General features: G+C 35.4%; 6 protein-coding genes and 2 long non-coding RNA genes across 45 annotated transcripts in view; 4 read left to right on the forward strand and 4 right to left on the reverse strand.

Annotated features, from left to right (window-relative positions):
• Positions 1–49,982, reverse strand: part of nedd4l (NEDD4 like E3 ubiquitin protein ligase) — a 152,491-nt gene extending 102,509 nt beyond the window's left edge. For all 28 annotated transcript variants that reach the window (XR_015520013.1, XR_015520012.1, XR_015520011.1 and 25 more), the window contains exons 1-2: positions 49,667–49,982; positions 15,065–15,138 (exon numbers count right to left, since the gene is read on the reverse strand). Coding sequence is in view for 25 of the 28 variants with exons in the window: in XM_087300874.1 (XP_087157000.1) it covers positions 15,065–15,138; positions 49,667–49,711 (119 nt within the window). In the remaining 3 variants the exon portion in view is untranslated. The remainder of the gene's footprint in view (positions 1–15,064; positions 15,139–49,666) is intronic.
• An 18,174-nt stretch (positions 49,983–68,156) lies between these two features.
• Positions 68,157–123,269, forward strand: prlra (prolactin receptor a). Of its 7 annotated transcripts, none has more exons than XM_087299479.1 (11): positions 68,305–68,473; positions 79,716–79,940; positions 97,849–97,897; positions 97,990–98,084; positions 99,675–99,807; positions 104,129–104,298; positions 106,966–107,132; positions 111,953–112,094; positions 115,256–115,352; positions 116,378–116,447; positions 118,033–123,269. In XM_087299479.1, exons 4-11 carry the CDS (start codon positions 98,018–98,020, stop codon positions 119,005–119,007), a joined length of 1,821 nt encoding a protein of 606 aa, XP_087155605.1. In that variant the 5' UTR covers positions 68,305–68,473; positions 79,716–79,940; positions 97,849–97,897; positions 97,990–98,017; the 3' UTR covers positions 119,008–123,269.
• On the reverse strand, positions 84,338–91,080 carry LOC147838789 (uncharacterized). The gene is made up of 2 exons (XR_015520074.1): positions 86,653–91,080; positions 84,338–86,136 (listed from the first exon to the last, which is right to left on the reverse strand). It is a non-coding gene; the product is annotated as an uncharacterized LOC147838789 (long non-coding RNA).
• Positions 123,270–126,462: 3,193 nt separating the features above from the next.
• On the forward strand, positions 126,463–154,675 carry agxt2 (alanine--glyoxylate aminotransferase 2). Of its 3 annotated transcripts, XR_015519676.1 has the most exons (15): positions 126,463–126,680; positions 127,400–127,488; positions 127,575–127,765; positions 129,737–129,860; positions 131,928–132,022; positions 132,109–132,202; positions 134,143–134,236; positions 136,610–136,710; positions 139,132–139,224; positions 139,716–139,848; positions 144,918–145,006; positions 147,399–147,548; positions 151,170–151,268; positions 153,330–154,323; positions 154,568–154,675. XR_015519676.1 is itself a non-coding variant. In NM_001033750.1 (14 exon segments), coding segments are annotated over 14 exon segments (1,554 nt in total). In that variant the 5' UTR covers positions 126,537–126,580; the 3' UTR covers positions 153,432–153,792.
• Positions 139,667–143,259, reverse strand: LOC147838790 (uncharacterized). Its single transcript, XR_015520099.1, has 4 exons — positions 142,386–143,259; positions 141,334–142,185; positions 140,809–141,102; positions 139,667–140,463 (listed from the first exon to the last, which is right to left on the reverse strand). It is a non-coding gene; the product is annotated as an uncharacterized LOC147838790 (long non-coding RNA).
• Positions 154,676–158,644: 3,969 nt separating the features above from the next.
• dnajc21 (DnaJ heat shock protein family (Hsp40) member C21) lies at positions 158,645–178,747 on the reverse strand. Its single transcript, NM_200044.1, is given in 12 exon segments — positions 158,645–159,168; positions 160,610–160,694; positions 160,782–160,945; positions 161,699–161,747; positions 162,379–162,549; positions 164,617–164,710; positions 167,112–167,278; positions 168,957–169,261; positions 171,284–171,412; positions 172,697–172,820; positions 178,182–178,275; positions 178,405–178,747. Coding segments are annotated over 12 exon segments (1,638 nt in total). The 5' UTR covers positions 178,502–178,747; the 3' UTR covers positions 158,645–159,009.
• Positions 178,748–180,755: 2,008 nt separating this feature from the next.
• On the forward strand, positions 180,756–207,143 carry LOC101884756 (uncharacterized). The gene is given in 13 exon segments (XM_087300932.1): positions 180,756–181,037; positions 192,333–192,388; positions 192,464–192,567; positions 192,647–192,721; positions 192,866–193,009; positions 193,148–193,225; positions 194,711–194,862; positions 194,943–194,997; positions 195,684–195,755; positions 195,861–195,972; positions 198,190–200,930; positions 200,932–202,387; positions 204,162–207,143. Coding segments are annotated over 13 exon segments (5,379 nt in total). The 5' UTR covers positions 180,756–180,942; the 3' UTR covers positions 204,401–207,143.
• A 29,234-nt stretch (positions 207,144–236,377) lies between these two features.
• LOC147838791 (uncharacterized) lies at positions 236,378–241,344 on the forward strand. Of its 3 annotated transcripts, XR_015520022.2 has the most exons (4): positions 236,378–236,555; positions 236,706–236,773; positions 236,905–237,393; positions 237,496–237,608. XR_015520022.2 is itself a non-coding variant. In XM_087300922.1 (3 exons), exons 2-3 carry the CDS (start codon positions 236,717–236,719, stop codon positions 237,581–237,583), a joined length of 765 nt encoding a protein of 254 aa, XP_087157048.1. In that variant the 5' UTR covers positions 236,378–236,611; positions 236,706–236,716; the 3' UTR covers positions 237,584–241,344. The 3 variants fall into 3 exon arrangements, 2 of the variants coding, with proteins under 2 accessions (XP_087157048.1, XP_087157047.1); XM_087300922.1 differs by having other exon boundaries at positions 236,378–236,611; positions 236,706–237,393; positions 237,496–241,344; XM_087300921.1 differs by having other exon boundaries at positions 236,706–237,393; positions 237,496–241,344.
• Positions 241,345–243,793: the final 2,449 nt, after the last annotated feature.

The raw sequence follows: 243,793 nt of genomic DNA on the forward strand, positions 1-243,793 counted from the left end.
GGAAACGGCCATAAAAGCGTACCAAACTGAACCGTACAGTACCGTCCCACTCAATGGAAAAGGGCCATAATAAAAGCCAGACCCGCATTAACAGGGGCAGTTCAAAATATTCAAAACCTGTGGGAGTTTCTCTCTGTCTCGCACTAAACGCAGTCGACCAATCGCAACAGACTGGGTCATCTGTCCAATCAGCGCAGATTTGCATCGTGCTAAGGAGGGGTTTGGGAACAAATTAATCGCTGAACAAATCATATGAGAGTCGTTGTGATAATTAAGTAAAAATAAATGCAAATTATAAGACTGAAAGTGTTTTTTGACCTTGCATACATATTAGCCTGTTGTTGGAGACCTCCAAAAACAAAATATTAAGTTTTTTTAATGCACAATAGAGGCTTATTAAAAAACTAAAACAAAGGCTAAATATAATTTACACAAAAAGTCACAGATTTAAAAAAAAAAAAGAAAAAAAAGAAAGAAAAAAATAAGTCACAGACATTTTTGTGGCAGTTACTTTAGGATACTGTGTCCAGCACTACTTCTAGATACAAGATACTCTCGTGCTTTATGCTGTGTTTTGTTTTTTCGAACTTGCGTCTCACGTCTTTGCTTCTAAAAATGTGAGACGCAACAGTTTGGAATGATTAAAAAAAAACAGTCTAAAGCATGAGGGTATCTGGACACAGCCACAAAGCACACGTTAACATTACCTTGCAATGGTTGCCCCGCCTCTGAGCTCTTCTGATTGGTCTACTGCTATGGAATTGACAGTGACAAGCTGCACTGCGTGTAAAGGTTGAAGATCTTTTAACTTTCCATGCTGTCTAAAATATGCAGCACTCACACTTTAAAAAACACGAGACATAAGTGTAACAGTCACTCTTCCATCAAACACATGTTCACATTGAAAAACAACAGAAAAATACTGCAAAAATGCATTGTGTGAAGGGCCCCTTGCTTAATTGTCACAAATTTGATTTAAAGGCAATGAGCATCAATGCTGTAATGCTAATACTTATGCAAGTAAAAGTATTAGCACTTATTAAGCAGGTTTTATTTTTAGTAGCATCTGCATTTCACTAAGTGCAAAAACTCTGGGTGAGGTGAAGGTGGAAAAAATGACCAGGAAATGGGAGGGAGACAAAGAAGGGAAGTCATTAAAAAAATTAGGATTAGCACAGAAAGACTTGTTAGTTTACCAAACAGGAACAATTAAACACACAATGAGTGACAAAAGCAAACAATTGGTCAGAAGTACGTACAATCTCTATCTCAGTTGTATCATATTTTTACAAGATGTGACTGACAGTAAAAGTCATTTTATAGCATGAAGCTTCAGATAAACATAGGACTGTACAAATAACATTAAGCTATCATTAGGACACCACAAGGACAACTGTGTTTTTCTATTGTTTGTTTAAAGGTTAAGTTTATCGAATATATGTCTGAATATACTTTATTTTGTTCAGTTATTAAGTTATCCAGGTATTTACATACTACCAAATGAAAAAACATTGTGAAAAATTTACAACTGAAGACATTTTTTAAATTTTAATACATTATAAAGTGTAATTTATTCCTGCGATTCAAAGCTGAATTTTTAATATCATTACTCTTATCTTAGGTGTCACATGATCTTTGAGAAACCTTTGCGATATATTGCTCGATATGGAGCCTTAATAAACATTTTCAATGACTCATTTTGATGTGTTGTGGACTCTGTTTTATAATATAACTCTTGGTTATATATTTATACTAAAAAGGCTCAAAGAATTGAACTATAGCGACTGTATGCTCCAATTGATTGGCCAAAGATCGCTATCGGCCAATAATCACATTTAGTTACTCGATCTGTACTCGCCAATTCGGCTGATCTCATGAACCAATCGCAGGGGTTTGAATGGTAATAATTTCACCTCCTGTAATATACTAATTGCAATAAACAGTCGTTAATAGTTTATTTTGTGATTTCTCACGATAAAAAGGACTGATTTTGTGGCGAGAATTCCCAAAAAATTTTTTGGACAATTTTGCAGTTGAAAACATACATGTAAATGTTAAAAATTATATGCATTTACCATGTTACAATTTTTATATCTGTGCTATATTATTTTGTGTCAATTAGCTTCTGGCCATGACATGTCCACACTCAATGGTTAAAAGAGGTGTGTTTAAGGTATTATAAGCAGCATCCTTTAATTATTCTCTTAGGTAAGGCAAGATCTCCACTTAAGTATCGGACTTAAATGAAAATGTGCTAGACGCATTATAAAGCTTGAAGCATTAAAATCAGTTCTCTGTATCAGCCGATTACCAAGACAAAGAATAGGTACTTGGTATTGGCAGCATAAATCCTAATCGGAACATCCCTTAAAATAAGTATTGAACACTACATCATTTTCTCAGAAAACATACTTCTAAAGGTGCTGCTGACTTGAATTTTCCCTAGACTTTCCCTAGATGTTGGTGACAACCAAATAAATTCATATATCCAAAGAAAACAAAACTAGTTCCTTTACAAATTAAGTTATGCATAATAAAATAAAATGTCAAGGAAAAAAATTGGACACATGAAGAAAGGGAGGTGTAGAAAGGCAGTGAAAGCCCAGACAACAGCTGAAATCTCTCAGTAGTTCTTCAGGAACCCTCTGCCCTTCCTCATTGGAAATTAATATTAGCTGCTTCAGTCCAACATCTGCATTATCAGGATAATAAGGAAAAATCAGAGTAAACATTTCAGCAAGACAATGATCCAAAACACAGCCAAGGAAACTCGCAAATGCTTTCAGAGATAGAAAATCAAGCTGTAGAATGGCCCAGCCAATCACCTGACTTGAATCCAATAGAAAATATAAATTAAAGATCAGATTTGATAGACGAGACCCACAGAACTTCACACCACAGAATCATTTACCAAATTGTGGTTAAATTCCATGCCAACAGCTCCTTTAGAAATATTCTTTCTAGGAAAAGAACATGACGTGTTCTACACTTATTTTCCCCAACTGTATGCAGCTATTACTTTATTTTTCAGTGTACTGTATAGTCTTAACTTATAAGTCTGTTTGTCATATTGTTTTTGCTTATTGGTGCTTTTTTTATACCTGAAAGCGATTACACTGACTTGACGAACAACAAGGAAACGCAATGACTTCACATGACAACAAACACGTAGTTCAAGGAAAAAATGATGTCATTAGTCCTTGTTTTTAAGAACTCAACGGAATTTCACTGAATTTACTCAAAACAAACACTTTGCTCAAAACCAATAACAAATGCGTTGTACAAAAACAGCCTTGTGACTAGGAACTGCTGATTTGACTGAATCCCAGGTGTCTTATACTCTCCATAAGTGTCTGTTGCTGTTTTCACTCAGGAATATGACAATAGCAGACACTTTTGCCAATATGGGCAACACCACATAAGGTCACATTTACAGATAACCAAATCTATGTTTTCTTGTTAAAGGCATAATGACGTTTCTGTGTTAAGTGTTGATAATTGTCTGGATTCTTCAGGTGGTAGTTTGGGTTATCCTCAAGGTTACGACCCTGTACAACAATACTGACTTCACGATGGAGTTGACCAGACAGGTCATGGTGGTCAAAGTAAGTTCTCTCGAAGCCCAGATGTACTTGAGCTGGGTGAAAGCTGTTCTTACTTTGCCCTAACGTCTGTATCTGTTCCACCCTGCTGGTCGATGATCCTGCCCAGGTACACTACCACTACTGATTATATAAATATCAGGATACCACCAAAAAAGGATGAACCACATCCAAAGGGAGTAACTCTGGAATCAAGAGGAAGCTGTCTGGAAGGGATGACCAAGTGCTAACCCAGATTGTATCCAAAAAACATAAAACCACAGCTGCCCAACTCACTGCAGAATAAAATGCGCACCTCAACTCTCCTGTTACCACCAAAACTGTTTGTCGGGAGCTCCACAGGCTCAATATACATTGCCGTGCTGCTATAGCTAAACCTTTGGTTACTCAGGCCAACAACAAATGTTGGTTTCAACGGTTTCGGCAAGTGAAAATATTAGGCTGGGCATATGGTGAAACGTGTACCGTTTTCTGCTTCTATTGGGGGTTGACAGGTACCTCCCCATAGGTCAATTGTTACCAGGTGTTGATGAATGTCTGGATTCTCCAGGTGGTAGTTTGAGTTATCTTCCAGTAGGGGTGTCAACATTAATCGTTTCTTTGGTGCACCGCGATGCAGACGCGGACAATTCGATATCGGTTGAGTAATAATCATAACCGGTTATTACTGACGTCATTTACCTTATATGCGCTCTGTCACGAGGGAGGCGATCGCTAGTATTTACAACGCTCTAACTACTTAAATCTTATAAACTGTGCACAACTTCACTGTGTGTGTTTGCTGGATCAGTCTTTCACTGACATATACAATAAAAGAGATCACTGAGATCGAGAGAATGAAAGTATTCCATTTCTCTCTCTCTCTCTCTTTCTCTCACTCTCGCTCTCTCTCTCTCTCTCTCTCACACACACACACACACACACACACAAACAGTGGCCCATTCGACCTGCTGGCGTGGCTTTTCTTCTCCTCTCGGCTGTTTTACAGCGTTACTTCTGGATAAAGAAACGAGCGCGTGTCTGCTGAGTTTTCTCCACCGTGTCTATCATACATCAGCTGTGAGATCGCCGCTGCTGCCTGCCACTCAGTGTCACTCATCTGTGAAGAGCGCAGCGCGCAAGAGCCAATCGCAACCGTTTTTGTTGAGGGTGTGACCAATCAAAGAGGTGTAAGAGAACTAGACAAGTATCAGAAATTGAGCTGGAAATTTATATTTGTTTATATTATTTGCTTAATGCTCGTTTTGTTTAAAGTTACAGTTTATATATCTGGCTGTTTGTATTAAATGACAAAATTGTATTACAAATAATATATAAATATAAATATATTCATACATTTTAATACAAGATCTGCTGCTGTCAAGAAAAAATAAAACTGTGTATGAAAAGCATCGTCAATGCACCGTGATGCACCGAAATATCGAAATGAACCGAATCGATGGCATGATAATCATAACCGAACCGAACCGAACCGTGAGACTAGTGTAGGTTCACACCTCTATCTTCCAGGTTCGACCCTCTACAACAATACTGACTTCACAATGGAGTTGAACAGAAAGGCCTTAGTGGCCAAAGTAAGTTCTCTCGAAGCCCAGATGTTCTTGAGCTGGTTGAAAGTGGTTCTTGCTTTTCCTCAACGTCTGTATCTGATCCACCCAGCTGGTAGATGATCCTGCCCAGGTACACTACCACTACCGATTATATAAATGTCATTTAAAAAAAAATTCATGACATATCAGTATCTGTAAACAGACATTGTAGCTTAATTCATTCCTGACAGCGCATACTTCACACCGTCACACACTTTCTGCAATTAGCTGAAGTATGTAAATTAGGTTTTAGCCTAAAAGTCGCTTCTACAAACTCAGCATTTTACATTCACCAGCTTCTGGGGCATTTATTTTCATTTCGGTCTTTCCTTTAGACTGTTGTGCAGGTCTTCTCTGGCTTTTAATTGCAGTGTCTGGATTTCCCATCCTCTCTAATTGAATGTTTATGCAAAGATTCAGCTTTTCTTGATTAGCCTAAGACACTATGCCATTTCTGAGACTGGACTGTCTCGCCTTCATAAACACTACACAGACGGATATTCTCTGGCTAAAAAAGGTGGAATTTCATTTTCATGTCAAGCGATGAGGGACACATTTATGTGTGAGGATGTAAATGTCAAATGCATAAATATAAAGATGTGTAAAACAACTGACAAAAATGGCTAAGTCATCCTGAAAATAGCCTGAAGTTAAAGGCAAGAGTCGGAAAAATATGTCTGCTTTGGAATTTCTTGGATCCTTGATTCTGTTGGCCTGCATTAGATAAACCCCAGACTCCCAAATCACTGTCCCATTTTCCAGCGGTAAAGGCCACGGAGCCGCTCAGGTGTCACGGGGACACCAACAGTGCGCACAGTTACCATAGAGAAGGGCCACTTTGTCACAGTGGACTTGGTTCGGTAGGCTACTTGATTGAGTGCAAAAAGCTGAAATTAGAGGGGATTCAGGGGAAATCCGAAACAAAAGGGGGGATTCTGAGAAAGAGAACTCTCTCGACTTAATGATCTCTACTGATGGAAGTCAGGGAAATAAAGGCCAACAGGATTATGAACTGTGGGAAAAAAAAAAAAAAAAAAAAACAGCAGCCTCATTGACATTTTCAAGGACTTTTAAGGCTGATAGCGATCTGCTGTCAAAGATAACATGAGGTTAAGAACCCTGCAGTTTGAAGTGAAGTGTGTCGCTAGCAGTTAGATAGCACACAAAAAAAGAGTGAAAGCTTGAGGATTCAGAAAGTACAGTAGAAGTGAGGAAGATGTGAGAGTCTACAGATTTTGTCCTATCAGAGCCTCCTCCCTCCACGTTCAGACATCTGTGATGGTGCCTTGTGGCGTCCATTTGCTCAGCTGCGTGTCTTCTGCTTTAATTAGCACAGATGCAGCTTCATCCTCATCAAGCAAACACACCAGACCCAGACACACTCATGCCATCAACAAATCTGTCCGTATTACATCAGATCCCCATAATGGCTATTAGAATGGTGAGATATTGGTATGCACAAACTTCCTATACTGACGGGCGAAAGTCTCTCTCACACACACAAACATTCTTAATGGTGGTTTTTGAGGACTCTCCATATAGGCATATTTGAATGTAAAAGACCTCATTGAGTAGGGCTGCACGTCTGGAAGGTTTTGTGATTCAGGATTATATGACCAGCTAGTTAGTTAGTTAGGTAGTTAGCTTTTATTATTAAGATGTACCACTTTTGCATATTTCTTTTGTTTTTTTGGATGTTGCCAAGCCTCTCATGTTAAATGATAACATATGGAGTATGGACTGAACAAATATGGGAGACTTTTTTTTCCCTCACTGTCAGCTCAGAAAGTCTGGAATGATATACATTTTATTATTATTAGTTTACTTTTTGTCTTTTATTACTTTTGTTATATACTTTTAATGTGTGTACTGTATATGCGTAGATATGTGGAGTTTTTTTTTCCTTCTCTTTTAATGCCATGGTTGTGATTGGAAGAGGGGTAATGTAATTTTAAATTGTAAAAAGTTCAACTTAATATTTTTAATCAGTTTGATTGATTCAAGTTGAGACGATTAGAAAAGTTCATATGATTCAACTAAAACAGTTGATTTTTTTTTTTACAGTGTAAAATCATACTAAAATAAATAGGTAATAGAACTTATTAAATATCGCAAGGGGCAAACATTTAGACTATAAAACATCAAGAATACGTTCATATACGTTCAGCAAAGAGAAGACATTTATGTGGTCAGATGTTATTTTTTAACATTTAAACTCTTAATTACCTATAATAACATCTCAAAAGTTATTTTTGTGGAACAAACATATCAGAAAAAAGCACAAAAAAAGTGACCAAACAGAAGAAATCATATTGGTCGATAGGGGTTTAAATATATATATAAATATATGTAAATATGTGAATATATAGTTATATATAGATATAAATATAGATATATGGACGGACGGACGGACGGACGGACGGACGGACGGACGGACGGACGGACGGACGGACGGACGGACGGACGGACGGACGGACGGACGGACGGACGGACGGACGGACGGACGGACGGACGGACGGACGGACGGACGGACGGACGGACGGACGGACGGACGGACGGACGGACGGACGGACGGACGGACGGACGGACGGACGGACGGACGGACGGACGGACGGACGGACGGACGGACGGACGGACGGACGGACGGACGGACGGACGGACGGACGGACGGACGGACGGACGGACGGACAGACAGACAGACAGACAGACAGACAGACAGACAGACAGACAGACAGACAGACAGACAGACAGACAGACAGATAGATAGATAGATAGATAGATAGATAGATAGATATAGAGAGAGAGAGAGAGAGAGAGAGAGAGAGGATTGGATTGGAGTAGACAGGTTTGCTGGAGTCTACAGAAGATCAACACAGTGACAACAGAAGGAGCAGTGACGTCTACACCACAGGAGAGAGAGAGAAATCACAGAGAAAACACAAACACAAGCCATTCCAACCTCATTTCTTCCTTGATTCGATACAAAAACCAGAAGATTTTATACTGATCTTTTTCAGTATTGCTGTTTTTTTCTGTTGGGAAGAGGTCAAACGTAACATTTTTACTGTTAATGTGGTGTATTTGACGCTTTTGTAGACGCAACACTGTTAAATTTGCATGAGGGATTTGTAATCATATACGTTTAGGAGAGAGGAGACTTTGCTGTGGTCCAATGTTTATTTATATTTATTATAAAATTTATCAAAAGTTATTTTTGTGGAATTGTTTTTACAAACCAGATCAGAAAAAATAAAGTGATATGAGGCAACCAGTCATAGAAAATAGCAGTAGAAATCGTATTGTTCGATACGAGTGTACAATATTGACAAATATATCTTTTTTTTTCTAAGAGAATCATTCACATTTAGTGAGTGCTTTTGTGCTGGATTAGGTTTGGCATGGATAAATAAATATGGCATTAAAAGCAGCAATATTGAAACCACAGATTGTAAATACTCATTTTCATTTTGAACAGTTTTATATAAAGTTTTAAATCAACAAATGCATCCTTTGGGAGAGTAAATATCAATAAAAAACATTTTTTTATATTACAAATTCTTGACTGAACAAAACATTAGTGTTGCAAATGTTCTGCTCCAGCTTAGTCTAGAACTATTTTCATTGGCGAAACAGCAAAAACAAAAACAGTATATATATATAAAAACAGTAATAGTGTCTAAATCACTCACTTCTTCATTAATGTTGCATTAAATCAATTTCACATTTGTAATCAGGGTCACACAATGATATTTTGTGCTCTTTCCAAAAGACTCCATCACAGTCAATGCTTTTGTACTTTGCTTTTTCAATATCTTTTTGGCTTTTTAAAAAAGGGCTTTTTAAGTTGTTGACAGTAGAAAGCTAAGGAGGAAACAAACATAGAAAGTGAACGGAAAATGATGTTGCTCAATTTGATGAAAAGGAAGTGGCTCTTATCAGTTAAAAGGAAAAAGATGACTTTTTGATGAAGTCTTTTTTCACACTGGACTTAGTTTCCAAAATCAACCCCCAATTGTGCACTCACAAGATTTTCAATGGCAAACAGTTAATTGAAAATAGTGGGCTGCCTGGTTGTGTTGTGAAGATGGCAGTTGAATTAATAGATTCTCTGAAAGACACTGTGCTTCGAGCCCATTTGTAGTTTGGAAAACTATTAGCTAAGGTTAACTTAGGTAAAATTTTCTTTCAAATCCCCTGAGACAGTGAACTATTATAATTTAGAAATTTATTTTTCCTGCAACACTGACATGAGAAAGAGATTTAAATGGAATTTGCATACATTTGAATCTCATTTGGTTTGGGTCAAAAAGTTTTTTTTTTTCACTTTCCAATATTTAAAAAAACAAAAATAAATGAATAAATATAAACAAATCAATAAATAAACAAATAGAATAAAAACAAAAGTATAGAACTTACAAATTTAATAAAAACATTTTTTTCTTTTTAAAATATAACATTAAACTTTTAATAATTAGAATAAAATAAATAAATAAACAAAATAGAATAAAATTAAAATGCAAACATTTGATTAAATTAAAATATTAAATATTAAATTATTTAATAAAAAATGTATTACTTCTTTAATTTGAACTTTTTTAAAATTAAACTTTCTAATAATTAAAATCAAAATAAATAAATAAATAAAATAGAATTAAAATAAAATACAAAAATGTATTTAAATACAATATTAAATATTAAAATGTAATCAATTAAAAAAATGAAATAAAAATGTATTTAATAATAAATAAATCGATTATAACAGTTTCCACAAAATCAAATTGGACATATTGCAGCAATTTCCCAAGACTTGTTCTTCTTTAGAATAATTATATTTTAAAATCCATTTACATTTCATATTACAAATGTTCAGCAACTTAATAAAACAAAAGTGGTCTTCATTATCCTAAAATTCTTTAAAAAAACCTTTTTACAAATCATACTTTCCTTTAAACTTTTGACCAATCATGTAAGCTACAAATAATACTACTAAATGTCCACAGAAAATTTCGAAGATATACAAAACTGCAAATCACAAATCAAAACTTAATGAGTGATTTTGCCTCTTTATCTTGAACTAAATTAAGTGATTCTAACTGAGAAAAAAGGGAAGGAAATAAACTAGCATGTTAAGCTGTAAAAACAAATATAAGTCCATTACGCAATAGAGTGGGGCAGAGCAGATAAGGCCTTATTTATCTAAGTGGTGTATACACGTTCTGGCCAAGCACCTTCACTTTAAAGTTGAAGTTCAACTCTTGGAAATTTGTGACTAGGTGTCAATTGTTAAGCTTTCTAAGAATTAAAGTGGTTTGGTATCAAAGGTTACCTGCCCCTGCTGGGTCTCTAACAAGTCACAACTCTGAAAAGGACAACAGATACTAAATAAAATACTAGCTTAAAATTAGAAAGTCATAGAAACGTCAAAGAGAAAGTCAAAATTACCTTAATTTTAGATTGGAAAATTTGAAAAACATAAAAGTAGTGGAATTAGTAAAATAAAAACAAAAAATAATTCTTTCAGATTTTTCATAGAGTTTAATGGCAAGCCTTGTCTGCTAATTTACAAGCTGTAAATGCAAGCTATCGCTTTCGACTTCACCCTTCACATTATTTATTAGCTAGCTAATCAACAGCCATGGACAAATTACACTGCTCAGCATATCAGGGGCAATAAATGTAAACTGATATTGGTGATGATCGCCTAATAAATGCATGAATGAAAATGCAGTTTACCATGCTTGCTGTAAAACATTTGCAGTATATACAGTAACTAATAAAGTTTGCAGTAACTAATAAGTTATGGTAACTGATAACTTTAACTTTTCTGATTTTGATTGTAATGCTATAATGTGCACCTTTTGTAAAGTTGCTTTGAAACAATATTTATTATATGTTATATATTTAATACTTTATATAAAAGACTTTTTTGTGATGACAGCTTAAAGGTGCAGTAGGTGATCTGCCAAAATGCTAACCGCTTAGCATATTATCTTTGGACGGCAGGGATGGACTGTGATTCAAAGCCTGGCCTACTGAAATCGCGAACGTGCGCACCGCGTCACAACAGAAAACCTACTAGTTCATGTCACTCGCCAGTTACTTAGTGTTTGGCCGGCGGCTTGCAGGAATTACATTTATTACTAAGCCACACTTACAGTACATGCTATTTCAGAGTATTATGGTAAACAGTATAGGAAGGCTGATATTGTTCAAAAATGAAGCAATGTGAATATAAAAGTAACTTCAGCTCAGTAAAGTATAGGTTAGGCGGAATAGCGCTATTTACTGATGTTTTGTTGTTAAACTAAAAATCTTCATTATTGATGCTGTCAAAGGTCCCAGATTTCAGTGGCTGAACAATGCATCTGTGCATATAAGCCATTCATAACACAACACAATCTAACATAAGCTTAGCATGACTAATATAGTTTTAAAACAGAACATTATCAGTCTAACAGTAATATTTCAGCTGTGGTGTTGTCATCCTTCCTCTAGCTTGCAAAAGAAACTCCAATATTGATTTAGGATTTTCAAAAGTTTCAATTCAGCATTTGATTTCACAGCATCTGTGATTGTCTCGTGAACGTGCGGCGCTCACGCAGACGGGCATGCGCGAATGGCGGATCTGCGTGAACAGATGCGCAGAATCCAAATCTACATTTGCTGACAGACAGTTTGAGCTATTTTTTTGGAAAAATACATAAACACATTTAGATAATTTATTGTAATCATTACTATTGAACTGTGAAGAGACTTTCAACCAGCACAACAAAACATGTTTCTGAAGACAATCACCTACTGCACCTTTAAAGACGCCTCTCATATGGAGAATGAAGTCACATGTGTTGCTCACGTGCGAGTTTTTCACAGACTTTAACAGTGTAAAAATCTTGATGGTTCTGTGAGTCTCAAATTTCAATTTTATTTATTAATTTTTTTCTATTGGATTCAAGTCAGGTGATTGGTTGGGCCATTCTACAGCTTGATTTTCTTTCTCTGAATGCATTTGAGAGTTTACTTGGCTACGTTTTAGATCATTGTGTCATTTCATTTTATTACACAACTATTAGTAAACTAATTTGTTCTCTTTGCGTATGTAGATTTCTCTGGTTCCTATCGACATCTGGGGAAAATTTCTCCTTTAGAAAGAAGTTTTCTGAGAAAAATAGTGACGTGTTCAATACTTATTTTCCACGCTATATTATAAAATGTATAGTATTTATTGTATCATTTTGTTTTTTAATTTTATTCCCCTTTTTTTAAAATCTGCATTTAAATACCTGTGGAATATTGCAAGAAATTAAAGTTGTATTTTTTTAATTGAAACATACTATTGAACAAGAAATTACTCATTTCAGTCTTCCTACTTCAAAATAGCAAGTTTATTATTTGAAAAATTCAATAATATCTCAGTTTAACTTTTCAAAAAGGAAACCTTCAATTATTTTTAGCATACATCAAGTAGCATTTTTGTTGTACCATCTTATCCTAAAATTTGTTTTAATTGGTAAATATATATGAATAATTAACCATTTAAATATACAAATCATTTAAAACATACTACTGAAATTACATAAGCCAACACCAATATTAACGAAATTTCATGATTCCTAAAATCAACTAATGAGTAAGTTGGATTAACACCATTTATTTTTAATTAATTTTAAATTATTCCTTTAACAGATGCATTCATAAAACGACGTAGTTCAAAATCTTACTGTATTGATTTATCGAATAAAGGAACAAAATAAGATTTGTACATCTCCTTAAAAGATATAAAAACTCCTAGATTAATAAAATCTAAAGGTGACCACTTCAAAGAAAAACAGGGCACCGTATTAGGTTTGGAAATAAGAGTACCTAACGGCATAGATTCAGATTTTGTTAATTTATTTTATAACCAGAAAAGGTTAAAAGCGGTTAATTAAATCAATTAAAAGGAAGAGATTTAAAAGGTTTAGATTTTAAAAAACTGCAATACATCCAGGGCTTGACATTAACCTTTTTGATCACCAGCCACTGTGGCTAGTGGTTTTCCAACGCTACTAGCATTGCAATTAAATTTATTTCACATGACTTTTTCAGACTCAACACTAAGGATTTACCAATTTTCTCTCTAGCCACACTAAACCAATCATTTCCTTGCCACAAATTTTAAATAATATGTAAAAACAAGCAAAATATAGCTGTATAGATTCACTTTTTACTCAACAAAAATGTTTAAAAAAAAAACTAACATTTAACAAAAATTATTCTCATGCATCTAAAACTATACACAGTAGTCTATCCAGGCTAATGGTCCCGAATCACCTGTTAACTATATATAAATTAGAGAGTTAGTATCCTATTAAAGCAATGTTATTGTAAAGGAGTATAATTAAACCATAATTTAAAAAATAAATGTAAGCAAAAGAAAACACGTGAAAAACATTCCATGTGTGAAAATGAAAGGATGATTAAGCGCACGGTTAACTTTAGACATATTAATAATCTGTTCAAAGAATGATTAAAGCGAAAGCGGCAACCGCTGCTGCTTACAAAAAGTCTCAAGCTCTTGAAAGCAGCAGGATTGTGGGTGCATGAGCATCACTTTTTTCCAGTCTGTTTCAAAGAGAACAGATCAAACCACTTGCGTTTTCAGGCAAGGTTATTCAAGGAATTGTGAAACGGGAGCTTTCAAGCATTCCCGAGCATCACATCAGTTGTGCGCGTAACACTAAAGCCCTAGTCAGTGAGAGAGGTTTGCCGGTGTCTTACCGCGCGCATGATCATCCTCCCATTTAGTATTCACCTGATTTCTTTTGCTCACGCAAACGCTTATCAGTCATGTTGCTTCTTGATTCTAAGATCACAGTATCTTGTATATTGACAAACAGTGATAAACTAAAATTCTACTTTAGTGACGAGCCAGCACTGGCAATTTAAAAATTATTTTCAACCAGAAAAAGTTTCTAGTGAGAGTGGCTCTCTAACCTGCCACAGCTGAAATCTAACCGCATTTGGCGGGTTAGGGGGGTGTTATTGTCACGCCTTGAATACATAATCTGCATATAACACAATCTTACGATGTTTACGTCCTTTCTGTAAACCTGAAATGGATGTTTTGTCTATAGCCATCGCAAACAAAAGCAGAGACAGCCGGGAACCCTGCCTGGTCACCCTATGCATAGGAAAATATTTCGTCAATACAGCAGAGCATGGGTTGGAATACAGCACTTTGATCCACTGCACAAAATTTTCACCTATGTCAAATTTCTCCAAAACAAAAAACAAAAAAAGACAGGACCATCAATACGATGAAACGCCTTCTCTGCATCTTAAATGATGCTGTTAGTAATGTATGCACTCTCTGACCTCTGACTTTAGGATCTGACAACTTCAAAGTTAAACAAACAGAACTTGCAGCATTGCACAAATCAGATCAGCCAAGCATTTTTCCTTTGTGCTCCTTTCCTGGCAGACAGATCATTTGTTTGGATAAGTCTATTGTCTAAATTGAGAGAAAGCCTCACAGAGTGCAGCTCGGTTGGAGTGGCACATAACTAAAGGAGGACAGACACAGACACACACACACACACAGACACAGACACACACACAGACACACACACAGACACACACAGACACACACAGACACACACAGACACACACAGACACAGACACAGACACAGACACAGACACAGACACAGACACACACACACACACACACACACACACACACACACACACACACACACACACACACACACACACACACACACACACACACATCCAAGTGGTTCCAACATTTGCATTTGCTAATGAATGACTGAACAGACTGAACAGGTGTGGTGCTGCGCAGTGTCTCCGGAAAAGCCTCCTTCAGTTCTTCCTTACCTGGCACCAATGATGTCCTTCTTCGCAAGATCAATGCCAGCAATGACCTTGACGCGAAGAATACGAGATTCGTTCTGCAAAACAACACACACAGAACAAGACCATCATGAATAAATCAATACTTCTCATCTCAAAGTCTACTTTTAAAGATCTGTTTTCAGATCTATCATGTAGTGTGCAATGTAACAGATTCTTTTACTTGAAAAAGTGCACATAGAAATGAAATTGTCATCAAAAAATAAATAAATAAATAAATAAATCATGTACCTCACTCAGGACATGCGTTGAATCAGGGGTGTCAAAGTCAATTCCTGGAGGGCCGGAGCTCTGTACAGTTTTGCTTCAACCCTAATCAAACACACCTGATCTAAAAGAATCTTGAAAACCTTGATTAGTTGGATCAGCTGTGTTTGATTAGGGTTGGAGCAAAACTGTGCAGAGCTGTAACCCTCCAGGAATTGACTTTGACAGCTATGTGTTAGAGCTTCCCCTATCATAATAAACTTAAAACAAGGATGTTGGGATGAACAAGGATGAGAACAAGAATGAGTTGTAAAACTCAACAATGAAAGAGAATTGAAAACTCGTCAATGGAAGAGTTGTAAAATTCGTCAATGGCAGAGAAGCATTTTCTCTTATCAGTGGCAGAGAAAAGAGTTAAGCGGAATAATTTATTGATTTGATGCACATCATACAAGGCTACCAGTCATACATGTACAGCAAAAATAACGTCCTTCAATTCCGTGACGTGCAGAGGCTGTTATCCTTGAACCAATCTCAGGGCTCGAAATTAACTTTTTTACTTGGTAGCACCGGTGCTGCCAACTTCAAATATTTAGTAGCACCAAAAAAAATTTAGGAGCACCAGAAAAAATGAATGAGCACCGCTGCACATTGTTTTTCAAGGGATTTATTGTATTTTAAAACAACATCAATAGGACTAACAAAAAACAGAAACAACTATCGCTGTGATGACTTGATATTTGTGTGCAATAATTCCAAAATGAATGTCTAATAATTATAGAATATTAATGATGATGAAAATGACAATAATAGTAACAATGAATTACATTTCTCATTATGATGCTGCCTTAAACGACGTGCATGAATATCTGCTATAAAAAGTCTGTTACTTTATGAAAAATAAATGTATAGTTTGCATCAAACAAAAATGAAGCATTGCAGTAAGAAATATTTATTTTGCACTATTGTTGTTATATGCATGTCAATTTAACAAATAATATTTCTGCTACAAAACAAACAAAATATTATAATAAATAATTCAATTTAATGCTGAAAGATGCAAAACAGTCATCAGTAAATAAATAAAAAATAACATACACCTCAAAAAAGAATAGACGAGAAAGTAAGTAAAGTCTCACTTCTATCACTATTTATAAGTTTTGGTTTCAGTTTGTGTCAATTTAAAGGTTCAGTCTGAGCTCAGGCTGCCTGATCTTCATTTTTCTGTGTTAGTAGAAAGCAGGCGAGTCAGCCGACCCAATTTATGAGCAGGCAGAGCAGGACTCCTGCGATGACCACCAACGCAATACCGTTCGTTGTTATGAGCCGCAGTTTCAGTGTAAACTTAGTAAAGGCGAGCTCCTTTGACGATGATATGTACAGTATTAAATTAGACTTTTAGCGGACATTTGCGCTGAACACGCATCGAATGCAACGCATCGAGATTAGGGCACCTTCTCCGAAAAGCACGTACTCGATGGATCCCAGCTGGCGGATCAATATTCACCACATGTCATGATCGCTCTCATCTGCGCCCTCAACTTTAGATAGGGTTTGCAAACCTGTGTGCTTTAAGTTATCACTCTTCAGCCGTTTGTATTTCCCGTGGTCATAAAAGCTCATTCCTTGTCATCTAACAGCGGAAAGTCTTGAGTGATTGACAGCTAATAGGAACCAATACAGCGGCAGGGAAGAGCGATTCAGCAGCACGTTTTTACAAAAACTCAAAACAGGTCGCACTACAACCATTATCTGTAGTCGCACTAATGCGCCAAAATTTATTAATAGGTCGCATAGATTAATTTTCGGGCGCATATGCGACCAAAATGGTCGCAATTTCGAGCCCTGAATCTCCATCATTGTAAGCTGCTTGCTTTTCTGTATGTTCCATCACTCCGTTTGTTATAAGTTTGCTCCCACTTTCTTTTGTAGTCTAAAGCATGTCAAATGTAAAAAAGGCCCAATTCATGCTGTGTCATTCACTCGATTTGCACCACAGGATGTCTAGTCGTATCTTTGCATTGACTTCACATATAAATCTCTCTTGGCACTTCATCAGCATCTGCTTACTGCACAGGCTGCAAAACAATTTTCCCCCACTTTCATGTAATGTGAGGATTGTAGGGGGCACTAGGGCAGGTGAGACATTATTTTTCAAGAGACACTCAAATACATCACATGTGCTGCATATACAATGTCTACAAGTGGTTAATTGCAAACTGAAATATATATTATTTAATTATATGGTTTGGAATCTGATGTTTTATGAGATTTACAGTATATATTTTGCGATTATTCAGCATTTAAATAAAGAAATTTGCAGGATCGCAAAAAATTAAGACTTTTTGATCGTTTTACATACTTTCCAAAGGTTGTGAACTTCAGATTGATATTGTAAAACTACTGGTTTTTTGAGAGTAATTTCATCATTCTGAGTTCTTAATAGTCCAAAAGCTAATGATAGTAGTTAAACATGGCAGGTTGTTCATGTTTTAGGTTGGTGAAAGAATCATTCACTCCTTCGTTTATCGGCTTCTCTTTTGGTTTGTCGCGCTTCACTCTGGCGTTTGTCTGTTTATGAAAGGTTCGGATGTCAGCAGCACTTCACAAATCATACGCATATAATTAAAATCAGCTCAAGAAGTTTGTTCTTTTAAATATAGACACGCGCACACACACACGCACGCACAAGCCATCGCAAGCTCCCTGGAGAAAGTGAAACTGCTCACAACTTTAGACAGCCTCATAAAACAACAACAGGACATGACTGATTTTGTTCTTCTTTGCTTTGTGGCTGTTCTTCAAGACAACAACAAGGTTTGTCTGAGCTCAGGTCAACCATGGCTTGTTATTATGTGCATATAGTATCACGATGTAATGTCTCGGCTGTGTATTTTAAAATGTCGGTTTCTTTGTTTTTATTCTCTGCTTGTGTATGCACGAGTGACGTTTCTTTGTAAACCAATAGCTTTCAGCTGCACGTCTTGCTCCGCCATTTGCTACTATTTTGTTGTGCTAGGTACCCTTTGCAAAGGGTGCCCAAAAAGTGGAACGGCAAGGTTCGCTTTTAGATACCTTTTGACAGTGGAACTGGACATAAAATCATACCGAAATGTACAGCAGGAACAAAATTAAAAATATTTAAAATGTTATAAGAGGGGCACATTAGTATGGGTTTAAACAGAAAAATCAACCTTATTTCACCTCACTTCTCGTCCAGGAGAGAATGAAAAAGTAGCATCTTATAGAAATTAGGAAGTAGTGCCAGCCAAGAAAGCTTTTGTGCTTATTGATGGATGCTGAGACGAAACAGTTTTAATGCTATAGTGTCCGTGAGAAATGAATCCTTCTGGGAGCTCTAAACGAAGGCCTTTAGATCCACCGCACTGCTGTTTTGCACAGTTTATTGTCTTATGAATGATAAAAGGTGAGCTAAACTTCTTAGTTTGGCCTTCAAAAGCTCTCCAGCAGTTGATACGACCACCATTTCACGACTCCCACTTTGCATAAGTGCATCCCGCCCCCAGCATCACCTCGGCTGGCATTGAATAGCTATTCATGCGGCTCACGATTACACAATGAGCATCTTATTCGCCCTCTCGGCTTTTGAAGCTCACCAGCCCAGAAATGACGCACTATAGAGAGTAAGAAAGGCCCTCTTCTCCCGCTTTACCCACTTTCTGCTCTCTATTTGATTGAAATTCCCTTTCTATTTATGTCGGACGGCCTGCATTACCACAAGACATGCATCATTAGTGAGGTCGAGGCAAACAACAACAACCACTGTGACAGTTTGTATTTATTATGCCTGGCATTTATGACCTAATTATTACAAAACACATACAGTTTGGATGAGATGGGAGAAGATGTTTTATTTTTGGTACTCGACTGGGCAATATGACAAAAATCTCATATCCTGATAACTGTGCAAAAGTCTTTGGCACCCAGTTAAGTTTGTTGTTTTAGTAAGGAGATAATGGCATGATATATTCTCGTTCTCTTTATCAAAATAAAACCAGAAAATACAGCTTCTAGCAAGATTATTCGGGTCTAACTGTTTAAGACATATGAAAGAAGCTAGAGAATTATACTGAGTTTCTGTGTTGGATTGATCTTCATTGCTGCCAGAGCAATCAACACACTTTTAATTCTAATCTTTTAATTCTAAAAGTAATTATGTTCTAATTCTGAACAATGTGTACATATTTCCCATATTTTCTGTTTGTATTTTAAAGGTATAGTTTACCAAAATGCAACAACACTGCACTTGCTCCATACCTTTAAGACCAGAGATGCCCAAACTAGGGCCCGCAGGCCAAAGTTGGCCCATGGTAACCTTTGATTTTGCCTGCCAACCAATCAGAAAAGAGATGGACAAATGATGGGGAAGGTTGGGGCAAATCCCTCAAACAGAGATGTTAATTTCTAATTTGACATAACCCTTTCTTTATTTGTATTATTACTGAGCTACAAAAAAAAAAAAAAAAAACTGAAATGAAATATTTAAACTAAATGTGCATTAATCAGCTTTTTAAAGGGTCATGAAACCCTAAAACACCTTTTTAAAAGATGTTGACCGATACATAAGTGTGGCATGTTGCTAAAAACACCATTGAGTGAATTCTTTTGGTTTTGTAAATAAATAAAAAAATAATATATATATATATATATATATATATATATATATATATATATATATATATATATATATATATATATATAGAGAGAGAGAGAGAGAGAGAGAGAGAGAGAGAGAGAGAGAGAGAGAGAGAGAGAAAGAGATATATATATAATATATATATAAAATTATTGATAAATTCTATTAATTGATAGAATTAAAGTATTTGTTCTATGTATTTTTTTTATATTATTAAATTAGGAAGTTACCATACAATGTTATACAGTTTGGTATATTTATAGGTTTGGGCACCTCTGTTTTAGACAGATAGATCTGCGCTAAAGCCTTAGCCTCCCTAACCTGGTGGTGGCTTTTACACAGAACTGTATATAACATCAATCAATATATTGACCACATGTAACATGTCCAGCATTTAAACATATTTCTCACTTTATTTAAAACTACAGAGCAAATTTTAGATTACAAATGTAGAAATATAAAATAAACATTATTAAAATATAAAACACTTTTCAAAAACTTATGAAGTTTTGTTTACAGGTCCAACATAAACAAAATATATACACAAAAATAGTGCTAAATAAAATGCTGTACTTTCAACTCTCACAATGCTGTTATTCAGGTTTTTGTCTGCATCCTCATAATGGCATTTAAAATTGCACTCATTTAAATTAAGAAAAAGTATTACTATAAACAATGTACATTTTTAAGAGACTACAAATTAAATAGAGCATGATATGAAACTTTTTTTGGTCGTTACAATATACAGTACATCTTGTCATGTTGCACAGCCCTATCTGGTACTACAGGAACTAGGGTGTTTATCTAGAAACTGTGAATAAATCTCACTCCCCTTGCCTTAAGTGCCCTAAGAAACTGAAACGACAAGATGTGGTTTTTAGCATCCCTGTTAACGCACCCAGCTCCCATACCAGAGATGCCAGTTTCAATTTTGCTCAGAGCGGGGCAAGTAGAACCGGAGGGTTTACAATGGTGCTGGGTGGAACCAAATACAGTTTGGATAAGATATGAGGTTTTAATAGAATCTGAGGTTTTAAACACTATAGACTCACTTAGAACTTCAAAAGCAAAAAAATGCTTATGGATTAGATTCTGTGTTTTTAAAAACATACAGGGATATAGCTGTCCCTATCACCCATATAATAAATCTTTCAATTACACAAGGTATATACCCAGATGCTTGGAAATTAGCCATAGTGACACCGATTTTTAAAGTTGGTGAGCAACCAAATTCAGAAAACTATAGACCGATTAGTATATTGCCTACAGTTGCCAAAGTGGCAGAGAAATAAGTAGCACTGCAATTGATTGCTGACTTGAATGTAGGACATACCCCTTTACATCCAATGCAGCTTGGATTTAGAACTTGTCTAATAAATAAAAGTAAAATATTTATGAGTGTTTACATTATCCTACCGGTTGGCCCAAACTGATCAATCTGTGCTTTTAATATCAAATGCAAATACTAGACTTCTCTAAGGAAAACTGCTATTTGCCATCAAGGGAATTTTTCAACCATTTCAGAACTTTTATATGGGTTAGTAATAGTAATTATATATTTTTAAAGCATTTCAGCATAATAGTATGGCTCAAGGAGAAAAACCGCATTTGTCTGTGAAGTTGGCTCTGTATTTAACTGTTAATATTCAGTTAGAGCAGCGTTTACTACCATACAGTCAAAGAGCCATACAATTCACTACGCAAAATATTGCATGCAATATTATCATGCTATCAATAAATTGCAAAATATCATTCTGCGATCTTGACAGTGATTTCCATAGCTTGTCAGAGAACTGCGGCCCTTTTTAGTAAATGTTGCTGATGTATTTCATATTAGCATTCTATGCTGTGACAAAGGCATTGCATTAATACACTTTCTTATTGGGACAATTAAAATAAGAGCTTAGAAAGACCATGGAAAGTCGTGGTGTAGTGTTTATTAATCTTGCTGAATCAATGAAAGCAGTTGAATCTTCTGTTTATTTTACAAATACTATAAGGATTTCCAATATAGTGCGATTTCCTGGGTTTCTTCATGTGCATGTTTGGTTGTTCTGTGCAACTTGCAAGAGAGTGCGCCCTCTAGCCTTTGGACGAGATTTACTGCTAATTATGTCACCGTACTTTTGTCACATGATGTGCAACACAATTGCAGCTTTTGTTAAATCGCAAATGTCATTTTCCTGTCAATTTCTTGTTCAACCCTACACTGAAAAAAAGAAACAAAGTGGTTGCAAACACTTTATATTTGCTAAATTACAAAGGTTATTTTGTTTGTTTAAATGTAACCCATATAAATGGTTTGCAACCACTTAATTTTTTTTAGTAAATCCAATGAATATTTTTTGTGTCCATTATTGGTTAATTCATGACTGAAAAAAAACCTTAAAACAATAACATATATAAAATATTTAAAAACGCAATTTTAACCCAAATTTCTAATCAGCCAATCACATGGCAGCATCTCAATGCATTTAGGCATGTAGACATGGCCAAGACGATCTACTGCAGTTCAAACAGAGCATCAGAATGGGGAAGAAAGGTGATTTAAGTGACTTTGAACGTTGCATGATTGTTGGTGCAAGACAAGCAGGTCTGAGTATTTCAGAAACTGCTGATCTACTGTGATTTTCACGCACAACCATCTCTAGTGTTTACAGAGAATGATCCAAAAAAGGAACTGGAACTGAAGATTCGCATCATGGATGTGCAGACGACAAATCTGCAGCAACTACATAATGCTGTCATGTCAATATGGACCATCATCTCTGAGGAATATTTCCAGTACCTTGCTGAATCTATACCACGAAGGATTGAGGCAGTTCTGAAGGCAAAAGGTGATCCAACCCGGTACTAGTAAGGTGTACCTAATAAAGTGGCTTTAAGTGTATTATTTTATTTTTTTACCTGACTAAACTCAAACTTTAAACAATTTAAGGAAAGGTAGTTCAGACACATTAGTTTTTCATTTAACAACACAAACAAGACATAATTTTATTACCTTTGAGATTTAATGGTTCAGTGCACTTTTTTCCAAAGTAAATTAAACGTTGTTTGTTTGCATTATAAATATACCAATCGGTTTTCAACATAAACCCCTGGGGCATCTCACATACTTTTGAAAGTCTTAGATGTCAAACTTGACGTTTGCCTTATAAAGGCAAAATAAAAGAAAATAAAGATAAACTAGTGACGACTAGAACATAATAAGCTCTTCCCTCATCCTACACAACACGTACAGTATCAAATCCTCACCCTTAATCTCACCACCAAACTTGTTACATTACAACAAAGACTTGGCCGCTTTGTGCATTTGACATGCTTTAGACTGAAAAAAAAAAAAAAAAAAAAAACAATTGGGATCAAACGTCTAACAAATGGAGTAATGAAACAGACAAAAAAGCAAACAATAGCAAAATAGCTTACAATGATGAGGATTGGTTCAAGATAACGGCTGCTAGACGTGACCAAATTGAAGGATATTATTTGATCTTTACATGTATGGCTGGTAGGGCTGCACGATTCTGGCAAAAATGTGAATCACGATTATTTTTTTGTTTAAAATCAAGATCACGATTTTCTCACGATTCTGTAAATGTAAAATAAAGGGTAATATGATAAGCCTTTTCTATTGTTAATTCTCAAACATATAGTAAAGCAACACTAATAATATTAGGCCTGTGTGTAGGTCTACTGCTGCTTAAAATGCAAAATTTTGTATAGTCATTAAGGTGGACTTGAACAGACCTTCAATATTTCCTGTTTGTTAATTCACAGTAAAATGATGACATCAGAATACAACTATTCATAATTATAAAGTAGATTTAATATGTTTAAGACATGTGCTTGTCATCTGTTATGGATAACATTATTAAACCATTTGTTTTCACTGGTCAAATTTTGTCATTATCAGATTCCTTCTTGCATTATTTTCAACATTATACATAGACTAGGGTTGTTACACTAACACAGTAAAAATTTATGTTCATGCACACTTTGTGTTCGTCATGAAAGAAAAAACATATCAAATGTTTGTCGTAACCATAACTCTATAATGCGATGTGATCATTTAAATGATGAGCGCACAGGTTTCACTTTCACTTCTGAGTGCGGCTTATGGCTGCTGTCACTGTGAGAAAAAACACACACATGCAAATCAAACCTCCCGCACAGCCCTCAAAACGATCGCTCTGTGCAACAAACTGAACGCTATTTACAACTTTATTACCAGTTATTCACAGCCTATGCAGGTTGTGTTTACTAAAGTAGGCATCATGCATGCACGTGCACGTGTGATTTCGCGGCCACGAATACATCATTACATGAAGACAGAAATTACATTTCTGGGTGAATTATACCTTATAAATACAGCATGTGACACTTGTAACGCCATTTGAAGGTGTCAATGTTGCTGTGAAGACTTGTGCAACTGCCTTGCTTCTCTCCTGACCTTAAAAATATAATTGGCTGAATCGTAGAAAAGCTGGATAAGATAGATCGAGTGTAGAGTTATTTTGTTTGTTTAAATGTAACCCATATAAATGGTTTGCAACCACTTCAATTTTTTTGTAAATCCAATGAATATTTTTTGTGTCCATTATTGGTTAATTCATGACTGAAAAAAAACTTAAAACAATAACATATATAAAATATTTTTCTCACTGTGAGAAAAAACACACACATGCAAATCAAACCTCCCGCACAGCCCTCAAAACGATCGCTCTGTGCAACAAACTGAACGCTATTTACAACTTTATTACCAGTTATTCACAGCCTATGCAGGTTGTGTTTACTAAAGTAGGCATCATGCATGCACGTGCACGTGTGATTTCGCGGCCACGAATACATCATTACATGAAGACAGAAATTACATTTCTGGGTGAATTATACCTTATAAATACAGCATGTGACACTTGTAACGCCATTTGAAGGTGTCAATGTTGCTGTGAAGACTTGTGCGACTGCCTTGCTTCTCTCCTGACCTTAAAAATATAATTGGCTGAATCGTAGAAAAGCTGAATAAGATAGATCGAGTGTAGAGTCGAATCGAGATCGTGATCTTTTTTCGATTAATCATGCAGTCCTAATGGTCAACTCGATAAATGATTTCGCTGAACTCTTTCCCCGTAGTTTGACGAGAGAAACCGCTTCCCTGAATTTGACGAGTTTTACAGCAATCCGTGTTTTAGGTGTATTACGGTAAGAAAAGCCCTAACACATGTCCTGAGTGAGATAAATGATGCCAGATGCTCCGAGGAGTGAAATCTGAGAAAGAGAAAGTAAAATCGTGGATAAGTTATACAACCTTTTTTTGGCTTAATCCCTAATGTTTTAGATCTGTTTTGTGTTATCAATTGTGTTGTTTCATTGTGTTGGATTGCACACCTAACATACTGTAGTATGCTACCATATATATTAAAGAAGATATTATATGGGTTATGCATGAGCATTCTGTCCATTTTACAGTACGTTTCCATCTTATGACATCATATCCACTTTTTGGTTTGTCTTTGGTTCATGCTGGAATCATATTTCAAACCGCAACAGATTTCATCTGGAAGTGCAGACCTGCCAAGTGCTTTCATTTCACAATTAAATACTGAAAAAAACAAAAAACAATAACAAATCACTTATATTCCTTTCTTGCAAGTGGCTTCGGGAAGACAGCATCTGGCATGAAAGAACCGCAAATGCTTATATTTTCCACATTTCACAGTCAGACTTCTTTAATAAATCATAATTGACCAAAAGAACTCAGACAATTCAACAATAAAACCTTTCCCCACTGAGACTGGACTCAAACTTCAGCTGTCAGATAACATTCAGCACAGCAGGTCAGAGACGGAGCACTTGTTCCCTGCTTGTAATTACGATTATTTCCCTGCCTACCCCTTTTATCCTCTAATAATGGTGTTTCAAATAAATACTAGAGCACACAAAGCGAGACCCGGAGTTACAATTATGCCCTCCACGTTCCACAATTATGCACACTCAAAACACTTGAGGTGATTACTTGGTCAGGCAGTTGTGATTGGTGGGTTTGACCCATTAGCAGAAATGATAACTCACCTGTACAGCTGATTAAAGCCAGGCTGCTGTTTGGGGACTATAAGAGGACACAAGAAAGTATGGCTGCACAATTCTAAAAAATCGAATTGCTAATTCTCTGATCAAAATTGCGATTTAAAATGTGATTCGCTACCATTTCTTTAAAGAGCTACAGGTTTGATATGATATTTTTACCAGCATCATAGAAAGACCAAGAATAACCACAAAGTATGCTATACTACGCTACTGTTTATTTAAAACCTCTTGAACAATGTTGCCATTTTTTTCCAATAAAGTTGTCAGTTGTCATTACAAATTAAGAAAATAACTACAGTATTTTAAATTCAATTAAATGAATTATAGATAAAAACTTATATAAAAACACAAGTATTTAAAACCCTTCCATTTAGATTGTTACATTTTTTACATTGTTCAGGATAATCTGCTTACAAACTGTCAGAAATTTCAAAAACAATATGCTTGTAATATTTGATAGCACATCAAAATAAATTGCAGCTTTCGCGATTTGAAAATCAAATCCTTTTAAATTGCAATTTCGGTTTAGAAATTATTAATTTCTACAAGGGCCTACAAGAAAGACCTACAAGAAAGTGCTAACAACTACAAGAAAGTGCTAAAAACTTGCAATATCTATATAAAGAAATTTGTAATGCTTTTATAATATTAACAATGCATTATGGATCACTTTCGATGAATAAATCAATGCTCATTAGAAATATTAGGTAAGCAGTATGTTGGAGTAAATCTAGTGCTTGAACTAAGTATTGCAGTACAATATATAATAAAAATTGTTGAGAATTTTTTTTTTAACAAGCAACGATGATTTAATACACGCAGGTTGCCAGATTGATGACAATAGTGTGAGCGAATGTGCCTGGTGATCAAGTCTTACACTGTAAGCTGTTCAGCTAATGGTAACATTTATAATATTTGTATCATTTGGTGATTAAAAATCCCCTAATGGGGGATATTTTATGTTATGCATGCATCTTCTTTATACTAGTTCAAAATAGTTAGTCATTTAGTATTTCATTATCACAGCCAAGTGAGAGGGCTTCAAATACCAACAACTATATTTAAATATAAATTCCATAGTTGCAAAACTAGTTTTTTTAATGAAATATTATTAACAAACTGATGTTGAAGTAACCATTGACACCAAGCAGGAGAACAAAATGTATCTGCATCCACATGCAAAAAAAATAATCGTAAAAGTTAGCATCTGAACAAATTTACAGTTGTGAAGTCAACTCTGCTGTTGTTATACTTTAAGGACAATTTTAGAACTCTTTTGTAATCTTTATAGTGTCTTTACAGTATATGTGTGAACGGTAGCGGTGGAATGAATCACGGTTGATTACAACCCACAGTTCGGAACGCACGTGACCTGCGGATTAATAACTTTTTTTGAACTTGCGTCATTCAAATCAGGTGTATGAAAGCAATTTGTCTTCCATGTAAAATATAATGACGACAGAAAAAGTTGTGGTGAGACCTTAATGCTTTCTTAGTTTATTAATTAAAGGTGTTTTTGTCACAGTTTGTTTAGCCTGCATTAATACATTCAGTGTAAAGCTGCACAATTAAACATTAAAAGACTGTGATCTCAATTCAAACCCGCGCAACATGAATGATAAATGACAATGATTTGCATATGTTTATTAATCCTTCGAAGCGTTGGATTCAAATCTGCGTTTGACTGAGAGAGATTCAGTTTTTACACTTTTTTAGTTAGTTACAAAGAATTAAATAACACAGAAGTACTGGGAGAACAGTTTGTAGTTCAGATATAAACACTGATGTTTATGGTGAAGATTAAAATCTCTCTTTAATGGAACTTGACGCTGGTGAATGTTGTAGCAATTACATTGTTTAACCAATTGGTGCCGACAAACAACTGTCAAAATTATGTCACTGAATAGGTTTTCAAAAATGATCCACCTATAATGAAACAAAGTTTTACGTGTGAATTGATGAATCATTCATTGAAAATAAATATGATCTGTTGTACAAGACATTACATTTCTATATTTAGCATTATCAGCAAAAGTAGCAAAGATCATTTTTCATATTAAATATTTTCCTTTTCATTCATCTGGTTGATTTTTATTTATATTAAAATTACAGGTTCTAAGTTCTGTTTGTTAAAACCAGTGGCTTTTGCAGTAATATTTTTGTATAAATGGATAGCAATTGACACTTGTCATTTTTTGCTAATCCGAAAAATGGTCTGATCCGTGACTCAAAACCGTAGTGAGATCTGAACCGTGAGATTTGTGATCAGTTATACCACTAGTGAACGGGCTTTAAGCCTGGAACAATGGTTGCTGAAAATTCAATCTTGCTATCACAGGGATAAATTCAATTTAATAATAATTCCTTACATTGATATAGCACTTTTCTGGACACTCAAAGTGCTTTACACATTGGGGGGAATCTCCTCATCCACCACCAGTGTGCAGCATCCACCTGGATGACGCGACGGCAGCCATTTTGCACCAGACCACACACACCACACCCTAGCTAATTGGTGGAGAGGAGAGAGTGATGAAGCCAATTATGATTTGGGGAGGGTTAGGAGGCCATGATGGACAGATGCCAGTGGGCAAATTTGGCCATGATGCCAGGGTGAAACCCCTACTCTTTTTTTGAAGGACATCCTGGGATTTTTAAAGACCACAGAGTCAGGACCTCGGTTTAACGTCTAATCCGAAAGACAAAATGCATGACAATATAAAATAGTAAATTAATAGTGCAATATTTGGTCACGTCATTACTTTTTTTTTTACTGAATGCACATCAATTAAACAGAGCCTTTATGAGCATGAAAATCTTCTTTCAAAACATTTAAAAATTGATAATAAATTTGCTTCAACTTATTATACATACCAGTTAGTCAGCACTTAATTACTGCTTACTCATTAAGATGGCATGTTCCTCCAGAGCAGCATGGGTCCGCCTGGAGTAACATGACCTTAAATGTCTTGCTCAAGAACACAGCGGTTGATGGATCATGCTCAGAGCCTACAATCATTGTACGAGCAGCTCACATGTTTCGCCACTATTACATCAGCCACAACAAACTCCATGTTGACTGTAAACATTAGCAAAGACCCCGTGCAATCATAATAAAGTGCTATGTTTACTATGTCAACAAGCCTTTACTGGCTCGATTCATCAATTCTATAAATAAGAACGGATGGCTTCGCTATGACCCTTTTAAACATCATACATGGCTTATATAATAATAAAGTCTCAGGGCTGCAGTTGATTTTATTTCATGTCGACGTAAGATGGCAGGAAAGTGTTACTCAGGCTGTGGCTGTCAAACTGGATAATTAGGATTAAAACTCTGAGTCTCTTAGAAAGCTAAAGCTCTGACTGGCTTCCTGTGCACACCCAGCGATTAGTTCAATGACAGGTTTGGTATTTCCAAGCCATATATCACCAGGTCTCAACTGGGAATCCTTGGTCTGCTCGAGTATTTCAAATGGGAAGGCAATCCAGTATTGACCCTAATGTCTGAAAACAACAGCACGTAACATCAGCAGTTACTAGGAGCTAGTTATAAAATGTTGACGACTCAGAGTTAATCACTGCCTTTATTTAATCCATCATTTTAAGCACAGGCCAAGTCACAGGACAAAGTTGGAGTAAAACCATCAGACTTTGTACACCAATATTGTAAATGCTTGGATTTCTGAAGAAAAACAAATTAAACCCAATCTAGCTTTAAGGAATCTTCTAGTTCACAAGCTAATGTGCAACATTTCTGAAAGAAATCTCTCATGCTCACCAAGGCTTAGGGTGACCAGACGTCCTGGTTTTCCCAGGACAGTCTCATATTTCAGCTCTATTTTTGGTTCCCCGACTTAATATGAAAAAATGTCCCATATTTTACCTTTCCTAAATGGTCTTTATTGCTGAGGGCCTGTCTTTTATCATCTAAAAATAGCCTAGTCAAAGATAGGTAATTATGTCATAGTGTATTTGACAACACAGTTAGTGAAAGTGGGATGTTAAGTTCGTTGCACACGGAGTGTGATATTTTTGCATATTAAAAAATAAATATATGACCTCACGTTGTGGCGATCACATCTGCGTAATGCCTCTGAAACTTTCATCTGTCTTAAAGATAATCACATTTTATATCAGTTTTCACATCTGCAAAAAAGTGTCTCTCAACAGAAAAGAGTCGGTTCTGAATCACCTTAACAAGACCTTACATTTTCTAATCTTTTGTCTGCTAGCGATCTGCATCAACACAACCAAAAGTAAGTCATCTGCATAATTACCGTTTACACACACAATATGAAAACTTTGAAATGAGCATTTCAGTTCAGATCAATCAATACAGACTTAGGCCCAATCCCAATTCTATTTTTGTACCCCATACCCCTTCCCCTTGAAAATTTACCCCTAAGAAATAGGACAGCACTACAACACCAGCACACGTAATCATATGTCATCGTGAGCTCTTGCTTCATAGGAGACCAGACGATCACGACTGCTGTAGTTATTGCAGATGTGTTATTTTTTGGTATTTGGCAATAATAATGTGGCAATAAGCTTGTAACTGTACAGTGCATTTATACCATGGCCATATTCATCTATGTAAACACACAAAAAAAACAACATAACATTATAGCAGACAATATAAAAAGCCCATTTCTAGCCACTAGACTTCCCTGACAGGGGATTTAAGTGTAATCAAGTGTCAGAATGTTGTGGGAGTGCTATACAGTAGAGCTGCACAATTAATCGTAAAAAGATCACGATCTTGATTCGACCCCCTAGACCAGGGGTGTCAAACTCAATTCCTGGAGGGCCGAAGCCCTGCACAGTTTAGTTCCAACCCTGCTCCAACACACTTACCTGTAGGTTTCAAACAAGCCTGAAGGACTCATTTAGTTTGATCAGGTGTTTAATTAGGGTTGGAACTAAACTGTGAGGGGCTGTGACCCTTTTGGAACTGAGCTTGACACCTGTGCCCTAGACAATCTTAATCCAGCATTTCTACGATTCTGTCAATCCTATTTTCAAGTTCAGGAGAGAAGCAAAGGTGGCCGCACAAGTCTATCGTTTTACATACATTGTTCAGCAACGTGAACACCTCCAAATGGTGTTGAAAGTCACATGCTGTATTTATACGATATAATTGACCACAAAAATGTCATTTGTCTTCATGTAATGATGTATTTGCGACTGCAAAATCACACGTGACGTGAGCTGACCATCAGCTGTTACCACAGAGAGGACGGGCGCGCAAGCGCCACTGAATGAATTACTTTAGTAAACAGAAACTGCATGGGCTGTGAATAACAGGTGATACAGTTGTAAATAACATTTAGTTTGTGGCACAAAGTGATCGTTTGGGAGTCACGCGGGAAGTGAACCGCTGCCAGATGCAGCTGACTGATTCCAGCCCAAAAAGTATCCAAAACCCGCCGAAATGCAAAAATACACACCCGGTCTTCTGTATTCACAAAAATCACGTCAGTGACAGAAAATAACAGATTTTAAGCATATGTCTCAAACACAATAATTTAACATCAGAATCATCAGCATTAATGACCAGGACAAATCTAAAGTCTGTTCAAGTCCACCATTCCATTGTCTATACAAAATTTAGCATTTTAACCGTACAGCTACACAAAGCCTTTTGATGATTTACCACATGTTTGAAAAAAACAATAATAATAGCCCCCTCATATTAACCTTTGTTTCACATCTACAGAATTGTGAGAAAATTGTGATCTTTATTTTAGTCAAAAAAATAAAAATAAAAAACCCGATTCTCATTTTAGCCAGAATTGTGCAGTTCTACTACAGGAGTTATTTATTATGTATTATAGATAGCCAAATTTAATTTAGTTTTTATTTAAGCATTTTATTTATTTTATTTTTTAAAGCATGACAGTAAACCACAAACGTGGTTATGAATTTAGTTAAATATGTGCTTGTTTGTTGTAAAATTTTGTAATAATGACTAAACAAATACAAATTTGTGGATCTCCTTTCTTCCAGATGAAGCTATGCTGCCATTGTGGCTGGTGAATTCTGGGAAATTTTCTTACCCCTTGGTTTCGAGTAAGGTCCTGAAAAATCTCCATTCGAAGGGATATCTACCCCTTCCCTTAAGCTTCAAGCTAAAGAGAATTGGGACACCCCTACCCCTTCACATGAATGTGCAAAATGAGGAGTAGGGGTAAGGGGAAGTGCTAAGGGGTAGAATTGGGATTGGGCCTTAGCCAACTGACCAATCAAAATAGAGATTCAATTCAGAGTATGATTCAAGTAAACAATATCCATACAATTGCAAAACAATTCTAATATAAAGTGCATATTTAGAGAAAACTGCATTGTTGTATATATTGATGTATTTAAACTGCTTATATCGAACTCCAGCAAAATATTAGGATACTTTAAAAATATTATACGACCTCCTCTTTAACATTGTAAAACAACCGCAACTGCATCTAAGTGAAACAGAAATCCTACATTATTTTACATTATAAATGTCTTAATTCTTTTGATCCATTTATTGCATAACAGAATTTTTCACAAAAATAAAATTAAATCAGATTATCTCAAGCTGTTTTTAAATTTCCCAATACCTACCACGAGCTAGGGTTGTACGATACTGGAATTGGATACCATCCGATACTGTATTTTTTAATGTGTATTTATGTAGCGCATTTATTTATTATATACTTTTATATCTAGTATCTACACATTCTCCTATTCTGAGATATTCTATGAATGCGATTCCCAAGTACTCATCAAATACATATTCATCGATCCACCATGCTCTCAAAACATCCTCTTATTTCTCACATTACACACACGGACCATTTCTGACCAGGCTAAATGCACAGATTTCCGAAACCTTTTGGTGTGATGCTTCTATCAGCAGTTGCATAATCAAGACTGCTGAGCTTAGCGGAAGCATTTCCATATCAAAAGCACCAGGTTTCATCACAGCTAAGAGTGACTTAATGAAAGGGCTTCATGTAAATGGTTGTGAGCTCATTTTGTAATACAGTTTTCAGGGGCCCTAAAGGTATGACAAATTACACAACAACAAAGAGGATATGAGAAGCCTGCATGTGACAGCACTGAAACGTCAGTGAGTGTGAACTCAGAATTCTGCCCAGCAGGCCAAAAGTATTTTATCACTTGAGATACATTTAATTGACTTACGTAAACATCAACATGTGCTATCATGTTTATAGACCATTTCAATGTGGTCATGTCATTGGCCCATGAGCATTTCCTGCATGTTGTCAAACTATTTCATAACTGTAATAAGAAGCAATTCAATCCTCACTTAATGTTAAAACAACTATCATAACATTATTTATTAATATGTGGCTCTTTTTGGATTCTCGGAAGCTATAGAAATTAAACATGTAAAACAAGAAATGCGTTGGGGCCATTGTTTTTGTTTAGATCCCTCTAAATGGTCTATAAGCAACCAGAGTTACAATTTTAGTCAAATAATCTAACATTTAGGCAGATAGTCAAACAAGCATAGAAATCTCTTAAAGTAATTACAGCTTTATGGATGTGACATTTGAAGCAAATACCTGAAACATGAATTCGCTGAGAAAATGTGTTAACAGTATACTGTACACTATGGCTGGGCGATACAGCAAAAAAAAAAATAATAATAATAAAATAAAAAAATCACAATACAATCTTTCATATCATTTGATATCGGCAGGGCCAGAGTGGGACTCCTTTTCAGCCCTGAGTTTCAAGCCTTAGACCGGCCCACCTCAGTTCACAACTGACTATATTAAAATAACGTCATTTCGAATTCAGTTTCTAATGACACGATCATGTATTTTTCAAGAAAACAGCTGCTTTATAAGTTGAAATGTTCAACAACCCAAACAGTATTATATGTCTCAACAATAAAAATGAAAAAATAAATAAATAAATAAATTCAATTAGATAGGTAAGGATCGAACTCGGGTCCTGCAGTGTGGCAACGCAACGTGCTGACCACTGGACCACAATGGAGCTATTGTTAAAAACATGTCTATTGACTACTTAATCTTTTTCCCCCCTTTCTAGATTTCTGATCAATTTATGTCAGATTTATTAATGTAGTGAATCATCTGATTTTCATTGAGCTGGTGTAATATTCATTAATATTAATTATTTGAATTCTTATATTCACTATGGTGCCGCTGTTTGGGGTCGAATAATAGTTACATCATCATTAACCTGCAGGCTGCATTTTGCTTACGGGGCTGCGAAAAAATAAATAAAAAGCGCGGAACTGCGGAAAAATAATGAATAAAAAGAGTGAGACTATGGTCAAATAAATAAAAAAAATGAAAAAAGTGCGACTGCTGAGAGTGCAAGCAGCTAGGGACACCGGCCCTCGAGGCCAAAAAACAGACCGGCCCACCAGGAATTCTCCCGGTCCTCCCGATTAGCCAATCCAGGCCTGGATATCGATAATTATTGCTATTTTTTTTACAATTAATTTAGGATTTTTTATTTATTTAATCACTTTATATTAATTGACCAACATTACTAAAGCAAATATAACAAACAAAACAAACAAAAATATCTCATCTCTTATTGTCTTATAATAAAATAAACATGTGTTAGAGACTCTTAAACTTGATAAAACGTTACAAAGTGTGTGCAATGGAAAAGTGCAAATGCTGAACAATCAAAGCAAACAAAATAGATCAACATCGGGAAGGTGTCAATAATAATGATACAGTTAACCTCAAACTCAGCAAACAAAACATACTATGATAATCAAATATGAGCTTTAAATTAAAGGGACCAACCATCATTATTCAAATACATACTGAACATTACAAATAGTGAAGTTGAACGACTACATTAACCCTATGCTAAAACATCTTTCAGATGGGGAGCTGAAATGCACAAGAAAAGAAACCAAAAAGCCACTCTGACAACCTCACACATGCTTTTTTATTTACAATCTCCTTGCTAGTCAATCATGTTATTCTGACCCGAGGTGGTGAAGAAAAAAAACTAATCCGAGTCTGTTCACATATCGCATCTAAAAGCATGTGAAACGTACTAGCGTGTGGTTTGCCTCACCATTTTCAACGCGCTTTGTGCTCTTGCACCCCTGGTGTCTCTTGAAACTAGGTGACCATCAACCATTTTCTCACAGGATGACAATTGAACAAACCATTGCTGCAGCTCTGATACCCGTTTTACTTATGGAGAAAATAAAAAAGCACTGCAGTGATTGGGTGCTTTGTGTGTGTCTGGGGTAATTAATCTGCAATTATTACCGCAATGTGTACAGTATATTCCATACAAAGTGTGAAGTAGATTGGTTAGTTCTAGTTACATGAATCATGGTGTGCTCATGGCATTAGAAAACGTTCAGATGTTGTTTTTCAACTCGGTGTACGTGGATAATGCAAGCACGTCACAAACAAACTGCTCTTTTCGATTGGAAATAATTCTAAAATTATTGGCATTCCTTCCAACGGGTGCGCTCAACACAACAGCCACAATTTAATAAAACAATAGTGCTTCATACAGAAACTTCAAACCAAACTATTTTTTTAATTGTTATTTACAATGGTGTTTGGTCAGTAATTCTGTATATGATCGATACCATTTTTAATCACCCAGCCCAACTGTTAACACTGTTAATCTGTAAATGAGTTTTTTTTTTAAAATGAGCAGGACATATACCTGCGTTATTGATGTGACAATGAAATGTATGCGAGTTTACAGTATACCACAACATACTTTGCAGAAAATCTATGAATTAAATCGCACAACCAAAAGTAATAATGCTAATCAAAACGATAAGAGTTGGCTCTCTATAGAACAATAACACCTTTTATTTTATTTTACATGCATTGTAGCATTTATGAGGAAAAATCTCTCTGGTGCGGATGTTACAGATGAGATATTGGCATTCGTGTGATGTTGGTAAGTCAAATAAAATATTTAAAAACTCTTTTTTTTACAAAACTGTGAAATACAATCCTACACAAACAACTTGGAAAGTGTTTTGTGTTTCAGTGAAAATCTTATTAGTTTAATGGCATGGTTGACATTTGCATGGAATTGCTTTCTTAGATTTAAGTTAACGGAAGAAGTTGAGGAGAATTAAAGGGTCAGATTTTTTTAGAAGTGTTGTGCAAAACTACTTTCAAAAGGACTAATCGGTGAGCTGACTTAGCAGTATTAAGTATATATTCAAGTAAAACACACACATATACATATATATATATTAGGGATGTAACGGTATTGTAAATACCGTCATACCGCAATATTAAATTTTTTCGATATTACCGAAGTCGCATGACTCGGTAAAACTATAGGTCTTCTGAGAAAATTTGCTCAGGCGAATGAAGCGCACGGGAGGTAGCTGAAACTTCATTTCCCATCAGCCCCGGCGTGGCCATAATCCTTTGCGGTTTGTTGTCGCTACAGATCCAGTAATGCGGAAATGGAGTGTGCTGCTAGTAGCGGAGATGAAAAAAAGATGGAAATGATCGAACCTAAAGCGGGTGTTGTCGCCGCGCGCGTGCTGAATAGCGGTGCTGTCGCGAGCGTTCTGATCAGCTGTGTTGTGGCGCGCGTATTGTAAAGCGCCGAGGGGGGGTTGAGCGCGCATACTCAAGAGAGGTGTTATCGCGCGCCTACTGAAGGGCTGGACTGGACGGAGGTTGTGTCGCGTCGCGGGGGCACTTTTGATCGTTTTGGAAGGGCATTTTCTATCCAAGACTAAAAAGGGCATGTGCACTGCACAGGTTGAGCCCTATGTGTGCACGTGCCTGCAAGTTGGGGAATACGACTAATAACAGTCATGGGGACTGCAGAAACACAGCACACTGTTCAGATTGATGCAGACATTGACTTGTACCGCAAAGAGACCTCTATCTCACTCATGGTTTGTCCTCTCAAGTGGGGGAAAGACAATGCACAACGTTACCCCACTGCTGTCAACATGGGCCAAGTCATATCTCTCTTGTCCCAGAATCCTCAGTCCCAAATGAGAGGGTTTTTTTCTGTTGCAGGGGACATTGTAAATACCCAGAGATACCAGCTTTTACCAGATTATAATTATATGATCATTTTCCTTTAAACCCATCTCTATCTAAGTGAGTGATTAAATGTTAAATGTGATGAGTTTTTAACAATACTAAATTGAAACTTTATTTTTTTACATGGTTTAATAATTTTTTGTTATTAAAATTGAAGTTCCTGTTTCAAAGCTAACAGATAGATGGCTAATTTGTATGTCATTGACACTTTTGGCACTTTTTTGGGAGTATTTTCAAAAGTTTTTTTTTTCCTGTAAATGATTCAATAAATACCGTACCGTGACATTCATACCGAGGTATTACCGTACCGTGAAATTCTGATACCGTTACATCCCTAATATATATATATATATATATATATATATATATATATATATATATATATATATATATATATATATATTTTATTTTTTTATTTTTTATTTTTTTATAGATTCATTCTTTATATATTTGAAAAATAAATTCATTATTTTGAATGCAACCCTGACTTGCAGCACTTTCATCATACATTAGACCAGTTTTCAGAGTCTCTTAAGATATCATTCTAATATGATTATTCCTTTTTATGGACAATGCTAAAAACCAATGTACTGCTTAATATACTGTAGGCAACCGTGGTGCAACTAACAGTAAGTTCAAGGGAATAGCATTATTATTTGAATCATACTTTTTTGACATTTTTAAATTAATTTATTGCATCCATGCAAAATCTACTTTTGATTAGTTGTGTTTTTGAAGTTTGAGCGCAACAAAATGCTTCATTCAGAGCTAAATTTGAAAGCAGTGGCAGCGGTCCAATGTTTAAAGATATGGTTTGATAACAAGGTTGCAAGTTCAACCAAACCTCTCTCTCTAAAGTCCTTGCCAACATACTTTATCCCATTACTTCATGGGATATGAAGTGATGATCACAAGGGATAAACAACCCATATCTGACCATCAGCGCCTCTGACTTTCTGTAAGCATGTGGCTGTTATGCTCAGAAAGTTTAATTACTGCCTATTGTTTTGTTCTACTCTGTAACTGAGGTTATCATCTGAGTTTGTCCACACATGCACAGGTATCTTTCTAAACAGATTTCCCTGCTTTCGTCTTTGTGGATTTCAGTCCACATGTAAATGCAAATACACACTTTGATGCATGTTAAGGGCACGCCAAACAAACAGGGGGCGATAATGACTTTTAAGCTGGGTTCAAACCAAATGGGGAATTTAGTATTTTTATGGGTAAATTGCATACAAGTCAATGCAAACGTAAGAATAGAGGTGGATTACCGTCCCATGTTCAGAACGACATTTAATACACAATGCGTTTGCTGCAAACTAGAGCTGGAACAATCTGACATTGCGATAATTTGTTTTTCTCCGATATGAATAGTTTCATCTGATGGTTTAAATAGCTTTTTTTTTTGGAAATAAATAAAATAAAAACCTGCTGGATAAGTTGGGGGTTCATTCTGCTGTGGCGACCCCAGATTAATAAAGGGACTAAGTTGAAAAGAAAATGAATGAATAAAGAGAATCTTAAACTTGATCAATAAAATGTTACAAAGTCTGTGCAATAGTAAAGGTAGATTAACATATGTAAGGTGTCAATAATAATAATACAGTAAACCTCAAACTTTGTAAACAAAACAAACTATGATGATCAAATCTGGGGTCCGTTCTTCGTACCTCGCTTAAATGATCTAAGATGATTTGGCAGATCCTGGATCTTTTAATCTTGATAACTGATCTCTCGCTAATTTGGTTCTTCAAACAAGTTCGCGAATCAGAATGTCTGGATGAACTGATCTGAGATCGCTGCGTGTGTTATGAAGGACAGATCTATCGATCCTCGAAATCATGATCAGCAATGCAACGATTGGCTGACGGCATAGCAGCGTAATGACATCATCTGATTAATATTCAATTATCCATGTGAGCAAAATTACATCAAATTAGCAGTAAATGGTTTGTTAAATATGACACGCAAGAACTTTCCACATTTGTTGTGAGCTGCAGGCTTTACACTTTCATTTGTCAAGACAAGAGTATTCATCATGTATTTCAATGCAAATCAATGCATTTAGTTCTACATTTAGAAAAGATTTTCTTTATTAATGTAGCCGTTTTTTAATCGGTGTATAAAGAATAACTTGTTTACAAAAGCATTTTCATATTGGTAAAGGTGTCTGCAACTTTTGTGAAGCATCAAATCACTGGCATATTAACTATCAAAACACGTTTATGACTGCTGAAATGTATTATTGCTTCAAAAAAAGTCACATATTGTGCATTTCTATCATACACAATTTGTTCTAAAGCGATCTAAAAAGTTCATTTCAATAAGTTTTCTCTTTGCACCACCAGATGGCAGTCTTTGTACTTTCATTTCGAGGGTGCAGATTGCATACGTTTTATTAATATGTATAACTTTATTTATTTTATTAATGACTATAACTTTATATATATATTTAAAAATTATGTATTATTTTCCCCAAGTGTATATAACTACTACTGTAAGAAAATATCAGAATTGGGAACATACTTTCTGTATTATCTTTGCTTGAACTGAGCCGATCTAATCCTGTTTACATGAATTGAACCTGCTCCCGATCAGGTTTGACCAAGCAGAACTGTTGCCATGACAACAACTCTCGGATCAGCTTTGAAGAACGAAACGATCCTGGATCGTGTCAAATCGTCAATATCCAAATCCAGCTAACTGAGTAATCCACGTACGAAGAACGGACCCCTGAGCTTTTGAGTAAAGGATCCAAAGAACTAAAGGAAATAACCATCATTATTCAAATACATACTGAACATTACAAATTGTAAAGTTATGCTAAAAAAAAATTCAGATGGGGAGCTAGTGGCTGGGATGAACAAGAAAAGAAGCCAAAAAACCAGTCTGGCAACATCCTTACATCCTTTTTTATTTACAATCTCCTCACTCCTGCTTTACGGCATTTATTTTCACTCACACCCCAAGCTTACTAGCATTCTTTCCAAGGGGCGCGCTCAGCAGCCACATTTTAATAAAACTAAAGCGCTTCATACCAACTTTTTATAATCTTTATTGACAACTGTGTTCAGTCAATAAATATCGATATCGATTTTATCGACCAGCCCTAGTTTACACCCAGTAAACAGTTGTGAGTTTGGTGAACTGATAACTTTCACAGCCAATCACAGTCATTTCTGTTGAGCACGTGAACTCAATGGCAAATCAGCGCTGTTTAAGAACGTGCCCAACAGTGCTTAAATGTTAGCGGGAAATGGATGTTTTTAAAATCTCATTATCGATTGGTACCACATACTAGTATCATTACAACCCTACTTTAAAGTAAAAAATAAAATAAATAAATACAAAAATAAAAAAGTAAAATACTGACCCTGGCGACAGTAAGAAAAAGACAGTACCATGCACATTCATTCAATACTGACAGCAAAATTAAACAAAATTTCAAATAAGGATGACAAACCAGATATTCTGAAGCATCGTTCAATTTTAAATAACCTTAAATGCAGTTTCTGATAATCTGGTAGCATTCTAAAAAGAAATTACAGTTAAAGTACACTGTTTTATTAATTGATCTTTGTGAAAAATAAAAGTAATATGTACACATTTAAAAAAAACTTTATATCTGACAAAATAACGGTAGATTTTGTTGCGTTTGGATGTGCTGTGACGTTCCTCAGGTTTTCTAATTCCATTTTGGGATCTCAACATAGCGGCGTGTCACACGGATTAAGAAAACATGATTCAGCAGCAAGCATAGCTCATGGATTTTTAATGAAGATGATGTGACAGCATGTCGTTGTATCACATTCCACGCTTATGATGCTGTGAGTGCAAGTGCGTAATAGAGTGTACATTTGCGTGTCCTCTCTGAGTGTGAAGAAGACTTATTTTAACACATCCACAGCCTATATTAGATTTTCACTGTGATTTAGTGATTCCTAGAAAGAACTCTTTGACAGTCTAATCTTCCGCATTCTTGCGGTGAATGCATGAGTAATAATTTTAGTATGTTATCTAAGATATTCATCAAGAATAATCTGCTAATCTAAAAGGTAAGCTTTTCTTTTTATCGAGACCAGAGATGCCCAAACTAGGGTCCGTGGGCCAAAGTTGGCCCACAGTAACCTTTATTTGGCTCACCATCCCATCTGAAAAGTAAGGGAGAATTATAAGGATGATTTAGAGACTGTAATCTCTAATTTAATGTCCCCTTTTTTGTTTGTTTGTTTTATTGCCAAGCTAAAAATATATATTTTAAATGTTCTAATGAAATGTTGCAAATAAGTTAGATTTTTTTTTTTTTAATGTACATACTGTCACCTGACAGATAGAAAACAATGCAGAGACATCAGAAAGCAAATGAAGGCAAAGGCAGACTCTGCTTGACTAGTGTATTCAGCAATGATCTCCACTGTGTTTTTATTGTATTCAATATTTAGGTTATCATTTAAATTTATATGGCATTAAATAATACGATTTAATGTAATGCTTTCAATTCATTTGTAAAGTTTCAGCGCACGGCTCTTAGTGATATTTGGTTTTTGGCCCTTCATCTGGAAAAATTTGGACACCCCTAATATAGACATATAAACTAGGGCTACACAATATATCGTTTCAGCATCCACATTGCAATGTGCACATCTGCAATAGTTATGTTGCAGGATGTGTAATGTTGAGAGTTTATATGTTGCTTTTATATTTGAGCAAGAGCCATGATTCCAGAAACATAAGATTTGTGGAATTTAACCATAGAATGAAAAGTTTATTATTTGTATGCGTTTATAACGCCCGTGACTGTGCATTTGAGCACAAGAAATTGTCCCAATTGTAACTTTAATAAAGATTTATTTTACCTACTTATACAATGAAGACTATACAGTTATCGTACATATAACTAAATTTGTGTACCTGAATACTGTTTGACTTCCCAATAAAACATTAAGCAAAGCTTCAACTTTTTTCTTTGCTCTATCATATTTATCTCTATTTTTAAATTGTTTATTATATTTTAAACATGATTCGAGGTTTGTTTTTCCTTCACTTACGTCAATTGGTGAAGTTTGTTCCTCGCCACTGGCTTGCTTGGTTTGGGACTTGTAGAGCTGTACATCGATGGATTTAATCTTCAGTGTTTGGACTATCAGAAGTGTAAATTAAACCGTACTGAACTGAACTTCAACTCTAAAAACTGGACTAGAGTGGTTTCATTTTACTAGAACTTCTATGTTAAGCTTCTTTGACACAATCTACATTGTAAAAGCGCTACAGAAATAACCCAGAATTTAATTAAAATCAACCCAGAATAATCCTAAATCAGTCTCAATAAACAAAGACTATCCTAATAGAGCTATTTAAGCTATCTGGTAAAATTGTATTTATATCGCAATTAAAACGGCAGGAAAACATCAAATGAGTGATGTTATTGTCCTGAATAGCAAAAAAAGATATTAATTTAATATTTGTTTCATGTTTTAGACACGCTAGTAACAATTTTGCTAACAAAAATGACTTCTAAAGTCACAGCAGAACTGTGCATCTCTAATCAACACATAACTTGCAATATTTCTGTATGAATCTGCATTTAAAAATTTCAAATGAATCAGGTAAACCAATAATTCAACTGCACATTCATAATGAGAGCCATTTAAACAAATACAAATAAATTAATTAATAAAGTAATTAATTCTACTAACTTAATTTATCTTGAGTGCAAAAGACTTAAACCATTTCTTTTTTTTTTTTCTTAAACGGACTGACTACAACCATTTAAAAAGCTGTTTAAAATAACAACAATATTTGCCAGCAGTTCATTATGCAATCCTTATAGATGGCGGCACACTTCAATATCATTCAATTAAATTCAATTATAAAATTTCAACAGAAGCAAAACAAATGGGCTTCTAAAATTCCACAAGTGTTTTGTCAATAAAAGGTCTATCTGAATTGCCAGACTGTTCCTAAGGGAAAGCCTGTCATTCCTGTGTACATGCATTGCCCTGGGAACTGAGGTCTATAGGAGTAGAAAGGCACGTTCAAGCCCTGCAAAGACAGGAACTCAGGGAGCGAGTGACGGGATCCCACAGGACTGAGAAAAAGTTGTGCGGTAAACAGACCCGCTGACAGGCCTGACTCCCAGCCAACTTGACGGATGCTTGTTGCATACTAATGAAGCATTGCAATTCGTCTGTGTGTATTGTGCAATAGTTTGGGATTCCATTCCAACACGATGGTTCAATGCGAGGAAAACACTTGTATAATCTACTAATAGACAAGACCATTTTAATTCTGTGTACTATAGTAATATAACTACTAGACAATGAAAATATATAAACACTGACATGTTGGGGTCCAAGTGAAATCAAAATTCGGGATGTTATACATATATATTTTTGTGTAATCTTTAATCTAAATCTAAACATTTGCTTCCGCATTTGGAGTAGTGATTCTTCTGTTGACTTCTACTTGGGGGCTTCCATAGCAACTCTACAGTATATCAATGTGATTAAAAACGTCCTTCTTACCGTTAGTTTGCTATTAGGGACTAATGCACATGAAAAAGCCATGGAACCAACTCAATGGCTACATCCAAAATCACTTTCTACTACTCGAGTAGGTTCTGCATATCAATTTACAACACGGCCAATAGAAAAGTATGTTCTATATAGTATGAATTCAAGTGGTATGAATGGAATTCAGACGGTCTACATCCGCCATTTGTCATTATCACGTAACCTATCTGCATCAGATTCCTGTTCATGTACTGACATGTTTATGTTCCAAAATATTATAAATGTTGCTTAAAATAAAATGTATCATATTTAATGTGGGAGAAAATGGGCATTGTTTTTTACCCAGACATTTAAAAATAAAACATATTTTAGAGCAGTAAACAACACCGTCATACCGTGAAATTTTGATCCAAGGCTATCATAGAGTCAGAATCTTATACCAGCCTAGATGGGTAGTGTGACTAGATGCACACTACAAAATCTTGTCGAAAGTAGTGGGTCATCTGGGTATTTCTATCTACTGTGTTTCGAATACTATGAATTCCAACATACTACTCGTAGGGCTACACTATATTTCATTACACGGCATCGATATGGCATGGTGTGCATTCGCAAGTCACATCGCAAGATATGCAATGTTTAGTCAGAAACTTTAACCATGATAGAGTGACAGTTTATCAGTTGCATGTGTTTTTAAGCCCTGTGACTGAGCATTTCATGAGGGTTTAAAACATTTGGGCACAAGAAATGATGATGTTTGGAGGTGTAACAAAGATTAATAGCGTTTGACAATTTATACGTGATCACCTAAGTTTTGCCTTGTTTCTAATCCAAATAACTACTTTTCAAAACAAATATAAGATTACTTTACTTACCCTATTGGCAGATAATGTTGCTTGTTTTAAGGAAAAAAAATCACCTTATTTTGATTTATTTCTTTTGAAGGGGAAAACAAAACTATATTTTTATTTGTGAAACTTTTTTTGATATTTGGACTAGAAACAAGAAAAAGCAAAGTAAGAAAAGCATTTTTTTGCATTGTGATCATTTAATTTCCGTACTTAAATACTGTTAGACTCAAGATAAACTGTCAAATAGACCATCTTGTAAAACTTGTATGCAATATTTAGCGATTCAATATTTATTTCACAACATTTATCAAAGAAAAATAAAATATCGCAATATCAGATCTTTCCAATATCGTGCTGCGCTACTATTCAGCACACATAATACTGTTTTTAACGTACATATAGTAAGGAAGTATGCGATTTCAGACTAATACTCCATTTTCAGTTGGAAGTACATCAACATAGTGAGATAAAAGTCTCAGCAGCATCCAGTTCACATGAACTTTAAGAGCCAATGACACTAAACATGTTTCAAATAATTAATTTACAATCAGATCGATAGCTCATTCAGAAAAGCCTTTATAAAACACTACTCAACCAATCTAAATTAAATATTAGACCTAAAACACTCTGATCAACAGGAACAAATTAAGCATGTCAATTTCATAATGACTGGTCAAAATACGAGCACTCACGAGCACTTTTATAGTTATCTGCGGTTTTTGTCTTAGCCAACAATGGCTAAATACTTATTAAAATACTTCAGAAATGCAGTATTCTTCAGATATACAGATCTAAAAACTAGGTTGTAGACTTGAGACCGCTCTTTACCAGTGCTTAAAAGCCTAGTTCATTCTTAATTTGACAAAAATATTAAGAATATTATGTACTTAGACTGTGCGAGAGGAGGGACAAAATGCTATCATGGAATAAAATCTACATCTTTCACAAATTCCATTTCACTGCACATCTTTTAGCTTGTTAGGAGATTTAAAGTGAACATTTTGAAGAGAGCACACATGAACACGTACTGTTTTGCCATGGCAGAACCATGGAGTGACATAAGAGAATGTGAATAGTAAAGCAAATAAACAGGGAAATTAAAATTTTTGATCATTATTTATAGTAATAAATCAGACATTACTTTTAATCTCAATGTCTTTTTTATGCTCCATAAACCTATTTGACAAAGTATGCGCACCCTATATATTATATATTCATCTCAATGTTTCCTTTGTATGTTTTTTTATGCAGCATTGCTTTCATCAGCATTGGGATAAATTGAAAAAAATACTATTATTCCACAGTTAACTAAACAACAACAAAGCAACTGAACACGAATGCACTTGATGGTAGGATATCCACCAGTTGTGATCTGCACTACCTGAAAAAAGCCTTGTCGTCGGTCGCACAGAAATCAGTTAAGTATGGTGAAGGAAAAACCATGGTTTGGGGTTACATTCAGTATGAGGGCATGCGAGTGATTTGCAGAGTGGATGGCAACATCAACAGCCAGAGGTATCAAGACATTTGTGCTGCCCATAGCATTACAAAGCACAGGAGAGGGCAAATGCTTAGCTCTTTCTCATACTTCAGCCTCCACAAAGTTCCTGAAAGCAAAGATCAAGGTGTTCCAGCATTGGCCAGCCCAGTCCCCAGATATGAACATTATTGAGCATGTCTGGGGTAAAATACAGGAGGCATTGAAGATGAATCCAAAGAAACTTGATGAACTCTGGGAGTCCTGCAAGAACGCTTTCTTTGCCATTCCAGATTACTTTATACTGTACATTATTTCTGTTAAGTGTCAAGACTTTTGTCTAAGCAAAGTCAGACCTTACTGTCATATTTAAATAATTAAAAATCAAGGCATGATCATATTTTATTTTGGTAAAAGACGCAAAATCTAGAGGTCTTTGCCTCTCATACAAGCCACTTCTGAAACCAAATGATCAACTAGAAGTCAAGTTATTATTTGTTGTTCCTAAAACTCGGATAGGCGACAAGACTTTTGTCAGGTAGTGTAGTCAGCCAGATCTAAATACAAACTGGCAGTCAATTGTGAGAAAGGCTGTTTAGGAAAACTAAAATAAACCATATTCATGGAAGATAAAAATTAATAATATTACATTTAAATATAGATACCAAAGGTGGACTGCGTAGCCTTTCAGTAACACCAACAGATACTGAATTCAACATGAACTGAAACTCAGTGAATTTTCAGTTCATGATCAATTTAATTAAATCATGTTTGGGGCAAATAATTTCTTTTAAGTAACTTCCTCAAATGTGAACTCAAATGATGCTGAATCCTTCTCCTCCTGTTTAACATCTAAAAACAAACATTAAACAAATGCATAACTTTGATCATCCACCGTTTAACCTGCCGATGAACATTTAGCCAGTAGCATTCCTTTCTTCGTTTACATTAAACATATTAAGACTCTAGTAAAACACTGTGCAACAAAAAATTATTAATTAACTTTGCCTATTCATACATTACAGTTTCAGGGGTTAGACTAAAAGCACTTTAGTACTTTTCCACATACTTTAAGAACCTGGTACGATTTACAGTACACACCAGGCCACACATCTTTTAAGAAATTGCTGACTGGCGGTTTGAATGCGATATAGAATTAAATATGCAGATTGCAACTTGTACATGACTCAGGTCTCTTTCCTTTGGACTTAAATATAAAAGCCAACATAACTGTATTCGTTTTTACATTAGGCATGGGCCGGTATAAGATTGTGACGGTATGATAACCTTGGATAAATATGTCATGGTTTCACGGTTTTGTGATTACTGCTCTAAAAGATAGTTTTAAAAGCTATAATTAACAAAATTTATGCAAAACAAATTACAATTTTTAAAATTAATAAATTTAATAAAATTAGTAATTTTGTTTCCTCATGTTCAATAAAATATTTTCAGAATTCTGAGGTCTAAATCAAGGTTGATATTTATTTTGAGGGAAACTACACCTTTAACTTCTAGATTATTTTAAAATGCTATATATAAAAAAAAAAACAGTGTCATTTATTTAATCGACACTCACAATGAGAGCCTAATCTAAAAGTCTTCTGAAAATCAAATCAAAACAGAATATTTTTCACAAATGCAATGTAGCATAAACAATATTAAATTAAAGACAATCAGAATGCCTTAAAGTTTTAAAAGCTGTAATGAACAACATTTATGCACAACATAAATGTATGCATAAAAACATGAAAAACTTCTAAACAAATATTTAAGGATGTAAGGAAGACAATTAAACCATATTGCTAAATAGCCAATAAATGTTAAACTTTCTTTTTTTTTAGATAGATTTGTTGGTTTTACTGATTGGCTATAGCTTTACATGGACAATTAGTAAAAATTCTGACATGATTAAATGTATTTAAGACCCACAACAACATATTGCAGTGAATTTTTTAAGGCCTTACATTTAGTTTTTGAAATTTAAGACATTTTAAGACCCCGCAGACATGCTGAGAAAACTAAAATTTTTTTACCCTTTGAACACAATATATTTTCTTTTGAGAAACATTAAAATATTTTGGAGCAGCAAACATGTCAGACTGCTTTCTTCATTAGTTAAAAAAATATTTTCTTTACAGTTTAAAATAGCATCTTTGGGTATTTTTCTGCTGGCGATACTGCTTTCCTAAAAAGCTGAAAAAAAAAATGTAAATAAAAAATCTTACACATACCTTAGAAACGGTATAGCAGAAAATGTTGACTGTTTTAAAACCTTGACTTTTCCAAACCACAATATACCTTAAAAACGGTTATCATCCCATGCCTATTTTACGCCAACGTTTAAAATGATAGGATTTAAATAGGAGACTTGCAACTTGTACGTACAGACTCACGACTTGTATTTTTAAGTACATGACTCAGGTCTCTCCTTTGGACTTAAATATCAAAATCAACATAACTGTACTCGTGTCTTCATCAATGAACAATGTTTAATGCGATACGGAGTTAAATATGAGGCTGTCAACTTGTAGGAACAGTTGTACATAACTCAGTTCCCTCTCCATTGGACTCAAATATCAAAGCCAACATAATTGCACTCGTGTTTACATCTATGAACAATGTTTAATGCAATGCAGAGTTAAATAGGAGGCTGGCAACTTATGTGTACACTTGTACATGACTCAGAACTCTCTCCTTTGGACTCAAATGTCAAAGCCAACATAACTGCACTGATATTTACACCTAACAATTTGCAGCCTTGAACCATATCACCATTAGCATTGAAAACTACAAGATAGATCCAGTGTGCCAGCTAAAATAAACAGCAATTCCTTAATATTTTTAAAAGGCACCAACATAGATCCAAATGATTCACAAACACCTGCTTCCTAAGGCCACTCTCAAGACAGCTGACCTGAATTTTCAGGGGTTACACCAGGGCTCTTAATGTTATGATAAACAACATGGGTTTTTTGGTTTCTTCAGTACGTAATCTGCTGTAATATCACCAGAAACACTGCAACGCTGTTTTCACCTGGTCACTAGACATAAATCATGATAATGCATTCTTATTTGGCTTATTCGAGGTAATTATAAAACTATAAATGTGCTTTAAATACATTACCTTTCCTAAGGGAGAAACAAACACATCTAAAAATCCGTCAATTGGAGTGTCATGGTCAATAATTAAAGAAAATAACATAACAAACAAAAAATTTCAATTACAATACAGCACAAAGTTTAGTGTGCCATCATAAAAATCAGCACATTACCAGACTGTAACTTGCATTAAAAGGGATTTGATAACAGTTTAACTGGATAGAACACTTGATTTTACATTGAATGTTATGTAAATGTGTGAAGCAAAAGTCTGTGTTGACTTCGAAAAACGTGCTAACTTTGATATGTATACTTGAATAATTCAATTATTATATTATGCTTAATGAAACTGACAGTTCTTGATTAGTTACCTAACACTGGAATTTAGGGAAATGTGGGAATAACAAAACTGATGAGCTTGATACAATTACTAACCTCCTATTTGTAATATTTATAACAATGAAATTACATTAGGCTTTATAAAATGTATCCCTCTCATCTGTCATACTGGAACACACAACATGGGTTATGAAAAAATGATAAACATACAGTATTAATATGGTGGAAGACATGTCTGTGTCTTAAAGGTGGTGTGGTTTGAAAAAACAGTACTTACTTCATCCTCTGAAAGTCCATAAATGGGTTCAAAATTCGTAGCCATAAAGCCAAAAGGCAATTTAACACACACATACACAAAAACACACACACACTAGTGTGAAAGCTGGAACAATAGCAAAGTGTGTCCTCCTCCACCTCCAAGTTAATCCAAAGCAACGAAGTCTGACTCCAAAAACGGTTATCCTTTTAAACCATATCGTGCCTAAAGATGCACGTCCGCCAGTTTAATCTCATTTAACGGCGGAATTTAGGTGGATACACGCTTAATTTCCCCCAACAATATGATTTCCCCTCGTCAAGTGCAAACGCGAATCATTCACTTCCTCTCAGGATCCGAAACACTCCCAGCTGAAATGATTGACAACATATTACGCCAATCACAAGCTTTTCCGAAACTCAAGAAGGATGGAATAACCAATTAGCGTCGACGATAGGCGGGGCTATGTTGTTACACTTTTGTGGAGTAATCAGGGATGGGTAGTTTCCTACATCCCAATATAGGACTGATATGAGATTGGCATTGAACTATGTCGTATGTTGATAAGTGGAGCTGAGTGTGTGTATTATGTAAGTATATGATTTATTGTTGCTTAAGTAATATAAAGATCCATTGATAATCTTCTTGAATCTCAAAGCCTTTTAAGTGGACTCATATTAGCAGTGTTCTTGCACCCTCTAGAGTTAAAAAGCGACACTGTCAAAACATGATCATTTATTTATGATTAACATCCAAAACTGGGCAAAGTCCAATCGCTATGTATCATGAGTCATTGTACATGTGAAATAGCCTACAGGAACGGAACTAAAAGATGTTTTCTGCTGGTTTATAGGCTACTGGTATTTTGTTGCTCGTGACTTTATGCCTAACAGACTAAACTGAACTTGAGGATCAAACTAAGACATTTTGAGGTAAAAGTTTGTGAAAGAAGGCCTTTTTGGGGGTCAGACAGTCTAACAAATTTGCCTAAAGGCAAAACATAAATGTTCGTTCAAGTTGCCTAATATAAAGTGATATAGAAAATCCATTAATTCATTAATTTTCTTTTTGGCTTAGTAATCAGAGCTCGCCACAGTGGAATGAACCACCAACTTATGTAGCACATAGTTTACGCAGCGGATGGCCTTCCAGCTGCAACACAACACTGGGAAACCATAAACATAAAATGACATGCCTTTATTTGAATAATTTAGAAAAATCCAGGTGCTCCTTTGGTCAAAATTTACAAGACAAAATGCATAATAGTAATAATAATAATAATAATAATAATAATAATAATAACGATAATAATAATAATAATAATAATAATAATAATTATTATTATTATTATTATTATTATTATCATTATTTATTTATTTATTTATTTATTTATTTATTTATTTATTTTTTTTTTTATTATTATAAAAATTATAATAAGCGGTTCATTCTGGTCTGGCAACCCCTGATTAACAAAGGGACTAAGCCAAAAAGAAAATGAATGAATGAATGAATAATAATAACAATTATTATTATAATTGTAATAATCATAAAAGGTGATTTATTCCGCTGGGGCGACCCCTGATTATTAAAGGGACTAAGCCTAACATAAAATGAATAAATAATTAATAACTATTATTATTATTTTAAATTTTTAAATTTTTATTATTATTATTATTATGAATGTTGCTGCTGTTGTGTGGGAAAAGAGCTTTTATAAAACTATTTAGAATATCGATTGTTTATAATTGTAACCTGAATACATTCATTTATGCATTCATTCATTTTCTTTCCGGCTTAGTCCCTTTATTAATCAGGAATCGCCACAGTGGAATGAACCGCCAGCTTATCCAGCATACGTTTTTGCAGCGGATGCCCTTCCAGCTGCAACCCATCACTGGGAAACACCCATACACTCATGTATACACATATTCACACACATACACTACAGAATTTTTTTTACCCAATTTACCTGTACCACATACCTTTGGACTTGTGAGGGAAATATGAGGTTTTTATAGGCGAGGCAGTGGCGCTGTAGGTAGTGCTGTCGCCTCACAGCAAGAAGGTCGCTGGGTCGAACCTCGGCTCAGTTGGCGTTTCTGTGTGGAGTTTGCATGTTCTCCCTGCCTTCGCGTGGGTTTCCTCCGGGTGCTGCGGTTTCCCCCACAGGCCAAAGACGTGCGGTACAGGTGAATTGGGTAGGCTAAATTGTCCATAGCGTATGAGTGTGTGTGTGAATGTGTGTGTGGATGTTTCCCAGAGATGGGTTGCGGCTGGAAGGGCATCAGCTGCGTAAAAACTTGCTGGATAAATATATATATATATATATATATATATATATATATATATATATATATATATATATATATATATATATATATATATATATATATATATATATATATATATATATAAATGGTTAATAGTAATTTTCAACATTTAATAGATTTTTTGTAACATTTAATAATATTTTATTTTTTCATAGATTTTATAATTAATACAATGTAAGTTGCTATTATTGTACATTTCAATGTGTCCTGTTTAATGTCATTTTAAACTGAAGAAAAAACAATAACTATAATTTTTTTCATTTTAAATCATTTTTTACGGACAACAATGTCATTCGGTAGGTTATAACAAGATTAGGTTATATAGCCCCCAAAAAATTTCCTTGTCCATGTTTAGAATAATTTAAAACTTTTAATATGTCATTTAAATGATTACTGTTCAAAATAATTCTGACAAATTTTTTGCTATGTTTTGTTTTTCCATTTTAGTGCATGTATTTAATTTAATTTTATTTTATTTTATTTTATTTTATTTTATTTTATTTTATTTTATTTTATTTTATTTTATTTTATTTTATTTTATTCATTCATTTTGCTTCAACTTAGTCCCTTTTGGGAAAGACCCACACACACTCATACACTATGGCAGTTTCATTTATTCAGTTCTCCTGTACCGATGTAGTGGAAACCAGACCACCAGGGGGAAACTGACGCAAACACTGGGAGAACATGCAAATTCAACACAGAAATGCCTACTGGCCCGGGACTCAAACCAGCTTCTTGCTGTAAGGCAAAAGTGCGCCACCATGTCGCCCCTATTTTTTATTTATTTATCTTTATTGATATTTAACAAGACCATACAAAGTAATATAGGAACATCTACAGAGTGTCCTATTTTTTTTTCCCACTATCCCCTCAAAATAAAACAAAATTAGATTAAATTTATTAACTAAAAACAAACTAGTGGGTGTTATTTAACATTATTAAAAAATAATAAATGCATAAAACCCATATTCATCGTTAACCATGTATGTACTTTAATATATAAACGTTTAAAAAACACGTTTATATATAATTTGAGAATTAAGTTTCAGCTCTGCACCAGCAGATGTCCTCATGTTACCGCTAAGATCATCTTTCGACCTGACAGACTGCAACATCATTCAGTCATACTGTTACGGATTAAACAGTGCTTAACTTCAATGTCAGCTCAGTTCATATGACTGGTAATAACCTATTAGTAACAGTATATGGATGTACAAATAGCTACTTGCAGCTCGGTTTATCATATTACTTCAAGATGTGGTTTTAAACTCAATAATGCTTTTAAGATGGCTTTACTGACTCATGACTATCTGACAACGTTAAATATAAAAGCTGTTCGTAATCTCCTGTTGACGTTCAGTTGCAGAGCTAGGCGGATAAATCTAATAGGTCACCTGAGCCAATATATGCATTTTCATTCTCAAGTTCAAACACTTGAGGATTTATGTTTAAAGCATAACACAGTCAGCTCTCGTTCCAGATGGCAGAATTACGTAACACCAAAAACACATCGAGGGGGACGGAGGAGGATTTTTTTCCATCTCCTTTGCTTCATTCCCTCACCAATCCAACCAACCATGAAACCACGAGCGCAAATTCAGCCCTCGGTTGCGAAAACAGTAACTTTGCTGGAGGGTTTATGGATGTGGTTGATGGAAATCTCAGATCTGGAAATAAAGGCCACAAAAGCGTATTGAAAAAAAAGAGATATGTTTTTTATTTTTTTATTTTTTTAATGTGTTTCGAAAAGTGGTGAAAACTATTCGCTGAAATATGTCTGAAATATCCAATGTAAAAAAACTATACTTTGCACAGACACTATTTTAAAATGCAATCATTTTAAAGGTGACACAGTGGCTCAGGGTTAGCATAGCTTGCCTCACAGCAAGAAGGTGTAGAGTGGTCTGGATGCAGTGCAATCTGGGCTGCATCCAATGCTTTAATGGGCCCACCTAACCCTTTATTTATTTATTTATTTTTTTATTGTGTTTTAACAATACAAACATATTACCCTAGCCCTCACAGTGACGTCACTCGCAGTTCAATACGAGTGCATTGTGTCTGACATTGCATCGCTGAGTGATGCAATCTCAGCTTACATCATAAAGGCTGCATCTATCTATGCAGATACTATTGAGAAGGTGGCTGGTTCGAGTCCCGGCTAGGTCCATTGGCATTTCTGTGTGGAATTTTGCATGTTTTTCCTTTGTTGGCGTAGGTAGTCTCTGGGTACAGTCCAAAGACATGTGCCATAGCCTAGGTGAATTTAATCAACTGAATTGGCCCTATTCTATGTGTATGGATGTGTAAAACATGAATGAATAAGTTGGTGGTTCATTTTACTGTGGTGACCCCTGATTAATAAAGGGACTAAGCCGAAGGAAAATGAATGAATGAATTTTAAATAGTATTTTAAATAAACACAACACTTTCATGCAATTTCAGTTGTAAGAAATATATTTTCTAGACCCGTAAATAAACTTTTTTGGGGGTTTCAGAAATATGTTATTTAGCATCAAAATGACAAAATGTATGTTTTTCCAATATAACTTATCAAGAAAAAATATAAGCCCACTAATTATTTGCCACTGAAAAGCACGGCCAGGGTTCATGATCTTAAGTCATTCGGATTTAGTTTATTCATCCATTCATTCATTTTCCTTCAGCTTATAGTTTCTTTATTCATCAGGGGTCACCACAGCAGAATGAACTGGCAACTTATCCAGAATATGTTTTACACAGCGGATGCCCTTCCAGCTGCTCCCAGTACTGGGAAACACCCATAGACACTTATTCACAATGGCCAATTTATTCAATTCAACTCTACAGCATGTCTTTGGACTGTGACACACCAACACAAGGAGAACATTCAAATTTAAAACAGAGATGACAACGGACCCTGCCGAGCCTCAAACCAGTGACCTTCTTGCTGTGAGGCAACAGTGCTAACCACTGAGCCACCGTGTTTATTGATTATATATATAAACAAGGGGTCTAATAATTCAGGGGGGCTAATAATTCTGACTTCAACTTTATATATATATATATATATATATATATATATATATATATATATATATATATATATATATATATATATATATATATGAATTTTTTTTATTTCATTTTATTATAATGTTTACATTTTAATGTTGACATACATTTAATGCAAGTGCTTTGTATGAGAAACATGCAGGTATTTAAAACAAAACCAAGTTATTATTATTTTATTTGGATTGTTTAACGATCCTCTTTTTTAAGGCATTTGTGAAATATTCATTCATTCATTTTCTTGTCGGCTTAATCCCTTTATTAATTCAGGATTGCCACAGCAGAATGAACCGCCAACTTATCCAGCAAGTTTTTACGCAGCTGATGCCCTTCCAGCCCAACCCATCTCTGGGAAACATCCACACACACACTCATACACTACGGACAATTTAGCCTACCCAATTCACCTGTACTGCATGTCTTTGAACTGTGGGGGAAACCAGAGCACCCGGAGGAAACCCACGCGAAGGCAGGGAGAACATGCAAACTCCACACAGAAACGCCAACTGAACCGAGGTTCGAACCAGCGACCTTCTTGCTGTAAGGCGACAGCACTACCTACTGCGCCACTGCCTCGCCATTTGTGAAATATGTACATTTTAATTAACCGCCAGATTTGACAATCAGTATTTCACGCAAGTATCAGGAATCGTGATGAATGTTTAGTGAGAGTGATATGTCAATAAGAGCAGAATGAAGCACATGTGAGTGCAGTGGTTCAGTGCTGGACAGCTGGCGTGAGTCTGACATCCAGTCGACCCTGTTTGAACATGATGAGGCTCAATCTCACAGATTAGGAAAGTGCATGTGAAAAACAGACAGAGACTGAACTAAGCTTTTGTCTGTTGAGTAATTCAGAAGAACAGTGCATGGATAAAATATAAGGCAGAATGTAACAGGACAGTACATGACCGGTTTTGTCATGAAAAGAAGCCTTTTACAGTTAAAAAATAATTATATTATGACAAAATATGAAAAAATGAGTTTTTCTTTTAATAAGTAAAATATTTCTCTGATATCAAAGCATCATATTTTTTTAACCTGAACCATATATTATTCTTTTTCATATTTTGTCATAATATAATTATCTTCATAATCCTTATTGTTATCAGTCATCAGATGATTCATATTTTTGTGAAGAAGCATGCTTTTTCTGAACTGGAAAGATCAAACATGAATGATCAAACATTATTTATTTTGAAGAAAATAATTTGTGATATTAAAAATATCTTCAATATGCTTTTTAGCTGAATAAAAGTACTACGTATATAAATATATGAAGACAAATATTTTTTGCAAGTAAACTTTTCAATGCATAATAAAACAAAACATATATATTTTTTAAATTAAATAAATGTAAAAATACATAATATAATCCTTAAAATCCTTAAAAATCCCTAAAAATACATGAAAAATCAACAACCTGTCAAAACTGTTGAATATAGTTCTATGTAGCACCTATTTACAAGGGGTCTGTATCGCACTTGAATGAATACCCCACTTTTTTATTTTTTATTCATTTATTTTTTAAATAGGCTCTTTTTACAACTCCCCTAGAGATAAACAGTTAGGTTTAACCATTTTTCAATACATTATGCCAATCTTCAGGCCTAAATGGAGCACTTTTAGCTTAGCTTAGCATAGATCATTGAATCGGATTAGACCATTAGCATCTCTCTCAAAAAATGAACAAAGCACTTTTATAATTTTTTGTAGATTCATTGTGGCTGTTAATCCAATTTAGTGATCTTTGCTAAATTAAAAATGCTCCCGACAGACCCAGTTAGAGATTGGTTAAATGGATTATACTGTATATTCACAAATTTAAAAATGCATTTGCATATTAGAATAATCAATCCAGTAAACATAAATAGTTTAACATGTGCAGGGGTGTGTTTATCTCAGCTGAAGCTTCTCCTAGTTCACGTCCGTGAGCCTTTTTGGCCCACTTCCATGCTTCTCTCATGGACTCAAGCAAATTCAATGTCAATTCAATGATCCCACTAATCCAAATTCTACAGCATTTGGCTTCCACCGCATGTTCCTGCACGTGCATGCATCTGTCAGTGTGTGCATGTGCATGCATGTGTACGTGTGTCTGTGTGTATTACAGCATGTAATTAAAAGCCAGCTGTCGCTCTATTCTCTAGCAAGCCAGTCTTTCAACTCATCAGCAAATAGTGACCTATGCCTAAAATACAAATGCAACCAGTGGTTTGTTTTTTTAAGGAGTATTAAGAGTAAAAAGAACTGATTGAAGAATGTTTTGCAATAAAATTATTATGGACCGAGCACCTACGGTGCATAGACCCTATTGAAATTGCTCCGTATTAGAATTGCTCCGTTTCTTATTATTATTCTTCCACTTCCAGAGAATGAATCACAATTTTGACGGTCTAAACATGCCCGAAAATTCACAAAACTTTGGACACACCCCAGAAGTTGCGAAAATTTACGTTTGTTATAGATTTCGGATGTGGGCGTGGCAAAATGACTCAACAGCACCACCTATGCACTTTTGACGGATTGGCCCCTGAGCTACGATTCACGCACACACACGAAAATTGGCACACACGTCAAACATACCAAAACCTACAAAAAAGTCCCCAGGTGCAATATCCCAAATCCAACAAGAAGTCGGATATTTTTAACTTCCTGTGGCGAAAAAGTGGCGTTTTTGCCATTTCCAGGGGTTGTATTTTAACAGACTCCTTTTTAGGATTTTATACGATCAACACCAAAATTGGGTTTTGTCATCTAAAAGTGTTGGCGACATTAAATAGCAAAGATCTAGAGTTTTTGTCGAAGGGCGTGTTTGTGGCGGCCTTGCAAACTTTGACAATTTGCCATAAAACAGGAAGTTGTTATAACTCAGGCATGCATTGTCCGATCTGCCTCAAAATTCACACGTTTGATAAAAGTCCTGACCTGAACACGTTTACATGCCAATATCCAGTAATAGTGCCACCTGCTGGCAACAGGAAATGACACATTTTTACAGTGCGACAAACTCCTCCTTCTAATTTTATCGTATCAGCACCAAATTTGGCTGGTGTTATCTGAAAGCTTTAGCGATGATATATTGTGAAGATCTAGAGTTTTCACTAAGGGGCGAGTCCGTGGCAACCTCAGTGATTTGCCATGGAACAGGAAGGACTTATAACTTAACAACACAATGTCCGATCTGCCTGAAACTTCACATGGTTGATAAGATTTCTCTTCTAAAGAAGTCTCATGCCAATATTGAGCCACAGTTATAGCACCACCTGCTGACAGAAGTAGATTTGGCATAAATCTGTGATTTTTCCACATTTATTTATATATATATATATATATATATATATATATATATATATATATATATATATATATATATATATATATATATATATATATATATATATATATATATATATATAGGCTTAAATTAATATTGTTCGCTGTTCTCTGTCATCCTGAGGCCACTGGGCGGCAGTGAGCCCGGGTGCGAGGTCCCTTTCATCGCTGCTTGCTGCTTTAATTCATTATATTTCTGTATTTAACTGATTTTTTTCAGCTCAAAATATTGAAAGACCACATGTTTTTGGAAAGGTGGTGTAAAAAATGCAACAGAAGCTCATTCTGAAAATGTAGCCCTATACTTTTCTGGAGATCGCGAATTATGTAGCCAGAAGTACGTATGGCTGCATTTCGTCTTTAAAATGAACGCTACAGGGCGGTATGACGCCGTTCCTTATCGTGTTTTCCAGCTGAGCGTTTTCCTCAGTGTGGGTGGCTTTCCCACTGTTACCAGTTTGTCTAGTTAGCTCACCACGTATGTCGGCGGGCTCAAGATGCAGGCAGGAGTTGACCATGACGACGTCGTTTGTGTCCGGTGAAGAATGGTTCCACACAAAAACAGATGCCAAAAAAATGTAATATATTAGTAAATAACAGCGTGAGAATGGGGTAAAATCTGGAAGCGTGGTGAAAACCAGGCGAAGGCTTTTCTCTTTATGTATTGCTTTTTAAAAGTGTTGGTTGGGTTTAGGGAAGTGGGTGGGCGGTGGTCAATCTGTCCTTTTGAAAACACTACTGGTTGGGTTCAGGAAGGAGGAGGGTTGGTTGGTCCATCAGTCAGTGATTCAGTCAGTCAGTAAGTCAGTCGACAGCAGCCTCTGGTGGATTTATGTGAGAACAGCAGGCGCAAATGGCACTACCGAGAGAAATCTGAGATCTCAAAAAATGTACGCAGCAGCCTCTGGTGGATTTGCAAAAAAACAAACGCTGCAAAAAACATAGCTCCTGGGGCGTATTTGACGCTCTCCAGAAATGTATATAGATGTATGTTTTCTAAATGTGCCTGGGTTGAAAAAATATGATATAATGCTTTGTAATATCAGCAAAAGTTTCTCAAAATAAAAACTCTCAATGAAGACAAATATACCATCAGGAATATGTCTGTAAATAAAAATAAATAAATTAGAACTTTAATTTTTACTTACATTTTTTGTTGAATCATTTGAACTTTTCTTGTCACCTCAATTTACATCGATCAAACTACAAACATAGACATATTTAAGACATAACATATTTAAATGTATTTAAAGTAAAATAAAAACAAAACATTTATTGTCATGGCTTTTTTGTGATATCTTTTTTAGTCTTAAATAAAATTATATTAAGAATGAAAAAAAAGTAACAATGTTAAAATACTGCTTTTCACCAGTCATAAGAAAAACTACTTTCCTTTTCACCATCAAAAAGGCAATATCCACTTATGACTTTATTGTATGACTTATGAATATTTTGAGAATATATAATGTAACGTCCAGTCTCTCAGCTGACTGACAGAGGTCATTGTGCGTTTGATCTGTGAGCCATTATTTGCTTATGTCCGCTGGCTGTTTAAAGTTTTGGCACACGAGCTTGAGTCATGGCACTTGACCACTGGCAATGGAAAAATTCTAAAGAGAAGCTGAAAAGCATCAAGTTTGGATTTTATAACACAGGCTTCAGGTCAATCCTTTGATCATGTGCCATTCAACAATAACCAATTTAGTTAATCAAAGACCCTCATGCTGTTCCCAACATAAATATCTGTCATATGATCCCTTCATGGGGTCTTTTTTTAAGTTTGCTCTGGAAAAATGACATGCTTGCACTTTAAAATGTTATTTGTATTTATTGTTTTAATTAACTACAGTTTATATAAAAAACGGTTGCATTGTAGTCCATTTGAGTAGTCCATAATAGTCCAAGACTTACTGTACATGTAATGCAGCTTTTTCTTCCCATTTCTTTTAGACTCTGTAGCATTTTAACTTACCATTTATTGTCTGAACCTGATGACCTCGTCACAGTTTTGATAAAATGGCTTTAACCTTGCCCAGCTTTTATGCAATCGTTTACTCACAGCTGGAAATCACTTTAACATAAGTGTACAGACAAAGTGAGTCTAAATTTGACATATCAGAACAAATGGTTTAAAAAGGCATTTTTGAGAGTCAGGAAAAATATGAGTTTCTACAGGTCCAGTAGCTGAATAGTTGACAAGAATGCTGTGATTTTAAAAAAATGGAGAAAAATAACTTTAAATTATAAAAGCTTCAATGAGTTTGATTGATGTTGAATACATCATTAGTTCAAGTGGAGACTTGCTATGGCCAGACTACTTGAGCCAGTGAATAACTAATCTGATTGATACTCTCTCTGACCTGACCTGAATTGGTAAATAGGGACGGTATGTGGTGGAATCATTTGAATCAGTGAATTCAGGTAGAGATTCATTCTGACTGGATAATTTGAATTAGTTAATTGTTAACTACTTGGTCTCTGGATAATTTGAATTTGTGAATTGTTAACTGTACTCGGTCTCTGGATCATTTGAATCAGTGAATTGTTAACTAGACTAAGTCTCTGGATCATTTGAATCAGTGAATTGTTTTCTAGACTAGGTCTCTGGATCATTTGAATCAGTGAATTATTAACTACACTCAGTCTCTGGATTATTTGAATCAGTGAATTGTTCACTTGACTTGATCTTTGGATCTTTTGAATCAGTGAATTGTTAACTAGATTTGGTCTCCGGATCATTTGAATCAGTGAATTGTTTTCTAAACTCAGTCTCTAAATCATTTGAATCAATGAATTGTTAACTATACTTAGTCTCTGGATCATTTGAATCAGTGAATTGATAACTTGACTTAATCTCTGGATCATCTGAAGTGAATTGTTAACTTGAATTGATCTCTGGATCATTTGAATCAGTGAATTCTTAGACTTGTTCTCACTGAATCATTTGAATCAGTGAATTGATAACTTGACTTGATTTCTGGATCATTTGAAGTGAATTGTTAGACTTGTTCTCACTGAATCATTTGAATCAGTGAATTGTTAACTGCAGACTTGCACTGAATAGATCATTTAAATTTGTGAATTGTTAACTGGAGATTCATTTTGACAGATTTTTTGTTGAATCAGTGCATCGAACTGAACAAAAAGAAAAAAAAAAACTATAATCATAAAAGATTAAATGATGCTGATTAACATTGAAGAGAAAATTAGTTTATGAGCCATACCCCCTCAGAGTTTATTCCGGTTGGACTAAATTAAATTCTGTGTAATGTTTTAATGACTCATAGTTTTTTTTTATCATGGCGAGTTTTACTGATTGGTTAATTTACCACCAACAGCAGATCTCTGTGACCCACTGTAAGATGCTATTATCTTGGCTTAACAGAAGCAATTGTTTTTAATTAATCATAATTACAATAATGCTGCTTTATTTGAGCCTGAAACATTAACCAATGTCTACATTTTGAATGTGGTAATGCATTAAACAAATGCTGTTTTCATTAGAAAGAGGTTTTCATTAATACAGTTTTATTATCTATCTATCTATCTATCTATCTATCTATCTATCTATCTATCTATCTATCTATCTATCTGTCTGTCTGTCTGTCTGTCTGTCTGTCTGTCTGTCTCTGTCTGTCTGTCTGTCTGTCTGTCTGTTATTAAATAGGGGGTTGTTTATTTATCATTGAGTTATTCGTTCGTTCGTTCGTTCGTTCGTTCGTTCGTTAGTTCGTTCGTTCGTTCATTCATTCATTCATTCATCTATATTCATCTATATTATTAAGGAGCATTTGATGTTAAATTTATTTATAGTTATTTATATTTATGAATTAAAGTTTTGTAATTATTTTAGTTAAATCATTCATTTATTCATTCCTTCAGGATCCATTTGATGTGAGGTTTTAACTGGGACCTTTGAGAAATGTTTTATAGCAAAAACATGTTGAGTTACTAGTTATTTTTTTTAAACTCCATAAGGAGTCTTAGGGCTCTATTTTTTCGATCCATGCGCAAAATCCATAGCGCAGACGCAAAAAGCTTTAAGGGCAAAACAGAATCCACTTTTGCTATTTTAAGGATGGAAAATTCAGCTCTGCGCCATTGCGCATTGTCTAACAGGGTTGGGCTTTCCTCTTAATGAGTTATAGGTGTGTTTTGAGAATAAAACAATCAGAGTCTCATCCCCCATTCCTTTTAAGAGTCAGTTGTGTTGCGCCATGGTGCATTTGCTTTTTACATGACGGACTTTGTAAGTGGAAAAACATTTCACTACAGAGAAAACAGTAAAACAGAGCATCTGCAGCGCAAGAATGAGAGATGAGCCTCCTTATTCTTTACTTTCACTTTCACTCTCGTGGATAAGGAAACGTGTTGTACTCACAGACATCCATACGTAATAAATTTTGTTTGTTATGTGCAAAGATTTTTTTCTAAATTATTTCTAAATTCAGTTCTAACTTCCAGCAAACAAATAAATGAACAATAATATCGTAATATATAATAATATAAGTGTGCTCAAAAAACTTAGTTATTTCCAAATACACACGCTGTGCCCCATATGGTGTAAAACCTGACATGTGGGCTAATCTAAGCTTGTTTTTAATAAAAAAAATGATCTATATGGTCTATTACAGTTCCTCAAAATAGCAACGCGCCAGCAATGCGCCTTAACATGCCTTCTTTTTTAGACCAGAACCCCTAAAGGCGCACAAATGAGCGTAAATGCATGTGCTATTTAAACTGCGTGGCGCAAAACATCAAAATGACTCTTGCACCGAGCGGAAACTAGCAAACAATTGGGTCGCACCTTGCACCGGGTATATGATAGGGCCCTTTATTTCTATTTTGTACCTATGTTTATTGTATATTACATATAATGTAATCTATACTACTGAAAATAGTGTGCACTCAAATATATTTATTTTAAAGGCAGACATGCTTGTTTTCAACATGAAAACTATTTGAAAATGAGTTTGGCAAAGCTTCAAAAGTATAGCAATTGTTTAAAAGTCAGACATGCAAACTTATTTTTATGTTTCAAAAGTAACAGATTTACAAACACTTCACAAAATAACCCCAGCATAGTTATGAAATGTGTGATTTCAGGACTGCAGGTGATCACTGTTAAGTCATTTAAAAAGATGATTCTAATTGTTGTCAACTGAACCGCATGCAATGCAATGATTATTATTTGAATGTGCAATAAGTGCTCGAAAATGTTTAGATTTGCTTCTTATGTATTGGCAACTTTTTGCTACACTTTATAGGGAACTGTTACTGTGGGAAATTGTTTTACACAGTCCAGTTGTCATGGTAAACTTTACGAATACGATACTGTCTCTGATGCATGTCCCTTTTAATAGTTATTTGAACAGCGTGTCATCTTTAACCTCTTGATTTAACAGCTTTCTTTATGGCATAACAGTATGCAATAATCTCAGTCTGTATTTAAATGCATCTTTATTGTAGGCCGCCAGCCACACAGTTGAATACTGAAAGCTCTGAGCTCTCAAGTATAGTAGCCAAAATACATATTTGGTGGTCTTGTGCAGTCATTACAATTGGCCCAATAATCTTTGACTTAATGTAAGTGTCAAAGGTCACAAAAAAACATCTTCATGACTTTAGCAGTTTAACTTTATTATTACTATTATTATTATTATTATTATGGAATCAGCCCCATGTGCCTGTTCTGTGAGGTTCACGTCTCCTCCATTGTGCCTGATGAAGTTCATTCCTGAAATTCTCATAATTTCTGCTAATGGGGTACTGATTTCTTGTCTTTGTTTAGCTGATGAATATTTATATATGACTTTGTTCACACTCGCCACATTTTTAGACAACAAAAAGTTTGGTCACAAATAGCAGCAGAGAGGGCTTTCTGTTGCTATAACAACAGCAGCAACAGTAGCTGTGTGATGCAGAGGTGTCGAAGAGAAAAAAAATTGCTAACAGAGAGTTAAATGTCTGTTAAATATAAACAAAACTCCACACAGAAACGTCAACTGACACAGCCAAGGCTCGAACCAGCGACTTTCATGCTGTGAGGTGACAGCACTACCTATTGCACCACTGCGTCGCCAATCACATTTTGTGACTCCTTTAATTATTTCCCTTCCATTAGCTTTGGATCTGAAAGGGAATTTTCCAATTTACCTTTATAGGAGTTTTAAAGGTAAATGGCAAAAAAATATTAAAAAATAAATAAACTTATGGACAAGCTTATTCCGTGTGCTAATGTTTTATTATGTGTAATCTAAACAATACATTTTTAAGAGAAGATTATTTTGCAAGCTGTATGTACAGTATATAGCTCTATATTTGAAGGATTTTTTTTTTTTTTGCTTTTTCATCTCAACAGCCATTTGATTTCTGTTTTATATAGTTTAAATGTAAAAGTGAGTGCTTGGTTTTGTTTTAGATCATTTTCCTATCCATTTAAGCAAAAATAGACTGAGAGAATGCCAGGAAATATTATTGCACCACAAATGGCTTTAATTTGTTAATAGCTGCTCTAACGGGTTTAATTTTCCCTCTTCAGTTGCATTAAGTAAAGCTGCTTCACTCCTAAAAGAGTCTAATTTTGGTCTGTATTGCAAAAGTAGCCAATTAAAAATATTGTTGCTTCTTCAAATTAGTAAATTGACCGCAAATGTGTGCGTGCTGCTAAATCCATTGTGATGCAGTTGCACATCCTTTTATGTGTTTTTTTTTTTCCATGGCCACTAGGAACACTGCAATGTCCAATAAATAGGGGAAGTTTCCCTGTATCCTAGTAATCTTTCAATTTATTACCATCTCAATGAAACTCACTGAGCCGCAAACAAAGTACTCAAGAGCATGATGTGGAGTCTTTATCTCAACAGGTTTTACAGTGTTTGATAAAGTGCAGAACCTGTACAGTCATGTGTTTGAACAGCGAGTGCAGTTTACAGTCATACCGGATGGTCATAAATGATGTGTCATTCATTTAAACAGCTATAGTCTATCTATCTATCTATCTATCTATCTATCTATCTATCTATCTATCTATCTATCTATCTATCTATCTATCTATCTATCTATCTATCTATCTATCTATCTATCTATCTATCTATCTATCTATCTATCTATCTATCTATCTAAGAATAAATACATCTAATAAGGTTTAACACAAACAAATCTACCCTGAAGTCATATGAGCCACTGTATTTTAAATACAAACAAAAATGAACAAAATAAACAAAACAAAAAATAACTGGAAAACTGCTTAAATTCATATTTTTTATTTGTATTACACATGACTCGATTTCTTTTCTGTGTATATTTCTTCTAATTTTGTTATTTTTGCTGTTAAACCACAAAGATAATCTGGAATTTACCAAACACACCAGCTGAATGACTTCAGTGTGTGTGTATATACACTGTATTTATGTGTGTGTATTTGTTTGTGTGTCTCTTTGTGTGTGTAATGTTAGAACCAAAAATATTTTGAACCTTGTTTATCATTTACAGTTTTTCTCAGTCGCTTTGGTGCATTTCTCACACTATTCACATTTGCACAACAGTTAAAGCATTTCTCAATACAATTAGTCATTTGTGCACATCCTAGTAGCAGTTTCTCATTTCTTCCAACAAATTGCAAGTGCTTTTGGACATGCATCAATTGCTTTCATACAACTCTCTGCTGTTTATAACATTATCATAAGCTTATGTCTTGTCAAAATTAACTAAACTTGTAAATTCTGAATAGTCATTCCATATAAAACTAATAGTCCTCATTTCATTACTTGAGTCATTACATACACAAATGTTGAACTAGTTGTCAAAATCTGTCTAGCAAATTTTATATAAAAAAGTATCTTTATTTTGCTGAAAATGTCTTTAAAATTAAACAATTTGATGAATGATTTACAGACCTGTGTGTGTCTTAGGTTCAGTTCCAATATGTACTGCAACATTGTAGACAGTTGTGCACAGCTCAACCCAAAGAAAGTTTATGTTTGTGGTAAATAAGGGTGTATTTATTCTTTTGCACAATGCTGTGAATAAATTAGGATTTTCAAGACCAAATGCAGTAAAAATGTGAAACATATATATTCAGTGTCTTGTACTCAGATACCTCACTAAATGCAGTCATGTCTAACTTTACTGTAGTTTTTAAATGGCTGTGCAAATAGTCTATAGTGCTGTTTTCAGGAAGTGTCACCAAAATCTGACTTTTTTGCATTGAAAATAATGTACAGAGTAAACATAATGAAAACATGACTAAGCCATATGACTATCTTGTTCATAAACGAAGGTGTTAGAACTTTTCATTTTGATGGTACTGACACTTAACTAAGAGTTTTCATTTTTGAGTGGAGTTTGCATGTTCTCCCTGTGTTCGCGTGGGTTCCCTCCAGTTTCCCCCACATTCCCAAGACATGCGCTACAGGTGAATTGGATACAATAAATTAGCCATAGGGTATGTGTATTTATGAAAGTGTATGGATGTTTCCCAGTATTGGGTTGCGGCTGGTAAGGCTTCTGCTGTGTAAAAACACATGCTGGTTAAGTTGCCGGTTCATTCCGCTGTGGCGACCCCTGATTACAGTTTTTCTCAGTCGCTTTGGTAGATTTCTAATGTTGAAATTCTTAAAACCACCGGTTCAATCTTCAGATCATTGTGTCACTTGTGCACATCAGAAAAGCAATTTCTAATTTCTCTGAACAAGTTGCAAATGCTTTTGTGCATCCATGCACAAAATTATGTACAATTCTCTGCTCTTTCCTATCAGTTGCTTATGTCATGTTAATCAAAATTAATTACTTTGGTCTCGGTTGAATAGTCTTACCCCAACAACATTTAATCATTTGCTCATGGCATAAGTCCTTGTGTTGACTTGATCTCTCCATGATTCATTTGATTGTTCACTGTTATTTTTATGTTGTTGAGTGTGACCTGTTACTGTCAACTGTCGGCTATTGCTGTACACCTAATTGCCCTTTGGGGACAATAAAGACATTCTAATCTAAAAAAAAAAATGGCTGAACAAGTTGTCATAATATGTTGTCATAATCAATTTTTCTATCCATTTTTGTTGAACTTTTTTTTCTAAATCTGTTTACAATTAGTAAATTTCTCCCAGGTGATTCTTGACTTTTTCTAATGAAGGTGCTTTTCTAAGAAGATTCCTATGTTCACATTACTACTTTTGTTTTGCTTTTCTTTGTGTATTCGGTGCTGTCTTTTCCTTTCTGTATCACAATGGCTTGATCTGGCAACAAATTACAGTACAATCAGCAAAAAAGAAAAAAGAAAAGAAAAGAAAAGAGGAAAAAAAAAGCCAAAGTCACTTTTAAATCTGATGGCACTGACACATTCGTTGACACAGAAATTTAGTTTTAAGAGAAAAATTTTGAGCAATAATCTGGGTTTTGCTGGTAATCCATGGTGTTTTGCTCTTTGTAACGTTGTTTTGAGAAATGTGCTTACTGCTTTGGAACATTTCTCAGTTCAAAATTTTAATTTTGCAAAGCGACTGAGGAAAACTGGAATAAAGGGAAAAGAAATTTAGTGAATGAAAAATAAACAACTGACCAATTAACTTACTGCAGTTTACCAGTTTTAAAATATTTACTTTTAAAAATCTTTACTTTTTTACTTAATCCATTTACTCATGTATGTATTAATCCAATTCCTTTAAGAATCATTATCCAAACAAACAGTAGATTTATTTGCTTATTTATTTACTTACCCACTCACATAATGAATAGTTCATAGATTTTTTTAAACTTTTGATTTAGGGATCTTTAAGCCAAACCCGTTCATTTACGCACTGTCAAAACTACAGCAGAATCACATCAACTCTGAGCGGCTGAGATTAAACCGAGCAGAGCGCAGAGTGGGCGGAGTCGAACACTCGAAACCACGCCCACTGCCAGACAGAACGCTTACACAGAAGCTGTCCATCACCCGCAGGCATTTGACTTACCTGAGAGTTGAAGCAGCGCACGTCTCTCCTCAAGAGACATCAGCGAAAGCTAAAGTGAACGGTCGCATAGGAAATGAGAAATCAGGCAGTTCAATGCAGCACGACCCATAAAGAGGGATTATAGCAGCTCGTCATCGCTCTATCAACAACAGGTAAGGCACTTTTCTGCAGTTTGAGATTTCTAACACTTTAGCTTGAGTCACAGTCACTTCTCAACGGAATGCAGAACATACAGTTATATGGCTGAAATGTTATTTTGAATGGTAATATCAAAGACGGTAAATAGTTACTGGTAAATAGTGCGAATGGTCCATATTTAACAGAGCTATTAAGCTATTAATTAGTATTTATACGGTAACTAATTACCTATAATGGTAACTAATTTAACGTTATTTATTTATCCGTTATTTATACTTTTATTTATATACTGATAGATAGATAGATAGATAGATAGATAGATAGATAGATAGATAGATAGATAGATAGATAGATAGATAGATAGATAGATAGATAGATAGATAGATAGATAGTGTTTTTTAACAAGCTGTGGCATTCTTTTTTATTCAGCATTTTAAATATGGGTCATCTACACTAAAGATTTTATATACAGTATTTAATGTTGTATTAAATAATATGTAATTTTCAATAAATGAATGTATTATTAAAGCATTTAGGTACTCTTTTCGTACTACAATCATACATATCTATAGATTCTCCTCTGATAATTTTTCATATTTATAATATGCTTAATTTAATACTCATATGACTTCAAAGTACATTTTTAGTCTATAATTCTTTGGTAACAATACTGTAATATATATATAGATAGATAGATAGATAGATAGATAGATAGATAGATAGATAGATAGATAGATAGATAGATAGATACATACATACATACATACATACATACATACATACATACATACATACATACATACATACATACATACATACATAATGTAATGTAATGTATAGCTTGACTTCAATATTTTTGATTTTGAAAGTAACCTCACATTGCCCAGAATCAGAGCAGAGCTTTGGAGCCTAATTATATTAGCGGTTGGAAAATGCTGATATAGGCGTTCATTATGTAATGAGCTTTGCATTGGTTTAATCCCTAGAATAAGAGAGCAGAACCGAATGGCTGTGAAAGTGTTCAGCATTGCAGTTTGCTAACGAGTGCCAGTGGTTTAATAATGGGTGACTTGTTGGGATTCAGAGTTATATGTTAGTTGATGGTGTAATATTTGATCCTTTGTGAGCTGGAATGTTACTTAGGCAGAGATCTCATTGGAACAGAGAAACTTTCTCTGTTGTATTGATTTAAATATTGATTATTTGGAATATTGATCATTTTCCTAAACTGGGGCAGACATGTTTTACTCAATACTAATACAATAAAGGCATAGTTCACCCAAAACTGAAAAATCTATCATCTTTAATTTATCATTCACTTGTCAAAAATCTGATTTTTCTTCTGTTGAACACAAAATAAGATATTTAGAAAAATGCAGAAAGTGATTAACTGGATCAGTGACAAAGCCCCATCCTAAAGGGTGGCACAATATTATTAAGGAAATGATTCTCTTAGAATTACTTACCTTTGTCATTCATATGTCCACTGAGGCTTTTCATCAAGTCTAGATTCCTTACTTGGACTTCAGTGATGTTTCTTTAAGCTGCACTTTGATTTATGGTATGCCATAATTGAATTTGTGTATTTTATTTTTATATATTTAAATTTTTTTTATTTACTTATTATTTATATATAATATTTATATAATGTATTTTATACATATTTTTTTAGCATTGGCATTGTCTGGTGGTTTGTTTCAAAGTGTTTTATTATTAATAATTAAAATGTTAATTTAAAAAAATGCACAGTAGGACACGGTAGGAAAAACCAAATACTGTGGAAGTCAATCGTTACAGGTTTCTAACATTTTTCACAGTATGTTCTTTTGTGTTCAACAAGAAAAAAGGAACTACCCCTTTAAATGCACACTGTAAAAAGTGAAATAGTGAACTTTTGCTATGAGATTTAACCTTAATAATTTTTTTGTAATGATTTTTGTATATATTATAAATTATTTTATAATATCAATATGAAACTACTTTAATTTAACATATTAACAAATACATATTTAGAGGAATTCAGTGATTTAAAAAAAACTTTAAAAAAGTTTTATTGCATAAATGTATTAAATATCAATGTATTATTATATTTATGTATTAATATATCTTTATTATCTATTTATATTTGTTTTAAAGTTTTATATTCCATAGTACTGAACTTAAACTGAAAAATCTATCATCGTTTATTTATTATTCACTTGTCACAAATGAGTTTCTTTATTCTGTTGAAAAAAAAAGATATTTAGAAAAATGCTAAAAAATGATTTCCACAGTAGGAAAAACGAATACTGTGGAAGTCAGTGGTTACAGGTTAACATTTTTCAAAATATCTTCTTTTGTGTTTAGCTGGAAAAAAGTAAATGCACACTGTAAAACGTGAAATAGTGAACTATTGCTATCACATTTATTCTTAATAATTCTTTTTGTAATGATTTTTGTAAATATTTTAAATGATTTTATAATATTAATATGAAATTATTATTATTTAATATATTAACAAATAAATATTTAGGAGGATTCAGTGATTTAAAAAAAAAACTTTAGCATTTTAGTGCATAAATGTAATAAATACATATGTATTATTATAGTTATGTATTAATAAATCTTTATTATCTATTTATATTTATCTTTATTTTCCGTAATCCTGAACTTTAACTGACATTTTGATTTTGTTTGTAGTTATCCATTGAATGAAACTAGTCTTAATTGTTCATCTTGACATGATCAGTAACCTGAGGTCAAACACAGTGCACAGTACAAACAGAAATCTGTGTTTTATGTCATTTAATGTATGTATTAATAAAGAAATCAAATGCGTGTGATGTAGTGTTGTGAACTCACCGGAAGAGCCGACAATAGCTTCTTAACCTGATTAAAGGGAGATCTGCCACTTCCTAATAGGATATTCAGCTGATTGTATCAATGAGAAAGTGTCGCTGGCTATTAAAACCTCTGCTGTCTTTTGTTTATTACAGCCATTATGGGGGAATAAAACTTAACATAAAAAAGAATCAAATGCAAAATCTGGACTGAAGTGATATGTTTAGGCAGTCAGTTGAACAATCAAAAGATGTAATAACTTACCACAGGCTTTTAAATAATCAACACTAGAGGTGGTGACGTGGGCACAGCAACAAGATTGATTAAGGGTCAGGTTTACTAACAGCTTAAGCCAGCACAAACTCTCATTTGCAGTTAAAAAGCTACTAGGGTTGTAACGATTCACTCAACTCCTTTTAATTAATTTTTTTTAACAATAGGAGAACAAGCATCATGACAATGTTGGAGAAAGTCCAGTATTTATAGAAATAGAAATAGTACTACAGAAATAGTACTACTCAGTTAAAATAGTGGGGTTAAAAATACCCCAACATCTATCCCGACTATAGGTTTTTATAGCACCTTCCCAACTATGGGTTATTTTAATCATTTATAAAATTTAACCCAATGCATTGGGTTATTTTTATTAACTGTTACTTTTTCTCATTCGGGTATTACTATTTGCTACTATTTCTAGTACTACTATTAATTTTATAAATATGGCCGTGTAAATAAATAACCTGCAGCTTTCAAAAATACTAAAAATGCTTAATTTCCACTACATTTTCGGTTCCAGACACAACATTTTTATCCATTTAATGTAGATCGGCTATGAAGTGCAGGTTTGTATCATCAATGATTAAGAGTGCGGGTGAAACGGATAGAAAAAAACTTGACATGGAGAGGCAATTTGACAAAAAAAAAAACTTGAGCTTAAGCTTAAAATAAACATTCAAATACAAAAACAACATTGCACATGCATATTAACATACAGCTGTTCTGTGTCAGTTGACTTGATATTCAACATTTTTATTATAGTTATTAAATAAATTACCCAATAGGTTAAAAAGGTTAAAAATAACCCAACAAAGCACCAAATATTTAACCCAACTGGTTGAGTAATTAATAAATAACCAAATAAAGGTTGAAAATAGCCCAACAAGACATTAAATATTTTTAACTCAACGTTTTTTATAGTGCATATTTCAATATTTATGTATTGTGATATATATCATTATTATGATATGAAAGGATTTATAATATATCATGATATATGATTTGTGTCATATTTCCCAGCCCTTTTACTATTTCTGTGGCGGAAATTTCTTGACGTGTAAGAACCCTTAACATTTTAAAACAAAGCTTTATAAATAACACATGTTAAGATTCATATGAACAGCCTAATTACTTTATCCATAAGACAAAATATTAACAGAAATATTGTGAAAATTTACTTGGACTATATATTATTTCTCTAAATAAATGTTTGAAATATATATATTTTTTTTAAATCACCGGAGGGCTAAAATTTTTACTTCAAATGTGAATATAGGTAAAAAAAGTGTAACATTTTGACGATCATTCATAGTGGTCACAGTTCATACTGGCTGATAAATCAGTGAAATTGTAATCGTAATTTAGCAAACTTTACGATCGTCTTGCACATCTTGCTAAAGAAGCACAGTTCTGTAATAAATAGAAACCTTCAAAACACTGTAGAATGCCTATACAGGTTGCTAAATCAACCAAAGATTTAACTGCTTATATTGATTCAACGTGACTAATAAACATAGATGTCATCACACAGAAGGATTTATTTCAAACACTTGATTAAGGCTATGAAGTGAGCTTTGCGTGAAGAAGCGATCAAATTTGGCATTCTCACATGCTTTCAGATGTAGCAGCATTTACAACAAAGAGCCGTAGGTAACAGAGAACAGCTTTTGTTATCACAGATTAATTATATTCAAAGGCATTATCGTGCAACTACTAATTGCTACTAATTACAGAACCGGCTTCACTGACAAAATGCGCATGGCAATCAACTTCATGTAATTGTTCAGCCCTAATTCATTCACAAATTTGTTGAATATAATTTCTACAAAAATTTGTGACTTTTCAAAAGCTTCAGCATTCACTTTGTACTGCATTACATTCAGCATCTCACAAAGGTCAAACGTTTGAGCTAAAATTTCATAGATAAAGACTTGTTGATTTGTAGGAGCTTCCCTTTAAGACGTCAAAATGAAGGAAGAAGAGAATTTAAATGAATCGTGCAATGTGACTCACTTTACTTTTTTTAGTAGTCAGTTTTTTTTTATTTGTGACATTACTAAGTGGCATAAAAAGCTTGTCTTAACTCCTATTGCTAGTATTAAACGCATCTGACTATCATTGGCTCTGCTTGTTCACAACATAATTTGTTCTGCTGTTGATTGCGTTTGTCATTATTGGAATGAGCTTCAGCATCTTTGTTCTTTAGAATATTGAACTCTCATTCACTCTTTGATTTGATCTCTTGCGCTAATCTGCTAATCATGCTAAATCTGGCTCTAAGTGGATAAATTAACCGAGTCTGTAAGTTCTCACTTGTTTGACAGAGCAGCATCAGCTCAGGCTCTTCCCAGGAAATAGATGCCTCAGTCTGCATTCTTGCAGAAAGGTAAAATACATTGCTTAAAGATATGTTTTGTTGCATGTTTCAGATAACAAATCCACTAAAGGGTGCTGTCTCTATTTAAGCAAACCTGAAACATGGTATTTAGAGTAAGTTTTATTGTACACTTCAGATACATGTCCTAAACGTCCTCAATAAGGTTGGGCTTGTCTTACAGGCCACTTAGCGACCCATTACCAAATAAAACCCTTCCATAAACTGCTTTCTCACGCCAATTCGTAACATTTGATTTATTAGCTACTTTGAATGATCTCATGCGTATAATTTAGTACGATTTGCTCATCTTCCAATGTCGGTTGTGTTTAGGGGTGGAGGTTTAGTGCCACACCTCCTTATAAAAACCATACATTTTGTAGGATTGAACTTTTGAATTAAGAAGTTCGTTCGAACTTATAGTTCTGTTTTCTCGTGATATCACGCTGCATGAACAAAAAGAAATAGTGTTTTTTCATGTTGTGTTCACACCAGACACGGAACGTGCGTATAAATTGTGCATTTCGCTCGTAAATAGAATAAAAATCCGGTTCATTTGCGCATCAAAATCAGCTTTATTCGCGCGTCTAATCCGCTTCAGTTGCGCGTCAAATTAATTTCAGAACAGACACAGATTCGCCTCATGGGCGGGGCTTCTGTCTGCCCAGTGACTGTAGTTTCTTTGCTAAATGGCTAACAGATTTTATTTGAGAAAATAACTGTGTTTATGTGTTTCATGAAGGCTGAAAAGCAGTGTCGATACATTTGGAGCAATGTCTGATTCCACTAAATCTTTCAGAGCTCTGTAAGCTCATAAACTCCTCTAGAAACTTAACCTGGATGATGAAGGCTTTCACTGGTGCTTCTGACTGAGCAGAGTCTAGTTTGATGAACTGTTATCAGTGTGTGCAAGAGGATTTTTCCCCCGGGAGACCAACAACAGGCGCTACGTCATAATAAAAGCTCCTGATTGGTTAACGCAGCGCAATACATACAAATTATGCAAACTGCGCAAATGACGCAAATTGTGCGAATGGCGCAGTACAAATTGAGCGTTTCACGCAAATTGCTTGAGTTCAAAAATCTGAACTTCAGCGATTCGGGCCGCGCAATTCGCATAAAGCACCGCAGGATGTCTATTCGTGCCTTTGCCTCGACTTAACATGTAAATCACTCATGCTTGACACTTCTTCCACGTCTGGTGTGAACACAGCCTAAAAAATATGTACATTGTAACAACATAGTTTCGTCTTGATTTTCAACACTTTAATGTCTTATGGAATTATTGAAGCTGAACGCTCTGCATCACAAGTTAAACACCGTACAAGTGAGCATATAAAAAAAGTTGTTCATACGGAGATAGACGGGTGAGGAAAACGCATTTGATTACACATGAAAAATTATTTTGCATCTCTTAATAAGTTTCGACAAATCAGAATCGAGCATCCAACACCACTGTATTATAAATGTAAATATATACTGTATATTATATATGTACTATATATTAACGCTTTGAAGAGGGAATCAGACTATGTCAGGCTATAAAAGCTATTTCCTGTTCTCTTCACTAACTCATTGACTTCTGTAGAAGTTTATACTTCTAGTGTTTGGTGTTGCTTTTTGTGTGGTACAGATCCCCCGTCGGAGCTGTTGAGTCACTAATGACTCTTTGCACTTTGGAAAGCTGCGTTCACTCTGTTGGTTTTAATAAAGCAGTTTTTAAAAGATATGTAATGGTTCGCCCAAAGTCTGTTTAGTCAACATAAAGTCATTCCAAACTTGCATTATTTTTAGTTTGAAAAACAGGATTATACAGAATCTTAGACCTTCATACAAGTTCATGTGTACTAAATAGTTTTGTATCGAGACAAAGGCTGAATTTTAAGCAGTTACAAATAAAAAGTTTTCATCAAAAATGTTACTTAAAGTCATTATGCATAGATTAGTAAAATTCGAATAAGATTAGAGCTTAGATATATTATGATTTTTCCTGAATAATTAAATTTAATGAGTTAGTTAGTTAGTTAGTTAGTTAGTTAGTTAGCTAGTTAGTTAGTTAGTTAGTTAGTTAGTTAGTTAGTTAGTTAGTTAGTTAGTTAGTTAGTTAATATAGCACATTTTTACAAAACAACGTTGCCCAAAGTGCTGAACACAATCAATGCTAATTAAAATAAGTCCTACACCACATACATAATTAAAATATAAGACAACCCATCAACAAGCTCAAATGCTAAAGAACAAAGGTGCAGTTTCAGAAGCTTTTGAAAAACAGATAAAGTTGGAGTTTGTCTAATGTGGGGGGAAGCTTGTTCCAGAGTTATGGGGCGATGACACCAAAAGCCTGATCCCCACTTTGCTTACTCCGGGACTTTGGTACAGAAAAAAAAAACTGATCAGTAATCAGTTATTTTTAAAAAATCTGTAGTGGTATCAGAAGACTTGGATATGGACTATTTCTATTATGCTACATTTTCTTTGTATTAGTTATACTAATTATATAACACATTTTTAATTGTATTTATAATTCAGCGACTGTTATAGTTGTATTTTTATATTTTAAAGTATATATATATTTTTTATACATTTTTTCAGAAATGCAAAGTTTGTGTTTTATATAAAAAAAAATTTAGAGCATAAAGGTTATGAACAACAGCAAATAATACTGTATGTAAAGACAGTCTCACTGCAATTTGTAACTTTTTGATTTAGTGGTTCGTATGACCTACTTTTTACAATTTAGTATGATTTGCTCATCACCCAATGATGGTCGGGTTATGGGTGTGTTTGGGTGCCACGCCTCCTTTTTAAAATCACACATTTTCTTACAGCTGAACTTTGAACTGACAAAATGTAAAAGACTTACGTTTTCTTGTGTGTTCAGGCTGTTATACACTATGTCATTAGACTTTATAGATTATGTCAAAATGATTTATATACATAGAAACATTAAAATACATGTAACTGGTCAATTATAATGTTTCAAACAACTGTGGAGAATGTCAAATTATCGGTAAAATTATGTTATTATTCAGTCTAACAGATATACTTACAAAAAGATATACATAGAATAATAAGTCATCATACAAAATATAAATATCTTTAAAATCAAACCTTAATATTCATTTATTTATTTATTTATTTATTTATCTATTGCTAAAAAAGTAAAGGAAACCAGACACATTCTAATGTAAAAAAGAAATTAAAGCTAAAGATAAATTATCCCCCCCTCTGTTTATTTTATTCCTGAATTTCTATTTAATGGAGAAAAGATGTTTTTCAACACATTTATAAACATAATAGTTTTAATAACTCATTTCTAACAGCTGATTTATTTTATCTTTGCCATGATGACAGCACATAATATTTTACTTGATATTTTTCAAGACCCTTCTATACAGCTTAAAGTGACATTTAAAGGCTTAACTGGGATAACTAGGCAGGTTAGGGTAATTAGTATTAGACATTTTATAACAATGGTTTGTTCTCTTTACTATTGGAAAAATATAGCTTAAAAGGGGGTAATAAATTTGACCTAAAATGGTTCTTAAAATATGTAAAACGGCTTTTATTCTTGCCAAAATAAAACAAATAAGACTTTCTCCTGAAGAAAAAATATAATCAGACATACTGTAAAAATTTCCTTGCTCTGTTAAACATCATTTAGGAAATATTTTAAAATATTTAAAAAATGTAAATAAAAACACAACATTAAAGAAACATCCTCCAAAACATGTTCTTTTTTTTCTTAGTTTGGGTGTGAAAATACGTTGCTTTGTTTTACTATCAATTTATTTAATATAAATTGCATAAATGGGATATTTTGATAGTGTTTTGTCATTATTCCTTTTTAACACAAGCAAAATTACAGCTTTACCAGTAAAATCAGTTATAGAAGCTTAGTTTTTTCTATAGTGTAGATCAGAAACAAATGCAAAGTTCAGACAGGTGTTCGTTTGTCCTCCCGGATAACTGCAGTTGTGTGTTTGTGAGTTAGGGGTGTTCTTTACTAAGAATCACCAGCAGTTTATAAGAAGCAGATTTACATGATTGATGTTTGGGTATAATGAACGTCAGTCAGGCATTCACCTTATTCACCGCAACGTGTTGAACTGAAAATAAATAAAAGGCGTTCACTGTCAACAGCGCTTTCCTTGTGACAACCGTCGAAATGCAAACTGAATTTGTAATTTCCTCACACATTTGTGAAGAAATGTAAAAAACTTAAAAAGCAGGCTGGAACGATTCCATCTAGGTCTTGCAGGAACGTGAATAGACCAACAGAAGTGCTGATGTATGACATGATAACAGGGGAAGATGTTAGAGCTTGTCTGACTGGTTTCACCATTCATTCTGCTGTTAATCTAAGGCATTCTGTTATTTCAGAAACACTTTACTTTTTTTATCTGCAAACACTGAACTATATTTTGGGCATGTTCGCATGAAACGCCCTTTCTTTGTATGTCTTTAGCTTGTATATACAACACATGCTAGTTTACATTTCAAAAACAAATGACAAAGACTTATAAAATCCTGCAAATATTGGACTTACATACAACTTATCATTCAACTTAGTCCCTTATTTATTAGGGGTCGACACAGCAGAATGAACCATCAACTATTCCGACATATGTTTTATGCGGCAGATGCCTTTCCAGCCGCAACCCAGTTCTGGAAAACACCCATACACGCACTCATTTACTTTATTCAATTCACTTATATCGCATGTCTGTGGACTGTGGGGGAAGCACCCGGAGGAAACCACCGCGAATACGGGAAGAGCTTGCAATTATTTACATCTTTGGTAAATAATTTTTACAATGTACTAGATGAAATAACTAAATTCATTGATAACTTTAACTATGAGTTAAGCAAATCACATTCATGTACATCTTTCTTCCTAAAGAGACAGTTCAAATCACAATTCTGTCATCATCGTGCTACCTTTGCTTAGCTTCGAGTATGCCTTGATTATTTTTTTTCATTAATATTCTTTTGGACCCCCATTGACTTTCACTGTAGGCTCTTCAAAAATATAGTTCTTCAGAAATATAGCTTGTCATTCTATAGTAGAAAGGCATGAGGGTTAGGTAAACAATGACAAAATTGCTCAATTATGAGGGTGAACTGTTCTGTTAACCATGACTGACGTCAATCAAACTCCTTATCTTCCCTCTCAAAAAGATAGATAAACAAAAATTCACAATTCATTGTCTACATGACATATGTTGTTCAAATTGTGTATGAAATTGTTGCTTGAAAGCCAAAATTCGAGATATGTCTGCATGTTTTGAATTGAAAATATTTGGACCCCATTGACTTGCATTGAATGGACAAAAATAAATACTCAAGGAAGGCAGTCTTCTGAACAAGGTAGACGAACAATAGATTGAGTAAGAAATGGAAACTGTAAAATGCTTTTGTATGAATGAATGTGACTAGTTGGTGGTTCATTCCGCTGTGCAAAATGAATGAATGAGGATTATTTTGTGTATTTTTATCTTTTAAAATTACGATTCACTTAAAATTACAATTATGTAACCGCTAGCTTTGTTTTACAAATTCTGTATGACTTTTTCTTTCTTTAAAAATTAACATGTGAGAAATAGAATTTTTTAAATTTATTCTCAGTGAGTTTTGGACTTGACTTCTATTGTATGTCCAAAACCAGCTTTTCTAAATGTCTCTTTTTGCTGTTCTGCAGAAGGTTTAGAATGGCACGAGGGAGAGTAAATGAAGGCAGAACTGAGAATTGCATGCGTATCATTTTGTGTATTTTTCTCTTAAAGGTGCAGTTCCTCTATAAATGAAAATTGTCATCATTTGCTCATAGTACCATCAATACTGTTTGTTATACTGTTCAACTTTAGAATGACTTTTTTCTTCTTTGAAACACAAATTTGGAAAATGTCTACATGTTTATGATGATTAGGATCCCATTGATTTTCATCACATGGGCAATGAAACAATTTCAAATATCTTCTTTTGTGTTCTGCAGAAGGCAATGAGTAAAGGTGAGTAAATGATCACAGAATTGTAAAATTCGTATATTTATGAGTGAACTTTCCTTTAACCGTGATTTAAATGAACAGTTCACATAAAAATTCTGTAATCATTAACAATACTTTACCTAATCCTGTTCAAAATCTGTGGACATTTCTTTATTTCAACAAATTTATTACAAAAGACAGCATGTTTGGAATTTTGTTATTTTGGACCCCACTGACTTCCATTAAACACTAACAAAAATGATCAAATGTACTCATTTATTTTTGGAAATTTGGACCCCATCGACTTTCATTATACACTAACAAAAATAATACAATTTTCTAATTTTGGGGGGGGGAATTTTGGACCCCATTGAGTTCCATTATACACTAACAAAAATGAATAAATCTACATTTATTTTTTTAATTTTAAACCCCATTGACTTCCATTATAGACTAACAAAAATGATCAAATTTCCAAAAAGTTGGGGGGGATTTTGGACCCCATTGACTTCCATTATACTCTAACAAAAATGATCAAACTTACAAATTCTTTTTTTTCTTCTTCTTCTAATTTTAGAGCCCATTGACTTCTATTATACAGTTACAAAAAAATATCAAATTTTTTTATTTATTTATTCATTTATTTGGACCCCATTAACTTACATTATATAATAACAAAAATTATCATATTTACAATTTATTTATTTACTTATTTTTTTGTAGTTTTATACTCTCTTGGCTCTAATTATTTGTATTTACTAACTTTTTATTTTTAAAGGTAAGTGGTTGCAAACAATTCATATGGGCTGAATTTAAATAAACATTTTCAACTTAGTATTGTTTAACCTAATTTGTTTGTTTAAATTCAGCCCATGTCAATTGTTTGCAACCATGTACCTTAAAAAAATGCAGTGTATCAAAAAGCACATTTCTTCAAAAATATATATTCATTTGTATTTTTACTGCAAGCAGAAAGCTTCAGAATGGCATTATTTATTGTTATGCGTGAACTATCCATTTAAAAGGTCAAATCAAAAAAGGTTACTAATTTACAATATATCCACTATTTTTGAAACAAGGTTTTGGGATATTTGATAGGCCGTGCGTCCTGAGTTTACTCCTTCGGTGTTCATCTGATTACACCTGAATGACGACACTCTACTTTAAAGATTTGCTGTTTAATTAGTCTTAGGCAGTCATTAGCGTCTACCTGAATGACTAGAAGATGCGCTCCTAAATACACAGCTCCACCCGTCAACATTTTAATGATCCTAATCCCCTAACATTAGTCTGGATTTGGATCTGGTTTTGGATTTATGACCCACGAGTGCAACCCTACACCCGTTATGTGTCGTTCAGCTGTGTTGTACAGTTTGGCTGCGGGGGATGAAGAAAAGAGCGGTTGAAACAACAATAACAGCACACAGCAGACTCGCTAATGTCTGAGCACTGTAAACGAAAAGGAAAAAGGTGTTAATGAAGCATGAGTGTTATCTGTTGCTGTTTTGAGATTTTGGCTTGTTTTCCACTAAACTCTGGATAATATCTAAACAGACGCCCCCCTATTCTGAGAAATTGTTCATTGTGTTTCTTAGTAAGACGTTTGGAATGTGACAACATGCATATAGAGCCCAAAACCTAGCAAAAAAATATGAAAACAAATTGAACAACATGCATAATAAAACACATTTGCTTTTTTGTTATTTTAACAGAACTAAATGCTTAAATTAGAATTTGAAAATAATGCGTTACAATATTAGAGTTACTCCCTAAAAAAGTAACTAGTTGTGTTACTTTGATACTTTTTATACTAAGTAATGCATCATGTTACTTTCGAGTTACTTTTGCGTTACTTTTTCTGATCGGGCTGTGGCTTGATCTCTTTCACAACTTGCAGTTTTTCCTTCTTTTTTTATTTTTATAAAATGAGCGCTGCAATTAACAACACACCGTATGACCTTCACATTCATTTACTTTAAGAAATTTTTAAAAAACATAATAATGTAGGATAATCTAATCTGAAAACATCCTGACCCTCCTGCTATATGCATATTATAAAGATTAATGATAGTGTGAAGGAACGTATTTGCTATTTTTGTACGTTTTGTCTTATAAGTGCAGTAAAATCTCTGTTCATTGAGACTATAATCTTCTTTTCCTTTTTTGTTGATCCGTTCAGAATAATGAGAATACTTCCATCGAGAAATCTAAGGCCCTGCTATCTTCCTTTCTGTCTGTTCCTGCATTCGATCATTGAGGGTGGGATTTATTGTGACAACGATCATTTTAATTCATTCATTCATTCATTTTCTGCCGCTTTTCTGGGGCCTGGTCGCGGGGGCAGCAGTCTTAGGAGAGAAGCCCAGACTTCCCTCTCCCCAGACACTTCCTGCGTTTTCAGGCCAGCTGAGAGACATAGTCCCTCCAGCGTGTCCTGGGAATTCCCCAAGGCCTCCTCCCGGTGGGACATGCTTGGAACACCTCCCTAGGTAGGCGTCCAGGAGGCATCCGAAACAGATGCCCAAGCCACCTCAAAATAATTGCACACTGACCACTGGGAAAACTCCCGATATCATAGCTATATGTATATAATTGTATATATCTCAAGCTCTGGATGGCCAGTTCTCTACTGCACCTTGGTCCCGCATTCATTTCAAACCCGGTACCAAAATGGTGGCTCTATTGATGCGCTCCTTTCAATAGACAACAAAAGGGTAGGCGACATCTAATGTAAATATCTATGATAACATACAAAAGACAAGAAAATTGTGTAATTAGGATGTTAAATAAATGGAAAAAACTTTCAAAGATCACTTACAAATTCACTGAGCGATAGTCATGGCACAACAAACATATCACAGCTGGGTCCGTCACCTTTTAGGGTCCCCTTGAAACATTTCAGTTGTGTTCTGTGCTATTTGGATGTGTTGTGAGAAAATGCAGCACATTTTATAATGCATTGTTAGGATCTTGGAGGATTTTTTCTTAACTTGCTTAATTTTTTTGTGTAATTTCATGCATTTTTTTTTTGTAAATTGCAATTGCAGCATGTAAAGTGCTCTCGGCCACCATACTAAAATCTTGTTAGCTCACAATATTAGATACTGACCCTGTCTCTTGTCAAAAATATCGAGAAAAAGTAGGCAAAAGTGGACAAACTAGACAGATTAAAACACCAGGTGTAAATAAAAAAAGTTTCTTTCTAATCCGCTTGTGATCCATTCAACCAAAACAAATTTTAGCAGACGTAAACAGTGCCTCGGTTTATTAAAACGAACACTCAGACACTGCAGGACATGCAGATCAACACCTACATCATCAACTATCTGTAGCGCCTGGGTTCCTGAAGGCATTATCCACTCTCTGGAGCTTTGATTTCAAGAATGTCTCTTTTGATCTGATAATTGGCATTAGAAGATTGCCCTCCTACTGTTTACAGTGATCTTACATAACTTCCAAAGCGGGGGGAGTGTAAGCCGCTAAGCCGGGTAAACAGTAGCAAATATAGGGGCTTGCAGACAGCAGTACTTCGGCACGTATCTGAAGATTAACTCGCTCTCTCTCACCCACCCTTCAAGGCTGCTTTTCCATTTCAGGCCCATATAATTCCAAAGATAGGCCTCGGAGAGGTCCTGAACGCTTTAGGTATCAATGTTCTCAGGTCAAAACTATAAAAAGATTAGGAGGATTACCTGACCTCATCCTCTTGTTTTTTTTTGCATATAAGGTTTTATGTATGTACTCTACTGTGAGCTTTTCAAATCACAGGAATAAATGACATTTTAAAATATATCTGGTTACACTTCATTTAAAGTCAGATTATATATGTACTTAGAGTACATCACAAATGAGTACAGTGTAGTTATTATGTTCTTATTGTATTGCATAGGATTTATGGTCCTATTAAGCTGGGATGCTGGTGGGTTAAGGACAGATTTGGTGGCATGGATAGGTTTAAGGTTGGTTAAGTTGTAGGTTATGAGTAAACGGTGTAATTATTAATGTAATTACATGCAAATAATTACAATATATGTGCATGTATGTACATAAGACGTAGGGATGTCCAGATCCGATCACGCGATCGGAAATCGGGATGATCACGCGGTTTCAGACTCGATCGGAATCAGACATTGCCATCCGATCAGGACTTAAATATGTATATACAGTATATTGTCTTTATTTTTTTAACGCATCTATAGTTATGCAGTGGCAAAGAGACTTCTTGACCACATGGAAACTGCAACGTGTGCGGCATAACATGACTTTGTTGAAGAGACACTATTGACGGCACTATTAAATGACGGCAAAGTAGAACACGGAAGCGGCTTAAAGCGGAAAGCGTGAGAGTAGCTGCGTCCCAAATCGCATACTTATGCACTATTTGTTTGATTTGTTTATTAACTTATTTTATTATTTTTAAGTTTTTTTTTTTTTTTTTTTTTTATTTACCATTTGGGACGCAGGTCATGTCTGTGGTCTGGAGGTATTTTAAAGTTAATGACGACAACATTGCTATAGCAAACTGTGAGATATGTAAAATTGGGATTGCCTGCCGGGTATTTTAAGTTTTAAATGTTTTATATTCGAATTTTTTTTATATTTACTTTTGCACTAAAGTCCAAAAGGGAGGAATTTATGGTATTTATTACTTGATTGTTCAAGCTACCTCACAGAAGTGCTCCGTTTGTTAACAGAGTTGTTGAATGTTAAAATAAGGTGAATTAAATAAAAAATAAGGAACATCCTGGATCCATTTCTTTGCTCTTCTTTATTCTTTTTTAATTTCTTATAAAAATATCGGATCAGATTTTGGTATCAGTAGATACTCAAAATCAAATGTCTCGGACTCAAGGCAAAAAAATTTGGATTGGGACATTTCTAATAAGAAATGCTCTGTACCAAATGATTCCTATAATGTACGTACATAGTAGTTAATGTGACTTAAATATTAAGTTTAATTTTAATTAATTAAAATGTAACCATGTATAGTATAACATTTAAAGCGGATCAAACATGTTTTTCAAAATTGTCCTACAACAAGAATGGGTGTTGTTCATTAGTTTTAGGACAGCTCTAATTGTTAAACAAATTAAATTGTAATAATATTTTACAATGATATTTTTAATGTATTTTAATTTAAGAAGGGAGCAGTTCATCAGAAAAATAAAAATTCTGCCATAATTTATTCAACCTTGACTTGTTCCAAACAGTTTTTGTTGTTGTTGTTGTTGTTGTTGTTGTTCTTTTAAAAGTTATTCAGAAGAATGTTGAAGAACCTTTGACTTCCATAGTATTTGAATTTCCCTTTAAATAAAGCAGTGTTGGATAGCAGGTGACCTCTTTTAAAATATAAATGAATTATTGGCAGTCAGTGCATTAAATGTAGAATATTCCAACGCAGTTCAGGTTTTGTAATGTTTTTACTATCTATACTTCAATTAGAAGTCATGAATTAATGCAAAGTCCTCTCCGTGTCAGAGGTTGAGGTGACATGGGTTGTTTCAGTACACACTAAGAGCAAGTACATTCAGATGTCTATATTTATCATTTAACCCATTAGCAAAGACGGTAATACAGCAGTTCTCTTGAAAACATAACAGGGTGCTTGCTTGTAGCCATGGAAACTAAATAAAATGCATTTTGGGCTTCCATCCAGTGAATCTTGAATGAGAAAAATGCCAGTGCTGTAAATAATTGGCCAGCAGGAATACATTAGAGCCTATATTATGAGTAGAGAACATAGCTGTACGCTTGTATGCAATTCAGCTGAACTCGTAAATTCCTGTAATTATTATTGACATGACAATTATTATAAAAAATGTTTAGTGTCAGGGCAACATAAAGGAATTAAGTTAACTCATTAGTTTTTTGTACATTTAAGTGGATCAAGCATAAGCAACCCGGGCTCATTGTGGAAACGTAGCCCCGCGGACGTTTCTGCGGACCGCGAGATACGTCCCGGGAGGTACGTATTCGAGCGTTTTTGTTTTCGCGGATCCGCGAGAGGCCGCTGTGCGCGCTTTTTCACGTCTCGGGCGCCTCTCGGGAGCGCGTGCCTTTCGTGCCCGTGCTCTTCTCGCGCGAAAAGCCGCCGGATCGGCCGACCAGGCCGTCCTCCTTTTCCTCCTCAAACCCAAGCGACAGTTTGCAAAAGCCATCCAGAAAAAAAAAAAAAGCAAAAGCCCTCGATTTCGACCGCGTTTTCGGATCCCGCCACATTCTCGCCCTTATTTTTCGGATTCTGTTTTTCATCTTACCTGATTTCTGGAACCGCTGTTCCCCGGACTCGATCCCGGTCATCGTCCCCGCGGCTGGGGTGAGCTAAGCGGACAAACTGGTTGCATCGGGAAAGCCCTCCACTCGGAGGCGAGCCGTCGGCCGGCGAGCACGAAGAGGAGGAGCGGAGCGGCGCCACACCACCCTGCAGCGTTTGCTCGAAAAAAAATAAACGCGGCCGTACGTACCTCCGGCCACATAAATCGCTGTCTCCAGAAACATCTGAGGGGCTACGTTTCCAGAATGAGCTAGGGTTGAGCATAAGTTAGGGTTAGGGTTAGTTCTCCCTTTAAAAAACCCAAGAATTGTGTTGATTTAGCTCATTTTAAATACAGTGTGTAAAACAAGTATTGAAGACGTCACCATTTTTCTCAGAAAACATATTTCTAAAGGTGCCATTGACTTGAAATTAGGTTATGCGCAATAAGATGGAATGATGCAGGGAAAAAGTAATGAACACATAAAGAAAGGAAGGTGCAGAAAGGCAGTGAAAGCCAAGACAGCAGCTGAAATCTCTCAGTAGCTCTTCAGCAACCCTCTGCCCTTCCTCTTTGGAAATGAATATTAGCTGCTTCAGTCCAACATCTGCATTATCAGGATGATGAAGATGGAACCAGGGTGGACATTGCAGCAGGACAATGATCCAAACACAACCAAGGAAACTCTCAAAAGCTTTCAGAGAAAGAAAATCAAGTGCTGCGTCCCAATCCGCATACTATCCATCCTAATTAGTATTTGAAATTACAATTAGTATGTTCCAAACCATAGTATGTTGAAAAGAGTATGCCAGAGGTTCTCAGATGGTTTCTTATTTCAGGTAAAAAATTTAAGTGTAGAAGCATCCATACTCTAACTGCTGATATTGCTCACAATGCATTGCGCATTGGACGCTAATTCGATTAGAACTACAAACACATGTGAAAAGTGTTGATAAACTACAAACATGATGGACGCGCGAGACCAACCGTCAAGCAGAGAAGCTTCAGTAAAGATGTTAGAATGACTGTTAGTCAATATCTAGCCCAACAATATTTAAACCGCATTATCTGTGTTATATTTCATCTGCAACAACAATACTGAACTTATATAAAGACTCGTTTGGATGTCTGAATGCATAATTATCCAAAGACCTGAGGAGATTTCTCTGCATGAAAGACTCGTGAATGGGAGATTAACCTGCTGCTGCTTTTGTAATGAGGTAGGAAATTAAATACGACAGAAATGTGGATGATGTGTGGATGATTGACAGGGGACATAACTAAGCAACACAACGATCTGTTAAAGAGGAAGTAGTATGTCCCAAAGCTTGCATACTCTTCTGTTGCACACTCAAAAACATAAACTTTTGCTTCACAAAAAAAGTACATACTTTTAGGGCGTAGTAGAATTATGCGAATTGGGATGCAGCAAAGCTGTAGAATGGCCCAGTCAGTCACCTGACTTGAATCCAATATGAAATTAAATCAAATTAAAATCAGATTTGACCCACAAAATTATCAAGATTTTTACACTCTGCTTGAGAAATTTACACCTGAACACTTCATGTGACTTCATTCTCCATTTGAGAGGCGTCTTTAAGCTGCCATCACAAAAAAAAAACCTTTATATAAGTGTTAAGTACATTTGAGTAAGTACTTTCACCTTGTGTCATTCGATTGTTACTAAAAATAACTCATCTTTCAGATTTTTTCATTTTGTTTTATGTTGGAATTGTTTGGGTTTTTACCAAAATTTGGTTCAATTCCATGTCAACAGCTGCTTCAGAAATATTATTCCCTTGAAAAAAACATGATGTGTTCAATACTTATTTATTTACCCCACTGTAAGTAGCTTGAACATACAAGCAGATTCAAGGACTTGAGCATCTGCGCTACAAAAGCAACCAGATTGAATCTGTTTTTGACTCAGTGGCCAAAAGTGGACAAGCTCAAATATTTCAGACTTAAACTGGGTCTAATTTAGGAGTCAGTTAAGTTCACTGATTGTTTATTATTTCTGCAACAGTTCAGAGTTCAGCATTTGTTTGCCCAAGAGCAAGGATCCACTATAAGTCGATAAATCAATGCAAGATAGCTTCAGGTTTATTAAAAGGTCTTGCTTGAAGCGATTTTTTATGCTAAGTGCTTGGCTTGAAACATCTTGAAACTGTGATTGAAAAAGATCAACAATTATCGTGTTTCTGTATAGATAATGGCAGGATTTAAATATGTCAGGCATGCCTGTGCAGTGTTGTGTGTGTGTGTGTGTGTGTGTGTGTGTGTGTTATTACTACATGTAGATTAAACTTGGCCTAACATTGTGTTTTGAAAATTACAGAGTCATTGATCCACCTTTAACTTTACTATAGCTTTGATTGTCAATTAATGTGGCATTGCTCCCTATTAATGTAAGCCACATTGAAAACACACATGCTGCTTCATATTTAATAGCTTATGTTGTGCTGTTTGAATTAGCAGTGCTATTGGTCACATCATGGAACTGTGAAAACATGAATTCATTGCGTTTATGGCCAAGTCTCTGGGTCTGTTGAGAGTATTAGCAATGTTTTTGTTTTATAAGAATTCCCACAAACACTCTATTGATCTACAAATGGATCTCTTCAATACTGCTTGCAGTCTCACAGATTGAAGTGGCAGCACATGCTGTGTCAGGGTTGCTTTCCTGACGTGCTGTCATGAATAATTGAGAGAAACGTCTAATGTTAGGACTCATAGTTCCATGAATAATTATGATAAACTGATTTGTCATCATCTATTACTGGTCATTGTTTGCCACAGCACATTCTGTGACATTCACAGGGCTGATTTTAAGACAAAAATACTGCAAACGAGACTCCAAACTAACCAGTTTTCTCTTACAGTTAAAAATTACAGATGCTTCTATGTCTCCTGTGATGTATAAACACCTTTGTTAAAAATATCAGAAAATGTAGTGTAGTGTTTCATGTTTATAAGGTTACAGGAGCTCTTACAGCTTGTAGCTCTGAAACTGAAACATACAAACAAACAAGCATCTGTTTTTTTAAGTATTTTCAGTTTAAACTCTTGATTAGGGATGTCAAAAGTAGCAACTTTGGTACCTCTTGATGTGCGGTTTATTTATAAATTAATTTCGAGAGGATCACATGCTTATGATTAAACACAGCTGGCATCGCATCAGCTCCATATTTTGCACCAATCCGATATATACCGACAAACTATAACTAATCAGAGTTTTCCACTCCAGTCATCTTCATCTTGAAGAATCCCCCCTTCCACCCCTACTCCTCCCCTTTCCTGATAAGGCAGCACAGTGGCCCAGTGGTTAGCACTGTTGCCTCACAGCAAGAACACCGCTGGTTCGGCCCCTCACCGGGCTGGTTGGCATTTCTATGCAGAGCTTGCATGTTCTCCCTGGTTCCCTCCCACCATCCAAAGACATACACCATAAGCCAATTGACTACTCCAAATTAGCATCTTAAGACAGCTCTTAGCCAGACACTTCTCAGGACGCTGACAAGCAGGGGAGTGATGATTTTTCTTTTCAACTTCCTCAACACCATTAAATGTGCTGTTTTTCAAATCCCTGCCAAGTCATATCAAAGACTAACCCTAGATGAACCGCCAGCTTTCACAGAGAGTTTGACCTATTCATGAATGACAATGGAGAGTCCTACATATGAGGGGAACAGACTGAAAGTAGAGCACTGCTGTTGAGGGCTGACTAACAGGACTGGGACAGTGGGTGATAGGACTGGCCACAGAGAAACACTGTTAGATCAGAATATGAATATTAATAAGTGAGTACACTCAAAAAATTTCTTGCTGAAACGATTTATTTAAAATGAGTTGAAACACAATTCAGAATTGTTTTTTTTTTTTTTGGGGGGGGGGGTGCTTAATCATTTTTATAAATTTAGGTGGAATGAACATAAAACAATCAAGTTAACTCAAATGACATGTGTTGATGCAACAAAGGACAAGTTTGATGACAGACTTTGGCTGAAGGATTTTAGAATGTTCAAAACAACATTTCAGATGTTTTACATTGTGTTTGGTCCTCTGGGCCAGTGGTCCAGAACCTATTTATCACCGTCGACCAGTTAACACTTGATTATTTTACCGTGGGTGCACCTCCATTGAAAATAACAACTTGCGCAAACTCTAGAAAAGCGATATGCGAACAGCTCCTAAAAGACCACCATCATTTGCGATCTCCAGCAGATGATAGTCTTGCACAGACATGGTGGAATCACCTGATTTGTTCACAAATGGGTTGCGGATCTATTCCTTGGCAGTTCCTTGGGTCTTTCACTGGGCCTTTTCCTCTTAGCAAAGAAACTATCCAAAGACGTCTGTTTCTTACTCAATTTGGTGAAAGTGATCGCTCAAGTGATCGGGATATAACCGAGAGCATACGGTCATTTTTCAAAATAAAGGCCAGGATAGTAAATAAAAAGGAAATAATGAATAACCTCTTGCTGCCTGGTACCTATTGATCCAGTGACCTTGTGGTTGAAGACTACTCTTCTTCTGTATTGTCTACTAATTCCGTCCCATCATGACATGCTTTGTTAAAACAAAATCACATGTCTTTTCTTGATGCGATTACTGGAATTTATTTTTTCAAAAAAGTATCCTACTCAGTTGTGCATAAAACTCTGTGGCATTTCCATTAAGCATTTTTAATGTGATATGTGCAATTCCGAGTGTGCCTCGCATAGGTGAGTGGGCTTGACAAACCACCTGTAGAAAACACACTCTTTCATCTCTTTGACATTAAACTGACACTTGCACCAGTTTTTGAACATTTGAATCTTACAATCACTCAACATCTAATTAAAAAAAAAACAGTGCATCACAGGTGAGTGGGCTTGACAAACCAACTGTAGTAGCACTCTTATCTCTCTAAAAACAAAACAAAACCGAAACGGAGCATTTCTAAAGTGTCATTCACACAGACAAACCATCTGTAGAAACACTCTTCTGTGTCTAAAAAACAGTCTAGCATTTAATGCTCCGAGCACAAACAGTTCTTATGTATAACCAGCACCTTTTGTTTGTATTGACCTTATTCTTCGATTCGGAAATGCGCTTGTTTTTAAGATTGTTTTAGAACTTACGATTCAGGTGTCTATGGATGAAACGAATAGGAATAATAAACAGCAGAAAACGGTTAAATTACTTGTGTGTTGTTGTATTATCTAAAAATGAATGGAAGTGAATGGGACCGGATGTCTCGAGCCAAAATGATTCAAATGGTTGCGCCCGCTCATATTTGGAGAATAAGGTCAATTGGCCGGCAGATAGCTCTCTGCAACTCTCAAATGGTTGCTTGCTGTATCTAAGCAGGGCTTTGCCCGGTTAGTACCTGGATGGAAGACCACATAGGAAAGCTAGGTTGCTGTCGGAAGTGGTGTTAATGAGGCCAGCTGGGGCCTGTATGGGTCCTAACACCCCAGTATATTGATGGGTACTCTGTACTGCTCAATGAAACAATAAAAATCCAAAGATGTCCTTCAAAACAGAGTAGGATTAAACACTGGCATCCTGGCCAAATTTGCCCACAGGCCTCCTAACCATCCCTATATCATAATTGGCTTTATCACTCTGTCTTCTCTCCACCAATCAGCTGGTGGGCAGTGTGGTGCAATATGGCTGTCGTCATGTCATCCAGGTGGATGAGAAGATTTCTGGGAAAAATGTGTAAAGCGCTTTGAGTGTCCCGAAAAGCACTATATAAATGTAAGGAATTATTATTGTATTGCCTCTTATTGTTAAATCGCTGAGTGCCTCCTCAATTGTAAGTCGCTTGTTACAAAAGCGTCTGCTAAATGACTGAATGTAAATAATATTTCAAAATGTGCATAAAAAACGGTGGATGGAAACATAGCTACTTATTCACAAATTAGTCAACTAGATTCATCTCAAATCCACCATTTACCGGATACTTTTTCAGCATTCCATAGCTGTAATTGCATTGATTTATGCACAATGAAAAGCACCAGTCCAGTGGGCTCCTTCAATCTTCATGCTTGATGAACTCATTGAGGTGCTGGTGGGCTGCCAGTATCTGTCAGTCACTATTCCACTTTACATTGAGTCCGAGTGAAGCCCTAAATAAAGCCAAACACAGTTTGACCGGGTCTGTTGATGATATAATCCCTTACGTAATCAGATATAGAGAAAATGCCAGCTGGACAAGCTTTTCCCCCCTCCTTTTTTTAATCTGTGATGCCACCCGGTTCAGAAGGGGAAATAAAAGTTCCATCTCTCCCTCATTTTCTCTGTCATGTTTACGTCTGTCTCAATCTGTAGCCCTGATATCATGCTTTCCATGTGCCTGGAGCTTATTTTGGTCATCAGATTAATGGTAGTCTGGAGATTAAGCTGATTCTGCGGAAGAGTCGGAAGCCAAATGTATTTGCATATTATTTCAGTGCTTACACCGGCAGCACTTAAAGCTGAAACAAACTGAGGTTTGGGGAAAGAGCTTTTAGGATGGAGCAGAAAATACATATTCAAACTGTGAAAGTAGCCTGTGTTTACATGCTACATCTGATCTAGACTTAGTTCATTCAAGCTAGGAGTGTGCGATATTCTAAAATAATATCATCATTTAGGGCTCCATGTTATTGGAAAAACTGACATTGTGATATTTATTTTTTATGCAATAGGCCTATATACAGTGTCTATAGAAAATCATCATACCCTGTGAAAATCTATACCTTTAATTACATTTTTCAAAAGACCGGGATAAAGATTTAGAAAGGCAATCGGTAGGAGAAGGCTACTAAACATTTCAAAGGCTGAGCAAGTTATTTGGAGTGTGATTTGATTTTAGGATGTATGACAAATTAAGTGTTTATTTCATAGGGGCATGATGACTTTCTATAGGGACTGTATCTGAGATTACCATTTCACAAGATGACATGAATAGCTCTATATGGATAGAATTCATCCTTTTAGATTGTTTGGGATAATTTTGTTGGGGTGTATCTGGATAAAATATTATAAGTATAGATAAGTACAACAGAAAACAGTGGACACAAGTAAAATAAACCATTCTTTATGGTTTCCGGGCAAGACTAATTGTAATGTAAAGTGATGCAGACAAGGAAGTGAGGATCCAAACACAGGGTTTATTATAAAGGTCAGGCAAGCAACGGTTGCAATCAGGAGCAAATAGATGTATTTCGGCAAATTTAAAGTCGTAGTCAAATACAGGTGATAGTCAGTACAGGTAGACAGCAGGCAACGTAAACAAACAAACAAGGGAAGAGTCAAAAACGCGACAAGACAAGGTAAGGAAAATACGTAGTAATGTTCACAAAACTGTTCAACAAGACTCAGCAACAATGTGTATGTGTGCGTGCTGTTAAAATAGTCTTGTAATCAGTCCATGAGCAGCTTCAGCTGTGAGTGTTTGCAATCAGGTAGGATTAGGAAGCGGTGTGTGTGTGTGCAGTGCATGACTGAATCTTGTAGTCCATATACAGATGGATTTGTAGTTCTTTAGTGAACTGTGTGTTTACCAGTGATCTACAAGGATTAGATCACTGGTGATTGTGACACTAATTGTATTCTGGCACTGAAATGAAATAACTGAATGTAAAATAACACTGAGCGATGTTTCTAAGTTGTTATTTGGTCTTGTTTAATATTTCACAACAGATAAATCCAACAGAGACAGTTGTAAAACCTTCCCATGTGGTTGTTTGAATATCATAATCATGGGTTTACAAAATCATGTCATAAATTTCGTATTATGAAATTTATTGTGAAATTTAACTTCTCAGAACCGATCTTTCATTTTGCTGAACACATCGGATGCAGTTTTGAAAATATTTCTTTATTTAGATGAACTTACTGGATGGCGTTTTGAAAACTTCCACTTTAGTTAGCTGAACTTTTCTAAGTAAGCAAGTAAAACTCAAAACATTTCCATGTAAAAAAGGAACTAGGTGTTATGAGTTGAGCCAACAAAAGACTTTTTATAGTGTAGTTATAAATACTCATCCATTTTTTATGTTCTGGTTAGTATTTGCTGTGTGTTTAGACACTTCAATTCACTCCCTATATTACTCTCTGGTGTTTCTTTGCCTCTGTAAGTTATTGGTGCTACTGTAACTACAGCTATCGAATATTTTAATAGTTAATTAATCGACTAGTGTAATCGATCCATTGATTAAGCTTTTTTCATTTTCTTTGAAAATCTTGTGACTGAAATGCAACAGAGCAGTAAAAAAAGTATAAACCCCAATACATATTTACAGTTGAAATCAGAATTATTAAATACAGTATAATACAGTATAATATAATATAATATAATATAATATAATATAATATAATATAATATAATATAATATAATATTTTTATAATATAATATAATATAAAACAATAATGTAAAACAATAATGTAAAACAATATAATATAATATAATATAATATAATATAATATAATATAATATAATATAATATAATATAATATAATATAATAATATAATATAATATAATATAATATAATATAATATAATATAATATAATGTAATATAAAACAGTATAATATAATATAATATAATATAATATAATATAATATAATACAGTATAATATAATATAATATAATATAAAACAGTATAATATAATATAATATATTGTAAAACAGTACAATATAATATACTATAATATAATATACTACAATATAATATAATATAATATAATATAATATAATATAATATAATATAATATAATATAATATAATATAATAATAATATAATATAATATAATATAATATAATATAATATAATATAATATAATATAATATAATATAATATAATATAATATAATATAATATAATATAATTCACCCCATATTTAAAGATTTGATGTCTTGCCTGTAACATATCATAATTCAGACATGTGTTTTGCTGAGTTTGTAGTGTCGATAGTTCAAGTTGAAAAATGTTTCCTTAGACCTTTAAACCTTTGAATTGAGTAATGAATCTGTCTGCCAGTTTTATGAGTTCAGCAATTCCTTCTGGACGTTTGACATGAAAAGTCTTTCTTCCATTGGCAGCAAGGTGATACTGAAAAACCTTTGCCTCAAAGTCTGTCATGTAGTAAACAACCAGAAGCGACCAATAAAACTAGCAGGAAAATTCCCACTCTTTTAAATGCAGCTTCTCCATGTAAAACTGTAGAAAATGGCAGCTTGATGACCACTATATTTTTAATTTGTTGGCAGTGGGTTGCAAAACCTCATGAAAATAGATTTACAGCAACTATACGAGCTGAAATGAAACAGATCATGATTCATATCGTCTGCTGATAAGAAGTAGTGAAAGAACAAATTATTGAAATACTCGTAAAATAACGGCATGATGTCCAGTAAGTGATTATTGTGAAACTGTGATGGGTACAAGTATAAAACAAAGCAGTTTGATGCACAGATAAAGGTGTTTGTCTTCCTGGAGGAGTATTTCTAGAAAAAAACTATGAAATCTGATCTCAAAAACAAACAATGTAAAGGCTATGGAAGCCATTTCCCTGCCCTAAATACTAAAAAAGGTTAATGCACATTTTTATCTGAGAATTGTGACAAATTTTCTCTCACAATTTTTTTGATACAAAACTTCAGTTCAGATTTTTTTGATGTTTAATTGAGAGATGTAAATTTGAAAAGATTTTTAAGATGTTTTAAAATCAGAATTTGAACTTTATATCTTGCAATTCTAAGAAATAAAGTCGCAGTTGTGTGATATAAACTTGCAATTTCGAAAAAATAAAGTTTTCTACGAATTCTGAGACAAGTCAAAATTGTGAGTTACAACAATGTAAAACCCAACAGTCAGCTTTATCAAATGAAATGAGTGTAGTTCACTCAAAATAAACTGAAAGTTAATTTTACTCATTTAAAAAGAGTTTTGAACTCAGTGTTGAAGGTAATCAGTTAATTAAATACCTTATTCAACTTAAATGGAGTAAGTTCACAGTACTTATATATAGATTCGTTTTTAATTCAAATGGTTTGTTGCAATCGGTTTCCTCAAATGGTTTGAGTTGCCTTAACTCATTGGATTTTACAGTACTCAAGTTAGTTTGAGTTCTCTTCATTTTTTTTGGGGGGGGGGGGGGGGGGGTTACTGTGCTCAAATTGCTTCGTTTACATTCGTTTTTGAACTTAAATGGTTTGTTCCAATCTGTTTCCTCAAATGGTTTGAGTTACCTTAACTTAAGGTTAAGTTACCTTAACTTAACTTAAAATTAATAAAACCTGCAAAACATTTGTTAATATCTTTAAAAATCTGATTGTCTTCCATAAGACTTACATTGTCTTCATAAGAAAAAAATGAACAAAACTCTTTAAAACCTTATCTCAATTCAGAGATTGAAAGTCATAATTGTTTGTTATACACTTGAAACTGAGAGAGAAAAAAGTCAGATCACATTTGCAAGATAAAAAAATTATTGAATTCAGAGAAAGATATTTAAATTAACTATTTGAAAAAAGTATATATCTAAATATTTAAATGTATACACACAGAGTTGGGGGTAACTTGAGTAGTGTAATAATAGTACTTTTCAAAGTAATGAGTGAAGTAACGCATTACTTTTAATATTTAAGTAACAATATTTGAGATACTTGATAAAAATGTTATGCAAGTTACTTTTTAGTCTAATTGCTTTTAAAAAACATTCGTAGTCACATTAAATCCTGCACGCAATAAGAGAATGCAGCAACAGACAGAAATGAAGATGGCAGAGACTTACATTTCTGCATTTACGATTTTCTCATTATTTTGAACAAATAGAAGAAAAGGAAAAGAGGATTATAAGAATTGACTGTGATTTTGCCTTTTAATAAGGCAAAAAGTACAAAAGTAGTGAAGGCATTGCTTTAAACTTTCATTAATCTGTAAATACAGCATGTATAGCTCTGGGGTCAGGAAGTTCTCTGAAAATAACAATGTTACATTAATATTTTTTTCATAAAGATATCATAAAGATAAATACAGGTTATAGAGTGTGTTGTTAATTGCAGAACTCTTCTATTTAAAAAAAAAAAGTCCTACAAGCTCTGAAATAGATCAAGCCTCAGCTACATCAGAAAAAGTAACTCAAAAGTAACTCAAATGTAGTGTAACGCATTACTTACCAAAAAAAAAAAAACTAAGTAACACAACTAGTTGCTTGTTTGGGGAGTAACTCAATATTGTAATGCATTACTTTCTAAAGTGACCTTCCCCAACACTGTATATATACAATTTATATAGATATTTTACAATAATACATGCACAGGAAAACGACAAAAATACTGAGTTAAAAAAGTGACTTTTTTTGCTCTAATTTCATTTAAATTTTAAGCTATGTATTTTAATCAAATTCATTAAAAACAGAACAAAGGTGCTGCTATAGCAATATTAAGTTTGCATCAGGATGTATTAAACATTATTTTGTTGGTCTATTTTTTGCAAATTTATTTTTTAATCTGACTGCTGTGGGTTTACAAACGAGACAACAATGAACATTTTCCAAGTAAATGACTTTGTTTTTGTTCAAATACTCCCACGTCAGCATCTACATTATATACAGCACAATTTCTGTATGTCCTCTGTTTATACTAAACAAACAAGCTTCATGAATCGCTTACAGCTGCATGCTTCTGCTCTCTTTAACAGCCAATCACTCAGCACAGGACTCCATTTGATGTTTGTTATGGATATTAAAGTATGTCTGAAATTTAATAAAGGATTACTGAGCTCGTTATGCCAAAGGAGTCATTCAGAATTAATGAGTGGTTTTTCTCTCATCTCTGACAGATCTGAGGAGTTTGGAAGACATTAGGTGATGATGAGGATTTCCGCCGCTGTGCTGATTTTGACCTTTATTGCAGATTTAATATCGCAAGCAGCAGGTGAGCGCTATTAATATGAGTGTTATGAATATTGCTGATGAACCTAGAGTAATGATGAGGACAGCCGATATTATCTTCTTGTGGACATATTGTTTGGGGTCAGTAAAATAAAAATAAATACGATGATGTTCAGCAAGGATGCATTTAATTGATGTTGATATTAGATGATAGATAAAAAAATATGTAATTTGAGCTTTCTATTCATGAAAGGATTATAGAACACAAAAGTTCTCAATGCTGATAATCATTTTTGCTGAAAGAGAAGTTGTTAGAGTTCAGAAATTACCATATTTGCATTTTAAAGATATTCAAATTGAAAATATTGAAAATTAGGATGGCAGTTTTACTAATGCTTATTTAACTTTTTATTTTTGAAGCACCGTACATTTACTTTAGATGCTAAAGTGCTAATCTAAATGTAACAATATTATTGAGTTTTAGCTTAAAACTAAAAAAAACAAATACTGTTTCTGTCATTGGGGTACATGTAAATGAAACGATTATCTGAGGCCAGGGGCAGATGTCTGTTTTTGTTTTAATCAAAATCACTTTTTTGTAATTGTCATTTCATTTCAGTTGTCACAGATAACAAAACTTCTTAATTATATACTATAATTTCATTTCAAGCAAATGTATAGTTCTGGAAAAAAAAAAGAGTTACCACTTTAAAATGCGATGTGGTTTTCTGGATTTCCTTTAATAGATATGCATTTTAAGTCAAATGTTCATTTACATGTATGTTCTATTTTATAAACTACAAATATTTCTTCAAAATATATTTTAATTGTATGAAATGTCTACAGGTCAATATAAAATATTGATAAAAAATCTATATATTTATATATAATTATCGATAATATGCATGTATACTACCTGACAAAAGTCTTGTTGTCAATCCCAGTTGTAAGAGCAACAAATAATAACTTGACTAGTTGATCACTTGGAAAAGTGGCAGAAGGCAGAATTTGCTAATGAATCATCTGCTGAACTGCATCCTAATAATCACAAACACTGCAGAAGACCTACTGGAAACTGCATAGACACAAGATTCTCAGAGAAATTAGTCAAATTCGGTGAAGGGAAAGTCATGGTTTGGAGTTACATTCAGTATGGGGGCATGTGAGAGATCTGCATGGTGGATGGCAACATCAAAAGCCTGAGGTATCATTTGTGCTGCCCATTACATTACAAACCACAGGAGAGGGTGAATTCTTCACCAGGATAGGATAAATAAGCGTAATCTAGAGGCTTTTTCCTTACATATAAGCCACTTCTGATACCCAATAATCAACTCGAAGTTATTATTTGTTGTTCTTAAAACTTACAAGTTTTTTGTCAGGTAGCGTATGTAAAATAATATACATGTATGCATATTTTCCCCAATATATGTTCAATTAATGTAATATAACTTACATATTTGCACGGATTTGCACCTTAATTATGCAATACAAATCAAAGTATTTTTTTTTTCAAACTGAATGTGACTATTTACAGTCTGGCATGCATTTCAACCCCATTTTGCCAAATGTGAATGTGAACGTGATAGTGAATTCCACTAATGTGCTGTAAACCTGCTTAATGTATGTGCAGGTGTCAGTCCTCCAGGCAAACCCAGACTGACCAGCTGTCGCTCCCCAGAGAAGGAGACCTTCACCTGCTGGTGGGAGCCTGGAGATGATGGAGGTCTGCCCACTACATATGCCCTCTACTACCGCCTGGAGAAGTAAGTTTCTATTCTACTTTTACCCTTTGTAGACCTGAGACCTCTTTTTGCTTTTTTTTGCTTATAGAAACCGCAAAAGGATGCATACCTGTATACTGAAGTTGTTACTTAAAGTTTGCATGAACTGGAAGTTGCTGAGACTTATTTCAATATGTTGATTAAATGGAATATTTAGCAGGGAACGGGGCTTTCCTTTTGTGCATCATTCCATATAGAAAACTAACAGTAAGATGGGCATGGTTAAGGTTGCACTCACATTATGCTATTCGAACCGTGCCCAGTCAAATTTCCTGGTTCGTTTGACAAGTGTGAGTGCTCCGAATCAGCCCTGGCCTGGTTGGAAGAGGTTGCGGTTTGGTTGGGCTTTGGCTTGGTACCCAGTACGCTTGTAGTGTGAATGCAAAGTGCACCTGAGCCCAAAACTGAAGGCACAATGTGAAGTTTAAGGGACGATTTCATTTGGATTTATTAATCATTTTTAATTTTCGAAGAATGCAGTTCCTAATGTACTGCAAGTTCACCCTTAGAATATTGTGGCTGAAGCAGCAAAATCAATCTGCATAATTACAAATAATAAAACAAAAAAATCTGTAGATTCAGTCTGGCACTTTCAGGAATGTGACAAACAAATTATAAAGCCCTATAGGTTTAAAGGACCGGTTGCGGATAATAATAATAATAATAATAATAATAATAATAATAATAATAATAATAAACTTTATTTTTATATAGCGCATTAAAGAAAGCATCTCAAGACACTTTACGGACATGAAATATGCAGCATTAAAATATATATACAAGTATGAATGCAAAGAAAAAATATATATAATAAAATGTATTTTTAAAAACACAGAATAATAATATAATATAATATAATAATAAATAATAATACTAAAATAAAATAAAATAGTAATAATAATAATTATTATTATTATATATAATATTAACATGTAATAATAATAATATAATATTAACAAATAATAAAAAAATAATAGCAAGAATAATAATATTATAATAAATTATTAATAATAATAATAATAATAATAATAATAATAGTATAAAGTAATAATAACAACAACATATAATAATAATAATAATAATAATAATAATAATAATAATAATAATAATAATAAACTTTATTTTTATATAGCGCATTAAAGAAAGCATCTCATGACACTTTACGGACATGAAATATGCAGCATTAAAATATATATACAAGTATGAATGCAAAGAAAAAATATATATAATAAAATGTATTTTTAAAAACACAGAATAATAATATAATATAATATAATAATAAATAATAATACTAAAATAAAATAAAATAGTAATAATAATAATTATTTTTATTATATATAATATTAACATGTAATAATAATATAATATTAACAAATATTAAAAAATAATAGCAAGAATAATAATATTATAATAAATTATTAATAATAATAATAATAATAATAATAGTATAAAGTAATAATAACAACAACATATAATAATAATAATAATAATAATAATAATAATAATAATAATTTATGCAAATAATGTCTCAAATGCTGCAGTTTCATTGACTTTTGTGCTTGTTTGTTTACAATTTGAAATGATCAAACTCCAGTCCATTCTGAATTGACAAGATCATGGCATCTTTTTTGTAGACATTTTTACTGTTCAGCACCCATGGCTGCACATGCTAGCAAATGGAGTATACTTTGAAAGGGTGTTTATTAATCTCTGAGCCTATGCTAAAATACATGGAAAAAACGAGTTTCAAAAGAAAGTTCGGAGTAGATATATTTTTCTTATGCCTTTCTTTGAACTCTTTTCTTTGGTTTCCAATGAGCTATCACAGGTCTTGCTGTGTCTTGCCCTTTCCTTTAATAATGAGCAGTGCATTTCAACCTGCAGGAGTAATGAGCAGCAAATTAGTTTCCCTCCTGCCCTTTTTTTCTTGGTTTCCAAGCAAAAATGAGCAGAAAGACACACATGACTTGCATTTAGCCCACACACCCTGTCAGATACACACAGGTTTTTCACCAGACCTTACCCTTATTAGTGCCATGAAGTGTTATGACAACATTATGCAGGATTATGTGGTATTACTGTACATTCGATCAGTTTGTGTACAGTTCTTACTGAATATTGATGGCATGAAGTCCGTTGAAGTGAGTTTTTTAATGTTTACATGAAAGTAACTTGCTGAACTCTGATGTTCAAGTCAAGCAATGTATTACAGTACAAGATAAGCTTGTTGTGGTGATCAGTGTTGAGGACAATGAATTACAAAGTAACTAGTCGCTGTAATAAAATGTTTTATCCACTGAAAAGGTAAAGGATTACTGTTCATTTTTAGGTGATTTATTTACAGTTACTTAAAAATGACTTACCATAAATACTGTAATTAAATTCACTTCTGTGTAAATGACTTAAGAGAAGCAGAGCAATTGTATTGTTTTATTATGCAAATTTATTTTGCTGTATAAGGCTGTTTTTTAACATTCAATTTTGTCAGACAATTGGACATCCTTAAGAAATAAAAAATCAAGAAAGAAATTAGTTTTGGACTATATGGCGTTCATGAAATAAGTTTTGATACATAAAGGGCTCTATCATACATCTGGCGCAATAAGGCGCAAGATGTGTTTGATGCGTTTTTATAATATTTTAAGACCAGCACAACTCTAATTTTCACGTTTTGCGCAATGTTGGTTAAGTAGCAAATCCATTTGTGCCACTTTGTGGAGTCATGGGCGTGCTGGTCTAAATTAAAGGCATGTAAAGGAGCATTGCTGGCGCATTGCTATAACTGAAATAGACTGTACTATTGACCAACTGAAAATCCAGCGCAGAGCGCGACAGTTATGCGGCTATGTGGGTTCAAATGCTTTTCCATTGCTTAATATACACAGGATTTACAGTAACACACAAATATCTTTACAAATGAAAATAAATTAAGTATTAAAATGTTACAAAAATTATTATTTTCTCCATAAATATAAAAACTACTATCTCCGTGCCTCATCTCATGGGGCTTTTTCAGTTTATTCATGCCAGTTTGCATTTGTATAATGTTATTATTATTTGCAGTATTATTTATTATGTGCATTTTTAATAAAAACAAGTTTAGATTTGTCCACCTGTCGGGTTTTGGAGACGTCTGCATCACCATATAAGAATAAGAATAGGACGTGTGTTTGGATAACGTTTTTGACCACACTTCGTCATTACACTTATTCGTTTGCTGGAAATTAGAACTGAATTTAGAAATAGTTTTGAAACAAATCTTTGCTCTTCAAAAACAAAATTAAATATGGAGGCTAATGGATGTCTTCAGTGGAGTGCATACAACACCGTTTCCTTATTCACGAAAGAAAAGGAGTAAAGACTAAAAGTAAAGAGAAAGAGAAAGTAAAGAGGCTGATTGGAGGAGGCTTGTTCTTTATTCTCACGCTGCAGATGGTCTGTTTAACTGTTTTCTCGCTTACAGTTTTTTTCACTTACAGGGCCCTATCATACACCTGGTACAAGGCGCAACACAAATGTTGTTTGCTAGTTTCAGCTCAACGCAAGTGTTGTTTTGACGTTTTGCACCAAGCTGTTTAAATAGCAAATGCATTTGCACTTATACAGTATGTGCGCCCATAGGCTAAAAAAGGAGGTGTGTTAAGAAAGTCGCTGGTTCGAGTCCATGCTGGACCAGTTGGCATTTCTGCATGGTGTTTGCATTTTGGGTTTCCTCCGGGTGCTCCGGTTTCCCCCACAGTCCAAAGACATGCTCTATAAGTGAATTGGGTAGGCTAAATTGTTTATAGTGTATGAGTGTGAATATGAGTGTATACGTGTTTCCCAGTACTAAGTTGCAGCAGGAAGGGCATCCCCTGCGTAAACATATGTTAGAATAATTGGCGGTTTATTCCACTGTTGCGACTCTTGATAAATAAAGGACTAAGCCGAAGGGAAAGAAATTAAAGTTATTTTAACTGACGTGTCATTAAACTTCTCTGTAAATAATGCAGGATTCCACACAATTCCTTCATGTTGACTTAACACAAATCGATTAAATTAACTCAATTGTTTATACAAATTTAAGTTGATTAAACAAACTAATTACTTAATCCCAAATATCTAAAAAAATTGTTGATTCAGCTCATTACAAATAAGTGGTTTGAACAAGTAGAGTGTTGTCTGAACTTAATTTTATTAAGTTATGCACATAAACACAATTGTTGACATGACTTATTGCTCTTTTACAGTGCATATTCTTTTATTTTGGTGTCTAATTCAGTTTCCAAGTATGTATTTGACTGTCGACATCTCTTCTTTTCAGCACCGAGACGGTCAAAGAGTGTCCCGATTACAAAACCGCAGGCGAGAACTCCTGTTTCTTCGACAAAAATGCCACATCGCTGTGGGTGAACTACAACATCACAGTAGTGGCCACCAATGCTTTGGGCAGGAACATTTCAGAACCCGTGGAGGTGGACGTCGTCTATATTGGTAAAGCTTTCTGTTTTTATAGATGCTCATTTGTTTCCGTCATTAACTTTTCACCTCGTGTTCTTTTTGCATAATAAGTCATTTGTTCGTAATTAGGTTAATTAGTAAATATTAGACTGGTTGCGTGAATAGGAGAAATGTTATCGCTGTCTGTACATTGCAAAAGCATGTTATTCTGTTAGTAAATTATTAGCATTTCTGAGAATTATTATGGCAAATGATTAAAAAAATAAGTCGTTGTTTATTTTTAGTAGCCATTTTAGTTTTATCTTGCTCTATTTGTCATGTGACGCTGGTTTGATCTGAGAGATCTGTCCAGATATGTCTTATCATTAACTCATATGTCTGACTATAATGGACTAAACTTTAACTAATGTTTCTTTTTATTTTTATTATTTATGCTGAAGGGGCAAAGCTCCACGTGAAGCACGCTTTTCTGTTTGTTCTTCATTCTTCAGCAAGTTTTCAAGTCTGTGTGCAAAGGTTACTTCGTTTGACCTTATTAGGTGTTAACTAGTGTTTTAGCCCAGACTGGAAGAAACTAGTTTTCTGCGTCATTGCTGAATGTACAGAACGCTACATCAATGGTTCATCCCAAAAAAAGAGCAACAAGCCATTGTTTATCCGCCCTTATGTCATTACAAACCTGCATGGCGCTTTATGGACCACAAAATGGGATGTTTTAATGACTTAAATATAATCGAAGCGCTGGGTTACTACGGGCTGTCAAACTGAAAAACTGGTTTGCGATGTACAGAGTGTAAGCAAATGAGACCTGAGAGTTAATAGACTGGAATTATGCCAGTTTCATTCAGTTTATTACAGAATTCACTGTTTGGTGAAGCATATCAGAAAGCACTTAGAATGAATAATATGAAAAATACTGTTGCATATATATATATATATATATATATATATATATATATATATATATATATATATATATATATATATATATATATATATATATATATATATATATATATGCAACAGTATTTTTCATATTATTCATTCTAAGTGTAAATATATATATATGTTGCTATGTATACAGTTGAAGTCAGAATTATAAGCCACCCTTTAAAAGTTACTTTTCTTTTTAAAATATTTCTCAAATTATGTTTAACAGAGCAAGGAAATTTACACAGCATGTCTGATCATTTCGGCTAGACATATTGACTAGACACACTTATTTCGGATATTTTTTCGGATATTTTCAGATATTTTTTTTAAACACAATTTTAAGGTCATAATTATTAGCCCCTTCAAGCTATATATTTTTCAATAGTCTACACAACAAACCATCGTTTTGGTAAAATATTATTTACTGTCATCATGGCAAAGATAAAATAAACCAGTTATTAGAAATGAGTTGTTGAAACTATTATGTGTGTGTGTGTTTGTGTATATTGTTTTTATATTAATAGGATAATTAATTAAAATTTAGACAAGCAAGAATGGTGTTTTTTTATCAGACATCAACTGTTAACTTAAGATGGTAATATGTATAGATGCATAATAAGTCTAAACTAGGAAAGGTGCAAAAACACTTTAATTAAAAAAAATTTAAATCAAATTAATGAAAAAAAATTCCCAAAGGAGGCATTACTGCAGTCCTTTAAACATGTGCTAATTCCGCATACATTTCTAGCACAAAAATCTCAACATTGGATGAAGTCAGGTTTACAAACTCTTTTTTTCGACATGGAGTAAAATGTTTTCTAAACTTTTTAAATGAAAAAAAGTCAGATATTAAAAGAACTGTGAAGTTTATTGTATTTACGTGAAGATAATGTACAGATTTCTGACTATTTATGAGAAAACAGTCTTTAAAATATCTATATATTAATATATATATATATATATATACTTAAAATCTAGATTTTTGTTTGTTTGTACTACCACCATAGATATTATTGTTTATAATTGTAATGTTGTCAATATGAAGCCTCCATTATGAACTCAGCTTTCTCAGATTTATACTATACACCATATTCAAATCAGAGTACTTGTATAAAAGGAGTAAATAGGTTTTGCTGTTGTACTATATTTTTTGCTTACTATTACTAGACTTACTATGATATCTTTTTTTGGTCACATTTTTTTTTAAATGTGCAATTTCCACTATTAACAAACCATTAATTCATATTTTTACCTCTATAAACTACTAATTAGTTGCTTATTATTAGTTAAGGTAGTAGTTGGGTTTAGGGTAGGATGGTAACACTTTACAATCAGGTTGTATTAGTTATTGTTAATCAATGCATTTACTTACATTAACAAGCAATAAGTAATACATTTATTACCACATTTGTCCATGTTCGTTAACTTTATTTAATAAAATAAAGTTGTTAATTGTTAGTTCATGTTAACTCCTGGTGCATTTACTAAGGTTAACAAGTATGAATTTGGGTGTTAATAACGCATTAATGTTAAACTGATTAATAAATGCTCTACAAGTATTGTTTATAATTAGTTCATGTTAGTAACTACATTATCTAATGAAAGCTCATTGTAAAGAGCGACCTGTAGGATTAGGGATTTAAAATAAGATTGTAATTTATAAGTGATTATAAACAGTTAATGTCTTAATAATAGGCAAGTAATAAGCCAGTGTGGTGTGAATTTCTACTTAACCTTAAGCATGATCTTCTTTTTTTTTACCCACAGTTCAACCGAATACTCCGGAAAACGTCAAAGCGGTTGTGATTCACGAGGACCGGGATCCATTCGTCAAAGTTTCCTGGGACAAACCACGGACCGCAGACACCCGATCTGGATGGATCACACTGCATTACCAGCTACGGGTTAAACAAGAAGAGGATAAAGAATGGGTGGTGGGTTCAAAATAAATACGATTAAAATTTACTTACAATTTATTCATGCTCAAGTGCTTCCAAACAGAGCTTCTTTGTTCTGTTGAACGCGAAAGAAGATATTGTGAAGAATGTCATCCATAGTAGGAAAAATGAATGGTTTAGAAGTTAATGGCTACATATTTCCAACATTCTTCAAAATATCTTCTTTTGTGCTCAACAGAAAAAAAGAGACAGTCATATTTGGAACAAAAGGAGAATGAGTAGATGAAGGAATTTTACAATTTTAGTGAACTATCCCTTGAACTTTTTAGGGTTTTACCCTGTTCGCACTACATCATTTATATTAGCCCCCCCTAGAGGGCACAACTTGAAAGTTAGCTGTAATAGTAACACTTCTATGCTAGATCAACACTGTGTTGAATACATTTTTTTATACTTGTTACTTTTTTAAAAGCAATATATTACAATATTAAGTCAATTTTGATGTAGTAACTGAACATGTTTAAGAAAAATGCATATTTAAAAGCATATTTAAGAAAAATGTAAAAATTTGTCATTTTTGCTTTTTTTTACGATTGTAATATATACTCTGGGCGAAGCATTGGCGCAGTAGGTAGTGCTGTCGCCTTACAGCAAGAAGGTCGCTGGTTCGAGCTTTGCATGTTCTCCCTGCGTTCGAGTGGGTTTCCTCCGGGTGCTCCGGTTTCCCCCACAGGCCAAAGACATGCAGTACAGGTGAATTGGGTAGGCTAAATTGTCCGTAGTGTATGAGTGTGTGTATGTGGATGTTTCCCAGAGATGGTTTGCGGCTGGAAGGGCATCCGCTGCGTAAAAACTTGCTGGATAAGTTGGCGGTTCATTCTGCTGTGGCGCCCCCGGATTAAAAAAGGGACTAAGCCCACAAGAAAATGAATGAATGTATACTGAATTAATATATTAATCTACCCAATTAAAAAAATCCATACTTGTTCCTAAATGACCACAGTTAATGTGTTTAATCAAACTAAATATTGATTTCTAAACTTTTGGGGGTAAAACAGTTTTGTGTTGTATAAAATGAATATAAACAAGTCAGAAAATGTCTCACCTTTTTGTTATTATACACAAAAATTATTTAAATGCCAGTATTTTAATTTTAAATAAATATTGATTTTATATATATATATATATATATATATATATATATATATATATATATATATATATATATATATATATATATAAATGTCATAAGTCAAATTCATAAATAAATAAATTCAAAAATAAATAAATTCAAAAATACAATTAATTAATTAATTAAAAAATAATAATAAATAAAAAAATATAGAAACATTTACAAATAAAAAAAATATTAATTTAAAAAACAAATAAATAAATTCATAAATAAACAAATAAAAGTAAATACATAAACTTTTAAAAAGTATATTTAAAAATAAATAAATAAATAAATAATTAAAAAATAAACAAATAATTTATCAATTAAAATAAAAATAAAAAAAACATTTAATAGAAACAAACTCAAAAGATTAATTTATAAAGTATTAATTAAAAAATAATCTATTAAAAATGAATAAAATATATTCATTCATTTATTTTCTTTTTGGCTTAGTCTGTCTTTTTTAATCCGGGGTCACCACAGCGGAATGAACCGCCAACTCATCCAGCACGTTTTTATGCAGTGGATGCCCTTCCAGCCGCAACCCATTTCTGGGAAACATTCACACACACACTCATTCACTATCATACACTCCGGACAATTTTAGCCTACCCAATTCACCTGTACCGCATGTCTTTGGACTGTGGGGGAAACCGGAGCACCCGGAGGAAACCCACGCTAACGCAGGGAGAACATGCAAACTCCACACAGAAACACCAACTGACCCAGCCGAGGCTCGAACCAGCGACCTTCTTGCTGTGTGGCGACAGCACTACACTGCACCACTGCGTCACCATAAAATAAATTAGTTAATTCAAAAATAGATAAACACACACATACTGTATATACACACACATCGAACTGCAGAATTACATTTTCAACATCAAAAGATAACAGAGCTCACAGCCCTTAATGCAACTAGAAAGTTTAAAGAAACATTAAACAGCAGTCACCGGGAAAATTACCAGATCTTTTTGTTGTTGCTTGTTTTCTTAATATGACACATTTTAACATTTAGTTCAACATGAACTCAGAACAGATTAGAAAACAGTTAACCATCAGTTTGTTTGTGACGTTATCCGAGATCTTAGAGGAAAGAAGCACTTAGAGCAACAGCCGGCATTAAATCAGCTGTTGCACAAATCGGTTTAATCATTGACCGTCCAGTCTGAGTTTATGTCTTCATTAGTGTTCAGAAACCTGAGGGAGGCCAGCTATTCAGAACAACACAGACTAGATCGAACCAGATTTCTTTACCCAAAGGCTGTGCTTCAGTGAAACTAAGGCATGAACGCTAATGATTGCCTAGTGACAGAATATAACCTGACAGCAATACTATTGGCTGAGTGCACGCTTGACGACATGACTAATGATGAAGGCATTGCTGAAACTTATGACTCAACTCAACTCATAACACAACTTTAAGCTAAAACTCGGCTAGCAAAAACATTTTTTTATGTACCTGTCAATTTTGAGGTTGAGGATATGCATAAAGAAACTTAAAAGAGAGATCACACTTTATCAATTTGTGTCTGTAGATTTTAATTATGATGCTAATTTTTAATGCTTAAAGGTGGAGTAGGTGATTGTCTTCAGAAGCATTTTTTGTTGTGCTGGTTGAAAGTCTCTTCACAGTCTAATAGTAATGATTAAAGTAAAGGATCCAAATGTATTTATATGTATTATTATATTTTGGGCAAGGCATAAAACGTAAAATGTTCATCCAATTAAATTGAGTCGGGCCGACATTTCTCAGAATTCCGATAAGTAGCCCAATCATGCAGATAAGAACAACTGTGCAGACGTTTGTACGCAGCTTCGCCGACCGCCGCGCGTTCACGAAAGAGAGCACACGCTCGTGCGATCGGTAAAAACCTGCTGAATCAAACCTTTTTAAAAACCTGAACCAATATTATAGTTACCTTTGCATGCTGGAGAAAGGATGACACAATGTCTGAAGGATTTCTCTTAGGCAGGTAATGTTCTGTTTTAGCTTCACGCAAAGCTGATGTAACGTTAGATGTTGTTACAAATGGGTTATATCTTCACAGAAGTGTTGTTCAGCTACTAAAATCTTCCGATGAAAGATTGATAAGACTATTTTCAGTTTCATAAGGGACCTTTTACAGCAGAGGTGTCAAACTTAATTCCTGGAGGGCCGAAGCCTCTTTTCTGACCACATTTCTAGAACTGCTCAATCGTGCAGATTCGCACTCTATAACATCAGAAAGATCCGACCCTTCTTATCTGAACATGCAGCTCAACTCCTTGTTCAAGCTCTTGTTCTCTCCAAACTGGATTACTGCAACTCTCTACTAGCTGGGCTTCCAGCTAACTCTATCAAGCCTCTTCAACTGCTCCAGAATGCAGCAGCACGAGTGGTCTTCAATGAACCTAAACGAGCACATGTCACTCCGCTGCTTGTCCGTTTGCACTGGCTGCCAGTTGCTGCTCGCATCAAATCCAAAGCTCTGATGTTTGCCTACAAAGTGACTTCTGGCCTAGCACCTTCTTATCTGCACTCACTTCTGCAGATCTATGTGCCCTCCAGAAACTTTTGTTCTGTGAATGAACGTCGCCTCGTGGATCCATCCCAAAGAGGGAAGAAATCACTTTTGCTCACGCTCACGCTCAATCTGCCCAGTTGGTGGAATGAACTCCCTAACTGCATCAGAACAACAGAGTCACTCGCTACTTTCAAGAAACGACTAAAAACTCAACTATTTAGTCTCCACTTCACTTCCTAATCTGCAATTGCCTCTCTGAATATCACACTAACTGTACCAAAAAATAAAAAATACTAATACTACTAATACTTCCCTTCTTAGACTTTACAGACCTGAAACTTGCCTACAGCACTTATTCATTGTTGCTCTTAGTTGTGTAAATTGCTTCCTTGTCCTCATTTGTAAGTCGCTTTGGATAAAAGCGTCTGCTAAATGATTAAATGTAAATGTAAATGTAAATGCACAGTTTAGTTCCAACCCTGCTCCAACACACTTACCTGTAGGTTTCAAACAAGCCTGAAGGACTCAATTAGTTTGATCAGGTGTGTTTAATTAGGGTTGGAACTAATCTGTGCAGAGCTGCGGCCCTTTTGGAACTGAGTTTGACACCTGTGTTTTACAGCATCAATAATGTAGATTTTAATTAGTTTAACAACAAAACACAATTAAATACCGCTATTCCGTCTAGTCTCTCCCTATATATATATATATATATATATATATATATATATATATATATATATATATATATGTATACACATACATACATATATATATATACATATATATACATATATACTAGTCGCTTTTAACACATGAGAGAGGGTTCTTTTGCTGTGCTCGTGTTCAAGGAGGCGTGGCTCTAGACGGCAGGGGAGGGACTGTGATTCAGAGATTTATGCTAAGCTGTTAGCATTGTGGAAGATCACCAACTGCACCTTTAATCGGCACTTACAAAACTTCACAGTCTTATTCCTATTTTTTATTTTGAATTTTACAGAGGTATTTGTTCATTCATATTTTGCTTTATTGTTTACAAATATCTAAAAAAAAATACTCTTACTACTTTACTACTTGTATAATGAACTATCTAATAGAAAATGAGTTAAAATCTCACTTAAATACCTGTACTTTCATATTAATGACGAACTTGTGCTTGCTTTGTGTTTGTGTAGGAATATGATGCTGAAAGGCAAAAGAACTATAACGTGTTCAGCCTTCACTCTGATAGAGAATACATGGTGCAGGTGCGGTGTAAACCAGATCATGGCTTCTGGAGTGAATGGACACAAACCACCTACGTCAAAATGCCCAACTGTAAGAATTTTTTTGTTAATTTCAAGTAAATTTTCTTATAAAATGTATATACTATAAAAGTACTCATTCGCTCATCACTGATGTACTTACGTACTCACTTGCTTACTCATGTAAGTACTTACTCACATACTCATTCACTTACATATTTAAGAACTCACTTACAAATGTACTTACGTAGTCACTCATGTACTAACTTATGTACTCACTCAGATACATACTCATGTATTTGCTTACGCACTTACTCCCATATGCACTTACATGCTCATTCACTCGTGTACTTATATAATCACTTCTGTACTTAGTACATACATACTGTATGTAAGTGATTAACATATGTATGTACTTATATACTCACTCAAATACTTGCTTACATACCCACTCACATATGTACTTAAATGCTCATTTACTCATGTACTTGCAGATTCACTTCTGTACTTAGTCACCCACATACTTAGTGACTTGCGTAAAAACTAAGTATGTACTTACTCATGTACTCACTCACATATAATGTACTCACTCAATTACGTACTCACTCATGTATATACTTACTCACATGCTCATTCACTCACGTACGTACTTATGTACTCACGTTGGTATTCACTCACGGATGTACTTACTCCTGTACTCAGTCACGTAGTGTATGTACTTACTCATGTACTCACTCACATACTCACTCACTTACATATTCACTCATGTATGTACTTACTGTGCGTACTTACCTACTCACTCACTTGCTTATGCATGTATTTATTTACATATTTACATATTCATACGTACCTACATACTAATTCGCATACTACACACACACACACACACACACACACACACACACACACACAGAGAAAGACATCAGATCAAATGCATTTAGGTTTCTCTGAATTTACTAGGTATGTGTTTGGGTAAAATGTTAATATTTGTTTTATTCCGTAAAGGTCTGATTACATTTTCGAATAAAAGTATTTATAGCAACTGTCCAGAAAAGAAAATGTTTTGATTATTTGTGTTTGACAATCAGGATTATTCAAACAAATACTGTTTTCTTAACTCCTCTAAAGTTACAGCAATGGTATTGCATTTTCAAAAATTTGTATGGACATGCTGTATTGATTCTTATTTTATATTGTTTTTCTTTTTTCTATTTTTAATAACCTTATAAATTTTAGTAGTTTATGTTTTTTGGTTTCAAAAAATATTGTTCTGACAAAAAGCTAAAAATAATTTACTGTTTTATTTTTGCATTTTATTTCAGTAAAATATGTATTTTTATTTAACTTGTTTTGCCTACATTAAAGAACCCTGTTAGACACATAAAAAAGCTACATATTTCCAGTCCAGTAAGTAGTGGTACGCTTATTAAATGATCATCCAGCACCTCTAGAGAGCCGTTTCAGAGCCACAGTCTGTATTTCCATGCTCTCCTGTGCACATCAATCTAACAGCTCAGACAAGTCAAGAGGGACACAGACAGACCTCCAGTTTCTCCAGGGGCTTCAGACCTCAATTCCCCCCCGCAATCATGCACGAAATCAACTCAACTCATCTCAACTCATTTATGTAGAAAGCACTTTCAAAAGCGTTAGAAATAGATTAAATTGCAGCGCAAGGATAACTGAAACTATAAAACGAGATACAACAAAAGAACAACATAGTCACGGACACACAAAAATAAAATAACTATATATAAACTCAGATTTTATAGACCAAAAACCTGATGAAAAAAAATATTGTTTATGCAACAGTTTGACGGCATAAATGTGTGTATCAAAAAGAAAATCAAACACAGAGAGTGTCAAATCCCTTTTTTATTTGGAACTTTGTTCCGCCTCTCATTCACATCTGCAGCTGACATCAGAACAGCAAAAATCATTGCTACATTACAAATGTCACTTTAGAGCTAGTGTTTGAATTATTCTCTGGCATAATGTCTAAAGTGATGATAAAACAGGTGATTTGGCTCATATTTTAAGATTATAAGGCTGAACGGCATGAATTGTCATCAGTCTACAGAGATTTCCCAGTATTTCTCTGTTGCCATCGGGATTTCACAATAATTAATCCTGAAAAAGCTAAAGCAGCACAATTGCTACCAAATCACTGTTGTGTTTGCGATAAGGAAAACCGCTAAACACATGTGGGCATTTCTTCTTTCGTTCTGTGTACTGAACTAGTAGTGCAGTTATGAAAACAAGAGAGACATTTGAAACAGATGGCCAACCAGTGGCCAACACAAAATACACACATTCTAAGTATGTGAGTCCCATCTTACACTCAACACACTACAATTACTATAGTATAAATACAGCACTACAACAAACAAAAGACAGAGATTGATTTAGAAAGCCACCTACCAGTTTTATTATGATTTGGGGTTTTTCCTCCTCTAAGGGCTTGCGTCTCTGTCGCCAACTTGTGAATGGCGCTGCATCTCCGAAATTATAAATATTTAAAATAGGAACTATCCTTATAAATAAAATAAACTGCATGGTTACAATCTAAACAACTACATGCTTGACTAAAAAAGCCTCGAAAGTACATTATGCTGTCCAACAGCAGCAATATTTGTCAAACTGTAGAGTGCTCTTGTTGTTGTTGTGTGTGGGCGGAGTAATACACAAGGGTGAAGGGTTAAGAGGCTGGACGAGTGCTATCAGCCAATCAAATAGAAACAGACAGTTGTGTGTGTGTGTGTGTGTGTGTGTGTGTGTGTGTGTGTGTGTGTATATATATATATATATATATATATATATATATATATATATATATATATATATATATATATATATATATATATATATATATATATATATATATTCTTTTTTTGTCATTGTTTTAAGAGCTGTAACCTAATTTATCCTCTATTTATAATTTCATTATTTCTTGTTTTTGTTAATAGTACTGTAAGCGTCACAAACTGAATTGTTTGATCCTAAAAGTGAGCAATTACTGAAGATATTTTAAAGAATGTTGGAAACCAAAAACAACCAATACAAATTCTATTAATAAATGACTATTTCAATGGTTTCCAACCTTCTTCAGAATAACTTATTTTGTGAAGTTTTATATTTTTTAAATTTTGTGCATTATTACTTTAAGGGAAAGGAAATGCAGTTGAAAAGCACTTTATTCATATCCACATCCTGTTTTGTGTTTACACTATATAGATATTCCCAGAGAGCGTTCCTTGTGGATCATGATCACAATTTTCTCTGTCTTCATCGTCTTTATCCTCACCTGGATGCTCAAATTGAAACACAACAGGTGCGTTTTGAAGCATGTGTGTGTATCAACTCTACATTGAATTTCTGCATGTTATCAGTTTCATTTTAATACACTTTACCTATTTTATTTATTATTTGATATAAATGTATTTATTATTTAATAAATTTTAATGAATTATTTTACTGTTTTCTATTTAATTTCTATTTTTTCTATTTAAAAAGTTGTATATATTATATTAAAAGTGATTCATTATTAATGACAAGTACTCGCAATAAAAGCTGAAAATGTTTTTAAAATTGAATATTTAATTGACTTATTTTAAATTTAAACATTTATTTTTTTTAACTTTCTAAGCAGAAAAATTTTATATATATATATATATTCTACTTTTATATTTATTTATTATTATATATTTATAAAAATCATTATTAATAAACACTATTATTATTATGATTATTATTATTATATTTATTATTATTAAATATTATTTTCCTTCTTTCTGGTATATCATAATTACATAAATAAATAAATCAATCAATTGTTTCCACTGACAAACACTTGCAGGATTAATCTGTCATTAGAGGACTGATCTAGATTTTGCAGTACCTCACTTCACCCTCAAATGTAGTTTTTAGGCCAGTTTTTCTCAGCGTAGATTTAAATAGACAAAGATAGACTAATTACATTGTCAAATAACGTGAGGCATTCTTAACAGTACAAGGACGAACGGGATCCAAAATTAATCTCTTAATCCTGTCGGGACACGTGGAGGATTTTGTTCCATATTCCAGATAAATCCTTCATCAGTATCCGTAGTGCTTATGATATGATCATGTACTTGTTGATAGATAACAGTGCATTAATATTGATATTTATATTCAAGCAAATTAATTATTTCTTGCTAAAGACAAAATATAAAACATATCTAAATATTTCATCCAAATGACTTTGTTTTGTATATTAAGCTTTTTTATCCTCTAAAGAAAAGATTTGTGCAAACTGTTGAGTATCAGTTTTAAAATGTTGTTTTTATTTAGTTTTTCATTTTTCATGTTTGTATTTAGTGTGAAGCTTTGTTTGCTGCCTCCTGTTCCTGGGCCGAAAATCAAAGGATTTGACAAACAGCTTCTCAAGGTAAGAGAAAAATCCCCCATTCTTCTATATATACAGTTAATGTCAGAATTATTAGCCCCCCTTTGATTTATTTTCTTTTTTAAATCTTTCCTAAATGATGTTTAACAGAGCAAGAAAATTTTCACAGTATGTCTGATAATATTTTTTCTTCTGGAGAAAGTCTTATTTGTTTTATTTGGCCTGGAATAAAAGCAGTTCTTATTTTTTTAAACAACATTTAGGGTCAATATTATTAGTCTCTTTAAGCTAATTTTTTCTTCGATAGTTTACAGAACAAACCATCGTTATACAATAACCTGCCTAATTACCCCACCCTTAACCTAGTTAAGCCTTTAAATGTCACTTTAGGTTGTATAGAAGTGTCTTGAAAAATATCTAGTCAAATATTATTTACTGTCATCATGGCAAAAATAAAATAAATCAACTATTACAAATGAGTTATTAAAACTATTATGTGTAAAAATGTGTTTTAAAAAATCCTCTCTCCGTTATATATAATTCTCTTCAAATATAATCTCTGAAATATTACAAGTTTGATTGAAGATAGAGTTTATACTTGATTTAAATGACTTCAGGTTTCTGGTCTGCTTGCTTTAATTCTCTGGTAATGTCTGTGGTTTGACTGGGCAGTTCCACAATTTAGATAACAGACAGCATTTGTTCAAAGATGTTCATTAATTAGCTAATAATTAGTTAATAAGCACTCAAGTCTATGCAAGATTAAGCCATTCAAGCTTATTTTTTATGTACAGTGGCTTTAACAGGTGAATTTGCAGCAGTTGCCAAAACTTTCCTATAAAAAAATCTGATATATGGGTATATATGCAATTCACATTTTTAACATCAATGGTATTTACCAATATTTCATTTGTTCATACCCACAAAAACTGTTTAAAAATATTGTAAAAATAGCCACATATACATATTTTTCAGTTTTTGTTCAGTTTTGTGTATTAATATAATTATGTATTATATATTTTTTCATAGTATTTCCTGTTATACTTTTCTTTTAGGGACGGAGCTGGAATTATTTTTATTAATTTTTTTATTTAAAACTAGTAAGATAAATATTATTAGCCTCTTTAAATTTTTTCATGATTGGCTACAGTAAAAACTCTGTTGTCCAATGACTTGCCGAATTAACCAAACTTGCCTATTTAACCTAATTAAGACTTTATAATACACTTTATGTTGAATACTATTCATTCATTTTCCTTCGGTGTAGTACCTGGTTTATTAGGGCTTGCCACAGCGGAATGAACCACCAACTACTCTGGCATATGTTTTTACGCAGCAAATGTCCTTCCAGCCACAATCCAGAACTGGGAAACTGCTGAATACTAGCATCTTGCAAAATGACTAGTGCAATATTATGTACTGTCATCGTGCCACAGACGAAAAAAAGGGTTATCAACACCATCATGTATAAAAGTGTTTGATGAAAACCCTGCGTTTAAAATAACTTTGGAAATAATGTCACTGTTATTTTTGCCTTCAACTGTACATTATATATTCATGTATGGCTATATATCAGATTTTCGAAAGTTTTAGACATTCATCTCACTTGTTTGTCTTTTTTTTACAGAGCGGGAAATCAGAGGAAGTTTTCAATTCTCTGGTGATCCCAGGTTTCCCTCCAACCACTGATTACGACGATCTACTAGTGGAGTACCTCGAGGTGTACGACAACGAGGAGCAAGAGCTGGTCCTGGATGGTAAAGATCTATCAGAGGACAGCATGAAATCCAAAAGCCCATCTGACAGCGACTCGGGCAGGGGCAGCTGCGACAGTCGTACCCTGCTTTTAGACAAGTGCATGGAAGGAAGTGGAAATGACCAACACAACTACAGCCAGCACGGAGAAACAAGCTGGGCTTCTTCCAGCGAATGTAGCGAAAGCCAAGGTTCACCTGGTTCTCCAGAGTCCACCGATGGACGCATGAAAACCTGGCCTGTTGTGTTTTCCTCACCCCAACCGCATCACCACTACCAAGTCGGAGCGACAAAACCGGCCTACCACAGCGTCCCGGAGATCCTAAAACATTCACCATCACACGCAATCCCAAGCAACTACCACCAGCTTTACCTTCAGGACATCCCGCCGCAGGAAGGGCGCTTTACTAAACCTCCCTGCCGGCATTCCCAAAGCTACAACCAGTTCAACATGGACAACGTTGACATTTCCGAAGCCGGTGTTCCTCCATCTCGCTCCTTGGAGTATGTAGAGGTGCAGAGGGTCAACCCGGAAAACATACTACTGCTTAGGCCACTTTCAGACCCAAACCGTGAACCTGAAGGGTCAGATCGCATCGATGAGGACTACAGCAAGGTCAAAGAAGTGACGTCAAACAATACTCTCCTTCTCCAAAGAGAAACGTCTCATCAGGTTGTCAATGATTACAGCCAGGACTTTGAAAGCTATGCTGATCAATGCACAGCCCAGCAAACTCCTCACCCATGCAAACCTGTCATGACACAGTTGCACAGTCAAGACATGAGGGTGATGGGAAACGGTTACGTGGACACAACAGTCCTGATGCCATTATACAAGCAATTCTAACGCAGGAAGGCTGACAGACAGTCAAAACAAACAAAAAAAGCAGACAAAACATATTAAAAACAACTGTTGACAGCTCATGCCAAGCGCTTTTATCCCTCTCAGATCTTGTTATGTTTGATAAATAAGCAGGATTTGTATTTATACAAGTGATATTTACTTTGAAGTAGATTGTATCGGACACAAGCTGGAGGGTTGCTGTGAACTTTTACATGAAGAAGTCACGGATTATGTACTTTTATGAGGTGATGCTTGTAAACCACTAAAAGGGGTTCGCTTTACACTTATAAATAATTGAAGTCTTTAAAGTTAACATGAAATCGAAGCAGGTCTTATTATCTTAAATGCTCGAATCACCCAAAAGATTTTACTTTTATTATTAATTACTCACCCGCATGTTGTTCTGGACCTTTGAGACATGTCTTCAGAACACAAATTTAAGATATTTTAGGTGAAATCTGAGAGCTCCCTCATCCTCCATAGACAACAAGGTTCCAGACTTGTTCAAAGTAATAAAACATACTGTGGAATATTTAGTCAATTCCATGCGTGTTCAGTAAAAAAGCTCAGGAGAGGTTTTTCTTCAATGTTACACATATTACTAATTTATTAGATACAAATAAATAATTCGATTCACAAAATTTGGTTATCCTCAATGCAATGCAAGCATGCTTTTATGCATAGCTGATATTAACAGGATTGACATCACTTGTCAATCAATCTCCAGTCCTCCTTTGGCCGCACCCATACATACGTCCTCTTTTTGTACTAATTCTCTGCACAGCACCAAAAAGCACAAGACTTCTCAACTGCATATTCTGTTCTCACAGGAAGTTTCACTGCAGAGCTCAAGTTAATTTTAGACACTCAGGCCTTTGCATTCTAGCAGCTACTTCTGCAAAAATGCTTCATTATTATGCAAAACATATCAAAGAAGTTGGTTTATATTTATCACCTTAAGCAATACAAATACAATTGTTTAGTGAAAAGAGAAACAGACAAAACTAATTTAATAATTAATTCCTTTTTTTACAACAGTACAAAATGAACATCCTCAAAACAGTTTATATTGCCTTTAATTGTGCAATTGGAAAATTATCAAGCTAGGGGAATATTTTTGTGTGCACATAGCACAAAAATAATGTCTTTATTTAAGTTTCTTCTCCTCATTCTCAGTATATTGTGCATGTTTACAGGCACTGTGTACTGATATATACTCTGAATTCAGCTTGTTTGAAATGTAGCGTAGCATCACAGGTAATATAGCAGCTCGATATTCAGCTTTTATACGTAGCTGATATTAACAGGTGGAGTTTAGTGGAATTCATCACCTGTCAATCAGTTTCCAATCAGTTTCCAGTCCTCCATTGGCCGCACCCATACATACATCCTCTTTTTCCACTAATTCTCTGCACAAAGTCAAAAAGCACAAGACTTCATGCTTACAGGAATTTTCGCTGCAGAGCTCAAGTTAATTTTAAACACTCAGCCCTTTGCATTTTTAGCAGCTTCATCTACTTCTGCAAAAATGCTTTATTCGTATGCAAAACGTATCACACTAGAGAAAAAGTTTGGGTAATTTATTTCACCTTAAGCAATACAAATACAATTGTTTAATGAAGAAAAAAAGAGACAAAAATGATTTTAAAAAAATCCTCAAAACAGATCATATTGCCTTCAGTGGTGCAATCGGACTGTTATCAAGCTAGGAGAATACTTTAGTATGTACAGAAAAAAATGACTTAATTGTACAATTTCTTCTCCTCAGTGTCAGTATATTGTGCATGCTCACAGGCACTGTGTACTGATATATACCCTAGATTCGGCTTACATGGTTTGAAACAAAGCGGAGCATCACAAGTAATCCATCAGCTCAATATTCAGCTTCCTCCTGAACGCGCACAATATACTGACACTGTGGAGAAGTGTTCTTTATAACGAGTCGGGACCATTACTGTTTATGAAGGATGAGCAAGCGCTCAGATTTCATCTAAATACCTTAAATTGTGTTTCGAAGGAAAACAAAGGGCTTAGAGGTTTGGAACAAAGTGAGGGTGAGTAATTAATAACGGAAGTGTCATCAACTAACACTTTAAATACATGTGCTTTTTGTTAACCAATAGCCAAAAGTTATTCAGGCACGATCTAAGACTTCTTTTCAGAGTTTGCAAATTGAAATTGCACCTAAGTTATTTGTGTTTTAGGTTGCATTTACACAATTGTTTCCCAACCCTGTTCCTGGAGGCACACCAACAGTACATATTTTGGATGTCTCCCTTAAATGACCCATTGATTTCAGGTTTTGGAGTCTCTTCTAGTGTTCTAATGAGTTGATTCAGGTGTGTTTGATTAGGAGAGGTTAAAAATGTTTACTGTTGGTTAAAAATGTTTACTGTTGGTGCGCTTTTAGGAACAGTGTTGGGAAACACAGATTTACACAAAAATTAATATAAGTTTCACATTCAGATGACAATACTGTCAAATGTTTGTATAATCGTGTTTTTAAAGTTATATTGACTATTTATTTTTACAGTGTTTGTTTTAGGCTCCTAAGGCCTTGTCAAGCAAAATTGCATAATCTTTTCCTTTTTATTTTTAGTTGCAAACGGTATTGTGTAAACACTCCCTTATTTAAGGAAAATAAGACGCGAATACTATTTCATGTTAACTTCAAACGATTTGTCATGTTTATATATTCCTGAGATTTGAAAACTTAGCACTTAGCATAGTTGCCATCGGCAGTTCACTATGCATTATGTTATTGTATGTATTTTTGCATCATGGCACTGTTACGTGTTCAAAGCTACAATGCTTTTTATCCCACTGTTCACTCCCGAAACGCATAAAGGTCTAAAAACTATTTTTAATGAACTAATCTTGAGAATTGTAACAGCATTCAGCCAATTCAAAGCTTTAGTTTGATGCACTGCACTCTACAATGAATTTTAATGCTCCAACATGCCTACTATATAAATACAAGATCATTTTTGTCGCCAGTTTAATCCTACGTAATCTTTCGTTTCAGGAAACATTTCCGCTTGTGAAATCTCAGTCATACAATTGAAAATGACTTCGTATATATTAATTGAACACTAATGCACATACGTGAAAAGGGATTTGAATGGATTGTAAATTGTTTTTAAATATATTTTTTTAGCTCTCAGGTGGAGGTAAACTCACTTAAATGATCCTGCTGAATGTATAAATGTATTATAAATGTATTTGGCACTGATTTTGGCACAAAATGAGAAAGTGCCAGCATTTAAGTACATTTCCAAATATGTTTCAGTGAGTTATTCGCTGTAGAAGTTGAATGTTAACCCTGTGAAAAACCTTTTAAATGACACGCATAGCCATTTATTTAGCACTATTTTTTTCCTTATTCTTTCATATAAAAGAGAAATTATAAAAAATATATTTTAAGCCTAAAAAGATCAGACATTATATGAAACAACCAGGCAGTTATTATCTTGCATGCACAAAATGTTAACCATAAAAGCAGTTGTTGGCAGAAAAGAATGAATTTTGCAAGAGTCAGCCTCCACATGTTGCCTTATTTTATGCTTGAATCTATGAGAGAAGACTGTGTTGATTTTTTGGACAGTAAATTTGCAAATACATACACGCATGTATATAAAAACAGTACATTCGGTTGTTATAAATGATACATAGAAACCTAGATCATTTATACAACAGTTTAATTTTGTATGGGTCGACTGAGCCTAAAAAAAAAATCCTGATCTAATTTAGTTTAATTGTGAGTAGAGTAATATTTTCTTATGTCTTTGTTTCTTCAACAGTCTCGTTTCATGCATAATAAATCTGCATGCATCATTTATGTTAAGCAATTTTTAAAATCAGGCAATGGAAAATAGGTTTTTGTAACCGGATTTAAAGACAATTGTGTGAAATAATACTTTCATTTGAGCGTATGACGGAACATAAATCCCAAGGATGATTATATTATCACTTGATTTCAGTTTACCAAACTTAAAACCACTATAATCAGCCTTTGCTATATTATAAAGATACACTAAAGAATACTATATTTTTGTTGACATGATGCTATTTTTATTTAATGTCTTTACTTTTGTTGGGTGAATTCAAGTCAGTTGAGGTGCTGAAATCAAACTTGTGCTGTTGACCTATGTAAGTTGACTGAAAACATCTTGTGTAATGTATCCTTATTGTGTTCTGCTTTTCCATAACCAACATTACTTGTCAAATCACATAGCAAAACCATTAAAACACTTGCTCAGATTGTTTCCAGTGTCATAGAGTGGTTATTTTGAGAAAGATGGCATCTAATTGCCCTCAAATATATGCCAAAACGTTCAGCCAACACATGAACACAAGTGAGTAGTTCATGGAAAATTTAGTAGAAAATAATGTAATGAGTGAAAACTAAATTACATATATTTTTAATTGTAATTTAACTTTTAAAACATTTTATTAATGCAACACCAAGCTTTTAGTTAGCATTGTTTATGTTTTTATTTTATTTTTCAGGATTAAAACATCTAGGTCTGCAAGATTTAAAATATATATAATAAAAAAGTTAGAAATTATATTAAAGTAACTGTTTTTTTAAGTAAAATATGAGGAATAAAGTCCCAAATTATATAAATCTGTTCAATCTACACAATTACTATATACACATTATAAATGTATATATTAAAATTAATCTGGAAATATGGAAAGTTTTCATAGCATTTCATTTTTTAATGTTACAGCCTTATTCCAAAATAGATTCATTTATTTCCTCTAAACTTTACACACAATACTCCATGATGACAATATAAAAAAAGATTTTTTTTAAATTTGTTGCAAATTTAATAAAAATAAAAAACCCGAAAAATCACATGTGCATAATTATTCACAGCCTTTGCTCAATACTTTGTTGATGCACCTTTGGCAGTAATTACAGCCTCGAGTCTTTTTGAATATGATGCCACAAGCTTGGCACACCTGTGTTTGGGATTTTTTGCTCATTTCTATTTGCTGTATTAGGTTGTATGGGAAGCAACGGTGTACATTCATTTTCAGATCTCTCCAGAGATGTTCAATAGCATTTAGGTCTGGGCTCTGGCTGTGCCACTCAAGGACATTCACAGAGTTGTTGTGAAGCCACTCCATTTATATTCTTTCGGTGTGCTTTGGGTCATTGTCCTGCTGGAAGATGAGCTGTCACCTCATTCTGAGGTCGAGAGCACTCTGAAGCAGGTTTTCATTCAGGATGTCTCTGTACATTGCTGCATTCTTCTTTCCCTCTATCCTCATAGTCTTCCAGTTCTTGCTGCTGAAAAACATCCCAACAGCATAATGCTGGATGATTAGACTGGTGATGAGTGTTGCCTGGTTTTCTCCAAACATATCACCTGGCATTCACTCCAAAGAATTCAAATTTAGTCTCATCGGACCAGAGAATTTTGTTTCTTATAGTCTGACAGTCCTTCAGATGCCTTTTGGCAAATTCCAGGTAGAGAGTGCCTCGAGACTATCCTGTCTCAGGTATACAGACAATTCCTTTGTCTTCATGCTTGGTTTGTGCTTTGACATGCACTATCAACCCTGGGACCTTATATAGACAGGTGTATGCCTTTTCAAATAGTGTCCAATCAACTGAATCAACCACAGGTGAACTCCAAATAAGCTGCTGAAACATCTTAAGAATGATAAGTGGAAACAGAATGTACCTGTGTACATGTGATTTTTCAGGTTTTTTATTTTTAATAAATTTGCAACAATTTTTAAAAATCTTTTCACATTGTCATTATGGGGTATTGTGGGTAGAGTTGAGGAAATAAATGACTTTAATCCATTTTAAAATAAGGCTGTAACATAAAAAAATGTGGGAAAAGTGAAGCGCTATTAATAGTTTACGGATGCACTGTATATTTTTCCTTTCTTTCCTCGTACTCTATATTCCACAATATATTGGAACAATATGTAATGCAATGGAGTGTTTATTAAAGCAGTAGACATTCAGAGATAATAATTTCATGATAATTTTGGAATTATCCATCTTGTCAAAGATGCTCATTTCTTTATCTCTTTAGTTAAAACGAAATTAAGGTTTCTGAGGAAAACATGCAGGATTTTGCTCCATATAGAGGACCTCAGTGGTCCTCAGTGGTTTAAACTTCCAAACTGAAGTTTCAGTGCAGCTTCTAAAGCAAGTTTCAAACTCATATCCTGGAGGGCCGCACATATGCATAGCTCCAACCACCTCCAAATCACATCTGCTTAATAGTCTCTATAGTAGTTTTGAACACATTGATTAGTTGGATCAGCTTTGTTTAATTAGGGTTGGAGAAAAGCTGTGCAGAGCTGCGGCCCTCCAGGAATTCAGTTTGAGACCTATGCTCTAGAGCACAGGTGTCAAACTCAGTTCCAAAAGGGCCGCAGCTCTGCACAGTTTAGTTCCAACCCTAATTAAACTCACCTGATCAAACTAATTGAGTCCTTCAGGCTTGTTTGAAATCTACAGGTAAGTGTGTTGGAGCAGGGTTGGAACTAAACTGTGCAGGGCTTCGGCCCTCCAGGAATTGAGTTTGACACCCCTGCTCTAGAGGCTTAAAATGATCCCAGATAATAAATAACGAGTCTTACCTAGCAAAACAAGTTCAAACCAGTGAGCACCACAGAAGTTCACTATAAAAAAAATTTCACTATAGAAAAATGTTGTATGTTTTCTTTAATAAAACTTTCCTTTTTGACTAAAAGTGGGCCGTTTCAAAAGCTGAAAACTGGTAACCATTGACTTCCGTGGAAGGACAAACAAAGGCTACCAAGGACTTGGTTACAGGTTTTTAGCTTTCTTCAGAATATCTTCAGCACAAGAAAGAAACAACCAAACAGGTTTGAAACAAGCGAAGGGGGGGGTGAGCGTTTTCTGTTTTAGGTGAACTATAACTTTAAAAGAGAAAGAACTGAACATCTCGGATGACAATGGAGTGAATACATTATCAGCAAAAGTTTATTCTGAAAATGAACAAACCCTTCAAGTTTGTTGCCACATGTACGCCGTATACACCCCTAGCTTTTAGAGAAACTAAATTAGTCTACCCCCTGGACTCAACTATATTCACAAACGCGCACACGCACGCACACACACACACACAGAGAGAGAGAGAGAGAGAGAGAGAGAGAGAGAGAGAGAGAGAGAGAGAGAGAGAGAGAGAGAGAGAGAGAGAGAGAAAGAGAGGGCGGGGCTTGTCCTCAGACATAACTTTAGCTAATGTCAAAAAAATAAATAATAATAAATAAAGTGCAACCTTAATATAAACAAAAAAACAGCAACATTTTGAACATGTTACAATGTATTTAGTATGTAGTGGTTACAATCTGCCAAGACCATATAAACAATATTTGACAGGCTTATACATGTTAAACAAATGTCTTTCTGTGACGGAACGGTATTTGTATTTGTGAGGCCCGGAGACAGACTTTACCCCCACATTCCATTGGCTGAACTCGGTCCTCCCTGAGCACTTTTTGGGGAGCAATTCACCGCTTCTCGAGGCTTCATCATTTTGGATTCACAGCAGAAGAATTGCTCGTCAAAACCTCAATCATGCACAAAGTGTGTTGTCGGTTGCACGGTCGGTCTCTTTTGGGGAAAACGGGCTTAAGGAGTTCTGTGGACGCTTGTGTGAAATTCCACAAAGCTGGCGGTAAGAAACAGCGATTGTTTACGCGCTTGAAGTCGCCGCTTGAAGTCATTAATATTTTTAATGACTAATGTCATTCTATCTATCTATCTATCTATCTATCTATCTATCTATCTATCTATCTATCTATCTATCTATCTATCTATCTATCTATCTATCTATCTAAATTAAATGTTAATGTGCTTGTTGAACTGACAGATAGATAGATAGATAGATAGATAGATAGATAGATAAATAGATAGATAGATAGATAGATAATATAAACAGATGAAATTAAGGACAGACAGAGAAAAAGAGATAAATGAATTGTTAAATGAGTGGATAGACAGACGAACAGACAAATCAATAGAGAGATGAATGTATGAAAATACAAACAGACATGTAGATAGATTAGAAAGATGATAGAATATAGATGATGCAAACAGATGAAAGGAGTAACAGAGAGAAAAAGTAGATCGATGAATTGTTGAATGAATAGATAGATAAAAGATAGATGTATGAATGTATGAACAGACACAGACAGATGCATAGACAGATGAATAGATGGAGTAATAAAAAGATAGACATAGAGAGAGACAGACAGATGAGCACATACTGTTACACATGAAAGCTGATGCCCTGTGACTTATAATAGGATAAAAAAAAAGGATAAAAATAGGATAAAAAGGGCTGGAAACATTGTGACACATCACTGGCACTAAATGTACTGTACCTCCGCTCAGGTGTGCTGTGCCAGAAAACAGCAGTCAAACATCCATCAGCGGTCCTGCCCCAGATTCCCCCATGTGACTTTAAACCTGAGCCCTATCAGGTAAGAGGCTTATATCTGAGGACAGTGATAATAATCACACTGATATCATATCATCTCACTTTAAGCTTGAATGACTCTTCTTACAGGGCATGTCTAAAGAGCGTTTACTAGATATTCGGAAACACAACTGTAACCCTATGACCATGAAGGTAACCTACTACAAGAAGCCGGTCTTCATAAACCAGGGCCACATGCAGTGGTTGTGGGACGTGGACGGAAGGCGATATCTGGATTTGTTCGCAGGGGTGGCCACCGTCAGTGTTGGACACTGCAACCCGTATGATTCAGTTTATTTTCCATGCCACATTGATAATTTCATTTTTTTATTTGATGATAGGGCTGACCAATATTGGAAAAAAATCTAACATTGCGATATACCGTGTTATTCTGAGATATTAATTAGGGCTGCACAATATATCGTTTCAGCATCGATATCGCAATGTGTGCATCCGTTACATTGCAGGATCTTAAATGTCAAGTATGGGTTATTGTTGACCAGGAGCTTGTAGATTAATGTCAAACTATAACGATTTAAATTTTTTAAATTTCATTTGTTTGTTTTTTCTGTTAAACATATCAAGTTCGTTTAAAACATCAGGCACAAGAAACAATAGCATTTCTAGCTTAACAAAGATTAATCACACTGTTATAGTAAAGTGTCATTTTACATATTTATGTCCAACTGCCATTTAGACTTAACACACAAACATACAGTAAACCACTTATTTTGCTCTCGTTTGTTTGTTTCTCCCTCCTAAAAGTCGAGTTTAAAGTAAATTGTATCAATTTATGCAATTTATAAAAATCACACCAACCATTCTGAAATGGGGAATTCTTCTCAAAGAGTTATTCAATCCATCTGGTGAAGTAGATTTCATATCACAATATACACTTACCGGCCACTTTATTAGGTACATCTTACTAGTACCAGGTTGACCCCCTTTTATCTTCAGAACTGTCTTAATCCTTCGTGGCATATTCAACAAGGTAATGGAGGTTTTGGTCCATATTGACATGATGGCATCACGCAGTTGCTGCAGATTTGTCGGCTGCACATCCATGATGCGAATCTCCCGTTCCACCACATCTCAAAGGTGCTCAATTGGATTGAGTTTTGGTGACTGTGGAGGCCATCTGAGATTTAGTGAACTCATTGTCATGTTTAAGAAACCAGTCTGAGATGATTTGCGCGGTCACACTTTACAATAAGGTTCATTAGTTAATGGTAATTAATGCTTTTACTAACATGAACAAACAATGAGCAATACATTTACTACTGTATTTGTTCATGTTAGTTAATGTTAGTTAATAAAAATTGAGTAGTTCATTGTTAGTTCATGTTAACTCATGGTGCATTATCTAATGTTAACAAGCATGGACTTGGATGTTAATAATGCATTAGTAAATGTTCAGTTATGATTAATAAATGCTGTACATGTGTTGTTCATGATTAGTTCATGTTAGTAAATGCATTAACTAATGAATCTTATTGTAAAGTGTTACCATTTGCGCTTTATGACATGGCGTGTTATCTTGCTGGAAGTAGCCATGAGAAGATGGGTGCACTGTGGTTATAAGGGGATGCACATGGTCAGGTAGGCTGTGGTGTTGACACGATGCTCAGTTTGTACTAATGGACCCAAGATGTGCCAAGAAAATATTCCCCACACCGTTACACCACCACCAGCCTGAACCATTGCAAGGCAGGATGGATCCATGCTTTCATGTTGTTGACGCCAAATTCTGACTCTACCACCTGAATGTCACAGCAAAAATCAGGACTCATCAGACCAGGCAACGTTTTTCCAATCTTCTGTTGTTCAAATTAAGTGAGCCTGTGCGAATTGTAGCCTTAGTTTCCTGTTCTTAGCTGACAGGAGTGTCCCCCAGTGTGGTCTTCTGCTGCTGTAGCTCATCTGCCTCAAGGTTCCACGTCTTGTGCATTCTCAGTCTGCATAATGAGTGGTTATTTGAGTTACTGTTGTCTTTCCATCAGCTCAAACCAGTCTGGCCATTCTCCTCTGACCTCTGGCATCAACAAGACATTTGCGCCCACAGAACTGCTGCTCACTGGATATTTTCACTGGACCATTCAGTGTAAACCCTAGAGATGGTTGTGCGTGAAAATCCTAGTAGATCAGCAGTTTCTGAAATACACAGATCAGCTCGTTGTATCTTATATTAAAGGCTGCTATTTTAAACTTTGGTATGATATCTTAAATTTAACTAAAATTGAACAATTTTGCAGGAAAGTGACCGAGGCGGCCGAGAAACAACTAAGGCGTCTGTGGCACACAACACCCATCTATGTGTATCCACAAATACAGGAGTATGCAGAGAAACTAGTCTCACTTCTGCCAGACCCACTGAAGGTACTGCATGCTTTCTGAAGCCACTGCCAGCTTTCAAACTGCAGTCCAGGTTGTTGTTTTTGCATGTCATGATTTTGTCAAGTACGATGCGATCCTGGATTGACATCTATGTTGATTTTATAACATAATTTGTGTTCGAAAATGTAATCCATACCCATTCCCTACCCCTAAACCCAACCACAACTGTAAATTATTCCCAAAATTATAGAGGAATAATTGTTGGATAACACTCATGTAGAAGTGCATAAACCTAAAGTGCTTAACCGTAAGCCTAAACTTAACATAAACGGTAAACCTATCCCTTAATTCTGATTGGCTGACTTTTGTTTTTCATGATGTTTGTTATACTGTGAGCTACAATGCTACACTCTAAAAGTAACATTTAAATTTTCAATGAAAATAGTTCTCAACAAATCTGAAGCAGAACAATTGCGCATCTAATAGAGCAACACGATTCTTGAATGAATCTGTTTTTTTAAGAAACCATTTGAGTCAATGATTCAACACACCAATAATGAAGCAATCGCTTGCTTTGTTTCCAAATAAATACCCCAAAAAACATGTGTGTTTTTGGTTTAGGTGTACTATGAATAAATATTACATTTAGAAAGTGATTCATTTACAAACAAAGTGACTTTAAATGAATGACTTTCTGAATAAATTATTTTCTAAATGTAATTATTTATAGTAGACCTAAACCAAAAACACAACATTGTCCTAACACAAGAATGCGTGTTGTTCACTAGTTTTTCAACAACTTTGATGAACAGTTTTGAACCAAATGACTGCTGCATGTAATACATTGACAAAGTGATTCATTTAGAAATGAAGCAAGTGGGGCGGCATGGTGGCTCAGTGGCTATGGCCTCACAGCAAAAAGGTCGCTGGTTTGAGTCTTGGCTTGGCTGCATCAGTTGGCATTTCTGTGTGGATTTTGCATATTCTCCTCGTGTTGGTGTGGGTTTCCTATGGGTGCTTCGGTTTTCCCCGCAGTCCAAAGACATGCTGTATAGTTAAATTGAATAAACTAAATTGGCCGTTGTGTGACACACAATAAGTGTGTATGGAAGTTTCCCAGTACTCGGTTGAGGCTAGAAGGGCATCCGCTGTGTAAAACATATGCTGGATATGTTAGCGGTTCATTCCACTGTGGCAACCCCTGATAAGGCTACTCAATCCATAACAAAACAATTGCTACTTGGTTTTAATCTGCAAGGTATGCATTTTTTTTAATTTAATAACCAGTAAGCTTTCTCTCATAGTCTCCTCTTCAGACTAAGAACAAATATTTAATATTATTTAATACAGAGTTTCTATTAGGTGTAAATTTGACCTTCCTTGAATTGTGCAAATTTTGTTATTAATATTCATTCATTCGTTTTCCTTCAGCATAGTCCCTTTATTTATCAGGGATCACCACAGCGGAATGAACTTCCAATTTATCCAGCATATGTTTTACAAAGCAAATGCCCTTCCAGCTGTAACCCAGTACTGGGAAACATCCATACACACTCACATTCATACCCTACAGCCAATTTAGTTTATTCTATAGCACATGTCTTTGGACTGTGGGGGAAACCGGAGCACCCAGAGGAAACCCACAGTGAGAACATGCAAACTCCACACAAAAATGCCAACTGACCCAGCTAGGGCTCGAACCAGCGACTTTCTTGCTGTGAAGTGACAGTGCTAACCACTGAGCCACCATAATCGCACTTTATTAATAGCGTTTACATTATTATTTCATCGTTAAAAAAAAGAAGAAGCATAATATGAATAATAATGTCTTGATTATCGAATCGGCATATTAGAATGATTCCTGAAGGATCATGTGACTGGAGTACACTCAGCCTTGTATTACAAAATTAAAATTACTTTTACAGATATGAAATATTATTAGATTTGTAAATGGCTGTTTTATTATATTTTACTTATTTTAGTTACTGCATTTCACATCTGTACTTTTCTGGATCAGCTCTGATCTGTACCTTTTTTGTATGCATGCAAGAGAAAGTATGATCACAGTGCATGTGCAGCTGTAATATTGTGCTTCTTTTCTTTCTCTAGGTTGTGTATTTTACCAACAGTGGCTCAGAGGCCAACGACCTCGCAGTGCTGATGGCCCGGCTTCATACTGGAAATTTTGATGTCATCACGCTTAGGTGATTGACCTTTTCCCCCCAATAATTCTCAAGCGGACCTGTACAGCCATAAATGAGCGATTACTGATTTGTGTTTGTATATGCAGGGGCTCCTATCACGGTGGCAGTCCACAAGCCACGGGTCTGACGTCCAACACGCATTACAAATACCCCGTCCCGTCTTCTCTAGGCTGCCATAACGTACATGACCCACCCACACATCTCTCCATCTGTCAGATGCATGCTTTATCATGTCATATTCCTCTGGTTTAAGAACACAAACTACATTATGTAGAGGAAACATCAGGATATGATATGTTAGTGCTGTTGTTTAATGCAAACGTAAAAGAATTACTGTCGAAGGTCATAAGGTTTGGAATAGGAACTAAAACAATATTGAGAACAAGACCTGTTCCCATTAGATTTTATTTTAGTTCAGATTTTTTTTAATTTTTTTTTATGATTTAACGTTTTACAAACATAAACTACCCATAAACCACCCCCTCAAAAAAATAATAATAACAAATAAAATAAAAATATTTATATAATAATTTAATTAAAATATTATATATTTATCATATAATTGTAATTATTATATTATTATATAATTAATAATTTAATGTTTGTATAATAAAAACAATAAAGTAAAAATAAATAATAATAATAATAAAAATAAATATAATAACAACAACATTAAAATAATTAATATAATAATAATTTTTCATATAATAATTAAATTATGATAAAATAATAATATAATAATATTATATAATAATTTAATATAACTTTTAAATAATAAAATCAATAATAAATAAGAATAAATAATATGAATGAAATATAAAATATAATAATAATATTAATAATAATAACAATAAAAAATTAAATAACAAATATAATTTATATAATAAAATTAAATATATTGATGATAAAATATAAATAATAAAACAATAATAAGAATATTTATATAATAATTTAATATTTTATATAATAAAATCAATAATAATAAAAAATAAACAATGATTAAAAAATTAACAACAACAACATTTTATATAATAATTAATTTCATATAATAAAAGTAAATAAAAATATTTATACAATAATATAATTTTATAACAAAATAAATAAAAATAATAATAAAATAAAGAATATAAAATAATAATAAAAATAATAATAATAAAATTTCATAAATAACATTTTATATAGTAAAATTAAATAAAAATAAGAATAAAAATTTATATAATAATTTAATACAATTTATATAATAAAATAAATAAAAAAATAATTAAAATAAAAATACAATAAAAATTAGAATAAAAATTATTTGATAAAGGAATCAAAAATAAAAAAATGATAATAATAATAATAATAATAATAATAGTAAATAAATCAATTATAAACATATTAATATAACAATTGAATGTAATTGTTACATAATAGGACAAAAATATTTTAATAAATAAAAATATTGTTATATAATAATTACATTTTTCTATAATAACAAAAAGACAATAAAAAGAAAACACTATTACTCAACTAAATAAGGGGCAGATGTCTACATTTTTGCAACAATCTCAATGTTACAATTCAAGTGATAAAAGATCACAAACTGATTATGATTGCTATTGATATTATGTTACTGATATTATTATTGTCAAGAGCTAACAAGGGGGATCAGTCTAAATCCAGCTGGAGAGTTAACATTAGGAAAAAAAGGGCTTCCAAGTTTTAACAAATGCTCTGTTATGTCTTTGAAGGAACTAATCTTCTCTAGTTTTAGTTCAGATTTGAAGTGATAATTTGCTAGAATAATTTTATTATGTAATGAAAGGTTTTACCATTTTAAATTTGAGAACTATTGTGTATGTTGAATTATATATTTTTTTAAAATTGGTTTATTGTATAGTTTTGTGTGGTTCATGGTTCAAACTTAAAAAAGGAATACAATTACCAAGCAAAAATACTGATTATCAGGTTTTCAGCATTAGCAATTTGTATGTGATATTAAGAATATGAGTATATGAGTTCATCTTCATAGGATTTGATATTTTCTCATGCATAGTATGTTAATTTTTATTACTGTGCATGTTGAAGTTTAAATGTCTTTGTTTCTGACTTTTGCTCCTGTGTTGTGTGCATTGTAGACCATGTGTCCGGATGTTTTCAGGGGTCTCTGGGGAGGAAGCCACTGTAGAGACTCTCCTGTTCAAACCATCCGAGAGTGCAGCTGCTCCCCAGGTACACATGTACACACACACAAAGTAATGAGGCCAAATGAGGTCTACTAATTTTAAGAAACCAATATGGACTTTTAAATAAGTGCATTTTTAAAGGTAATTTTTTAAGGTAAATTTACAACCCAGCTTTAGTACAATTTCTGAGAGTACGTTTATAGACATGGTCAATATTCCTACTTTTTTTATAATAATGATAATAATAATAATAATAATAAGTTATAGAAGTCACAAACATGTTTTGACAGCTAATATGCAGGTGATTTGATGCTTCACAAAAGTTGCAGACGTCTTTTCAATGCTTTTTAGATTAATGTAAACAGCCAGTTACGCCTCATGATTAAGAAAGAGGTACAACATATTACAGGAAAATTATATGCAACTCTGGAGAAAGAGACAACTTACTATGACATATGTCTGGAGTTTGAGTGCATTTTATATTTCATCAAATTTTAAATAAGAAAAACATAATTTGGATGACTGATTATTTAGATTAGATATTGTGATATTGATTCATGAAATAAAGCACAAATTAATATTTTGCTCAAAACATGCATACAGCCGAGCAGATGTTATGACATTTAAATAGTAACAGCCGTTGGTTTGTCATTATCAGAGATGTATAAAGTACTAGAGACCCAGACTTAAGTAAAAGTACAAGGCTCTATGAAAAAAGTGACTTGAGTAGAAGTTGAAGTGCTCTTTAAGCACCATACTTAAGTGGAAGTACTAAAGTATTCAACAATTTTTGTACTTAACGCCACATTCACACGAGGCTTCAGCGTCAACGCTTGACAGAGGGCGTGTCTGAAGTTGGGGCTGATGCGATCGTCATAGCAGCGTCAGCCAATGAATTTAGTCAGCAATAGGCCACTGTCTGAGCTGGTGTATTTGCATATAGCTGATTGGCTGACGCTTTCATCGGCGCTTAAAAAGTTGAGCAAGTCCCAACTTCTCCAGCAAAGCGGCGTCGACTGATCCACAAGGCAGTTCGGCAACTTTTGACGTCACCCATTCAAAGTGAATGGGAAGCGTTGACGCTGATGCCCCGTGTAACTCTGGAATCTCTGGAAATGTGGATCTCAAAAACTCCCCGGCTGCAGTAGCTAAGGGAACACTTGAGAAGAAGGGAGCTAGACAAGTGCCTGATTTGCTAAATCTGTTATGTATATCTTTGGATGGTGGGAAGAAACCGGAGAACCCGGGGGAAACCCACGCGGACGGGGAGAATATACAAACTCCTGACAGAAACACCCACTGGCCTGGCGGGGACCAGGGCCGGCAGTGTTCTTGCTGTGGGACTAACAGTGCCAACCACTGGGCTGCCATGCCACCCGATCTATGGTAAAGGAGGAGAATGGGGAGGAAGGGGGGTTTCTTCCAGACAAAGATAAATGTGGACTGAAGACTGTGGTTATTTATAGTAGCTTAGGAATCATACTTTTTTTTTTTTCATTTATTCACTTTTTTGTCGGCTTAGTCCCTTTATTAATCCGGGGTTGCCAAAGAGGAATAAACTTATCCAGCAGGTTTACGCAGCGGATGCCCTTCCAGCTGCAACCCATCTCTGGGAAACATCCACACACTCATTCATACACACACTCATACACTACGGACAATTTAGCCTACCCAACTCACCTGTAAATTGGTGTAAATTGGGCATGTACGCTCAGTTTCACGTTAATTCGGATGTACAAAGAGAATATGCGTGGGATTCCGTGTACGCAGAATCCCACTTGTACCCACTTGTTTCATGCATCAGATTTTTTTTACTGCGTACGCACATTTACAGCTTTTTCCGTACGCAATGTTTTAGTATTAAATCAAAACAAGACTTGGTACATGAGGCCCCTGGAGTTTATTTTGTATTTTTATAGGTATATTTTATATGTTTTAAAAGTAACAGTAAAGTAAAATTAGTAATCTGATTATTTTTTACATAAAGTAATTAGTAATATGATCAGAATAAAATTGGAGTAGTAATCAGTAATACTTTTTAAAAGTAACTTACCCAACACTAAAAATAACACATGAACAGCTTGTTAACTCTTGATTGTAATTAGTGTTATTTGTTAAAGCGAGAATCATTAGGAATTCCTTTGTAATGTGCTTAAAGTAGTGTGACTTGGCATTTATCTGAAGGAAAATTCTGGAATGAAAAAAAAAATCCTGTACGGCAGGACTTTGTCCACAGGAATTTGATTGGCTGTTTGGTTTGTTTGTTGTGGTTTGCCATTGGTCGATCTCATGCGAGTGACAGCATAAATTTCGATGAAGGCATAGGAAGTGATTTGTATTGAAAATTATGTTATCTAGCTGATTTGCACTGATAAACCTATGAAAATGTCATGTTTTATACGTGATTCTCTGTTCTCAGGTCACTGTCATGCCAATGATATGTATATCAAAGAACTCAAAGAGGTGTTCGACACAACCGTTCCCAGTCGAATCGCTGCGTTCTTCACAGAACCCATTCAGGTATGATGACACAATACCTAATGAAAAAATACTGATGGATGTTTAAACAATAATGCAAACATTTTGAACCCTTTCTGCCAATCATGAATAGCAAGGCAAGGCAGGTTTATTTAGGGTGCTTTCACACCTACACTTTTGTTTCGGAACGCATCTCGTTTGCCCAGTTAGCGCGGTTCGTTTGGCATATGTGAACAGGGCAATCGCGCTCTGTTCCGCGCCAAAGTAATCGCTCCGAGATCGCTTGAATGAGGTGGTCTCGGCTTGATTGAAACGAACCCTGGAGCGGTTTGATTGCAGTGAGAAAGCGAACCGATCCGAGCACGGTTATATCACAGTGTTTTATGGATATGTAATAAGCTTACGGCTATATTAAGAGAGAATTAGGAGTATGGCGGAAAGTTTCGCGAGTCTCCGGATGCCCGCAAACGAGTGATGATCTCCCGGTAATCTCGCGTCTCCCTCCCGGTCCTCAAATAGGCATCGTCGCGCACACTTCTCACCCCTCCCCACCGCATCTCTCCTCAGACACGTCGCGCGCGCTCACCCTGTCAATCACCACCAAACAACCACCTCTCTTGACAGCTGAGCGGGACGCTGCAAAATAAACCCTGACACTGACCAATGTGAGGAGAGTTTACTCGCACGTGACTTGTTTTAGCTCTTTTGGTCCGATTAGAAACTTTGCAATGTGAAAGCGAACCGCTCCAAGAGCAAAGAGCAACAATGTAACAATTGTAATCTCTGTTTCAGAACAACTGAATTGATTCACAGGTGTGAAAGCACCCTTAAATAGCACATTTCACACACAATGGTAATTCAAAGTACTTTACATAAACAAGAAAAAAAAGAAACTAAATGAAAGTATAAGAAAAGAACAAAGAAATGTTAAAATGGGGTATAAAGTAATAAAAAAAAATACAATATCTACAACAATGGTGTTTTGGGAAGCCTGAAAACACAATCTTTTGAAAACTATAATATTATGGTATTTATTTGGTATTATACATTCAAACTAACAGTGTATACAAACAAACTAACAGTGGCAGATGAAAAGCATTGTAGGGGGATGTGCACAGGTGTACGTATAGTGTTTCTTTACAAAGTCACAAAAGATTTTTCTTCTGTTTTAGCACTTCACTGTTATGTAAACAGTGTTTTGAAAAGTCAATACCCGGGCTCTGTTTAGAAAACACCATTTTCAATGATAACATAAAAAAAATAAAAGTTTTGGCAGTTTTCAATTGTTGTTTCTTTGTAGATCTGTGTGAATGATCAATAGCTATGTTTCCATCCAAAAATGTGAATTCAATTTATGGACAAAATTGGACTATTGCATAAAAGATTTGTGAATAAAGCAGCGTTTCCATCTAACGAGTCAAAGCAAACAAAATTGTGACTTCCTGATTAACTGGCGCCAAATATCAACAATAAAAACTGAATTTGCTGCATCAGGAGAAGCTGCGTCAATCTTTTCCTCATCTAATAAATGAGTGAATTGATTCTGGAGGTCATTAATAATAAAATAACACTAATACTCTAGCTGTAAAGCGTTTCAGAATGACCAAAACAACAGTTAAGATGGTTGACAGTGTGCTCAGCTTCATGGTGATCAGATGTCATTACCTCGCTGTAAATGCTGGCGCTCCCAGTTTTTTCTGAATGTTTACAAACATGGTAATTCGTCTATAAAATTAGTTTTAAAACTGCCCAAATTTTTTTAACCCACCTATGCTATTTTTTTTTATTTGAAACCTCCAAATCTGGCAACACTGGAAGTAGAGGACGATGTTTAGACAAGGGCAAAGTGCATCTTAAAGTCACAGCCACCTACTGTCCTGGCATGCATAATACAGCAGTTTTTGGTATTTTTAGCTGATTCATGTAAACAGGAATTATCCGAAAATCCAAAGAAAAAGATAATTGTTTTAAGTACATCATTGTGTAGATTTACCGTGAATTTACTGCATTTTAAAATACAAAAAAAGTTGTTTTTCAACTCTGCGTCACTGACCATGTAACAGAAATTTAGGTTGTCATAGAAACAGATGCTGATTAACAAGTCCACAGGTGTACCCAGCAATTTGCTTTTAGACATTTTAAACAACACAAGCTCTTCTTGGTTCAAAAGGACAGTGAAAATAACTTCACAGCAAGATGCCAGCACTTCCTTTTATAATGCATATTATGGCACAGGCCAGCGAATGGGAGATTATGTTTTGTGCTTACAATTATGTTAAATGATTCTGTGCAGGACTGCTTTCATTTTCAGTTAAGTGTATAATTTAAAAGGCCATCAGTTGCATTAGTCTTACATTTACTCTGTATTTTCATATTTACTTCATGTTATTCAGTGCACTTTTGTTGAACTTGCATCTAACAAACTTTAGGCTCTCAAATATGATCATGTTTATCTTTCTGCAGGGTGTCGGTGGGGCTGTTCAATACCCTAAAAACTACCTGAAAGAAACTTACCAGCTTGTTCGGGAGAAAGGAGGAATCTGTATAGCCGATGAGGTCTGGAGAACTTGTTTGTTGTTTGCTATTAATTGTATTTTGTAGTTCAGTGAAGCCAGGCTCTCTTCAGACCTAAAATGGTTCCTAATTGTTCAGAAGCAATCAGAGAGTGTGAGAAGTAAACAGAAACACCTGTGCAAAACCCCGCCTCCAATCACAGCCAAATACACCAGCATAAAATTAAAATGAGAAATGAATGTTTATTTTTAACATGATAACTGGACGTTGTTTTCTGAATTCTAATTATTACTATTGTAAGCTTGCTTTTTTTGTAAACTGATGAGTTTAAAAGAGTCATCCAGGGGTGCGTTTCTAATATTTATAAAATACATGTAATATATACATACACACACACACACATTTATATATTAAAGAAAACACACTCCAATAATCAGTCTTGTACTTAAACCATAGAATAAATTCCTCTGTAAAATTCCTTCTTGTATAAAGTAATTATTAATCGCAGATTTGTCCTTTTTCATGTTTCTCAGGTCCAGACTGGCTTTGGCCGCACAGGGAGCCACTTTTGGGGTTTTGAAGGACACAATGTTATTCCAGACATGGTGACGATGGCGAAGGGCATTGCCAATGGCATCCCGATGGGAGCTGTGGTCACGACTGCAGGTGACTGGCACTTAAATCCAACCAAATTCACACCCAGACATTGTGCGATTTGCTTATTCCAGCCATCAGTAGCTTTGTAGTATTTATTGGTTTTAGCAAGTGTGAATCTATAGACTAATGAAGCACATTTATAGCCAGAGGTGTTTAAATTGAACCGCACACTGAGTCTCATTCTTTAGGCTCTAATGAGGGATTGTGCTGGTGGAGAAGCTGAATTATTCAGCTCTGTGAAGCCCAGCGGTGAGTCGGAGCACAGGAACCATCATGGCTTGCAATTCAGATATACTTAGAATCAAATGAAACACTAATTATAAATGCAATTCTCCATAGTGTTGCTTTTAATATGCTTACCATTGTGTTATTCTAACCTCTTGAGCTTGACATTTGCAGTATGGAAATGTTGAGTTAAATGGGCTCTGTATGCACACTTTTTGATTTGGTGGTATTTGTATACTGATTTGCTTTTATTTACATCCAATTTATTGACAATAAGAATTGTCCTAACTCATTTCCTGTTTTAAATGTTTAATTTCCATAGCTTCCAACAATGCAAAAAGTTCTGCATAATGACAAATAATGTTATGACAGCAGTTTTAACATTAAGATATGGTTGAACTGCCTCATAGTGGCACAGTAGGTAGTGCTGTCGCCTCACAGCAAGAAGGTCGCTAGGTAGAACCTTGGCTCAGTTGGCGTTTCTGTGTGGAGTTTGCATGTTCTCCCTGCCTTCAAGTGGGTTTCCTCCGGGTGCTCCGGTTTCCCCCACAGTCCAAACACATGCGGCTAAATTGTCCGTAGTGTATGAGTGTGTGTGTGTGGATGTTTCCCAGGTATGGGTTGCAGCTGCAAGGGCATCCGCTGCGTAAAAACTTGCTGGATAAGTTGGCGGTTCATTCCGCTGTTGCGACCCCGGATTAATAAAGGGACTAAGCCGACAAGAAAATGAATGAATGAATGAACTGCCTCGTTACAGTTATGAAAAAGTTTTGAAAACAAGCAGGAAAAGTTTATGGGCCAATAATATCACCTTATTGAAATAGTCTATACACTGTCAAAAAAAGTTGCGACTTAAAATTGTAAGGCAACTCGCTGCACAACTTTTTAAGCTGACTCAACTTAAATCAGGTCAATTATAGTACTTGGGATAAAAGTTGAGTCAAATAAAAAAAAAAGCTGTGCAACAAGTAGGGTTGGATACTGAAAACGGGTTACATAAACCTATGTAACTGGTATGCAGCATATGAATTTCGGTGCCTAATTTCGGTGCCACTGGTGCTGCGACACGGACGTAAAAAGCATCAAAAGGTACATCAATAGCACACATACAGTGGGTACATGTTGTATGTCTAAACATTTAATTCTAAACAACTTTGAGGCACCATCAGTGATGTTAAGCGTTTGTTCTTGTTGCTTTAAAGCATGCACGTAGGCAATGTGCGCAGTACAGTGCATGCGGTGAGCAGCTCCCTTCAAATTCATCAACACGCATGATGGCATTTCATTAAATTTGCTCAAACTAAGCTTGGCTATATTTTACAAGCTATGAGTCAGACACATGAAGCAGATGCTTTGCAAAAGTTGCATGTAGTAGGAAAACAAGTCAGACTTGAAACATTTGAGGGCTCATGGAATCAACTTAAAGAGAGGAATGCACTGTCTTTGACAGCTTGTAACATCATCTGGCACTTACACTAAGTGTGTTTACATGGACACCTATGCTACAATTTTAATATGATTAAAGACAATAATCTGATCAAACAGCCATTTTTGATTACCTTAAATGACCACAGACACCCGCGTCATGAAATGCCGAGGTCAGGAATGTATTATCAAATTCCATCAAAACAACACTCTTCCAGCACTCCTTAATTCATATTCTCATCCAACACCCCAGTTTGTCACGGGGCATGAACAATATGTTCCTGAATGAAAGTGAACCTGCCGAACTGCAGTTAAAGTAAAAAAATTAAAAGTGAAACACCCAAAATAACATGAAACTCCAGAGGAAATGTGGATAGTGTGGTGACGAATGACGTTCATCAATCTATGTGCTATAACACAAAGACGGGATCATAAATGTAACATTTAAAAAGCAACTCATGTAAACTCCTTAATCTTATTATTGTCTTATTCAGATTAAAGCAGATAATTAGATTACTGATGTCCATTTAAATGTAGTCACAAACCCCAACCCTAGAAAAAAGGAGTTCACTGATTTTGATGACAGCCTTTCCCTGGCCCAGATTGGTTAATCTGGAGGACCGAGACAATTACCGGTGGGCCGGTCTTTTTTTTTTTTTGGCCGCAAGGGCCGGTGTTTCAAGCTGCTTGCACTCTCTAAGCCACAGGTGTCAAACTCAGTTCCAAAAGGGCCGCAGCCCTGCACAGTTTAGTTCCAACCCTGATTAAACTCACCTGATCAAACTAATTGAGTCCTTCAGGCTTGTTTGAAATCTACAGGTAAGTGTGTTGGAGCAGGGTTGGAACTAAACTGTGCAGGACTTCGGCCCTCCAGGAATTGAGTTTGACACCCCTGCTCAAAGCAGTCGTACTATTTTCATTTATTTATTTATTTGACCATATCCTCGCTCTTTTTATTCATTATTTTGCCGCAGCTCCGCTCTTTTTATTTATTTTCTCGCAGCCCCGTGAGCAAAATGCAGCCTGCAGGTTAATGATGATGTAACTATCATTCAACCCCATTCAGCGCCACCTTAGTAAAAATAAAAATTTGAATAATTAATATTAATGAATATAACACCTGCTCAATAAAAATCAGATGATTCACAACATTAATAAATCTGACAATTTGATCAGAAATCTAAAAAGGGGAGAAAGAGATTAAGCCATCAATAGAAAGTTATACAGAGCTTAAAAAGTATGCCATTGTGGTCCAGTGGTCAGCATGTTGATTTAAGACGCCGCCGACCCGAGTTTGAACCTCACCTGAGTAATTTTTAATTTTTAGAGTTAAGACCTATAATACTGTTTGGGTGACTTATGTAGATGTACATATTTAATTTTTTATATTTTGTGTGACCACCGTTACAAAGAACTGGATATGTATAAAGACTTTTGCACAGAATATATATTCGGATATTGCAGAAAAGGACATTGAGATGTTTTAAAGAATAGTGTTGGGGATTTAGGTACCCTTTAATGGTCTCATATTTATGAAAAACATTAGAAGTTCTAAAGCAGCTGTGTCCTTTGTACAAAAGACGTGATAGTGTCATTAGAAACTGAATTGCAAATGATGTTATTTTAATATAGTCAGTCGTAAATTGAGGTGGGCCGGTCTAAGGGCTTGAAACTCCAGGGCTATAAAAGGAGTCCCACTCCGGCCCTGGCTTTTCCTGCTACTAAAGGTTAGTAGTAAGCTAATGTAATGTTAACTTAATCTTAAATGCTAACAAAAAAAAAAAAGATAAAAATAAATATATTAATGCAATTCAATTCAAATAAATAAAATATGAATTGATTAAAATGTTTTTTTTTTTTGTCAAAGAAAAGATTTTTCTAATGTCATCCACCATAATTTTCTGGCTCAAAAGTATTGGTTCAGGCACTGGTACCGTTTTAAAAGTATCAATTTAGCACATTAGCCCCAAACGATACCCAACCAAAGCAACAGGTTGCCTTATGATTTTAAGTTTTTTTTTTTTTTACAATGTATAAAAAGTTTTACTAAACTAAAAAATAATAAATTACTGAGACAGTAAATAACTATTACAACAGTTTTTATCAAAATGCTGTTTAAATGGGCAAATGATTAAATATGCACTAATTCGTAAGCATTTGTAATTCTGGTTAGCTTTACTAATGTGGTCCCACAGACTTATATTTACTGGTAAATTAGTCAACCATTAGTCTATAGACTTGAACTTTTAAAGCGCTAGTCTCACATAATCGGGCCTCTTTGAAAACTTTGCCTGCTTTGAATGGTCAAGGACCATCCATGGTGCTTTTTGACTGACAGGGTAACCAACCAATCACGTTTTGTGTCGTGTCATGTTTAGAGGTGTGGAAATGTCCTCAGATTAAAAACATAGGCAATCAGTACATACAGTTGAAGTCAGAATTATTAGGCCCCTGAATTATTAGCACCCTTGTTTATTTTTTTCAGCACATTTCTAATCATAATAGTTTTAATAACACGTTTCTAATAACTTTTATTTTATCTTTGCCATGATGACAGTAAATAATATTTGACTAGATATTTTTCAGGACATTTCTATACAGTTTAAAGTAACATTTTAAGGCTTAACTAGGTTAATTAGGCAGGTTAAGGTAAATAGGCAAGTTATTGTATAATGATGGTTTGTTGTGTAGACTATCGAAAAAAAAATTTAGCTTAAAGGGCCTAATAATTTTGTCCTTAAAATGTTTTTTTTTTTATTATTAAAAACTGCTTTTATTCTAGCCAAAAAAAAACAAATAAGACCTTCTCTAGAAGAAAAATATTCAGACAATCAGACAGTGAAAATTTCCTTCCTCTGTTTAACATCATTTGGCAAATATTTGAAAAAGAAAATAAGAATCAAAGGGGGCTTATAATTCTGGCTTCATCTGTATATCTGTTAATGAGCACTATCATCAATATAAACATCACAGCTTTTTTATCTGCTCAGACTGGTTTCCAGGTGGGGTGCTTAAGATTGCTGTACACTCGACTGATATTTAAACCAATCAAAAGACGACTGAAGTGTTTCCAGAAAAGTGTGCCATATGCATTAGATGTTTAGCCACGTGTCTGTGTGCAGTGCTTGTTGTGCTGGGATTAGCAAAGCACTGGAGTTTGTTTTGTTTATGTATTCACTCTAATTATGTTCCTCAGGGTTAACATGACAAAACATTATCCATCTGAATGAAGAGGGAACAGCGGGAGAGCGATGATGGAGAAAGTATGTTGGGTCATGTTAACCCCGAGTGCTTTTATTTAATATGAGGTCTACAATTATGAGAGCATCTGATGGCTAAATCTGTTCAAGGATAGAAATAAACCCCCAACTTCTAACATTTGATTGCTGTTTTTGGCACTGATATTATATAATTTGCATATTTTGCAGAAATTGCCAGGTCATTTGCGAAGGGGGTTCATTTCAACACGTTTGGAGGAAACCCATTAGCCTGTGCTATCGCATCATCAGTGCTGGACGTAAGTAGAGATTGTTTTACTATAGTAAATGCATAAATCATTACAAAAATATATGTACATAATAAAATAAAAATAAAATCTGGAATTGTGGGATAAAAGATGTGTTTAGGATAATGATAAACAAATAAATTTGACATTATAAACAGTAAAAAGATATTACTAAAATATGAATTCTGGTGTCAGCAATGCTGTATAAGATAAATCTGAAAATTATATACAATAATGAAAACCACACTTTATTATTATTAAATACAAATAAGATCAGTGGTTCATATATGAGCAATATCACATGAGTAGCAGTACGTTACCGCACTGGTGGGAGGCGTGCGTTGGCTCAAGGCCTCAGGCCGAGTGCTTTAGTGTCCCTCACCAGTGACGATATACAGCAATATCATGCTGCTACGAGTGTGATTATGCATTTATACAATAGTTCAACAGTATAATCGTGTGTGTGTATACTGTATTTATATAAAAAAAATAACACAGAGTCTCAAAATCCTTTTGTATGAGGAACTACTTTCTTCCGCCATTCATTCACATCTTCAGCTGACAGTCAAAACAGCATAAATCGTTGCTATTTCACAAACGTCACTTTAGAGCTAGTATTTAAATGATTCTCTAGCGTAATGTCTAAAGCACAGGTGTCAAACTCAGATCCAAAAGGGCCGCAGCCCTGCACAGTTTAGTTCCAACCCTAATTAAACACACCTGATCAAACTAATTGAGTCCTTCAGGCTTGTTTGAAACCTACAGGTAAGTGTGTTGGAGCAGGGTTGGAACTAAACTGTGCAGGGCTTCGGCCCTCCAGGAACTGAGTTTGACACCCCTCGTCTAAAGTTATAAATAAGGGGAATTTCTGCTCACATTTTAAGATCATAAGGCTGAACGGCATGAAGAGTCTACAGAGATTTCCCATATTTCTGTTGCAATTGAAATTTCACAATAATTAACCCTGAAAAAGCCAGAACAAAGCAAACACTACCAGTTTCTGTGGTATAAATACACCAATGCAAAATACAGAGATCGACTTAGAATGTCACTTACCTGATTTGTAATGATTTGTTCAGCTGTAGTTTGAAGCTGAAAAAAGGCTGTTTTCCTCCCCTACGGTCTCTGTCGCCAACTTGTGGTGGAACGTCAACCGTCACTTTTCTTTGGTCTGCTCAGACAGGCTGATGGCGGCCAATGCCCTGAATCCGATGCTCCGAAATTATTAATATTTTAAAATAGGCACTATCCTTATAAATAACTGCATAGTTTGCAATCTAAACAACTACATTCTTACCTAAAAAGCCTCAAAAGTACATTATGTTGGCCAACAGCAGTAATATTTGTCAAACTTTGAGTAGAGTGCCCTCTGCTTGTCGCTGGATGTGGGAGGTACGATTTGCAAAATACTGCGTGGCTATCAGCCAATCAGATTCAAGAACCAGACAGAACTGTTGTACAAATGGATATTTCTGGTATCTGATGTCAACAATAGTAAATAAAATCTTGTTACAAGTTCTACAATAACTGGTAAAATACCACAAGAAATAAATACTTTATATTATAAACTGTATAACAATACACTATTGTTTTAATGTCAAAATTAAAAATACAAAAATAACTGGATAATAAACAATGCAGAATACTGTCTTATTCCTTTAACAACTGATTATTTAAAGTATAATAAAGGGCGATTAATCGAAAAGTGTTCGAAATTGACATTCAGAACCTAGATCTAATTTTCCCAGGTCAATTTTTTAAAATTACCCTATCGTGTGTGAAGTAACGTGACCCCGCTCTGTTAAGGCTGAATTATACTTTTATATTATGATGTACACTTATTATATTATTATGATACTATACTTCTGCCAAGGGCACATGTACAGTCCAGTGCAGCCTTTGCATGTCCACGCACGTCCCAACGACCTGTAATGCAAACTTTGTGATTGGTCGGTTTGGTAGAGGTGAAGACGGTGGGAGAGCCGCATTTTAGGCAATGCGTGTTCTGATTTTAGTTGTTCAATGTTAATGTTCAATAAATAATCATAGATAGTAGATAGTGTGTGTTTACTTCAATTATTTTAAAATTAAATAATGCACCCTTCATTCACAAATCTCACACTTGTATTATGTGAGCGTATTTACTGTACAAAACTTGTCAGTGAACTGAGGGCAAAACCATTAAATAAATAAATAAAATACTCATTCATGTATGGTACTCGAGTTAAAATGTAATCGAGTAAAAATCTGAATTAATCGAGATTTAGATTTTAGGCTAAATCGCTCAGTCCTAGTATATCACTTGCTTTTACTCATACATACTTCTGAGTGCATTCAGAAAAGTGATCACAATGTATTTTACATATAATTACTTCTGCATCTGAATGCTTTTTATTGCTGTCAGACAATAAAAGAGGACAAGATGCAGGAGAACAGTGCTGAATTGGGGACGTACCTGCTGACAGAACTAGCCAAACTCAGAGACAAATATGAGATCATCGGAGACGTGAGAGGAAAAGGCCTTCAGATCGGGGTGGAGATGGTCAAAGACAAGGTATTACATGCAGGAAACTTACATATCGATCAACTCCTAGTCAAGAGTCATTTACATTTAGCAAATGCTTTTGGCCGAAAGGACTTACAATTGAGGAGGCAGTCAGTGGTTCAACAAGAGAAGGCAATTCATATAATGCTAATTACACAGGAACTGTTAGTTCTCTGAGAATAAAGTCCTACAGTAAGGAGTAAAGTGCTAGGGAGTGTTATTTTTTTGTAGAAAGAGAGAAAGAGAGAAAAGAGTGCACTCTTCTACAGGTGGTTTGTCAAGCCCACTAACCTGTGTAAGGCACACTTCATAAATGCACAATTTGATATGGAGTGATTGTAAGAAAGTGTCCGAAGCAAATGTGCAAAACTGGTGCAAGCGTAGGTTTAAAGTGTCAAATGAAAAGTGTGTTTTTATAGGTGGTTTGTCAAGCCCAATCACCTGTGTGAGGCACATTCAGAGTTGCTACAAAAACGAAACTATCATAGAACTGTTGCTTGTTAATAGCAATCGGAAACCATGTCTGTGCACCTGATAACTAATCTATATTTCTGCTCAATGTCGAATGCAAACTCCTTAGTTTTCAAAAGCAACAAAGTGTCGATCATCAGCTGAAAAATCGGCTGACTCTAATTAAGGACCATTCGGTCCACCTGAACTAATGCCTTGAATACACAAAGACATCTGGCGGTAAACGTGTCCCACTTCTCTAGGCTTTAATGATGGAAACAGCCTCTCTTCTGGCTCTGTAACCTCACTTTTACCTTTCCACTGCGAATACTTGAGCACAACCTACAGCAGCATCTGCTCTAGAAAGACATCAGAGTAAAATGAATGAAAAACATGCTAAACAAGCATTTCAACATAGATCAATTGTCTTAAACACTCTAGTTTTGGCATATTACCCAAAAAGAAAATAATAAAGTAGAAACACTTAAGTTTTGAGACTAATTCGCTACTTATTTGCTTATTGTTCTTGCTTATTTATTTATGAGCTGCACATCGATGGATTTGCTCTTCAGTGTTTGGACTTTCAGCAGTGAAATATAATTCACACTGAACTGAACTAAACTGAAATTCAACTCTGAAAACTGGACTGACACTGTTTTAATTTACTATAATCTTCTATGTTAAACTGCTTTGACACAATTTACATTGTAAAAGCGCTTTTTGAATTGAATATTAACAGAATATTACTAGAATGTTGGCTGATTAGTAGTACTGATTAATACTTTATTCTGCATGACCATATTTAAGATCCTTAACTAGCCTATACCAAAATTAAATAGCACTTTACAAAGTATGTGGAGTATAAATAAACAGCAAATTGGCTAAATTGTTCATAGAAAATCTTAATTAATAGTGTTAAGTGGTCCTCAAAGTGTGACCAATAAAATAAAAATGAAATCCATCTGGTATTGTCTGTACACTCACCGTCCACTTTATTAGGTACACCTGTCCAACTGCTCATTAACGTAAATTTCTAATCAGCCAATGGCATGGTAGCAACTCAATGCATTTAGGCATGTAGACATGGTCAAGACGATCTGCTTCAGTTCAAACCGAGCATTAAAATTGGGAAAAAACGTGATTTAAGTGACTTTAAACATAGCATGGTTGTTTGTGCCAGAAGGGCTGATCTAAGTATTTTAGAAACTGCTGATCTACTGGGATTTTCACGCACAACCATCTCTAGGGTTTACAGAGAATGGTCAGAAAAAGAGAAAATATCCAGTGAGCGGCAGTTCTGTGGGCACAAATACCTTGTTGGTGCCAGAGGTCAGAGGAGAATGGCCAGACTGGTTGGAGCTAATAGAAAGGCGTACAGTAACTCAAATAACCACTCGTCACAACCGAGGTATGCAGAAGAGCATTTCTCAACGCACAACACGTCCAACCTTGAGTCAGATGGGCTACAGCAGCAGAAAACCACACTGGGTGCCACTCCTGTCAGCTAAGAACAGGAAACTGAGGCTACAATTCACACAGGCTCACCAAAATTAGACAATAGGAGATTGGAAAAATGTTGCCTGGTCTGATGAGTCTCAATTTCTGCTCCGACATTCTAATGGTAGGGTCAAAATTTGGCATCAACAACATGAAAGCATGGATCCATCCTGCCTTGTGTCAACGATTTAGGCTGGTGGTGGTGGTGTAATGGTGTGGGGGATATTTTCTTGGCACACCTTGGGCCCATTAGTACCGATTGAGCATCGTGTCAACAACACAGCCTACCGGAGTATTGTTGCTGACCATGTCCATCCCGTAATGATCACAGTGTACTCTGATGGCTAATTCCAGCAGGATAAAGCTTCATGTCATAAAGCGAGAATCATCGCAGACTGGTTTCTTGAACATGACGATGAGTTCTCTGTACTCAAATGGCATCCAGTCACCAGATCTTAATCCAATAGAGCACCTTTGGGATGTGGTGGAATAGGAGATTCATATCATGGATGTGCAGCCGACAAATCTGCAGCAACTACGTGATTCTATCAAGTCAATATGGACCTAAATCTCTGAGGAATATTTCCAGGTACCTAGTTGAATCTATGCCATGAAGAATTAAGGCAGTTCTAAATTGCAAAAGAGGGTCCAACCCAGTACTAGTAAGGTGTACCTAATAAAGTAGCCGGTGAAAGTAGATAAAATGATAAGAGATGATAAATTAAAACAATATATGAATCAAATAAAAAAAAGAAACATAATGGCATAAAGCAGTACAAAAACCTAAATAAATTAGCAATAGAATGCATAAAATGCAGCTTTGAATCACATAATAAATAATGAGCTAGTATAAAAATATAATAGAGTAAAACAGAACGATTAACAAAATAAAATAGAATAGTTATGAGGGATAGATAGTAAAGGATAATAATAGTAACCACCATTTAGTAAGAGTGATAAATAATTAAACTGCAAAAATGAAAAAATAAACAGTATAAAGTTAAATACGGCATAAAACGAGTTATTAAACAAGAAAACCCTTAAAACCCTCTGTGTTTTAGTGCTAAACCCAGTGAAGCCTCAAGCTTTTGCACGGTTCAGAAATCAGTGTGAAAATCTTCAGTGTGTGTGCATCCACTTCATTAAACTTATTTGCAGAGAAAACATGCTTTCTTGACCCTAAGATATGAGAAGAGTCGCAAGTGGGAGTTACTTGAGCTCCAGATGGTATAGTTAATGATTCAGAGTGTTTGTCGTGAACGTGTGTCATTTTCCCTCACAGGAAATGAACTAGAAAACTTGTTAGCCATTAACTAGAGCAGACAGCACTGAGACAACGTGTTCTAATGTTCTCAGAAATACTTCACTCAGTCAGTCAGAAGCTAAAAACATCCATTTTACCTCACGTATCTAAGAATATTTAGACTGGGAATGTATTTGAACATGTGGGTAGAATGTCAAAGTACACTTCAGTGACATTTCAACGTTGTTACAGTGAAAAGTCAGAGTAAAAACAGAACAATACTTTTAATCTCTTTTTTTTCTCCAAACCTTTATGTTTTTTACTTATATCAGTTATATCATAAATTAATTTCTGGATTCCTGCTTTACTTTGTATATTTCAATTTGCTAGCATGACATATTTACTCTCTAAACCCAACCTCTCTCTTCACCCTATCGCAGGCCAGCAGGACGCCACTTCCTCAGGAGGCCATGAATGAGATTTTCGAGGACACTAAAGACATGGGTGTGCTTATCGGGAAAGGAGGGCTGTATGGACAGGTAAGATTATCTTAAAGGCAGCGTGAAGAGTTTTTTTTTTTAGAGGATAATGATGAATGCTGAAGGTGTGTGGCGGGATGTTGTGCAATGAAGAAGGTATTTTTAGAGATTGAATGGAGTCGTGTAGTGACAAATCTGCACACAGCCTTAGGAATCATCTGCGTGTCTGAACTCATGGAAGCAGTCCCAGGACGCTCTAAACGAACACCACAGAAACATTACACTAAATGAGGAGAATTTTTTTTTAAGATTTCTTAACATTAACATTTTGGGATCTGTATATGTACAGTCGAAGTCAGAATTATTAGCCGCCCTTTTTGTTTTTTTCCCCCAATTTCTGTTTAACGGAGAGAAGATTTTTTCAGCACTTTTCTAAACATAATAGTTTTAATAACTCATTTCTACTAACTGATTTTTTTATTTTTGCCATGACGACAGTACATAATATTTTACTTGATATTTTCGAAATACTAGTATTTAGCTGAAAGTGACAATTAAAGGCTTAACTTGGTTAATTAGGTTGACTAGGCAGGTTAGAGTAATTAGGCAAGTTATTGTATAACAATGGTTTGTTCTGTAGACTATCGAAAAAATATAAGGCTTAAAGGGGCTAATGATTTTGTCCTTAAAATAGTGTTTTAAAAAATTTCAAACTGCTTTTATTCCAGCCGAAATAAAACTAATAAGACTTTCTCTAGAGGAAAAAATAATATCAGACATTCTGTAAATATTTCTTTGCTCTGTTAAACATCATTTGGGAAATATAAAAAAAAAAAAAATAAACGGAATTAAACGGAATAAGTAACACAAATGAAACTCAAAAGTAATGCAACACATTACTTACCATAAAAAGTAACTAAGTAACACAACTAGTTACCTTTTGGAGAGTAACTCAATATCGTAATGGATTACTTTCCAATGTAACTTTACCCAACACTAAATAAATATTGGCTACATTTTTATTATTTTTAACTGGCTCCAAACTTATATATAAACAATACACTATTTATTATTCTTTGTTATTTAGTATTTAATTAAAAAAATGTTTCATTGTTGTTAGTTCGTTAACTTATGATTTTTTTTATTACCATATAAAAAATAATTATCTAGTCTTATTGATAATCGCTAAATTAAAAAAATGTATAAGCTATTCATTCATTCACTTTCTGGCACTTTTCCGGGACCTGGTTGCAGGGGCAGCAGCCTTAGGAGAGAACTTTCTCCAGCTCATGCGGGGGGATCCCGAGGCGTTCCCAGGCCAGCCAAGAAACATTGTCCGTCCACCGTGTCCCGGGTATTCCCCGAAGCCTCCTCCCGGTGGGACATGCCTGGAACTACTCTCTAGGTAGGCGTCCAGGAGGCATCCGAAACTGATGCCAAAGTCACCACAGCTGACTTCACTCGATGTGGAGGAGAAGCGGCTCTACTCCGAGCTCCTCCTCCTGTTCATAAAAGTGTGGCCTGCCACCCTTCAAAGCAAACTCAATTTGGCCGCTTGTATCCAAGATCTTGTCCTTTCGGTCATGACCCAAAGTTCATGACCATAGGTGAGAGTAGGAACGTAGATTGACTGATAAATTGAAAGCTTTGCCACCAATCCGCCTGTCAATCTCACGCTCTATCCTTCCCTCACTCATGAACAAAACCCTGAGATACTTAATCTCCTCCACCTGGGGTAAGGACTTTCCTCCAACCTGGAGATGGCAAACCACCTTTTTCTGGTGAAACACCATGGCCTCGGACTTGGACGTGCTGATTCTCATCCCAGCTGCGTCACACAGCGCATGCTTAAGTTCCATCTTCGATGAAGCCAACAGAACAACATCGTCTCTCAGGCTATGAGATAAGCTATATTTAGTGTAAATGCATAATAAAACAATTACTAAGAACTAAAACACCATTGTTAACATTTACAGCGATAACTCACTGTAAATGTTTTCATTTTTAGGAAATGTAACGGTTTTGTTTAAATCTTTAACTCACATTTAATCTGGATTTGTTTATCCTCCTATTTTATTATGTCATCTGTGTTCTTTTTCTCCCTCACCTGTTGTTTTCCAGACGTTCAGGATCAAGCCTCCTATGTGCATCACTAAAGCTGACGCCGACTTCTTCCTCTCTGTGTTCAACCAGGCAGTGCTCAACTACACGGAGAGAAGATGAAAACATCGAGAACATAAAAAAACCACACACTGACAAGGTCATATTTCATCTGCAGAATTATACATTACATAACGGGTCACAGCAGATGATCTAAAGACCAGCAAATGCGACTAACCTCATTTTCACACTTGCATTTCTTAATATGGGAGCGATGTGTGAAGAACATCTAAGTAATTGGTTTGAGTTCACTACACTGTAGAAACTACAACATAATTAAGAGCACTTCAGCTTTCTGTCTGTGGCCTGACTGACAATCTAAGACCAGAGATGTGTGCCAATTCACATAAGAACACTATCTTATGACTTTTATAAAGTGAGACACAAACTGTTTTAATGCATCTGTTAATTAAAAAAAAAAAAACATTTCTTTGATTGTACATTATCAATTTCATTTACAATACATTCTTGAAGGCCAATTTCTCAAAATGTTCTCATGTGCAGAGTAATAAACCAACATTTACATCCATCAAGCAACTTTTATTCATACACTAAAAAATGCTTTTCTTACTTAGAGCTTTTGTCTTGTTTCTACTCCAAATAGCTAAAAATCTTAATTCAAGAAGCATTTTGTACACAAGGAAAAATATATTTGTAAGAAATAATACACCAAAATTATGTGCGTTTTTACCTAAATTAAGCAAAATATTCTGCCTATGGGGTAATTTTGACATTTTATTTCTTAAAACAAGACAATATGTTTTGCTTGTCTAGAAAATGCTCCTTGATTTAGGTTTATTTTTTATATTTGGACTAAACAAAAAAATCCAAGAAAAGCATTATTTTTGCAGTTTCTGTATATTCTGAAATTGTTTTAGTTCATACGTGATTTGCCTGAATGTAAACATTTTATCTTACAAAAAAATGACAATGATTTTTTTTATAGCTGTATGCAGTACTTTCTGCACTCTCAGAAATAAAGGTACGCGAGCTGTCACTGGGGTTGTACCTTTTTAAAAGTTACAAATTTGTAACTTAAAAGATCCATATTAATACCTCAAGGGTACATATTAGAACCTAAAAAGTACAAAAGTGTTCCTCTTAAAATTTTTAGGTACTAATATATATTTGAGGTACCAATATGGAGCCTAGAAGTACAAATATGTGTACCTTTTGAAAAGGTACCGCTTTAGAAACAGATTGTGTACCTTTATTTCTGAGAGTGTGACAAGAGATGACCAAAATGGCTTCTGTAAAGCAAACATTTGAATCATGTAAAAAAATAAAAACAATAATTTTTAACTTCACTTCATCTAGTGTTCATATTTGTGTGCTAGAAATGAATGCAAAGCAGCACATATTTAACAAAACTGCATCATCTGCATATTAACACAACATTTTAGAAAACTTATATTGATAATCGGGCTGTATATTAATAAATATCAGCTGTTTTTTTACCATCTTTAACGTAATGAAAAAATAATATATAAAATACATTTAGTACATTTCTTTGATCATACTTTATAAAATTCTTCTATTTACAACACATTATTTGAGGCCAATTTCTCAAAATATATATTTTTCCTCCTGCAAAGAGTAATAAATCTCCACTTACATCCATCAAACAACTTTATTTTATTCATACACCGGGAAAAAAAATAGAGCTTTCGTCTTGTTTCTAATTAAAATATTTTTAAAAATTCTAAAATCAAGAAGCATTTTCTAGACAAGAACATTTTTAAAAGAAATAATACGGCAAAATTATGTACATTTCTATTTAAATCAAGCAAAATAATCTGCCTATGGGGTCATTTTGACATTTTATTTTTTTAAACAAAACAATAGTTTTGCTTGTCTAGAAAATGCTCCTTGATTAAAGTAAGTTTTTAATATTTGGACTAGAAACAAACAAACAAACAAAAAGTCTAAGAAAAGCTATTTTTCTTCAGTTTATCTCTATTCTGAACTTTTTTTTTTTACAAAGGGGTTTGTTCAAACATGATTTGCCTGAATGTAAACATTTTATCTTACAAAAAAAGTGAAAATGATATTTTTATGGCTGTATGCAGTACTTTCTGACAAAAAGAGATGCTTTCAGCAGAAATAAAGCTGGTAGTGTGAAAAAGAGCATTTTAAATACCTGTATGAAGCTCTTCTTTTAATGGGGGGAAAGGTGTGGAATGTTGGGCACTTCATTTACTCGGCTGTCACTTGGAGGGGATCGTATATAGTTCATGTTCTAGATGGCGGCATGCATACTCTACTGTTAAGGCACAGTGTATGAGTGCATCATTTCAGCTACATTTCGGATTCTTCAGAAAATCAGTATATGCTCAAATCCTTTAGCACACTGACTACTTCAATTAAAACATGTAGAAAGACTTGAATTACCACTTACCTTTACAGTATGTGGACTTAATACAGTAAATAACAGAAATGACTCGAAGGTTATCTTCTAATGTTACATTATGATATGCTTGTTTGTAGTTTTATTGATATTTTCATCTGTCAAATGTCCAATTAATTGTACACCTTCAAAATAAAACTTGATAGATTCCCTAATGCAAAGAAATGATTAATAAATAATGTTTTTTGGTTCTAAATAACGTCTATGGGCATTTGCGCATTTTCTCCACACAGGCAAATTGAAATAACTGATAAATCTTTAAGGACAGAACTGTTGCGAGTTTTGTTAAACAAATCTGTTCATATTAATTCAATGTATTATTAATACAATCATGTTTAAATGCAGAATTTGTGCAAAATAAGCTATATTAACTATGATGCTATGCAGAAAAGTAGCAGCCATCGATAGTCTAGAAGATATACAGCTAAGGGGTCGTTCATTTTGGATGTCTCTGTACATTGCTGCATTTATCTTTGTCTCTATCCTGACTAGTCTTTCAGTTCCTGCTGATGAAAAACATCCCCACTGCATGATGCTGCCACCATCACGCTTCACTTTAGGCCTGGTGTTGAGCGGTGCCTGGTTTTCTCCAAATGTAATGCCTGGCATTCAGTCTAAAGAGTTTAATTTTTGTCTTATCAGACCAGAGAATTTAGTTTCTTATAGTCTGAGAGTGCTACACAGATGGTTGTCCTTCTGTAAGGTTCTCCTCTCTCCACAGAAGAACGCTGTAGCTCAGACAGAGTGACCATCGGGTTATTGATCCCCTCCCTGACTAAGGCCCTTTTCCCCCGATCACTCAGCTTAGATGGCCGGCCAGCTCTAGGAAGAGTCCTGTGGGTTCCAAACATCTTCCTCTTATGAATACTTTCCGGATGCACTGTAATTAAATTAACTTGGCAAGTCAGGGTAATTAGGCAAGCTATCATATAACAGTAGTTTGTTCTATACACAATTAAAATAAACAATATTGCTTAAGAGGGCTAATAATTCTGACCTTAAAATGTTTTTTTTTTTTATTATTACAAACCGCTTTTATTCTAGCCGAAATAAAACAAGTAAGACTTTCTCCAGAAGAAAAAATAATATAGGAAATACTGTTAAAAATGTCTTGCTCTGTTAAACATCGTTTGGGAAATATAAAAAACCCCACAAGGGCTGTTTTTTTAAAAGATACAACCAACAACTTCAAATTGACAGTTTTACATTTGATGCATTGAATCAGATCGTGTCATTCGCAATGCTTCATGGGATTGTAGTTCTTTTATTCATTAAAAAAAAAGTTTGCCTTATTTTCGACATAATTATCCATCTTCAAAAAACGAAGTTTGGTTGGTAGATAGAACACTTCTTAAGTTTTGGCACAGGAAATACTGTTTGCAGGTCCAAGCCAGTACTCATTTGAATTGAGGAAATATTCATTTATGACCACTTTTTAATCAGATCACACAGTAACGTGAATTTTATATATAATCATGGTGTACACAACAGACTTGCTGCATCACAGAAGATCAAACTTTTTTTTTTTTAATTATCACTTTCTGGCTATCGGATAGTAAGCATGGATAAATACAGTTGAAGTCAGATTTATTAGCCCCCCTGAATTATTAGCAACCCAGTTAAAATTTTCCCCAATTTCTGTTTAACTGTAAAAAACATTTCTAAACATAATAGTTTTAATAACTCATTTATTATAACTTTTATTTTATCTTTGCGATGATGACAGTAAATAATATTTGACTGGATATTTTTCAAGACACTTCGATACAGCTTAAAGTGACATTTAAAGGCTTAACTAGGTTAATTAGGTTAACTAGGCAGGTTATAGTAATTAGGCAATTTATTGTATAATGATGGTTTGTTCTGTAGCGTATCGAAAAAAAAAAGCTTAAAGGGGCTAATAATTCGGTCCTTAAAAAATTAAACACTGCTTTATTCTAGCCGAAATAAAACAAATAAGACTATCTCTAGAAGAAAAAATATTATCAGACTTTCTGTGAAAATGTCCTTGCTCTGGTAAACATCATTTGGGAAATATTTAGAAAAGAAAAAAAATCAAAGGAGGGCTGACTTCAACTGTATATATATTACGATCATGATTTTCGAAAGTATTACAGCGCTTGCTAAACATTTATTTTCCCCATTTGTTGAGTCCTCCTCTACAGTTTGATAAAGTGCTTGGACCCGGAAGCCGCTTGGCGTGACATCACACTTAACAAGATTATGATTTATTTATGTTTAAATCTCTACAGGAAAATACTTCAAATACCATAAATATGAAAGTAAGTGTGCATGCACTATTGAATTCTACTCTTTTTAGATCTGAAATTAGTGATGATTTCTCAACACGCACTAAAACATCCATCTTTTTAAATATACTGTACACTAACAGCAGGGCTGCATCTAAATGCATCCTATAAAAGTGCTTTGCTGAGATTAAATGCATCACTGACCCACTTAAAGTGACAATCGCGGCCTATAGGATTAAAACAAGCAAAGTCATAAATCTGTTGTCTCCTAAAACATCATGTGAATCTGTCAGGTTATTTTTGCCCTTCAGCGAACGCGACTGTATATTAAATAAGCGTCTATTGTATTTTAAACTCCTTCTGAGATCCTTTCCAGGAAATCCCTTGGGTTTGTTTTGCGTAACACTAAGCTTTTTCTTTTTAGAATATATATACCACAGTTGACTTGTTACACACAAACATATTTGTATGTTTAGTTTAAACGATCATAAACCAAAAGATGTTATCACTAATAATATCGCTGCAGTAAAATCATGCCGATTATAGCGCACTTCTCGAAAAATCAGTCTCAAAACATTTACAACCAAGAAAACGTTCTTCGAAATATTATCAGAAGCAGCTTCAAAACATCCAGTAGAGTTTTAATCCTCACTTTGCATTTGACAGGTTGAAATGGTGACTGTGTAAATGTGACAACGCATGCCATCTTTAGCTTTACTCGACTACTTAAAAGCACAAAAACGACAGGGTTTACTCCAAAAGTCTCATTCGCACAAGATTACACGTCAATTACGATAGGTATAAATGGACGTTTAGGGAAATTATTTAACATATACCATGTTACAAAAGAGACGTTTTATTCTCTTATGGGCAGAAAAGCACAGAGGGGTCCTTAAAAGTGTTTTCTGATTGTTGCATTTCATTAAACAAGTGTTTTAAAAGCAGTTTGTTTGGGGAAATGCGGAGTCTTTAATTGTGTTTCTGGTTATCTGTTTTTCCTGGAGTCCTTCTTTTTCTTGCTGGTTTGGCTGGTGTTACTGGAGGAGAGCGCGGTGGCGTGACCTGTGCTTTTTAGATGATCGAAAAGCTTGTTTCTGGTGGTGAATTCATACTGGCAGGTCACACAGCGCAGGTTCACTTCCTTCTGTAAGGAGCAGACAAAAGCATCAACAAATACATTTGAATTGCAAGTTTATCTAACTTAAATGATGACAGACAGTATTTACTTTCCATTAAAATGGAAATGTGATTTAAACATGATAAAAAACAATACAGGCTTGCAGTGCTGTGTTTGCCTTTAGGGAAGGGCAATTGGGCAAACATTTTGTGATTATATATACACACTATATTTGGCTATAAAATAGTAATATATGCATTAATATTACTAGTAGTAGTAATAGTATGTTCAATAAAATTTATAGCATCAAATACTAAATAAATAATTATTAATAATAAATAATTATAATGATTAATTTAGAGACAATATGTAAATCACTGAATAAAAGTATTGTAAATATATTAATAACTATAAAATCAATACAGTATGTCTCTAATACAATCAATATTTATATATCCCTTTAATAGCCATTTTGAACATAATTGTTCATTTTAAAATGTATAATTATATTTATAATAAATTAACTAGTCTTCAAACTAGCAATAGTAATAATAATATATGTATTACTTTATTTATTAATCATTAAAGCTAAAACAAAATACATATTATTAATACTATTGCTAGTTCAAAGACTAATAAGTTTATAATAAAAAGTAAATTATAGTAAATAAAAAAATATAATAAACTAAAATATATAAATAAAAATATGGTAAATATAATAATACATATTAGAATGAGCAATTATGTTTAAAACAGCTATAAAATATGATCTGAGACATATAATCAGTTAAAAATGTAATAAAGTAAATATCTAGTTAAAATATTACGGAAATAAATTATGAAATGAACAATCCAAAACAATTTTCCAAAACAATCCAAGTAATTTAGAAATGTAAAATAACAATATAATATTTATGAAATTTACCAAGTATTATTAAATTACATGATTTGTAATAACGTAGTAAAGTTCCATAGTATTTGCTTTTCCTCAATGCAAGTTAATGGTTACCGGTTTCCAACATTCTTCAATATATTTTATTATGTGTTCATCTGTTCAACAGAAGAACAATACTCAAAGTGGTTTTGAACAAGTGAAGTAAAATTACAATATAATGCTTATGAAATTAGGCACATATTAAAAAATTACATTTGCTATAGGAAATCATTACTATTATTGTTATTATTATTGATATTATAAATAAAGTTATACAATAAAGTTGATGACAATTGTGATGATAAAATATATTATAACATGACAATGATATAACAATGCATACACTCTCACACACTCTGACACACACTCACTCTCAGACAGACAGACAGACAGACAGACAGACAGACAGACAGACAGACAGACAGACGCACGCACGCACGCACACACGCACGCACGCACGCACGCACGCACGCACGCACGCACACACGCACACACGCACGCACACACACACACACACTAAAGTACAGTACAAACCTCTGGTGCAGCTTCCACACCTCCATGTGCTTTGCTGCCCTTTTTAGAGTCTTTTCCGCCTTTCTTCCCTTTCGTCTTTGCAGTGCTATTAAAAAAAAGTGTCATTTAAGTTAATCCCAGTTCATAACAAACAAACAAAAAAAAAACTTTACAGAAAGCCTATGAGAGACACCTTTTTTGGTTTGTGTTTTCCTGTCCGTCTGGCTTTACACTGTCATCTGGGTCCTCAGACGGAACAGGGGTGTCCTCAGTGTTGCCCGAATCAGGTGCAGGGGAAAGATGCTCTTCTGTGGACTGTGGGACTGGACTGACTGTCTCCGGTGCTTCTGGATGGTTCTACAGAACAACTGCATCATAAATAAATGGCACTTGACTAGAGAAAAAAACCTAAATCTAGTATATTTAAATACTTAAAGGGACAGTTCACCCTCAAAACAAAAATGTACTCATTTACTCACCCTCAAGTGATTACAAATTTCTTAGCTCTACCGAAAATGAAAGATATGTTGAAGAATGTTGATAAGTGGTAGCTATTGAAATCCTTTATCATGGTTTTATCATCGTGTGTGTGTGTGTGTGTGTGTGTGCACAATTTTATATCCCAGTGGGAAATTAAAATTGAATGCACACAGACTCATGGGGACATTTGTACCCGTGTATACTTCGTTCTACAGTTGAGCACAAAATAAGTTATTTTGAAAAATGTTGGAAACCGGTAACCATTGGCTACAATAGTATTTGTTTTTCCTCCATGCAAGTCAATAGTTACCGGTTTCCAGCATTCTTCAAAGCACCCTCTTTTGTGTACAAAGGAAGACAGACACTCAAAGTGGTTTTGAACAAGTGAAAGGTGATTAAATGCTGAAAGAATTTTAATTTTTGGGTGAACTATCCCTTACAGTAGTCTTATGACCTACAGGATATGACATCTAGTAAAAAATACACTTGATCAAATCTAGTTTAAAAAGAGATTCAAAATCTGTTTGTAAATTTGATATAGACTTTTGGCAACGTAAATGGTGAGTAAATGATGACAATTTTCAATTGTTGTGAACTGTCCCTTTAAATAGTTAGATGTTATGTACTTACATTTACAGGTTTTTGCAGACGCTTCTTTTTCTTCTGCCTTTTAGAGAGCCTAGAAATCAAACAAACCAGTCAGAAGACAAAACAAACACACATCAGTGGATGCATTAAATACAGGATGCTTATGGCCGCTTTATTAAGTACACTTTTTTAACTACTTGTTGAAGGGACAGTTCACCCAAAAAAATGTTCATTCTGTCATCAATTAGTTACTCTCCACTCATTCAAACATATTTCAATTTCTTTCCAATAATGAACAAAAAAAGAAGATATTTTGAAAAATGTTGTAAACCGGTAGCCATTGACTTTTACTTTGGAAATTCAAAAGCAACTGGTTTACAATATTCTTCAAAACTTCTTAAACTAACCCTTTCCAACATTTTTATAATCTTCTTTTCAAAACATATTCTGGAGTTTGAACATCTTTGGAAGTTTATGGAGGACAGAGACAGAGCTTTCGGATTTCACCAAAAATATCTTCATTTGTGTTCTAAAGATGAAGAAAAGGGGATTGAAACAACACAAGAGCGTATAATTAAAGACAGAATTTAAATTTTTGGGTGAACAGGCCCTTTAATATTTAATCAGCGGAGGTTTAGAAATCAGGCATATGTTGTGAAGAACTGATAAAAGCAGCAAAACATAAATAACATGAAAAGAGCTCATTTATAGATATGGATTACTTTTGTTTGGATGTGTCATTTTGTTCATCATCATCATCATCATCTTCTTCTTCATCGTCCTCTTCTCTCTCAGCACAGTTTTGACTCAGAGACTCATCTTCCTCCTCCAGCTGTTGTCTCAGCAGTGCCACCATCTCTCTGTGCTTCTTTGATTTTGAGTGGTTTTTCATGCTGATATATGAGAGAGAGATTGTTATTATTTTTTACTAATACTATTTACTGTTTGCACAATGTTTTTATATGTTTGTTCTTTTTTTAATTTTAACTTTATAAATGCTTTTTGAATTTTCATATGAGAAGAGAAAGTTGAGATTATTGCCATATCAGCTACTCTATGTGATGGAAAAAACAATACAATTTACAGTTAAATGTAAAGGTTTATAACAATAAAAAGGCATCAAAGGTAAATAAACATGACATAAGTGTTTTTGTTTTGTTTTTAAGATTTACGTTTAATAACAGTTTTCCTATTTTTAAAAGACTAATATTTCCTTTAAAGTCTCTCCAGATAAAGATGTCTGATAAAAGGGCATTCCAAAAGTATCTGTTAAACAGTTTACTACTGTAATATTTTTATTTTGGAGGAACTTCTCCTTTGAGCTGATGTTCATGAGTGAGTCTTGTGTGTCTAATATGGCATCTTGTGTAAAAGAATAGCTAGATTACCTTCCTAGTAAGGGCTGGAATTTGAAGTTTATTTTTTGGGCAAAATAAATCATTCTGCTAAACATTTGTTTAGAATATAGCTTTTTAATTGTGGCTTTAAGTCTAAAGGTGAGATTTTGCACTGCTTAAATCATCCTGTAAGTGCTGTCTTGGCAACTTAAGGTGAGAGGGAAAAAATGATACAGAAGCATAAACATGCTGCTTGTTTGTGATATACAGTTAAAGTCAGAATTATTAGCCCCCCTTTTGATTTTTTTTTTCTATTTTAAATAATTACCAAATGATGTTTAACAGAGCAAGGAAATTTTCACAGCATGTCTGATAATATTTTTTTCTTCTGGAAAAAGTCTTATTTGTTTAATTTTGGCTAGAATAAAAGCAGTTTTTAATTTTTTTAAAAACATTTTAAGGACAAAATTATTAGCCCCATTAAACTTTATGTTTTCAATAGTCTACAGAACAAACCATCAGTATACAATAACTTGCCTTATTACCCTAACCTGGCTAGTTAACTTAATTAACCTAGTTAAGCCTTTAAATGTCACTTTAAGCTGTATAAAAGTGTCTTGAAAAATATCCAGTAAAATATTATTTACTGTCATCATAGCAAAGATCAAATAAATCAGTTATTATAAATGAGTTATTAAAACTATTATGTTTAGAAATGTGCTAAAATCTCTCTGATAAACAGAAATTGGGAAAAAAAATAAACGGGATGGCTAATAATTCAGGGGGGCTAATAATTCTGACTTTAACTGTATATATAACAGCGGTAATATTCAACTAATTTTAGCAATATATATTAATTTTACATATTAATATATTTGTTTAGCTTTTTTTTTGCAAATACTTTTATTCAACAAAGTAAAAAGTGTCATAAGATTTTAATTTAATAATATGTTTTTTTAAACGAATATGTGTTTGTAGTCATAGTTTTCCAAAAGATAAGCAGCATGATAATGAAGTAATATAGAATAATAATAAAACATTATTATATATAAACAAATGTTTAATTTAATAATAAAAAAATGTCAATATATGCTTAATAATCCAAAAAAATCTAAAGAAAAACATTAAACATATTCAAATTGAAATCAACTTTAGATTGAATTAATATTTTAATAAATAGAGATTTTAGCACAAAACAAAACGCTTTAGAGATAGTAACACTACAATACCGGACATAGTGTAAGCTAACATTAGATCATAAAAAATGTCTTTCACTGTTAGTTCATATTAACTCACAGTGCAATAACTGATGTTAACAAGAACAGCATTGGACTTTAATAATGCATTAGTAAACATTAACATACAATTATCAAAGCTACACAAGTATCTTTTATGTTAGTAAATAAACTAACAAACATCAACTACATATTCTTTATTGCAAAGTGTGACCACTTTAACTATACATGTACAACAATCATGAATCTGAATTCTGCCATTATATAATCCTTTACCGGCTAAATGTAAAAACAACTGAAGTGACAATCTAAAAACTGAAATATAATCTTCCTCATGCATGTAGAGCAGTGGACAGTGTTGTGTGTGTTGGTGATTGGTTTCACTCACGCTTTATCGGATTTGAAAGATTTGTCACAGGCCGGACAGTAGAGGTCATCATAATAGTCGTCCATTTCTGCAGCACCATCTGCCATCACAGCATCTGACAAATGTCAAGCACTAGTTAACATACAGAACACACCATTCATTTCTCAATGTTTTACAGTATGAGTGAAGGGATTTTTCATCACTGTGATGAATGTGTAAAGCCCAGATGAATGCGCTGTCGGACCCAAGTTATTTATAAACTCAAGTCAACAAGTGTTTGACTTAACATTATGTTAAAATTTTACTTAAAATAGTAAGAGACTTTTTTGTGATATGTCTTACTATATAAACAGTATTTGAGTTTTAGGTGTTACAGGGCTGTTTTTAATCCTAAACTTTGGTTTTCAGTAGGCATATGACTGTCAAAGAGTTTCTTGTTTAGTTAAAGTACACTTGAAATCAAAATTTCCAATGTTTATTTTGCTAGCTCACATTGTTATTTTTAAAGTTGTTAAAGATAAAACAAAGAGCATAGAATCACCAAGAGGCGACACGCTAGTGCGTGTTGGTAAACAGCTACGAGATAGCGCCAAAGAGCTTAGAATGACCAAGAGGCGACACTCAATAGAGCGTTCCATTGCAACAGCAGCGCCCAGCAACAGCCCCTGATTCCGCCATTTTGAAAATTCCAACAGAACAACAGCATATTATAAGACTGTAAAATAAACTATTAAAAGTGCAGATGATTGTGATAGTAAGTGTTGTTTTGTCGTCTTTCAGGTTGTATCTCAGCTTTAATGCGCTTTTTTAAATAAATAAATAAAAATAAAGCAGTTGCTTGCTATCGCGACAGAAATTAGATCCAATGGACAGCCGACTGCTTTTACTCCAAAACGGCGGAATCCGGGGCGGTTGCTGGGCGCTGCTGTTGCAATGGAATGACCCTCTTGGTCATTCTAAGCTCTTTGGTTAAAAGTTGTTAATCTTAAAGTTAAAGTTGTTATTCTTAATTTTTTTTTTTTTTTTGCTTCCATAGCAACTGCATATTAATATTCTTAACCACGCCCTTTTACCATTAGTTTGCTATAAGGGAATGATAAGCAAAAGAAAGCCCCGCCAACTACTTAATATTCTGTTTCAGTTGGAAGCACATAGACATACTATAAATACAATTATCTTTTTAAAGAACGTATAGACCTTTTTCTTGGACTGCAAAATTACCCATTATGCTTTGCGTGTATGCGCAAGGAGAATGTGAAGAACTTCCGGTCGGCAGCTGATGCGTGTAAACAGTCACATTTGGGCAGCTTTGAAACGATAGTTTTAATCTATTTTACCTGCTTTTATCCTCTTTGAACTAATACTGTAGTCCATCAGCACCATCTCCTGGACTGATCATTTAAAGAAATGCGATCTAATAGGATGGAAAACAGCTGCTGTGAGGCGTTTTCCCCTCGTTGTCAGACGGCATCTTCTGCAGTTTAAATGAAGCCTTGTCATCGCTAAAGTCAACATTTTCTCTTTATTTCAAATATATAGCCAGCCCAAACAAATGTAATTCACCAAAATGTTTGACACACACAAGTAGCCTGTACTGTGCCACTGACACACTGATGTAATAAGTGTGAGAAAGTGAAAATATAGGCTAGTGTCATTTCGAAGTGACAGAAAAACACAAACCGTGGTGAATACAACACACGAAATACAACACAAACGGCTCGCGATTAGAATGAACAGCAAATCAGCCCGCAGAGTATCAATAACAGACTTTTATTGGTCATTTTTGTAAATTCCACGACTTTCATACCTGTTAAGTTTCATGCCAGTACTCTGGTTTGCTCTCTCTCTCTGTGTGTGTGTGTGTGTGTGTGTGTGTGTGTGTGTGTGTGTGTGTGTGTGTGTGTGTGTGTGTGTGTGTGTGTGTGTGTGTTAAAGAGCCGCTGAGCTAACAGCTGACAGGCCGGGAACATACACTGTATTTCTGACGCGCTTGAACCACATGTGACAGATTATAAAGGCTTTAACAGACACATTTCTAAGTTGTGTGTCACAAAAATGTTATCCATTAAAAACTTTATTGAAATCCTTTTTCGGAGCGCAAATTACCAGTTGTACACGCTGTGAACAGAAGTTTTTAGCATTCTATCGGAAGACGCTGGTCTCCATGCAGCAGCCATGAAAAAGGTCTATATGTGATAAAAATGATTCAATAACTTGCATTATCGTAAAAATTTTAATATTTTATCTGAAAAAAAGAAGATGGTGTGGTTGCCCTTTTGTTAACGTCAACTTTAGGGCTTCCATAGCAACTGCATATCAATATTCTTAACCACGCCCCTCTTACCGTTGGTTTTCTAGAGGGAATGATGAACAAAGGAAAGCCCCGCCCCCTACTCAACATTAAATTTAAGTTGGAAGCCCATCAACATACTGAAAAAAGTCGCAGCAACTTCCGGTTTATGCAGACTTGAAGCAGAATGCACTGCTGTATGTGTATTGATGAAATCAGAGCTCACCAACGCCATCCACATTTGCTATGTCCCGACTCTCCAGCTCCTCCTCGTTCTCCTCACTGTCGGAGGCGTCTCCAAACTCCTGTCCATATTCAGCCTCCATCTGCTGCAGCTCCTTCTCCAGCTCAGACATTGCAGTCCAGCTCTGCTCCTGATAGTCTTCAGCAAGCCTAACATAATGATCAATAAATATACAGCATACATACATTTTAGATATTAAACTTTTATACATGTAAAAGTTTCAGTTTATCTGATTTAATTTCTGCATTTAACCTATCTATTTATCTATCTATAGTTAACTGTAGATATAAATCATGGAAATGCAGATGGATGGATGGATGGATAGATGGATGGATAGATGGATGGATGGATGGATGGATGGATGGATGGTTGGATGGATGGATGGATGGATGGATGGATGGATGGTTGGATGGATGGATGGGTGGATGGATGGATGGATGGATGGACGTTGAAAAAGTGAACAAATTAGAGAAATTGTATGCGAATAAACTTTTACACATGTAAACGTTTCAGTTTATCTGAATAAATTTCTGCATTTTATCCATCTACTAACTATTCTACTATATAATAACAATTAACGATGGCTGGATGAATAAAATGCAGAAATTTTTCCAGATAAACTGGAACATTTAAATATATAAAGGTTTAATCTGATAGAATTTACATAATTTGTTCACTTTTTCAACTTTACATTTTTTAAGGACTTATGCATTATATAAATAATTTAATAACTTGCATTATCCTGAAAATGTTTATATTGTAACTGGAAAAAAAATAATTAATATTTTAAATTTACTTTTTTTTTCAACCAGTGAAAATATATTTATGTATATAGTTTAGATAAAAAAGTGTCATCTGAAATATATATGAAAAATTAGCATTTTTCTCAGCTTTATACATTTATGCTGTGTTATTTTACTTTAAAAACTATGAAAAGAACTTATTTTTTCTATAACATTTCTGAACCTACACACTACCAAGTCCAGTATAAATGCTAGTAGAAAACTTCAGACGGCATTTATAGTTTTTTGCATCTGAACTCTTCATGTATATATGTGTGTGTGTGTGTGTGTGTGTGCGTGCGTGAGAATGTATGTATATATGCATGACATAAACTATAACATTTACACTCAAAGTATGCGTGTGTAATAAAATAAATGTGTATAATTTCTATATATAATATTTATCCTTAAAATTCTAATGATTAGTTCAACTTGCAGATTTATGCATGTACCAGCCTTTTTCCACCCTGATCTCACACTGCTCTACTTTTAAGACTGTCTGGGAGAGGCTTTTTCATCTCCTTTTTTCCCTATTTTATATTTTTTCTTTGCTTCCTCTCAAATGACCTGTGTTCCCTTGAAATGTATGATGTTTGTGTATGGCCAAAGGACTCCAATATCACTGCATGTAACAGTGTTGTGACAAATAAAGGCTCATCGTCATCGTCATCATCATCATCATCATCATGATTTAAATTTTAGATGTTTTATTTATCCATTTTGACAATTGAGTACAATTGTTAAAATAAAACTATAAACAAATTTAATTTTAAATTCATTTTAAGCACTTTCAAGGACTTCTGTATGTTTTTAAGTACTTTCAAAAAGCGTGGGAACCCTGATGTACACATTTCAGATTAAGTAGTTATTAAAATGGTTATAGGTACTTATGAGAATTAATTTAAGCTGGTCTAACTTATATAAATATATAAATAACCAATAAATATGGATAGTTTTAAATATACAAGCAATAAACACAAACACTTTTTGCAGTATTTAGCAATGGTATCCACTAAATAGTTCAAACCAATGTAATCTCACATACTTGGCCTGGCTGAGCTTCTGTTTTCTCCTCAGTTCTTCCACTTTCTTGGCCTTCTCTGCGTTCTGCTCCTCCACCAGCTTCTTATGAGCCTGCACACGCTTGTCTCGCTTGCGGACGAAGGCCACTAGTTGCCGCACCAGCTCGTTGTGCTCCTTCCTGGCCTTGTCTCTGGTTTTCTTGTTCTCCTTCTCCATGGCTCTCTTCTCCCAGCGGTTGGAGGCCTGTCGTGTGTCGTATTCCTCCTTCCACGCAAAGTTCTTCCGTGTACAGAAGCTCTGCCAGTAGCCATAAAATAAATGCACCACCTGAAGGACAAAAAAAAGATCATACATTTAAGAAATAAAACCAGAGATGGATAAAAGCACGTAAAACCAAACTTTCAGCACAGACTTCCCAGGCTTCACTCATTTAACAAAAAGACGAAGAGTTTTTAGGAGGATTGTACACTTGTGCTGAGTTCATCTGCTACTTGCAAGCCTCCACCGATGACAAACACTCCAAAACATCCATTAGGAAAAAGCAGGTACAAAACAACTCGGAAAGGGAAACGGTTAAGAGCCTCGAGAGGTGATTCAAGTGGGATGACACTCATTGTTTAGGCCCTGAAGAAAATGGTCTCTGCGTCTAAAACAGATGCTGAACTCCTTGAACCAAATCTGAACCGATTGGGCAAGATTTTCCCCTTTTCTTTTAACTAATGGTTTGAACCATTTTCAGATATGAAAGAGAATCCTCCAGCACTCGCTTATTACGACAAGTGTTTATAGATGGGAATGCTTTTGTGATGCATTTATCCAACTTAATAATCCGCGGTCTCATTTGGCTGCAAGGTCTAAAACGCACTAGACCTTCTGGAGAACTCGGGTATGATTAAAACACTCAAGAATTTCAGGATCTTAATGGTACAATCTATACATGTACTCTCCTACTGACTTCTGTAAATGACTCATAACAAATGACTCCCATCTGGCAAGCATGTATATAACTCATCTCCAGATTTCTTGTTCTGATTCTTGTTCTTGGAACAAAATGGATAACGAAATGTCAAACAAGCTATGAATGCAGCTATGCAAGCGCTTCTGGAGTAAAAAACTACTGTATCATTAGGTTATAGATCAGGGATCACCAAACTTATTCCTGGAGGTCCGGTGTCCTGCAGATTTTAGCTCCAACCCTAATCAAACGCACCTGAAAAGGTAATCAAGGTTTTAGGTATACTTGAAACACCCAGGCAGCTGTGTTGAGGCAAGTTGGAGCTAAACCCTGCAGGGCACCGGACCTCCAGGACTGAGATTGGTGACCCCTGTTATAGATGCATAAACATCCTTTTTTTTTTTTTTTGGAAAGATAATTATTGTTTTGATATATTATTTGAGGGCAAAATAATAAGCCCTTGAATGTTTTTGGTGGGGCTATATTATAGTTTTATGTCCATTCAAACTATTCATATTATGATTTTGTCCATTCTTCAATCTTCCTTCATTGTGTCAGCAATGCTCATTTTTCAATAATCCAATTGATCCCAAAGGGCCAAATCATGCACCACCCTAAAAAATTTTTCTCATTTGAGAATAACTTTAATTGGATGCACATCACGATATAGGAGAATAGGACATTCCTAACTTTCATAACTCCATAAAGATTTTCATAAAAGCAAACCAGCTTCATCAGCCAAAGCTCTGCAGAATTTGCTACACTCTTTATCACTCATTTCATGCAATGATCCCAAAATTTGTCATCACAATGCATCTTCAATTTCTTACACAATAAAAATGAAAAAAGGTGTTTTGCGAGTGTGATCTGTCTTTTATGATCGAGGAATAAGTAAAATTAGTGGTGCAATGAATGACAAATCTTACAGATCGGTTGATGCCACAGTTTGTGAGTCACGAATTGGACCATTATTGGATCAGCAAAAGAGGAGGAGACCAATATAATTTGCTTTCCATTTATTACATAAAACAGTAGCTTACTGCGAGAAACTTTTGGTTTTAACAAAAATAACAGAACCTGAAATGTTTAATTAAACCTTTAATTAAAATATTTCAAATAAGGAAATAAATTAGCAGAATATTTTTTTTAAATAAATGATCTTGCTGATAATACTAAAATGTGCACATTTAGTATTCTTATAATCTCAGAATGTTTATAGAATCTTGAACGACACATTCTTATTTTTTTTTCTCATTTTAAATTTTTTACTCAACTCACTCATAAAAACTTCATGTTTTATTACTAGACTTTTTTGGAGCACTATTCTGTGACACATTTTTGATGGCTGTGATCAGTTACACCCCTAAGTAAAAGAAGTGTTAGTTTGTACATACAGTGTCGTAGTCACTCTCGGATTCTCCAAACGAGGGAAACTCATCCTCCTCGTCTTCCTCATCTTTACTGTGCTCCTTCTCTTCCTTCACGATTGACTCAAACACATTCCTGTAGACCGCATAAAAGCCCTACACATACACACAAACACGCACACAGACACACACACACACACATACAAAACACAAAGAGTTGCTCTATTAAACACGTCAGCTTCAGTGAAAAATATTCTGAATCAGTTCAAACTTTAAGTTCAAACTTAAAGGGATAGTTCATCCAAAAGATATACCTCTGCCATCATTTACTCACCCTCCATTTAGACCAAACCAAACCTGTATTTGTTTTCTGTTGAACACAAATTTATGAAGATTGTTGGAAAAATGTAGTCATTGACTTCCATAGTATTTTTTATTCCTACTAAGGGTGTCAATGACTACTGGTTTTAAACATTCTTCAAAATATCTTCGTTTGTGTTAAATACAGTAGAATCCAGTAACCATTGAGTCCCATAGTTTTCCTTCTAGGGAGGTTAAAGGTTAGAGTTTTTTTTATTCAATTAATTTTTTTTTCTGAAAAAAATAAATAAAAATCCATTCAATCCAATGTACTTTTTTTTTTTTAATTAAGCAAAAAATAAATTACATGTGTGCCAAAAACCTTATGGCATAGCATGAAATTATAATACATTTTATAATGTAATATATTTATTAATATAATTTAATTTATTATTGCATTAAAATATTATTATATTTTTGAGTGTCAATGACGACCGCTTTCAAAGTTCCAGCATTCTTCAAAATATCTTCTTTTGTGTTCAACAGCACTAAGAAAGTCAAATATCTGTAAATAACTGTGTTCAAGGCTTTAAACTGATAGTTGACCGAAAAAAGTTGTCATCATTTACTCACCCTTGTTTATGAGTATTTTCATCTTTTACAAAAGAAGATATTCTGAAGAACGCTGGAAACCTGTAACCATTGACTTCCATAATATTTGTTTTTTCTTCTAGGGAAGTCAATGGTTACAGGTTTCAGCGTTTTTCTAAAATCTTTTTTTGTGTTCAACAGAAGAAAGAAACCCGTTAAGGTCTGGATGCACTTGAGGGAGAGTAAAAACTTTTTTGGATGAACTATCCCTTCAAAGCAAGACTTGTGTTGCAGTCCAAGTGCATATTTAGCATGAACTTCTACTGCCCTCCAGTGGTACAAGATGGTGTCCACTTGGCAAAATAAATGATTAAGATTTCATTTAACTTTAAAATGATTGACAAGAACACATAATAGAAATTGTGTATAAAATTAAATGATTGACATGAATTTATAAAAGCACATATTTAGAGAACAGCACCGATGAGGAAACAAGAAAACATCCTCTTAATCTAGGGAACAATTAGGTGGTTTAATGGATGAATTCACCTTTTCATCATCTCCATAACCGGAGTAACAGGTGACCGTGAAGAACTGCACAAGATCAATGCTGTCATCCTGGTACTCTCCACTGACGCCCCCTTTTAGCAGCGCCTCTCGGTGGTTATCATACCTTAAAACGAACATAACAGACATATTAACCCAATTAAATATCAATGATGGTATACTTAATGTAATACATATATTTGTACTAGCCATTTTAATATAGATAGACCAAGTGCATATGCATTTCAGATGTCATGTCACACATGGATTAATCATGGTTTTGTCACAGTGAGAATAATCTTATAATTCTATAACTCCTTCACCGACAATTTTTCATTGACCTCTTACAATTATTAATTTTCCCACTGCAATATTTACTGTAGATCTCATAATTCTGACATCTTCTCTGAACTGACTTGAGTGTAAATTTTAATTCTCTGGAAAAAATTCATCAACAATAATTTTTTTTGTAATTTAAACAAAAAAAACAAAAACAACTCCATGCCTGTTAAAATATTAGCATAAAACTATAATACATTTAATAATGTAATATATTTAATAAATAAATTTTACTTAATATTGCATAAACAATTATTATACAATAACTATTTTGCAATAATGATTGGAATTCTTTATAGAAATTATGTTAAACTATGTTAAAATAAAAGCAATCGCATATGCTTCACAGTAACGTTTTCAAAAATATTGTTATGTGTATAAAAATATAGCTTGAAATTAAAATATATTGGTATGTAACTATAGTATAATTTATAATGTAATATATGTATTAATATAATTTAACTTAAGGCATAACAAACAATTCTATAATAATTGATGTATTATAATGACTGGAATTAAAATATGATCATTTACTATGTTAACTTGAAAGCAATCACATATGCTTCACAGTAATGTCTTTTTCAAAAATATACCTTTATAAAAACATACTATTAGATCTCTGATGTGTTTACAATTTTCAAGTCATTCATTATGCATGAAATGCTAACAAACAAATACAAAAAAAGCTGGACTGTTTAGATAAGCAGAACTTTCAACAATAACATTCAATATGTTTCTTTGTCATTTATGGCAACATACTGTTATTTTTTCCACTAAATACAAAGGGGGAATTCTGAAGAAGTTCTTTTGTTTATATCGGTCATGCTCTAAAAATCACCACAAAAATACACCATAGGAAAAATGGCAAGATGTACCTTTTCCTCTGTTTAACAGAAACAATAACAGCACAGTGGTTTGGAATAGTATGAAGCTGAGAAAAGGCTAGAACTGCTCCTTGGAATCAGCACCAAAATTACACCCATAATTCTGCCCATTTCACAGGATCAGTTTAAGAGAAACTCAAATACTAAGAAGTCTTTTGCTACTTACAAAGTACATAAAATATCTATACTAAAAAGGTAACACTTTACAATACAATTGCATTATTAAATGCACTTATTAACATTAACATGAACAAACAATAAACAGTACATTTATTACAGTATTTGTTCATGTTAGTTAACACTAGTTAATGAAAATTAACTAGTGTTACTTGCTCCTAGTTTCGTTCATGTAACCTTAGGGTGCATTAATTATTTTGGATGTTAATAATGCATTAGTAATTGTTAAACTACTATTAAAAAATGCAGTACAAATATTGTTCATAATTAGTTCATGTTAGTAAATATTAACTAATGAAACCGTATTGTAAAGTGTGACCCATAAAAAATATATGAAATAAATAAAAAAATATTTTTAAATATAAATAAACAAATATTCTGTTTCAATGATTATTCTCACAGAACTATATATTCTGCAAGGTTTTTAGTAAATATTTTCAAAAAGGATGGTTTTAAACTCTAAAAAGAACTATGCACACCAAAACACCAGAAAAGTCTAGTAAATAATACTTCAATATTTCAATAAATAATAGAGGCAGTCCTTTTGATCGTATTTTTAATATTGCAGTGTATTATCTTAAGATAAAACCTACATATCTATAGTTCCCTTACTTTTCCTATTCTATTGCTGTTATTTTATAAAAATTGGAAGAAAAAAAACAAGAGTTCTGGGTATTTCTACCTTTAATGACCGGTCAAATTGACCGCAGGCATTTCAACATCCTCTACTGTTCATGTCTCTTTGGAGAAGCATACCTCTGTTACCTAGCAACCTTCTGCTAGGTAAAATAAATCTATAAAAATATAACTTACTGAGAGCAAAAAATATTACTTCACTTTAGACATGTCTTTCAAAACAACATTTTCACTGTGTGTGAAAAAAAAAAATTTTCTCTCAACCAAGCGAAAAAAATTACAGCTAGATTACAAAAAAATCTATATTTCAGCTAAAGACTACATAAAATATGATCACAGACATTCAAAGCTTAATTCTAAAATCTCAATAGAATTTTCAAATGTAATCCATATGAGCAATTCAAGCATTATAGATGTGACATTTGCAGTAAAAATTTAAAACAAATTCACAGAGAAAGTACATGTTAACATTATATTTTCCAAAACTATTAACCACAGAGTTATGGGATGAGAAAAATATCAATCTGTAAAGATGTTTTAGATTTTAAATGAAGAAAACAAACATGCATTATTGATGTTGCGAAAAAAGTTAGCGAGTTTACAGCACGCAACACAACAACGTAGAATTTCTGTGAATTAAACTGCACAACCCAACATAAATAATGCTAATCAAATGCATAAGAGTTGGCTCTCTATTGAACAAAACAGTTCTTTGTTATGCATGTGACTGATGTGAAATTGACACTTGTGTGACTTTTTGTTAAACTTAATATAATAGTTTGAAAACATTGACAGAGACATTTTAAGCAAATATACTGTAAAATACTTGCTCACACAAAAAATGTAAAACGGTTTCGCTATTTTGGAGAAAACTTTTTTTTTCATGGCAAGGTTGACATTTGTATGGAAAGCATAAAATGTTACAAGAAAGTTGGAGAAAAACAAGTATTGCATACAGGTTAATGATGAAAAAAGACAATCACAAAATAGAAAAGTTAAACACAATGGAATGAATAATTCACTGAAAACTGAACATTTCTTAATTAAGCGTTAGTTTTAGTTTCTTAACCCTAAGTGAACTCTCAGGCCCAGTTTACACCTAGTATTAAAGATGTGTTTTGTTCAGTTGGGTCAAAAATAAATGAAGAAGCTTTCCTGTTTACCTAAGAAGTTTTGGTATTTTTTTGTCCCCTTTCCAGATGTCATTGAGTGGAAAGAGTATGGCCTGATACATTTACTTTTTCTATTCTTTCAAATCAACATTGTAAAAAAAAAAAAGCTTGTGTAATAAAATTTTAACGCAGAAATTTGCAAAAGCATAGAATAGAATGACATAAACACACACAAACACGCACGCACGCACGCGCGCATACACACACTTAAAATGATACGGAGATCTTTTCTGCTCTGACAGCTACAAAACTACACTAAATGTTTGTGTTAAAAGCAGGATTGAGCACTTTTACATTTTCTTTTTTACTTTCAAATCAAAAAACACACTATTTCAGTCAGTAAAGTTAAAATCCTCTCCGGCAAGCTCACTTTAAAAACATTTCATTTCATACCCCGTTTAAACCTGAAATCATTTAAAAAGGACAGCTCACCCAAAAACTAAAATTGTCATTATTTTACCAATGCTGCTCTTGTTTCAATTTCCAAACATGTTTAAGTATCTATCTTCTGTTGAACACAAAGGAAGATATTTTGTAAAATGTTGGAAGCAGCAGCCAGCCATTGACATCTATTGTACTTTCTGCTTCTACTATAGATGTCAATGACTGTTTTTTCCTCATTTTTCAGGATATCTTGTTTTGTGTTCCACAGAAGGAAAATTCATAAACGTTTAGAACCACCTGAGTAAAGGTAAATGGTAAGGAAATGTACATATTTGGGTAAACTTCCCCTTTAACACCAAACGTAGACAAGACCTTGTGGAAAAAAGAGGGACAACATGTCCAAAGTGATTGACGCAAGGGATGAGTAGTTGGTTGCTAAGCATCTAACTTTAGCAGTAAAAGAAAGAGTGACTGGAATTTTGGGAGAAAATAGACTTATTGAAAAATGTATGAAAAAACACATTCTAAATAATAATAATAATAATAATAATAAATAAATAAATAAATAAATAAATAAAAATCTATATTTCTCAGCAAGTATGATTTATAGTTGTGTAAAACATATTTTTGGTTGTGCTATGCAAACTACTGACAATATTTTTTCCATGAAAAAAAAGTTTTGTAATTTAGAACATAAAATGATCAGAAAAACAAGAAAGGTGTATTTTTAGATGTTTTTTTAAACAGTTTTCACTTCTGAGGTGTTAAAAAATTAATACTGATGAAATAACCTTCATTTTTAAGCTCAACAAATGAAAATATTTGTTATTGTGATCAACCGCCAAAAACCACTTAAATGCCAATATTTTTATTTGAAGTTCATACCACATGCCTAGTAAACACACCAACCGTAAATACTCAAGTGGTCTCTTAAATGTGTTTATGGCTGTGTGTATATACATATCATTAAGGTAAGGTTTTACATTCACATATTCAGACCTTCTCCTTAATAACATAATTTCAGAAAAGTCTTGTTTTCCAATTCTAAAAAGGGAAATCATATTAATAGCTAATGATTATCAAAGTACAACATTGTTTACTGTCAATTAAATAATGCCAATGTTGTTTTAAAGTCATACTTGCATACAACATTTTTTTCATTTCCAAAACACAACAATTTAGGCCAAACCATTTAATTTCACTATAATCTTCACAGACCGAGAAATGCCCAACATACAATAAATCAAATACTAAGCCAATAGTTTTTTCAAAAACAATCATAATATACAGTATAAAATAAAAACAAAAATAAACCAAGAACTGTGAAGGTAAATAAAATTATATTTGTTAAGCAATTCAAACAATTCTTCAGCCTTTTCATCTTTCAGAATTTCGAAAACCTTTGTATAGGTGGCAAACTCCTAATAATAATAAAACTCTCTTCATTAGTGGTGCTATTTTCAAAACTTTGCATTTATGAATAAAGACTTTAAATAAATTAAATTAACAATGAGATTAAATCTTCATTCTAGTTGTCCAAATGTACTCCAAATTTCTATGTACCCCCCAAAATAGATGAAAACATCGAAATGTTTTGTTTTATTTTTTGTTATATTTGAATATTGGGCTGAAATCACACGCAAGTATTACATTTAAACAACATTGGCACTATTTATTTGACTGTAAACAATGTTGTACTTTGATAATCATTGGTTGCAAATATGATTAACCTATTCAGAATACTTTTCTGAAATTACACTATTACGTAGAAAGCCTGCATGTGCTAATATGAAACCAACTTTACCACAATGTACTCCAAAAATCATAAATGCAACATGTCCCAATCAATAGATGGAAAAACATTTTGTTTTATCCAGTTATTGTTAGAGGTCTTACCAGGCTCTCTCCTGTGGGTCACTCAGAACATCATATGCAGCCTGGATCAGCTTAAACTGTTCTGCAGCGTCCTCTGCGTTATCCAGATTCTTATCTAACATCAGAGTAAATATAACAGTACACATTTTAATGATTACGCAGTTCTTGACACATCATCTCTGAGAAACATGAACTAAGTTACAACGTCTAATGATTACCAAGCAGATAAGGTGCAATGAAATACCTGGATGCCATTTCAAGGCTAATTTCCTATACGCCTTTTTTAGGTCGTCGTCGGAGGCGTCTCTTTTAACGCCCAGCACTTCATAGTGACACTTCATGCTGGTCTGGACTTGAAGAAGACCCTGAACAAACTATAAAGGCGACGTGTTGCCAACCGTTGTCAATAACTGAACCACATGCGAAATTACATCAATAAGCCCACGTGGATCACAAAACTAAAACTATAACAACGCTAACCAAATAATTACTTCTATATAATACAAATAAAACGATAAAGAAGCCGTTGACCGCGCTTTTTCGTGTATTTCTTGAACGGTTTACATATTTCGTGTCTACAGATGAACAGCACGAAGCCGGTGTCGTGTGTGAATTAGAGGCGCATGGAAATGACGTCACATAAGAGGCTCGCTGCTATTGGCTGGAAGTTGGTGTTTGGAAATATGTAGTATGTTTTTTGTTTATTTGAGGCTTTTACATGGCCAAACTCATAATACAGGATTAAAAAAGAACACACGAATATTTCAGGAAAAAAAATATATTATATATATTATATATTATATATATATATACATATTATATATATAGATATATATATACTCTTTTTTTTTTGAAGTTGACTTAAAAAACGATTAAGTCAACTTCATTGATTTGTGTTGGGACAACATGAAGGAATTTTTGTGGAACCCAGCACTTCTGTACTGTAAAAATTCAGTTTTTTTAAGTGGATTACACATAAAATAATTAAGTTATCCAAAAAAATCTCAAGAATTGTGTTTTTTTTTAACCCTTGTTAAATGAGTAGTTTTAACAAGTAACAAAATATTTAAATGTGTATATTTCTAGCTTATAAATTTGTATGTAATAGTTTATTTTAAACGCCATGGACCACAAATATTTTAAGTGATCTATTTATTTTTATTGAACTTTGACAACACATTCAATAAAAAATTATAACAAACAACATATTTAATTCAATATATTCAATATATTAAATTTACATTTAAATGCTAGGGGGACACGTTCTTTTACAGATAAACATTCAAGAATGCAGATCTTCGAGCTGCTCTACTTGCGTGCAATACACTCTCAGAAATAAAGGTACACACGCTGTCACCGAGATGGTACATTTGTACCTTAAAGGTCCATGTTAATACCTCAAGGACAAGGATATATATATACCCTTAAGTAAAACATGTACCTTCTGAAAAGGCATCACCCCAGTAACAGCTCATGTACCTTTATTTTTTTAGAGTGTATGGATTTATTATAATGGACCCACAGATGATCATCCTATTTTTTTATTTAAATATTATATAAATTATAATATAATTATAGAATGTTTATGTACTAATTCACTTTATCTAATTTGTTTTATATTACAGTAATCAATTTTTGTTTTTAATTTTAATTTAAATTGTTTAATTCGTATGTGGTTTTTTTTGTATTATTTATTATTTATTTTTCAACTTATTTAAAGATTTTATTAATTATATATATATATTTTATTTTTTTATATTTTAATTGTTTCCCAATACTGGGTTGCAGCAAAATAGGTGATAATGTGAGAGTGTATGGATGCTTCCCAGTAATGGGTTGTGACTAGAAGGGCATCTGCTGTGTAAAACATATGCTGGATAAGTTGGTGGTTCATTCTGTTGAGGCGACCCATAAAGGTACTAAGCCGAAAAGTAAATGAATTAATACATTTTAATTGTTTCCCAGTACTGGGTTGCAGCTGGAAGGGCCTCTGTTGTGTTAAACATATGCTGTATAATAAGTTGGCGGTTCATTCTGGTGTGGCACCTCCTGAAAAATAAAAGGACTAAGCCAAAAAGTAATTGAATGAATGAATTTTAATTGTTTTCCAGTATCGGGTAATTCGGGTTGCAGCTAGAAGGGCATCTGCTGTGTAAAACATAAGCTAGATAAGTTAGCGGTTCATTCCACTGTGGCGACCCCAGATGAATAAAGGGACTATGCCAAAAAAAAATAAAAGAATGAATTAATTATTTCAATTTAAAGCCGGAGGAAAATTAATGAATTTATATTTCCTTTGACATTATTCTCCAAATATTTTCCCCGACTCCATAGCACCTCCTTGTGGCACCTTGAAGTCCCTGAGGTTTGAAAACCACATAGATTACACTAATATAAAGACCATACATGTTTATAATAAACGCTGACAGCTCAGGAAGCGAATTCTATGGTTTATTTTTATAACGTATCATTCATTCAAAACTGAATAATAATCAATTCAATATTATTTTTTTAATTTCAGTTGAATGGGTGGGATTTGGTTAACCTTTGAAACAATGCCATCCGCTATATTTATTCCCTGCAGGAGTGGCTTAAGGTTTTTGTTTTTTCTCTAAGCTTCCTAAGAGTTTGCATACAATTGACAAATGCTGGCTATTTTAATCTTTCAGCGGGACATATTGTGAGATCTTCTGTATGGTACATGTTATTTTAGCCACTTTTTTCTAAAAGAATTCTAACTGGAGTTAAGAATTGATAAAATAGCCTTTTAATAACCGACATTATGACATCAATGAGGGAAGTTAATCTGGATACATACAGTTTGTCTTTACTTACGGCAAAAGAAGATATCCTGAATCCACGCTCGTCTACAAACTGGTATGATGACTGTTTACTGTTTATTTGCTCATTTTTAAAAAAAACACAGAAGAGCATAAAACTTGACAAAAATTGTGATACATGCAAACGTAATACATTGTTTGTGTATTCTACAATAAATTTAGGAATTATTTATTTACCCTTTTTTTCTTATCATAACTTACAATGAAATAGCGCATTAAAATTAAAACATAACTTTTTATTAGACGTATAGTGCATGGGATATTATAAAATTCCATATAAAGCAGCGAATACATTTAGGTTAATTTAAAATAAAAATATACTGAGTTGAAAACAATGTGCATAACATTACAATTTTTCTATTACGGTCATTATTGTTATTAATAAAACACATGAAAAAAATTAGCAGAGGATGGTTTCGATCCATCGACCTCTGGGTTATGGGCCCAGCACGCTTCCGCTGCGCCACTCTGCTAGTCGGTTCTTCAATGAGACATATTTAATTCTTTAACAACAGACAATTTTACGGAGCTCCTAAGCTGCCTTGTCATTAATAATCCATAAACGTCGACAACTACATAAAACGCTTATGGTGAAATTCATTGGAAAGAAAAATAAATAATGCTGAGCCATACAACAGAGGTGGGTCTGTTATAGCTAACGTTAACGTTTACAGTTACTTAACGTTAACTTATGTGTGCCATTCTTTGTTCGTCGACGGTGAAGGTAAGTTAACGTTAACAGTTTTTGAGACGCTAATTTACTCATCATCCTATATTTATTTAAAGGAATTATTGGTCAAATTGTGCATATTTATGTCCCATGACACGTTGTTTGTGTAATTAAACCCAATTGCCAAGCCAAAAAAAAGAGAGAAAAGATTTCAAGTATGTAAAAAATCTAATAAAAATGTATAACGCTAGTCTCAGAAAGAACTTACGCATAGTTACACTGATAAAAAGTCCAACTAGGTTTATTTGAGATAGCCTACTGTTAACAGTTACGTGTGCCATATTCCCTGTTCGTCAGTGAAGGTAAGTTTGTGTCAGTTTTTAAGTCGCTAAAACTCATCATGTCATACTTATAAAAGTAATTATTGTTCAAATTCCACACATTGTGCATATTTCTATCCCATGACGCGTTGTTTGTGTAATTTAAACCCAATTACCTTGTAAAAAAGAGAAAAGAATTTAAGTATGTATCATAATTAAAATTATATAGTTGGCTTAACATACACTGATAAAAAATCCAACTTACAGGTTTTAGTTGAGATAGGCTGCTTAAAATAGCCTACGTTTTGAAGTTGTGTTTACTCTTTCGATTAAATGTAGAAAATTAAAATCTTTTTTCAACATTCTACCGTTTAATATATTATTTCTTATGCAGAATATTGTTTCAAACTACTAAAAAGTCAATAAATGTCACATTATTAAACTGCAGAACTCTATGTTATAGCTGAGAAAGACCTACTTAATGTTAAATTAATAGCCTACGTTTTAAGTTGTTAACTCTTTTGATTGAATACAGAAAATGAAATACTTTATTCAACGTTTTATCATTAACATTTTTAATGCAGAATATTGTTTCAGACTACTAATAAAAGTAAAAAAATGTAATTAAACTGCTGAACTGTTTTTCTTCACCTTGGTCACTTTATTCATCAGAGGTCGCCACAGCAGAATGAACCACCAACTTATCCAGCATGTTTTACATAGCAGATGCCCTTTCAGCTGCAACCAAGTACTGGAAAGCATCCATACACACTCAGTCACTACGGCCAATTTAGTTTATTTAATTCACCTATACAGAGTGCCTTTGGACAGTGAGGGAAACTGGTGCACCCAGTGGAAAGCCACGCCAACACGGGGAGAACATGCACACTCCACACAGAAATGTCAACTGACCCGGCCGAGACTCGAACCAGCCACCTTCTTGCTGTGAGCTGACAGTGCTAACCACTGAGCCAATACTTTATTCATATCGTTTGACTTATGTTTAATTAGCTTACATGTAAGCTACAAGTTCATTTAACAAGTGAGTTTAGAGGCTTAAAACAGAAGCCAAATCCTCTTTGATAGGAATTTACTTAAAATCTGCTAAGTTAGCTAAATGTATTTTTTAAGTTGAATATAACAAAGAGAACGTAACTTTGAACATAGTAGTATTACTATAGTATTAGATGTAACTGCAAAAAAAGAGTATATGGCAAACAAAATTTAAGTTCACTTAAAGAAAACTTACAGGATATAAAATACAGTACTAAAAATATAATTTACTTTGACAAATTAATTAACGGTGACACGGTGGCTCAGTTGTTAGCACTGTTGCCTCACGGCATGAAGGTCGCTGGTTCGAGTCCAGGCTGGGTCAGTTGGCATTTCTGTGTGGAGTTTGCATGTTGTGTTGGCATGGGTTTCCTCCGGGTGCTCCAGTTTCCCCCACAGTCCAAAGACATGCACTATAGGTGTTAAATTAACAAAATTGGCTGTACTGTATGAGTGTGTATGGGAGTTTCCCAGTACTGGGTTGCAGCTGAAATGGCATTCACTGTGTAAAAACATATGCTGGATAAGTTGGTATACTATGCTTAGTATCCTATAACTGGTATACTATGCTATGGAGCTCACTTGGAGTATAGTTGGAGTACAAAAAAAAAAAAACATGTTGCACTTAAAGTTTACTACATCATCACTTAAAGTGTATTTAAAATATAATTTTAGCATCTTTAAAGGTCAGTTTAGTCCCAGTAATACTGAAATGGTACATTTATAAGTACTATTAGTAGCCTACATTGATAAACATTTTGTGGATTAAAACCGTTTGCAAAAGTTGTCCTAAAAAATAAATGATCCATTCTTGTTTTAAAACAACTTTGATTTAAAAAAAAAATCTCAAAGGTGATTATATTGAACATATTAAATAAAAATATGCAGTACAAATAGATTTTCACATTTAGACAACAAACAAAACTTTTTTTACACATATACATTTAGGTTGAATAAAAATAAATAAATAATATTATAATAAAATACAAATAAAATAATGTTAAGTAAAAGATATTTTACTTTTATATGGATAGAAGACAAGACAACAAAAGGAAAGACAAGAAAATATTTTTTTAAATAGTAAAAAAATAAATAAGGAAAAGTTCTACTCGTCTAAAATAACATAAGGGTCCATCGTCTTAATTACTTTAATGAACTTTTTTGATCCACTTAAAATTTAGACTACCTACAACAAAGTATACCTAAAATAGGTTTGAACTATAGTAACCCGAAGTACCCGTATTTCTGTAAAGGATGGCCCTGTTTAATTTAATAAAACTCTTCATCCTATAATTTATTTAAAAGAATTAGGGCAAATTCCACATGAAGGCGCACTTTGTGACCCATAATAACTTCATTATGTATTGTGATTTGATGCAACCTAGCTAGTCCAGCATATCTTAGCTACGTTGTGGCATTTTGATCAGCTAAAATGATATTCCAGAATGTCTGTCTTATCTTAATGACCAAAACAACCCCCTCCCAGACCAATTTCCTCCCTAAATACCCCTTGCTTATCTTAATTAGCATGTTTATCAGTTTGACAAACTCTCAATATGAGATGATGAACCTAAAGCAGGAGGATGTGTGTGGGTCAAGCATCTGTTGATCACCAGGTTTCGGACACACTGTAAGAAATATCTGTTAATTAGCGGTTTCCGTGTTTTGTGATATACTAGTGTATTATTTACTGTTGTAAATTGTATCATGGGAGCTTGCTTTGTCTGCTTTTGATGTTGAAAATTCAACTCTACAGTTTAACAAAGTGACTTTTATTGACATTTTAGTAGTTTTAAATATATAAGAAATGTAATATATATAGAAATAAGTCTTTTGAACAAAGATTTTTGAACACATTTCTAAACATAATAGTTTTAATTACTCATTTCTAATAACTGATTTATTTTATCTTTGTCATGACAGTAAATAATATTTTACTGGATATTTTTCAAGACACTTCTATACAGCTTAAAGTGACATTTAAAGGCTAAACTAGGTTAATTTGGTTAATTAGGCAGATTAGGATAATTAGGCAAGTTATTGTATAGCGGTGGTTTATTCTGTAGACTATCGAAAAAAATATAGCTTAAAGGGGCTAATAATTATGACCCTAAAATGGTGTATAAAAATTTAAAAACTGCTTTTATTCTAGCCGAAATTAAACAAATAAGACTTTCTCTAGAAGAAATAATATTATCAAACATACTGTAAAAATTTTCTTGCTCTGGTAAACATCATTTAGGAAATATAAAAAAAAAAAAATCGATGGGAGGCTAATAATTCTGACTTCAACTATATATTGTTTTAAAATAACACTGCATTTTTTCTCCCTTTTTTCTCCCTAATTTTTTCAGTATCCATCCGTATCCTTATTGACTATTTTTTAAGTATTTCTGATAGTGTGTTGTGTTCTGATAAAAAAAAAAAACATTTTTTCCAACTTTTCAATTCATAAGCTAAATAATGAGAAAAAAAGAAAAAAATGAATCACAAAATACAGAAAACTGCAAATTTACGAATATTTTGAAAGTCTTTGACCACACTGGAGGCTAAAATGCAGTCATATCCATAGGGCAGAGCAGTTCCTGTTGTTTTGGCTACTGTTGTCTCAGGAAACGTTTAAAAAGGAAGAAATGCCGCCGCTGGAGGGACTTTTCAAAAGAATGTTGCTTCATTTGAGAGCTAAAAATAAGTCTGTATAGCGTTTACTGTGAAGCTTTGTTCGGTGATGAGAGAAACCTTTTGGATTTCTTTCCTGACATTCACAAAAAGCAGATTTGATTTGACGCTAATCTGTTTTTAAACCAAGGCCTCATTAAATTATTCAAACCATGTCCTAATTTGATCATGTGCGCTTCAGATCTGTATTACATTATTTAGCTCATCGGATATTTGGATTTAATGTCAATAATGGATTCAACAAACAGAGATAGAAAGTGCCAGGTGCTAGACTAAATACGGAAGTCTGAAAAAGCAGGCCTCCGTCCTCATCTTCACGACCTTCCTGTCTCTTTCATTTCCTGCATTTTTGAAAGAATACAAGTGCATCCAGGGTCTAAAATTAACAAGCAGCAAATGTGTTGGCGAGTGTATGAAACAGGGTGGCTGGCAACTTTATTATTTCAGCAGAACAATGACTGAGAATGTAATATCATTTAACCCAATTTAAAAATAAATAAAAAAACACATTGTTCTGTCTTTTTCAGAGTATAGTGACACAGAAATGAAGTGCTTTTCTGCAAGAGCTGTTTGTATGAGTTGCTTATGGGCCTCTTAATGCAAAATAATACATTTAAAAGGGACCTATTATTAAGTTTCAGCTTAAACTACCACACAAATAATGTTTCATAACTCTTTAAAACTGCCCCTTTTTAGACTTGGATCTAAATTGTGCCGACTGTGTTCTTTTCAAAAGAGGGCGGAGCTACAAGCACCTGTGCCTCAGCATAGTGGCAGATTCAAAACAGCCCATTATCTCTGTGAAAAATTGAAAATGTCGAAAGAATTGTCTCAGAAGAAGGTTGTTGAGACTACCGCGTTCATTTGTGCATCCTAAAACGACGTTTATAATGCCTCATAAGGGCATGACACACCAGATGCGCCACTCGGCGACGTGCTGCGCTACACAGCGCCATGCATTTTAGAATTCTAAACCTATAATGTAGTACGAAGTCCTGGAACAAATCGGAGTAACGGATCCAGCATGTTACCCTAGGATAGAGAGGTTTCACGCACGAATGTGGAAAGGGTGTCTGCGTCTGGTGTGCAATACTTTCAAATGTCATGTGCCCATCGTATTGCGGCACATCTGGTGTTCGACCCCCTTTAGTTGAAGACATTGGGCTCTATTTTAACAATCTAGGCACAAAGTCTAAAGCGCATGGTGCAAAAGCATTAAAAGATTGTCCGAATCCACTTTTACTATTTTAAGGACGGAAGAATACTGTCTTTGCCCTGTCGCAAGGTGTAATTGTGGGTTCGTTGGTGCTTCTTCAGCGGCATTGCTCACTGCAGAAGTTGGGAGTTTCTCAACTTTTCAGACGCCAATAGAAGCGTCAGCCAAACAAATGACTTTATGGAAATACCCCAGCTCAGACAGTAGCCGATTGCAGATTCATTTTATGCTGCTATGATGACTGTGTCAGCCTGAACTTCAGACACGTCCTCCGTCAAGCATTGACGCTAATGCCCCCTGTGAATGGGGCGTAAAAGGGTTGTGCTAAGTGGCATTTGCTATTTACATAGTGAACTTTGTATGGGCAAAAACTGAATAAGGCCCATTATCTTTGTCAGGTATGTTGTGAAAACTCTAGTGGTGGATGACTGCTTTTCACTCAGAGCTGTTTATACTGATGAGGGAGAGATCATCAATAATAAATATAAACAAGTGATTTTTGCATAATAAGTCCCCTTTAAAATAAAAAAGAAGGTTAAAATATTTGTGTTAAATAAACAGATGAATCTATCAGTTTATTTATGCTTTTAAATTGCATTAAGTACATTTACATTTAGTCATTTAGCAGACGCTTTTATCCAAAGCGACTTACAAATGAGGACAAGGAAGCAATTTACACAACTATAAGAGCAACAATGAATAAGTGCTGTAGGCAAGTTCCAGGTGTGTAAAGTCAGTGTAAGAAGCAAAAACTTCTTTTTTTTTTTTTTGTAGTTAGTGGAGGAGCCAGAGAGGGAATTGCATATTAGTAAGGAAAGTGGAGACTAAATAGTTGAGTTTTCAGTCTCTTTTTGAAGACAGCAAGTGACTCTGCCGTTCTGGTGCAGTTAGGGAATTCATTCCACCAACTGGGCAGATTGAGCGTGAGCGATCGGGAAAGTGTTTTCTTCCCTCTTTGGGATGGAACCACGAGGCGACGTTCATTCACAGAACGCAAGTTTCTGGAGGGCCTATAAATCTGCAGAAGTGAGAGCAGATAAGAAGGGACGCAGCCAGAAATCCCTTTGTAAACAAACATCAGAGCTTTGAATTTGATGCGAACAGCAACTGGTAGCCAGTGCAAACGAATGAGTAGCGGAGTGACATGTGCTCGTTTAGGTTCATTAAGTGAACGTTTACTGTTGAAAAGATTGAAAATGTGAATTTTTTTGACATTTTAAATAGCTTAAAGTGATATGTTGTCTGGACTGGTACTGTAAATTAAACTATAAAAGCCTTTTGTGGCAGCACTTGGCACTTTTGTGTTATTTTATGGACTTTTTCTCTATATATTATCTATTGTGCAGTATATTGTTTTAAACTACTAAAACAAATGTCAATAAATGTTATTGGTCAACTCTAGAATTAAATATTTAAAACCAAAAGTCAACAGAAATCAACATCCCATGATGCAATTTACTGTATATCCGCAGATAAACACTTGTGAATCACAAAATACAGAAACTGTTAATTAGCTGTATTTTTTACAGCGTGCAGACAAAATGTAATAAAATAAGCACTTTAATACTTGTTAAAATTTCCAGCATACAAAAAATGATTTCTGTACCTTCTTGCCTCATTAAAAATGCATCACTACTGTATATAACAACAAATAACAGCACCCAATCAGCTCAAATGTGTCTTATGTCAGTTATATGTAAAATGCTTGACAGCATCTAGAATGTGGTCAAGGAGTTCAGCTCAAGTCATTTGTAAGCTGTTTCTTTTAACACAGCTCAGGGTATTCACCTAGATGCTGAAAAATGTGTGGATTACCAGTCTATAATGTGATTATCCTTTCCAGAATGCTTATGGCATATTTAATCTGTAGTGATTTTCAGGAAAGTGTCTAAATAGTCACATTCATAAATGTTTTGTCACATTTTTTAAATGTGGTTCACGTGTTTGTACTAGTTAAGCTTCCTGCTGTTTTTTGCTGGCTGTATGTTTTGTATGTTCTGACATTGTTGTCATGAGAATGTGGGGAAAACGGGACTTTTGTTTTTTGGGTGTGAGCAGATTACTGAAGACTCTGGGGATCTGAGAAGGGTCCTGCTGCTGGATACAGGCATAAATTCACAGGAAATGGTGCCATTTGTGCCTGAAATTTGTTTTTACTTTTTTTTCCTGTTTAATTTACGGTTCTGACTTTTCAGTATTTTCCCAACTCAGTTCTAATGAGACCAGGCACGTGCACACATAGGGCTCAACCTGTGCATCGCACATGCCCTTTTTAGTCTTGGATAGAAAGTGCCCTTCCAAAATGATCTGAAGTGCCCCCCGCTCTTCAAATAATTTATCCTGCAGATGCCCCCTGGATAGTCTCTGCACGGGGCTGAATGAGACCATCAATCTTCAGAATACTTTACAGTGTAATGGCAGCATAAATGAGTACAGGTCTTATACAGTAGATATCTCTTTTAAATGTACATTTTCTGTAGGAAAATATATTTTTGTATATTAGATTTAATTAAAACTGGAACTGGCGACACGGTGACTCAGTAGTTAGCACTGTCGCTGTTAGTTAGAATGTCGCTGGTTCAAGTTCTGCCTGGGCCAGTTGGCATTTCTGTGTGGAGTTTGCATGTTCTCCCCATGTTGGCGCGGGTTTCCTCGGGATGCTCCAGTTTCCAAAGGCATGTGCTGTGGGTGAATTTAATAAGCTAAATTGGCTGTAGTGTGTGTGTGTGTGTGTGTGTGTGTGTGTGAATGTAAGAGTGTATGGGTGTTTCCCAGAAATAGGTTGCAGCTGGAAGGGCATTCACTGTGTAAAATATTTGCTAGATGTGGCGACCTCTGATAAATAAAGGGACTAAGCCGAAGGAAAATGAATGATTGAATAAAACTGGAACTAATCTAACTAAATAACTTAAGATAATGGTGCACATACCAATGAATATGCTAGGGGGAAAATCTGAAATAAAATGTTAAAAAGATCAAAAATCTAAGACAACTATTAAAAGAAAACAAGTAGACATTCTGTAAAAAATTTTTGATTATTTACATTTACATTTAGTCATTTAGCAAACGCTTTTATCATAAGCGACTTACAAATGAGGACAAGGAAGCAATTTACACAACTTTAAGAGCAACAATGAATAAGTGCTATAGGCAAGTTTCAGGTCTGTAAAGTCTAAGAAGGAAAGCATTTATTTATTTATTTATTTTTTTGAGTACAGTTAGTGGTATATCCAGAGAGGCAATTGCAGATTAGGAAGTGAAGTGAAGTGGAAGTGAAGTGGATTATCTTTCTATTCCTGAAGATGTTAGGTGACCACACTCTTATTATTATTATTATTATTATTATTATTATTATTATTTTTCTCTTTTTTTTAAAGGAAAAAACAAGGGGAAAATACAACAAACAGATAAAAAAAACAATAACACATAGGAACTTAAATGAAAAGTTGACTGGTCACATATTTCCTTACAGGTCACATTAACAAATATATGTAGAAATCAGATTACACTGTGTAAAGGTATAAGTACAATCCATTTCTCCCAATATTGCAGGTATTTGTCCCTTTGTAGTTTTAAAGAAAAAGTCATCCTCTCCATATTTTGAACATTAGATATGATATCCAACCATTTAGATTTTGTGGGGGGATCCAGTTGTAGCCACTTTCGAGTCACAGTTTTCTTACTGGTTGCCAAAAGTAATTTTTATAAATACTTGTCTTTTACCGTTAAGTTGGCTGCCATATTTCTCAGATAGACTACACTCTTATTGTAATGAACATAACAGTTTAAAAAATTAAATGCACCAAAATGTTTTTTTCTATGCTACTTTGATTGAAAAATGTATAAAAATATTCATATTCAAAGGGGCTGTTCTCATTTATGCTGTGCACTGTGAGTATATAGACACATATTTAACTATTAAAACATCAATATTGCACTACAGCTTTAATCCCCCCTCTCTGTACATTAGAATGTTTCTTATTTTATTGGTATTAAAGTAAACATTTAGTAAAAATGAATCATATTAAAAAGACTATATATACAGATCACGATGTGACCAAAAATACTACTTAATTGTCATTTTAAATCTATATACTTTGCCAATATACTTCAATATTTTTTACCCATTTATCACATGGTCATCTCTCCTTCATTTGGACAAACTGCTGCAAAAGGTTTTTTGTATAGGCTCACCATATTGAAAGTTTTGAAAACTGAAAAGGCTGCCGGCTAAATAGGGTTTAATATAAATTAAAAATTGTATGCTTTTAAATAAAGTCCTAATTATAAAGGTAACATTTATTAGAGTAAAAAATAGAGTAAATACAGCAATATTGTGGAGTATATTTAGAAGAATCACAATGAGCTGTTAATAACATTAATTTCTAAATGTCGTGCTATCCCGGACGAGTCCCCATTAAATTATATAATTTAAAAAGGTGCCGAGGGGAAACACATGTTATTATTGCTGGCCAAAATGGATGTGTATAGATGAACAAGGAAATAGTAAATTACTTTTAATGTGTTTATTACAATGAGAAGGAATTAATTTGCAGTAAGCCAGTTAAATCACATCCAGTGAACTGTATGTCGTTACAAAATCGCTGCGTTTAAGGTCTGTTTTCCTTAAAAATCAAGAATCTTCACTGACTGATTGATATATGATATAAAGTGGGCCGCAGAATGTAAAAAAAGCACTGCATTAAATAAAAAAATTTAGTGCCCTGTCTTTAAAATATGATCATTTAAATTACTGCAGTATTTTCAAATTATTGCAGTTTCTGCGCTAGCCTGCTGATCCTGACAGTGCATGTAGTGCAGTAAATGGCTTTTCATCTCGTTTTACACTTGAACGACTTAATGAATGCTTAAGTCTATTTACCAGATTATATTTTAATTGCACTACAACACTGATGCTGTAAAAGGAACTGTATACAATCGAAAAAAGTCACATTAACTGTATATACATAAACACAACAAGACAAAAGGACATGGAAAATAAAGTAAACAAGTGAAAAATAAAGTAAACAATAAAAATGACAAATTATCTGATTAAAAATTTTTTAACAGGTATATGTCTAGATGGTTTATGTGCAATATTTTAATTTAATTTACCAATTAATTAACGTCTTTCTATATTAATATATAGAAATATATTTAATATATCCCTGTGATGCCAAATCTGAATTTACAGAATAGTCATAATCATATGATCCTTCCGAAATCCTTCTAATACCATGCATAACATCCTAAAAACTCCAACATCAGTACAAAACCTTTCCTACGACTGTTACTAAAAGAGAACTAGCATGCATTGCAAATCGAGTTATCCATCCTAATGCAATAACACGAGCCTTTAATATTCTCTGTGACCATTTCTTTCTCTGTGAACAGGGCTTTATTCACCTATGATGGGATAATGAACAGACTCAGACTGGCTGATTCTGGAGGTAAGAGCACGCTGAATGTCTTTGAAATAACGTCTTATGTTTCTGGGCCCCGTTTTCATGCTGTGTGTCTTATAGTAGGCGGATTGAAAGAGTTGTCGACAAAACTTAACCCTAGACTGCCACTGTATGGGATGTGCAGGGTAGGCAAAGCTCAACCGCGTTTCGTCATGATATTATGGGTCAGTTCATCCACAGTTCACTGTTTAATGTAAAACACTCTTGATTATTCCTCTTCAAACAGTGTTTGTGGTTTCTCAGGTGGGAAAGGATGTGGAGGAGTATCGCAGAGCTGAGTGTCAAAGTCATATACCAGCCATCAGAGCCTTCTTTAAGGTAAAAGAGGGTTGGATTATGGGTAAATACTGGGGATAAAGATGCATAAACTGAACGAGAAAAATATGTACCTTGATTTTATTTTTAAAATGAAAGAGTGACAATATAAAAACAAGTCAAACATTTCTGTCTTTGTGATGTGAGGAAGTGCACATCTTTCTCCCTGCCCACACTTTGGATGAAATCACAGAGGAGCGAATCTGTGCTCTGGCATGCAAATCTGCAGGGGTGCCCCAGGGGTCGAGAGCGAGACCTGGACGCAGGACCGAAGACAGACATGCCACTGTGGTATGAGACTGTTACCACAACAGGGCAGATTTAATTAATTCTAAATGATGTTGATAGATCAGCATATAGCCAGTCAGGCAAATCAATGCAATTAAAATCAGAAAAAAAATGGTAAACAAATATCTGAATTATTTCCAGGGCACAAATTACAAGCGGACAATCGCAGCTGCAGAGATTCAGAGGATCCAGAGAGATTCTTTCTGGGCACAAATGGAGGTATGGAGGGAGTTTTAGTTTTGTTTATTTTTGTTTAATGGTTATTATCAAGTATGTATGTTATAGTATATCTTTAGTAAACACTGTTGTCAATACATAACCATATAATAATATTAATAATAATAATAACTAAACTAATTTTAAAAAGTTGAAAGTTTTAATTTATTTTTTTTAAAAAGCTGACAGTTTATATATTTATAATTCATAAGAACTATTCATAGAAAAGTACAAAATTTATTACGTAATATAGCAAAACATTGCCATAACATTTTTAAAAACATTAGTTTTTTTTAATTTTGAATTTAAATTTATTTTTACTTTGATTGTATCTGATTTGAACATGAAACGAGTTACAAACACAATATTAATAGGTATCACAGGTTAAATGTAATACAATTTAATACATTTTAAGGACTGTTTCCTTACATTAAGACCTCATCACCACTTCAGGACTTACCCAGTAACATCAGTGACGTATATTTACCAGATATGGAACTTACAAACTTACAAACTTAGCTTGTCATAACTCTCTATAAATGCAACATAATTCAAAAGGTATAATGACATAATAAAAGTGTATAATTATTTGAGTGTCTACCCCAAAATGCAAGGTTTATTACAAAAAATAAAAAGCAATAATTAGACCAGTAAACAAAACAATTACGACCGTCCATAAGCTATTCTGGTTCCAAAAACTATAAACAATCCCAATTGCTTATGCAAATATTCAATTCAGGGAAACCTTTTAGCTTATGAATATACATAGGGTTCCCACTTTTTAATGTGCAGAAGATTCAAGGACATTAACTTTAAATCAACACCTTTATAATTCACACTTAGAATTGTATTTTATATTTACATTACAAATGACAGTAATGATGTTATTTTGAATGTGTAATTTTTAAAAACAAAAAAGTAAATAAACTAAAATGTATTTTAATCCCTTCTTACATTTGAATAAAAACTTTTATCTTCACATTCAAAGAAATGTAATACAAATAAAAAAAATCTATACTAGTAATATTCAAATGGTTTCAGAAATATTGATAACATTTGCATTAATTATTATAGATTTAAGATTTTTGACTTGTTTTGTTCTATTTTGAAAGCAGCACAGTACAACTTTTTAAAATAACACTATGAAAAAATTTAATTTCAAATTCAATTCAAGCACTTTCAAGGACCTATGTTTGTTTTTAAGTACTTTTTAATAATAATAATAATAATAAATCTTATTGATTGGCTACTGTTGTCTAATGATTGCCTAATTACCCTAATTAATCTAGTTAAGCCTTTGAACTGCACTTTAAGCGAAGTATCTTGGCAAAAAAAACTATAATGTACTTTCATTATGGCAAAGACAGAAGAAAAAAAGTTATTAATAAGTTATTAAAACTATTATGTTAAAATATTCTTCTCTCCATTAAACAGCCCTTGGTAAAAAATTGAAAAAGAGGATCAGTTGTTTCTGACCATGTTTTCCAGAGAGAAGAGGAGGAAAGGAAAAAGGAGGAACAGCGGAGGGCAGCAGAGGACAGAAGACAGAGAGAGAGAGAACGAATGATCCAGGAGAAGAGAGAAGCCACGGAGAGAGAGAGGAGGATGCAGCAACAAGAACAGAAAATAAAGGAGCAGAGGTCAGTCACACCTTCTCAAGCATTCATTGACTAAACAGTAAAAAAGGTAAAAGGTAAACTTTTAAACTCTTTTTAAATAGGAGAATACAGGCCCAGCTGGAGGCAGAAGCTCACAAACAGGAGAAAATCAAATGGGTATGATGAGTGTGTGTTTCTGTATGTGTGTTTAAGCATAAAGCCATAAAAAATCAAAATTAAATTCAAAGTTCACCCAAAAAATCATTTTCTTTTCGGCTTTGTCTCTTTATTAATCTGGGGTCACCCCCCAGCGGAATGAAACGCCAACTTATCTAGTATATGTTTTAAGCAGCGAATGCACTTCCAGCTGCAACCCATCTCTGGGAAACACCCTTACACTCTAATTCACAGCCATACACTACAGACAATTTAGCTTATTCAATTCACCTATAGCCATGCATTTGGACTGTGGGGGAATCCGGAGCCCCAGGAGGAAACCCACGGCAACACAGGGAGAACATGCAAACTCCACACAGAAATGCCAACTGGCCCAGCCGAGGCTCGAACCAGCGACCTTCCTGCTGTGAGGCAACTGCGCTACCCACTGCACAACAGAGTGGCCCACCCCTAAATGACATTATATTAAATTAATTATCTTTTAAAAGTATATATTAAAATGATTTTTTTTATTTAAAATTTGAAAGAAATGTCTACAATTATTTACAGAATAAAATAAAATTGACATTCTAATCAAACATGAATCCAGAGAAACAAAAATCTACCAAGTGGTGTTTTTTTTTTATTATTTAATTTTTATTTATTTATTATAAGTTTTAATATTCTTCATCTCTTTTACATAACAGGAGCACCAGAAAAGGGAGCGCGAAGATGAAGAAGTGAGATCTTCCCGCTCTGAATCGGAAGAAAAAGCTGCTGTGAGTCCTGTCAATCAAACCTGAACCCCCCCCCTCCAAGCCCCGCCCCCAAATATGTAGCCAATGAACGTCATGATATAAATCTGCAATACTGTTTATATCCAGCAGGAGGCAGCAGCTCTGGTTTCACAGCGACCTGTAAACCCTAGAGAGTTTTTTAGACAACTGTCTTCCTCAAGCATCCAAACAGGCTCCCGTCCCAACTCGCCATGTCCAGGTACAGTTTAGCATTGACATAAAAATGAGCATTGATTGAAATATTAACTGCACATCTGAGAACTTCTTTTACCAAAGCCAAGTTCATTTATACACCATTTTTCAATGTGGTAATGTCATTGGCCCATAACATTTCCTGCTTGTTATTAAACTTTTTCATAATTGTAACAAAAGGCAATTCAATCATATCTTAATTTAAAACAGCTGTCATAACTTTTTTAACCAATAAGTGGACCTTTTTGGATTTTCTGAAGCTATGGAAATTAAAAATGTAAAACAAGAAATACGTAAGGACTAGTGTTATTGTTTACATCCCTCAAAATGGTCTATAGGGCATTTTCATATTCAAAACAACAGATGAGTAATTATTAATTTCCGTGTTTGTTTCATATTTCATAATGTTATTTGTTACAATAATGTTTAATATTGTTTAATGTTTAATGATGTTACATCCATCTTCAAAATGTTTGGGGTCTATGATTTTTATGAAAGTTTTAGTCAGCAATGATGCATTAAATGACACAAATGACTTTTACATTGAAACAAAATATTTATATTTCAAATAAATGTTTTTTTAATGTTTTGTATCTGGAAAAAACAATTATTTGTGTGATACTGGAGGGGAAATTCTGCTTTAAATCAATAAAATAAAAAGCGCATGTCTTTGAACTGTGGGGAAAACCGGAGCACCTGGAGGAAACCCAGTTTTTTTTTTATGTTTTGTAAAAAAAATCTGGGTTTTTGAAACTAATGAAGAAAGCAGAAGTCATTTATTTATTATAATTATTTAGCTCGACATGTTTACTTTTACTAAATATTATAAATGTTTCCTAAAGTAAAATATATTTTCTTTAATGGGGAAAAAGTTGTATTTTACCCATTTAAAAAGCACTTAATTTAGAACAGTAATCACAATACCTTAATACCATGAAACCATGATATTTTTATCCAGCATTATCATACCATCAGAAACTTATACCGGCCCATGCCTAAACGTGATTCTCAAACTTAAGTGTAACCAGTATATAAGCTAATACTGAATAAAATAAATATCTGAACTGTACTTAAAATGTCTTCATAGCAGAATTGACAAAAGATTTTTATCTCAAATAAATTTGTTGAATCATGAATAAAGTGGATCGTGTCACACTATAGTCTGGAGTAATTATGCTTAAAATTTTGGCTTCACATCGAAAGAATAAAGGATAGTTTATAAATACATCATAACAGAAAAACTGTTCATGTAATTTGTAATAACTTCAAAATGTAGCTTTAACAAACAAATGTACTTATTGCACAAAAGAGAAAATATTTGAATAGTAGTGTGTGGATTAATATGAAATTAACTAAACATTGAACATTTACCAAGATTTAAGCAGTAGAAATAAGAATTCATAATGCATTAATCAATTGAATATTATTATTAAATAATTATACCCCCCATGCCCCCCTCCCCCAGCACAGTTTCCAGTTTCCCACACAGTCCAAAGACATGCGCTATAAGTGAATTATGTAAACAAAATTGGCAAAGTGGAAAGTGTGTGTTTGAATGAAAGTGTGTATGGGTGTTTTCCAGTACTGGATTGCAGCTGGAAGGGCATCCGCTGGGTAAAACATATAATGAAATAGTTGGCGGTTCATTCCGCTGTGGAAAAAGTAAGGGACTAAGGGACAAATAAATGACCCCCAAAAATAAAAATAGATTCACTATTCTCTCAACCTCAAGTGGTTCCAAATATTTATGGTGTCTTCTGTTCAAAAAAAAAAAAACTTTGAAGAACACTGAAAACCATACTATAAAATACTACTCAAGTTCTATAAAAGTCAATGGTTACAGGTTTCCAACGTTTGTCAAAATATCGTCTTTTGTGCTCATCAGTAAAAAGAAAATGAAACCGGTTTGGAACAAGTGAATGATGAGTAAATGATGACAGAATTGTCAGTTTTGAGTAAATTATCCCTTGAAGCATTACCAGCTACTTAAGAATATAATGTATGACAATGCATAGTAATAGTTTTACACATTGAACCAGTAATTATGTACATTTTCATATCAGATGTGACTTGCAATGACCAAAAAATCTGCAAGAAAAAAAATTGGGTTTTCAGTAAGTCAAACTGCGTCACATTACAGCCATCTGACATGCATGCAGACAGATTTGTTGATTATAATGACAGTGATCTACATGTTTTGCAACTGTTTTTTGTTGTTTTGCAGTCAGGAGTCCCTTTAAAAGACTCAATCGCAGTCAGACAGACAGTATCTTCAGCTTCAATGAACCACCACCATCATCATCATGTCGAATACCTCCTCACTTTCCATCAACTCCAACAACCCAAAGCCCAACTATATTCACTAAAACTACACTACCTAATGGCACAATGGTATCTGCCAAAAGCAAAATCCAAATATCTTCCCCCAAGTTGATGGTGTCATTTGCCGTATCCACCGGTGCACCACAACTCCAATCTCCACCATTGCCTCCAACTAAACCTCAACTAAAAAGCCCTATTAGTGAAATATTAGATAGTCTGGTCTTTTACCCACCTCCACCAATTCCCGAGCAGCTCCATTTGAATGAACAACCAGAAACAGTGATTGAATTTCCTCCGCCTCCGCCTGGTTTTGAAGATTCTCCAGAAGATCAGCTTGAAGAAACTTCTGTTCCTCCATCTTCTGTTTTGAATCCACCATTAAGACCTCTTCCTGCGCTGCCGGTTGCTCCGCGAATGCTGACAGATCTGGAAATTGAGAGAGATTTTACTGCTCGGGCTTCGGTTATCTCTACGGTTGAGGAAGAAGAAGAGATTGAGGAAAGAAATGTGAAGGATTGTGAGGAATATGAAGGGACGATTCAGGAAAAGCATGAAGCGATAAGTGAGGAATGTGAGAGAGGAGAAGAAGAGGATGAGAAAATGTTGGATGAATGTCAGAGTGAAGATGAAAAAGAAGGACATATTGTCGATGCGTTTGAAGGAGAACTGGTTTGGAGAAATGTGGAAGACTTTGAAAGTGGAGAAGGAGATGGGAAAATGTTGGGAGAACATCAAGAGAGTGAAGAAATATTGGATGGAAATATTATTGACAGACATGAGAGAGAAATTGAGGATGGTATATATAAAGATGGAAATGAACTAGATGAAGAAATTTTGGAGAAACAATTAAGTGAAGGAAGTAAAGTGAAGAAAAATGTGGAAGAATTTGAGAGTCAAAGAAAACAAGATGAGAAAATGTTGGAAGAAATTGAGAGTGAAGAAAAACTGGATGGAAATATTATGGAAGAGCAAGAGAGTGAAGGAAATAAAGCGAAGGAAAATGTGGAAGAATTTGACAGTGTAAACGATAAGCATGAGAAAATGGAAGAAGTTGAGAGTAAAGAAAAACTAGATGAAAATATCATTGAAAGACATGAGAGGGAAACTCTTGAGCAATTTAAAGCCAGAAATAAACCAGATGAGAAAAATTTGGAGGAACAAGAGTGTGAAGGAAATAAAGTGAAGATAAATGTGGAAGAATTTGAGAGTCAAAGAGAACAAGATGTGGAAATGGAAGAATGTGAGAGTGAAGAAAAACTGGATCAAAATATTATGGATGAAATTAAGAGTGAAACTGTGGAGGAGTTTAAAGATGGAAAAAAACAAAATGGGAAATTTTTGGAGGAACAAGCGAGCAAAAGATATAATGTGGAAGAAGTTGAGGGTAAAGAAAAACTAGATGAAAATATTATGGAAAGATTGGAGAGTGAAATTATGGAGGAATTTATAGATAGAAAAAAACAAGATGGTACATTTTTGGAGGAACAAGAAAGTAAAGAAATTAAAGTGAAGAAAAATGTGGAAGAATTTGAAAGTGGAAAAGATAAGGATGAGAAAATTTTGGAAGAAATTAAGAGTGAAGAAAAACAAGATGGAATTATTATGGAAGTACACGAAAGAGAAGCAGATTATGTTAGCAAAAATGTGGAGCAATTTAAAGATGTGAAATTTTTGGAGGAACAAGAGAGTGAAGAAATACAACATGCAAAATTCATAGATGAAGATGGAAAAGGTTTGGGAAAATATACAGAGCATGAGAAAGATGATACAACTGTGGATGTATTTGAAAGCAAAAAAGAAGATGAGAAAAGCATGGAAATATTGGAGATGGAACAAATAAATAATGGGAAAATTATGGAAGAATGTGTAAGAGGAGTTGGAAAAGAGCTAGAAAAATGTGAAGAAAAACATGACTCTTTGAAGGAACCTGATGGGGAAATCATTGAAGAACTCAAGGTTGACAAAATGCAAGATGAAAGCATCATGGAGGAGCAAAAGATTGAAAAATTACAACATTGTAAAAGTACAGAAGATTATGAGAGTGAAAAAATACACATTTCCAAAACCATTTTAGAATATACGAGCGAAGATGAGAAGACTATGATGAAATCTGAGGAAGAAAATGAGCAAGATGGTAAGATGGTAAAAAAATGTGAGGAAGAATATGTGGGACAACTGGAAATTGAAAGGATACAACATGAAAGCAATGTGGAGGAAATTTACAGTGAAAAAGTGCAAGATTGGGAAATTGTGGAGGAATTTGGCAGTGAGAAGGAGCATGATTCTCATGAAGAATCTGTGACGGAAAACATACAATATGTAAGAAATATTGAAGGTCTTGAGCAAGACAGTGAAATGGTGGTGGAAAAATTTGAAGAAACTAAGAGTGAAAAGGAACAAGGTGGAAAAATGACAGAAACATCAGAAAAACAAGATGGTAAAAGTTTGGGAAAGCATGAGAAAGAACACGGTGAGGAAATGCTTGAACATGGAAATGAAGAAAAACAAGTTGGAAAAACAGTGCAAGCATTTGGCAATGAAAAACACGACCACAGGACAAGCATGGAAGGATCTGAGACTGAAAAAATACAAGACAAATTTAGACAAGAAAATGAGCAATATGGGGAAATTGAAAAAAACAAATCCTGAAGTAGAGGACTCAGAAAATGCACAGGATTTTAAAATGACAGAAGGCTGTAAGAGCAAAAAAATACAATATGGAGACTTCATAAAAGAATATATATATGAACAAGAAGACGAGAAAATTAGAGAAGCATCTGAGACTGACAAAACACAATGTGTAAATATTCTTACAGATTGTGAAGAGGGAAATATGGAAGAATACGAGAGTGAAAAAGAACAAGGTAAGAAAATGAAAGATGGGAAAACTGCAGAGGAACTGGAGAGAGAAAAAGAGCGGGAACTGAACTTGACAGAAGACTGTGAGAGTGAAAACATAAAATACGAAGACTTCATAAAAGAATATATAGATGAACAAGAGGAGGAGAACATCAGGGAAGCATCTGAGACTGAAACAACACAATGTGTGAATATTATGACAGACTGTGGGGAGGAAAATATGGAAGAACACAAGAGTGAAAAACAACAAGTTGAGAAAATGAAAGATGGAAAAACTGCAGAGGAACTGGAGGGAGAAAAAGAGCGGGAACTGAACATGACAGAAGACTGTGAGAGTGAAAACATACAATATGGAGGTCATGAAAAGGAAAAAGCACAAGATGAAGAACCAATGGAAAAAATACAACCTGGAAATATTTTGGAAGAATGTTTACCGAATTATGAACATGATGGTAAAGGTGGCAGAAGAATGGAAGAACATGTAAAAATACAAAATGCAAATATTATGTCAGAACTCTTGATAGAAAATGACTGTAAAATTGATAAAAGACATGATCAGGATTGTAAACCAGAAAATGGAGAGGGTGAAAAAATACAATATGGCAACATCATCGAGAAACATGACAATGAAGGAGACCAAGAGGACATGATGAAAGCAGTGAATGTGTGTGTGCTCAGGAAAGAGGAATCATATACAGAGGTTATAAAGAGACATGAGAAAGCAGATGTTGAAGAGATGAAAAGTGATCAACCAAATGAGAAAGCCGAATCAAGTGCTGATACATTTTGCTCCCAGGATTTATTACCCTACCCAGAATCCCATTTTATAAAGCCATCTCAAAACATCGACACATCTGTTTCTGAAAGCATTTCAACCACGCAGATGAGCTCCGCTGATACCTCACAAGAAGTAAACCTACCAAACAATCAGGCTGAGCCAGAACTTTCCAACCTAAGCAGTGCAGGAGATCAAGGTGACAAGACAGACATGACATGTGACTCCAAAAACAGCCCAGATACCACGCCAGCAGGACAGGGACATAAAAAAGAGATATGTGTTATTGTTGAGGATGAACAGACAGCAGGAATGATTAATGAGGTTAAAACTGTGGACAGCAGCAGCAAATTTGATGATGAGATCAATACTGAGCGCAAGGCATCTTCACCTGTATCTGAGAATCAAGACTGGATTGGACAGTCAGACAAGGGGGAGGAGCTTGTACATTTCCTCGAAGAACCAGGTAATGATAACGGTGTAATTTATTATATGGACTGGATGAGATATTTAGTTGAAGTCAGAATTATTAGCCCCCCTTTATTTTTTTTCTTCCTTTTTTAAATATTGATGTTTAACAGAGCAAGGAAATTTTCACAGTATGTCAGATAATATTTTTTCTTCTGGAGAAAGTCTTATTTTTTGTTTTATTTTGGCTAGAATAAAAGCAGTTTTACATTTTTTATGAACCATTTTAAGGTCAAAATCATTAGCCCCTTTAACCTCATTTTTTATCGACTGTCTACAGAACAAACCATCATTATACAATAACTTGCCTAATTACTCTAACCTGCCTGGTTAACCTATTAACCTAGTTAAGCCTTTAAATGTCACTTTAAGCTGTGTAGAAGTGTCTTAAAAAATCTCTAGTAAAATATTATTTACTGTCATCATGGTAAAGATAAACTAAATCAGTTATTAGAGATGAGTTATTAAAACTATTATGTTTAGAAATTTGTTGAAAAAATCTTCTCTCCGTTAAACAGAAATTGGGAATAAAATAAACAGAGGGGCTAATAATTATGACTTCAACTATATATATATATATATATGTGTGTGTGTGTGTGTGTGTGTGTGTGTATATATATATATGTATATATATATATATATATATATATATATATATATATATATATATATATATATATATATATATATATATAAATATATATATATATATATATATATATATATATATATATATATATATATATATATATATATATATATATATACAGTTGAAGTCAGAATTATTGGCCCTCCTGATTTTTTTAGGCCACTTGTTTATTTTTTCCCCAATTTAACGGAGAGAAGATTTTTTCAACACATTTCTGATCATAATAGTTTTAATAACTCATTTCTAATAACTGATTTATTTTATCTTTGTCATGATGACAGTAAATAATATTTGACTTGATATTTTTCAAGACACTTCTGTACAGCTTAAAGTGACATTTAAAGGTTTAACTAGGTTAATTAGGTTAACTTGACAGGTTAGGGTAATTAGGCAAGTTATTGTATATTGATGGTTTGTTCTGTAGATTAGCGAGAAAAAATATAACTTAAAGGGGCTAATAATTTTGTCCCTAAAATGGTGTTTAAAAAATTAAAAACTGCTTTTATTCTACCCGAAATAAAACAAATAAGACTTTCTCCAGTAGAAAAAATATTATCAGACATACTGTGAAAATTTCCTTGCTCTGTTAAACAACATTATTTAAATAATGAAGAAAAAAGTTATTAAGTAGTCGAGTTTTTTGGATGTTTTTTATATGTTAATTTAACGTTGGCATTAAAAAACGTATTAAAAATCAATCACTGGAAAGTCTTGTAATTGTTTTAGACGTGTTTTTTTACGGAAATCTTAGATGTCAATTTGATGACATTTTGACATCAAGATGGTCAATTAATTAATTTGGATTTTAGATGTGTTTTTTGAACTAATACGAATGTTGATCTAACATTGGCATAAAAACACATCCAAAATTGATTACAGGAAAGATCTGTAATTGTTTTTGGACATGTTTTTTTTTTTTTTTTACGTTAATGTGAGATGACAATTTGTAGTCAATAGGAAGTCAGTTAATATCAAGTTTTTTGATGTTGATGCCTGATGGGTTACAATAAGTTGACACCAAATATTGTGTATGAAGGAGTATTGACGGCCTTCGCTCTGCATTCATAGTATATCAAATCTCATTCTATATTATTGCTAGTGACCTCTTTTTTTTACTTCCCAGATACTGCAATGGACATAAAGCATTGTAGAATTCACAATCTGAATCTGACCAATCGCACAAGCGATGTTAAGGAAGGACAGGAGGATTCATCACATGGCACAGAAACTAAGATATTAAAACGCAATCGTCAGCTTCATCAAGCGAACGAAGACACGAAACATGAATTTCAGCAGAACTACAAGGCTGTCACAGAAACTCAAAGTGACATGTTGAACGATAAGACAGCTGATGAAAACTGAAGATGAGATTTGGCAATAATTGGTAGGCGTGACTGTGAACTGTTATCTCAGAACAGATCATTCCATCAAAGAATGTAATGGTTCTGGTTTTGATTGGCATTAATTATTTAAAACGCAAGGAGTGGAAGGGTAATTCAGGGCTAATCGCAGATTTGCTGTCTTTTTCACCTCAGGTAGGTTGCTTTTTTTTTTTTAAAGTCCCCAATGGTGAAATCCTACAATGCGATATATAACAGTGCAACATAATTACCCCAATTTAGAGATTTAGAGAAAAATCCAATTATGACAATTATATTAGTAAATCACAAAAGTGCTTTTGCTGGAAGGAAATATTACAATGGCACTTTTCTGCCAAAACCAACTTAGTATAAATGGTCATAATTTACAATAACGTTCTATTAGTTAATGTTATTTCATGTACCCTATTTACTACTATTACCTACGAATATTTGACAGCATTTATTAATCATAGTTTTTTGGTAACATTAGTTAATGCACTGAGAATTACAACTTTATTTTTATTACCTAGCACTAACAAAGAAGAATAAATACAGTAAAATATTACAATAAGGTTTTATTAGTTATTTTATTTACTAACAATAATAAGCAATGGATAATACATTTATTACCATATTCATTTACCTTTGTTAAAGTAAGTTAATAAAAGTAAAGTCATTCAATGTTAGCTCAAGTTAACTCACAATGCAATGACTAATGTTAATAAGAATGAGATATGATTTTAATAATGTACTAGTAAATGTTGAACTATGATTAATAAACACTGTATTGCTCATTCTTCATGTTAGTAAGTACATTGAATTTTTTTTGTAAAGTGTGAGCATAAATGCTGTAATAAATCTACACTGTAAAACCCAATAAGTTAAGGTAACTCTAACCATTTCAGGACACCGATTGCAACAAAACATTTAAGTTCAAAAACTAATCCTACTGAGTACTGTGAACTTACTCCATTTGAGTAAACGATGCATTTTGAGCACAGTAAAACCCAATAAATGAAGAGAACTCAATCCAACTGAGTACTGTAAAACCCAATAAGTTAAGGCAACTCAAACCATTTAAGGAAACCGATTGCTACAAAACATTTGAGTTTAAAAAACTAATCTATATGAGTACTGTAAACTTACTCCGTTTAAGTTGAAGTAATGAGGTAGTTAATTACCTTATTACCTTCAACACTGAAATCAAATGAGTAAAACTAACTTTCCGTCAATTTTGAGTTAACTACACTCATTTTATTTGATAAAGTTGGCTGTTGGGTTGTACAGTGAAGTAAGAGTGCAACGGATCATTGTTGATCCATGGTTCGTACGGATCACAACCCATGGTTCAGAACACACGTGAACGAATTAATACATTTTTTGTAACAATCGCAGAGAGATGACCTCTCATGTCATTTAAATTACATGTATGAAAGCATTTAGGCTTTTATTTAAAATATAATGATGCGGAAGAAGTTGTGGTGTTTTATTTAGGATGTGGTGGGTTTCTTAGGTTATTAAAGGTGTTTTCTGTCACTACATGTTTAGCCTGCACCAATGCATTCAATGTAAGCTGCGTGATTAATCATTAAAAGATCCGGATCTCAACACCCACGCAATATCAACTATAAATGATGGTGATTTGCATATGTTTATTAATCCTTTGAATTTCTGCATTCAGATCTGTGTTTGAAAAATACAAAAATCAAGAAAGAGATTCAGTCTTTAGTCTTTTGAGTTAGTTATGAAGTTACAAACAGTCAAAAACCACTGAAGTACTGAGATAACAGTTTACAGTTTAGACAAAATCACTGAGGTTTATGGTAAAGATTAAATTCACCATCAAATGCATTTAACTTGATGCTCAATAATTTAAGTCGTAGGCAGGAATTACATTTTTTAACTAATAGGTGGCGACAACCAGCCATTAAAAATGTGCCACTGAATAATTTTTCAAAAATGATCATCTAATAAGGAAACATGAAGATTTTTAAGTGAATTATGAATCATTTATTGAAAATGAGACTAAAATTAATATGGGCAGTACAAATGATAATGTTAGATTTCTACATTTAGTGTTATCAGTAACAGTAGTAGTAAATAGTAGTATTTTTTACAGTACTGAATATTTTACAATTTATTTTTATTCAGCTGATTATTTCTTCATTTTATTTTATTCTGTTTGTTAAAACTAAACATTTCTTGCAGTACTGTTTTTGTATTAAATGGAAAGCAAATTACATGCGTCTCCTATCCTTTTTGGCTGATCCAAAAACTGGTCCGATCTGTGACTCAAAAACCATAATGTAATCCGAACCGTGAGATTTGTGATCTGTGACACCACTGAAATGTAGTGTTTCTTGTTCATGCTAGTATGTACATTAACTTTGGAAACCGTACTTCAAAATATCATCCTAAAAACACTTTACCCTGAAACCCTTAAGCAGAAAAAAATCTGTTTATGAGCCGCCAGTCAAACAGACAGGAGACGTTTATGAGGTGAACAGGTGCAAATTCCTCAACTATAACAGCATAACTTATCACTCTTCACACTGTGCATTCTTTAGAAATATTAGATAAACAGACCAGTTTTCTGTGTCACGTAGTGCTGTATAAAGAACTAGAAAAAAAGTGCACCTATAATGCTTTTTCAGATACTATTTTTTTTGTGTGTTGTGTGAAATGTAGGTGTTTGTGAATGTAAAAAAGTCTTTAAAGCTTTAAAGGCCAAAATGCATAATGAATATGTTTATTGTCTTGATTGATTCTGAACTGCCTGAAACGAGTCATCAGTAACAAACTGAAATGTTTGTAGCCAATTAATCGATTTGCATTTTTGACGTGTTTTTTTGATGTGGAGTCAAAAAACATGTCATAAAATCGATTACAGGTAAGTCCTGCAATGGTTTTCTGACATGTTTTATGATGGCAAGGTCAGATGTCAATTTGATGTTTTTGACATCAAGGCAGTCAATTTACATCACATTGATTTTTATTTTTAATGTTGATCTAACTTTGCATCAAAAACATGCCAAAATGATTACAGGACTTGATTCATTTTTTTAACGTCACTCGAACTTTGCCATCTCAGTACATCAAAAACTTGTCAAAATGCAAAAAGCAATGTTAGAAGTCAACTTTGATTGTGTTTTGACATCCAGGTAGTCAACTGACAACGAAGTCAAATCAGTGTGTTTTTTGATCTTGATCTAACATTGGAGTCAAAAAACACATCATAAATAGATTACAGGAAGGTCCTGCACTGTAAACCCTAATGTTGTCTTTACTTAAACAATTAAGTAAAGTTGACTGAACACAACTTAAAATTTAGCATTTTGGTCCTATTACTTAAAAAATATGAGTTAATTTAACTTAATTTAACTCTGCCATAAAAACTGTACCATACAATGTATAAACTAAAGATTTCAAGTTTAGTGAGCTCAAAATCATAATTAATCCTTTGAAAAAAATAAGTAATGTTCACAAACTTGACTGTAAAATTCTAATATGTGCAACTTTTAAGTTTCAAGGTTTTTAAATCAGAAAAAAATGGCTTTGGGTATAATTATTCATCATAGTGTGAATAAAAGGCCACTTATTTATTGTTTAAAATTTATTTAAACATTTTTTTCACAGTATATTATTACATACAGACACTCTCACACACACACACACACACACACACACACACACATATATATATATATATATATAGTACTAAGTTTGGTGAACTGAACAATTTAATTATAGTCTACAAAACCGGCAAGTTAAATAAACTTAAATATGCAAGTTTTGGGAAACTCCATTACTCAATTAAATTGAGGCAATGAGTTTACTCAATTAATTTGGTTCAGTCTACTTTTTAGGGTTTTCAGTGTGTAATTAACACATCTGTATTTACTTCAATGGCTGCCCAAGAACAGTGGCAACTTTGATCCTAAAATGCTGTAGCTGTATTTGAGTTCTGGAAGCTTTTAGTTATTTTGACATGAAGAAGAAGGGTTTCTGTAAGCCTGACATCAGTAGCAAGGTTTCCTTCCTAATGTAAAGGAAATCCTCTTCAAATTTTGCAAAAATAAAAAATAAAAAAGGTGAATTAGCATTTCCATCAAGTTGATAAAGTGGCTGACTGTAGTATTGGTAACCTAGTATCCAGCCGTAAACAAGCATAATTGAGACTCGCAGATATACAATGCTGTTAACTCAGGGCTAAACCCAGAGTTTTTGATTATCTCTTGGCCGCATGCTCCTGAAAGTGTGACACGTGCGGCAAACGTAAACTTAAGCTGGTTAGCTTGTTTTAGCTGGTCGACCAGCCTTGGTTTCAGAGGGGATTTCCAATAAAATGCACAGCAGTAGATTGTAAATATGTCCAACACAGCTCATAAAGTATTGCAGATTAGGTCCTATTGGAGTCTAGTTGCACAAAACGAATTAAACAAACTTGAGTGTACAAACTTTCAGTGTACACTACCTGACAAAAGTCTTGTCGTCGATCCCAGTTGTAAGAGCAACAAATAATAACTTAACGTCTAGTTGATCCTTTGGAAAAAGTGGCAGATGGTAGACTATTCCTATGAATCATCTGTTGAGCTGCATCTCAATCATCACAAATACTGCAGAAGACCTAATGGAACCCGCATGGACCCAAGATTCTCACAGAAATCAGTCAAGTTTGGTGAAGGAAAAATCATGATTTGCGATTACATTTAGTATGGGGGCGTGCAAGATATCTGCAGAGTGGATGGCTCAAGTGCCTGAGGTATCAAGACCATTACATTACAGGTGCTGCCCACTACATTACAATCCAGAGGAGAGGGCAATTTTTTCAGCAGGATAGCGCTCCTTCTCATACTTCAGCTCCACATCAAAGTTCCTGAAAGCAAAGAGGGTCATGGTGCTTCAGGATTGGCCAGCCCAGTCAACAGACATGAACATTATTGAGCATGTCTGGGGTAAGATGAAGGAGGAGGCATTAAAGATGAATCCAAAGAATCTTGATGAACTCTGAGAGTCCTGCAAGAACGCTTTCTTTGCCGTTCCAGATGACTTTATTAATAAGTGATTTGAGTCATTGCAAAGATGTATGGATGCAGTCCTCCAAGCTCATGGGAGTCAGACACAATATTAATTTTTTTTCCACTGCACCATGACTTTATATTCTATATTGTACATTATTTTTGTATATAAGTGACAAGAGTTTTGTCTAAGCAAATCAGGCATTGCTGTTCTAATTAGATAATGAAAAATTAGGGCATGATCATATTATATTTTGGTAAAATAAGTGTAATCTAGCGGTCTTTGCCTTTTATATAAGACACTTCTGATATCAAATGATTAACCAGAATTTAAGTTATTATTTGTTGTTTATAAAATTGGATTGCTGACAAGACTTGTCAGGTAGTGCAAGTTTCAGGTTGACAAAACAAAACAAATCCAATCTGGTTAAGATCAGGAAAACAAGACTGTTAACTCAGGGTTTAACCCAAAGTTTTTGATTAACTCTAGACCTTATGCACCTAAAAGTGTGTGACGTGTGAAGAAAACAGCCAAGCATTGGCTAAAATATTCAGTGCTTAAATGGATTGATATTTATATTATAATTTGTCAATAAAAATTTGTAACGGGGTACAGTTTATGCAGAGACTTTTAATTTCAGCCAGCCAGCCTCAGTGCAGTGCAGTGTCTTTCCATTGTAAAATTGCCACATTTAAGGTCTGATTTCTTCACTGCCTGATAGATATACAATATGTAGTGGGTCTCAGACCGGACAAGAAGCACTCACCATTTTCCCCTGCCATATCTTTAAAATATGACAGTTTATTTTACCTCAGTATTTTCAATGATGCTAGCGCTTACAATCTTTCATCTTGATTAACGTTTGAACAACTTTGAATACTTAGGTCTATGTAACTGAATGTATTGTAAATACATTACAACATTGATGCTGTAAAAATAACCTTATGAAATTAAAATAGTCACATTAAGCCTTCACTGGAAGTTTATCATTGGCTGAAAAGCACTAATTGTGCATATAGCCCATTCATATAATATAAATAAAACATTAGCAACAAGATTCCAAGATCCATTTTGGGTTTGCAGTCTCTAACCCAGAAGAAAACCTGCTATAGATCAGATTAGCCATGTAATGTGCAATGTCAACAAAACCTGATCAAAACCAACCCACTTATTTGAGCCCAAAATTTATAATGTTTGCTCAAACTAAACCTGAACTTGCCTGGGTAAAATTCCTAATCAACTTTAACACAAAATGAGAAAACAAGTGTTATTAGTCGGATTTTAATAATGGTGGCAAAAAAAATAAATAGGGTAATCTGACTACTGCAGATTTTAGGCCATGTTGCATTATTCATTTAATTGCTCTCTCTCCATAAATTAACTAACTGTGAATTAACTGAAATAATGCAGCATAGTGATACAGTGCAACTACATTGTGGTCAAAACCTGCCCGGAACTATTTTAGTTATGCATGCACCTTAGAATGTTCATCAGCCAATCAAAATCAAGTATTCAGCCCTGTAGCATTATGTGCTTTGACATAGGGCAAACCAGGTTTAGTTGCCAGACATACAGTATAAGTAATTTCAGCATATATACATACTTTAAGTATTAACTAAGGCTATCAAGCGTTTATATAATTATTGCCCTAAAAAAATAAAAACAGTTCAGTAAACAGATGTTGAGCAATAGCAAAGCATGTTGTTATAAAGTAACCTGCATTTAAACAGCAAATTGTTGACATTTTTTTAGCAACAATTAGAAACAATTAGACAAACAAACTTAATCATAGTCAGGTTACACACTGGTTTGGCTAACAAAATTCACAGTTAATAAATCTGCAATTTTATGTCATTTTAAAGGCAAGTGACAATATGCCCATCATAAATGTAAAAATTGTCTGACCTGCCATAATAAGACAAATAATATTATATATTTAAATTAAATTCACATATTCATGGGCTTTAAAATAAATGTAAAATTAATTAAAATCAAAATAGGTTTTAAACTAAGCAGAATTTTGTATAATTGAAACAAAATAAACTGAAATTAATATAACTTTAAAACAATACAAATATGTATAATCAAACAAATAAACAACAAATATAATACTATAATATATATATATATATATATATATATATATATATATATATATATATATATAAACAAAATACCCAAATTATTCCATAATTGAGACTAAATTAGCACAGATCCTAACAAAACACGCTAAACAAAAAAGCTAAAGTTAGTTAAATTAAAAAGTCTAACATGTTTCTTTAAAAGATCTCACATTTGTAAACAGGTATATCTAGAAGTTTTTTCCAGAATGCCTCTCATAACTATGAGGATTATTCACAGTGTGTTTATCTGCGGTATTAGTGATGTGAGATGTTGGCATGTTTGAATGACACACCTTTACCTGAGACCTGGAAAACATCCATCTGTGTTTAATGACAGACGTGATTCTTCCAGCAGAGCGATACTGCTGCTAAATCTCCAAAGGTTCTGCAACCCAGAGTTATCATTAGTAATACAATCAAACAACAATAACAAAATAAAATTAAAGCTGCAAGCAGCGATGATAGGGACCTCGCACCCGGGCTCACCGCCGCCCGGTGACCTTATGATGACAGAGAACAGCCAACAATAATAATTTAAGCCAATATATTTTAAAAAAATCTAAGAAAATCACAGATTTATGCCAAACTTCCTCCTGTCAGCAGGTGGCGCTATGACTGTAACTCAAGATTGGCATGTAGATGTCTTCAGGAGAGGAATCTTATCAACAATGTGAATTTTCAGCCAGATCGGACATTGTTTGGCTGAGTTATAAGTAATTTCCTTTTGCCAGCAGGTGGCGCTATGACTGACTCAATATTGGCATGTAGATGTCTTTAGGAGAGGCATCTCATCTAACCTGTGAAATTTCAGGTTGATCGGACATTGTTAGGCTGAGTTATAAGCCAAACCACCTTCAGTCAGCAGGTGGCGCTATGACTGTCTCAATATTGTTATGTTGATGTGTTCAGGAAAGAACTTTTATCCAGCATGTGAAGATTCAGGCTGATCAGACATTTTGTGGTTAAGTTATAAGCCAAAATTCCTTCTGTCACTAGGTGGCGCTATGACTGTGTCAATATTGGCATGTTAATATCATCAGAAGAGGATTTTAATCAACCATGTGAAGTTTCAGGCAGATCAGATATTGTAGGGCTGAGTTATAAGCCAAAATACCTTCTGCCAGTAGGTGGCGCTATGACTGACTCAATATTGGCATGTATATGTGTTCAGGAGAGGACTTTTATTAATCATGTGAAGTTTCAGGCAGATCGGACATTGTGTGGTTGAGATATAAGGACTTCCTTTTCCATGGCGAAGCGTTGAGGTTTGTCATGCCACCACAGACACGCCCCTCTGCAAAAACTCTAGATCTTCACAATATATCATCGCTAGAGCTTTCAGATGACACTACCCAATTTTGGTCCTGATACAATAAAATTCGTGAGAGGAGTTCGTTACAGTGTAAAACATGACATTTTCTGTGGCCAGCAGGTGGCGCTATAACTGTATCTGGATATCGGCGTGTAAACGTGTTCTGGTCTGGACTCTTATTAAACATGTGAATTTTGAGGCAGATCTGATAGTGCATGCCTGAGTTATAATGAGTTCCTGTTTTGTGGCGAATCGTCAAAGTTTGCGAGGCCGCCACAGACACGCCCATCGACAAAACCTCTAAAGCTTCGCAATTTAACATCGCCAAGGCCTTTAGATGACAAAACCCAATTTTGGTGTCGATCGGATAAAATCCCTAGGAGGAGTTCGTTAAGATACAAAGCCTGGAAATGGCAAAAATGCCACTTATTTGCCGCAGGAAGAGAAAAATATCCGACTTCCTGTTGGGTTTGAGATATGGCTCCAAGAGACTTTTTCGTATGTTTTGGCGTGTTTGAGGTGTGTGCCAATTTTTGAGCATGTGTGTGATTCGTAGATCAGGGGCTCGTCCGTTTAATTTTCATAGGTGGCGCTGTCGAGTCATTTTGCCACGCCCACTTCAATATTGTCATGGGGATGTGTTCAGGAGAAGAATTTAATCAACCATGTGTAGTTTCAGGCAGATCGGACATTGTGTGGTTGAGTTATAAGGACTTTCTGTTCCTTGGCGAAGCGTTGAGGTTTGTCATACCGCCACAGACACGCCCCTCTGCAAAAACTCTAGATCTTCACAATATAACATCGCTAGAGCTTTCAGATAACACTACCCAATTTTAGTGCTGATACGATAAAATTTGTGGGAGGAGTTTGTTACAGTGTAAAACATGTCATTTCCTGTGCCCAGCAGGTGGCGCTATACCTGTATCTATATGTTGGCATGTAAACGTGTTCTGGTCTGGACTCTTATCAAACGTGTGAATTTTGAGGCAGATCGGATAATGCATGCCTGAGTTATAACGACTTCCTGTTTTGTGGCGAATCGTCAAAGTTTGCGAGGCCGCCACGGACACGCCCATCGACGAAAACTCAAAAGCTTCGCAATTTAACATCGCCAAGGCCTTTAGATGACAAAACCCAATTTTGGTGTCGATCGGATAAAATCCCTAGGAGGAGTTCGTTAAAATACAACGCCTGGAAATGGCAAAAACGCCACTTTTTCGCCGCAGGAAGTCAAAAATATCCAACTTCCTGTTGGATTTGAGATATGGCTCCAAGAGACTTTTTCGTATGTTTTGGCATGTTTGAGGTGTGTGCCAATTTTCGTGCATGTGCGTGATTCGTATATCGGGGGCTCGTCCGTTTAAATTTTCTAGGTGGCGCTGTCGAGTCATTTTGCCACACCCCTTTCCGAGACCCATAATAAACGTAAATTTTCGCCACTTCTGAGGCGTGTGCAAAGTTTCGTGAGTTTTCGGGCATGTTTAGCCCCTCAAAACCGCGATTCATTCCGCGGAAGAAGAAGAAGAAGAAGAAGAAGAAGAATTAAAGCTGCAAGCAGCGATGATAGGGACCTCGCACCCGGGCTCACCGCCGCCCGGTGACCTTACGATGACAGAGAACAGCGAACAATATTAATTTAAGCCAATAAATTAAAAAAATCTAAGAAAATCACAGAATTATGCCAAACCTCCTCCTCTCAGCAGGTGGCGCTATGACTGTGACTCAAGATTGGCATGTAGATGTCACCAGGAGAGGAATCTTATCAACCATGTGAAGTTTTAGGCAGATCGAACATTGTTTAGCTGAGTTATAAGCCAAACTGCCTTTTGTCAGCAGGTGGCGCTACGACAGACTCAATGTTGTTATGTAGATGTGTTCAGGAGAGGACTTTTATCAACCATGTGAACTTTCAGGCAGATCGGACTTTGTGTGGTTGAGTTATAATGCAAACTACCATCTGCCAGCAGGTGGCGCTATAACTGTGACTTAAGATTGGCATGTAGATGCCTTCAGTAATGGAATTTAATCAACCATGTGAAGTTTCAGGCAGATCGGATGTTGTTTGGCTGAGTTATAAGCCTATCTACCTTCTGCCAGCAGGTGGCGTTATGACTGACTCATTACTGTTTTGGCGATGTGTTCAGAAGAGGACTTTTATGAGCCATGTGAAGTTTCAGGCTGATCTGACTTTGTGTGGTTGAGATATAAGGACTTCCTGTTCCACGGCGAAGCGTTGAGGTTTGTCATGCCGCCACGGACACGCCCCTCTGCAAAAACTCTAGATCTTGACAATATGTCATCACTTAAGCTTTCAGATAACAACCCACCAAACTTGGTGCTGATACAAAAAAAAAATAGTGGGAGGAGTTTATTACTCTGTAAATCATGACATTTCCTGTGGCCAGCAGGTGGCGCTATAACTGTATCTGGATATTGGCATGTAAACGTGTTCTGGTCTGGACTCTTATTAATCGTGTGAATTTTGAGGCAGATCGGATAATGCATGCCTAAGTTATAATGACTTCCGGTTTTGTGGCGAATCGTCAAAGTTTGCGGGGCCGCCACGGACACGCCCATCGACAAAAACTATAAAGCTCCGCAATTTAACATCGCCAAGGCCTTTAGATGACAAAACCCAATTTTGGTGTCGATAGCATAAAATCCCTAGGAGGAGTTTGTTAAGATACAACGCCTGGAAATGGCAAAAATGCCACTTATTTGCAGCAGGAAGTTAAAAATATCCGACTTCCTGTTGGGTTTGAGATATGGCTCCAAGAGACTTTTTTGTATGTTTTGGCGTGTTTGAGGTGTGTGCCAATTTTCGCGCATGTGCGTGATTCGTAGATCAGGGGCTCGTCCGTTTAATTTTTCTAGGTGGCGCTGTCGAGTGATTTTGCCACGCCCACTTCAATATTGTTATGTGGATGTGTTCAAGAGATGACGTATATCAACTATATGAAGTTTCAGGCAGATCGGACATTGTGTGGTTGAGGTATAAGGATTTTTTGTTCCATGGCGAAGCGTTGAGGTTTGTCATGCCGCCACGGACACGCCCCTCTGCAAAAACTCTAGATCTTCACAATATATCATCGCTAAAGCTTTCAGATGACACCACTCAAATTTGGTGCTGATACGATAAAATTTGTGAGAGGAGTTCGTTACAGTGTAAAACATGTCATTTCCTGTGGCCAGCAGGTGGCGCTATAACTGTAACTGGATATCGGCATGTAAACTTGTTCAGGTCAGGACTCTTATCAAGCGTATGAATTTTGAGGCAGATCGGATAATGCATGCCTGAGTTATAGTGACTTCCTGTTTTTTGGCGAGTCATCAAAGTTTGCGAGGCCGCCACGGACACGCCCATCGACGAAAACTCTAAAGCTTCGCAATTTAACATCGCCAAGGCCTTTAGATGACAAAACCCAATTCTGGTGTCGATCGGATAAAATCCCTAGGAGGAGTTCGTTACAATACAACGCCTGGAAATGGCAAAAACGCCACTTTTTCGCCACAGGAAGTTAAAAATATCCGACTTCCTGTTGGGTTTGAGATATGGCTCCTTGAGACTTTTTTGTATGTTTTGGTGTGTTTGAGGTGTGTGCCAATTTTCGTGCATGTGAGTGATTCGTGGATTGGGGGCTCGTCGATTTAATTTTTCTAGGTGGCGCTGTCGAGTCATTTTGCCACGCCTACTTCCGAAGCCCATAACAAACGTAAATTTTTGCCACTTCTGAGGCGTGTGCAAAGTTGCGTGAGTTTTCGGGCATGTTTAGCCCCTCAAAACTGCGATTCATTCCGCGGAAGAAGTCGGAAGAATAATAATAATTAAAGCTGCAAGCAGCGATGATAGGGACCTCGCACCCGGGCTCACCGCCGCCCGGTGACATTACGATGACAGAGAACAGCGAACAATAATAATTTAAGCCAATATATAAAAAAAAATCTAAGAAAATCACAGATTTATGCCAAACTTCCTTCTGTCAGCAGATGGCGCTATAACTGTGACCTAAGATTGGCATGTAGAAGTCTTCCGGAGAGGAATCTTATCAACCATGTGAAGTTTCAGGCACATGGGACATTGTGTGGCTGAGTTATAAGCCAAACTACCTTCTGCCAGCAGGTGGCGTTATGACTGACTTAATATTGTTATGTGGATGTGTTCAGGAGTGGACTTTTATCAACCATCTGAAGTTTCAGGCAGATCAGAGATTGTGTGGAGATTGTGTTTTAAGACAAACTACATTCTGCCAGCAGGTGGCGTTATGACTGACTCAGTATTATTATGAAGATGTGTTTAGAAGAGGACTTTCATCAACCATGTGCATTTTAGGCAGATCTGACATTGTGTGGCCGAGTTACAAGCCAAACTACCTTCTGCCAGCAGGTGGCGCTATGACTCTGACTCAATATTGTTATGTGGATGTGTTCAGGAGAGGACTTTTATCAATCATGTGAAGTTTTAGGCAGATCAGACATTGTGTGGTTGAGTTATAAGAAATTCCTGTTCCATGGCGAAGCGTTGAGGTTTGTCATGCCACCACAGACACGCCCCTTTGCAAAAACTCTAGATCTTTACAATATATCATCGCTAGAGCTTTCAGATGACACCACTCTATTTTAGTGCTGATACAGGAAAGTTTGTGGGAGGAGTTTGTTACAGTGTCAAACATGTCATTTCCTGTGGCCAGTAGGTGGCGCTATAACTGTAACTGGATATCGGCACGTAAACCTGTTCAGGTCAGAACTGTTATTAAATGTGTGAATTTTGAGGCAGATCGAATATTGCATGCCAGAGTTATAAAGACTTCCTTTTTTGTGGCGAATCATCAAAGTTTGCGAGGCCGCCACGGACACGCCCATCGATGAAAACTCTAAAGCTTCGCAATTTAACATCACCAAGGCTTTAAGATGACAAAACCCAATTTGGGTGTTTATCAGATAAAATCCCTAGGAGGAGTTCGTTAAAATACAACGCCTGAAAATGGCAAAAGCGCCACTTTTTCGCCACAGGAAGTTAAAAATAACCGACTTCCTGTTGGGTTTGAGATATGGCTCCAAGAGACTTTTTCGTATGTTTTGCCATGTTTGAGGTGTGTGCCAATTTTTGTGCATGTGCGTGATTCGTAGATCGGGGGCTCGTCCGTTTAATTTTTCTAGGTGGCGCTGTCGAGTCAATTTGCCACGCCCACTTCAATATTGTTATGTGGATGTGTTCAAGAGATGACGTTTATCAACCATGTAAAGTTTCAGGCAGATCGGACATTGTGTGGTTGTGTTATAAGGACTTCCTGTTCCATGGCGAAGCGTTGAGGTTTGTCATGCCGCCACGGACACACCCCTCTGCGAAAACTCTAGATCTTCACAATATATCATCGCTAGAGCTTTCAGATGACACCACTCAATTTTGGTGCTGATACGATAAAATTTGTGGGAGGAGTTTATAACTCCGTAAATCATGTCATTTCCTGTGGCCAGCAGGTGGCGCTGTAACTGTATCTGGATATCGGCATGTAAACGTGTTCAGGTCAGGACTCTTATCAAGCGTGTGAATTTTGAGGCAGATCGGATAATGCATGCCTGAGTTATAACGACTTCCTCTTTTGTGGCGAATCGTCAAAGTTTGCGAGGCCGCCACGGACACGCCCATCGATGAAAACTCTAAAGCTTCGCAATTTAACATCGCCAAGGCCTTTAGATGACAAAACCCAATTTTGGTGTCGATCGGATAAAATCCCTAGGAGGAGTTCGTTAAAATACAACGCCTGGAAATGGCAAAAACGGCACTTTTTCACCGCAGGAAGCTAAAAATATCCGACTTCCTGTTGGGTTTGAGATATGGCTCCAAGAGACTTTTTCGTATGTTTTGGCATGTTTGAGGTGTGTGCCAATTTTCGTGCATGTGCGTGATTCGTGGATCAGGGGCTCGTCCGTTTAATTTTTCTAGGTGGCGCTGTCGAGTCATTTTGCCACGCCCACTTCCGAAGCCCAAAACAAACGTAAATTTTCGCCACTTCTGAGGCGTGTGCAAAGTTGCGTGAGTTTTCGGGCATGTTTAGCCCCTCAAAACCGCGATTCATTCCGCGGAAGAAGAAGAAGAAGAAGAATAATTAAAGCTGCAAGCAGCGATGATAGGGACCTCGCACCCGGGCTCACCGCCGCCCGGTGTTCTCAGGATGACAGAGAACAGCGAACAATATTAATTTAAGCCAATATATATTTAAAAAACCTGAGAAAATCACAGATTTATGCCAAACTTCCTCCTGTCAGCAGGTTGCGCTTGGACTGTGTGTCAATATTGGCATGTAGATGTCTTTAGGAGATAAATTTTATCAACCATGTAATTTTTCAGGCAGATCGAACATTGCTTGCCTAAGTTATAAGTAACTTCCTATTGTCAGCAGGTGGCGCTATGACTGTGACTTGATATTGGCTTGTAGATGTCTTCAGGAGAGGATTTTATTCAACCATGTGAATTTTCAGGCAGGTCAAACATTGTGTGGCTGAGTTATCAGCCAAACTTCTGGTTGCCAGCAGGTGGCGCTATGACTGACTCAATATTGTTATGTGGATGTGTTCAGAAGAGGACTTTTATCAACCATGTGAAGTTTCAGGCAGATCGGACATTGTGTGGTTGAGTTATAAGGACTTCCTGGTCAATGGCGAAGCGTTGAGGTTTGTCATGCCACCACTGACACACCCCTCTGCGAAAACTCTAAAGCTTCGCAATTTAACATCGCCAAGGCCTTTAGATGACAAAACCAAATTTTGGTGTTGATCGGATAAAATCCCTAGGAGGAGTTCGTTAAAATACAACGTCTGGAAATGGCAAAAACGCCACTTTTTTTCAGCAGGAAGTTAAAAATATCCGACTTCCTGTTGAGTTTGAGATATGGCACCAAGAGACTTTTTCGTATGTTTTGGCATGTTTGAGGTGTGTGCCAATTTTCGTGCATGTGCGTGATTCGTATATCAGGGGCTCATCCAATTAATTTTTTTAGGTGGCGCTGTCGAGTTGATTTGCCACGCCCACTTCAATATTGTTATGTGGATGTGTTCAGGAGAAGACTTTTACCAACCATGTGAAGTTTCAGGCTGATCAGACATTGTGGGGTTGAGTTATGAAGCCTTCCAGGTCAATGGCGAAGCATTGAGGTTTGTCATGCCGCCATGGACACGCCCCTCTCCGAAAACTCTAGATCTTCACAATATATCATCACTAGAGCTTTTAGATAACACTACCCAATTTTGGTGCTGATACGATAAAATTTGTGGGAGGAGTTTGTTACTTTGTAAAACATGTCATTTCCTGTGGCCAGCAGGTGGCGCTGTAACTGTATCTGGATATTGGCATGTAAACGTGTTCAGGTCAGGACTGTTATTAAACGTGTGAATTTTGAGGCAGATCGGATAATGCATGTCTGAGTTATAACGACTTCCTGTTTTGTGGCGAATCGTCAAACTTTGCGAGGCCGCCACCGACACGCCCATCGACGAAAACTCTAAAGCTTCGCAATTTAACATCGCCAAGGCTTTAAGATGACAAAACCCAATTTTGGTGTCGATCGGATAAAATCCCTAGGAGGAGTTCGTTAAAATACAACGCCTGGAAATGGAAAAAACGCCACTTTTTCGCCGCGGGAAGTAAAAAATATCCGACTTCCTGTTGGGTTTGAGATATGGCTCCAAGAGACTTTTTCGTATGTTTTGGTGTGTTTGAGGTGTGTGCCAATTTTCGTGCATGTGCGTGATTCGTAGATCGGGGGCTCGTCCGTTTAATTTTTCTAGGTGGCGCTGTCGAGTCATTTTGCCACGCCCACTTCCGAGACCCATAATAAACGTAAATTTTCGCCACTTCTGAGGCGTGTGCAAAGTTCCGTGAGTTTTCGGGCATGTTTAGCCCCTCAAAATCGCGATTCATTCCGGAAAAGAATAATAATAATAATAATAATAATAATAATAATAATAAACGGAGCAATTCCAATAGGGCCTTGCACCGTTCGGTGCTCGGTCCCTAATTAAAGCTGCAAGCAGCGATGATAGGGACCTCGCACCCGGGCTCACCGCCGCCCGGTGGCCTCAGGATGATGGAGAACAGCGAACAAAAATAATTTAAGCCGATATATATATATAAAAAACCTGAGAAAATCACAGATTTATGCCAAACTTCCTCCTGTCAGCAGATTGCGCTAAGACTGTGAGTCAAGATTGGCATGTAGATGCCTTCAATAAAGGAATCTTATCAACCGTGTAAATTTTCAGGCAGATCGAATATTGTTTAACTTAGTTATAAGCCAAACTTCTGGTTGCCAGCAGGTGGCACTATGACTGTCAATCAATATTGACATTTAAATGTCTTCAGAAGAGGAATTTATTCAACCATGTGTAGTTTCATGCAGATAAGACATTGTGTGGCTGAGTTATAAGCCAAAATTCCTTCTGTCAGCAGGTGGCGCTATGACTGTGACTCAATATTGGCATCTAGTTGTGTTCCGGAGAGGAATTTATTCAACCATGTGAAGTTTCAGGCAGATCGGACATTGTGTGGTTGAGTTATAAGGACTTCCTGGTCAATGGCGAAGCGTTGAGGTTTGTCATGCCACTACGGACACACCCCTCAGCGAAAACTCTAAATCTTCGCAATTTAACATCACCAAGGCCTTTAAATGACAAAACCCAATTTTGGTGTTGATCGGATAAAATCCCTAGGAGGAGTTCGTTAAAATACAACACCTGGAAATGGCAAAAATGCCTCTTTTTTTCAGCAGGAAGTTAAAAATATCCGACTTCCTGTTGAGTTTGAGATATGGCACCAAGAGACTTTTTCGTATGTTTCGGCATGTTTGAGGTGTTTGCCAATTTTCGTGCATGTGAGTGATTCGTACATCAGGGGCTCGTCCGATTAATTTTTGTAGGTGGCGCTGTCGAGTCTATTTGCCACGCCCACTTCAATATTGTTATGTAGATGTGTTCAGAAGAGGACTTTTATCAACCATGTGAAGTTTCAGGCAGATCGGACATTGTGTGGTTGAGTTATAAAGCCTTCCTGTTCCATGGCGAAGCGTTGAGGTTTGTCATGCCGCCACGGACACGCCCCTCTGCAAAAACTCTAGATCTTCACAATATATCATCGCTAGAGCTTTCAGATAACACTACCCAATTTTGGTGCTGATACGATAAAATTTGTGGGAGGAGTTTGTTACTTTGTAAAACATGTAATTTCCTGTGGCCAGTTGGTGGCGCTATAACTGTATCTGGATATTGGCATGTAAACGTGTTCAGGTCAGGACTCTTATCAAACGTGTGAATTTTGAGGCAGATCGGATAATGCATGTCTGAGTTATAATGACTTCCTGTTTTGTGGCGAATCGTCAAAGTTTGCGAGGCCGCCACGGACACGCCCATCGACGAAAACTCTAAAGCTTCGCAATTTAACATCGCCAAGGCCTTTAGATGACAAAACCCAATTCTGGTGTCGATCGGATAAAATCCCTAGGAGGAGTTCGTTAAAATACAACGCCTGGAAATGGCAAAAACGCCACTTTTTCACTACAGGAAGTCAAAAATATCCGACTTCCTGTTGGGTTTGAGATATGGCTCCAAGAGACTTTTTCGTCTGTTTTGGCATGTTTGAGGTGTGTGCCAATTTTCGTGCATGTGCGTGATTCGTGGATCGGGGGCTCGTCCATTTCATTTTTCTAGGTGGCGCTGTCGAGTCATTTTGCCACGCCCACTTCCGAAGCCCATAACAAACGTAAATTTTCGCCACTTCTGAGGTGTGTGCAAAGTTGCGTGAGTTTTCGGGCATGTTTAGCCCCTCTAAATCGCGATTCATTGGAGAGAAGAATAATAATAATAATAATAATAATAATAATTAAAGCTGCAAGCAGCGATGATAGGGACCTCGCACCCGGGCTCACCGCCGCCCGGTGTCCTCAGGATGATAGAGAACAGCGAACAATAATATTTTGAGCCGATATATATAAAGAAGCCGAGAAAATCACAGATTTATGCCAAACTTCCTCCTGTCAGCAGGTGGCGCTATGACTGTGACTCAAGATTGGTATGTAGATGTGTTCAGGAGAGAAATCTTATCAACCATGTGAATTTTCAGGCAGATCGGACGTTGTTTGGCTGAGTTATAAGCCAAACTACCTTCTGGCAGCAGGTGGCGCTATGACAGACTCAATATTTTTACGTAGATGTCTTAAGGAGAGGATTTTAATCAACCATGTGATGTTTCAGGCAGATCAGAGATTGTGTGGCCGACTTACAAGCTAAACCACTTTCTGCCAGCAGGTGGCGCTATGACAAACTCATTATTATTATGTGTTCAGGAGTAGACTTTTATCCACAATGTGAAGTTTCAGGCAGGTCAGACATTGTGTGGCTGAGTTATAAGCCAAAATTCCTTTTGTCAGCAGGTGGCGCTATGACTGTCAATCAATATTGGCATGTAGATGTCTTCAGGAGTGGATTTTTATTAACCATGTAAAGTTTCAAGCTGTTCAGACATTGTGTGGTTAAGTTATAAGCCAAACTACCTTCTGCCAGCAGGTGGCGCTATGACTGACTCAATATTGTTATGTGGATGTGTTAAGGAGAAGACTTTTATCAATCATGTGAAGTTTCAGGCAGATCAGACATTGTGTGGTTGAGTTATAAGAAATTCATGTTCCATGGCGAAGCGTTGAGGTTTGTCATGCCACCACAGACACGCCCCTCTGCAAAAACTCTAGATCTTCACAATATGTCATCGCTAGAGCTTTCAGATGACACCACTCTATTTTGGTGCTGATACGGGAAAGTTTGTGGGAGGAGTTTGTTACAGTGTCAAACATGTCATTTCCTGTGGCCAGCAGGTGGCGCTATAACTGTAACTGGATATCGGCACGTAAACCTGATCAGGTCAGGACTGTTATTAAATGTGTGAATTTTGAGGCAGATCGGATAATGCATGCCAGAGTTATAAAGACTTCCTGTTTTGTGGCGAATCATCAAAGTTTGCAAGGCCGCCACGGACACGCCCATCGATGAAAACTCTAAAGCTTCGCAATTTAACATCACCAAGGCTTTAAGATGACAAAACCCAATTTTGGTGTTTATCAGATAAAATCCCTAGGAGGAGTTCGTTAAAATACAACGCCTAAAAATGGCAAAAGCGCCACTTTTTCGCCACAGGAAGTTAAAATATCCGACTTCCTGTTGGGTTTGAGATATGGCTCCAAGTGACTTTTTCGTTTGTTTTGGCATGTTTGAGGTGTGTGCCAATTTTTGTGCATGTGCGTGATTCGTAGATCGGGGGCTCGTCCGTTTAATTTTTCTAGGTGGCGCTGTCGAGTCATTTTGCCACACCCACTTCAATATTGTTATGTGGATGTCTTCAAGAGATGACGTTTATCAACCATGTGAAGTTTCAGGCAGATCGGACATTGTGTGGTTGAGTTATAAGGACTTCCTGTTCCATGGCGAAGCGTTGAGGTTTGTCATACCGCCAAAGACACACCCCTCTGCGAAAACTCTAGATCTTCACAATATATCATCGCTAGAGCTTTCAGATAACACCACTCAATTTTGGTGTTGATACGATAAAATTTGTGGGAGGAGTTTATAACTCTGTAAATCATGTCATTTCCTGTGGCCAGCAGGTGGCGCTATAACTGTATCTGGATATTGGCATGTAAACGTGTTCAGGTCAGGACGCTTATCAAGCGTGTGAATTTTGAAGCAGATCAGTTAATGCATGCCTGAGTTATAGTGACTTCCTGTTTTGTGGCGAATCGTCAAAGTTTGCGAGGCCGCCACGGACACGCCCATTCACGAAAACTCTAAAGCTTCGCAATTTAACATCGCCAAGGCCTTTAGATGACAAAACCCAATTTTGGTGTCGATCGGATAAAATCCCTAGGAGGAGTTCGTTAAAATACAACGCCTGGAAATGGCAAAAACGCCACTTTTTCGCCGCAGGAAGTTAAGAATATCCGACTTCCTGTTGGGTTTGAGATATGGCTCCAAGAGACTTTTTCGTATGTTTTGGTATGTTTGAGGTGTGTGCCAATTTTCATGCATGTGCGTGATTCGTGGATCGGGGGCTCGTCGATTTAATTTTTCTAGGTGGCGCTGTCGAGTCATTTTGCCACGCCCACTTCCGAAGCCCATAACAAACGTAAATTTTCGCCACTTCTGAAGTGTGTGCAAAGTTTCGTGAGTTTTCGGGCATGTTTAGCCCCTCAAAACTGCGATTCATTCCGCGGAAGAAGTCGGAAGAATAATAATAATTAAAGCTGCAAGCAGCGATGATAGGGACCTCGCACCCGGGCTCACCGCCGCCCAGTGACCTTACGATGACAGAGAACAGCGAACAATATTAATTTAAGCCAATATATAAAAAAAATCTAAGAAAAGCACAGATTTATGCCAAACTTTCTCCTGTCAGCAGGTGGCGCTATAACTGTGACTTAGGATTGGCATGTAGATGTCTTTAGGAGAGGCATCTCATCTAACCTGTGAATTTTCAGGCAGATCGGACATTGTTTGGCTGAGTTATAAGCCAAACTACCTTCTGCCAGCAGGTGGCGTTATGACTGACTCAATATTGTTATGTGGATGTGTTCAGGAGAGGACTTTTATCAATCATGTGAAGTTTCAGGCAGATCAGAGATTGTGTGGAGATTGTGTTTTAAGACAAACTACATTCTGCCAGCAGGTGGCGCTATGACTGACTCAATATTGTTATGTGGATGTGTTCAGGAGAGGACTTTTATCAATCATGTGAAGTTTCAGGCAGATCAGACATTGTGAGGTTGAGTTATAAGAAATTCCTGTTCCATGGCGAAGCGTTGAGGTTTGTCATACCACCACAGACACGCCCCTTTGCAAAAACTCTAGATCTTTACAATATATCATCGGTAGAGCTTTCAGATGACACCACTCTATTTTGGTGCTGATACAGGAAAGTTTGTGGGAGGAGTTTGTTACAGTGTCAAACATAACATTTCCTGTGGCCAGCAGGTGGCGCTATAACTGTAACTGGATATCGGCACGTAAACCGGATCAGGTCAGGACTGTTATTAAATGTGTGAATTTTGAGGCAGATCGAATAATGCATCCCTGAGTTATAAAGACTTCCTGTTTTGTGGCGAATCGTCAAAGTTTGCGAGGCCGCCACGGACACGCCCATCGATGAAAACTCTAAAGCTTCGCAATTTAACATCACCAAGGCTTTAAGATGACAAAACCCAATTTTGGTGTTTATCAGATAAAATCCCTAGGAGGAGTTCGTTAAAATACAGCGCCTGGAAATGGCAAAAGCTCCACTTTTTCGCCACAGGAAGTTAAAAATATCCGACTTCCTGTTGGGTTTGAGATATGGCTCCAAGAGACTTTTTCGTATGTTTTGCCATGTTTGAGGTGTGTGCCAATTTTTGTACATGTGCGTGATTCGTAGATCGGGGGCTCGTCCGTTTAATTTTTCTAGGTGGCGCTGTTGAGTCATTTTGCCACGCCCACTTCAATATTGTTATGTGGATGTGTTTAAGAGATGACGTTTATCAACCATGTGGAGTTTCAGGCAGATCGGACATTGTGTGGTTGTGTTATAAGGACTTCCTGTTCCATGGCGAAGCGTTGAGGTTTGTCATACCGCCACGGACACGCCCCTCTGCAAAAACTCTAGATCTTCACAATATAACATCGCTATAGCTTTCAGATAACACCACTCAATTTTGGTGCTTATACGATAAAATTTGTGGGAGGAGTTTATAACTCCGTAAATCATGTCATTTCCTGTGGCCAGCAGGTGGCGCTGTAACTGTATCTGGATAGTGGCATGTAAACGTGTTCAGGTCAGGACGCTTATCAAGCGTGTGAATTTTGAGGCAGATCTGATAATGCATGCCTGAGTTATAACGACTTCCTGTTTTGTGGCGAATCGTCCAAGTTTGCGAGGTCGCCATGGACACGCCCATCGACGAAAACTCTAAAGCTTCGCAATTTAACATCGCCAAGGCCTTTAGATGACAAAACCCAATTTTGGTGTTTATCGGATAAAATCCCTAGGAGGAGTTCGTTAAAATACAACGCCTGGAAATGGCAAAAACGCCACTTTTTCGCCGCAGGAAGTTAAAAATATCCGACTTCCTGTTGGGTTTGAGATATGGCTCCAAGAGACTTTTTCGTATGTTTTGGTGTGTTTGAGGTGTGTGCCAATTTTCGTGCATGTGCGTGATTCAAGGATCGGGGGCTCGTCCGTTTAAATTTTCTAGGTGGCGCTGTCGAGTCATTTTGTCACGCCCACTTCCGAAACCCATAACAAACGTAAATTTTCGCCACTTCTGAGGCGTGTGCAAAGTTGCGTGAGTTTTCGGGCATGTTTAGCCCCTCAAAACCGCGATTCATTCCGCGGAAGAAGAAGAAGAATAATAATTAAAGCTGCAAGCAGCGATGATAGGGACCTCGCACCCAGGCTCACCGCCGCCCGGTAGCCTCAGGATAACAGAGAACAGCGAACAATATTAATTTCAGCCGATATATATAAAGAACCTGAGAAAAATCACAGATTTATGCAAAACTTCCTCCTGTCAGCAGGTGGCGCTATAACTGTGACTCAAGATCGGCATGTAGATGTCTTTAGGAGAGGCATCTCATCTAACCTGTGAATTTTCAGGCAGATCGGACATTGTTTGGCTGAGTTATAAGCCAAACTACCTTCTGCTATCAGGTGGCGCTATGACTGTGACTCAATATTGTTATGTGAATGTGTTCAGGGGAGGACTTTTATCAACCATGTGAAGTTTCAGGCTGATCGGACTTTGTGTGGTTGAGTTATGAGGACTTCCTGTTCCATGGCGAAGCGTTGAGGTTTGTCATGCTGCCACAGACACGCCCTTCTGTGAAAATTTCAGACCCTAACAAAATGTAATTGCTAGAACTTTCAGATAACAACCAACCAAACTTGGAGCTGATACGAAAAATTTTGTGGGAGGAGTTTATTACTCTGTAAATCATGACATTTCTTGTGGCCAGCAGGTGGCGCTGTAACTGTATCTGGATATTGGCATGTAAATGTGTTCAGGTCAGGACTCTTATTAAACATGTGAATTTTGAGGCAGATTAGATAATGCATGCCTGAGTTATAATGACTTCCGATTTTGTGGCGAATCGTCAAAGTTTGCGAGGCCGCCACGGACACGCCCATTGACAAAAACTCTAAAGCTTCACAATTTAACATCGCCAAGGCCTTTAGATGACAAAACCTAATTTTGGTGTCGATCAGATAAAATCCCTAGGAGGAGTTCGTTAAAATACAACGCCTGGAAATGGCAAAAATGCCACTTATTTGCCGCAGGAAGTTAAAAATATCCGACTTCTTGTTGGGTTTGAGATATGGCTCCAAGAGACTTTTTCGTATGTTTTGGCGTGGTTGAGGTGTGTGCCAATTTTCGTGCATGTGCGTGATTCGTAGATCAGAGGCTCGTCCGTTTAATTTTTATAGGTGGCGCTGTCGAGTCATTTTGCCACGCCCACTTCACTATTGTTATGGGGATGTGTTCGGGAAAGGACTTTTATCAAGCATGTGAAGTTTTAGGCTGATCGGACTTGGTGTGGTTGAGTTATAAGGACTTCCTGTTCCATGGCGAAGCGTTGAGGTTTGTCATGCCGCCACAGACACGCCCCTCTGCGAAAACTCTAGATCTTCACAATATATCATCGCTAGAGCTTTCAGATAACACCACTCAAATTTGGTGCTGGTACAATAAAGTTTGTGGGAGGAGTTTGTCACACTGTAAAACATGTCATTTCCTGTGGCCAGCAGGTGGCGCTATAACTGTATCTGGATAGTGGCATGTAAACGTGTTCAGGTCAGGACGCTTATCAAGCGTGTGAATTTTGAGGCAGATCGGATAATGTATCACTGAGTTATAATGACTTCCTGTTTTGTGGCGAATCGTCAAAGTTTGCGAAGCCGCCACGGACACACCCATCGACGAAAACTCTAAAGCTTCGCAATTTAACATCGCCAAGGCCTTTAGATGACAAAACCTAATTTTGGTGTTGATCGGATAAAATCCCTAGGAGGAGTTCGTTAAAATACAACGCCTGGAAATGGCAAAAATGCCACTTTTTCGCTGCAGGAAGTTAAAAATATCTGACTTCCTGTTGGATTTGAGATATGGCTCCAAGAGACTTTTTCGTATGTTTTGGCATGTTTGAGGTGTGTGCCAATTTTCGTGCATGTGCGTGATTCATGGATCGGGGGCTCGTCCGTTTAATTTTTCTAGGTGGCGCTGTCGAGTCATTTTGCCACGCCCACTTCCGAGACCCATAATAAACGTAAATTTTCGCCACTTCTGAGGCGTGTGCAAAGTTCCGTGAGTTTTCGGGCATGTTTAGCCCCTCAAAATCGCGATTCATTCCGGAAAAGAATAATAATAATAATAATAATAATAATAATAATAAACGGAGCAATTCCAATAGGGCCTTGCACCGTTCGGTGCTCGGTCCCTAATAAACGGAGCAATTCCAATAGGGCCTTGCACCGTTCGGTGCTCGGTCCCTAATAAACGGAGCAATTCCAATAGGGCCTTGCACCGTTCGGTGCTCGGTCCCTAATTAAAGCTGCAAGCAGCGATGATAGGGACCTCGCACCCAGGCTCACCGCCGCCCGGTGGCCTCAGGATGATAGAGAACAGCGAACAATAATATTTTAAGCCGATATATATAAAGAAGCCGAGAAAATCACAGATTTATGCCAAACTTCCTCCTGTCAGCAGGTGGCGCTATGACTGTGACTCTAGATTGGTATGTAGATGTCTTCAGGAGAGGAATCTCATCAACCATGTGAATTTTCAGGCAGGTCGGACGTTGTTTGGCTGAGTTATAAGCCAAACTTCCTGTTGCCAGCAGGTGGCGCTTTGACTGTCTTAATGTTGGTATGTTGATGTCTTCAGAAGAGGATTTTAAGCAATCATGTGAAGTTTTAGGCAGATTAGACATTGTGGGGCTGAGTTGTTAGCAAAACTACCTTCTGCCAGCAGGTGGCGCTATGCCAGACTCAATATTGTTATGTGGATGTGTTCAGGAGAGGACTTTTATCCACTATGTTAAGTTTCACGCTGATCGGACATTGTGTGGTTGAGTTATAAGCCAAAATTCCCTCCGTCACTAGGTGGCGCTATGACTGACTAATATTGGCATGTATATGTGTTCAGGAGAGGACTTTTATCAACCATGTGGAGTTTCAGGCAGATCAGACATTGTGTGGTTGAGTTATAAGGACTTCCTGTTCCATGGCGAAGCGTTGAGGTTTGTCATGCCACAACAGACACGCCTTTTTGCGAAAACTCTAGATTTTCACAATATATCATCGCTAGAGCTTTCAGATGACACCACCCAAATTTGGGGCTGATACTATAAAATTTGTGAGAGAAGTTCGTGACAGTGTAAAACATGTAATTTCCTACGGCCAGCAGGTGGCGCTATAACTTTTCCTGGATATCGGCATGTTAAAGTGTTCGGGTCAGGACTCTTATCAAACGTGTGAATTTTGAGGCAGGTAGGATAAAGCATGCCTGAGTTATAACGACTTCCTGTTTTGTGGCGAATTGTCAAAGTTTGTGAGGCCGCCACAGACACGCCCATCGACAAAAACTCTTAATCTTCGCAATTTAACATCGCCAAGGCCTTTAGATGACAAAGCCCAATTTCGGTGTCGTTCGGATAAAATCCCTAGGAGGAGTTCGTTAAAATACAACGCCTGGAAAAGGCAAAAATGCCACTTATTCGCCGCAGGAAGTTAAAAATATTCAACTTCCTGTTGGGTTTGAGATATGGCTCCAAGAGACTTTTTCGTATGTTTTGGCGTGTTTGAGGTGTGTGCCAATTTTCGTGCATGTGCGTGATTCGTAGATCAGGGGCTCGTCCGTTTAATTTTTCTAGGTGGCGCTGTCGAGTCATATAGCCACACCCACTTCATTATTGTTATGGGGATGTGTTCAGGAGAGGACCTTTATCAATCATGTGAAGTTTCAGGCAGATCAGACATTGTGTGGTTGAGTTATAAGGTCTTCTTGTTCCATGGCGAAGCGTTGAGGTTTGTCATGCCGCCAAGGACACGCCCCTTTGCCAAAACTCTAGATCTTCACAATATATCATCGCTAGAGCTTTCAGATAACACAACCCAAATTTTGTGCTGATACGAAAAAATTTGTGGGAGGAGTTTGTTACACTGTAAAACATGTCATTTCCTGTGGCCAGCAGGTGGCGCTATATCTGTATCTAGATATCGGCATGTAAACGTGTTTAGGTCAGGACTCTTATCAAAGGTGTGCATTTTGAGGCAGATCGGATAATGCATGCCTGAGTTATACCGACTTCCTGTTTTGTGGCGAATAGTCAAAGTTTGCGAGGCCGCCACGGACACGCCCATCGACGAAAACTCTAAAGCTTCGCAATTTAACATCGCCAAGGCCTTTAGATGACAAAACCCAATTTTGGTGTCGATCGGATAAAATCCCTAGGAGGAGTTCGTTAAAATACAACGCCTGGAAATTGCAAAAATGCCACTTTTTTGCCGCAGGAAGTTAAAAATATCCGACTTCCTGTTTGGTTTGAGATATGGCTCCAAGAGACTTTTTCGTGTGGTTTGGCATGTTTGAAGTGTGTGCCAATTTTCGTGCATGTGCGTGATTCGTGTATCGGGGGCTCGTCCGTTTAATTTTTCTAGGTGGCGCTGTCGAGTCATTTTGCCACGCCCACTTCCGAGACCCATATCAACCTGCTATTTACATCGCGTTTGGTGTGTGTGCAAATTTTCATGAGTTTTCGTGCATGTTTAGACCCTCAAAAGTGCCCCGATAGGGGGCGGAATAATAATAATAATAATAATAATTAAAGCTGCAAGCAGCGATGATAGGGACCTCGCACCCGGGCTCACCGCCGCCCGGTGGCCTAAGGATGACAGAGAACAGTGAACAATAACAATTTAAGCCGATATATATAAAAAACCTGAGAAATCCACAGATTTATGCCAAACTTCCTCCTGTCAGCAGGTGGCGCTATGACTGTGACAGTATTGTCATGTAGATGTCTTCAGGAGAAGACTTTTATCAACCCTGTGAAGTTTCAGGCAGATCAGACATTGTGTGCCTGAGTTATAAGCACTTCCTTTTTCATGGCGAAGCGTTGAGGTTTGTCATGCCACCACATACACGCCCCTCTACGAAAACTCTAGATCTTCACAATATATCATCGCTTGAGCTTTCAGATACACAACCAACCAAATTTGGTGCTAATATGAAAACATTTGTGGGATGAGTTTATTACTTTGTAAATCATGACATTTTCTGTGGTCAGCAGGTGGCGCTATAACTGTATCTGGATATCGGCATGTAAACTTGTTCTGGTCTGGACTCTTATTAAACATGTGAATTTTGAGGCAGATTGGATAATGCATGCCTGAGTTATAATGACTTCCGGTTTTGTGGCGAATCGTTAAAGTTTGTGAGGCCGCCACGGACACGCCCATCGACAAAACCTCTAAAGCTTCGCAATTTAACATCGCCAAGGCCTTTAGATGACAAAACCCAATTTTGGTGTCGATAGCATAAAATCCCTAGGAGGAGTTCGTTAAAATACAACGTCTGGAAATGGCAAAAAAGACACTTTTTCGCCGCAGGAAGTTAAAAATATCCGACTTCCTGTTGGGTTTGAGATATGGCTCCAAGAGACTTTTTCGTATATTTTGGCCTGTTTGAAGTGTGTGCCAATTTTCGTGCATGTGCGTGATTCGTAGATCAGGGGCTCGTCCGATTAATTTTTGTAGGTGGCGCTGTTGAGTCAATTTGCCACGCCCACTTCAATATTGTCATGTGGATGTGTTCAGGAGAGGGCTTTTATCAACCATGTGAAGTTTCAGGCAGATCGGACATTGTGTGGTTGAGTTATAAGGACTTTCTGTTCCATGGCGAAGTATTGAGGTTTGTCATGGCGCCACGGACACGCCCCTCTGCGAAAACTCTAGATCTTCACAATATATCATCGCTAGAGCTTTCAGATAACACCACCAAAATTTGGTGCTGATACGAAAAAATTTGTGGGAGGAGTTTGTTACACTGTAAAACATGTCATTTCCTGTGGCCAGCAGGTGGCGCTATATCTGTATCTAGATATAGGCATGTAAACGTGTTCAGGTCAGGAGTCTTATCAAACGTGTGAATTTTGAGACAGATCTGATAATGCATGCCTGAGTTATAACAACTTCCTGTTTTGTGGCGAATTGTCAAAGTTTGCGAGGCCGCCACGGACACGCCCATCGACGAAAACTCTAAAGCTTCGCAATTTAACATCGCCAAGGCCTTTAGATGACAAAACCCAATTTTGGTGTCGATCGGATAAAATCCCTAGGAGGAGTTCGTTAAAATACAACGCTTGGAAATGGCAAAAACGGCACTTTTTCGCCGCAGGAAGTCAAAAATATCCGACTTCCTGTTGGGTTTGAGATATGGCTCCAAGAGACTTTTTCGTATGTTTTGGCGTGTTTGAGGTGTGTGCCAATTTTCGTGCATGTGCGTGATTCGTGTATCGGGGGCTCGTCCGTTTAATTTTTCTAGGTGGCGCTGTCGAGTCATTTTGCCACGCCCACTTCCGAGACCCATATCAACCTGCTATTTACACCGCGTTTGGTGTGTGTGCAAATTTTCATGAGTTTTCGGGCATGTTTAGACCCTCAAAAATGCCCCGATAGGGGGCGGAATAATAATAATAATAATAATTAAAGCTGCAAGCAGCGATGATAGGGACCTCGCACCCGGGCTCACCGCCGCCCGGTGTCCTCAGGATGATAGAGAACAGCGAACAATAATATTTTGAGCCGATATATATAAAGAAGCCAAGAAAATCACAGATTTATGCCAAACTTCCTCCTGTCAGCAGGTGGCGCTATGACTGTGACTCAAGATTGGTATGTAGATGTGTTCAGGAGAGGAATCTTATCAACCATGTGAATTTTCAGGCAGATCGGACGTTGTTTGGCTGAGTTATAAGCCAAACTACCTTCTGGCAGCAGGTGGCGCTATGACAGACTCAATATTTTTACGTAGATGTCTTAAGGAGAGGATTTTAATCAACCATGTGATGTTTCAGGCAGATCAGAGATTGTGTGGCCGACTTACAAGCTAAACCACTTTCTGCCAGCAGGTGGCGCTATGACAAACTCATTATTATTGTGTGTTCAGGAGTAGACTTTTATCCACAATGTGAAGTTTCAGGCAGGTGAGACATTGTGTGGCTGAGTTATAAGCCAAAATTCCTTTTGTCAGCAGGTGGCGCTATGACTGTCAATCAATATTGGCATGTAGATGTCTTCAGGAGTATATTTTTATTAACCATGTAAAGTTTCAAGCTGTTCAGACATTGTGTGGTTAAGTTATAAGCCAAACTACCTTCTGCCAGCAGGTGGCGCTATGACTGACTCAATATTGTTATGTGGATGTGTTCAGGAGAGGACTTTTATCAATCATGTGAAGTTTCAGGCAGATCAGACATTGTGTGGTTGAGTTATAAGAAATTCCTGTTCCATGGCGAAGCGTTGAGGTTTGTCATGCCACCACAGACACGCCCCTCTGCAAAAACTCTAGATCTTCACAATATATCATCGCTAGAGCTTTTAGATGACACCACTCTATTTTGGTGCTGATACGGGAAAGTTTGTGGGAGGAGTTTGTTACAGTGTCAAACATGTCATTTCCTGTGGCCAGCAGGTGGCGCTATAACTGTAACTGGATATCGGCACGTAAACCTGATCAGGTCAGGACTGTTATTAAATGTGTGAATTTTGAGGCAGATCGAATATTGCATGCCAGAGTTATAAAGACTTCCTGTTTTGTGGCGAATCATCAAAGTTTGCAAGGCCGCCACGGACACGCCCATCGATGAAAACTCTAAAGCTTCGCAATTTAACATCACCAAGGCTTTAAGATGACAAAACCCAATTTTGGTGTTTATCAGATAAAATCCCTAGGAGGAGTTCGTTAAAATACAACGCCTAAAAATGGCAAAAGCGCCACTTTTTCGCCACAGGAAGTTAAAATATCCGACTTCCTGTTGGGTTTGAGATATGGCTCCAAGAGACTTTTTCGTATGTTTTGGCATGTTTGAGGTGTGTGCCAATTTTTGTGCATGTGCGTGATTCGTAGATCGGGGGCTCGTCCGTTTAATTTTTCTAGGTGGCGCTGTCGAGTCATTTTGCCACGCCCACTTCAATATTGTTATGTGGATGTCTTCAAGAGATGACGTTTATCAACCATGTGAAGTTTCAGGCAGATCGGACATTGTGTGGTTGAGTTATAAGGACTTCCTGTTCCATGGCGAAACGTTGAGGTTTGTCATACCGCCACAGACACACCCCTCTGCGAAAACTCTAGATCTTCACAATATATCATGGCTAGAGCTTTCAGATAACACCACTCAATTTTGGTGTTGATACGATAAAATTTGTGGGAGGAGTTTATAACTCCGTAAATCATGTCATTTCCTGTGGCCAGCAGGTGGCGCTGTAACTGTCTCTGGATATTGGCATGTAAACATGTTCAGGTCAGGACTCTTATCAAGCGTGTGAATTTTGAAGCAGATCAGTTAATGCATGCCTGAGTTATAGTGACTTCCTGTTTTGTGGCGAATCGTCAAAGTTTGCGAGGCCGCCACGGACACGCCCATTCACGAAAACTCTAAAGCTTCGCAATTTAACATCGCCAAGGCCTTTAGATGACAAAACCTAATTTTGGTGTCGATCGGATAAAATCCCTAGGAGGAGTTCGTTAAAATACAACGCCTGGAAATGGCAAAAACGCCACTTTTTCGCCGCAGGAAGTTAAGAATATCCGACTTCCTGTTGGGTTTGAGATATGGCTCCTTGAGACTTTTTCGTATGTTTTGGTGTGTTTGAGGTGTGTGCCAATTTTCATGCATGTGCGTGATTCGTGGATCGGGGGCTCGTCGATTTAATTTTTCTAGGTGGCGCTGTCGAGTCATTTTGCCACGCCCACTTCCGAAGCCCATAACAAACGTAAATTTTCGCCACTTCTGAGGTGTGTGCAAAGTTTCGTGAGTTTTCGGGCATGTTTAGCCCCTCAAAACTGCGATTCATTCCGCGGAAGAAGTCGGAAGAATAATAATAATAAACGGAGCAATTCCAATAGGGCCTTGCACCGTTCGGTGCTCGGTCCCTAATAATAATAAAAAACGGAGCAATTCCAATAGGGCCTACGCACCGTTTCGGTGCTCGGTCCCTAATAAAAAACGGAGCAATTCCAATAGGGCCTACGCACCGTTTCGGTGCTCGGTCCCTAATAAACGGAGCAATTCCAATAGGGCCTTGCACCGTTCGGTGCTCGGTCCCTAATAAGAAACGGAGCAATTCCAATAGGGCCTTGCACCGTTCGGTGCTCGGTCCCTAATAATGATCAAGCACTAGCTATTAACTAACAATGAGCAATTTGTTTGTTAAAGTACTTATTAAGCTTAGCTAATCACTGGCGTCACTGTCTCCGTTCGGTCACACACTGTGTGCTTGAAGTTTGGACTTGCTATTTACTCGCAATTTAAATCTTAATCATTAAATTCTTCCTCATTCGCTAAGTATTTGTCTCTCCTACTTAGGGTGACCAAACCCTTAATACATTTATACAAACAAAGCTGCTTTAAAAACGGTCTGTCCCTCGAGCATCCGCCTGTTGTTTGTAGCTTTAGCCTGCTAGCGCCGCTGGTCAGCTAAAGCTACCGACCTCTTTAACCATACACTTACTGGCTTTGCTCTTTACCCCGTAAAATGTCGCTTCCGTCTCTGTCCTTGTGTGCAGGAGAAGCATCGATGGAGGCGTTGGAGCTGGAGCTGGAAGAAGTGGAGTCCCAGATCCGCGCGCTGGTGGTAAGACGGTCGCGGCTACGGGAACGGCTTCTAGCCGTACCTAATGCTAAGGCCGTCTCATCACCTAAGGTACGTGGAAATTACAACCACATCATTCCCTCTACCTCAACCCCGCGTCCTTCTCTGTCCAGGCCCAGCGCACCCGGGGCGCGGCTCAGCCAGGCGTCGTTCACGCCGACACCCGGCTACCACGGCGCCTGGGTGCAGCCGCGCAAGGTGCTTCCCAGATCCCGGGGCAGAACGTCTCCGCCTGTGTTCGAGATCTCCACGGAGAACCGCTTCTCCCCTCTCCGCGAGTCGGGTCCCGATGTGGCCATCATCGGTGACTCGATCGTTCGTCACGTCCGTGCCGCCTCCTCAAAAGGTAATAAAGTACGTACTTTCTGCTTTCCTGGTGCCCGTGTGAAAAATATTTCTACACAGATTCCAACCATCCTGGGCGCTGCCGAGAGCCCTGGTGCCGTTGTCCTCCACGTGGGGACAAACGACACCGGGCTCCGGCAGTCGGAGATCCTGAAGAAGGACTTCAGGAGCCTGATCGAGACGGTTCGACGCACCTCGCCCGCCACGCAGATCATCGTTTCTGGGCCGCTTCCTACCTACCGCCGAGGAAATGAAAGGTTCAGTAGACTTTTAGCTTTGAATGAATGGCTAATAACATGGTGTAAAAAACAGAAATTGCTCTTTGCTAATAACTGGAATCTTTTCTGGGAGCGTCCTAGGCTCTTCCGTCCTGACGGCCTGCACCCCAGTCGAGCCGGAGCTGAACTCCTGTCGGACAACATCTCCAGACTACTTCGCACCATCTGACTAGCAGGTAAAAATTCACAAAATTCACACTATAGCCACCTAGACTCTTGTTCACCCCACTTAAACATCAGTAACGCATATCTGGCGAATCCTATAGAGACTGTGTCTGTTCCTCGTATTATTAGATTAAGAAATAAACGTACTGTGTGCTCCAGGAAAAATCTAGTAAGAATCAAACCAGAAAAACCAGTAGAAAGTGAAAATACAAATTTCGTAAAACTTGGTCTCCTAAACATCAGGTCACTTGCACCTAAAGCACTTATCATTAATGAAATAATAACAGAAAACAATCTTAATGCACTCTGTCTCACTGAAACCTGGCTGAAACAAAATGACTATATTAGCTTAAATGAAGCAACTCCTCCAGGATTCTTATATAAACATGAGGCTCGTCAAACTGGTCGTGGTGGTGGAGTTGCATCAATCTTTAGTGATTTCCTTAATATTAAACAGAGAAACGGACTTATGTTTAGCTCCTTTGAAGTATTATCGCTTAATGTTCAGCTTCCAGATACTATACAAAAACCTATGTTATCTCTCGCTTTAATCACCATATATAGACCCCCAGGACCCTATGTCAAATTTCTAAAAGAATTTTCTGATTTTATTTCTGACTTACTAGTCAAAACTGATAAAATGCTAATTGTAGGTGACTTTAACATCCACATAGATGACGCTAATGATACATTAGGGCTCGCGTTTATGGATTTAATACACTCACTTGGGATAAAGCAAAACGTTGTGGGTCCAACCCATCGCTTAAAGCATACATTAGATCTAATTCTGTCTTATGGAATCGAGGTTATTGACGTAGACATTATACCACAAAGTGATGATATTACAGATCACTACCTCTTACTATATAAGCTATGTTTACCTGAAATCAGCAAACCCGCTCCAATACTCCGCCCTAGTAGAACTATTGTTCCGTCAACTAAAGATGAATTTATAAATAACTTACCTGATCTCTCTCTATTTCGTAATGCACCCGCAAACTCAAATGATCTTGATGTAGTAACCAGCAGTATGGATGCCATCTTTACTAGCACACTAAATACTGTGGCACCCATAAAATTAAAAAAGGCTAGAGAGATTAAAACTATACCATGGTATAATAGTCATACTCGTGCGCTCAAAACAGCAACCCGCGCCCTGGAACGTAAATGGAAAAAAACTAATTTAGAGGTCTTTAGAATTGCGTACAAAGACAGTATGTCCAGCTATAGGAGGGCTCTAAAATCTGCCAGGACCGAGCACCTGCGCAAACTGATAGAAAATAATCATAACAATCCTAGATTTTTATTTAACACCATCTCTAAATTAGCAAATAATCGGTCATCCTTGGAACAAACTACTCCACCGCAAATTAGTAGTGATGACTTCATGAATTTTTTCAGTAATAAAATAGAAGGCTTTAGACAGAAAATAGGAGATGCCAAACTTTCTGCACTGGCTTATACTCCAAATCCTGTAAATATTTCATTAAATCATAATAATAACCTACACTGCTTCAAAATCATAGAACATGAAGAGTTAGTGAAAATTATAAATAGCTCTAAACCAGCTACGTGTATGCTGGACTCAATTCCAACAAAATTACTGAAAGAGCTGCTACCTGCTATAGGAGAACCTCTTCTTAACATTATCAACTCTTCTTTATCTATAGGCCATGTTCCAAACTCTTACAAGCTAGCTGTTATTAAGCCTATTATTAAGAAACCGCAACTAGACACCAACAACTTAGCTAACTATAGGCCTATTTCAAATCTTCCATTTATGTCTAAAATACTAGAAAAAGTTGTTTCCACTCAATTATGCTCTTTTCTGCAGACGAACAATATTTTTGAAGTGTTTCAGTCAGGTTTCAGGGCTCACCACAGTACAGAAACCGCCTTAGTGAAAATAACCAACGATTTACTCTTAGCTGCTGACCGAGGGTGCGTCTCGCTATTAGTTTTACTCGATCTTAGTGCGGCATTTGATACCATTGACCACAATATCCTCATAAATCGCTTAAAGTCTACAGGTGTCCAGGGACAGGCTCTACAATGGTTTAAGTCATACTTAACTGACCGCTACCAGTTTGTAAATCTTAATGGACAGCCTTCACAAATCTGCCCAGTAAAGTATGGGGTGCCTCAAGGATCAGTTTTAGGCCCTTTACTGTTTACAATTTACATGCTACCTATGGGAGACATTATTAGAAGACATGGGATCAGCTTTCACTGCTATGCAGATGATACTCAATTATATATTTCCACTAAACCTGACGAGACGTCTGAACTTTCTAAACTAACTGAGTGTATCAAAGACATTAAAGACTGGATGACAAACAATTTTCTTCTCTTAAACTCAGACAAAACAGAATTATTACTTATTGGGCCTAAATCTTGCACACAGCAGATCTCGCAACTCAATTTACAATTAGAGGGATACAAAGTTAGCTTTAGCTCTACTATAAAAGATTTGGGTGTCATATTAGACAGCAATCTAACTTTTAAAAACCATATATCCCATGTCACAAAAACTGCCTTCTTTCATCTGAGAAATATCGCTAAATTACGAAATATGCTATCCATCTCAGATGCAGAAAAGCTAGTCCATGCTTTTATGACTTCGAGACTGGATTACTGTAATGCTCTATTTGCTGGCTGCCCAGCATCCTCTATTAACAAACTTCAATTAGTGCAAAATGCAGCAGCCAGAGTTCTGACCAGGTCTAGAAAATATGATCATATAACCCCAATTTTATCCTCCTTACACTGGCTGCCTGTTAAATTTCGTATTGAATTTAAAATATTACTTCTCACCTATAAAGCTCTAAATAATCTAGCTCCTGTTTATCTAACCAACCTTCTGTCTCGCTACGAACCAACTCGCTCCTTAAGATCTCAAAATTCAGGGCTTCTGGTAGTACCTAGAATAGCAAAATCAAGTAAAGGAGGTCGAGCCTTCTCTTTCATGGCTCCTACACTCTGGAATAGCCTTCCTGGTAATGTCCGAGGCTCAGACACACTCTCCCAGTTCAAAACTAGATTAAAGACCTATCTGTTTAGTAAAGCATACACTCAGTGCATCACCTAGCAGGTTCCACACTGCCTTCTGCATCTTGCTTATATACACTATGAACAGCAGCTACGCTAATTATTCTCTTTATTCTCTATTTTCACCTGGGGATACTCATCCCGAGGTCCTCAGATTAGGCGGAGTCACTGATTGGATCCAAGACCAGCGACGTGATGATCCCAAGGATTCCATATCCGGGACCAGGCCATATCCTGAGCTGCTGCTGCGCTGATGGTCGTGGGGAGTGGAGAACATGAGTCTGATTCCAGCGACGCTCCAGGGACAGACGAGTCTTCATTGAGGCCATCTTCCAGCATAAACCACGGCGAATGAAGCTCTGCACAAGACTTTTGGCCAGCGGAGAAATTAAAATGGTCGTGCCCAACTGAGTCTGGTTCTCTCAAGGTTTTTTTTCTTCACTCCCATCAGGTGAAGTTTTTTTTCCCTCTCCGCTGTCGCCACTGCCTCGCATGGTTCAGGATTGGTAGAGCTACGCATCGTTGAATTTGCTCTTCAGTGTTTGAACTCTCAGTAATGATTAAATCACACTGAACAGAGCTAAACTGAACTGAACTGAACTTAAACACTAAAACCTGAACCACACTGTTCCAATTACTATGACCATTTATGTGAAGCTGCTTTGACACAATCTACATTGTAAAAGCGCTATACAAATAAAGCTGAATTGAATTGAATTGAATAATGTTATTAAATAAATAAACAATACACCTGTTCAGTGTCTCTATTAAATAGATTAATAAATGTATTATTACAATTAAAATGTTGCATTTAGTTGAAATTAGCATGTAAATACCAAGAGGGGGTGTCGTGGTGGCGCAGTGGGTAGCACGATCACCTCACAACAAGAAGGTTGTTGGTTCGAGCCTCGGCTGGGTCAGATGGCATTTCTGTGTGGAGTTTGCATGGACTCTCCATGTTGACGTGGGTTTCCTCCGTGTGCTCCGATTTTCCCCACAGTCCAAAGACATGCAGTATATACTGTAAAAAATGCAAAGTTCCGCACAATTCCTTCATGTTGTCCCAACACAAATCGATTAGGTTAACTTAACACTTTTTATTTATGTGGATTGAACAAAAAAAATTAGGTTGTCTCAATGAAATCTCAGGAATTGTGTTGCTTCAGCTCTTTTTCAATAAGTAGTTTGAACAAGTAAAAAAGAATTGGGGGGGGGGGGGGGGTGTAAAGGTGAATTGGGTAGGCTAAATTATGTGTTTATGTGTGAATGTGTGTATGGGTGTTTCCCATTGATGGGTTGCAGGTGGCAGGGTTGTCTGCTTTGTAAAACATACGCTGGATAAGTTGGTGGTTCATTCCACTGTGGCGACCCCTGATTGAAGGGATTAAGCCAAAAAGAAAATGAATGAATGAATGAATGTAATTACCAAGTCGTATGTATTTCCAAATGGAAAATAGTTTCTAAAACATTATTAGATTTATGAATAACATATTATACATACACCAATGACTGTAAAAAATATGGACGACGCGACAGCCCTTTTTCCCATTGAACGCCTTGAGGGCAAAACGCCTGCTTGACGGGCACAAACTGTCGCAAAAGACTGCTGAAATTGGAGCCAGACATGCGCAGAAGGATTGTCTGATGGAGCCAGAGGAGGAGCCGCGAAAATGAGCAGAGTCGAGCTTCCAATCAAACGCTTTATGTAAAATCAACTACGCCCCCCGAACTTCTCAGCATGCGTTTGCTGTCATATCAACACAAATGGATGTAATAACGTTAACAAATATGAGGGTTTTATATATTCAATCGCGCCAGCTCCAGGCCGCAGCGCATAACTTACTCGCGGCGTCGCGGGCTGATTCCGGCTCACATGCGGCAGCACCGGCTCGCTCGGCCGCCGCATCTGGCTCGATTGACTCGGACTGGAATCGGGCAGTGAGTCCAGGCATCCGGAGTAGGTCCAGCAGAGGTAACATTAGTCAGTCTGAGCTCTAAGAGATAAGTCTCCGGCAGGCGAGAATCTAGCCGGAACTGTGTTTTGCTATCTGGGTGGCTAGGCGTGTATCAGCAAACTAATAAAGCCCGAAAAAAAGCCCTGAACTTAGCGAATAAACAGTGTTCCACCAGGATCATGTATGTCAGAAACTATAGTTTACTGCTGAACTCATTTTGTCATGGTAAAATAACACAGAAATCGAATAATAACATTTCAGTCTACTTCAGTCTCCTGCCGAAGCTCAGACGCCGCGCTTTGAGAAACTGTCAATCACAGCTGTCAATCACGATGACACGCCCAGCATTAAATTACTGCTAAAAACAAACTGTTTACAAAAATGAAGATCTGCACCTATTTCAGCACAATAACCAGTGCCTTAATCGACTAGAACTATCTTTCGGGACATTTTATTGCAAGTGTAATATTTTTTTTTATTTGGGCTCAAGTCTCCTTCATTAACACGGAGGAGGCGGGCTTTATGACTTGTACTGCAGCCAGCCCCCAGGGGGCGATCTAACGGCCGAAACCTTCACTCAAACGTAGGCTTGCGGCACACTTGACATACACACACAGCTGAAGTCATAATTATTAGCCCCCCTTTAATTTTTTTCTTTTTTTCAATATTTTGAAAATTATATTTAACAGAGCAAAGAAATTTTCACAGAATGTTTCATAATATTTTTTCTTCTAAGAGAAATTCTTATTTGAAAGTCTTTAAGCAATTTTTTTTTTCGATAGTCTAAACAGAACAAAACCATCATTTTACAATAACTTGCCTAATTACTCTAACCTGCATAGTTAACGTAATTAACCTATTCCTGGCCAAATTCCCTCCATCGGCTCTTAAGATCATGACCTCCCAACCATTCCCATCCACTGAATTGGCTTTATGACTGTCTTTCCACTCCTATAGCTGGTGTGTGGTGAGCGCACTGGCGCCGTTGTCCTGTGGCCGCCGTCGCATCATGCAAGTGGACGCTGCACAGTAGTGGTGGTGTGGAGAGACCCTCCTCATGATTGTGGAGCGCTTTGGATGTATGGCCATACACAATAAATGCCTTGTATAAATACACATTATATTATACATTTATAACTGTTATCCAGAGTTTTCTTTTAAAAGCATTCTGCCATTATCAGCACGCAATGTATCTTGGGATGTTCAAGGAT

The sequence above is a fragment of the Danio rerio genome, chromosome 21, assembly GCF_052040795.2.
Source record: "Danio rerio strain M-AB ecotype USA chromosome 21, GRCz13ab, whole genome shotgun sequence".
NCBI classification, from domain to species: domain Eukaryota; kingdom Metazoa; phylum Chordata; class Actinopteri; order Cypriniformes; family Danionidae; genus Danio; species Danio rerio.

Excerpts from the sequence above, each read along its gene's own strand:
- LOC147838791 (XM_087300922.1), top strand. The coding sequence starts at position 236,717 with ATGGAGGCGTTGGAGCTGGAGCTGGAAGAAGTGGAGTCCCAGATCCGC. Across the intron at positions 237,394-237,495 it reads TACCGCCGAGGAAATGAAAG|GCTCTTCCGTCCTGACGGCC; the intron begins GTTCAGTAGACT and ends GGAGCGTCCTAG.
- prlra (XM_087299479.1), top strand. The coding sequence starts at position 98,018 with ATGATGAGGATTTCCGCCGCTGTGCTGATTTTGACCTTTATTGCAGAT. Across the intron at positions 99,808-104,128 it reads CTCTACTACCGCCTGGAGAA|CACCGAGACGGTCAAAGAGT; the intron begins GTAAGTTTCTAT and ends TCTTCTTTTCAG. Across the intron at positions 116,448-118,032 it reads TTGACAAACAGCTTCTCAAG|AGCGGGAAATCAGAGGAAGT; the intron begins GTAAGAGAAAAA and ends TTTTTTTTACAG.